Genomic DNA, 267206 nt, shown 5'->3' with positions numbered 1-267206 from the left:
GCATAATTTTTAAAATATTGTGTAGCTTGTGTTTTTTCTTTCACTCCACACTGCATCGACATTTTAAGCCCTCAGAAAAACTGAAATTGAACATATGAATCAAAAGAAAAGTCATGGAAAAAATGACAGCACTTTTAATGTTAAAGATGGCTTTGACATATTAATTTGTACCTCAGAAATGAAATAAAACCAGTGCTAGAGAATGATTCATTAGAGTGAAATTAATCTGAGAAATAATTAATTCTGAGTGGATGGATAAAAAGAATACAAATAGATATATCAGCAGCAAAACTCTTCACAGATGAGTGCTACAGTGATTTTGAGCAGCAGTGGATGAGACTGCAGAGAATACAATTTTCCTAGCAGATGGCTTGGTAGGTGGCACTCGCCCCTCCTAAACTGGTGTTACAGATTTACTCCTGAGCTGCCTGCCAGCATCAAATGGATCCTTCCCCGTATTCCAGCCCAGCCCCTGATTGATGGCTGGAGAAGAAGTGTTTCACTTCTACCAGCAGATTTGTGTGGTTTTCTGGTGCAGGACGTCTGACAATGAAGAGTGAGCTTGGTACCTGCTGGACGCATTGCCTCCAAAGCTTAGTGGAGCAAGTGAGCAATAGTTTGCATTACAACGGGTTGTTTTTCAGTCCACATCATTGCACATCCCATATGGTCAGGCTCCACAGCCCTCCCAGTGACAGGCTACCGATCTTTGACTTAAAGATAATTAAACAAATACTTACCACCCACACCCCCCCACCAAAAAAAAAAAAAACAACCCACAACACAACCAAAATAGAAGCTGGTACTCACAGAGCATCACTTCTTGCTGGTAGTGAAGCCCAACACATACATTTCACACCTGCAGGTCAGGGAGCTGTGGATGCAGGCAGCTCTGCCCACTGTGCCCACACAGGAGAGCAGCAGATCCAGCCTGGGTAGACAGGGTCAACCAGCAGTCCAGTGGTGAGCAGACCATTCCAAATGTGCCAATCCTGAAGCTTTGCTGTCTCCAGCAGCATTTTCCCCTGTGCAGCTCCCCGGAAAACCCTGCTGCCGTTGTGATGTTGCAGCTGTACCAACCCAGAGTCCCACCTTTGGATGCTGGGGTTAAATTGCTCTTGGAGGCAAGATGCTGATTGTCCAAGTCCTCACCAAATCACACAGGCTTGATGGCAGTCAGAAACGTTCCACCACACCAAGCAGGACTGTTTCATCCCAGCAACACAAGCCACATCTCTCTCTTTGCAGCCTGCCTTGACACCCTTGGCTCTTCCCTGCCCTGTGTGGCAGAGTTGTTGCTTTGACATTCTCTAACAAACATTCCCAGGCTGGTAATGTTCCCTGAATTTCATCATCCATTTGTCAAAATCTGTCTCAAGGTCAAGGGCCTTCCAAGTCAGCCAATTCCCCCTGCTCCCTTCCCACAAAACTCATTTGCTCGGGGCTGGGCTCAGTGCAGAGGAGGGCTCAGCTCCACCAGTGTTCAGAGTGAGCTGCTCCTCTCTGCTTAGAAGATCAAATCAGCCATGTCTCCTAGGTTCAAGTTACTTTTCAGGAAAGGCTATGGGATCTGATCCTATCCACTTTCTGCTTTCACTTTTTTCCCCCCATTCTACAGTGGTTGGTTTGCTTCTATTTTTTTCTCAGCTTTAATTTCTAAGAACTTCCCCCAGGTCTTTAGGAACTCCAGGATGTACAGCCCACCTGGGATTTTTCCATTCCTTTCTTGCATTTTTATACATCTTTTGAGGGTTTTCCTAGTGATCTTTCTAGAAATTTCCACCCAGCTTTCAGGGAATTTCGTATTGCTTTCCAGGAAAACTTCCCATTCCAAGCATTAATTTTACCTTACTAGGAATTTCCATTTGCTTTCTAGGAATTCCCAGCTACTTTCAAGAAATCCCTAATGCTCTTCCAGAAATTTCCCTGATGCTTTCTGGTAATTCTGCACTATTTATAGGAGTTCCATTCTGCTCTTCAGAAATTTCCCACAGCTTTCTAGGAACAGTGCATTTCTTTCTAGGATTCCTCCATTACTTTGTAGCAATTCCTCCTTACTTTCTAGGAAATTCCCACCAACTTTCTAGGAATTTGTATCCAACTTTCTCAGAATTCACATTTTTCTTTCCTGAAGTCCTCCCTTACAGCTTTCTAGGAATTCAATTTTGCTACCTAAGAATTTCCCATAATTTTCCAGGAGTTTCCTGTAGCTTTCTAGGAATTTCCCATGGTTTTCTAGACATTTTCCATTACCATTCTAGGAATTCCCTGAACCTCTCACTACTCTCTAGGCATTTCTATCAGCTTTCAGGTGTACGTATCATGCTGTGGCAAGGTGTTGAGCATTGTCCCATGCTGTTCATGCTGTCACATGCTATGTCCTGTTGTGACAAGCTCTGTGCTGTTTTGAGTTGTCCTGTGGTGTCTTGTTTTATCACATGTTGTGCTGTCACAGGTGGTTCTCACCTGTTTGCCCGTGTTGCTGCATGCCATGTTGCTGTGACATGCTCTCCTGTGTGTCATCTTCTGCTCCTGTGTGCTGACAAGTGCCAGCCTATTTACTGTAGGAGTAAACATTTGAGAGTGCATATTTTTAATTGCTATTTCCAGAAGCTGTTGGAAACACTCAGGAGGTGAAATCTGGTCCCTAGAGGATGATGAAAAAAAATCGTAAGGCCCTGTTGAAGCATCTGTGAGATCCTGTGGCTGTTCCCAGAGCCCTACAGGATGATGCTGCACTTTCTCTTGTGCCCATATGACATCCATAGCTGCATAATTGCCATCCCAGATCAGTCTGCCTGGGCAAGTGTCTTATTGCCAACAGTAGCTGGCACAGGTGCTTCAGGGCATAAATGACCCCACAAGAGACATAAAATAGCCACATCATAGAAGACATGACTTCCTAATCCCCTTGGAGTGCTGGTTTAGTCCTTTAAACATAGCTTTATGTCCCTTCTAAATGCAGATTGGCTTTCTGTGTTCGTTCCCTTCCAGTCTTATCTGATATAACTATGCATGTTTTCATCTAGGGAAACAGGAAAACTGGGTGTGCATGAATTTAGCTTGGCACAGTAAAACTGGGTTCAAATGTTGCATGTGGAGCCAAAATCTTGAACTGATTTTGTAAGTAATCCTCTATCAGCTTTTATAAGGGTTTCATTAAAACTGGTATTGCCAAAAAGTGTAGTGTTACTTGTCTGTTTGCACAGATTTCCCTAGGTTATAGTTTAGTCATTATCAGCTGAAACTGCTGGTGTTTCTTGGTACACTGACCCAGACACACAGAAATCCCTAGCTCACTTACAGACACAATCTTTCAACTTATGGGCACTCCTCAGACTGTACTGACATCCCTTCCAGGTTAGGGTTTGGATTTTCTATGTAAAATTAATGTACAGTAAGTCAGTAGACTGTAGGAGATGCTGTATATAAATGGCTCCCCTCACCCAGTATTCTGCTCCTGATAGCCAAGCCCAGCACAAAGCCTTCACAGGCACCTCCCATCAAGGGAGTGCTTGTTCCCAGAATAGTTCCCAGAAATGTTGCTGGTTTCTTCTGGCAAACCCCTGATAAGAATGAGCTTGGTGCCAAGGCCAGTTCCTAACACCATCTTCCAGAGCTGGCAGCTGAATACACCCCAGGTCCTTGCACTGCACCTTCAGGGCCATCACCACACATCATTTCCCACCTGCTCTACAACCACTTTTTTTCACTGAGCAGAAAAGTCTTGTCATATCCCACACTTGCCTTTATTCTCTTTGACTGCAAGGTTTGTGATCCAGGGTTGTGGAAAACCTGGTCCTGCAGTGCCACATATTGGAGATTTATGTTAACAAAAGCAAGGTACAGCAGCTCTTCGTGATTCTCAGTTGATCCCCAGTGCCAATTTGAAATGGTAACAAACACAAAATGCCTTCATGTCCAATGTAAATGTTATGAATGCAGAAGGGCCTGAGGAAAGCAAATACAGTAAAGCTCATTTCTTAGCTGAGGTAGTAATTGTAGAGGAACAGAAATCCTCCTTTTCTGGACAGAGTAGGGAAGAATTTGCCCTGTAATAGTCCAGGAATTCTTCCCTAGTTCAACAAATGCAAAGGACTGAATGTACATCTGGAGGTCTGCAGGAGTCTTATTAACCTATTCCTTCGGAAATAAGGCAACTGGAAGACCTACTTCAACAGGAGCTGAGCTAAGGCTTATTTGATTAAACCAGTCATAGTCTCTAGGCACACACTTACTGTAACACACAGAAAGTGTTACCATTAGAAATACCATTAGTACTTGCACTGTAATTTAACCAGCAAGATACTACCCTCTGCATGAACCTGTAAGAAAACACAGGCTTGAGGTTGCAAACAGAGCACTGACCCAGCAACACAGACTAATTGCACAGGATTGTCTGTGTAGGAGCCTCCCGGGGGGACCAGGGCTTTTGAAGAACAAAATCTGCATTATTCAGCTGCAGATCAATATGCTCAAAACCACATTCTGGGGGCTGTTCCTCCTGATGCTCAAAGGCAAATTGCTGGCTGGAGACCACAGCAGCCCCTCCTGTCCACCCACCTGCTCATGGAGGGTACAGGATCTGTACACCAAGTCTCGCCTTAGAGCAGAAGGAGGATCAAGCCAAAACACACATCTGGATCTGGCAGCTGGCACATCCTCCTGGATTCTGCATTTTTTAATGCAGATGAAAACATTAGAGCAGTAAAATCAGTGCAGACAAAAAAACCACATGTAGCCAGAGATTAGATATACCTTGTGAATACCCATATTCACCCATTTGCCTTTCAGTTTCGTGGCTCTTGAGCAATTGCTGTTGATTGGTCAGAAACACCTCAGGACTTTTCAGGATTCATGGCAAAAAATCAGATTTGTTTCCCAGCAATGAGAAAAATGACTAGTCTAGTGAAAAAGAAGCTATATAGCTGTTCAGAACCATCTGCACTGAACACAGAGCAAATTACTAACTCAAGGAATTAATGTGTCCATAGCTTCCTATATAGTGACTCAGAGAAAGAATTAAGATATTAATATATTTTACATTACAGAGATTGTGAGCAGTTTCTTTTGTGATGTGCAGAAAAGAGCATTTGTGGGTTTAAAGCAGATTTACTTGTTAGTGCCTTTGGCATTTAAGAAAACTTTAGCTGCGGAAGACCTCGATCCTCAGCATGGAAACCATATCCCACAGAATCAGTCACACCCACAGCCCCCTCATCAGTTTCTGGGCACAACATCCAGCTGTCTCTGTTCTCTGACTGAAATGTCCTTCTTGCTGGGACAATGCAACGTTTTCAGCAACAAATGTTAGGGCCAGACACCATCAAAGATGTATTTGGTATTGGATCTGTCAGTGGTCCTGGAGACTGAGGTCTGCCTGAGAAGAGGAAAAAGAATTAAAGAGACAAGCAGTAAAATATATAAATGGTGGACAAATTTTGCTGTGCAAGAAAAATGCAGTGCAAGAGTATCAGTGCCAGTTTTTACTCTTTTATAATGGAAGTTCACCTGGTATTTTTGCACCTGTAGCTGTCATGTATATATCTGTAAGACCGAAGTTGTGGAGCCATGGGAAAAACACATAGGTGAACATCTGGGATTTGATGTGTCTGTTTCAGAAAGGAATTTTAATTTTCATTTAAAATAATAAGCTGAAGAGGCTTGCTAAAAGCTGAAAACAAAGTCCAGCCATATTTTAATGAAAAAAAAAAAAAATCATTTTTTTCACATAAGTTCCATTTTAACAGCAAAGATTTTTTTAAAAGATTTTAAAGAGCAGGTTGTATTGCATGCACAGTTTTCACCCGTTCAGGGATGAGACCTGTGAACATCTCAGGGATGCTCCCTGAGAGCAAAGAGAATTTTAAGAAAAGGCCTCAGAGGAGCTGGGCTGGGTTACAGACCGTACCTGGAACTGGGCTCTGTGTGTTGACATGTTATCCTGGTCCACAGAGGTAAACTAGCACCATTTGCAGGATGCAAATGGGATGTGGTACAGCTGTATCTGAACACGTTTTCCCCAGAAGACTCAGCATCAGTTATGGGATATGTTTGGTGGAACACATGGAAGTTATGTTCAAGAACAGGTTGGATGGGACTTTGAGCAACCTGATCTAGCAGGAGGTGTTCCTCCCTGTGGCAAGGGGGTTGGAACTAGGTGATGTTTAAGGTTCCTTCCAACTGAAACTATTCTAGGGTTCTATTAGACCAGCTCATGAGTACCACTATCAGATTTAAGCATCAATGTGCTGCTTCTTTAAACATGCATTAGGAATCTAGTTTGTGTGTCTATCACCATGTTCATCAGGAAGCTGGGCTGGAGAAAGAACAGTAACAGTGTAACTGAGTATCCCTACTATTTTTATTACATCTTAAATGCTTGGACATCTAATTTCAAACAGAGAAGCTACCGGGTGCTATAAAATGTGTATTGACCATAATTACAGAAAGGAAACAAACGCTCTGAATTAATTCTCCTCCTTCCAACATCAAGGATCCATGGTTGTTTTGATATTTGTTTTCTGGTGGTTTCCCACAAGACGTATTCAAGCGGGAGTGATGAAAAGGTGAACGCGACTAGAAATCACTCTCCGCTGCCCAGGCAGCCCCTGGCCCGCCCGCTCACCCGCCGCAGACCCTGCTCCCCGGGGCTGCCCCCAGCCCGGGCTCCCGGGGCCGCCGCACCGTCCCGGGAGCTGCGGGGACGGGGAGGCCGAGCGGGCAGCCCCGGCCCGGCCCTCCCGGGGCGGAGCGAAGCAGCGCGGGGCGGCCCGAGCGCCTCCCGCGGAGCCTCTTCCGGGCGGCGGGGCCGGCGGCGTGAGGTGAGTCCGGGAGCGGGTGTTCGCCGGGGCCGGGCCGTGGGGTGCGGAGCGGGCGGAGGAGCCAGCGCCGGTGCCAGCTCCCGTGCCAGCCCGGCCCCGCCTGGCGCCCTGCCCTGCCCTTCCCCCGCCGGCCCAGCCCCGCGGGTCACCCCCTGCCCCCGCAGGCCCCTCCGTCACCTCCTCTACCCCTGCAGAGACCTCGGTCTGCGTGTCACCCCTGCCCCCTCTGCAGGGTCCTGGGCCTGCTTGGCACCCCAGTCCCCTCCATAAGGACCCAGAACCACTTGTCATCCCTGTCTTCTCCAGAGGGTCTCAGCCCCCGGTGTCACCCCCTCCCCTCCATGTAGCCCCAGCCCTGTGTGTCGTCCCTGTCCCCTCTGCTGGGTCCCAGCTCCAGGTGTCACCCCCTCCCCTCTGTGGGAGCAGGGCCCGGGTCCCAGCAGGTCACCCCTCTCCCGGGGAGGTGCAGCCCGGACACTGGCAGTGCTGCCCGGCGGGCTGGGGGCTGCCACTGCTCTCCTCCTGCCTCCTCCCTGCTTCCCCAGCTGCTCCCAAAACCTGCCCACGAGTGTCCCCTGAGTGTGGGCTGTCTGTCACAGGCTGTGCGTGGCAGTGGCACGGAACCCAGGCCTGCAGGAGACAAGCCTCCCTGCTGAGGGGTCGTCCTTTCCAGGGAAGGAACACGCTGAATAACTTGAAGAGCAGACACCTGGTAGGCAGAGGCAGGGATTTCAGTTACAAGTATTGATTGTTTGTTGGTGATTTTGTTTTGCTTATCATTTATGGTGGTTGTAATGGGTATTGGGAGAGCTGAGGCTGGGGAGAGGGAAGACTGGCTTTGTACTAATGTGCAATTAAAAATTACCTGTATGAATCCTGTCAGAAAAAAAAGATATGTTAAATAGCAAAAAAGTACAGAAGAGGGCCATGAACGTGCATGGGTAGAGCCAGGTAATCCTGCCTCTGTTTATGGAGGGAGTAAAACATAAGGAGCAGAGACAAGCTTGCACCAATCAGGGCTGAAACAAAATAGCCTTTTGTATCAAAGATGCTTTATTTTTCTTGATGAAGGGACAAGGTGTGTCGTGTCTGTGCAATATACCTCATGCAACAGGAGAAGTGGAGGCAAATAGAAAGCCAACACTGCTGAGCTGGCTGTGACAACCTCCAACATCTGGAGGTAGCTTTAATGCAGAATGATGAAATCTCTCATCAAGTTACACGCTGAAGATGGCTGCTGTTTTGAGGAAAGAGCCCCAACAGCAGGCTCTGTCCATTTCACACAGACTGCTGCTTTTGTTGCTAGGCTACAAGTGGGACTTACATTTATAAGCAAAAAAAAAAAAAAAAAAAAAAAAAAAAAAGAGGTATCTTGTAGTGTTGCCATGATTTGCCTTCTCCAGTCCATTTGTTTTTATGATTGCAGTAAGAAAAATCATAGTAGAGACAGAGATGTATGAGGTTTTTTTCTTGTGATTTAAATAGATGACTTATGGTAGAAGCTGCTCTGGGGAAGGAAAACTTGGCAAGTCATATTGTTAACATTTGGTGTAAGTATGTTGCATCATACTTCTCCCAGCCATCAGCTGTGCTGCTTCTTTCAAGCTGTGGTAGCAAACGTATTGCAAATAGGCAAATACCATTGCTTAATGACCCCGATAAATGTGATACGTGCTCTTTTGCCACCACACAATAGTGCTTTCCTCCCCTAAAAATCTATTAGTGTTTCCCATTTGAACTAATTACACTGCTGTGATTGACATCCCTAGAGAATGCATTGTGTTCTTTTCTTTGCCAGAGCAACTAAAGTATGGATGGTATCTAGGTTTGCCTTTCAGCTGTGGCTTTGCCAATGTGTTGTAGTGTTAAAGCAGAACAGGTTACCTTCTACCAACCAAAGGTAGTTAATTTCCTACCTTTGCTCCTAAGCCAACACAGCAGCTGTTGTGGTAGGCATTGCTCCTGCAAAAGAAAAATCTGAGTTTGTTCAGGGTATGGAGCCCCAAAAAGGGCCAATGTGTTATTTGAGGAATAAAGAGGCCTAACAGGATTTCCAAGTATTTCTCTATCCAGGCAGCATGAGAAATGCTTCAAAATAACTCAGCTCTGCAAAAACAAACAAGCAGCCACCAGCGCGTGGGTTTGTAAACCAGAGGAAGAAGGAAAGCTGCTCTTCTTCCCAATTTATAGCAGCAGATACTTTTTTCAACCTAAAGGTTTTCCAGCCTACACCTCTCCTTTCCCAGAACAAGGCTTTGACAGCTGGACATCAAGCTGTTGGGGAACTGCTTCAAAAATGGAGATTGAGAGGCTGTAGTGTGTCAGATCTTTTTTTTCTCTCTACAAGTGAACCTGCATGTAGCTTTCGAACTATTCCTGTTCTGTAGGATTCTAGTAAGAAGGAGGTACTGCTGCTACCTTCTATTTTTACTGGGTTTTCAGGGACAAACCTCATCCTTGTTTTTTTTTAAAAAAGGAACATTTGTTTGCCTCTAGGAGGTTTTGTGGATCATGATACTACATGACCACCTGAAATTAGGGGTCTAAGTCCTGGTACAGGACACTGTACAAGTTACAGCATTTGTCTTGGCTGGGTTACTCACTTGCCTTCCTGTGTGCGGGCTGGTTTGAATTATAGAATAGAATGCCAGGTTGGAAGCACCTCAAGGATCATCTGGTCCAACCTTTCTAGGTACTACTATAGTTTATATGAGATGGCTCAGCACCCTGTCAATGCTGAGACTTAAAACTGTCCAGCATGGGGGAATCTACCACTTCCCTTGGGAGACTCTTCCAATGGTTAACTGTCCTCAAGTTGTAAAATTTACCACTTGTGTCCAATCAGAATCTCCCCAGGAGTCTCAGTCTTCTTTGTAGCCACCCTTTAACTATTGAAACATTGTTGTAAGGGCTCCTTGAAGCCTTCTCTTCCCACGGCTGAACAAACCCAGTTTTCTCAGCCTCTCCTCGTATGATAGGTCCTCCAGTCCTCTCACCATCCTTGTGGCCCTTCTCTGGACCCTAAGCTCCTAAACTGGAGCAGCCAGCTGTCCCATGTTTGTAAGAGAGGGCTGCAGGTTGCAGTGTGGGAGCTGGGCACCAAGAAGTGAGATCTCGCGATGTTCATTATCATGATTTTGTCTGCTCTGCTTTTGGACATAGACTTCTCTTTAGACTTCTCCCTCCCCCAGCTCACGTTTTGCTGACTTTTTGAAATGACATGCAGGAGAGGTGAAAGGCCACTCTCATTAATAGAGTCCACTTCTATAGGGGAAGGAGGGTACAATCTGCACTCCAGCTATCACAAAAGCAAAAAGCAACAGAAAATTATGGTGAGTGAAGCAGTACCTTTCCCAATACCCAGTCTAAGGATGTTTGCCAAGGGGTCTTCACTCAAGAGAATTCAGGTGTTTGTATCTGTTGAGGAAAGCCTGCTTCTGGGGTAGTTCTCAGGCAAATTTTTCTCACAAAAATTCTCTGACAATATCACTCTCCTGACAACCTAAGGTGTCTGCATCTCTCAAGGAGTGGACATTTTGCCATTAGGCAGGCTTCTTGCCTCAGAACAGTGGCTGCAGCTTTAAAAATATGTATTTAGGTCAGGCATGAAGAATTTGGTTTGCAGTTGTGTCATCAAGAAACTTCTTCTGTCAGTCTATTCCCAATTTTAGCTTAGGTATGGCAAAAAGGAATGGTTATACCTGATGAAGTTTCTTAATCCTGGTTTGGAATTTTTCAAGACTTGTGTTACAATATAAGGTGTCGGTAATGTAAGAAAATATTAAAGATGCCTATAAAGGCAGCAAAGCTGCTTTTCATCATTCATGCATGAGTTTAAGTTGTCCAGAATTTCCTAGATCATGTGCCCATCTGGATTATTCAGTCAGGCAGCAGGGTTTAAAATAAATTATCAAATGTCTGGGTTGTTCAAAATTGAGTGGTTTGGTACTGTCTGAAATAAATTAAATAGTAGTCATGGCTACACTTTTGGTGATTGCTTTGTTTTGAAAAGTGGCTGCATGACCTTCAATGTGATGTGTAAAACATGAACTTTGAAAAGGAACAGCAAAGAGCTGAACTCTTGACAACTCCTGAATCTGCATTTTGGAGAACTGCTGCAACTGCTGTTGTTAACCTTTAAACAAGGTTTAAAGTCTTTTGCTATTGCTGATTCTGTGACAAATCTAAATGTAGCCTTTGTACTAAAACTGTTGATCAGACTTTGTGCTGGTCTTTATGTAGTTATTTTTTAAGAGAGGCCACTCTTGCCTATTCTTAAGCCTTCTTTTTCCTCTGAGCTAATGTTAGTATTAAACATTAGACCATGAACTGGTGGATGATTCCATCTGATCAGAGAGGACAAGAAATTTGGGGATGGTTGATACTGGGGCATCCAGCTCAGTTAAGTGTCACTTTCTAATTGGAAGTACCAGATTTAAAAGATAGCCAAAGAATTATTCATGTAAAATAAAGAGTTTGTAGAAGGGTATTATACATCTGAAGCTGGGTGTTTCTCTTCAGATAAAATTTGTTTTCATTTCCTGATTACTAGGGCTGGGAGAGAAATGAGGAGGCAGCAGGAGAGGGATTTAAAGAGTGGCAGAGGAATTTGCTTTAAAGCTCTTGTCAAGTGCAGTCTAATACAGCAGTGTCCTCTCTGATCTGCCATCTCTATCACCACATCTACTTGCCTCTGCTCTACAGAGCCACATCTTCCACTCAGCTTTTGGTGCCAAGCACATGGCAAGCCCTGGCCATTCCTTTACCTTGACAGTCATATCTTGATAAAAAACTTTATGAACAAACAATCACAGTTGTGATTCTGAAAATATGCCTTGGTACTTCAGAAGACCTGCAGTGTGAAACACATGGGTAATCAAACCTCTGTGTCAGTGCTGGGGAGCTAAACAAGTGCCAAAAAAATGTTCCCAGTGATGGGAACACAGTTCCCCCATATTGTTCACTGGCTGAAGCACAGCATGGGGTGGTTTTGCCCAGGACAGCTGATGTTCACCTGACACTCTGGCAGGACAAGGGAGGATTTAGCTGCTGTTCTCCATGGGCAGTTTGGATACAGCTGCCTGAGTTTGGAAAATGAAAGTGTTTAATAATCCGCATGTGCCAGAGAACAGAGTCCATTCTTCATTACGAGTTTAATTTACTGGTGTGGACTGTTACCAGCTGCAGGGTTTGCAGGTAAAAGTGGTTCTGTTAAATATCTTTCTAATTGATCTGTTGTTTGTAACACTGAACATATGTGTTATTTCCTTCCTTACTGCATATTTTCCGTGAGAGATGCTAACTGTTTGACTGCATTGTGATGGTGTCTGGTATCCCTTCCAGTGCTGCTGATCCTCCCATGTGAACATGACCTCAAAGTGACATTTCAGTACAGATTATTACAATAACTTACATGTTTGTAAAATTGATGTCATCTCCCAAATCCTCTGTCAATTGAGTTGTTTGGGGAAGAGAGTTGTTTCAAGATCAGATTGGGTAATTTTGCTATGTATCTTTCCACCTTAAAATTTAAGGTACAGTTGATTGAAAGTTTTCTCCTGTTTCCCAGGTGGTCTCCCCTCAGTTGGTACTTACTGAATAGCAACAGGTGTGGGAACAATACGTTCAGATGCTTATATACAGGCACTGAAATCTTAGGTAGTTGTTTGCCTTCATTAGTTAGCTGTAACAAAGCAAACATTTTTTATCTTTGTTTTAGAGGATTTGTGCATTTAATTTCTAGTCCCTTTGCAAGCTGTCTACTTATCTCAGCATTCAGGTGGATTTATTTTCATTTGATTTAACCCAAATGCCCTTTTTATTTTCTTTACATCATTCTATTATGGGCATATGGATAATGAGAATTTAAATCTTGGGCTTACTTAATGTCTGTTATATCACTGAAGGTAGTTGAGTTAAACCCTTGACAAAGCATTGTAGTTAAAATAATAATTACATCTTAAATAGTTTTATTACAGTGCTTTTGATACTGAGTATTTGAACTGATTATGCAAACAGCAGCACTCCTCTAAATTTGTATCTGAAAACTCAGGTGACAGTTAGGAAAAATACTGTTGCAGCAACTTATGTTGAGGGTCTTGTACCTATTTCTTGCATTTTTACAGTCGTGTTGTTTAAATAAAATATTAAATAAATTTTTAAAAAGCCATACACTGTAGGATGATGACTGCCTGGTTTTTGGATAATATATTGATGAAACCATTTTTGTGCACAGCCACCATTTTTACTTTATAGTTGAACATTCTGTTTTACAAGATAATCCCTTCTAAGCACACAGGCACTTCATTGTCTTATGTCTTTGCTTTGTGGGATTTATTTCCCTTTTCAGCATTTACTAATAGGGGCTAATAAGTCATGAGTAGTCTCTGTGAAAGAGGTGGGGCTTTTATTTTAAAAATATTTTGCTGGAGAACATGGAAGTTTTCATGGCAGGAATTCTCTGGTTCCCTCAGTCAGGCACCATTGGGCAGTGATTCCGGGTCCCGAGACTGGGAAACTCGGTGGCTTTTTTTACTGCACTGTGAATTTTATGTGTCTCCAAATTATATGATTCCAGTGTCTGAACTTTTTACACTCCCTTGTATGCATGACATCTGTTCCTTCTCCATGGCCATCAGTCGTCAGTCTTTTAAAATGTTTTGGTTTGGGGTTTTTTTAAACTTCTTTAGAACAGCATTGTTCCTACGTGTATTCCTAAAGTGCAAGTCAGTTGTGTCAGTCGCATCATTTATAAGAAAATGTTTTTCTGTACTTAAAAACTGAAGTTTTAATCCCTTTTTGGATGAGATCTAATCTTTTGCAGGGTGGACAGCTGCATTGGTGAGTTTTCTGCTAGGGTAATAGGTTATATCAGCACACCTGGTTCAAGGAGCATCCAAGTGGACACAGAGTAGATCAAGCAGGGAGGGGATAAAGAAGTCTGTGAAGGTGGTTAAGTCTTCTGTTTTCTGTAGATCCACCTTTGCCCAGGTAGGCTAAATGAAATGGAGTGAAACAATCCTGAATTTAACCATGAAGCATCTGCAGTGAAGGCATATCCTTATTGTTTAGATGTCTTAATCCTAAGGGACTTGGTTTACTGGACAGAGGCTTCATAAGAGTACAGAAACAATTCACAAACAACCCAGTAGTATACATGTTAATCAGAGTGAAAAGAAAGAAAATAACTTCTGTTTATGGACTGCTTTATTAAGCATTCATTAGACAGCTTTAAACAGATTAACATAAGCTATCCTAAGCAGTTTTTAACCTTTCTTAATGAAATTCTTAATGTAATTCTAAAAGTATTGAAACTCGGCCTTTCCTACAAATGATACACCAACAGGGAGCATTCACAGAACGACTTACCAGCCCTAATGTACTTTATTTTTTTTGGTGGAAAATAATTTTTTACATAAATTAGTTCACCCAGCTTTCACAGGGTGCTGCTTTGCAAAACCAGCAGTTACCATTTTTGACCAGAAGATGGACTGTTTTTTCACAATACACCACAGGAGAGTGACGCTAGTGGTACAGTGCTAAGAAAGGGAAAAGAAACCTAAAGAACATCTCCTGTTCAGACTCTCTGCCTGAGAGCTCTGTTCTCCAGATCTGTCCTCAGTCTGTTTTTATTCCCATGATCTGTGTTGATACTGTGACATGCCTGGTGAGAAATGCATCACATGAAAATAATCCTGTGTTTCATAACTGTGGAAGTACTTACAGAAAACAGGAGCATGGAATAGGAAGACAAGGTTATTCAGCTGGAAGCGAGGGATGAATTCTCTGTGTCTTACCCAGTGCCCCTCCATCTGTTGTCATTACTTTTGTGAAATAATGACTTGTCTTGCTGTATCAGCAGGGCCTAGAGTGCAGGTCAGGAGGTCTCAGACCAAGTAATTTGAGACTTGATCTGCTGTCTTAAGCCAAGTCATGTTATTTAATTGTCTGTTTCTTTTACCTGTGTGTGTGGTGAGGGATGCTTTACATGGCTGAATAATTCCCGTTCTAAGAGCAATTCTGGCTGATAAGTGGTTCAAGGCAGAATGATTTTTACACTGTCCTCATCTGCTTTAAAAACTGATTTCATGGTTCCTGTGAGACATGTTACAAAGACGTACAATCTCCTTCTTGTATGACTATGAGCTGATTTAGCTCACTCCCAAGAACACACCTTTTTTGGGCTTTGCATTGGTGGTTTTTTTTTTGCTAGAAATGCTGCTCTATGGTACCTTCTAAATATTTTTTAGTTTCCTCCTCCTTCCTGTTGCTTCAAGCTGCTGATTTAGGGCTGGTTTTATAGATGAGGAGACTTCAGCTTTTATTTCTGTAGAAGTTTACTTTTCCAAAGACTTGCAAGGTTTTCCACTTGCTGTGGAGGAGGAAGTTATTACATTTGAGAGGTGGACAACAGCTTCTTCAGATTTCATTAATGGTCTCTCCTTTTTTCCCATGAAGTTCACATTTTTTAATGATGGAGACACTTTACATGATTAGTTACTTTCTTTTTGTGATTTTTTTTTGTTCTAATCATGTAAGTTTCATCAAATTGACCAAAATGTGTCAGACAGCTTCATGCTGTTCTTGAGCTGAGGTGAAAATACTCTTCACTGGCAGCTTACACCATATGTATCAGTTGTTCTCATAATTATGATGTTTTTCCTGTTAAAACAGATAAAATGCCATGTGGTATCATATGTATAGATCAAATTTACTTCAACCATTTGAATTACAAGCATTATTTGGAGGATGGCTTTGTTTTGTTTCAACCAGCTACTGAATATGTTGCAGAAATGTCTGTTAAGAAAGTTAAAGTTCATATAACTTGTGCTATGCAGGGTCTGTCCTTCTTTCATGAGCTATTGAGGTCAACTTAGTCATCCTGAAGTAATTTTTCATTTTCTGGGCCTTAGGCCCCATAAGTGCTCAACTATGTTAGCTCAAGACCCTTCCTTGTAGCTCTTCAACCATCTTTGAAGTATCATTAGGAGATCTGGTCATGTGTTCATTATGTGGCAAATTGTTGCATTATATAAGCTTTGTTTGTTAAAAAATGGATTTAGAGAAACAACATTTATTAAAAGAAATGGTTGGGTTTATTTTCCTAATTTTTGTTTTGTTTTGCTATGCCAGAGAACTTAACTGGATTTTATTAAATATTTCTTCTGTCACTGCACTTTATAGCAGCTCTTCAGCCATCTCTTGAAATATTTCATCTCTCATTCCCTTCAAGACAGTATTTTCAGTAAATACTAGTTCATCACTGAAATAAAGCACACTTCTGATTAAGTATATTGCTATTTAGTACAGCTATTAATAATTTTTTATACTTCTTTTGCATCTGCCTCATCCTCAGGTACTTGTACGTGTATATGATGTATCTGTACCTCAGAATCAGATAGTTGTGCTCTTACAAAGGTGGGCAAACAGACATAGAAACATTTCTGTAGACATTTAACTACATTCTTGCTGGTTTACTTCTATCAGTACCAACCTCATTAAAGCCCATGATGACCCCTGACATCATCTGCTTTCTGGATATACACTTGTCCCTTTCCACCTCAGTTCTGCAAGTAGTTTGGTGTATGTTCTCTGTTTTTGTTACTCTAAGCATAACCACTGTTCATCTTCCAGGTTAGAGATACACTATGAAACAGGTAGAATTCTGAATTGCAAATGTTCGTGTTTTCTTCACAGAGTTTTTGAAGATGTCAGCAGATATACCATTAAATATTAACATCAAGGAGCCCCGCTGGGACCAAAGCACTTTTGTTGGACGAGCCAGTCACTTCTTTACTGTAACAGACCCCCGGAATATTTTGTTATCTGATGCCCAACTGGAAAATGCAAGAAGAATTGTGCAGGATTATAGGTATGGCATTTACAGCTGGCACAAAAAGTCCATGTCAGTGATAAGTACTTGGTTATATATTTTAAAGGAAATATTGAAAACACTGTATTCACTGCACCATTCTTTTTCATATTTCAGAACTTTAAACACTTTTTTTTTAAACAAATGTGCTAATGAATGGAGAAATTATGTCACTTGAGAACCCTTGTTAAGTATTCTGAAATACAGAAGTGTCCAATTCTGAAAACAGTTAATATGACAACAGAGTTCAAAGCTTCCCCTTACATGTTATATTGTTTGAAGCAAGAAGTTCCTTAAATTCTTGCCAAGTAAAATTTTCAAAGTTTTACACTAATGACTCCAGATGTTTTAGCTCTATGTTTTAGCTTTTAAATCTGGTACAGGTTTGAGTAAATAGAAATTTGGTGCTGGAGATTCCAGCTCAGCCAACAGAACCACCACTGGTTTTTTTTTTTCTTTTTATTTCACCAGTCCATTTAAAAGCTGAAGATCTACAAGCTGACTGTGAAGCTGGATTAACCTGTCATGAGCATCCCAAAATCCTCCGATGCCACATTTGTCACTGGAAGTTGCAGCACTTTGTAACCCTTGTGCTTTCTGTTGTCTTGTTTTGTTTTTCAACTTGTCCCAAGGCAAGGTGTCGTGGCACCTGGTTTGACAGAAGATGACTTGTGGAGAGCAAAATACATCTATGATTCAGCCTTTCACCCAGACACTGGTGAAAAGATGGTCTTGATTGGCCGAATGTCAGCTCAGGTACCCATGAACATGACTATCACAGGGTGTATGATGACCTTTTATAGGTAAGTGGTGGCAATATGACACGTAAAACTTTTGCCTACAAATTAGATGAGTGAAAATCAATGTTATTTGAGTCCCATTTTATAATATTTATGATCAATATTTCAAAATGTAACATTTTGCTTCTTTTTCTCTTCTCTCTCTGCGTTCCGTCACACTTACTAATGATTTCCTCTAGAAGTAGTTGTGAGATAAGCCCTTAGCCCCTCTCCTTCACCATCCCACTTTTCCTCAGACTAGGAAAGTTGAATGTTCCAAAATCCCATCCTTGTAGGAGAGTTGTGTGGAGGACAAAGAGGAGGAGAGATCCCTGGGAATTTCTAACCTTAAGAGATCTGGCATGTAGGATGTTCTCTCTGCCAAGTGAGTACTCAGTCTGCTTTGGTCCATCACTCATCGAGTTTCTCCAGCTCCTGTTTAATCCATCCATTTCCTTGGTAGTTCTTAAATGAACAGGGAAGTCCACAGCAGAAGCCAGTATCATCTGTTAGTAGACTCCAAGTCAGAAATATTTCTGTGACACAGTGTTTTGTTAGCAAGACCTGGTGGGAGGTTCAGAGGAACATCTTTGATGCTGTTGTTTTACAAATGCTTGGCTCACATTCCAGAAAGGCACAGCCATTTTGAATGATGCATATATACCTCTCTGTTTAAAAAACAGTCAAGAATGTGAATGAAACCATCAGTTCAGCTGCCCAGTCACAAGCACTGCTTCCTCTTAACTAGTTACTCTTTTGTGCATGTTCTGTTACAATCTATAATACTTACAGCAGCAATAAACCTTTTCTTTGCATTAGTCACTTAGACTCAAAACTAGCTGATATATTAGCCTGGAAGATGCTGGTTTCTTTGGCCCAAACCCTCCATAGTACTAAGAGAATTTTGTGGAAGGCCTGGGATGATGCAGTGTAGCATCCATTTTACTGCACGTCACTGAAGGAGGCAAATTCCTTGTTCTATCCATGAGGGCTCCTGGGTTTGCAGCAGGGCAGTGTGAGTCAGGCCTGAACTTCATGGCAAGTCCAAGAGCAGTAGCAAGGAAACTGCTGCACTTGCACAAGAAGAAAGAACAGCAATAGTGACAGAAAAGATCCAGGTAGTTCATCACTGTTCTTTTGGCATCTCATTCAGATACTGGAAACCTGAGGGAATAAGAATACACTTTTATATCTCCTGAATCTTTCCTTTTTTTGCAGTTTAAACAAATAGCATATCTTCCCTTTTCAGAACCAAAGCCTCATGACAGACACACACCTTCTGCTCCAGCAGCTCTTCTTTGCTTTCCCTCCTGTTACAGAATAATTGGTACTAGTGCTTTTTCTGTAGCAATCGTAACTACCATATCATTCCTCCAGTGAGAACCACCTTCCTGTTACCATTACTGCCGTGTTATTAAATAAGCAAATTAAGTGTAGGCTTTGAAGTCCTATGAAAAATTATTTTAATGGTCAGGAAATAGTTTTCAGTAGCAACCGTTGTTTTTGGTGGCCTGACAAATCCTGATGGAGCAGAATCTTCCGTGGTTTCTCCACTGGGGGCAGAGTTTGTGATCTGAGTACACATAGAAACTCTTCTCCCCTGGCGTACCCTCCTAGCCTCCAGGTTTTTGGGGATCTGACATTTCCTGATCCCGAGGTCCTTAGTGGGTTTCTTTTTCATATGTTAGTCCCCTTGTTTAAACATGCCACTGGGTTGAGAGCAAAAGCATTAATCCCTCCACAAACCAGCCTGCACGTTGTGAAACAAATTGTCACTTTTGTTCCTTATCAGCATAACCACTTGTAAAATTATTATATCTGCAATTTAACTTGTTAAAAGGGGACTCTGTGGCTTGTACAGAATATTTGGAGCTTTTTTTTTTTCTTCTTTTTTTTTTTTTTTTTTTTAATGACTGGTCTTCTGGTTCCTTCTGTTCCGAACCAGATTATTTTCTGTGCTGTGCCTGTACTTCTTAAACATGAAGATATTTTCATTACAGTAATTTTTTATTTTTGAGTTGTCTTTTTATCTGGTTCTACATGCAACTGAATGCTTCAATGTCACAGGGATTTATTAAAACGATGGCCTCATATTAGCTTTTGAAGACTGAGAAGGTAAATCCTGTTTCCTAAAATCCACCTCTCAGTCACTTACAGACCTTCCTCAGGGAACTAGCAGACTGGAAAGGAGCAATAACCCCAGAAGAGTATTCTATAAATTGGAGAGCTTCATGTTTCTCTGTGTGTTTTTATCAAGGGGTTTGCTACAATGCTTTTGTTATTACAGCAAAGTTATGTCCCAGGTGAACCTTGCTATTTAATTACAATGCTTTTAAATTCTATTCTTAGAAGTAGCTTGTACTTTCACTATTAAGACAGTCTCTCACTGACTGTATTGTTTCCTTCAGATGAACAAGAACCTCTGCATAATAGCTGCTTGCAGTTGCCTTGCTTGATTTGCTGTCATTTTTCTGTGCTGTTGAATCAAACTGTATCTTTAATAACAATTGTTTCTCTTTTCAAGAACGACACCAGCAGTGGTTTTCTGGCAGTGGATTAACCAGTCCTTTAATGCTGTAGTGAATTACACAAACAGGAGTGGTGATGCCCCAATTACTGTCAGGTCAGGCACTGAACCAGATACTTCTGATATGTTTATAAATTGCTCTCTGATGTATTGGAACATGGTTGGGCTTCAAAGTTTTAGGTGACAAAAGGGTAAGTTTTTTAATATCTGCTTATTATTAATTTTATATGCACAGATGAGAAGTCTGAGAATGATGGAGGCAAGAACTCCATTTCAGCCATGAAAGATAAACCTAAGCACCTTGATCATGAGCTCTAAACAGCATAGGATTTTATAAGAGTCTGTGTTGCATTGCTCAGTAACCATTTGAAAGTGCCCCATCAGTTCAGTGTTATACCAGGGTATTTCTAAGTTGGTATTTTGTGTGGACCTTCAGGTGTCATCTTCTCAGTGCCCTGTGTGCTTATTTACCCAGAGAGGACCCTCCAAGGAGCTGGTCTGCATGCTGCTTTTTTCTACTTTAAGGCAAAGAGAGAGACTATAAATAGGTGCAGAAAGCTAGAAATCATGAACAGGAGACTGGAATTGCAGTGCTTTACTTCCTGGTTTTGAGGCTGACTTGCTTAGAGAAAACAGTGGATTCAAGGACATATAGACACCTCCTAGCTGGGAAGTATGTAAAGTATGTTTTAGGGCAGATTGGGTTGGATCTGGATGTTTGCAGCATAGCTGGTCTGCATGTAGGGGTTTCAGTACAGTTTATTTTAATTATTACTGTAGACATGGCCTTAGAAATCCAAACTGATTTTATTAGTTTAAGCAATTAGGAAATTAAATACAGAACTAAATCCTCCAAAGTGGTCATTCAGACACATGAGAAAATGCTGGACAGATAGCAATCCAGAACCAGCAGAACCTGATTCAATGTTAAAATGTTGCTTAAGTGTGAATTTTACTGCTAGGGAAAGAAAAGTGTTTAATTTAGTGTCTCATTTGAATCTTCCATCCACATCTTACTGCAGAGTCACAAAAAACACAGAAAGATCTGCTTCTTAACTTTGGCGGGGGGGGCATAACTACATGTGTAAAATGTAATTATTTATAAAACTGACATAAATGTAGTTGTTGTGCATGTTCAAATGCTTTTATTTTTTGTTTTAGCCAGCTGGGAACAGCCTATGTTTCTGCTACCACAGGTGCTGTTGCAACAGCTTTAGGACTTAATGCACTAGCAAAGGTATTGCTGCTATTTTCTCCATTCTGAACTAGACTCTGGTGTTCTGTGAGATGCTAATGGCTCAATTCTGCTCCTGTGTGTCCGTGTCCTGTTTTGCACAGCTCCCAGTATGGAGTTGTAATGGCCTTTGGCAGCTCCCTTAAGATCCCAACCGTATTTTTGCCCCATCTAGAAGGTTTTATATATATTTCAACCAGTCTGACCTCCTTACCAAACAGCCTTCTGCTTTCTTAATACAAACGGTATCTAATAAGGTGCCTTTTATGCAGTTTCTTCTTTTACATGTCAAAGTATCTAATAGCATAGGAAAAAAGGTCCTTACAAAAAAAAACAAACTTACAGCAAAAATCTGTTTTGTACCCCTTTGCTTATGCTGTAATGTACTGGGAGTGGTACAGCACTGACAGGTTACTTGAGAGACAATTCTAAGCAGAATAATTCAGATTATACAAGCCATTGACTAGATGAATAGTCAGGGCCCTTAGATATAAAGCAGCTGGTGTGGCTGTTGCTGGTGTGGCTGTTGCTGGATGTGACCTTGCCAGCAGGGACAGGGAAGTTAAGGACTTTTTAGTGCTGCTGTTGAGCTCAGGGGCTGGCACTTCCCTGCAGTGATACTACCAAGTTAAAATTGGTTTTGCCAGTCTCCTGCTCACTCTGAGGAAGTATTTGTGACTTAGGTCTTGTTTTACCTCTGCCCTGCTAGTGAGTTTGCACTGAATTTTAATTTAAAGGAAATAAGTCTGGACTTTAATTAGCACATGAAGCATTTTGATAATTTTAACATGACCTTGGGAAAGAAAATTATTATGTAATTCATTTTCTTTTTTCTTCTGTTTTTCACAGCACGTCTCACCTCTTATAGGACGGTTTGTTCCTTTTGCTGCTGTTGCTGCTGCCAACTGCATTAATATTCCACTAATGAGACAAAGGTAGGAAAAAGAACAAAGATCACTCATTCTAGAAGAGGGGATGTTATTGAGTTCTTAAAACAGCAAGTTACTAAATTAAGCACATAAAATATCTTTAGCTCAGTTCAGAACCTTGCAAAAACATCATGCGTGGTCTTGTTTGGATTGATTGATTGTGACAGGTATAAAATGGAACATCCTCATTCTCTTCAGATAAATATCCATGGAATTCTTCGATCTTAGGTTGCAGGAACCAAGTACCAGTCCTTCAAGACTTGATCACATGGACCCTTTAAATATAAAATTCCACTTTGGAAAAATACAGTAATTTCAAAAACGGGACTTCAAATCTCACATACAGAAGTTAGTCATAGGAGTCAGGCTCTGACTTCTGAGCTCATCTGAGATTACAAAAACATGCACTTTCTCAGAAACAAAATTTCGTATGTATTTGGATTTGACTAGGACTAAGCATAGAAGTGGAAAAAAAAATTTCCTCTTATAAACACAAGGTTTCGGGCAATAAATTGAATGTTTAAACTTCATGTTCACAAGAAGGTTTAATCCATAGTAGTATTTTGTCTCTTACAGAAGATGGGCAGTCCTCAGTATGTCTGCCCTTCTGTCTGGATGTTCCCCCCACCATGTGACTCCAACACCTCATCCTGCACTGGAACAGCACACTCACAGAAATACGTTTTCTTAGGGCATCCTTGTATGCTTTCAAATACGGTCTAAGTGGTTAAATGAAAACTCAGACTAGAATGCCAGAGGGGAGTTTTCACAAAGACTTATGTTTTAGTTCAGTGAAACTAATTTTCCTGTATTCCCTGCTTGGTCTGTGGGAAAGGACACACTGCTTCCAGAGCAGCCCAGAAGATTCCACTTCTGTCATATACTTTTTGAAGGAACCTTTCCTTTCTGTGGACTACAGAAATAACAGCTCTCTTTTCTTTCTCCTTGGAAGGCATTAGACCAGGCGCAAGCAGAAGATTGCTGTTACAAATATTCAGTTGGTTACATCTCTGAGTATTTTTCCCCAAATTTTGTACTGCCTTTTGAAGTTTGTTTGCCAAAGTGCTATGAACAGGCTACCTCGAAAATGAAATAAAAACATTAATTCTTTCAGTTGACAATTTCAAGGGGAGAAAGATAAAGTGACAAAAAAGGTGGATAAATGCATGTCAGTCACTGTTCTATTTTTACCCCTTATCCAACAGGGAACTGAAGTTTGGAATCCCCGTCACGGATGAGAACGGAAACAGACTGGGTGAATCAACAAAAGCAGCTGAGCAGGCAATTACCCAGGTGGTTATATCCAGGATTCTTATGGCTTCTCCTGGCATGGGTAAGAATAACTGAAGTCATGTGCAGCTCATGATTATCATTATCTGGAGCCCTCAACACAGGGAAGACACGGAGCTGTTGGAGGAGTTACAGAGGAGGCCACAAAGATGATCTGAGGGCTGGAGCAGCTCTGCTATGAGGACAGGTTGAGGGAGTTGGGGCTGTTCAGCTTGGAGAAGAGAAGGCTCCAGAGAGACCTCATGGCACCTTCTAGTACCTGAAGGGGCTACAGGAAAGCTGGGGAGGGGCTTTGCACCAGAGAGGGCAACAACAGGACGAGGGGTAATGGTTTTAAACTGAAAGAGGGGAGATTTAGGTTAGACATCAAGAAGAAATTCTTCCCCATGAGGGTAGGAAGGTGCTGGAATAGGTTGCCCAGGGAGGTTGAGGAAGCCCCATCCCTGGACGTGTTCAGTGCCAGGTTGGATGAGTCTTGTGCAGCCTGGTCTGGTGGGAGGTGTCTCTGCACATAGCAGGGAGGTTGGACCTTGATGATCTTTAAGGTCTCTTCCAAGCTTAACCACTCTATGATTCTGTGATCAGTTCCTAATGTAAGAAAGAACTTAAGTTCCATATAAGTGATGTTTCTCAGGGGCCAGATTATCTCACAGTTACACAGGCAGTGTTTATGTTTCTCCCAAGAAGTTCCACAAAGAAATGGATGTTTCTTACTATGAAAACAGCCACAGTCTGCTACACTGAAGTGCAGCAGGAAAGCTTCTGGGACACTTTTGCAGGAAAGATACAGATGGCAAAGGAACCAAATTCTGCTTGAGTAGGATTAGTTTAGTGAAGAGTAGGTGCTTTGAGCAGTGCCAAGTTACTGAGCTCAGGTTTAGTTATGTGTGACATTAGGAATTTTGCTTATTGGGAGAATTTACCTTTGTAAATACCAATCCAGTGTTTTGAATTGACAATGTGAAATGAGAGCTCAATTAATGACAAAAGGCTGTGAAAATTGTATTATGGTAGTAGTTCATCTTAACAGAAAATGAGAACCAAATGCCTCTTTCTCCAAGGTTAATGCTTTATTGTTTCCCTTCTCATTTGCAGCAATTCCTCCCTTCATAATGAATACACTGGAAAAGAGAGCCTTTTTAAAGGTTAGTCTGAAATATGTACATACACGTATTTCATCTCATAAGTTAATATTTTCATGAATTTTAAATACTTTCTGAGTCTTGATATTTGCCTCCCAAATGTGCCTCCACTCTGGGAGGACATTACTGCAGAGTTTGCTTTACAGCTGCCACTTTCTTTATGCTTTTCTTAGAGATAGCTAAGTTCTTTGCATCACAGTTTAAAATAACATTAAGAAAATATGACCTTTTTCTGTTATTTTTATAGTTGTTCTTAAAATGTGGGGTTCCTCCTAGTCTATAAAACTTCCTTGTACCAAAACTTGGAATACAGTTCATTAGAATAATATTTTTAAATGTTATAATGTGGTTTTTTTTTTCTGAGGCTATCAAAAAGGAGGCTTTGCTTAGCTGCTGTAGTAGCAGTTTGACTTTGGAAATTATAATGGTGATAAAAATCTCTTTTGAAAATGACCCTTTAAAATTTACTGGATGATGAAATGCAGAGTAGGCATGGAATGGGAATGCTTCATAAAAAACATTACATATTTCCTATATTCTGTTTAGGCTAATCTAGTGTAAAGTCAAACATCTGATTTTAGTAAATATATCAACTAAATCAATATTATGCACTGTGTGTGCATGAGAGGGTAAAGAACAATAATTAAATTAACTAGAGGGTTGTCTAACACAAGATACATAATATTCAGATGAGGAAGTATAATTCTTTGCCATTAAAGGGAGTTTTACCTTCACCAGCTCTTGTGTAGAGTTAGATTACCCAGTTACCATTTGAAAGTGCTTCTGTATAGATAAATGAGACGTTGGGAAGAGGTCCCAAGTGCCTTCCAAATTTAATAACTTATTTTTTCATGAAGGGCTTTGCTTTCCCCCTTGTTAACAGAAACCATTATTGCTGCAAAAACAGGAAATGTGGTGCTTGAGTTTCAGATTGGAAGTCAGTGTGTGCTGCTTTTGTCTCCTGAAAAAAGTGAGGCCGCAGTGCATCAAAATCTGCTGTTTCTCTGCAGTATAAAGAGCCCTGTACTGATCTGGCTAATTCTTAATTGCTGATTTCTTTTGACTCATGCCCTGTTTCCAGAGCAGCTTGTGGTACTGTTCTTGAGAATCTATTACCCAGAACACTAATTTTGTTTGGTTTTGTTTTGTTTTTAATAAAAAACCCTCATCAATTATGGGCAAAGATTATTTTATATGTATTTGACATGGCAGAAATGTCAGAAATACATCTCAAATATCTGATATCAGCTCAGCTGGCAAATACATGACATTTGTGAAGAAGGTGCAGCAATTCTTAGGGTTTGGAGACAAATATCTGCTGGTTTTGTGTGGTATAATCAATATAAGGGTGTTGTGAATTTTTTCAGATCAGCAAAAATGAGCGATTTCTTCAGTGACTGCTCAGTTGTCTTTGGTACATCATGACTGTTTATGCTCACCTGTTGCTCCCCCTCAGCCTCAAAGACTGTGAGTTCAGGTGAAACCCTGCTCTGCAGGTAGTCAGTGGTAACACGTCGTAGAGATTAGTATTAAAACCATGAAGGAATGAGCTGCATTTTTAACAAGCAGCTTCTGCATGTTCTCTTGAAGTTTCGGAAGCACCATCCCATTTGCAGTCCTCCAACACCATCCACACAATGCTTTACTAACTCATTTTCCTTATCCTTTGCTTTCTACACCATCACTCCTGAAAATAATTCTTGTACGCTTGCCAAAGCCTATTAAGCAACACACAAGGCCAGAAGATAGTCAAATGGTGGTGAAGTAATGAAGAAAACAGAATAATGCTCTGCAGTAAGTAGGAGAGAAATAAATGCTTCTGGAATGCTGGTCTCAGTGATAGCAGGTTCTTATCCTCTGATATTTTAAATAAGATACAGGTTAGGTAGCACTGCTCATCCCTCTATTCTGGCACTGTTCTGCACAAGGACATTTTGGTGGTAACATTAGTATGAATTAGCAATATTCCCAAAAGTTATTGCTAGAAAATGACTCAAGAATGCTTTTAGAATATGAACACAAGCACATACCACTTCAAAAAGAATCTAGTCCCTTCTTGACTTCAAAAAATATGGTTTTATATCTATGTGCTTTTGCTGTAGGTTTCAGCAGTGGCTTTGGCTGCCTTTTCTGTGATTATGCAGAGCAATAGTTCTTGATTAGGCTGTATAATATTTGTCTTCATTGTCCTTACTGGCATACTCTTGCCTAGCTCTGTGCAGAACCAAGTTATTGTATCTGCTGCAGCAGGAGGATCCATAAACAATCTTGCTCTGAGGCACAGCAGTTACAGATTTACTTCAATTATTTGTAACCTTTCTTCTAAGGAAAGAAATTGAGGGGTTTTTTCCATTGAAACTTCTGAAAATTCCAGTTGTTGCTGAAGTTCCAATTTTATATTTGTGCTCTTACAGCTTCAGCTGCTGTTTCTCTGCTGTTCTGCAAACTGTGTTAACTTTCAAGCTGATTCCAGAAATTTCCTCATACATCCTTAAAAACAGTTTCTTGGGGTCTCTTAGTCTGCCTCTAAAATATGTATCCCAAACTGTTACAAAACTAGAACAGTCTTACGCCTCAGAGTCCTCCGTGCATTCCTGGTGTAACTGTCATTTTATTTCTTCTTTGTTGTTTTTAAAAAAGGCACAGCTAGCCTGGGCGAGCTGACAGATTTTTGAGATCCAACAGTGAAAGGAAGCAGTTATAAAAAAGCTGATTCTCCTTATGGCTTTTGTTTGCTTAATTATCATGTCTCCATTTTCTCTGTGTGCACTAAACCACTAAAGATGCCATAACAACATCTGGAAATGAAATCCTAATTCATTGGGACCTGCCTTTTTCCAGTCAAATGGTACTTCTGTAACACAGTAAATGCCTCTGCTGCCTCATACGTCTCCATTTTATCTCTTTGTTAGGATGTACCCCCTGCATTTGAGTTGTGCTTTATTGTTTTACATCATTCCCTGGGCAACTCTAATTCTTAGTATTGACCTCCCTTGGTTAGAGTTCTACCTCACATCTTTCTTGATTAGTGCAGCCTGGTAACATTCTTAAAAAATAAAGGCTGTAACTCAGATCAGTGCCTTGGCAAAAAAATGTTCCATTACATGAAACTGCCACGTGTAGCATCCCTCTCCCTTGATTCTCCTCAGAGACTGAAGTCATTGGCAGCACAGTTTGACTTGTGTTCCTAAAAATGTGCAGAATTTACCAACTCTACAGTCCTACACCCCTTCCAGTCTCAGTCTCTTGTCATGAACTCTCCCAGTGTATTAAATGTAAAGCATTTTGAGTGGATTAATCTCAGCTGAGTCAAACGAAGGTGTGTTTAGTGGAATCAGACCAGGGAGCACTGCTGCATTCACTCCTTCTCCTTCTTGCTGTTGCTGTCTTTTTCTGTTTGTTCTCTGTTGTTGCAGGTTATTGCTGAGTTGCACAGTTCTTCTGCACTCATTTCTGGATTACAGATTTGACTCCGGGGGGGAAAAAAAAAAAAAAGAAAAATGAAAAAAAGAAGCAATCTTCTCCATCATTTCTTCTCCCTCAGGCTCTGGAGAAAGTTTAATCCACACAGGCTTGTTTTCTGTGCCTCTTGCACTGCTGTGACCTCCCTTAGCACCAAGCTTTGTCCTGTTGAGCTTTTCTAATTTTTTTTCTATTTCTTCTCTCAAATAGTGCCCTTTTTTTTTTTTCATGTTTCTCCTCTAACTCCTGTATATTGAGAAATGTTTCTTGCAGAAAAAAAAACCATCATCTTTGTTGAAAAAATCATCCACTGTAACATGTTTTTTTTTAACTCAGCTGTTTCAAAATCACCTTCCTCTTACCATAGCAGTTGTGTGTGTCCTTCTTACTGAAGACCCTGATTGTTTTGTAGCACCAGCCCATTGCAGCAGTGACCTTTTAACAGGACTGGTTTTATTTCCTTAGTAATTAATCTAAACTAAAATCCTAACATGGAGCAAGTGGATTCCTAAATAATTTAAGAAAACTGTCACATTTCTTGGCATATGTTCAAATTCTGCAAAAGTTATAATAATGAGGAATATGGTGAAAATGCAACCATAGGTTAATGTGTTGCCTTCACAGCCTTGTTTCCCCAATTTTTCTACCCTTTTTTTCCTTCAACAAAAGTTGAACTCTGGCACAACTGGAGTGTACCAGACTGTGCTACAAGGGCAAGTTCCTACACATCAAAGCAAATCATAAGATGAGAGGAAGGGCCAAGAGAGGCAGACTTGCATTTTTCCTTGACACTACCTTATTTATGGTTGGTGGCTGTAGTTGCTGTTGCTCACCAAGTAAATCTCCACTTGTAAGTTATAACATTTGATACCACTGAAGAGATGGGAGCTGAAACCAGACCCAGCTCTTCTTAGGGAAGCCAGGGCAGAATTCCCTGTGTCCTTTGGAGGTGTGGCAGCACCTTGTGCCTGCAGCACTGCTCCAAACTTTGGCTGTGATGGTAGGGATTGTGAGCTTGTATGACTCAAAGGAAGGCCCACGTACTCAGGATGGGGTTGTGATTAAAACAGCCTCCTAGGGGAGTTTCTAGGAGACACTTACTCAGGGTAAGTGTATGTTGGTATCACTGGGAATTTTCTTACTACTTTCCAATGGGATTGAGGTCTCAAGCTGGAGTTCAGCTTTAAGGTATGCTGGTAATTTTTGCCTTCATCACATCCAAGAATCTTTTAGGTACAATCTGTCTCTTACAAGAATTCCAGGAAGTTGGGAAGGAGGGGAGAAAAGATACTGTGCTCACTGTGTGCCTTTTTTTTTTTTCCCCCAAACAGAGATTTCCTTGGTTGAGTGCTCCCATTCAAGTTGGGTTAGTTGGATTCTGGTAAGTGGTTTCTTTGGGTTCTGGCTGCTGTATTAAGAGGTACTTGTAGGTTTTTTAGAGGAAGTAGCAATATTTGTGTTTTGTTTAAAGAAAAATAGCTGAGAGTTAGAGGCTACAGCAGTTACTTCACTTCCATATCTGTAACTGATAATAACATTTTTAAAAAGCCATTAGTAATGAAGAAGCTGCCAAAAAAAGCAGAGGGCAGAAGAAAGGGAGTGGCAACAAAAGGCATGAAGCAGCTTGATTAGAAAATGTGCTTTGGCTGCTACCTCCACAAGCAATAATAAATTAATCCTGCAGGTTGATGAATTCCTCAGACATTTGGTTAATGGAATTTAATTTGCTGCTGTCTAGCATTTTATGTTGTCATGCACACCAATGAAAAACACTCAAAGGACATCAAATGGTAATTTTATACACATTTGTATATGTGGTATTGATGCATTTAGTACTACATAGTAGGTAAATATTTCAGAAGGTAATGCAGTGAGAAATAAAGGTTACATAGCACTTCATGGAACTTTACCTCACTGTATACACACACACACACAAAAAAGCTTTCTGCCTGTTAGACTGTGCCTAGAGGTTTTGAGTTCTGTTTTAGCACCCTAAAGACTGTAAAACCTGTTTTTGTCTCCTCTAGTCTTGTATTTGCAACACCCCTGTGTTGTGCACTGTTTCCTCAAAAAAGGTATGTACTCCTGTTACATTTTTCTTACTTTAATATTACACTCCCAGATGCATGCAAGGTACTGCAGAAAGAAACAAGTGGTCATTGCCTCCTAGAGGATACAGTCTTAGTTACTATATAACAAGTCTGATAAACATGAGAATATTCACAAAGTAACTGTAACTCATTAGTAATATATAATAGTTGAATTGGGCTGATTTGTTTACAAGCTCCTAGCAGCTTAAGAAGCAAACATAGGGACAGTGAACAAGAGGTTTGGGTGAATAGTTTTAGTGCTGTTTCAGGCTAAGACGTTTGAGCTTGATAATACGGAGTTAAGAATCACTGGAAGGACTCATTAAAACAAGGCAAGTGTGGTCCAACCAATATATTCATGTCCAGAAAGGTTATGGCTTCATGAAATACAGTTAGAGCCCATTTTATTTTCAGCTGGAAAATCCTCTGGTTATACAGAACAGCACTTGACTATACATGCTAATTTGTAATTTTATGGGTTTTTTCCAGAAATAATTTTTCTCTGATACACAAATAGCTCAGTACTGAAAATTGCCTTAGAAACAATATTCATTATAGCCAAAATCATCATGAAACCTGGATGGGTTACCTACAACTGAAGTTAGCTCAGTTTATAGTCTGAACAGTTAAGCTGTCCCTCTCCTATTAAAAGTGGTATCTGAACCAGTTACCAACTGTAGCTTAAACAATACAAGCTGGAGCTGAATCTGTTAAAATATTGAGCAATTAAAGTAGCTTTTGACTTCCAGAAAAGAAAACCTTATTCTCATCCAATGCCATTGTTTGAGAACAACAAAGCAGTCTGACACCGTTTCCCTTCCCTAGCATAGACGAGAGAATTGTGGTTATAAAAGCATTGTGAGGCCACTTGAACAGGACTTGACAAACGAGCTCAGCAAGTGTGGTACAGCACTGGATTTTAACCAGGACTCTCCTGTTTCATAGGAAGATTAGACCTTCAACTGTATTTAAGAAACTGCAGCTGTTTAAATGACCTTGCAGCTTATTTCACTTTACTGTGAAATGACTTCTAAAAATAAACCTTTTATTCAACTGAATAAAGTAAGGCAGTAAGTTAAATAGGCAAATATGTTACATTTAATAAAAACACCTTTAGGAAGGTAAGTTTCTATTGCCAGAAACAACCTCAAGCAGCTAAGTAGATTCCTACCCTTATTCCTTCCCTTAGTCACAGCCATTTCTTGACTCCACAGCCTGATTGCCTTTTAAGCAGGGATTCATTTGCCCCTGGTCTGAGGACGATTTATTCCTAAGAAGTTAAAAAAAAAGAGCTGAAAATTCTTTTCACAAACCAGGTAGTTTAACCAGATGCACCATCCATCTTATTGTACATTCAAGTGCTTGTTATATATGACCATTTTACTGTTTCTTTTGCTTAGTTCTATGTCTGTAACACGCTTGGAGCCAGAATTGCAAGCCAAGATCCGAGAGAACAGCCCTGAACTAGAACGTGTATACTTTAATAAAGGATTATAATCCAAGGAAGGGAGAATATCTTTCAAGGAGGATCTTGTGAACTTATTTTTTAATTACGTGCCAGCATATTTGAAGATGAGAACTCACTTCTAAGTTGTTCTTTTGAGTCATCTGCATTATTTTATATTCAAAGACTTTCCTCGTTGTAGTGTTTAAAGGTCACTTTGTCCACTTTGGTATCAATTAAAAGTTTAAATGTAACATATCAAAAAATGTTTACATAAGCTCTCAAGCAGCTACAGTAACAATAAACAAGCGCACAAAGAAAAACAGATATTATATTGGATTTGCCACCTGTTCCAGTAATAGTGGGGCAGGGATCTCTTTGTGAAAAGTCATAGAGCAACTGAACGAAGGTGCCACCCTCTGCCAGCCACAGGACGGGGAGCTGAACGTGACAGGAGGTTGTGCAGGAAGGGCTTTTTACCAGGAGGCTGATTAGGTTGTAGGTTTTCCCTGTTGGCACAGAACCGTTTCTTTAAGGTAGATGCTGGGGGAGCCTGGAGCTTCTGCACAGTGTGGTACTGCTCAGCAATGCAAGCTGCTTTCTTTCGCAGGTCTAGTTTCACCAGCATCATGTTGTTCTGCAGTTCTGCCAGTGTTTGGTCCTGAGAAAGGGAAGGCAGTGGATTTTTAGAGATTGACAAGTTACTATGAACTGAAGAGGATAAACTGCCTTTGCCAAAATCCACTAACCAGTGTGCTAAACATAGCCAGGCATAAAAGCTTCTACTGTCACCAGTTCGATAAACAAAGTAGGAACAGTAAGACTAGGAAAAAGCTGGACCCATCCTGCTACAAACTTGCTGCCATAGAAACTGTGATAAGAGTGAAGTGGGTAAGAAAATGAGAACTCTGAATTATCCTACTTTAAGTGCAGGCTGTCCATTAACTGAACAGGAACAATTTGGGTCTCCTTCAAGGAGTTAAATAGGCAGCTTGATTCAGCCATTGAAAAAATTAGCAATATATAGGTCCCTTAATGTAACACAGCATGTGTCTAGAGAATAAGTTATTTGCAGCTGCAAGACCCTAGGTTATTCTGCTGAAAATGGCCAAGTGCATGCCCTAAATCCCCCTGTGCAACCCACAACAGACACATTACCTGTCTAGCCAGAATGTCATCACATGTGGAGAGGGCTTCTCGAAGTCTCCCTGCACTTGTGCTGTGGCAACACGCCCTCTCCGCAGACTGAAGAGACTCCCCAAGCTTTTGTAACTCTGAACGCAGCAATCTGACATTCTACAGGAGAGACACATTTAATGCAGCGGCTTGCCCTGACATTGCTCTGCAAACAAAGCCCCTCCAGGGCAGTGCAGAAATGCAGCACTGAGGGAGGATCCCCTTTGCATGAGGTGCACTGGGATCACTGATACCAACACCTCCCACACCTCTGTTTTCAACAGACTGATTTCAACTGGAACCATTTGTTTAAAAACCCAGAGACAGCAGCTCCAAATGCTGTTTAAACTGGCAACTTCTGTGCTTTGCAAGTGTTCCTTTCTGTGACACTGAGATGGAGTTACCTTCTGTCCATCTTCCAGCTTCCTGTCCACATCCGCAGTGATGGGTCTGGCAGAGGGAGGTGGCTCCAGTAATTTCTGGTACTTGCGCATCTCTGGGAACAGACAAGAAGTAGTGAGCAACAACAGATTCATCATCTTGCAGCTTTTCTGAAGTCAGGACTTCCCTTGAGGGAAACTTGTCACAAACAGCTGAGAAAAGCTTTCAGTTTGTGCAGATGTGCACAAAGCCTCTCCCTTTCAGTTACACTTTAGAATTTGACCAGGGAGATGATCCTGCCCTGAAGTCCATTTTCATGTGAAAATAAAGTGAAACCCTGTCCATCTGGCACATTATTCCCATCATCTACAACTCAGATGTCTGAATCCATTGTACCCTACTGAAGAGAGTATCTCTAACCCTCTGCAAGGATTGCTTAGGCATAATTCAGAGCCAGTGCAACATCACTGCCTTACCTGCTGTTGCAGAATTTAACTCCATTTGACAATGCTCCAGCTTGGCTTTCGTATCTGCCAGCTCCTGCTGCAGAGTACATGAGGTAGCCACTCGCTTTGATCGACGCAAGCCTTGCCCAGAGTCCTTTTCCTTAGTATTCAGGCTCTCCAACTTTTGGTTTGCCTCCTGCAGAGCAACTTGGAGCTTCTCAATCTTCTCATCACGCTCCTTAGGAAGCAAGTTTGATCAAACAATCAACAAGATTTTCTTAACACAGCTTTTTTTTTAAAACTGTCAATGCCTTTCTTGTGGGAGACATTTTGGGCCCAGCCCTTAATTTCTTGAAGCGAAAACAGTGAACCCAATTCCTGGGATAAAACACTGTTTTTACAGCCTCTAAAGACAAGGGATTTGTTGAGAGTTTGCATCTTCAGAGAGGTCTGCAACAAGTCCCAGAGGCCACTCCAATGCCATAGCATGAAAAATACAGACAGACCCAGACCCATCATCACAACTAAGAGGAGTAAGAGAAATCCACAGAACTTGTGTTAATCTGAAGAGTGCAAAGCAAGCCACCAGGAAAAGGAGGGAGGAGATGATCGTGCTGAACAAAGAAAGGAGTCAGAACAGTTGCACATTAGCTTCCAGATTAAGGGCTGAACATTAGAAAGCCTCATGAACTACACAAAGCAGTAGACAAGAAGCTAAAATTGTGAATCAAGCTGTCAAGCTGAACATACCACAAAAAATACCAGGAAAAGCGAAATCTTCCCTTTTATTTTGCGTAAGTCACCTTCCTGGACTCAGGTACCCTCCCAGTCCACTGACACTTTCCTGATGTCCTTTAGTTGCCCTGAACAAACCTGGATCTCCTCCTGGTAATAGTCGGTCAGTGACTCCTTCAGGTTATTCAGTTTATCCTCATACAGTTCTTCCAGCATCTCCTTCTGAGCATCTACATGTTGGCTACAAAGAGAGCCAACAAGTACACATCAAGGTCTGGCAGTTCTTGGTAGTTTACACCTATCCAAGGGAGGGAGATCAGAACAAGCTGTACCTGCACCACTGCTCCTTCTGTTGCATGTGCTCCAGCATCTCATTGCAGATCTCCTCACGGAGGCGCATTTCTAGCTGCAGTTTCTCCTGCCGCTCTTGCACCAGCAGCTCTCGAGCAGCTTCCACGACACGCAGCAAATCCTGCAAGGACACAATTGTCACTGCCCACACTGCATAGCAGGACTGAGACCTGGGATAAACTAGACGATCCCCTACCTGTGGGCTGGGGCGATCTAGGTTTAAGATTATTTTAGTTGCCATGAAAGGGGTCACTGGTTTTGAGTTCCCCTTCCATGAGATGGCTTAAACAACACTGCACTCCCAAGTGGAGCCATCTCCAGAGCAGCTTCCCCTGCTTCCACCTGCATTTGCTACCTTGACATATTACAACTCAAGTCTCTGTAAGTACATGAGTTCCATCTTGATCTTTCAGCTATTCCAGCTACCCACTTCAAAGTATCTAGGAATTCTGAGTATTTTCCCTCAGTTTAGCCATCTGGTTTGCATCTTTTCTGACCTCTAGATTTCCCCTGCAGAGTAGGGGTTATAGGTCTGCACCCAAGCTCTTACTGTCCCTATTCCACAGATGACAAAGTGTATCCACATTAAGTGTGTGCTTCAGATTTAGACCAACTGTGGAATGTTTTCCTCACAGATTCCCAATTTCCTGGGTCCCATATCATTCTGAGGTTCTCTGTCACTTCTTCGTAGAGGCAAACTCCAGCCCCACCTCCCAAGCCAAAGCTAAGAGTCCTGTTCTCACCTCTCTATCCATAAAGGTTATAAAACAAATCACAACCCACCTCCTTCTCATACATGGAGACATCTGCTTCATCCTCACTGTCTTCTGATTCCACTTCTTCCTTTGCTGCTGCCTCTAGACCCTGACTGGTTCGCCTGTTGTGCTCTTTGATGATGGAGTGTATGGTTGGAAGTGCCAGCTTTGTGGGAGGTGCCTGAACAAGCTGAAGGGGAAAAGACCATCGTTACTAGTCCACAAAGCCCAGAAGTTGGGTAGTCTTTAAACATGGCACTTCTGTCAACCCTCTCAGTTTAGCAGAATCTGGAAATACTGTAAAGATAATAATCCACTGGAAAAACATAGGGAAGACACACAAGCATTCCCCGCCTCGGGATGGAAAGGGGCCCATTCCCACAGAAGCAGGATGCATTGTGTGATCCTGGTGTGTGCCACTTACCTGGCTTGCAATGGCTGAGAACTTGGCTACATACAGAGTTTCATCATATGTAGATGCACACTGGTTAATGTTGACAATCATGCAAGAGCGTCCACGTCCAGTGAAGAAACCCTGGAACACACGGGTTAACTTGCTGTCCCGGAAGGGAACCACAGTCTGCTTCAATCTGTGGGGAGAGGCAAGAGTGAGCCCGTGGGGAAAGCAGGACAGCCTGCCCACGTGCTCCATGTGGAGTTCTGGATACTGACTTGGCCTGCTGGTTCTGGCGCAGGGCAGCGATGCAGCGGCCCAGGGTGTGCAGGGAGGTGTTGATGTTGTTGGCTTCCTTCATTCGGTCCCCGCTTTTCTGGTCCTTGCAGCGCTCTGACCCCGCAAGGTCACACAGGGACAGCCTGAAGGAAACGCAGGCAACATTCACATGACCCACTAGGTTTGTCCTGTTCTCGTCAGGTCTACAGTTCAGACACCCTGCTCACCTCCCCTGCCTCCCCATAAGGGCACAGAAAGCTCCTCTGGGGTGTATGGGCTCCTGCTGGACAGAAAGGCCTACCCCAAGCATAGGGGCTAGAGGAGCTAACACCAACACCAGCTTAATGGTGTCAAGTTCAAAACCCTTTACCAGTCCTCAGGACAGCCACTTCCCAAGCCATTTCCAGATAACTACATCCCAGGAACAGGCAGCAACAGGACTCAGATCAGCCATACTGCACAGACAGGGTTACTCACATTTAGCTTCATTCAAAAAGCAAGAGAACTACCTCAAGGTGAACTTTGCAGTACTCCTCACAAACTCCCCAGTCAGTTCCAAGACTTAAGAGTGGAAAGATTTACTCCTTCCAAATACTTTCAACAAGATCTTCCTATGAGTACTTCCCATATCCCAGATCCACGACGAAAGAGACAAAGTTGAGGCCACAGAGAAAACCTCCAAACACTAGAAAGCATGAAACTTACTCGCTGATTTTTGGAACAACTTCACTGCCACCTCTTTGTAGGTGCAGAATCCGAATGGAGAAGACACTGTGACTGCAAAGAAACATGCAGATATTTTAAAAGGGAAATGCAACCTTTAAAAGCCCCTCTAAATTGTGTGTCTGCCTTAAAAAAAGCCTTCCCCTTCAGACCTGCGACTGGAGTTCTGGTTCATGTGGGTGCTAGCAAAACTCTGGTTTTTCCGACCCAGTTTCAGCAGCTTCCAAGCCTCATCTGCATCCTGGACATTGATCCAGTTCAGATCTGGAAAAGCAGGCACACACTGGGTAAGGCAGTTAGGAGACTGGCAGAAAAGCGTTATCATAGCCCCAACTTCACCATTGCCTTTCCTTAGCATTAACAAACTTAACATTCTCATAATCCAGATATTTGAGACCTCTGAGAGGCCAGAGGGGACAAGACATGGTGCTTCCCAACACATCACTGCTAAGCCACCCACCCAGTCAACAAGTCTCCTTAGCAGGCCGTGTCTTCCAGGTTAATCTACCTTTCACATAGGGGTTGCCAGTCTGGTCCTCACAGAGGCGCAGCGTCTGCCGCTTGCGGCTCTGACCAGCCTGAGGTGGTTCTAGCAAGTCATAGATGAACTCATTGTAAATCTCAAAGAAGGAGACCCAGATGGAAAACTGCATGTCTTCTGCCTTGGTGAGTGAAATGCGATCCAAATCAGCCCAGCGAGGGCCCAGTTCTAGGGAAAAGGGGAATAATTTAAAAAAAAAGAAAAATCAGGATTGCAGCTTTTCACGGGTTCAACCTGAATGGTTTAGCTCCCCAGTGGGATTATCTCTCTTCAGCTAAAGCACTATCCCAGACTCATTCTAAATGCCTCCTCCCATTTGTACTTCCACTAATGCCTGTCCCCACTGGGACAGACTAAGGTTTCCTTTAACAGGATCCCCCTTTCTCTATAGGGACTTGATACACTTGATCTCATCTCCAGAAGAGCAGGCTATTTCAGGCAGGAGCTTTTCCCAGTATAAGTGATTAAGGTCCTTATTACCTTAATCACTCTGAGCTTCTGGATACCTGACTGGCTAATTGTTCCCAGGTTTCAAAGTGCTCAGTGCAGCACAGCACATTAGCACCCTGCTTTCCAACTATGCTCATTGCAAGGCACTCAGGTGCTCAGTAACCATATCCCTGCAGTTTTCATTTCACAAGGCTTGGTTGTTGTGCATTGCTCAGTTCTTGATACGTTGGCAAGACACACATACCAAGTTCTCCAGCCCAAACATCCTTATCTTTCAAAGGGAAAAATCTGTGATATTACAACATCTTTGCTCCCTGACTCACAACATCCAAGTAGCCATCACCCTTTCTTTCCCCATCCTCCAAAAACAAGCAGCAGGTAGTACACAATGGGCCTCCAGACATACCTTCTGTCTGGCTGATGTCAGAATGGTTGGTGAGTTGGCTAGATGAGGAGAGACCAGCAACTCCACTGTCGAAACTACCACTGGTGGTGGCCTGGAGCTGGGATTCAGCACTATGACTCCTCTTCAGTGGCACTAACAGCTCATCCTGGAAGGAAACAAACAACATGAGCATGTGCCTAGTACAATACCATCCTTTCTCTGTGACCATGAAACCTCCTGGAAAGGACATCCTTACCTCCCACAGACCACCCCTCAGCATGGTCTGCTTCTTGGTCTCCTCCTGTCGCACCTGCCTGCTGTCCAGCCAGATCACCTCACTGGAGAGGGAAGGCTTCAGGTCCATGGCCTGGTACAGCCGGTCCCCCACGCTGTTGAAGATGACTGCTAAGGAGCGAGGCAGAATCCCCCCATCTTTGTTGCTGCCTGAAGCAAGAACAGCAGCAGCAAGCTGAAGATTCCCATGTCGAAGCAGACAACTCCTTCAATAGGCTACAGACACATAGCAATTTTCCTTACCCTGAATGGTGTGAGTCTTCCCTGAGTTGGTGATGCCATAGGTGTAGACCAACCAGTTCTGCCCATTCAGTACATCCTTCACCACCTGCTTCATTGTCTCATCGAAGAACAATTTCTGCCCCACTTCTGGTCCAAAGATCTGCAAACAGAGCACATGAAAAATGGCCTCATGTAGATTTTTTTCTACCTGTTCAGTTGCTCATCTACAGCCTTTACTGTGTTTAGAGCCTCATGAACAAAACAAGAGTTTGGCATTTGCTGCCAAAAAAGTTGCCAGGATCAGCTTAAAAAGACAAAAAATAGGGAAACGGCACCAGAAGCAAACTCAGAGAGGAATTGACAACACTGTAGTTTAGGCAGTGCCTTGGAATCGGGGTGTTAGTAGGGCAGCTTTTCAAACTGTAAGGTTGGTTTAAGCTCAGAAAGCTTCCAGATGGATTGTTTGCCCCAGTTACCTACCTGAGTGAAAAAGAACCTGTGTGCTGCTTGTCCCACTCCACGCTCTGTGCTCCGCATGGTGAAGGAATCCTTAGGGGCTTTCAGAAGCAGGGTCTCTGAATTCTCAATGCAGACACAGCCCTGAAGAGCACATAAAACCCCATCATCACAACATTGTCAAGAGGCCATCGCAGGGACAGCAAAGGGTGACAGCACAAAGGCACACAGGCACCCAGCTCAGAGACTGCTTCAGTCAGTGGCTCACCTGGTCTTCCCCTTTTTCCACTTCTGTAGATTTTAGAGGTCGAACTCTCAGATACACCTTTAATTTTCCATTATTGTCTTCAGACACAGCCTGCAAAATTAGGACAGGTTAAATATGGCAGCCAGAGAGGCAGTACACAACCATTTGTCAGAGCACCAGCAGGAACCACAATGTGGAACATGTGTGGCTACCCCAACTAGTGCTCAGTAACTAATTAACATTCTTCTCATCCCAAAAGCCCTAGCAATGCCAGAAGCTTTCCTAGGTATCTCCAGCCACACCAGCATTTCTTTTGTTACTAGTGAAACAGACCAACAACCTGAACACCTGACACCAAACGCCACATTAAAAGGCATTGTGTTAAAGGGCAGTTACTGACTGTGCCCTTGACGGTAGTCTGCTCATAACTGGAACTGCTCAACATTTTGTTACAGCCTCGGATGAAGAGTCTCTGTTAGCCCTGCCTCACAACACCTTTGTGCAGAGAGACAGTGGCAACCACTAAAGGTATTACCCTGTTTGTGACAGAACTCCAGCCTCACCTGCTGGGAGCCCTCTAGATTTGGAGAGATGGCAGAGAACTCGGACAGCAGGTCCTTGCGCACGTCAGCCCCAAACCCTGTTGCCGTGGATTCAAAAACAGGGGAGGCTGCAACATCATCATCAGAGAACATCCCTGGGGAGGCAAGTCCTTGTGCCATGGTGCCTCACAACTCCTGGAGAAAAAAGGGGCACAGAAAGGACAGGGTGATGTTACAGCAGCCTTCTGGGACTCCCAGCCTTGTGCCCCAGGCGTACCCCCCACTGCACACAGCCTGCCACCGCTGGGCTGCCCAGCGGTGCCTCACAAAACCAAGCGTAAGAGCCGCGCAGAGCAGAGTGCTGCAACACGCGGGGCCCGGGGCTCACCTCCCGCACGCCCGGACTGCCGCACCGGGCCCCGCCGCGCGCGCGGAGACCACCACGCGAAGGACCCCGGCCCGCCCACCGCACGGCGCCCACCGCACGGCGCCCACCGCACGGCACCCACCGCACGGCACCCACCGCACGGCACCCACCGGACACCGCAGCCCCGGCTGCCCCGCAGCCCCGCGCCCCGCACAGACTCACGCGCTCCCGCCGCCCCGCGCGGCTCCTTCGGTTGGGGTTTCAAACCTCGCCGCCCGCCCGCTCAGCCAATGGGAGCCCCGCGCCCGCGCGGTGACCAATCAGCGCCCGCTGTGGGCGGGGCTCGGGCGCCCGGCCGCCCCGGAGCCCCGAGGACGGTTGGGGGCGCGCGCCTGCCTGCCTGTCTCCCGGCGGGCTCTGCGCGCGGCCCCGCCCCGCCTCCCTCGGGCTGGGCGGGGAAGATGGCGGCGGGGACGGGCAGTGAGTGCGGGGCCTGTCGGGAGAGGCGGCGGGGAAGCCGGTGGGCGGCGGGAAGGAAGCGGCGGCGGCCCGCGGCAGCGCAGCGGAGGCCGCAAGAGGGCAGGGGAGCGGCCCGAGGAGAACGGAGCGGGGCCGCGGGGAGGGGGCGGGGCCAGCGGGCCCGGGGAGGGGCGGGGCCGCGGGGGGGGGGGGCGGGGCTGCGGGGGGCGGGGCCGCGGGCGGAGCCCCGGGGGGGCCCGGCGGGTCCCGGCGGGTGCGGGCACTGCCGGGCACTGCCGGGCACTGCCTCCCCTCTCCCCGCAGAGCACAAGCTGCTGAGCGCCGGCCCCACCGAGCCCTGGTCCATCCGCGAGAAGCTCTGCTTGGCCTCCTCCGTCATGCGCAGCGGGGACCAGAACTGGTAAGAGAGCAGGGCCGGAGCCGCTGCTCTGCCGGCGGGTGCGTGGGCGCTGGGCCCGGGACAGAGCTCGGGCTGTGCCGGGGTGTTGCTCTCGGCCACCCCATGTGCAACAGCTCAGAAGCGCTGCTGCTTTCCCCCTGCTGTCTGTTCAAAACCAAGTTGGGCTGTTAAGGATGGAAGGGTTAAGACATGAACCGTAAGAATCTCTTTGCTTCTTTCATCACTTCTCTGTGAAGGCAGAAGTGTGCTAATCAGAACAAAGAGTGCTGTTATTCCAGCATAAATTGGAGGAGGTGATTGTGGTGAAGGAGCACATTTGATATCAGACTCCTGTGTGTTGCTTCTGCACCTGTAGCTCTGTTCTGCTGCTTTTTGCCCTCACCAAAGTAAGGGTTTTATGAAAATGTAACGGTGTCATCAGAAGCTAGAAACTTGCTTTTCAAACACCTTTTCAAAGGCGTTTGTCTAGGAGCAGGCAAATATTTTTTAGTCCAAGGGCTGCACTTGAATAATTTCTCAGTGTAGCAATTCTGTCTTGTCAAGTTCTTTGTGTTCATGGGGCTGTTCAGTGATGAAGATGAAGACAGGTCAACATCTTCTTTCTGGATGTTCATTGGGGAAGAAAGTAAGTTGATGGTAACTGACAATTTCCCTCCTGCAGGGTCTCAGTCAGCAGAGCTATCAAGCCTTTTGCAGAGCCAGGACGCCCACCTGACTGGTTTTCCCAGAAGGTAAGACACAGACGTTTAAGTCTTGGGAAAAATGAGTTTTGCAGGGGATATGTAAGACTAAGAGAATGTATTTCTTGTTTTTAAAAAAGATAGCAAAAATAATTTTTAAAAATCAGGGGTTTATAACTCATATTCAATACACTTTCTGAAGATAAATTTGAGCTTACAGTAGAGTTGGAATAAGGTTAGGGAAAAGACAGGGATGATCAAAGACATGAAACAATTTCCTTGTGAGGGATGGCTGAGTAAAGTAGACCCCTTAACATAAAAAAGAAATGAGCAATGGGAATAAAACAGATGTCTGCACAGTCAGAAGTGGCAGAAAGTTGAGGATGAATAAGGATGAATTGTTCAGTGCTTTGTCCAGTACAAGACGTAAAGGTTATTAAGTAAGACTAACAGAAGACAGGTTCAAAGCAAACCAAGAGATTATTCTTCACTGTGCATCTAATTAAGCTGTGGAATCCCTTGCCCCAGGAATTTGTGGATGCCCATGTACTTTGGTGTGTCCTGGTGTCTGGGCAAGCGCGTGGGATTTTTGTTGCATGAGGGACAGAGTGAGAAGAGAATCAAGGGAGGAGAAGTTAGGAGGTTTTGTGTTGCCTACTGTTTCTGTTAAGCTCTGAAACTGACCTTGTTATAAGATTGTTTTCTCCATTGAAATATTTGTAGTTCATCCTCACAGGTGGGTATGTTGTGACTGTGATTTTCCTAATCATACTAGCTTGCTTTGATTTCTAAATTGTTAGTTGGAAGCCTCTGTTCTTTAGCTTTGTTTAGGAGATCAGCCTGGGCAGTGCTAGTTAGTTCCTCACTTTGTGCTAAATTACAGCCATGTGGGAAACTTTGTCAGATATGTTCATAAAGTGTTAGACCTCTGAAGAAGTAGGAGTAAATGCCCTGTAGGCTTTGTTGATAGATGTTTGCTAATGCTGACTCTGGTGTTCTCTGACTCTTTTCTTTCTTCTTAGCACTGTGCATCTCAGTATTCAGAGCTCTTGGAGACTACAGAGACCCCAAAGTGAGTACAAAGTCTGGAGCAAGTGCAGTCTGCTGCAGTTTTGCTTGAACTGTCAGTTGTTAAAGCAAAGGGCTTGGCAGTGTTCCTTCCAGAAGGAGCCTGCAGGAATGAGGAGATCCAGCTGTGGGTGGACAATGGGCTCAGGGTGTTGCAGATGGGGGAGACTGGCAAGCCCAAGGTATTTCTTAGAACAGGCTTCCCATATATCCTTTTTTTCATAAGACCAGAGTATTTCCAGTATTCTGTGGTTCTAACAGTGGTCACTGTGCACTCGTTAGTGTCCCCACATCATGACAGTACATGCAGAGGAACTGGGGCCTCTTTGCCACAGCTCCCTTTTTAAGAGTTGCAGTGCGTTTGGGGACTTCATGCTGCAAAAACAGACATTTATTTGGCTGGAATAAAGCACTGCACAGTTAGTCTTACTGACTTTACACATAAAATCATTCAGAATAGGAGTAGAAAAGACAGCAAGTGTTGAGAAGGGGAAATGTTTTGTATGTGTCTCTATTTTGCCGTGGCTTCTTGCAGTTTTCTTCCCGATGGTGTAATTACAGCTTCCTGGGCTCAAGATACTTCTCACTCCTAAATATAGGCGTTTTGGTTTGGGACTTCACATCAAATTAAATTAAAGACAGAATGTTTAAAAAGAGAATTTGTTTGTGATAGTGCTGAATGATTGATTTTTTTTCTCAGGGTGAGAATTTGTGGTGGGCTTGCATCTTTGATCAACGCCTGAAATCTTTAACACTGGATGTGTTTAAGAATTCCTTTGAGAAGAGATTATTTAAAGATTGTGCTGTCCAATCTCATTTAAGAAAAACTGGAAGAGGAGATCGATTTATTGGTGCATGTTTGTGAATGAAAGGAGAACTGGGATTTTCTGTGCTTTGTGTCTGAACTGTTTTTGTTTTCTCTAAAGGAGAAAACGTGGCGAGAAGGGAGAAGTTGTAGAAACTGTGGAAGATGTTATTGTGCGGAAACTGACGGCAGAACGAGTTGAGGAGTTGAAGAAAATTATTAAAGAAACACAGGAGAAGTACAGGTCTGTGGCAGAGGCCTTAACCTGTGGTGCACCTGAGAGTCCTGCCTTGGCCTAAGTTAGATGGTGCTTGGGATGAAAAAGCTGCTCGGGGCATGTTGTTCTGTGATGAGTGAGTGAGAAGTTTTCTGATTACAGGCAACTCAAGAAGGATGCAGAGCTGATCCAGGCCGGACACATGGATAACAGACTGGAGGAGCTGTGCAATGAGATTATGATGTGGGTTATTTAATTATCTCAATATCATTATTTCTTCTGAGATTGTAGTTGCCTGGTGCTTTGTGTTTGTCAGACCCCTTGCTTCGCATGCTTTGGGTTAAGGGCAGCTGGCAGATGCTTTGAACTCTGAAGGTGGACTTAGTTTAAACTGGGGGCACCAGCTTGTGTGGAACATCTTTTGGAGTTTCTCAGTGAAGAGCTCTATATGGATTTGTGACATCATCCTTGCATCCTCCCTTTTAATAATCAGCTGGAAGTGAAATTTCCTGCCAGGTGTGGTGTTTTCCAACTGGCTTCTGGCTCTGCTTCCCTCCTCAAAGGATTTGAACTGTCTGCAAAGGGGTATCATTGTTGGCTGGAGATAATGGGGTGGGGGTGGTAGGCTGCAGTAGGAGCTAAGGGGAAGTGGGACACTGTGTGACACTAGGTTTTGGTTCTCTATACAGAAAGAAAAAAATGGAGGAGGAGGAGGCAGAAGTCAAAAGGAAGGCTACAGATGCTGCTTACCAGGGTAAGCTGGAAATGAGCTTCCTTACTCCTCCACAGAGACAGATGTGTGTGTTCATAGGAACATTTGGGAAACATTTAAGTCTTGTTAATACCTGTTCAGGAGGAATTCTGTGACCCTAGGATTTGGAAAGAAATACTATATTCTCTTTCCAGCACTGTATTTGTAACGGAACAATGCAGAGACTTCTGAGAAGGGAAAAAAAATTGATAGAAAAGGTCTTTCTAAGAGGAAGTAGGATTGGCAAGGAACATCAGCCTTTTCAGCCCTTTATTTTTCCCTATAGTTTTACTATTGTCTGAAGATAAAACAAAGAGAGATTCAGATTGGGTGTTAATGTATAATTCATAAGGCAGTTAGTGAACTAAGCTGCCAGTGGTGAGAAGTACTAAGTACCCAGCTGCTGTGGAGATCTGAAACTGAAGTGCAGTACCCAGTGCTAGTATTGTTTGTGAAATGAGCCTGGTGTGGTGCAATAAATTTCTACAATATAAATTGTTTTCGTAGGCTTCTTTAGGATCAAGTCAGAGGTTGTTCCAAGATGGAGTCATGGGATCTCACTATACTTTGTGTTCTCTTCCAGCTCGTCAGGCCATCAAGAATCCACCACGACGATTGACGGGTGTGATGGTTCGTTCCCCTGCAGGCTCAACCTCCCCAGGGGGAGACTATTCCCTGGGAGATCTGTCTCAGCCTGCTGTGGATGAGGCCAGTCCAGGGGTAAGGGTGCTTCCCATGGTAAGAAAGAAAGACCAGCTTGAGCCATGGGGCTCTGCATCTGTCATGGATCAGGGGCCTGGGGAGAAGCCCTTGCCTCGTTTTGCAGACTTTGGGCTGTGGTGGTGCTGTAGTGTGGTTGGTGTACAGTGCTGCTCGAGATACGTGTCCTCTTCATGTCTGTGGTGATCAGGTGCCTGGATCAAAGGCTGTGTAGGGGCACCAGGGGGTTGGCCAGACAGTCTTGTGTGTGCCTGGGAAGTGACACTACAGGGCAGGGAAAGGGTGAGAGCACATGCCTGGAGTCAGTGTAGCGAGTGAATGGAGGAGGTGTCTGTGGTGTGCTGGATCAATGTGCAGGTGGGGCTAGTCCGTGTGGTGGAGTGTGGCTTTGAACAGTGTGGTTTTTCTCTTTCTCAGGTCACTCCAGGGACATTGCCCAGCACCCCAGTTGCCTCCTTCATTGGAATCCCTGACACCCCTCCAGGCTCTGCTCCCCTGGATACCCCCATGACCCCAGTCACTGATGATTCACCCCAGAAAAAGATGCTAGGACAAAAAGCAACTCCGCCTCCTTCCCCTCTGCTGTCAGAGCTGTTGAAGAAGGGCAGTCTCCTGCCCACAAGCCCCAGGCTGGTATGGAGCTCTCTGCTCATATATGCAAGCACACAAATAATTTGCTCCAGACTCTCCCACTGAAAAAGGGAGAGCTGCAAAGGCTTTTTAAAAACTTACAGCTTTTGCTGAGAGTCCCAACAGAAGTGATATCTGAGAGATATACTTACCCCTGTGAGCCACAGAGGTGGGACCATTTCCTGACAGTGCTGTGGGTGCAAGGCTGCAGGAATCATTCTTCATATAGGACTGGCTCTCTCCCCTCAGTCATAAGGCATTGGTGTTGGAGGCTTTGCTAGAGGACTTCCTGGGGGAGGGGGTGTGTTAGTCAGCATAGTCCTGATCAGTCTCTATGGAGGTGTTTTGGTGATTTCTTCTTTGGGCTCACAATCCTTCTTTACATCTTGGCAGGAGGTTGAGTTTCAATACCTTTATTGGGTCTTAGCATGGAAATAGGGAATCTTCTGATGGGGTTTATGACCAATATTGAAGTGCTTCAGTCTTCTCGTGGTTGTAGGCAGTTATTGAAGTCACTGTGATGGCAATCCAGTTTGACCCTTCTGATGGTAGTGACTCTGGGAGTCTTAAGAGGGTGACTGTTCAGAGCCCAGTCTGAAAAGAGCAGCCATCAGCCTGTCCATGGCACAGATTCCCTGTGTTAGTGCTCGTGTGATGAAAAAGGTGTATTGCTGTCAAATCCCTTTTTTTAATAGTCAGATTTGGTCTCTTTTTTTGTTAGCTTGGGTAAAATGTTCCATGGGTTCCATGTTTGCAGGGTGCAGTGTAACATAGGGTAGAGCAAGAAAATACTATGACTGTGGAAGACTGGGTTTTCTTTGTGTCAAATGGATTGTTTTACCTCTGCTTCAAGGCCTGTCCCAGGTTTACTATGTGGCCTTGATAGAGTTATTTTCCATCTTGGTACTTCCATTTTCCTCAACCTAAAATATGGGATAGTTCCATGTCGTCTCAGGGGGTAGAGATACTGGTATCTGTAAAGGATTGTGAGGTCCTTGAGCAAAGGAACTGAGGTAGAGCAAGTGATGTATTGGCCTGACTTTAAAGGAAGGTGGCACTGCAGCTGTATTGTAGCTGAAGAACAACCACTAGTTTCAGACTGTCATGTTGTGCACTGGCATAAAGGGCCTCGGGCACGTATTAGACTGGACAAGAAGTGGAAAAGAAATCCTGAGACAGCAAATGATGGACATACGTGTGGAGGTGCCTGTCTGTCAGAAAATCACTGATGTGCTGATATCTCCAGGAATTTCAGTTGTGTCCTCCTTTGGCAGGTCAGTGAAAACGAAATGGCAGTGGCTTCTGGTCACATAAACAGCTCAGGAGTCCTGCTGGAGGTAGGAAGCGTCCTCCCAGTGCTGCACAGTGGGGAAATGCAGTCGGCACCTGGTGCTGTCCCTGCATCTCCTGCTGCTTCAGGTAACTCGGGGCTCTCCCTGTACAGTTCTCCCTTCAGATGTACCTTCAGTGTGTTCTATGAATTCTCTTTGGAGAGAGATGAAGGACATCTAGCTTGGCTGGTTTTGGGGCTTCTTTATGAGTTGTATTCTTACTTCTGTACCCTTGTCCCTCTCACCCCTACTTTTTCTTAAGATGACTTTAATCCTTCCAGGAAAAAAGAGTGCCTTAATCTAAAATAACCAAAACAATTAGACTTGATTTGATCCTGATCCCTGCAGTCTAGTTTTCTGGGTTTGACTCTGCCTAATACCAGGCATTTCAGTGTAGAAAGAAAGGGTTAATAGACAGGAAGTTGGGGAAAAATTGGTCTAGTATCTGATCCCTGATGTGTCAAACTTGCAGCTCCCTGTGAATATGGGTAACTCGTGTCTTACATCTGCTTTAGCTTAGAGGTCTGTTGATTAGACCACAGTGGAGCTTGACCTCCAGAGTAAGTTCCCCAGAGGGGTGAGAGGGGCAATGCATGAGTCTGCATGGGGCCTTGTCAGAACAACTTGCCTATGGTGAAGTTTCTTTTCAGCTTCTGGTTTGGAGTCACAGTTGAGTCACATTGCAACCAAGAGTTTATGCCATTCATTCATACACAATTCTGTACAAGTCATCTCACTTCCCTTATCCCCATCTCTTCTTTAAGACCTGTAAATTTGGTCCAGATGATTCAGTAAATTCAGACTAGAAAATACAGCTAAAAATGAGTGGCAACCTGTGATAGAAGAGGAATTCTCCAGGAAGGACCTGTAAAGAGACCCCCTCTGCTCCTTCCCAGCTCCTGTGATAACTGTTTGTCTTGGCTTACCATGTGTGGCTCGGTGCTGTTTTCCGGGTTTCCCATCGTTGTGTTGGGATGGGCTTTTGGAAGGGCTTCTCCCTGCATGTGTAGCTTAGCCTGTCCAGCCCTTACATTGAGCACAGTGTCCCGTGGGCTGCATCATTCTGTCTCAGACTCCACACACAAAGGAGTTGTGCAGTTTTGGTGCAGGTTCTCCCGTGTATCTTTTGGGGACCATTTATAGGTACCTCTCATTGTCTTTTCCCAGAAGAAGCCACCAGACAATGAAGAGCCCAGCGGTGGCTTTGTGGACTTGGGTGGTGGCTGCTTCTTGCTCATGTGCTTTTCCCTTCTACTCTCTGTTAGGTGCTCCTACGCTTTCCCGGCTTTTAGAAGCTGGTCCTGCACAGTTCACCTCACCTCTTGCTTCCTTCTCCGCTGTTGCCAGCGAACCTCCAGCTAAGCTCCTGCCACCCCCCGTAGAGCCTGTGTCGCAGGCAACCATTGTCATGATGCCCACGCTGTCAGCACCGTCGGTTGTGCCACCAGCTGCAGCTCCAGACAGCGTAGCCACAGGTGCGTTCCTGACCTACGCACTCATAGGTCATGCACTGCTGGAAAATGGACATTCCCTTGGGATCAGCTCCCAGCAAGCTCTCAGCTGGCCTTTCCTCACCTTTGAGTCACCATGCCCGATGAAAGGATGGTCATGGCTGGGTTCTGCAGTGAACAGATGGTTTTAAACAGGACTTGCTGGGTGGGAGTGGGGGTCCTACTGGTATGTTGCTGGATTGTGGTTCAAGGGCTGGAATCTTGCTGTGTCTCTACTGTGGGGAAAGCAAAGCTGGGTATATATTTTATTTTTCTAAGCCATGCTGTTGTGGGTGGACCTGGGGTACTTGCAGTTGGTGTTTGGTCTTATTTTCTGCAGTATTTGTTTATGTGGCCTTGACTTCTCCAGAGTAGTCTCTGATTGTCACTCTCATCCTTGCGCAGTGAGCCAGCCAGAAACCTGTGTTTCCATGGAGGCAATATCTGATTCCCATACTGTGACAGTGTCCATGGACAGCAGTGAAATCTCCATGATCATTGATTCCATCAAGAAAGAGTGCCTAGGTTCTGCGGCTGGCAGCGCTGCAGGATCTTCCAAAGATCACTGCATTGATGGGAAAGAAGACCTGGATTTGGCTGAGAAAATGGATATTGCAGTGTCCTATACAGGAGAAGAGCTGGACTTCGATACAGTTGGAAATATTATAGCCATCATTGAGGACAAGGTAAACGGGCAGGGCAGAGTGCCAGTGCCTTTTGCTCCATATCCCGTTACGTTAATCTCAAGTGATTACAGTTCACCAATTTAGTGAGTTTAAATGAGCAAGAAATAACTGTTCCAACATACACATTCTCACCACTGTTGTCCCGGTCAATGGGACATGACCCTGTGACACCCCTGCTGCCATTCTGCCACGTTCAGCCTGGTGCTGCTCTTCAGAGTGCAGAAAGATCTCTTTCTTCCCCATGTTGGGTAGGGTTGGGTCACATCCCTGGCAGACACAGGAGCTTGCAGCCTGCTTTCCTGGAGTGCTGTATTTCTGAAACAAGCTCCTCAGGTGACTCTGCAGGGAGGGATACGAGTCTGGCTGCAAAAGGCAGCTTTGTTAACCCAGTACACCAGGTTTTGTGCAATTTTTCATTACCAAATAACATTAACTTATTTTTAAATTCCTCTTTCTGACCTTGGCCTGTACTGCTGTATGTTTTGGCAATAAAGGGAGATGACCACCCTGAAGTCCTGGATGCTGCAGTTGTTGAGGCTGCTCTGTCTTCTTTCTGCGAAGACACCGATGACCCTCAGACACTTCCTGGCCCATGGGAACACTCAATTCGTCAGGAGCATGAGAAGCAGGCCCAGATAGCCCAAGTGTCTGTGACTGTGAAGCAGGAGAGACTGGAGTGTGAGGAGCCAGAGGCAAAGGGAATTCGAGACCTAATGGGCATTGGCGAGCTGGGATCAGAAATAAAGACTGAACCTGCAGAGCAGGAGCAGAATCAGCTGGTCCCTGAGGAGACCATCCCAGCAACTCCAAGAGTGACAGAAACACCAGAGCTTAGAAGTCAAGAGATAGAAGAGGATCAAAGAGCAGCTGTAGCAGCAGGAGAGCCTTCTGAAATTGAGATAGAATTGGTCAAGGGAGAAGACGCAGTGCACAATGCAGTGAAGACAGAGGTATGTGAGCAGAGAGGCTGTCTGGAACTGGTGTGGGGAAAGAGAGGAGCAGTTGCGGCAGGTAGGAGAGAAGTTTAGAGGAAGGATGACTGCTGGGTTGAAGGTGACCCTTCACTGAATGTGACTGACTGTTTTCTTGGGAGTCATGCTGCTGATCTGTTCGATCTGCAGAGAAATTCTCTGCTTTAGGCAGTACCTTTATGTATCTCCCCCCGCCCACGTGCAGAACTGCTGTTGGGAAGGTACTCAGTGAACTTCATTGCCTTGAGTTAGGTTAGGGTGAGTGAGATGTGCCCACACCTTCACTGAAGTAAGCTGACACAAACATCTAGATTTGTGCATTTCTCTTCCCTCCAGACCCCACCTGATGATGATTCATCCCCTCCACAAGTCCCAAATGTGAGTGAAGACTCCTCACAGGCTGATGTTCAGCACAAATTTGAGCTGTCAGGTAACTTAATTCAGCTAGGAAATCTTTTACATGCAACATTATTAGCTGGATAGATGTCAGTGATCTGGTTCAGGTTTTTTGGGGAGGAGGGAGAAAAGATACGTAGGAACAGTGGTAATCACTGCAGGACAGTAGGCATTTGTGCAGGAGCTTTTGTAGGAAAGACTGCTTTGGGGAATCAACCTTTCTGCTTTTCTTCCTTTCACAGAGTCAATGAAGGAGGAGGCCCAAGCCCTGTTTAGGAGTCAGATGAAGGTAATTCTGGATTGGTTGTAGTCATCTTGGGTTCATTACTAACATCTCACTGCTGCTGCTTCCTTGCTCTCACCTGCTGAAAAGCAAAGCTTGTGGACAGCTTTCTGCACTGAGAAGAGAATTGAGCAGTTGGAGCTCAGGAGATTGCTTCAGGCACTGTGAGGCTGTGTGTACGTGTGTTTCTGTGTCCCTGGGGAGAGACAGGGCAGGATAGAGTGACAAGGATTTTGCGGAAGTGCCTGTACAGTTGTCAGCAGCTGTAGCAAGAAATCACTTTGCTTGCTGAACCATGGTTGCTTTGGAGGCTCTGAGCTACTGCTGTTTCTGGCTGTGCAGACTCACAAACTCTCTGTTTCAGGATGGACAGGGTGAAGAGGATGATGAGGACGGAGCCAGTGAGGCTGCCAGTTTGGAGGAACCCAAAGAAGAAGATCAGGGAGAGGGATATCTATCAGAGATGGATAATGAGCCCCCTGTGAGTGAGAGTGATGATGGCTTCAGTGTCCATAATGCACCTTTGCAGTCTCACACACTAGCTGACTCCATCCCCAGCAGCCCGGCCTCCTCGCAGTTGTGAGTATCAGTGGAGCTCATGGGAACAAGGTGCAGATAAATCCCAGGCTGTTTTGTGGAGCGAGCATAGGATTCTCATGTCTGTTTTGCTGACTCAGTGGGTCCAAGGGCGGAATTTGTTGATGATTTGTTTGATTCTCCTTGCTCACAAGTGCAAGTGTGCAGACAGCACCATAGTTACAGGCCCCAGTTTTTTCTCGGTCTGCATATGGATTCGTGTAGGTGTGTTGAGGCAGAATAAACCATAAGGTTTCTGCTCCAAGGCAGGATGCAGACTCCTGAAGAAAGTACTGTTCTTTTCTTCCCAGCTCAGTGTGCAGTGAGGATCAGGAAGCAATACAGGCCCAGAAGATCTGGAAGAAAGCCATCATGCTAGTTTGGAGAGCAGCAGCTAATCACAGGTGAGTTTGATGTCTTGAGAGCTGTCAGAAACAAGTGACTAACCCTAGATGAGTCTTTGCTCTCCCGTCTCAGAGGTTCATCTGCCTTAGTACCAGAAGGTGATGAATCATATTGTTACTGGTAGCAGACAAATAAACATGAGAGCCTGAACCAAATGTTTTCTAGCAAGGAGGAGGCTCTGAGTGGTCTCCTTCTCTCTGCAGGTATGCCAACGTCTTCCTGCAGCCTGTAACCGACGATATTGCACCAGGCTACCACAGCATTGTGCAGAGGTGAGTCTAAGCAGTTTTCTGTCATTAGAACTCGATATTTGCATGTTTTTATAGGGATTTCTGGCAGGAATGATGTAGTTTTAGGTTGCCATGCAAGGTTTGGAAAATTTTTTATGGCATGATTCAATCAGAAACGGGTTTCCCTAAGAAAGGGGTTGTCTTCAGTGATGTCTTTACACAGCCCTGTCTTTGAATGAAGTACACTGACTTACAGAGAACATTTTATATCAGTAAGGTGGTATGTGACTGCTCTCCTTCTCCCAGTTTCTATCCAAGGGTAGGATTTAATCTTTGAAATTATAAAGACCTATATTCAGTATTTTTTACTGTTCCAGATAGTGGACTTTTCTAGAATTGTCAGAATCCCCTGCTAGCCGCCAAAATCTCTCCTAAACAGTTCAGTTGCTGTAACTGTAATTCCTTAGTGTCTCCTTCAGTCATGGCTGGAGAAGGCAAATGCCTCTCCTGAGGCTTCTGTCATGCTGTTGTTACCATTCATGGTGACTGGTGGACAGTTTGTGTCTTCTGACCTGAGGCCTTGGTACTCAGGAACACAGCCTGTGTGGGGGAGAACCTGTTTAACTAAATGACGTGTAGTAGACATGGAGTTGTCCACAAAAGTGAGGAAAAAAGGGTTAAATACTTTTGTTACTGTTTTGACTGCCTTTCTTTCATAGGCCAATGGATTTGTCTACCATCAAAAAGAACATTGAGAATGGGTTGATACGAACCACAGCTGAGTTCCAGCGTGATATCATGCTGATGTTTCAAAATGCAGTTATGTACAACAGCTCTGACCATGATGTGTACCACATGGCTGTGGAGATGCAACGAGATGTCCTGGAGCAGATCCAGGTAAAGTACTGAGCTGAGGCCAGTGCAGGACAGAGCATCTGCCTTGGTCCATAGGCATGGGAGAGACTTCTGGATGTAAGATCACAGTTTCACTCACAGTGTCTTTGAATGAAGTAGTCCCTTCTTCCCCTGCATCTCTCAGGTGTTTGTGGTGAAGCAGATCATGGGTAATATGAAACTAACACAGCAAAATGTTTTTTGGGTTCAGCCCAGACCAATTTAAAATCTACCTTCCTTCAGGGAAATGCTTAGGCCAGCAAGAACCAGGGTGTGGTTCAGGAACAGAAACAGGCAACAGAATGGTGAATGACAGGGGACACAATTGCTCCTTTTGGTGGCTGTGCTGGTTTGTGCTGGTTTAAAGTGTATGTGAAGCTGTGTCCTATGATTATATGCCACTTAAAATTTCCTGTGAAGCAGAATGTCAGCCAACAGGGCTAACAGAGTTTGGACTGGGGTTTTACAGTTCCTCAGGACTTGTGGGTTCTGAGGTAATGGAGGAACTTATTCTGAGCAGCAGATAGGGAACTGAAACTACCTCTGACCCAGTCATTCCCAGCCTGTGGTTTGTGATTGTTAACTGACACGTACTAACTGAGTTTGTTTTGCCTGAGAATCTGAAGAGTGTGGTTTTCTTGCAGCAATTTCTGGCCACACAGCTGATCATGCAAACATCAGAGTCAGGAATCAGTGCAAAGAGCCTGCGTGGGCGAGACTCCACTCGCAAGCAAGATGCTTCAGAGAAGGTGAGAATGCTGCACCCTGTGGAAGGGCACTTGGTACTTTTTGGAGGATCCTAACATCCTGCATGAAGCTCCCATATCAGAGATAGGCAGAATGTTTTTTGAGATTGCAGTGGCTCCAGCACCTTCATGTGAGCAAATTTTTCTTTAAATGTGTCCATTCCTTAGATTTTACCTCTGGAGTTGTACATCATCCCAGAGGCAGGTCTTATGAATTATTTCTGTAATCCAAATACGTCACTTCCCTGTTTTTAAAAAGAAGTGATGAAAGCTGTGGGGAAATGAAGAGAGTGTTGGAAGAGGTGTGATACTACAGGAAGGTGAAGGTGTAGAGAATTGCAAGACCATCCTCTGCCATGTTCTTCACTTCCTACTCAGATTTTTAGAACCAGGAAATCACTGTAGTCTGGTTTGCTGTGTAAAACACACCAGAGAACCTTGGACTTCCACACTGATCTAAACTAATAGCAGTGTAGATTATTTTTTTTCCCTTCTGTAAAGACATACCCAGACTTGATTAAGTGACCTCAGGTGCTCTCAGATGGTGCACACAACAATGTGACAGCAAGGACTGCCTGCTTGGCTCTACTGGCAACTGCAGTACAGAGGTGTTTGGTAGGCCAGGCCTTGCCATGGCTGAAGAGGGAATATCCCTTTCCTAGCATTCTGACTCTCGCAGTATCCCTCTTTTGCCTGTTTTTATGTTCCTGCTGCATATGACTGATGCCATGCGGGAAGGGGAGTGGGGCACATGTTTCTCTCTGCTCATGTGTGGTGCTTCTATGTGGTGTGTGCATTTCCGTATCTGATAAGTCCTTCTGTTTGGCCTTTTAACAGGACAGTGTCCCAATGGGCTCTCCTGCCTTCCTTCTCTCTCTCTTTGTAAGTATTGAAAGGCTCCAGCAGGTCCTGCTGGCACTGTGCTCTGCTCCTTGTCTGGGTGATCCCTGCACTGTCACAGCATCCTTAGCACTGCAGTGGTGTGTGTTTAACTTAGGGGCTCTACAATCATCATCATTACAGAGGAAACATCTCAGTCTGTTATTCTCAGCGTGGGTGACTGGGAGGGGCTTCAGTCTTCTCTTCTGGTTCCAAGTGTTCTCATTTTGTCATCTGCCTTTGCTTTTTTCCACAACTTCTCTCCTGCTTTCTTTCCATTTAAGTGGGAAGACAGACCAAGCAGTGCAGTACTGTAGTTCTTACATCTCTCATGCTTATGGAGCTGCCCCTTCCACATGCTTGAGTCAGTACAAAGGGTCTTGGGAAGGTGAGGAGTCAGCTGTGTACTCCTTTATCATTCGTGGTCCAGAAAACAGATACTTTGCAGAAATACCTCCTTCTGTGCCTGTGGTGATCTGGAAGAGTTTGAAAAAATACTCCCTCTGGGAATCCCCAAATGTCTGAGTTGCGGGGAGGAGAGAGGGAGGAAGATGGAGAGCTGTTTTTTTCTCTCACATATATCTAAAGACAGAGGAGTACTCCAGGAGAGGCAGCATGTCAGCCAGAGGGAGAGGGCAGCGGATCAAAGGAAGCTCTCAGCTCGCCTTCTGCTCATGGAAAGGAGCTGTGCGGAGAAACTAGGGAGCTAGTGCCAGGGTCACTCAACTGGAGGAGCACTTCCCGTAGGGATCAGCAGCTGATAAGGTAGGTTAGTCAGCAGTTTCCTCTTCCCAACTTAAGAGCCAAGCTAGAATCTGCCACTTAGGAGAAAGCCTGCCCTGTACAGGCACCAAGAGCATCTGTCTGGGCGAGAGCCGTGTTGCCTCTCTGCCCTGGCTGCCAGTGACACAGATCCTGCAAATCCCAGTCCCTGTGCTGTGTCCAGAGAGGATTCTAGGTAGGTCTGCAGGCAGGCCTCCCCCGGCCTTCTTAGGACAGCTGCCCTTTCTCCCGTTTGGAAAGTGTCAAAAGTTGTTACCAGATTCCTGGCCTCCCCGAGTGCTGGAGGAGGTGCTTTGTGCTCAGGGTTGCGTAACATTTTCTGTTTGCCTTGTGCCTAGGACGGAGGCACCAGAGGGCGTCGCTGTGCCATCGAGGCGGACATGAAGATGAAGAAATGATGCTGCGGGCAGACAAAATCCCAGCGCCTGGCATCCAGAGTTGGAGTACAAAGAAGACGCTGGTAACAGCTGATGGAGGAGGAAGAAAAGCTCCGGGTCCATTTCTGGGACCTGGTCCACCTTCGCTTGCCCCTCTGGAAAACAGTGTCTCGTCGAAATGTGTAACCCAAAGAAACTTCCCCAGAGGGGAAGACTAGCCCCCCTGCCTGTTTTAGGGCAGTCGTCTTGGGCTTCATCAGTGTTCTGGTGTTAGCTAGCAACTGGTGGCTCGTATGTACTGTAATGTGAAGTGTACAGATTTTTACTGGTGATGTGTAAATGTGTATGTATATTAAAGTCTGGGAACAAATCCAGCGTACGATGTGCAGTGTGCTGAGCATCGAGCTCCCTGTGGGGAGGAGCCCTGTTTGTGTGCAACATCCATACCTGTCTTGAGTATCTGCAAATATGACTCTCTTCCAGTGCAGCACACAGGCTTTGACATGAGAGACAATCTGTTAATCATGGGAGTGTTGCATGGTGCTTGGATGGAGGGGAAGATTCCCTGCTTGTGTGTGTGAGGGCATGGCACTGTGGTGATGGAATAGATCTAACCAGGAGAAGTTAAAGGCTATTGGAGCTTTCTTTAAGAGACTGATGTACTGAAATGTACCTTACGGTCTTCCCCCAGAGATTTGTAAAGGCTGCACTAGTCAAGAGTGAAACCTGTGATTCCAGCAGCTCTATACATGCTGGTACCTGGTTTCACACTGGAGCCTGTGAACTGTTTCTCTCCACTGGAAATTACAGTTCTTTCCCTCAGCAACATGGGTGCTTAGGAGGTTTAAGTTCTTGACAGTTTTCAAGTCACCTTCTTATTTTCTGCTCGTATCACCTGTGAGACAAAACTTGCCTATTTTCAACCCCTGTGACCTTCCACAGGGGGAAGAAAAACAACCAAAACATGATCTTTCCTGATCCTGCAGCAGCTGGGAGTGGTCTGCATTTGTACTGGGTGCAGCTTGCTGACGTACGAGCTGCAGAAAACTGAGTCATTGTGATTTAAGACCAGAGGAATTGTTATTTTGACAAGTTTTGTTTTAAAATGGGTTGTGCTTGCTGTGTTGAGTCCCATGTTTGGCTCAGGTAAGTTGCCACCAAGAGTCACCTTAAATTTGATGCTAGAAATGTAGAATCCTTTGGTTTCTTACTGGTTAATTTTCCTTCACTACTGAAATTAGGAACAAATTTCTGATCTGAATTGTTTTGGCCTTGGTTTCCAGAGATTACAGGTGGTTAAGTTACAGGTTTCTTTCGGTTTCTGATATTGTGTGGAATAATTTAAGTTGGAAGGCACCTCTGAGCATTTATCTAGTCCAACCTGCTGCTCAGAGCAGGGCCAGCTTTAGAGGTAGATCAGGTTGCTTGGAGCTTTGTCTAGTCAAGTTTTGAAAATGTCTTAGGATGGAGATTCCCTAACTCCTCCGGACAATTTACTTTAGTGCTTTCCCACCCTCATGGAGTAAACGTGCCTTATGTCCCATCTGATTTTCCTTTGGTGCAGCTTGTCAACATTGCCTCCTCTCTTTTCACTGTTGGCCACTGAGAAGAGTCTGGTTCTGTCTCCTCTGTCACACTTCTGCTCTGTCTTTGTCCGTGTTGAAAATTCAAAGTTGCAGCACATGGGAGGATGTTTATCATGCCCACTAGTAACTTGCTTTCATTATGGAAAGCACTGCTGCTCCTTCCTACCCTTGGTTTCTTCTCTTTGACCAGGTATTTTTCCCTCAAAAAGCCTTTTCTCTGGTCCCGTGACATTTTAATAGCTTTTAATTATCGTTAACATTTTTAAAATCTGATTTTCCTTCAGAGAACCTCATTCTTTCCCATTTCATCATCCCGTGCTCTAACTACTAATTCTGTCCTTCCTAATACTTTGTTCTAATCCTTCTAGTGCAGACCTCAGGATTATTGTGCAGCATCTCCCAACATGCACCCTTTCACAGACAGATACAACAATCACATCTTTCTGTTCTTGCGCTGTAGCTAATTTAAATGACAGGTTACACAGCATAGGCTTGGTCATGTTAAATAATATTTAAGCTTCTTTAGGACTTGGGAGTGAATACCCAACTGGTTCTGAGGTTTACTCCCTCCTTCAAACTGTTCTAAAACCTCCCCTGTTGACATTTTAATTAGAAACAATCTCTCAGACCCATCCCAAGAGAGTCTGGTGTGATCTCCTCTGTGGCAACTGCTGATAATGATGATTAATTTGGTTTTTCCAACTGGCCCTGTTTTCCTCAGAGATGTTTGGCACTGATCATGCCTCACCGCCCCTGTTCATCTGGCAGCTCCCTGCTTCTGATCTTTGTGATGAGGTTTGTTTTCTTACTTCTTTTATGTCTTTTAGCAAATTGTTCTTCCAATTTTTTCTCTTTTTTTTCCCCCCCCCCCCCCCACTTTTTTGTGGATTCTACATTTCATTTACTAGAGTTCAGGCTTTTATCAGTTTCCTTGTTTTGACATGCAGGTTCCTTTTAAAGACCATCTCTTTTATTCCTAGCAGCTTTTCCTCACGTCAGCGGGGGTTGTGCAGTGTCTGATCTCTGCAGAGCGAACTTACAGCTTTTCCATTTGATAATGATTCCTTGCTGGTGATTATGTAGCCAACGTAATGAAGAGTTATCAGGCAGTTCTTAATTAAAAATTGAAGTCTGATCTTTTTGTCCCTTATTTTTTGCACAGAATTGGAATGGCACTGAGCTGTCTGTAATGATTTCATTCATCGTGCTTCTCTTGCACTAATTCTGCTGTTCCACTTTCTGGCATCTTGAGTCTTCCAACATTTAGTCAAACCCAACATAAGGCTGAAGACCTTTTTAATCCATGCTTATGCCCAAATTCTCTGAGCTTCTTGATTTTTAAAATGCTTGTCCCTCTCCACTGGGGTGCAGAAAGATGATCACAAGTGATTTGGTTACCGTAGACGAAGGCTTTTCTGTTCACCTGAGCCGTGGTGGCTGGTCCTGGCTGTGTAGCCAGCTGTGCTGATGGTGCAGGGAAGTGCTTGAGTTGTGAGGTTACTCTGAAACCACAGTTTGTCCAACCCTTTAGCTGAGAGCAGGTAATGTTATGTCTTACCTTCATCACATTTTATCTGCTTCCACTGAAGTTAACTTTGAGAGAGGTTTCAGAAGGACAGCCTTTCAGATCCTGGCTCTGCTTGCAAGGTCATAAAATAAACAAGTGTCTCATCCCAAACCCAGAGGATTCCTTATTTCTCCCTGTATGCACCATAAGCTTTATTTGTAGCTGTGGTAGCAGTTCTGAGAATGCAAAAGGAAGTCAATGAGAAATGTGTGTGTTCAAATTTCTGGAAAAATTAGGCTGTACATAATTAACTGGAAACTCTAAGGACACTGGTAATTAATGCATAGAATTCTCCATAGGTTACAGCATCGAGGCAGCTGAGTTTGGTAGCAAGATAAAGATATTTCTAACAGCCATTTACTGTGGTTACTGTCACTCTGCCAGCAGTTCTCCAGATTAGGGAAATCATAGTGGACTTGTGCAGTAGAAGACACTTAGGCATGGACTAATGATCAGAAATGAAATTAATGGCTTCTTTCTTCTTAAGAGAATGCTAACTTTTATTTTCTGAAACATGTAGAACTGTCTCCTGTCAGTGACTGTGTGTGGTTATCATCATTCTGGCTCAGGTACACAAGGTATCACCATCCAGCTTAATCACATCTGTCACTTTCAAAACAAAGTTTCTGTGGTGTTTATACTAAGTTATTTCCAGTATAAAATGTTAACACGGGGCAGCAAAGGGAATCTTGGTGAGTTGTGCTCAGTCACTGGTGCTTCACAACCACCAGCAGCTCAAGAGGCCTGGCATGACCTGGTTTGAGTTTGCTGCTGGCTGCCTTTGGCACCTTAACCATCACATCCGACAGAGCCACAGGCTCCCAACCAGCTCAGCATCCCCTGAGCAGTCACACCCCGACCCCTGGGCAGCACAGCAAAAGCACCAGAAAACCTGACATTCAGTTGCTCTGAAATAGCAGTTTGTGTTGCAGGGCTCCTGCCCTGCCACGTGCTGGCAAGTTTGGGCTCAGGTGTAGGCTGGACTCACAGAGTCCTTCCCATGCTACACCCCTCTGAGTGTGTCAGGAAATGAGCTGGGCTTTGCAGTTCTGCATCAGGGTACAAAGAAATGGTTGTCTCTGTTTGTTTACAGATGGGCCATTCCTGGATGTGCTGGGAGTCTGAGACGGAGTCTCCCAGTGAGTCAGAGAAGAGCAGTGACTTCCAGTCGCTTCTCAGCTGGGATTCAAGCTTGGATCTGGACATGGGGAGCTGGAGGAATACTGAAGAGGTGTCCATGGGGAAGCTAGAGGAGAGCAGCCAAGAGGCAGACCGTGAGCTGGAGCTCAATGAGCCTTTGTGGGAGAATGATTGTGAAAACTACCAAAAGGCAGAGAGGACGTGTGAAGACCACAGTCTTCTCCAGTTGTTCTCAGAGGTAGGGCTGTTTGGGTGACAAGAAAGTGGGTGGCATAATTCAGGCCCTCCTGAAACAGTAGGGGTTTCAGGTCATCCACCATCCCTACGCATAGAAACAGCCTGGGGATGGAGCAGATGTCCTCAGTTCATTTGCTCCCTGTTCTCAGCCTAGCCCTGCCTCTCATTTAAAGCTGGTACCACATCCAGGCACCTGCTTTGCCAAAACACAGCTCACCCTAAAGCACAGAGATGTCAGTGAACTGACACTGAAGTAACAACATGGGGCTTCATCAGAAGATTTTGCCAGGATTCCTAAAAATGGAAAAGCGTTCATGAGTGAAAACAAAAATAGCATCTGTGCTGCTTAGTTCTTCTTCGTTTTGCCGTCACAATTTGAAGCAATCATTCTGTTGCAGGTAACTCAGATGATGGCACCTCTCTGCATTAGCAGCACAGAGCCACCACGGACTCCGTGGGATTATTGTGGCCCTGGGAAGAAGGAGGATGGGGAGGATGTGAGGTGCCAGGAAAAGAGCACAGGGACAGCAGTCTCGAGAGCAGAGGAAAGTCAACTACATGGCCTGGCAGATGAGAAAGGACACTCCCTGAGAAGAGAGGTAGGGAAGAGGTGGTCCTAAGAGAGCCTCTGGTCCTGGCTCTGCTTTTAAGGTCTGATCTGTAAGGTCTCTGGATGGGAGACAAGAGACAGCGAAGGGAATTGGCTCTAGAAGAGATGGGAAATTCCCAGGTTCCAAGTTGGGACACAGAGGAGGAGACAGCAGGGTGGGGAATTCAAAAGAAATGGATGAGGGGAAGGATGTTTTTTATGTATGGATATGTATTTTTATGAACAGGAAGCTTGTTACAGATCAAACCCTCAGATGTGAGTTGGAGGAACCGCTCCTTGGCAGTGTAAAGGTGACTCATGGGAGCTGGCAGCCTGCTCTGGGGTTGCAGGCAAGACTGGAATACTTGCCTTGTTCTAATTGCTGTGTTACGCAGAACACAGCTTGGCTGCTTTCAGGCCCACGTGGCTGTGATAGCAATAACCATCTGCCCCTGGAGACCATCGTGTCTTGGAAGCAAGAGCTGTCTAGCCTGGGTTAAAATCAGTCCTGTGTCTAGAGGGGCTGTGGGCTCCCACCAGCCTGGGGGGTGCTGCTGGGACACATAATCTAGCAGTGGAAGAACAGTGCCATTTTTCCACACGCACATTTGTTCCCTTGCAAGCTTGGGCAGTGGAGACAGAAATAACTTCCAGGGTTCTCACATTTCACCTGTTCAGCCAGGATGGTCAGTGTTCTTCCCCGAGGACACTCACAGTTCTCCCAGTGGTCAAAGCCAAACACAGCAGTGTCCACTTTCTTCCCATGGTGCAGATCTGTTCTCTGAAGATTCTCAGGTGCCCCTGTGCATAATCCCGTTTGTGGAGTACAAAGAGCCCCTGTCCCTGCTCCTGTCTTCTCTGCATTTTCTTGGCAAGTCACTACACAGCAACACTCTCCTTCCTGGCTGAGTCTATTCTCTGTCATATTCATGTGGGAGTTTGTGAGGAACCAACCTTGTTGCACTCTAGGGGATCCTGTTGTCTGTGTTTTGAGCTTTAAGAAGCCTGCGGCAGTCTTACCTCAGCTCCTGGTTGCCCTCTTGAATCCATGACTCTTCCCAGGAAAGCAGATAGATATAGCATTGGGCACCAGTCAGCTCCACAGTGTTTGTGGTATGCAGAGGTGATGATGATCCAAGAGATCAGACCAAGCAGTTACTGAAGAGCTGGGCAGCACAATGAAGGTCTGAGTGAGGTCAGACATCCTCCAGATTCACAGAGAGCGAGGTAGCTCCCAGCGGAGACTGGCTGCAGCACAGGGATGTGCTTCTAAATGCAGAATCAGGGTGATAGGCTGCCATTTTAGCTGTGTCTCCCTTTTCTTCCTGGCTCTTCAGGACAAGACTCAAGAGGCAGCTGGAGAACAAGATTTAGATGAGCCACAGCCACCAGAGATGAATAATCTGGCCCAGGGTCAAGATGACAGTGATAGCACCTCTGCAGCCCCCGTGCTGGACTCCACAAGTCCTGCCAGTGTGCAGCTGTAAGTAGTTCTGCTCTCCTGCAGGCACAGAAAACAGAGTTGTTTCCCTTGTCTCACATGAGAACAAGCACAGGTCACCTCCAGGAAGGTGAGATAGCCAAGGAGAACAGGAGGGAAGGAGGTAACTTGTGCTATCTCGTGGATCTGCCAGCATTTTTGGGCGTTGATTGGCAGCAGAAGTGAAAAGAGTAGGGATTAAATAAGAGATTAAATGGAAAATACATCCTTCCTCAAGGCATCTAGCCCTTCTATGAGCTGGACATAATGCTTTGTCAGGCAATGTCCAGTCCAGCTCCTAGAGAGGTATTACCAGTCTCCTATGGGCAGGTGTGTCAGTCACACGCAGGCTCTGCCACGTGTGTGATCACCTGAGCTGCCTTTTGAAGGAAAATGGTGAGGTTTGGGGATGAGAAACTGACTAAAAACCATCTCAGTAAAGTTTTGAACATCAGAGTAGCATGATGTAGCATCCAACTTGATCCTGCCCTTTAGAGCTGCTCAGCTCTGATCTTCTTCTCCCTGCTGCCCAGCATCTTCCTGCACTCTGGGTGCTCAGTTGTGCAGCCAGATGCAGACACTTCCTCCATCTCACCCCGAGAGGCTTTGCATAGCTACAGCCAAGTATCTCTGTGCTTCATCCACCTGGATGCGTTGGGTGCAAGCAGAATTGCCACCTCCTACTTGGTCTCAAGCGTAATGATCTGGCAACATATTCCCTCCACAGGATGCAGCTAAGCTGGGATAAGCCCCTGCAGCATTTGGTCTTCAAGAGAACTCTGATGTCCCTCTGGAGGATGATAGCCAGTCACAGGTACGTGGGGGGAAAGGGCTGGATTGACATGGCTCCAGAACATGTTGCCCTGACTTCGAGCTCCTGTGTCCCCAGGCTCTGCTCCCCTCCACAACAGCCTCCCACAGGCTGCCTTGTCTCCCCATAGCTTTGCTTCTGGCCATCCCACCAGTGAGAACAGCTGCGTGCTGCAAAGCTGGAGAGAACCCTGCATACTTATTTCCTCTGCTTCATGTGGCAGAGCCGAAAAATTGCTCCCTGCACAGCTGGCACAGGCAGCTTCCACACGGGCGCAGCCTCCCCCACGCCCAGTGGTTCCAGCCACCTGCCCTGGCTGCTGCTGTGGCCTCTGGCATGTGGGGAGAGGCTCTGTCCCTGTTGTGATGTTGTCTTTGGTGGAGAGGCAGACAGGGGACATTCTTCCTGCTTGTCCCTGTAGGTACAGTGGCCTGTTCCTGAAGGCAGTGTCAGAGAAACAAGCTCCTGGATACAGGGATGTGGTGAAGAGGTGAGTTTGTGGAGCAAGTGCTTGATAGTGCATTTCTCTCTCTGTTTTATTCTGCCTTCTCAGATTTCCAAAGGGCCAGTGGGACTGTTTCCTTCCTCCTTTTCCAGAGTTTGGCTGTCACCAGCATCTCTCTCTGATTCCTTTTATTAAAACTCCCTTCCAGGTGATTAGAACCTGGAAGCTGGAAGTGACTCTGGTACTGGTGGGAATTGTGCCTGCCCTGTGCTGGCACTGCCAGGCTGACTTGCTACAGGCACAGTCTGTGCAGCTGTGAGTCCTGTGGATGTGCTGGGGATTCAGCTGCTGCAGCTCAGCAGTCTCCTCTCCCCGTGCTGGAAGCCTGTGCCTGGGTCCATACCTGCTCATCTGCTGCTTGCTCCCCAGAGGTTTTCTTCTCAGTGGAGAAGTGGGTCATACGAATATTTCCCAGAGAGATTAAGGGCATTTTTCAGAGCTGAATCACACTCTATTCTGGTCCCAGTTGTCATCCCTGCAGCCATTCATTTTCTCATTCTGTCAAAATAAGGGAAGTCATATTTATTCCCCATCATGTTCCCTTTATGAGCTCAGCTATTTTTGCCAGTGGCATCATTCGATTTTTAGGGGTTTTAATAGATACCTATTTTAGTAACTTTTCTTTCTCCACTAAGACCTGGACTGACTTCATAAAGACTAATTAGAAGGATGGCTCTGCTTGCCTTCTCTGGAGCTCAACATGACATTTTTTCAGGGGTGACTGCTAATGACCTGCCAAGTTGATTGGCTAACGAGTGTCGCATTGGCTAAACTTACTTCTCTAGCTTAGGAGAGAAACATTTCTCACTCCTTCTCTTTGTCCTGGGCAATAAAATTGATTGAAAATATCTGTGCTTTCAGGGCCACACTGAAACAGGAATAAGCACTTCCGTGCAGAGCCTGAAAAGTGCCTGGCTGTGGGTTGCAATTAATTCTCCTCCTATCTTTTGTAGACCCATGGATTTAACCAGCATAAAGAGAAGTGTGTCAAAGGGCCACATTCAGTCCATGGTCCAGTTCCAGCGTGACCTCATGCTCATGTTCCAGAACGCAGTGATGTACAACAGCTCCAACCACCAGGTGCACCACATGGCCCTGGAGATGCAGCAGGAGGTGTTGGAACAGCTGCAGGTGTTGACCGAAGCCCTCCTGTGCTCAGGAGACAGGCTGAGGTGGGAGAGAAGGTAACAAGCCATGTCTGAGGCCTGTTCCTTTTGGAGCAGTGTTGTCTCCCCAGCTCAAGAGGTCTGCTGGGGCTCAGGGGATGTGCTGGCACTGCAGCCGTGGCCTTCAGCATGCCTAGTTTCCCCCCCAGGTTGATGGGATAAGGAACAAAGCAGTTTCTAGGAGGGGCAGCAGAAGGGAAACCTCCTTTCTACTCTGGGAAAAGCAGCAGTCTATCCCTGCAGTGAGAAAAAGGTCCCTGGGATTAAAAAAAAACAAAAAGGAAGAAATACATCTTTGTGACCAGTTGGGATGAATCAGGAGCCACCCCTGTGAGGTGGCTGCCTGTACCCCCGGGGTGCTGCAGGAGCTGTTACCCGCTGCCCCCCCTGCAGGTTCGCAGCGTTGTTATTGTTGTGGTTCAGTTTGGGGGGGGGGGTGTTGCCACCCCGGGTCACCTCAGGCCCTGGGGCAGTCACAGCCCCGCGCTGCTTCGGCCCGGGGGGGACACGCTGTGTGTCCCCCCCACACACACACCAGAATAAAGGCCCGTGTTGGAAGATTGTCCCCGTGTGTTTGACACCCGCGCGGGGCACAGGGGGGAGGGAGCTGCGGGGTGGGGGGAGCCGGGGCTGAGGGGGGAGCCGGGGCTGAGGGGGGAGCCGGGCAGGGGGAGCCCCGGGCAGGGGGAGCCCCGGGGGCAGGGCCGGCAGGAGCCCCGGGGCGCGGCGCGCCGAGGGCGGGCAGGCGCCGCTCGCCATTGGCTGGCGCGGTGGGCGGGCAGTGCGGGAGCCGTTTCTGATTGGTTGCTCAACGGCCGCCGCCGTCAGTGCCGTGCCCCGGATGCGGAAGTGGCGCTGCGGGCGGCGCGGCCATGGCGCGGGAGAAGCAGCCGGAGGACGCGGAGGGGACTCCCGAGCGCTCGTACCGGGAACAGCTCGACTTCCTGAACCCCATCGCGCAGCCGCTCGCCTCCCGCAAGCTGACGCGCAAGCTCTACAAGTGCATCAGGAAAGGTGGGTCTGGCGGGCGGGGCCGCGGCGCGCGGGGCCGCAGCCGCTCACGTGCGTTTCTCTCGCAGCGGCCAAGCACAAGCAGATCCGCCGGGGGGTGAAGGAGGTCCAGAAGTTCATCAACAAGGGCGAGAAGGGGTAAGCGCTGCCCCAGCCGTACTGGCTCGGCTCGGCCCGCCCCGGCCCCGCCGCTGACTCGGGCTTTCCCCCGCAGGATCACGGTGCTGGCCGGCGACACGGAGCCCATCGACGTGTACTGCCACATCCCCATCATGTGCGAGGACAGGAGCCTCCCCTACGCCTACGTCCCCTCCAAATCGGTAAGGGGCTGGGGGAACCGGGAGAAACCAGCCACGGGGAGAGGCAACCCGTTGGGCCCAGGACTGAGCCAAGTCCCCCGTGTTTGTCCGTGGCCAGGGCACGAGGGGATGTGGGGCTGCAGAACCCTTTGCCCTAGTCTGGTCCTTCCAGCAGCTGGGGCAGGAGCTTTCTGGGACAGAGCTGGGATGGATTTTTCCCCCTTGTGAGCTGGGCCCCGTCTGCTTGCAGAAATGAGAGGCTGGGCATGGGTTGTGGCTGGGGGGACATCCTCTCCTTTGTAGACTGGAAGTTGGGGTGGGGGGGCAGTCTGTGTCTTCGGGACTTCATACGATCATTTTGGCTAGAAAATACTTAGGATCATTAAGCCCAACCATGAGCCCAAGCCCACCACTACACCACGTCCCTCAGCACCACATCTACACGTCTTTTAAATACCTCCAGGGATGGTGACTCCACTGCTTCCCTGGGCAGCCTGTTCCAGGGCCTGAAAACCCTTTCACTGAAGGAATTTTTCCCAGTATCTAATCTAGATCTGACACGACTTGAGGCTGTTTCCTCTTGTTCTGTTGCTTGTTACTTCCCCCCTGGCACAGGCAGCTCTGCAGACCCTGGCTGCAGGGAAGGAGTACAGTGCATGAGGCCAGTGCCAGCCCAGTGCTTCGCTTCCAGGGTGTAGGAGATGAGCTGGGAAAAAGGGCTCTTAATCCCAGCACAAGTTCCCTGTATGAGACTGGAGCACAAGACGTGCTGGCCAGGTGTTGGTCTCCCATGAAGGGGACCTGGCAGCCCCCCCTGCCTCCCCCCACAGCCTCGCCGTGTTCCCGCAGGACCTGGGAGCCGCAGCCGGCTCGAAGCGCCCGACCTGTGTCATCATGGTCAAGCCCCACGAGGAGTACCAGGAGACCTACGAGGAGTGCCTGGCCGAGGTGGAGGCCCTGCCCCTGCCGCTCTGAGCAGCCGGCGGGGGGCGGCGGGTCCTTGTCCCCTGTCTGTGGGGACGCTGCTGGGGGGGTTGGTGAGCTCGGGGGGCATCAATAAACGCTGTGGGTTTGTAGGGCGCTCCCGCTGCTCCTGGGGGGGGGGGGGGCTGGGAAGACGGGGGGGTCCTCCGCGCCGCCAGGGGGCGCCTGCCCTGTGTAACTGGAGCCAGGCGGGACAAACCATTCCGGGGGGGGGGGGGGGCACCTCCCGGGTGGGTCAAACCATGGCGGGCAGGGGGGGGCCCGGCAGCGCCCCCGGAGCCGGGCCCGGCCGGTCGCGCCGGCCCCGCCGTGACTCAGCCCGCCGTGCCCAACCGGTTGCACCGCCAGCCCGGGGCGCCTCCCGCCTCGACGCGGAGGCTGCCCGGCAGCGCGGGCGGGGCGAGGGGGTCCCCCGAGGGAAGCGGCCCCGCCGCCCCCTCCCCGGGCACGCAGGGCCCGGCCCGCCGCGGACAAAGGACCCGGAACGCCTGGCCGCGCTGCTGGGAAGTAAAGACACGAGCCAGAAGAAGGAAATCGGGTTTATTGCAGGAAAGAGCTGGGCCGGGCCTGGCCTTCCGCTGTTACAGGCGCAGAGCAGGGCCCCTTCCAGCGCCTGGGAGGGGTGACGCGGGGGTTCCCCAGCTCGGGGAGCATCTCGGCCCCCTGCCTACATGCCCCAGTTCTCCTTCCCCTCCCCCAAGGCAGGGGACCAGGTTCCCTTTCCTCCTTGCACAAGGCACGCATACCTCAGCTTTCCTGCAGGGAAGCTGCATTTACCACCCTCCATGGGCAGGGAAAGCCCCAACAGACGTGCAGGGGCAGCTGCCTCCCCCCCCAGTACCAGGATTTGTCAGGGCTTTCCTCCTCTGAGTTCCCACATCAACACAGACCAGTTGGTGCAGGCACAGGACACGGCCAGCTCCAGGACCCTGCTGACAGGACAGCCACTGCAAGCAGCAGCTGGAACCCCTACAGCAAGGCAGCAGGATTGGGGACAGGACTTGAGCCTCTCCTTAGTAAAACATTTAAGTTACTGGGTTGTAGGGAACAGGGGTGGCAGAGCAGGAGGGACAGGGAATGTCTCACCGAGTGCTAGGTTTCTGCCCCCATGGCAGAAGGAATCACAGGGCAAATGCTCCTGGAGTCAGAGCACGGGGCACATGCAAGACCCCCACCCTGGCACAGATGACGCCCCCTCTCCAGGATCCCCCTCGGAAGGGTCTGAAGTGTTGCAAGACGGAAAAGCTCCCTTGTCGCAATCAGTCCTCCCCAGGGCAGTGCTGAGCAGCTGGTCCTTGTGCAGATCCTGAGACCGTCCCGTTGCAGCAGTAAGAGACCTTCCCCTTTCACAGTCCTACCAGCATCCCATGCTCAGATCTTGGAGGACTCCACCCGCTCGATCCACGGGGAGTCGGCGCCGCCGTCCCTGGGCTCTGAGCGCAGCTGCCGCAGCTCCCGCTCCAGCGCCTGGCTCCGGTGGTACATCTCCATGTAGCTGGCCTGGAGCTCCCGCTGGTACCGCAGCACCTTCTCCTTCTCCTCCTGCCAGGTTTTCCTCTCCAGCTCAAAGTTCACAGCCTGCAGCTGGCCCTGGCGCCGCTCCCGCAGCAGCTCTGCCCACAGCCACTCCACCTGCCGCTCCAGCGGCTCCGCCGTGTCGCTGTGAAGGCCTCGGCACTTGGAGTCATCAGTTTCACAGCCAGGGAAGTCCTGGCACACTGGCATGGGGTCGTCACCCAGCAGCAGTGGGGCACTGGGCTCTGGGGGGCTCTGGAAGGAGTCTGCCAGTTGTGCCAGCTGGGAGTCCCTGGCCTGGACCTCTGCCTTGGCCTCCCGCAGCTGCGTCTTCAGACTGAAGATCTCACCCAGCTTCTGAGCCATCTCCTCCTGGGTGTCCCGGAGCTGCTGCTTCAGCAGGGAGATCTCTGCTGCCTTCTGGCACACCTGCAGGGCAGAGGTGAGCAGTGAGGAAGAGTTGGAGGAGCAGGACCTCAGGGGTGGCAGTACCCCAGGCTGTCACCACAGCATCCCTGGGAGACCACGAGCATCACACCTGCTTTGTCTGCCCCCAGCCTGTGGCCATGAGTGACACTAGAGCAGGGAGCCAGTGGCCCCATCCTGGCTCCAGGGCCAGGAGGGTGACAACAAAGAGGGAAGGAAGGGAGACTCACCTCCCACTTGGTCTCCTCCAGCTTGGGGCTGACGTGCTCGCCCTGGGTCTGCCGGAGCTTGGTCTCCTCACACTGGCACTGCTGCATGCTCAGCTCCTCCTGCAGCCGCTTCTTCTCCTGCTGTGCTTTGTAGAGCTGCAGCTGCAGCCCGCGCTGCCCGCGCTGCGCCTGCTGCGTCACCTGCTGCAGCCGGGCCATGTACATCTGCTTCAGGTCCTCCAGCTCATCCAGCCACAGCCGCTGCTTGTCCTCAAACACCTGCCATCACAGGTGGACACCAGTGAGGGTCTGTCGCCTGCCCCTGTGTGGGGCAGCCCAAGGGATGGATCCCAGAACTTCCCATGATGTTGGGTCTTCCCACACCTGGACATTCCCATCCCATTTCCCACTGTGGCAGGACACCAGCTACTTCACTGCTCCTTCCCCCCAGACACTGCTGCCCCACAGCCCTGCCTGGGGCACCCAGCACAGCCCCAGCCCCAAGGCTCACCTGTGTGAAAGGGTCTTCAGTCTCACTAAGGCTCCTCTTGAGCTGCCGCAGCTCTCCTCCTGTCTCCTGCAGCCGGTCCTCCAGCTGCTTCACAGCATCCTCCAGTGAGTAGGTGAACTCATAGGGTGGTGGGGGCTCCCCGGGGCTCTGCAGCCGGCTCAGTGTGGCCATGCTTTTGCAGGACAGAGGTGCCTTCTCAGGGGCCAGAGGGTCCCTGGGGCTCCGGGAGACCCTGTCCAAGGAGCCTCCGATGTGGTTGATGTGGCCCATGGAGGCGCTGAATTGGCTCTGGGCAGGTTTGAGGCGGGAGCCATAGGAAGGGAAGCTCTGGATGGAGTTGTGGCTGGAGTCGGAGGCTTCATCCAGGCTGATGGCGTGGAGCAGGTGGGTGCGGAGCGGGCCATGCTGCGAGGCTGCCGTGCTGCTCTGCGACAGCAGCGTGTGCAGGCTCCCATTGCTCTTGGACAGCTTCTGCCCCTTAGACGAGGACAGGCCCTGCATGGAGACCAGCCCTTTCCCAGCCACTGCCTTGAAAGCTGAGGGCCTGATTCGGCACTGAAAAACAAGAGCAGCATCAGGATGAGCCCAACAGCATCGATAGGCACCCGGAGCCAGGGAGAACCCGCTCACTCTCAGCAATATATCCATGGATGTTCTCAAATCCTGACATTCCATCCCTGACGCAGACAGTTCTGCTCCAGCCCCATCCCCACACAGACAGATTTTGGGGCACAGCATGGCACCCACAGCCATGGCCTCACCTTGTCGAAGCGTCCCCGCTCGGGCAGGGAGCTCTTGGAGAAGTCAGCTCCACGGTGATGCTCCCGGGAGCAGCGCTCAGGGGATCGGTTCTCGCGGTCGCTCTCGTAGTCCCTCTTGTAGCAGGCAGCCGACGCCTGGTGCTTCCGCTCCGACCGCATCTCCTTCTTGGCCCCATGCAGGTAGCCAAAGAGCTCCCGCTGGCTTGGCCCCTTCCGCAGCAAGCCATCAGGCTGCCGAAGCCCCCGCGATCCCCCCAGTGGGGCCCGTAGCTCCAGGGGGGACAGATCCTGCTTCTCCACCAGGCTGCCCACGCTGCCCATGCTGCCAACGACGGGCTCCGAGGAGAGGTAGGTGCCGAGGACGCGGGTGTCAGGCTCACAGGTCACAGGACCCTGTGCTGCTGCCATGGAGAATTAGAGAAAAGCCCGGTACCAGCACTGCCAAAGGAGAGACAAAGTCAGTAATGCCGGGCAGCAGGGGTGCCCCCCTGCCCCCCTCCAAGCCCTCCTGGCACCCCTTTTTCCCAGCTGGCCCCAAGACCCACCTGGGCTCCTGGCGCTGGGAAGGACCCACCAGCTCCCAGCAAGCTCCCCAGGGGAGCCTGGAGCAGGGCCAGCAGGGTGCCAGCACGCAGCATTCGTGGTGGCGGGGCGGGGGCTCCCCCCTGCCACCCCCCCATGGCGGAGTGCCTCCCTCCCACACCCAGCCCCACCTCCCGCCCGCGGCCGGGGCCGCCACCAAAACAGGCACCTGCCGCCCAGCCAGGCGGGCGAGTTCAGGAGCCGGCAGCACCTGCCTAGGCCTGGCGCCAGCCCTGGCCCGGCGGCACCGAGCCGGAACCTCGGGGTACAGACATTATCCAGAGACCTCCCCGGAATGACCCTGGAAGGGCCCGGTCTCACGGTCATGGGCTTGGCTTCCCCATGGTGCACGGGGGACGAGCACCTCTCCTGCCCCACGGGGAGCTTTCCCGCACGGTGTGGGCTCCCGCACCACGCAGGGCAAGCTCCCAAGCCCTCCCCGTGGCCCTGCTCCATCCGCAGGAGCTCCCTCCCCAGCTCCGGGCAAGGACAAGGCGGTCACAGCCCAGATGTCGGTGTGCGTGCCGGAGACCCCGTGGCCGGACACGGCAGGAAGGGGCAGGATGCGGACAGGACAATGCAGCTTCCTGCGCAGGTGGCTGGGGGAGGAAGGACATGAGGATGCCTGTGGCCTCGGCTCCTGCTCCCTAGTGCTGGGAATGGGGACGATGGCCCCGCAGCCAAGGTGGAAGGGACACGGGGCGTGTGGTAGGGGCCAGACAGAGCCCACTCCATAGCTCCCAGCCTCGCCAAGGGCCGGGTTACACCCAGGAAGCTGTCCTGGTTCTCAGCACCACGCACCGGGTAAACAAACACCCCGCTTTTAATTGCTGCCACGCACAAACCTGTCTGACAGCTCCCGGCCTGCGCTGTCACCTCCCTCCGTCAGCCCAGCACCTGCTCCGGGCATCGGCACCCCACGAAGGGCAGCGGGGATGGGACCCTCCGGGAGGGTCTGGCTTCCTGTGGTACCACCGGGGATGGGGGACATGGATGTCCCCTCCCAGCATCCAGCTGCCGGTACCGGGGCATCGGTCGAGCCCCGCAGCGGCTCCTCCCGGCACGTTTTCGGCCGAGGAAGTAGGTCAGGTTGTGGGAGGTTTGGGAAACGCCGGGAGAGCTCGAAGGTGTCCTGCCTGCGGCGGGAAGGGTGTCACCCCCCAGGCGGTAAAACACCCGGTCCGGCCAGCCCGGCTCCTTCCCAGTATGGCGGGTCCCACCCGTGCCCCTGCGGGAAGGCGCGGAGAAGGGGGGGCTGCGGGAAGGCGGGTACAGCGGAACCCCGCGTCCGCCTCCCGCAGCACAACACATACACACACCCCCCCCACCGCGCCTCTCCGCAGCCCCCACCGGAATTTCCGGCAGGGAAAAAGCGGGGGAGGGGGGGCGGAAGGGGGGTCGGTCGGCGGGGCAGGCCCGGGACAAAGCACCGCACGGCGGAGAGCACCGGGAGGGGAGTGGGGGAAGGAACACCGAGATTCCCTGTGGATAGGAGCACCGGGCCCGCGACTCACCATGCCGGCGGCGCTGCGATCCCGACCCCGCTCCTCTCCCTTCTCCTTCCCTCGCCGTGTTTGAACGCGCCCCCCGGTCGCGGCCGCGCGGGCAACGGGCGGAGCCGGCACCGGCAAATCACGGCGCGGGGGCGGGGACGGGGCGGGGGCGGCCCGGCCGTGCGCACCGGCGGGGCGGGGCTCGGGGCGTCCAGCGCCCAGCACCCCTTCTGCACCCCTGTCCCTCCGGCACCCAGCCCCCAAAAGCCCCTCGGCTACAGCCGCGGGACCGGCCCCCAGTGGCCCTCACCGTGGCGGGGGGACTGGTAGGAGCAGGTTCTATCGCCCACCCGGGGCTGGGCGGAAGCGTTGTGCCGAGCCTCGCTGATGGCACCAAGCCGCCCCGCCGAGGGAAGAGGGGTGTCGGCTCTGTGGATCGCTCTCGGCACTCTGTGTCCCCCCCACCACAGCACCCACGGGTGGGCAGGAGCTGCCTGTACTGCACAGCTCACTCCGCGGCACGCGCGGGGACCAAGGAGTACCCCTGGGGGGCTGCCACCCACCCCAGAGCCTGATCTGGTGGTCTGGCCTCGGTGAGACAGGACACGCTTCACCCCTCTGAATCAGCCCTGCCACGTCCTGGCTGGGAGCCGGTTTTGTCACTCGCCACCCCTGCAGCGTGACAGGGACAGAGATGCCAGCACGGGGGAGGACCTGGTCACCGGGTGTCCCAGCCACCTCGGGGAGTGGGACGCCTGCAGCAGTCCTGTCCTCACCCTCACAGCACCCATCTCTCCCGGAGAGGGCTGGCACCGCTCCGTCCCCAGCCTGGGCCGGGGGACGCGTGCATCCGGCGCGCTCGCAGCCTGGGGTCCCGCTCGCTGCCAGCTCCCCCCGCCGCACACCAGAGCCCTCAGGTTGTGCTGCCAGCACTCACCCACACACACACACTGTCCCCAGTCCCTGCTCGCCGGGCTCACACGCCGGCGTTATCCTCGCTGCGCTGCCAAGGCACACACAGCCGCTCCCTCCGGCCCCTCGCCCTGGGGCTCCTTTCCACCGCCCAGCCGCACGCCGGGGGGCAGCACACACGGACTCTCAGTAGTGGAGACCCTTCCCAACGCTGCCATTTCCCAACCTGCTGGCACCAGGAATGTCTCTGCTATGCCCCGGGCCCCTGCCTGGAGCTCAGCCACGCGTGGGGCTGCTGGGTCCCTGCCCGACGGACAGGCACATGCCTGTGGCAGCAGGCATCCCGCCAGGGCTTCCATCCGGGCAGGCTGCGGTGATGCCAGGATTACTTCAATAGGTGCTGGTCACCAACACACCCCACCTTCCTGTCTGTCCCGTTTCCTGCTGCCACGTCTCCACCACGGTCTGCGCTCCCCTGAGCGCATCTCCCTGGGCTGGCAGCTCCTGCAGGGCCCTGGCCTGGGACACTCAAGCAGCCAGGGATGGCTCTCTGGGCAGAGATGTTGCTGACTCCCGTCAGTTTTTCCCCAGCCCTATCCCTTCTCACCCCAGCCCCGCCATCACCTCTGCATCACAATCCTACAGCAATTTCACGTGGCCACCAGGAATCCGCTGCAGGCACCTCCTGGTTTAAGACAACCCTGCAATAAAAGCCAGCCCCTTGCTGTGCAGACCCTGCTAACAGCAACTGGAGCCCCAGAAGGGGGGCTGCAGAGGGGCAGGGCTGGGACTCCACAGGCTGTCTCTGCCTCCAAGCATCCCGACCCCCTCTTCAGTGTTGCTGAGAGCACAGAACACCGAGAGGCTTCTGGCTCAGCTCCACAGGGCTCCCAGGACAGCAGGCAGGGAGTTATCCATCTGCAAAAAGACCATGGGGAAAAGCTTTGTCCCCTCCCGCTGGGCCACTGCAAATAACGAAAGGCGTGGGGGGCGGAACTGAGCCGAGCGATCTCCGAGTCACATTCAAGGCTATAAAAGGAAGCTGGGTCTCCAGCACGGCGCCTCTTCCACAAAAGCGACCAGAGGATGAGGGGGCTGTGAGCAGAGCTGAGAAATAGCTGCCTGGCAGCAGGAGAGGAGCCTTTAGCACTGAGCAAAGCGCGAGGTGCCCATATGCTGTTTCTGCACATCTATGTCTTCATGAAACCTGCCCAAAACTGTGTCATCTATTTTGAACAGCACAGAGAAATACTTTGATCTGCCTCTGCCAGCCCTTGGCTGCAGTTCCAGCACCGGTAAGTGGCTGGTGTACAGGTGGCCAATCCCAAAACCTGTGCCATGGAGAGACAGGAGGGGGCTGCTGAGCCACCTCCATCCGACTGACCGCTGTGAGGGACACAAAGGGTCCTGGAAACATCTCTGGAGTAGTTCATCGTGTGTCCAAGCCCACCTGCAATCTTTGTGCCAGATACCAAGTGGTTGCTGGGCTGAAGAGGCCATTGGGAACTCTTGGGCAGCACATCTCCACGTTGCCCTAGGACAAGGAGAGGCCCAAAGCTGGAGAGGACACGGCGGCCTGCCTGCACCCGGGATGATGGAAAGCAGCATGGCCTGATCCTCACTGCCCCACACCACCACCTCGACCCTGTCCTGCAGTGCAGCGCCCCTCATACCCTGATCCACAGGGGTCTGTACTCCTCACCCAGCTCCAGAACAGCAGAGAGAGCAGATGGCACCAGATCTTTCCAGATGCCCCATCCCCACTGCCCCTACATGGTACACAACCCCCACACTTGGCTGTGATACTTTTACCTCCCTCATCCTACTGCTGCTCCTCAGAGATGCCATGTCCTCAGGCCTGCTTGTCTTCCCAGGATGGCAACAGCTTCTCTCTGCAGCAGTTTGCAGGCAGCTGGCAAAGTGACCACTCCTGGAAGCAGCAGGCATGGGACAAGGATAAAAGGGAGCCAGAAAATGTGGAGAGCCAGGTGCTAGGACTGGTGACAGGGCAGAATGAAGGGGTACTGGCAGCTTGGTTGGGTCTGCCCAGCTGGAGGAAGCAGCAGCACCCAAAACATGTGCCAAGACCCTAGAGCCAGTGCAGTGCAGTCCCACATATGGCACCACCTGTCAGCCAGCCCCAGCACCCCTACTCTGGAGCAGCACAGCACCATTTCACCCAGCAGCCCATGCAGGCAAAGGCGTCTCCCTTGGGAGTCAGTGGACACTTCTGCCACCCCTCAGCACAGCCCTGGAGGTACCTGGCAGCTGAAACACAGGCACTATCTCACTTGAAGCCCATTTCAGACCAGCTTGGCCTCTGAACCAGAGTAGATCACATGTCCAGGCAGAAATGGGTGTGCTGAAGCCAGGAAGGTGAAGGGAGCAGGAAAAAGGAGCAGCACAGCCCAGGGCATTCATGACTCACAGGTGCCCTAACAGTTCTTTATTGTCCTCTGAGCTGGACAGCAGCTCAGCCATGTCCAGTGCAGGAAAACTGTCTGCCCTGGGAGGCAGCACCGGTGTCTGCAGCAACGCCACTGAGTCCTGCTCTCAGCCTCTTCTGTTGGTCCCAGCAAAGCCCAGTTCTCAGCCTTTTCTGTTCCTTTGTATCTCGCCAGCACTGCCACGCTGGGCTGCTGCAAAACTCCTGCCTGCTCCAAGTAGCTTGGCGGTGCCCCGGCACCTCAGCACCAGTACAGCACACATGACTGGCACACAGGAGACGGGCTCAGCCAAACGTGCACCAAGGGGTCTCGCTTGTGTCACAGTCCAGCAAGACATTAAGGACGGTGCAAGGGGCTCCTGCCACACTCAGAGCTGTCCGTGATTCAATTTGGTACCTCACGTTGTTCAGACCTCCCTCCCGATCCACCTTAAACTGCTCCTGAGGAAGAGAAAGACCATTCAGCCCAAACTGGCTTCCTGGGGAGGAGGGAGCACAGAGCTGGCAGGGAGGACACAAGCAAGGAGGGCTCACAGTACTCAGTGACCACAATCTAGATCTCCTGTGGTTCCCCTTGACCACACAGAGGTCTCACCTGCTTCTGTGCAGCGATGCGCTTCTGGTCTCTCTTCCTCCAGGCTGGGTCATGCAAGTGCTGGAAAGTCTCATATCCAGTCGTGATCCCAGAGGGACGGCGAACCTGGAAGGAGCCCAAAGCTTCTGTAAAGCTACTGGAAAACCTGGTACTGGAATGGGGAGTGCAGAAGGGCTGCCTTCCCCAGGTCCTGACCTGGGCAGCTATAGCCAGGGGCCAGGTAGGGAGACAAGAAGAGCAATTTCAACCTAGGAGGCCATGGATCACCCTTACCTGGAGCCCAGCTCCTTTGATACGTCGATAAAACTCGTCGTCCTCCCGTCCCCAGCCCCAGAAGCGGTTGGACATGCCATTGCACTGAAATGAGAGGGTCATCGTACTGGCCAAAGTCTGGTCCAGCACAGCTCCAAGCACCGCAGAGGAGCAGACACCAGCATCACAAGCCCTGAGCACCAGCACAGCGTCCCCTCTCCTGCCACCCCCACCAGGTTCAGGCTGCAGGCTCTGTCCCCGAACCATTTTGACTCATTTCCTCCCTTCCCATGCATGGAGCACAAAATGTACAACCGATCTCCAAGACAGCGTCATAGCCCCTGCCCCAAACTGGCCAGGAAATCCCACCCACATGCTCACCATCTCATAGTGCTGCTTGGTGAGCAGCAGGATGCCACCCACATAGGTCTTATAGTGGTAGAGCGGGTGCAGCTCCGGGGATGCCACATGGAAGGGCCCTGCCTCTGGGAAGCTGTAGTCCAGCTGCTCGTTGAGGGGCAGGAGATCAACATCATGCATGGCTATGTAGTCGGTGTCGTTGCCGCTCTCCAGGAAGCCCACGTTGATCAAGGATGCCCTGTTAAACCTGCCACGGACCCGGGGACTCAGCGCCACGCACAGCAGCTGCTGTCCCTTCAGGTCCCTCTCCTGTGCTCGACACTAAATGTTCAACTGGTTCCCAAATGGTGACATGCACAAACACAAGGGCCGAGTGCCACTGCTGCCTGTCCTGCCCTGCTTCTCCCTGTGCCCAAGGGGCTGCAGCAAGCCCTGTCCTGCCAGAGGCCAGCACAGCACCCGCGGGGGCTGCAGACAGGTACCAGGCAGCGACCAGAGGGTGAGCGATGGCACTTCCAAACACCCCATGGTACTTACTTGAATTTCAACCAAGGCCCTACAACACTAGGGGGGGGAAACTGAAATATCTGGGGGTAGATAATTCTCCTCTTGCTTAGGAAGAGAGAGGCAAAATACCACTTTGTCCTTCTATAAGCTCTAGAGGGAGTGAGCCTGAACCATGCCCCAGCCCTGACTCCTGGTTTTCCAGGAGCCTCCAAGCGGGAGACCCCACTCAGCACACATAATGGAGAGGAGAGCTTCAGAGGGGCCCCCTCGCTGCCCTTGGTGAGGGAGACACTACCTGAAATGATCGACCTGGTTGAGGATGAAGATGTGATGGCGGATCCTCTTCTTGCTCAGGAAGCGGTGCATGTAGGGCACGAAGGCCAGCAGCTCCTCGAAGCGCTCGCGGAAGGGGACGAGCAGCGCCAGGCGGTGGGGACCCCAGGACGGCTCATCCTCCACCGGCAGCAGGGGAGCCGGGGGCGGGCAGGGCTGCTGCGGACCCCCCCGGCTCTGCCCGCCGTCGGGGGTCGGCCCCTCGGCCGAGCAGCTGAGCTGGAGCCAGAGGAGCGAGGCAAAGCCCAGCAGCAGCGCCAGGAAGAACAGCGGGAACACGGAGACCCTGCCGGGCAGCAGGCCCAGGAACGGGGGGGACCTGGGGCACAGCGGAGGGCTCAGCCGACGGCGGGACCCCCCGCCCTGGCCGGGACCCCCGACCCGCTCCCCGCTGGGACCCGCCAGCTGCCACCCTCATACCTCCCATACCGGGGACCCCCGAACCACCTCGCACAGCCCCTTCCCGACCGCCGAGACCCCCGAGCCGCCCCGCTCACCCGCCGCCGCGCAGGCGGAGCGCGGCCCTGCGGCGGGCCGGGCCCATGGCGCCCGGCCGGCCCCCGCCCGCGGGACACGCTGGCTGCAGCCCCCCCGGAAACGCAGCCCGGCCCCGCCGTTCCGCTCCGCTCCCTTCCGTCTGGCGGGGGCGGGCCGGGGGCGGGGACACCCCCCACACACACCGCCCACGGGGCCTTCCCTCCTCCGAGCACCGCGCCGGGAGCCTCCGCCACATCCCCCGATCCTGAGCGGCTCCCGGGAACGTTGCCCCCCTGCCCCGGACAATCCGCCAGCGAGCTATGAGCAAACCGGGGGCAACACCCCCCTCCCCAGCACAGGCTCAACACCCTCGGACCAACCTCCACGCCCCTGGGAACACCCTGGGGCCTGCCACCCCTCTCAGCATCCCTGTCCTGCCCCTCCAAGCAGACCCCCCCCCCTTGTTCCACCCCAGACAGAGGCAGAGCCACAAGTGGTGTCAGTCCTTTTAATGCCCATTCCACAGACCCCTTTCACAGACCCCTCCCCACAGCCCCCCCCTCACATTCACAGCTGCCCTCCCACTCACCCCCCCTGCCACAGGTCGCATCGGGTGGGGGAAACACTGGAAGAAACAATGTGAGCGACCTTCAGGCTCCCCCACCACAGCCCAGGGGGTCCAGCAGGCATTGCCCTCCTCCATCCAACCCACCGAGGGCCAGGCAGAGGTTACAGCCAAACAGACAGATAAGAAAATACTTCTGATATTTCTCAGAAACAGCTTTTAGAAACCACAGTTTTTTACAGCTCCCCATAGAAAAGATGGGTTTGGGTAAGGGTCTTCACTAGTAGAAACGCTTGTTCCGCTCCTGGCGTTTCTGGAAGACCACGGCTCCCACCACGGCACAGACGATGATGCCCAGCAGAGCGCAGAGCAGGAGCAGGAACACCTTCCAGCCCGTCAGGGGCCCACTGCGGAAATTCCCTGTCGGGTCATCCACGTTGTCTGCAAGGACAAGAACAGCTCCAGGGACCGAGCCAGCCCCGGCTCCCGCGGGGTCACACAAGGCTGGGCAGCCCTGATGCCCGTCAACCGGCCTTCGAGAGTCCGGCCCCAGCAGCCGAATCCTCCTCTGGAGGTGGAGACTCACCTTTGGGTGATTTAAGAAGGCTGACGCTAGGCTCAATCTTGGTCCAGTCAACGGTCTCATCTTCTAGAGGGTGCTCCACCATGAGCTGGAACAGCTTCATCGAGATAATGTCGTGATTGTCTAGGAAACAACCATCAGCACTGTTAGAAGCTCTGAGATGTCCAAGTGCTCAGAGCACCCCTAGGACTGTCCTCTGCTCTCCCTCCCTCTCAACCCCACGCTCACAACCCACATATCAAACTGCAATTTGAGATGTTTCTCAGCTCTCAGGTGCCTCCTTTCTCAGGCCATGGGTTCCTACCCAACAATATTTTAATAATTCAAGAAAAAAAGATACCACTAAAGCTATCCAATGCATCCCTAGCATTGTATTCCAGGATCCAAACAGCAGCTACTCGCACAAGCAAAGCCCTCTCTTACCAGACAAATCTCCAGTGCCAGCAGAAGCACCAAAGAAGTAGCCAGTTGGCAGCTGCACCCCTGCAATGTCAATGCAGTTCTTCCATTCGTTCTTGTCCTCTACGTCAGTCATCACCTGCAAGACCCAGGGGAGTCACACCAAGAACACACATCACCAGCCTGCCTGCCCGCAGCTCTTGGAGCTGAGGAAAACCATCTCCAGGGCACCTACTGACACAGCAACAGCCCCTGCAGGAGGTGCCAGCCCCATCTCACCGTCAGGCGGCCACGGGAGTACCGGATGGCCAGGAAGGTGTCGTGGTTCTGGTTGCGCAGGTCGGCGGTGCAGCCCGCCAGCTCCGTCCAGCGCCCGTCCTTGCTGTGCTCGTACGTCAGGGAACCGTTGTTCACCATGGCCGAGATGTAGGGGAACACGCGCTGCAGGGGCAGAGCAGCAGCTGCAGACCCACAGCCACCTTCCCCCCCTGCCTGTCCAGAACCCCAGCGGGAGCAGGAGCTCGGGCAGGCGCAGCCGGGCAGTCAGGCACGACGACAAAGGCAAGGCTGCTTTTCATCGGGAAACTGCTTCTGAACTGAGGGAAGAGCTTGTTCTGCCTAAAGCAGAGTGGCTGTTTCTGACCTTCTGTGCAGAGATCCCCCTGAGCCCACCATGTAGGGCCTGGTCGGGGAAATGAGCCCACCCCAGAGTGAGCACCAGGCTGGGCAAGGAGTGTAAGAACGGAGCACAGGACCCAGAGCAGGCAAGAATCTCACACGAGCAGCATAACCACACCTGGGGCTTTGCAGTCAGCAGATTATGTACCCCAGGAGAGGCCAACTGGAAGCAAGAACTCATCTCCCACTGAGCATCAACACAAAAAGGAGATGGGGGAGTAATTTCCAGGTGCTTTTATGACTTAACTATCACATTTTTGGTGCAATAGACCTCACAAAGCACAGCTAGGTTTTTCTGACTGTGTCATGACAAGATCCACAAACACAGAGCAGGACAGAAGGAAAGGACCTACCAGCCCCATGGGGGAATTATCTATACTTTCACCATGAGAGATGCTGGAGCAAAAAGCCAGCCCAGAAGATTATCTTTTAGAGGCACCCAGGTTGCAAACAGAGAACAAGGCCAGAAACAACGCAGAATGAGCAAGCAATGCACACTTGGGATGAATATACTCTTGGGCTGACTAACTTTACTGAAGAGGTGGTGCACTTTACACCAGCCCTGTGCTGCTCTCTCACACACAGGCCTTGGAAACACCTGCATAGTCAACAACAGCAGAAAATGGAGCAAGGATCTTTGTATCTCCGTTAATGCACGTACAAAATCTTCCCTTCACCAGCTCCCATGGTAGGAGTAGCCCACTCCCAGGTAAGGAAAGACTTTTCCTTGATCCAGGCACTCAAGAGCACAAAGCTCCAAGGAAACAGCCTCCTCAGCACGTTCAGAGCTCCCAAAAACACCTACCTCTGTTGCTTCATCGTTGGGATATGTATCAAGGAAAATGGCCAGTCCATGAAAGTTGTCCTTGCTGCCAAAGACAGGACCTGGGACAGGGCAGAACACAGGGAGTGGAAGGCTGTTGGACGGAATTTGTGCTCACAGACTTCTAGTGAAAGATGCTGTGAGAACTGTTTATTGCCAGGGAAATGACTTGAGGGCATCTGTTCCCAAAGCAGAAGGTGCAGGATGTGCCATCTCCATCCAGTGAAACCAGGCAGAGGGAAGATCACTCTCCCTGGCCAGAAACTCTCCAGGCCAGGGACAGGCCCTGGGACACATGCAAGTGCTGAGGAGGCCTCAGCTTGGCCAGAAAGCCCCGAGCTGCACCCTGTACCTGGCACCAGGCGCTCCTGTGTGTACCAAAGAGCCAGGCCGTCCCCGTGCAGGTTCTTCTTGCCGGCTCCGTGGATCCTGAAGTGGACATGAAGCTCCCAGTCCTTCAGGAAGCAGGGCTGAGCAGAGAAACGGCCCAGGGGCCTCAGGGTAAGAGCGAGGAGAGGCGCCGGGGCCGTTTTTGACCCAGGCCGGCCTCCCCTCTCTCCCCCGGGGGTCTCCCTCGGGCCCCCTGCCGGTGTCCCCCCTCCGCTCCCCCGGGAGCCTCCCCCCGGGCTCTCACCACGCGGTTCCAGATGGAGCCCTCCCGACTGCGCTCGTCGGGCGTCAGGCGGACGTACTGGCTGGTGACGATGGTGCTGCCCTGGAAGTCCCACAGCGGCATGGCGGCGGATCCCGCGCCTGCAACGGGCGGAGGGAGCGCGGCTCAGCCCGGGCCACCGGGAGGCACAACCCCCGGGCCGCCCGCCCGGCCCCGCGCTCACCCTGGTACGGCTTCATCAGCGAGTGCTCCCGCTTCAGGTGCTCGCTGTTGCCATCCGTGAGCTCGGCGGGCGCCGGGCGCGGCGCAGCCGCCACCAGCAGCGCGGCCGCCGCCAGCAGCCCGCCCGCTCCCGCCGCCATGCTCCGCTTCCGCCTTCGGCGCGCGAGCCCCGCCCCGCGCTCCGCAGCCCGAGCGGCCAATCAGAAGCCTCCGCGCCCCCTCGGCCCCGCCCCCGCGGGTGAGCGTCACTCCCGCCCGCCAATGGCAGACAAGGGGCGGGGCCGGCGGGGGGCGGCCGGTGGGAGGGGCGGCAGGGCGGTTCCCGGCGCGCACCGCGCGGCGCGCGGCATGCCGGGAGCTGTAGTCCGGCTCCCCCCCTCCCCGTGCGGGTCACGTGCGGGCCGGCACGTGCGCGGCTCGTGCCTCTCGCGGGACACGTGACCCCGCCCGGGACGAGGCCGCGGTGGCCCCGGGCGCCCGTCGCCATGGGAACGGCGCGCGGGCCCGAGCCCGCCCGGGGCGGAAGGAGCAGCCGGGGCAGCGCGGGGGTCACGCGGCTTTATTGGGGGGCGCGCGCGGCTCCGCTCCCGCCGCCGGGGCGGGCACCTGCAGCGGGAGGACCGAGGCCCCAGCGCGGGTCCGTCCCGCTCTGCTGCCCAGAGCAGCCGCTCCTGGGGCCACGCGCGGCGCGGCTGCAGCCAGGGCTGCCACCGGGCGAGGAACACGCTCCATCGGTGCCGGCCCAGCCAGGTCCTCTGTCCTGCCGCTTGTCCCAGGTCCCGTGCACGCGTGGGCGCTGCGCTGGCCAGCAAGGGCTGCCGAGCCAAGGCCTTCCCGAGCCAGCTGCCGGGGCCGGGGCAGCACCAGGCACATCCTACGGGAGCAGAGGGGAACACACACCGTCCGTTCGGCTGTACGTGCTGTGTCTGAGGGTGCAGCCAGCGCTGTGGTGGGGTGCCCAGCGTGACCGGGGCAGTTCACGCCTGGCAGCAGCCTCGGCAGGGTGTGCCAGCAGTGTGGATGGACCAGTCCGGAGGGGGTTCTCCTTCTGGAGGTGTGCAAGCCCTTGACACAACAGGACATGCGCTTCCCATCGACAGCACGGAGGCTGCAGGGTGATCGGGGGGTACGGGGAGCCCATGGAAGACCAGGAGGAAGGGAGGGGGGAAGCTGACTGATTAGTAAGAGACTGGGTGGGAAGCCCGACAGAGCACGGCAGCCTGAGGCTCAGAGCCCAGCCAAGGCCGCAGTGGAAGTCTACAGATCAGGGGGGTTGGCCGTGGCTGAGGGACCTGCAGCTCAGTCCAGTCTGGCACTTTGCAGCTCTCATTTCTTCCTGCTCATGATCTGGCTGGAAATCCAGTTCATCCCATCCTGCAGGGAAGAGAGAGAGATGAGCACAGCCCCAAGAGCAGGTCCTTGGGTCCTCTCCCACCTCTGCAGAGCCCACAGGCCCCCATTTCTACCTGCACTCCTTCCCCAGACAAGGCTGAGCAGGCCTGGATCTGCCATTCCCGGTCCCGGTAGGTGTGGAGGCTCAGCCCTTCCGCAATTTCAGCCGCAGGTGCTGCAGTCACTAAGTCCTGCTTGTTGGCAAACACCAGCAGTGGGACCCCCGTGAGGGCCTCGTCTTCAGTGAGCTCTGCCAGCTCCTGCCAAGAGAGAACCAACTCCCAGAGCTGCTTCCTGCCTCTGTGGAGCTGCCCAGGGTAGGCTGGGGCACCTTGGTCCCCCAAAATGCCTCAGTCCCCTCTCTCTGGTGCCAAAGAAGCTGTGAGGTCTTGACATGCCAAGGGAGAAACATGCACCCCTGAAGCTCCATCTGACCAGAAGAGAGTCTGGGAGCTGCAGGCAGTACTACCTTAGGGCTGAAGCCCTCCTGGCACCAGCAGCTTTGGGCAAAGGGCAGCTACAGGAGGCTGCTGCCAGCCCTGTGCTGTCTGGCACACCCACGCCGCCGTCTGGTGCCGGTACAGCCAAGACTGGCACTTGAAGTCTCACCTTCCCCTCTCCGGCTTTGTTCCCAGGGTTTGTAAGCCTGAATTTGCTACTCATAAACCTTTGCTTGGTCACATTGCTAACCAGGTGCTGGGAAGGTGGATGGAGGGCCAGGGGCCGAGTGGTCACTCTCACCAGAGGCAGAGTCATTCCAGTGTTGGGTACTCCTGGGGCTTCACACCCAGCTTGGTGAGGAGCTGCTGGTCATGGATCTGCCATGGGGTGAGGTGGCTCTGTGTGCTGAGACCCCAGTCACAAGCCCTTCCTACATAGGTCTGGCAACAGCTGGGCCCCCACAGTGGTGCTGCCCCACAGTAGAGAGCAGCCTTGCTCCCCACTGCAGTCCTCAAAGAGCAGGTGCCAGGTGGGTCCAAGCCGCAGGACCCCACAGCCACCCTCCACCCAGACCCCCCTTACCTGCCCAGTCTCCTCAAAGCGTTTCTGGTCTGCGCTGTCAATGACATAAATCTGCCGTGGGGACAAAATGGACAGTCGGCAGCTCCTCCTTGCCCAGCTGCCTTCTGTGGGGGCTGCAGGGCTCTGCTGGGATACAGAGCCCCGTGCGGAGGGCATGGGGGGCTGCGGGTGGCTGCCCCACTCACCAGCAGGTCTGTGCTGCCCAGATACTTCTTCCAGTAGGGACGGATGGAGCGCTGGCCCCCGATATCCCAGACGTTCAGCTTGAAGCCATGCGAGTGGACACTCTTTATGTTGAAGCCCTGTGCGGGGACACAAACCCCGGCATCACACAAGGGCAGGGTAGGACCTGCCACCCTCCCGCCACCTGTGGCCCCCAGCAACACCTACCTGGGTGGGCGTGATGGTGCTGACCTCCTCGGAGGCCAGGCGTTTCAGCAGCGTGGTCTTCCCTGCGTTGTCCAGCCCCAGCAGGACGATGCGGAGCTCCTGCTCCGGGGAACCCTTCAGCTTCTGGATGACAGAGAGCAGCCCCTGGGGGCACAGGGAGCCCTGTGAGGTGCCAGGTTGCTGCAGAGCACCTTCACTTTGGAGGGAGGAGCTGGGTGCCCTGTTGGCCATGGGTACTCTGCGTCTGCGGCCTGAGCGAGCTCCAGGGCTCAGCTCCCAAGGTGTCCAGATTCAGGATGGCCCCACGGCAGATCCGCCCAGCTCCCCGCCTCTGGCTGTGCTGTCCCTGTCCTGGGAGCCCTGCCAGCTCCTGGGTGTGCTGGAGGGACACAGACAGGGCAAAGCCCTGGTCCTGCTCTGCCAGCCCACCCAGCACCACAGCCAGGAGCCGTCTCAGCAACACCCACCCCGGCGCAGGCAGGATGTCACCCGGCCCCGCTTACCTTCTGCACATCACCCATGGTCTGGGAGTCGCTCCGGCCCGTGGCACAGCTGGGGAGCTGCGGGGGGCTCGTCCCTGGGGCCTGCCGGAGGCTGCGTGACTGGCACGCTCCCCAGCCCCGGGGGAGGAAGAGGATTACGGGCTCCAGAATTAGCTGCTGTTTCTCCATTTACCCACAGCATTAAATAATGCCCTCAGCAAATCCCCCAGCCAGCTGTCGCCCCGCCATCGCTTGCCCCCGGGATAAAGCAGGTCTTGCTGGGCTGGGCCGCTGGGGCACAGGGGGTCCCTCTCCCCAGGGTGCCAGGCTCCTGCTGGGGGTGGCAGCTCAGCCGGAGGATGCGGTACCCGGGAACCACGGGCACCACTGCGGGCAGAGCCTGGAGCCGGGATGGAGCCGTGTGGCAGAGCCTGGAGCTGGGAGAGGCACTGCAGCCCCAGCCTCTGAAGGGGAATGCTGCCTGCTGCCTGGGCAGAGCCAGCCTACAGGCATGGTCCTGTCCTGGTGGGTGTGCAGGGCTGTCACAGCCTCCTGTCTGAGGGGTGATGCCTCAGCATGTCCCTGGTCCCCATGTCCCAGGCAGGATGAGGGGACACCAGCACCCAAGAGGAGGTGTCGAAGGGTGGCAGGAGGCAGTGGTGAGGCTGGAGCTGGTCACTGGAGCCGCTGCCACAGCTCCTGCTGCTGTCTGAGGGAAACCAGTGAGCCCTGGAGCAGGTTGAGGGATGAGCTGTCGCAGCCAGAGGTCAGGGATGGCACAGGGCAGGGGGCCAGAGGGGCACAGAGACTTCCCTCAGCTGCCCATCCTGGCCAAGGCAGGGTGAGGGACTAGTCAGTTCACCATTTGGATTAAATGCATTAATTAAGCAACCTCTTTAATGCTTGCACACCACAGTTCAGTGCTCAGATCAGATTTCCTAGCAGAGAGGTTATCCTTGTGGTGGGGACCGTGAGTCACGCACTCTTGGTGAGACATTTTTATTTATAACTCCAGTTGCAAAGCCAAGCCAAACAACACAGCTTCAGCTCTGACAAAGGGAAGGGGAGAAGAGGGATCGCCCCACCCCACACCCCACTGCTGCTCTGTGCCATGGTGGGGGGCAGAGGGGCAGCAGTGGGGACCACCCTCCGCTCCCCCCTGCCTGCAGACCCTGCCAGGGCTGCGGCTGCTAATGCTGCACTGCTTTTGTTCATGCTCGTGGTGGGAACACTTCATTTTTCTCTGCATAGATCTGCACCCAACTTAATGTTAGGGTTCTGCTTTTGATAGGTTAATCACCCACCTTACATCCCAGTTATTAGCATTTCCAAGAGCGGGTTGCCATGGTGCTCTGCGGTTTATCCTGTAACTGTTAGTTACTTATATTTTCTAACAAATATCCTAAAATATCCTCAACTGGTTTGTGGTTGCTGATCAACATGGAACCCTGAGATGGCCAAAACTGCTTAGGCATCACTTTGGTGTCTTCAGGCTGCACGTCCACCACTCCTCACTGCCAGACTCTGCTGGAACCCACAATGTAGGCAGCTCCCCTCAAAAAACACCAGCTGCTGATGGCAGCAGCACAGCCCTGAGGCCACCCCAGACCCATGGCCTGCTGTGGGCAGGGAGGCAGCTGTGTGCCCAGCTCGGTGTGATGGGATGAGCAGCAGCAGAGGGGTGCACTGGGTGTGCTGATACCCCCCTGCCCCTGCACCCCCCTTCCCTGGGGTGACGTGATGCCAGGAGGAGCCCCCTTGGGCTGCTCAGGCTGCTGGGAGTGGGTTGGTGACCCCAAGGCAGCACAGGCTGTGCAGGTGGGGACTGAGTGGAGTAGGGATTGGGATTGGATGCTGATAGGAGTGGGAATGGGGGTTGGGATTAGGGTAGGGATGTAGACACAGATGTGGATGGGAACAGAGATGTAGATGGGGATGAGGTCACAGATGTGGATGCAGATGTGAATGTGGGTGGAAACAGGGAAAGGAATGGGGATTTGGATTGGGATGGGGACAGTGACTGGGATGGGGATGTAGGTGCAGCTGGGAACTGGGGGTGCAGATAGGGGTGGAGTCGTAGATGCAGGTGGAGGCATTGACAGGGATGGGGACAGGGATGTGGATTCAGATGAGAACAGGGAGAGGGATGAGGATGCAGATGTGAATGGAAGCGGGGATGCAGAAGGGGATGGGGTCGCAGATGCAGATGGAGACAGGGATGGGGACGGGGTTGCAGGCGGGGCCGCGGCGCCTCCGGGCCCGGAGCCCCCCGGGGCGGTGCCAGCGCCGGTGGCGGCGGCGCGGGGCGGGAGGGCGGCCCCGCTCCCCCCGCTGCGGTCCCGGTTCCCATGGCGACACTTCCTGTGGCAGCCGAAAGCGGTAGTGCCGGGGAGCGCCGGGCCGGGCCGGGGATGCTGCGGGGCCGCGGGCCGCGCCGGTAGCGCGCTGGGCCGGGCGGTGCCAGGCATGCAGGGCAAGGCCAAGCTGCTGCTGGTCCACAACGGCCGCATGGTGAGTCCCGGCACGGCCCGGGGCCGGTACCGGGCAGGCGGGGGCGGTGGAGGCGGGACCGGGCTGGCAGGGGGGTTGGGGCCGGGTACCGGGCAGGCAGAGGCAGACAAAGCGTGTACAGGGCAGGTCCCGGGCAGAGAGAGGGATGTGGGGTGGATAACGGGAAGGCGGGGGTCTGTGGGGCTTGGACATCCAAAGCAGACAGAGGCGCAGGGGCGTGTAAGGGCAGACGGCAGCGTGTGGGGCTGGGTAACAGGCAGGCAGGGTCTTATGGGGCTGGGTAACTGGGCAGGCAGGATTGGCTGAGGCTGAGGCAGTGACACAGGTGGGGATGTATGGGGGTGATGGGCAAGCAGTGACTTATAGGGCTGGGGTAACAGGAGTCAGCTGTGCTGGTGTGGGTGGGTGGCTCAGGAAGGGCAGAGCTACGTGGGTATAGGCAGCAGGGATAAATGGGGAAGATCAAGGAGCTGGCAAAGCAGGGGTATGTTGAGGCTGAGGTAAGGGGCATGGCAGCAGCATCTGGGGTGAGGTAGCAGGGCCAGGGTAGGGTTGGGATAGTGGGGCTGGGATGGGGACAGGCAGAAGGTGTGTAGGGCAGGCTGTGGTGTGTGTTGCTGGCAGGATGGGGGGCATTGGCTAGCCGGGTCAAAGGCACCACTTCAGTGTGGCCCCAGGCAGCACCGTGGAGTGGGTGCTTGTCTGGGCTTTGACTTCTGAGGCTTTGCCCATCTCTGTGCTTGCTGTGGGTCCTGGGGTACCACCATCATGTCTGTGGTGGCTCTGGGGGTGCGGCAAGACACCCTGCCCTGCTGTGCCCTTTGCTGGCAGCTCTGGTAGGACCCGGTCCCCATTTTTGGGCATCTGTCCTCCAGCAGCCCCAGGCTTCAAGGAAGGAGGGAGGGGGCAGTTTGCCTGCCTAGGGCTGTGGTTGTCCTTCCTTCTCTCCCCTCCTCCCCTCCTCTTCCTGTGCCTGGGAGGCCCTCCCCGGCCAGCTGGTGGCAAGGTTACATCTGAGAGCATCTGTCTGTTCCCAGCTGCTGGCCTGGCCCCAGGGCAATAGGTGCAGGTGGGGTGGGAGAAGAGCTGCGCACCCCTTGTGACCCCCTACCCCTCCTCACTGCCCTCGCGTTGGGAGCCCTGTGTCCTGCCTTTCCCACAGCTCTTGCGTCTAACCGCAGAGCAGTGCTTGCCGGCAGCCTGTGTCCCTCGCTCCTGGGTTCAGACTGGGCTGCCGCTGGCCCGGGTACTGCTCCACCAGGCTGGCAGACACCATGTTGCCCCTTCTCACCTCTATTCTCTCCACCCCCGCAGGGCCCAGCTGTGTCAGATGGAGGTAAGACTGCTCTTTGCTCTGGGATGGGAGAGGCTGGCAATGTCTTCAGGGGAGGGGGAAGCCCACAGCCAGCCTTGTGCCAGGGGCAAGGAGCCAGCAGAGGGCCAGGTCCTGTGTCAGCACAGGCTGGGCTGCGGGCGAGAGCATGGCCAAGCCCTGTGCCAGGGGCTTGCCTTACCCCCATCCCTCCTGCATGGCCCCACCTGCCTGTCCCTCCCTTGTGGCTGCTCAGCTGGCACCCTTGGCCGCTCAGGGCCCAGGGGCTTCCTGAGGGTCTGTCTGTCTGCCCATCTTGTCCATCTGTCCCACTGTACACGATATCTCAGCTGGCCCATTAGCCCATCTGGGCCCTGCTGCAGGATCCTTCCAGCGTGGGGTGCAGGGCGTGCTGTTCCCACCTGCACATGCAGGTTATGTGTGGTTACCCCATGTTTTGAACAGAAGAGTGGGGACCTTGGTAAAGCAACAACTTGCTGCCTCCCCTGTTCCTGCCAGCTTTGTTGGGAGAATCCTGCTTCCATGCTCTTATCTTCTCCTGCAAATAATCCTCTGCTCTCTGTTGTTCACCAGCCAAACCAGTTCAATATCTGGGGTTGCCCCTGGAAACTTCCGTCTTTTTGACGGAGGGACTCCATTTGAATGCATGGTCACCTTGGGTTTCCTGGGGCTGGAAGCTGGGCATGACATTTCAGTGTCCTCTTCTGTCTGGGTCTGTTCCTTATCATATCCCAGGGGAGTGGGGAAGGTAAGTTCAGGCACCTCTACCCATCCGAGCTTCCCTTCGTGCCATGTGCCCCCCATGTCCCGCTCCATCCTGCTTTCCCTTCCCGCTGGCTGCCTTCTCCACGACTGGCTTTGTTTCCTGGGGAGATGAGTCACAGGTGGAGTCATGGTTACACCCCGGGGAGGAAGCCACAGCTGGCAGGCAGGGCTGTCACTCTGGAAGGTGCCAGCTGTGGCATTATGGTGCTTGATCCACTGAGGACACCTCTGTGGTACCAGCTCCTCATGCTCCCTTCCTGATGTTTCACCAGCTCCCATTGGGATGGGGCGGGTGAACTCACCGCAGATATGGGGGGCTGCTGGCAATGAGGAGTGACACTGGGGGACACCCAGGAAGCCAGAACTGACCCTTTCTCTCTCTCAGAGTTAAACGCTTCCAGGGCCCGTGGCAGCAACCACAGTGTGAACAGCCTGCCGGGGCCACCGGCCACCTGTGGCTCCACACAGGGGTCTGTGGTCAGCTGGGCCGAATCCTTCGAGACGCTGCTGCAGGACCATGTGGCTGTCACCTACTTCACTGTGAGTGCTACAGCCCAGACCTCAGGCCTCGTTACCATCGGCTCCTGGTCATCGGCAACCGAGCTGTCCCACAGCTCCAGTGCTGCCCAGCCCAGCACCTCTCTCTGCCCCACAGGAGTTCCTCAAGAAGGAGTTCAGTGCTGAAAATGTCTACTTCTGGCAGGCATGTGAGCGCTTCCAGCAGATCCCAGCCAGTGACACGCAGCAGGTACTGGCCTCCACACAGCTGTGGTGCAGCTGAGCCAGGGTCGTGCAGGTGCCTGCTGGGATGTGGGCAGAGGTGGAAGTGGGTGTTGTGCCTGTGGGTCCCAGGGTCCTGGCAGACCCCTGTAATGGGAGGGTGAGCAGGCTGTGGTCTCCTGCAGGAGGCACAAGGAGATGGATGTGATGTGCATCTGAAAAGCCACAGTCCATGGAGCAGGATATGCTTCTTCAGCCTGAGGTGGCCAAAGGGTGAAGAGTGTGGCTGGGAGGAGAAAAGAGAACAAGGGCAGAGAGCTAGATGGGGGCTTGTGGGGATTGAGCCATGTGGCTGGGGGATGGTTCCTACCTCTGTGGAGAAACTGGCATGTTGTGCCCAGAGCTTGGTGCCGGGTGGGAGCAGCTGGCTCTGATACCTGTTCTGAAGGCCAGGTACCAAGCTGGTCCCAAGGGGGACTTGGCCCCTCAGGATCAAGTGGCTCTATGGGGTGAGCCAGGGACTCCCTGCAGGGCTGCAGTGAGGAGGGGGCTCCTGGTCCCACCCTGACCCCTCTGTTTCCCCAGCTGGCCCAGGAGGCGCGGCGGATCTATGATGAGTTCCTCTCCAGCCACTCAGTCAGTCCGGTGAACATCGACAAGCAGGCCTGGATTGGGGAGGACATGCTGGCCACCCCTTCCCCAGACATGTTTCGCGTCCAGCAGCTCCAGGTATGAGCAGCTTCACCCCACCCGTGGGAGGTGGGCTGCAAGACCACCCTGCACGTCACCCAGCATTGTTGCTGTCATCACGGGGCTGGGCTGCAGGGCAGTGGCTGGAGTGAGCTGTAGGTGGGCAGGGGTCTTAAGCACACACATCCTCCCTTTGCAGATCTTTAACCTGATGAAGTTTGACAGCTACACACGGTTCGTGAAATCCCCACTCTACCAGGCCTGCCTGCGGGCAGAGAGCCAGGGGCAGCCCCTGCCTGACCTGAGGCCCCACTCCCGCAGCAGCAGCCCCCCACCTGACCTCAGCAAGGTGAGTGGGATGGGAAGGGGGGACAGGGACCTGTCCCTTGGCCTGAGAAAACAGTGCTGGCTCTCTTCCCTGTTCTTTGGAGCAAACCTAGCCACCAGCTGAGGATGGACAAGTGGTTTGGGAGACCAGGGAAAGAGAAGGGGCAGCCTCAGTTGTCTCCATGCTGAGATGCTTCTTGGTTCACCCCAGAAGTCGAAGCTGAAGCTGGGCAAGTCCTTGCCACTGGGCGTGGAGATGGCAGGCAGTGGTGCCAACCGCAGCCCCCGCCGCTCCTTCAGGAAGGGAGAGCGGAGGGAACCTTCCTGGGCAGGTAGGCACCACTCAGGGCAATTGGGGCAGTGCCACCTCTGAAGGGTGCCCATGGTCCCTACCACTGTCCCTCTGTCTGTCCTAGAAGGGGGAGAAGGCGGTGGGAGCACTGTGCTGTGGCGGGAGTCCCAGGGCTCACTCAACTCCTCGGCCAGCCTGGACCTGGGCTTCCTGTCCTCAGCCAGCACATCTGCCAGCCCCTGGACAGAGGTGAGTCACCACTGCACCTGCCCTGTGGCATCATGCTGCCACCAGTCCTATTGCATCCCTCCCACAGGGCCATCGGAAGAGCCTGGGGGGCAGTGAGGCAGAGCTGCCAGCCAAGCCCATGAAGTACTGCTGCGTCTACCTGCCTGATGGCACAGCCTCGCTGGCTGCTGTCCGGCCTGGCCACTCCATCCGTGACATGCTGGCAGGGATATGTGAGAAGCGTGGCTTCAGCCTCCCTGACATCAAGGTCTACTTGGTGGGGAATGAACAGGTAGGGCAGGCAGGGGGAGAGGGCAGTCCTGTCAGCTGGACCATCAGCAGGCTGGGACCACACAACGCTCTGGTTGCTCTCTCCTGATGGTTTGGCTGTTGCAGAAAGCGCTGGTGCTGGATCAGGAGTGCTCTGTGTTGGCAGATCAGGAGGTGAAGCTGGAGAACAGGATAAGTTTTGAGTGAGTGGGAGCTTTGGGGCTGACACTGTTGCCTGCATGTGTCCAGTCCACGTCACGTGCGGCCACCTGCAGTGCCCCAGCACCCTGGCTCTGCCCCTGTCCCCTGCAGTTAGCCCCTTCCCCCCGCTTTGCAGGCTGGAAATCTCCTCCCTCAGGAAGACCATCCGCATCATAGCCAAGTCAACCAAGAGCATCCGGGAAGCGCTGCAGCCCATGCTTGGGAAGTACGGCGTGACCATGGAGCTGGCGCTGCTGCGGAGGGTGAGGGCTCACCTCGGCGGGCCCAGCCCAGCCTCCTGCAGCTGGGATGCTGTGAGGGGGGAGGTTCCAGGGTTTGAGGCTTGGGCTGGTGTTTGAGATGGGCTGTTGCAGCCCACAGTTGGCCAGGAGGTGCGCTCTGTGCTGGGCAGCTCCTGATCCCGCAGGGTCTGGCCAGGGAGCTCATGGGTCCTCAGCCTGGCTGCCATGGCTGTGCTGCAGCAAGTGTGTCACTGGCTGGCTCTTCCCATTGCAGCAAGGTGAGCCAGCCACCCTGGACCTGGAGAAGCTTGTCAGCACTGTGGCTGCTCAGAAACTCATCCTGGAAACACCAGCAGGTAGAGTGTCCTCCTCTCCAAGCCATATCCTCCCCCACGCAGTGTCCCCACACCAGAGTGCTCACAGGGTCAGGCTGCCTTCTGCTGGCCATGGCTCCTGCTTCCTGGAATGGGCTCCATCCTGTCACCAGCTGGGCAAGGACTGTGGCATTGGCATGGGGTGCTGAGCATCACTCTTGACCTTGCAGGCATGAGACTGATGGAGAGTGCCGAGGCTGCAGCTGCCCCCTCCCCGCTCCGCAGCGAGGTGAGCTCGAGATCCCACTGGAGGTGCCCCCCCCAGCTGCTGCCGCGGTGCCACAGGGAACTGTGCTGTGGGTGCCAAGGCAGGAGCCAGGCTGCAGGAGGGTGATGGGGGTGTGGGCTGTGGGAGCACTGCCTCCTTGCTCTGCTGCTGAGGCTTGGGCTGCTTATCACAGGAGGGAAGCCCGACAGGAGCAGAGTCCGACGCGCTAGATGAGATGCCCTCCTCCTCCTCCTCCCGGCCTCGGTCTTCAGCTGCCGCTAACTTGAACCGCCGCACATATGACCTGGAAGGTGAGACCTGGTGTATCTGAAACCCAAGGGGCTGGGGCAAACACTGGGTGAGGGACACAGTGTCCCCTGGTGTGCTGGGGCTGGGTGCAGGGTCTCATGGGTGCTGGCATGGAGCAGGGAAGAAGTTCAAGTGCTGTGCATGGGACCTGTTCAGGGTCATGTCAGGTGAAGAGGGCAGCCAAGGTGTTAGGACAGAGTTGGAGTGATGGACTCAGGTGCATGACATGCTTTTCCCCCAGGACTGGTGGAGCTGCTGAACCGTGCCCAGAGCTGCCGGGCCAATGACCAGCGTGGGCTGCTCTCCAAGGAGGACCTGGTCCTGCCTGACTTCCTCCAGCTCCCTGGGCAGGACGACAGCACCCGCAAGGGTTCAGATCAGCCCCACACCCCTCACCCAGCCTCCAAGGGAAATGACCATGCTCAGCCTGCAGAGCCTGCGCCAGCTCAGCCTCCAGTCAACCACGAGCTCCGATGAGTCCTGCTGCACACCCACACCCGGCGCGTGGTAACCCGGGCCATGCTGGGGTTCAACGCAGGGCCTGACTGGCCCGTCCTGCACTGCCGACACTGCCCAGACTGCAGTTTCATCCGCGTCCTGTCCCAAACTGTCGTGTCGTGTCGCTGTGAGTGGTTGAGCAGCTGCCATGCCCCTTGGTGGGGTCACATTCTGGTGCACGTCAAAGGAGTCCTGTACATAGTTTGAACCCCTCTTGCAAAGCACTTTGCGATGTCCCACGCATGCCTGGTGCTGTCCTGCCCAGTGCTTCTGCCACTGGCAGAGTTGCTGCCCCAGCAAATCCTGCCTGTGCCACCTGGCACAACCCTACGGACTGTTCAGGTGGGGAAAGCACCCTTCCAGCTGAAGGGAGTGTGGGACAGAGAGGGTGGGTGGGGTGGCAAGGCAGGCTCCAACCCTGAACCCCCTGCTGTGGGCAGGCAGGGTCAGAGGAACACATGTCCAGAGCTGAGGGCCGGCTTGGGTCCCTAACTCTGTGGGAACAGGGCTTGCCCCCTGTTGGTGTGCAGGTCTGTGCTTCCCAGGAAAGGTGAGCATGGCCCTGCCAGCCTGTGCCCTGAGCGGGTTGTTGCTGTCCGTGTTGTGTGAACGTGGCTGGGCCTGATCCTGCCCGATAGCACTGCAATTGTGGAGCAGGGCACCTGGGTCTTGCCTGGAGCAGACAGAGGCAGAGCCAGCAGGTTGTGCCAAACAAGCCTTCTCCTCCCCCAAGGGAGACCCTGTGTGGGCTGCTGCTGGAGCAACCCACAGAAGCAGATCCCTGTAGATCCTCAGCCAAGCTGGGGCTGTGAGTGCTCATCCCTCGAGGATGGGCCTCCTGGTGCCATAGGAATGCAGCCCTCCTGGCTGCTGAGCATCTCAGCCTGGTGTGTGGGTACCCAGCGTGTGCCCTGCCTGGCATTCCTTGCGGGAGGCTGGCCTGTAAACTTGAGCCTGGATCTGCTGGATTTGGCTGTGCCTTGTGGGTCCCCAGCAGCCCCCTGTCCCCAAAGGTCCCAGAACCACTCTGTGATGGAGCCAGCCTCCTGACAGCAGCCAGGAGATCCCTCCATTGTCTGCGTATGCCAGAGCCCTTCCTGGCTGTGCCCTGGGTCACTGCTTCATCACCACTGCCCAGCCAGAGGCAGAGAGGTGGCCCAGGGCAGGGGCTTGTGGCCATCCAGCCCCACACTGCCATGGCCAGCTGTGGTCCCCGTCAGAGCCCCCCAGTGTTTCTGTGGTGCTGCCCAGTCCTGTCTGTGGTGTGAAACCAGGGGAAATAAAGAGCATTGCCTGGATGTGCGTTCTCCTTCCTTCATGTCCAAGGCCGGACAGTGCTTTCCCCAGCAGTGCTGTCCCTCCAGACTCCCAATACCCCACAGAGCCCCCTGGGACCAAGGCAGGGCTGGAGCCAACCCTCAGCTCCAGTGCCACCCTGCCCAGCAGCCAGGGGCAATGCCGGGAGCTTGTTTTCCTGGCGCCACTGATGGTGTAGGGGAGGCTACAGGACCGGCATGGCCAAGGACTTCAGCCCCGACCCTGTCAATGAGTGACAGTCAGCCTGCCAGGGCCTCACCAGGTTAATGATTGTGGGGGCAGCTGGCCAAGAGCTCCTGGGCATGGGGCAATCATGGACACCAGCCTCCTGCCCACTGCAGCTTGATGCAAGTCTCTGTGAGTGCCACTGGCCATACCCTGGCCAGAAGGGTCCACAGGTCCCACAGATGCAGGATGTGTCCCCTGCTGTGGCACCTCTTGGGCATTCAGCTTCATCGGTTTGTGACCTAGTGGAGGCTTGGCGATGCTCCTGCTGTGGCAGAGATGTCCTTAGGCCATTCCCAAGCACCCTGGGGTACCCGAGGGATCCTCCTCACATGCGATTGCAGCTGGCTTTTCTGTGGTGGTGGGTCCTGGGAATATTTGATCCTAGAGGAATGGGAACATGGCAGCCACGCAGCTCCTCCATGCTTGGTTCCCCCACAGGCACCAGGGCTGGAGGGGCCTTTGACCCTTGGCTCTCCCCTGGGAAGACATGGACACAAGCTGGCCGGGCACTCTGTAGGTGGATGGAAACTTGGCTGGAAGTGTGTAAACAGCAGGTAACGATAAATGTCATCAAGGAGGTGCTGATGGCAATGCCAGCATTGCGCTGCTCCTGCCCACCCCAGGCATGGCCTCTGCCCCTTGCAGCCCTCACAGCACTGCTGGCTGCTCCATGCTAAGCTGCTGGCATGGGCTGAGCTGAGCCATGTGCCACCCTCACCACCAGTGACAGGACACAGGCACTGTGTCAGTGCTGATGTAACCCCCCCACAGTGTGCTGGTGGTGGGGACAGCAGTGCCCTGGGCAGCTGGGTCCTTTGCAGCTGATGCTCAGGTGGCCCTGAGGACACTGGATGTTTGGGACAGCCCAGCAGGGCCAGCACTGAGCCCTTCTCCTCTGCATCATCATCCTCCTCTCATGGAGGAAACGAAGCGTCTGGCACCAAGTGATGGAGAACTGAGGCTGCTCCAGCATTGCCCCTTGGGCATGGGGATCCAGCACTTCCTCAGCTCACTTCTCTGGCTGCTGCTTGCCCAGGGGGAATGCCGAGCCTCAGACAGGTGAGGCAGGATGTGCCAGTGGTACCCCAGGGGCGCGTGTCCCATCCTGCCTCAGGGCTGATGTGGGATGCCGTGGGGTTACCCATTAACTGCAGGAATTTCTGGGGAGGAGGTGAGTGGCGAGTGGAGGCGAGGGGCAACGCGGGGCTCCTTAGACTTTGCTCTTGGTGTGCATATAAAGGGCCTCCGTACCCTGCAGGCCACTTTGCTGGAGGGACGCGTGGACGTGGCATGTGGATGTGGTGCTGCCCTGAGTGCCTGGCCAGCCCCAGGTGAGCAGGGCTCTGGACAGGAGGGTCCCCTCCCCATGTCCCCTTGGCCCAGACTGCCTGCACTTGAGAGAGCTCACTGGGTTGGCGTGGTGGAGTGTTGGGTGATGGGATGGTCCCCCTTGGTGGTGCCAACCCACCAGGGGCATTCTGGTGACCAGTGGTGGTCCACATGGCACAGTCATGGCTCTGCTGTGGTGACACATGGCCACCTCTGCTCAGCCTCAGCAGGAGCAATGCTGCCTTACCGGAGAGAGAGCCCAGCCCTGCCCCGCTGCCCAGTGCGGGGTGGAATGGTGGTTCACGGGCCCCAGTTTGCCTACTGCCCCAGCCCCCAAGGTAGGTGCCCCCCACCCTCCTCCTCCTCTTCCTCATCCTGCTTGGCTCAGTTCTGCTCTGGCCAGACCTTGGCCCAGGCAGTGCCTGACTCCCTTCCCTGGGGAGGCTCCCCAGAATGGCTGGGGCTGTAACACGGTGTCCCCGTCTCCCCAGCTCTGCACCGGCTGCCGGGTGCCCACGCCTGTCCCTTCGCTGTCAGCGCGGTGCCCTGCCCTGACCACGGCTTCCCCTGCCCCGGCTCCCCGGGGCGCCTGCGCGAGGGCAGGGAGCGGTACGAGCTGGAGGCACTGCCCTGGCAGGGGACCCTGGTGGGCTTGGATGAGCTGCAGAAGCCAGGTGAGACCCAAGGCATGATGCCCCTGGGTTGGGGAACAGCCTGGAGATCTTGCCCACAGGGAGACTATGGGGTACCAGGAGAGCCCAAGCTTTCTCCTTGGGACTGGCAGCACTACCTCCTGCTGCCCTGCCAGTCCTTATGCTGGCACCCCAGAGACACCCCAGCATGGTGGTCTGCATGCCAGCACAGGAGATTTTTGGCTCCCCGGTGTGCTGTGGGCAGAGCTGAGGGGTGATGGGGACCATAAGCATAAGAGTGCTCCAGGGCAGGAGGATGTGAAGGGGATCCAGGGAGTGGTGGCACATCCAGGGGCATGAGCCTCATCCCACCAGGGCACAGGAGGATGGCTTGGGGCTGCGGGAGCCCGGGCTGTGCCACAGCTGGTGTTTAACACTCTCTCTTGTCTTGTGCAGAACTGGGGTGCTGGGTCAGGGTCCAGTCCATCTGTGTCTCCCTTCTCAAGGTGCCTCTGATGTTTGGGTTCCTGTACCTCTTTGTGTGCTCCTTGGATGTGCTCAGCTCTGCTTTCCAGCTGGCTGGAGGTAGGGTGACAGGGGACCCAGGTGGCTGGTGGCACCCACCACACTGGCACCCTGCTGCTCATGCTTTCTTGCAGGCAAAGTGGCCGGTGACATCTTCAAGGACAACGCCATCCTCTCCAACCCTGTGGCTGGGCTGGTGGTGGGCATCCTGGTGACTGTGCTGGTGCAGAGCTCCTCCACCTCCACCTCCATCATTGTCAGCATGGTCTCCTCAGGGCGTGAGTGCACCTGTGGGGCTCCCTTGGGACCTTGAGGCTGGGGAATGGGGTGGCTGAGCAGGGTGACCCTGAGCTGGGCCATGCGGGGCTAGCAGGTCTCTCTGTCCCCAGTGCTGGAGGTGCGCTCTGCCATCCCCATCATCATGGGCTCCAACATCGGCACCTCTGTCACCAACACCATTGTGGCCCTCATGCAAGCTGGTGACCGCAGTGAGTTCAAACGGTGAGAACAGGTCAGGGCAGAGGAGACTGGGGGGGGCTGGGGGCTGCTCCTCAGGGGCCATCCCATGCCAACAGGCTCCTCTGGGCAGGGCCTTTGCTGGTGCCACAGTGCATGACTGCTTCAACTGGCTGTCAGTGCTGGTCCTCCTGCCACTGGAGGTGGCGAGCGGGTACCTGCACCATGTCACCCGCTTGGTCGTGGCCACCTTCAACATCCGTAGTGGGAAGGATGCCCCTGACCTGCTGAAGATCATCACAGAGCCCTTCACCAAGCTCATCATCCAGGTCTCCTCAGCCTTGGTGTCCCCAGGCTGGCAGTGCTGTCACCATCCCAGCAAAGATGTCCCCAAGCCGGGGGTGCTGTCAGTCCCCAAGGGCTCTCTCCAACATGTGTGTTCTTGCAGCTGGACAAGTCAGTGATCACTGGGATTGCAACGGGGGACGAGAGCCTGCGCAACCGCAGCCTTATCCGTGTCTGGTGTGGCCCTGCTCTCCCACAGGTGAGGGGCTCATAGCCCTGCTAGAGCCACCAAACAATCCCATGGAGGGTGGGTGGTGGACAGGAGCTGGCCAAGGATGCCATGGAGCTGGCTACAGCCCATGCTTCCCCTGCAGATGGCCGCTGTGGGGCTTGGTTCCCCCCCAAACTGCACATCCCCTGGCCACTGCAGCACTAAAGGCATCGAGATCCTCCACAACGTCTCCAGGCAGAAGTGTGAGTGGGTGTGGGGGGCTTGGGCAGGGCTGGGGGCACAGGGTAAGGGGCTGGAGAAGGTGCAGGTGGGACTGGAGGGGCATGCAGGATGGAGGGGTGCTGGGCAGGGGGTAGAAGTCATGCTGTGGGGCAGGGCTGGGAGGTGTTGGGGCTGGAGTCCAGGTGTGGGGCTGTCTAGGGGGGAAGGTTAATGAGCAGGGCCGAGCTGGCTCCAGCCCCTCACCCAGCCGTGCTGTGTGGCAGGTGAGCACCTCTTCACGGACACGCCGCTGCCCGACCTGGCCGTGGGGCTGGTGCTGCTGGCTGGGTCCCTTGTCGTGCTCTGCACCTGCCTCATCCTCCTGGTCAAACTCCTCAACTCCCTGCTTAAGGGACAGGTGGCCAAAGCCATCCAGAAGGTCATCAACACTGGTGAGTGGCACAGGGACTGCTGTGGGGTGAGTGGGAAGGGACCCTGCCTGCCCCATGGCCACCCAGCCCCACCTGCCATCCTCAGACCCATCCCTGGCTGCCTCCAACCCCTGTCCCTGCCTGGACCCCCATATCCCCTGCCTGCCTCCAGTTCCCACTCTGCTTGTGGCTGCCATGGCCTCCTGGTGTCCACATCCTCCTTCCCCAGCCATCCCAGCCCACAGCCTGACCCCATCCCAGAGCCTGGCTCCACAGCCCCCTCCCAAGCACCATGCAGGAGCTCTGGGTTGCCCCCAGCTAATGTGTCCATGTCTGTGCTTGTGTCCATGCCCATGGCCATGCTGTGGCAGACCTCCCGCACCCACTCAGCTGGCTCACTGGGTACTTCGCCATGGTGGTGGGTGCTGGCATGACCTTCGTGGTGCAGAGCAGCTCTGTCTTCACCTCGGCCATCACACCTCTGATTGGTGAGTCCTGGTCACTTCCATGATGTCCTGTGGATCCTGGAGTGCTTGGGAAGGTGGGAGGAGCCATGCCTCCATGGGAACAGCACTGGTGAGGAGCAATGGGATGGGATAGGATGGGTGCCTCTCCCACAGGCCTGGGTGTGATCAGCATAGAGCGTGCCTACCCGCTGACCCTGGGCTCCAACATTGGCACCACCACCACTGCCATCCTGGCCGCCCTGGCCAGCCCTGGGGACAAGCTGGCCAGCTCCTTCCAGGTATGGGCAACCCAGGGCCACAGCTGGGCTAGTGGGGAGCACTGGGCTAGTCAAGGGCTGGAAGAAGCCTACGAGCCTGGCCCAACAGGGCTGTCCTCCCTGCAGATTGCCCTCTGCCACTTCTTCTTCAACATCTCGGGCATCCTGCTGTGGTACCCGCTGCCCTTCACGCGCCTGCCCATCCGCATGGCCAAGGCGCTGGGCGAGCGCACGGCCAAGTACCGCTGGTTCGCTGTGCTGTACCTCATCGTCTGCTTCCTCCTGCTGCCCTCCCTCATCTTCGGCATCTCCATGGCAGGCTGGCAGGTGCTGGTGGGGGTGGGCGCACCCTTCCTCAGCCTCCTCTTCTTCGTGGGGCTGGTAAACGTGCTGCAGGCACGCAGCCCTGGCCGCCTGCCCAAATGGCTGCAGACTTGGGACTTCCTCCCCGCCTGGATGCACTCCCTGCAGCCCCTCGACCAGGTCATCACCCGGGCCACCCTCTGCTGCACCGACCGCTGCCGCAGCCCCGAGGGCTGGGAGGAACGTGAAGGTCCTCCCTGCGACAAGGCCAGGCTGGGGCTGGACAATCCCGTGCTCTCCTACCCCGAGGAGGTGCCCAGCCCTGCCATCCGGATGGGCTCCCCTCGCCCACCCCTGCATGGTGCCACCCGGCTCTAGCTGGCACCAGATGCCCAGAATGCTGCTTTCACGCCCACCTAGTTCCTGCCATCCCCGTTGAGCTGGTGTCTAATAAACACCAAGTGCCCACGCCCCAGGTGTGTGTCTCTTTGGCTCCTATCTCTGCAAACCCTGATGGAGCCATGGGTGCCAGACACCCACCATAAACCCCCATGTCCTTACACCATCACTGCACACCCTGGCCCTGTATGGGTGTCCGGTGCTGGGAACACACGACATGCACTGCTGGGGCTGGGGGGGCACATGCTGATGATGCTGCAGCTGAACCTGCAGTTTGCAGCTTTGTCCCCAAAGGGCTGAACTGGCAGGGTCTGTGCTGCACCGCTCGGTGTCACAGCAGTGTTGGTGCAGCAGGCACAGCACAGGGCAGCCAGTGAGGTGCTGTGGTGCTGATGGGCTGGGGCTCAGTGGGGTGGTGACTCAGTATGGCCAGGCAGTGCCCCTGGCCTGCCAGTTACCCCAAAGCCCATGGCAGGAGCCACCTGCTATGGTGACTCTGGCAGGAGCCCTTTAAGTGAATGCAAGAACCTCTTCTCCCACTGCCCACAGATACTTGGGCTCCTGCCAGAGATATCACCCGTCCCTCCCTCCTTCCCTCCCGCCCTCCTCCAGAGCTGGGACCAGCAGAGCCAGCGGGGCTGCCGTGGGAGTCACTCCAGGGATCCCAGCACTGCCGCTGCCCTGCATGCCCAGCTGGGTGGCCACCGGGCTGGGAGGTCCTCCATCTTGCCACCAGACTGGGTCAGTTCGGGAGTGGTGGTGGCCGAGATATCTCCCTGGGGACTCAGCAATGCCGGGGCTGTGCCAGGAGATGCAGTGGAGCTGGTGAGCGGGGCACATGGGGCGGGGGCAGCCCTGTGGGGCTTCATCCACCTGAGGGGCTGGACCAGCATGGAGCCAGCTGGCTCCCTCCCCAACACCTCCAGTAACAGCAGCAGCACCAGCAGCACCCCACACTCGCCCCTGGCCACGGGGCTCATCCTGTTGGCTGCCCTGGCTGTCCTGCTGGCCACACTGGTGGGAAACACGCTGGTGGTGGTGGCCATCTCCACCAGCCGGGCCCTGCAGGCACCGCAGAACCTCTTCCTGGTGTCCCTGGCCTCGGCGGACATCCTGGTGGCCGTCCTCGTCCTGCCCTTCTCGCTGGCCAACGAGGTGATGGGCTACTGGTATTTCGGCGGCCTGTGGTGCAGCCTGTACCTGGCACTGGATGTGCTGCTCTGCACGGCTTCCATCGGGCATCTCTGCGCCATCAGCCTCGACCGCTACTGGGCCATCACCCGGGCAGCCCGACTCAACCTGCGCCGCAGCCCCAGGAGGGTGAAGGGGATGATCGGGGTGGTCTGGGCAGCAGCCACCCTGGTGGCACTGCCACCCCTCCTGCAGGCCCGGCCGGGGGGACAGGAGTGCCAGCTGAGCCAGGAGACATGGTACGTGCTGGCCTCCTGCGCCGCCTCCTTCTTCGCTCCCTGCCTTGTCATGGTTGCCGTCTACTGCCGCATCTACCGCCGGACGGCCGCCCTCCTCGCCGCCCGAGCCCCATGCCCTGAGAAGCAGGGGCCAGGGGTGGGCACACGGGGCTGGCGGCACCAGAGCCAGCACCAGAGTACGTCGCTGTGCCAGCAGCGGCTGGCGCGGGCGCGGGAGCGGCGTTTCACCCTCGTGCTGGCCGTGTTGATGGGCACCTTTGTGCTGTGCTGGTTCCCCTTCTTCTTCACCTACAGCCTGGGGGCCATCTGCAGGGAGGGCTGCCACATCTCCAAGCCCCTCTTCAGCTTCTTCTTCTGGATTGGCTACTGCAACAGCAGCCTCAACCCTCTCATCTACACCCTCTTCAACCGGGACTTCCGTGCCGCTTTCCGCCGGCTCCTTGCTGTCCCCCACTGGCACTGCACCTAGGGCCCCTCCAGGACACTGGGAATACGGCCACCAGCCCTGCCACAGACCTTGGACTGCCATGCTGGTATGCATCTCAAGGTGCTTTTGGAAATGTGGGATTGAATAAAAGGAGGCCAAAGCCAGTGCCCAGAGCTGGCGTCTACCCCTCACCAGCACCCATCGCCACCTAGGTGTCCCCATACATCTTCCCTTGCACTGTGGGTGACTTGCTGGTGGTGACAACTTGCCATGGCAACTACAGCAATCACCAGCCTCCCCCAGATCCTCTGCACACCTGTGACCCCTAGCATCCTCTTGTGCAGGGGAGGGACACAGCGGCTGCTGTGGGGGACAAAAAACCCCGTATGTGGCAGCGTCACCAGCGCCAGGAGGAGCTGGACATGCTACTACAGCAGTCCAGCCTGAGTCCTGAGCCTCACTGCCAGGGTTGTCCCCTCTAGCTGCCCATCAGCATGTGGCTATGCCACAGCATGGGGCTCTGTGGGGCTGGGGTGGGACACTCCGCATCCTGGACAGGGTCTTCTTAGGGATCTTGCTGCAGAAGGCAAAGCAGGAATGACATCCCTGTGCTAGAAAGGCTGTCCTCCCTTGGGAGAGTGTGGGAGATGGGATCACATCAGAACAGGCTCTGTCACAGCCTGAGGTGTGAGGGGCCATGGTGGCAACCATGAGGTGAAGACCTGGGGCAACCGCACCTCCTGGGGGCAGCAGCCACCCCGCACCCACCCTGCCCAGCTCCCTACCCAGCGCTGCACAAACACCATGGGGTCAGGGGCTGCTCCACTTCTCCAGCTTTGTGGCTCAAAATAGAAAGTCTCAAAACATTGGACTTTCACTCAGCTAAAAACAGCCACTGGCGCCTGGGAGCTGGAGCCCAAGGAACACTGGCTCCCGCCAGCCCCCATCAGGGTGGGTGCATCTTGGCCCTGGGTTCTGGGGGACTGCAAGGGACAGTGGTACTTGCAGCAGCAAGGATCCCTGGGCCAACTCCTGCGCCCGCCACATGTGGAGGCTCGTGGCATGAGCTCTGGGGCCAGTGGAGGCTCCCAGTGGAATCTTGCTGGGACGGGGCCCTGGTGCTGACCCCCGGGAGGCAGCCGGTCCCGGCAGTTGGAGCCGCACTGTCACCATCTGCGGAAGGAGCTGTCCTATCGCTGCTGCCTGGCTTCCCCTCCCTCAGCCGCCTTTCCCCTTTTCGCAATTAAACAACATTTTGCTTCTAAAAATACCCAGGGAGATGAGGGTGCCTGACGGGGACTTGGCCAGGCCAGCTCAGGCGGGCAGAGGGGCTCTCCCTGGGGGGCACCAGCCCCACCGGCAGCACCCCGGGCTCTGCGGTGCCCTGGCTTGTGTGCTCTGCCCTCACCCTCGCCCGGCACTGCTGGGGTCAACCAGGGGACCAGGCACCGTCCCCCATCCTGTGCACGTGTGTGGCTCCAGGGGCTGAGGGAGTGCAGGGCAGGAGGGGCTGGGTACCAGCCAGAGGTGGGGCATACAAAGACCCTCTGGCCTGGGCAAGGAGACACCAGCACATCCAGCCTGTGCTGACATCAGGGCAACATCTGAGCACCAAAGGCAGCTTCAGGCTGATGTCCAAAACATCAAATCTTGAGGGCTAGATGGGGTCCAGTAGTACCTGATTCCCCACTTAACCCCCAGGCACTACCAGGGTGTTGGGGCGCTCCAGGAAGAGCTCCCCAACCAAACATCTCCTGCTGCATCTCCATCCAGCACATCGCCCTGTCCGCAGAAAGTGGGTCGAGTAGGTCGCTCTGTCTCTGCAACAGCCATTTCCATTCCAAGTTCGTTTGAAGTCCATTTAATCTGCCACAGTGTGACCCTTATTCCTGCCCTGCTGTGACCCCAGTCCTGCTGGGACAGCAGCTCCCCACAGCGCTGACTGCTGCTTCCCAACCGTGGCACCTGTGCTCTTCTGCCCCAATTGCATCCCACATTTTCAAGCTGTTTCTCCAGTTTCTCAAGACAATTTTGAATTACTCCCCTGATAGGCTTGGGTTTGAAGCCCTCTCTGGCCAAATCTCCTCCACAGCGCTAAAAAGCTTAGTCCTGGTTTCACCACCTGGGCTGTCACTGGTTCTGTTGGGGACACCAGGACTTCTCTGGACACTTGTGCTGCTCCACAGTGCCCGTGCCTCTTACTGGTGGTGGGAACAGTGCTGCAAAGCGCCAGCTGGGAGGAAACAGAAAGTAGCAGCCTAAGGGTTAAGCGTGGAAATGGATGGAAACAAAGTCATCACATCTGAAGCTCAAAATAAGTATGTGCCACCTTTAAAAGGAAAGCAGCTCTAAAAGAAGAAAGCTCACAGTGTGAGTTCATCCCTCATGGCAGAATGACATGGGAGATCACCTCCAAGGTATGGCAGGGCAAAGCACCCTCCTCCTCATCATCACTGTGGGTTCATAGCCAGAAGATGCAACACCTGATCTCCAGCAGATGCTGAAGGACATGGTGGACCACAGGCAGTGCCGATTGCATGGGCAATGAGTGCTTGGAGTAATTAGTGTTATTATCAGTCTTGCTGCAGCCTGAGGACATGAATCTCTTGCCTTCTGCTTGTCAGCACAGCCCAGCTGAGCAGTGCCCGGGACCCGTGCTGGCCATGACACGGTAGGACTTCTGATAATTGAAGTGCCAGTAAAAAATGGGTTTTAGAGCAAAGCAGTGGAGGAGCAGCCACCTGGGGCAGCCCCCGCAGGCTGGCAGCACCGCACGCCCAACGCCGAGGGATGAGGCCAGATCACACTGAGGAAACCTCAAACCTCCCTCACTGAGGTGACCAGGGAGACCAGGTGCAGCACCAGAGCTTGCACCACCCGCCCCATGTTGCAGGTGTTGACCAACGCTGGACACAGCGGTGCTTGGAGGGCTTTACTGAGGCAAACACGGGGTCCGGCTGGAGAGAGGGGAAGGCTCCGCCGAACACCCAGCTGCTTTTCAAAGGAGCGGTCCCGGCTGCACCAGCCCCCCGCCCACGGGAGCCCCCGCACGCTCCCACCGGAGGTGCCACCAGCTTTTCCAGGGCCCCGCTCGCCCCGTGCTGCCCATCACGGCTCCGCACCCAATCCGAGGCGGCAAGAGGCGGGTCCGTCCGTGGCGGGCGCGGTTCCCGGAGCCCTCCCTGAGTGACACGGGGGCCGCCCAATCGGCTCCGCCGCCCCTCCCAGCTCCGCCAATGGCAGCGCTCCCCGCCTCCCGCCCCGCCCCCCGCCTCGGCCGGGCTAACGGGAGGGCAGCGGCGGGGCGAAGGGGCGTGGCTTCCTGGAGGGGTTGGGCCAATGGGAACGCGGCGCGGGAGGAGCGTGGTCAGGGATTGGCGGGCTGGGCGGGGCGAGGCGGCGGCAGCGGGGGGAGGCGGCGGGCGCGGGCCGAACGGCGGGGAGCGGCGCGGGAGGCGGCGGCGCCGCCCGGGCCCATGGAGCTGGAGAACATCGTCGCCAACACTGTCCTCCTCAAGGCCCGCGAAGGTGAGCGCCGCCGCCGGTGCCCGGAACTGGGCGGGGGATAAGCGGCAGGCCCGGTGGGGCAGGCGGGCCCGGGGTGGCTCGGCCGCAGGGCGAGCACAGCGCACGGGAGGTGCCGGCCGGACGGTGGCTTGAGCCCGCCGGGCCGCCTCCGGCAGCGGCGTCCGCTCCCCCGGTGTGCAGGCTCCCACGGTGTCCGGCCCCGGGCTGTCCCTCCGGGGGTCGCGGCCCGCGGGAGCGGGGAGGTGACGGCGCGGGGCGGAGCGGGCACAGGCCGCCCCACAGCACCCGGCTCTCAGTGGGGCCCCGGTGCTGCCCCGGGCAGGCGGGAGGTGCCCGGCCCCCGTGCTGTGCAGCCCCGGGGTGTGGAGCCCTCCAGGGGTGGCCCCGCAGCCCCCGCCGGTGCCGGCAGCCTCCAGCCCTGCCCCTTCCAGCGGCTGCCCCTGCTCCCCTGGCGCAGAGGGAAGCAGCTCTAGGAGAAAAACTCGATTTCGGGCCGGTAAAGAGCTGCGTCCCACACAAGGGCCGATGCCGAAACTGCGGCGGTGAGTCCCACCCCTCCGGCTTCACACCGGCCCCTCGTCCCCACAGAGCCAGGGGCTTCCCTGCGGGGCCACAAACCTCCTGCTGCTTCGGGGTGACGGTTGGATGCCGGGGCCTGGGCACAGGGGCAGCCTGACACGCAGGGACAGCCCAGGGTGGCCCGAGAGCTGGGGAGCCTGTCACACAGGAGCCTGGTCCTCTGCAGAGGAGACCTGCTTTGGGCAGACGTCGGGGAGTTCATTAGATCACATCAAGTGGCTGGGAAGTGCAGTCCCTGCTGGCCCAGGGTAGGCAGTCATTCTGGAGCCTGAGGGGCCCACTGAAATCCAGTTAGAAAGCTTCAGAGATTAGATTTGTGGGAGCAAAGAGCAGCGAAATTAGATTTACACAGAAATATTTTTGAGCTGCTTGAGTATCAGGCTTAGTGTAGGTACTTCAGGCACAGTGACCGTGGTGGACCATGACATTATGGTTCATAATGACAAGGCTTGCTTCACAACCAGTTCCAGACAAAACCAAACAGCAACGCTTGGGACTTGAAGATGCAAGGCCCCACTTTGCATAGAATGGGACACCAAGAGACTGGCTCCTGTGGTGCCTTTGGTAGAGCAGAGTTTGGTTGCTGCTGCAGAGTGAGGTGTTGAACGGCTGCTGCGGCACGTCCCACTGCTCCTCTGGTGCCTCGGTGGGTGGTGGGCAGTGTGGCTGCAGGCATGTATGATCCATTGGCACCCTCCTGCCAGATGGTTCCTGGTCTGTGGGAGCTGCTAGTGGCTGTGCTGCCCATTCCACGACGGTCCCACGATGGCTGGGTGGCTGTGGTGGACACTGCCAGCTCTGGCAGCCTGTGTGACAGGACACAGCCACTTTACTGGCTGGGTCTGGTAGCACCAGGTGCTTCACTCCAACCTGGCCTTTCTGTGAGTCTCCTGATCTGGTGTGGGAATGTGGAGCTGTACTCACCCTGGGGGGACTGCTGACAGCTATCCTCAGCTGCTGCCAGAGAATGACCATGCTCTACATTTCCTTCAAACTCCTAGGGGGATTTGGCCCTGGGAAGGTGAAGGTTTCTTCCTCTGTTGTCCTCCCTGGCCTCTGGCAGAGGGACTTAGCTTAGCTCTGAGCTATCACCAAGCCCTGAAGCTTCCTCCTGGTGAGCTGTGGGTGGAGGTAGCCCACCTGTGGCCCATCGCCAAAATGGGGGTGCTGGGGAGGTTGCTGTGCAGGAGACATGTTCCCTGCCAGGCTGTTTGCTGTGGCGCCGGGAGGGCGGGGGAGATCCGTGCATGAAGGGCACTGGAGCCTCCTTTCAAAGCAAACAACTCAAGGAAATGGAGGCTGTTGGTCCTTGTCCTCCAGGTGCTGTGGGGCACAGCTCTGCCTTTCCCTGGGCACTGTCAGGTGAGGATGGCTTGTCCTCCTGTGCCCTCACTTCGTTGTCCCCATCCATTTAGTTGCCCCAAGCCGTGGCTGAGAAGAAGGTGTCTGTGCTGCTGGTTTCTTCCACCCCTGCTTACCCTTGAGTCACTTCCTTCCTGAGTTTGTACAATCATGCAGACCAGCTGCTGGTGCTGGGCAGATGTAGTGCAGTGACCTGCATGGTGCCAGGGGCTGGGCCTAGGGCTGGCCCTGCAGAAGGATGGCTGTGATGGCCCTGTCCCACCTGCCTGTCCCACCACAGCCTCCTGCGGCACAGGGAGCTGGGTGCCTGGGGACTGTGTCTAGATTAGGGGCTGAATTGCATCCACAGTGGAGGAAAGTGTTATGAAAGTGTTTCTCAAGAGCTGATAAATGATGTTCAACCTCCCCCCGATTTCAGAAAGCCTTTGGCCCAACTCAGCAGGGTGGTTTAATGTATTTCCAAAGGGAGGTGGGAATTTGTGTGTGTGTGTGTGTGTTTGACACCAAGCTGGGGGAAGGCAGTCCCTGGAGGTTGGTTGATCCCAGCAGTCAGGCGTGCAAGTATTGCAGTACTTAGTGCTTGCTATTATGTAAATTTTTTGGTCTATCTAGAAGCTTTCCCACCCTGTCCTGCAGCACTGGGCATTCACTCCAGCAGCTGAAGCTGGAATAATACCTGGTTCTTGGATCTTGCTTTTCTGAGGTTGGCTTATCTCAGAGAAAGGTGGGAGTGTCACCACTTCACAGGTGGGAAACTGAAGCGATGAGCCCCGGGCAATGCAGCGAGTTGTCTGTGGAGCTGGGATTAGAGCAGGAATTCCTGTCTCCCAGCTTCATGTCCTCCCTCTAAGAGCCCCTCCCTGGAGTAAGCAATCAGTCTGGAATGAGTAGGTGGCACGAACATCATTACTACAGCAGGAAGAGCTTCACGCCTGGAGAGGTGATTAGTTTTGCAGAGGTCCTGAGGACAGGCCTGGGAGCCAAGAACTCTTGTGCAGGCAGAGAGCAACCTGTGGCTTTAGGCACTTCTGACCTGGTGCTCCCATGTTAAATACGAGTTAACTGGGATGTCCAGGTGAAAGGTCCTCATGTTCTTGGTTGGGACTTGGCTCAGCAGCCAGAGTGGTTGGTCTGTACACTTCCTCTGGCAGCCAGAGGCTCTCACATTTTTGTTCCACCAGCCAGGAGACGGCGGTACCGCTCCGGTCTTGTTTTCCTTGCCCAGGCTTGCTCATGTAAATGGACAGAGGGTGTCTCCTCTCCCAGCTCCTGGCAAGGCGAGGCTGCAGTCGGACGTTTTTGCATCATAACTCATGGTACCGATTTTGTGTGCCCTGCAGGTGGTGGTGGGAACCGGAAAGGCAAGAGTAAGAAATGGCGCCAGATGCTGCAGTTTCCCCACATCAGCCTCTGCGAGGATCTTCGACAAACCCTCGGTGAGACACCCTGGCTGGTGGGAGCTGAGCTGTGCCCAGGCTTTGCTCCAGAGCAGAGGATGGGTGGGTGTTGTGCACCCAACATTGACTTGTGTGAGGGTCAGGGCTGTATAACAGAGCACACATAAACCAAGTCCCAGCCAGGATCACTCAGAGCTTGGGGTGCAGGGGAGAAACAACAGGTATGTAAGTCACAGCTGTGTGGTGCTTGCTGGATAAGGTGTGTTGATGCACCTACTCACCTTCTAGGATGTGATGAGCTTCACTAGAGACACACCACCTTCTCTGTGCAAACATATCTGTTTGGTGTGGCTGAGTTTTGGAGCATCACTCTGAGGTGCCTTTGCATACATAACAAAGGTCCTGCTAACACCTCCTGGACTCCCTGTCTAGGATTCAGCCCTGCTCTGCAGACCTTGGCTTCTACCACTGATGCAGCAACTTTTCTCAGGCAAAACTGGATTCTTGCTGTGCGGTACAGATGAGAAGTGTACAGATAGGCAGGGCTTGTCTTGTCTTTTTAATACTTTAATACTTTGTACTCTTCATGGTTTTCATGCTGTTCGTGCAGCTTGGTCCTGAGACCACGTGAAATTGTTTTGGGGCACAGAGGGTGGGAATGCTCTGCTCCCTAGGGAGGGGAGAGCTTTAGTGGTCACTCCAGATACAGCTGCCAGCTGCAGAGTGGCACAGCACTGGCCTTGTTTCAGGGCGGGTCTCACTGGGCTGAGTGGGTTTGGGAGGTTTCTGCAGCTCCAGTCCCCAGTTCCATGCTGTCCAAGTTCTCCAGGGCCTGGCAGCACGAAGGAGAGGAGTGGCTCCCTTGAAGGGCACATGGGACTGTAGCACTTTGGAATAACTCAACTTCCATCATCCACACTGTCATCTCTAAGCTCACAACAGCCTGGTTCTGCTGCTGTGCATGCCATGTGCCAAGTCCCAGGGCCTGCTTCACAGCTCCCACCTTGGCCATCCCAGCTCCTGTCTGCTTCTCTGGCTTGGGTGTCCTCAGCTGATGCCCATCCTCTGCCTGCAGCTGTTCTTCCTGTGGGTGTTCTCATATGTTTTCCAGCACTGAACTTCACCTTTGTTGTGCTGTCTGCTAGCTGGTGGTGAGTGCTGGTGGTCTGTCTGTCTCTGCTGTCCCACTGTCCCGGACAGTGATCTGGTGATGTTTTAGGAGGCAAGTCCTTCAGAGCAGCTGGCTATCACCACCTGTGTCTCCACTTTCCCTTGGGGAGGCACACAAGAAGTGCCTCTGGCCCAGGTGGCAGCTGCCTTGCTTGGTTTCCCCATGGGAAAAGTGATTCTGTTCCTCATGCTTGGGTCACTCTTTGCCTGGAGTGGTTTTGTTTTCCCCTCACAGTCTGCTAGAAGAGCACTTCTTTCCTATTCCAGAAACTTGGGCAGGACCATGGGCATGGTGGGCTGGTTACCCACTGCAGAATTGAGCTTTGTGTGCCCTGGCCACAGGGAGCAACCGTGTGTATGTCTGGGCAGTGGCAAGCGCAGCCAAAAGCTTCTGATCTCCCCAGTGGCAAACTCCTCCCCAGCTGAAGGGAACTCCTTCCCCTGCAGACACAAAGAAAACAGCCAAGTTTGGTGAGGCAGCCTCCTCCGCCCACCCCGAGCCCAGCCCTCTGAGCCCTCCTGCACCCTCAGGAAGCCACAGCTTCCTCGGAAGAAGGTGCTGCATGGGGAGAAGGCTGGTAGTGCCCCAGCTCCAGGGAGGGCTGGAAGAACCTGGGGGTGCTGGTGGACGGCCGGATGTTGCAGCCCTCAATGGCAGCAGCTGTCACAGAAATCTCTTCTGGCCCATGAGCAGGAAACGTCTTATTAGTAGAAGGGGAGAGAAAATCAGAGAACTGGAAGTGCTCTGGGTAGTCAAAGGGGTTGTGGCTGGGCTCTCAAGCTTCTGAGAAGGGGTAGGAGGAATCAGCAGGGAAACCGAGCTCTGGAGGGCAGTGGGAGCTGACATACAAGCGAGTGGATGTCCAGGGAGTGGAGTGGGGAGATCCAATTGATGTGTGCAGCATTCACAGGACGTGGAAACGATGCCTCCCATTTTTATGCCTTTGGGAATATGAGTGGTTTTTAAGAGTCATCAGAGCAACTCTTGGCCTGGAAGCTCTGCCTTGAAAGAAGCGTGTTCCAAGAAGAGTTGTGTGTCCAGAGTAGTCAGTTGATCTCTGCAGGGAGAGGCTTGACAAAAGAGCCTTCAGGCAAGCAGGAGACACCAGGGTCCCTCTGTAGAAAGAAGAGAGGCAGGCTGTACAAGACATTCAAACCTCTTTTAGGGAAGAGGATCTTCCATAGGGGAACATAAAAGCTGCATCATGCCTCTTTTCCCTATTGAGTGCATTTCGCTCTCCTGGGAGTCTCAGGCTGGTGGGACATGTGAGCAGCCAACTCATGACTCAAGCCTGCAGCCAGGGCGGTGGGCTGTGGCTGCTCCTTGGGGGCTGGCAGTGAGTGGCCTTCTCCACATTTGCAGAGCGGGATTACCACAGCCTGTGTGAGAAGCAGCCCATCGGGCATGTGCTCTTTCGGCAGTTCTGCGAGACACGACCTGAGTTGTCACGCTGCGTCAAGTTCCTGGATGCCGTGGTAAGAGCAAAGCCCATCAGGCTTCCCCGGGGGAGGCAGGGATGATCTTGGTGCTCTGGACCCGTGCCCAGGCAACTGGTTGACCCTGGGCACTCAGACCATTGCCTGGTACTTCTGGGCATGTAGGGTTTTCCGGAAGGAAAAACCTGTGAATTGCAGTTTCTCCAAGGTAGGGCTGGGCCTATGTTTAGGGAGCTGTTTGCTGGAGATCTGGTTTTCCAGGAAAGCCTGGGAAACCTTGGGCAGAGGGTGTTGCTGCTCTGCAGCTGTTGCTTGGTTGCAGGGCTTGGCTCCTGGCTGGACCTGCTCCTCATGCTGTTTGCTCTGTGCAGGCAGGGTACGAAGTGGCTCCAGATGAGAGGCGGAAGGAATGTGGGCAGCACCTGATTGAAAAGTACTTGAAGCCAAACGTGAGTAAGAGGGTTGTGTTTGCTGCCTGCAAGGGTAGAGCAGTTGGAAGGCTGACAGCTGTCATTACCCATGTCCTGCCACAGTAAACGTGCTGGGCAGGATAGTGAGGGCAGAGTACAGAGCCACCCTACCACCTCACAAGCAACCATGCTGCTTTTCTCACTGGCCCTAAAGCAGATGAGCTCCTGTGTGCTGTTCTGGTGGGCTTCTCCTTCCTAGCACGATTCTTGAGCTCTGCTTCCTATGCCTGACTCCATCCATTTGTCCCCAGAGTGAGGACCACGTGCCTGAAGTCCCTTATCAGCTGGTGGATGCCTGTTGTGAGAGGCTGGAGCAGGAACCTTCCAAGGAGCTCTTCCAGGAATCCACTAAGTAAGCTGGAGGGCTGGAGCTGTGCTGCAGCTAATTCACCTCATCCCTTGTGGTCCCTTCTCCCAGGGGAGCAAGGGCTGGTGCTAAGGCTGGGGGCTGGGGTGTTTTGGGCTAGCAGTTTGCAGCACAGCTGAAGGAAAGCAAGCGCAAGGAGCTCCTGTGGGCTCTGGGAGCCACAAGCTGCTGCAGAATCCTCTGTCGCTCCTCCCAGTTTGCCTTGGGTGTGGGTTGCCATTTGGGAAGACCCTGTTTCAGCAAACCTCAGCATCTGGCCACGCTGTTCCTAGTCTTGTGCCAGGACCTCGTAGGCACCCACAGAGCAGGGCTGACAGCTGCAGTCCTGGTGCCAGCTGTCCTCTCCTGCGGGCTGCAGATGTGGCCCTTGTGGTTAGGTTAGGCTGGCTGTTGCTGCAGGGACCTAAGGTCAGTCCTGTTCCCATTGCAGAAGCAGTGGCTGAGGTCCTGGCTCCGGGTGCAAAGCAGAAGCATTGGGCAAACCCAGCTTATGGCCTCCACCCCTCCCTGAGCAGTAGCTAGAGCACGTTGCCTAATTGAGTGCGGGGCTGTGGCAATGGATTTGCTGCAGTCTTCTGGGGAGCGTTAGCTCTGTGTGTGGTAACTAGTGTCACTGAATGCAGAGCCTCCGGGCTGGGCCCTGCCTGCTCTTGGCAAGCACTGAAAGGGGAAGAGCCTGTCCGCTTCTCCTTGATCCATGTCTCCAGTCTAGACACTATGTCTAAGGCTCTTTACTCTGCTGGGCAGCCCTGGCACTGGTCTCTGAGGCAGTTAGCTCTCTTGAGCAGGATGCCCTGTGGTCTTTTGTGCTGGATATTCATCTGAAAGTGATCAGCTCAGCACCTGGTGCTGAGCATTGCTGACAGCTTTCAGCAGCTCATTGCAGCCTTGCCTGTGCATTTCCCCTGTGAGCAGAGGGACAATTGCAGACCATCCCGTCCTCCCCCTTTGTCCTACAGCCTGGCTGGTGCTGAGAGGCCACAATGAGCAATGCCAGCATGGTCCCAGGGTGCTGTGTTTGTCACAGGGCTACCTCCAACATGCCTTCCTTTTGCATTAGGCTTAGTGGAGGTTGGGCTTTCTGGGCTGGGGCTGTGCAGACGATTCAGAGCCAGGCTGGGAGAGGGGATGGCAAAGTGACTTGGGATCTTGGGCCTGCTCTCCTCCTCCTTCCCAGGATCACCAGACCTTTTCCATGACTGTGATCAGTTCTCAGCAACCTTGCTGCTCTGCTCTCTCCTAGGCTTATCCACGACTACCTGAGCGTGGCTCCCTTTGCTGACTACCTCGACAGCTTGTACTTCAACCGCTTCCTGCAGTGGAAATGGCTGGAACGGTAACACTCTCCAGCGGCCTGCACCCTGCTCACAGGCTGCTTGAGGGGTCCCTTGAGCTCTTTCCCATGCTGTGCCCTGGCTAGAGCCAAGGACCTGGCCTTTGTCTGCTCTTGCTCACCTTTAGGGCCCTTTATTGGCACCATCAGCAGCCCCAGCCTTGCTTGTTTCTCAGGGAAGCAAGATCTGCCTGAGCAGGGGTTTGGGGCGAGCCAGTGTCTCTCTGGCCAGGGCATGGGGGTGGTTTGGACTTCAGCCCCTGCTCTCTCTCTACTCCCATCTTACTCCAGTTTCCTTTGACTCACAGGCAGCCAGTGACCAAAAACACTTTCCGCCAGTACCGAGTGCTGGGCAAGGGCGGTTTTGGGGAGGTGAGTGACTGGAATTTCCTCTGCATTCAGGATACCAGGCAGCCACCGTTGCCTGCTGTCAAATGTGGGCCTGAGTTGGCCATCAGAGTGCCACCAGCTGCTCCAGGACCTGGAGGCATGTTGTCCTGGCCAGGGGGGCTCTTTGCTGGGTACTTCTATGCTCTGGGCATTGCATGATCCTGAGGGGCAGGAGCCAGGCACTGGAGGTGTGGGAGGTGTTGTGCAGGGTAGGTGGTACACACCCTGCCTGGTCTGTTCTGGTGTCTTGGCAGGGGAAACTGCACTTCTGAAAACTGTCACTGTCAGACTTCCTTCTGTTTCTGGAGTAGCCTTCTGTCTTCCCATTTACCAGCCATGGTGCTGCTGCAGGTGGCAGGGGCATCACAGCCCTGCTGCTTATCGGTGACATCTGGAGATGTCACTGCTCCCTCTGTCCTTGCTTTGACAACAGGCTTCTGGCTAACCTCAGAGTGAGGTGGGGAAAGGGACATCTTTGCCTTCCTGTGCCTCTTCCTAAGAGCAGAACCTAGATCCCCCCACCCTGGAAATGGCAACAGGAGAGTGCTGAGCCTTGTCCCCTCTCCAGGTTTGTGCCTGCCAAGTGCGTGCCACGGGGAAGATGTATGCCTGCAAGAAGCTGGAGAAGAAACGGATCAAAAAGCGGAAGGGAGAGGCCATGGCCCTCAATGAGAAACAGATCCTGGAAAAAGTGAACAGTAGGTTTGTAGTAAGTACATAGGAATTGCTCTGACTTTGCTGCAGTGGTTGATGCTTCCTCCAGCCAGCCAGCCCTGCCTCTTTGTGCTCCTCACCTGATATGGAGAGGCAGGAGCAGGCCCTGCCCATGGGGTAGGGTCCTGGTGGCTGCAGATCTCTCACAAGGCAGGGGTCTGGCAAGACCTCTAGCTGCCTCCACACAATGACCTAAATGCCCCCAAAGTCAGGCCCAAACACCCATCTGGTCTCACAGGCACCTTCTTAACCTCTGGTGCAAAAGCAGCAAGTACTGTCTCTCCACACAGCTGAATCTGCAGAAGCCCAAGCCCTGAGCTGTGTGGTGGGGAGCTCTCCCTGGCTGCACTGAGGTGTGGACAGCCTGAAACCTCCCCTTTTGGAGGATTAACCAGATGCTACCCCGGGGTCGCTGTTGTGTGCTGCTTGCCCTGGTGGGGAGCAGTTCTGGCTCAAGGAAATGGTGTCCCCCCTGTCTGAGGAAAGCTGGGGGTGTGCAGGGGCTGCTGGGTGCTTCCATGTTCTCCCTGGGTTTGCACAGTTCCCCCTCTGCCTCCTCTGCTGGCAAAGGCCCTGTCCAGCTGCTGGTGAGCAGCTGCTTGGGTGGCAGGGCAGGCACCTCCCTCTTCCAGCCGTGTCTTCTAACAGCCTTTCTGCCCTGAATTGCAGGTGAGCTTAGCCTATGCATATGAAACTAAAGATGCTCTCTGCCTAGTGCTGACCCTCATGAATGGAGGGGACCTCAAGTTCCATATCTACCACATGGGAGAGGCTGGCTTCGAAGAGCCCCGGGCAGCTTTCTATGCTGCTGAGATCTGCTGTGGCCTCGAGGACTTGCACCAGGAGAGGATTGTGTACAGGTGTGTGCTGCCTGGTCCTGGCTGGGAGACCTTGCACAGACTGCAGAAGCAAGAGGGTTCCTGCTGCTCTTACTAGCCCATCTGGGTCTGTCTGCTCAAGAAAATAAGCTCAGGCTTGAAAACAGCACAAGGTGGTTGAGAGGGGATCAGGAACAGAAAGCTGATCTCCTGGGAGAGATGGGAGAGCTTAGATTGGCTTCCTCCTGCTGGTAAATCATCACCATTATGTGATCTTTCTGTCACTGCCTTGGGGCAGGCACTGGGGTGCTTAGCTCCCCAGCAGTATTGACACTAGAGCAGAGGAGGGTGGGCTGCCCCATTGTGCTCAAGACTGAGAGCTGGGCAGGAGGGCGAACAAGCTGATTGTATGACCACTAACCCATCGGGTTGTGTGGTGCAGCCTTAAGGATGGCATGGCTAAACGGGGCTGGAAAGTCTCTTCTAGTCCTACTATGTGCCTTGCCCTGGGGCCGGACAAACAGAAGAAGCCTTGGCTCCTTTTCCCTCACACAGCCTGCTTCGTAGTGAACTCTGCATCTGCAAAGAGGAACCAGCCACAGGCTGACTGCTTTCCTTTCCTATGGTCCAAGGTTGCCATGACCGGCCTCTCTGCCCTGGAGAGAAGGGCCTGGGGGTAGGGAGTGAGGGGAAGGTCATCTGTGTGCCCGAGGCAGGAGCATTGGATTCCTTTGCTGCTTATCGTGGCTGTTCCTTGTCTCTTGGATTGACAACAGGCTTCTTGCTAATCGAGTCTCTTTCTTCCTAGGGACCTGAAGCCAGAGAACATATTGCTGGATGACCATGGTGAGTGCAGGGTCAAGAAGAACCCTGGACCTGGGTCCTTTTCTCTTCCTTTGCATGAACCAGGGTTTCTCTGTGTTCTTGGCAGCTTCAAACATTGTCCTTTGGCCTTGTCCATTTAACTTGTCCCCTCCTCTGTGCAGGTCACATCCGTATCTCAGACCTGGGGCTAGCTGTGCATGTGCCAGAGGGCCAGACCATCAAGGGCCGGGTGGGGACAGTTGGCTACATGGGTAAGTGGCTCTGGTTGGTCCAAGTGTTCTCTGGCTGAACACCTGCTCTCCCTGCCCTCAAGCGTCCTTCACCCCTGCTCTTCTGCAGCTCCAGAGGTGGTGAGGAACGAGCGCTACACGTTCAGCCCAGACTGGTGGGCCCTGGGCTGCCTGGTGTACGAGATGATCGAAGGACAGTCCCCCTTCCAGCAGCGCAAGAAGAAGATCAAGCGGGAGGAGGTGGAGCGGTTGGTGAAGGAGGTGCAGGAAGAGTACTCGGAGAAGTTCTCGTCCTGCGCCCGCTCCCTCTGCACCATGGTACGAGCGTGCATCCCTGTCCCTTTGCTCCCACTGCCTCTTTGCATGCAGCTGGAGAACATCGAGGCTGCTCACTGCAGAGGTGCTGGTGGCAGCCAGTTTCTCCTGTCCCTGATAAGGCAGTGCAGGAGGGTCCAGAGTGCCTTAAATCCTTGCTCTCCCAGTTGCCCAGTAGGCCCATGGCATCTCTGGAGACCTCAAGGCTGCTTCTGCCTGAAGCACCCTCCACCCAGGACAGTGATTTCCTTTGTGTTGCAGCTCCTGTGCAAAGACCCTCTGGAGCGCCTGGGGTGCCGAGGAGCTGGGGCCAAGGAAGTGAAGGAGCACCCTCTCTTCAAGCATCTCAACTTCAGGAGGCTGGAAGCAGGCATGCTGGACCCTCCCTTCAAGCCAGATGTAAGTGCCATCTATGTATTGACCTCTTCAGTCACTGGTGCTGTTGAGGGAAGCAGGAGCCCTGTGGTGGCTCATCTGAGAAGACTGCACCCATCCCTTTCCCTTTTGTTTCTGGAGCCTGGCAGAACAGGGGTCAAATGAGCTCTGGACTGCAGAGAGAGAGGGGCCTAGGTTTGGCCAGGAGCCATGGTTGTTTGAGCTGGTGGCATCTTCATGGAGCCTGGTGTTAGAGCAGTCCTTGTGCTGTTTAGCCCCAGGCCATCTACTGCAAAGACGTTCTAGACATTGAGCAGTTCTCCACGGTGAAAGGGGTGGAGCTGGAGCCTACGGACAATGACTTCTACCAGAAGTTTGCCACGGGAAGTGTCCCCATTCCTTGGCAGAACGAGGTAAGTTGGCAGGACAGCTCTTTGCTCCATCTTGTGCCCACCATGGCCAAGTGCAGTGTCCTGCAGGGTTCATGCTGCTCTTGTGCTCTGCTGGGCCCTTGGTGACTGGCTTCGTGTGGCAGTTGCTGTAACCATCTTTGTCCTCTTCCAGATGATTGAGACAGAGTGTTTTAAGGAGCTGAATGTCTTTAGCACAGATGGCACGGTGCCTCCAGACCTCGACTGGAAAGGGCAGCCTTCTCCACAGCCCAAAAAGGGGTTACTCCAGCGCTTATTCAGCAGACAGGTGAGTGTTTCCTCCCCAGCAAGTCCTCTAGCAGCACTGAGCCCACTCCTGCCTGTGCTAGGCAGATCTGGCAGGGAGGTGGGCATGAGGGGGTAGCAAGCAATCTCCCCCTGTGTTGGCTGGCCAGACCCCAGGGACAGGGGGAGCTGAGGGGACTGGGATGGAGTGTCCTGGCTAAACGTGCTGCTGTCATTCAGAGAGAGGGATATTGTTGAAGGTACTCAACTAGCAAGACTGCTCCCTTTCTACATTAATAATACCATCCCTAAAGAAGACCTTGCTCTTGAAGTGGGCTCCTGGGCTCCCCAGGGCACTTCTGCCAGACCTTGAGCAGGCAGCGAGAGCAGAGCTTTCGAGGGATGAGGAGAACGGAAATGTCTTGCAGCTGCTACGGACTTGCTTGCCTGCCTGTCTCCTCTGCCCAGAACAGTGTTTGCCTTCTTTCCAGGACTGGCAGTCTGGGCTGCTGCCTCAACAGCTGCTTGCAGCTGTGGGACTCAAGCATGGTTGGCTCTGGACCCACTCTCAGCCACTTGGTGCTGATTTGTGCTTCCCCAGCAAGCTCCAAGTTGTGTTTCACTGTTCAGTAGGCTGCCAGAGCCAGCTCTGGGTTGGGTTACCCAGCCCTTCCTGAGGCAGGCAGGACCTGCCAGAGGATAGGCAGCTGCCTGTAGCAGGGATTGAGCTGTGATTTGGCACATGTTTTCTCTTTCCAGAGGTGAGCAGTCTCTCCTGGCTGCTCTGCTCAGGGAAATACCCGGTGGCCCGTGGACATGGCAAGATCTGGGAAAGAGGAGTGGTGTCCTTCAGTGCCTATCCCCTCCCCCCAGCAGAGCACAAGCTGCTTCTTGTTCTAACTGCCCCCTGAGCCACTAATCCTGCTTCCCTGCTCTCGCTGCCTTCGTGAGGGAGGCCTTGACCTCAGCTTGAGCCAAAGCTGCCCTTACTCTGCCGCTGCTGGGAGCTCTGCTCCCAGGGGGCTTTGGGAAGTTCGCTTCACTCCTCTCCTTGGATGTCCAGGACACACAGAAGGGTTGAGAAACTGTGAAGGGTCTGGCATTTCCCCATGCTCAGGCTCCCTCCCGTTCCAGCAAAAAGGGCTTCAGCTGCTTCTGCAGCTGGCTGAGCCCTGAGCAAAGCCCATCTTCATCCCAGCTTCTGAGCTAGTTAGCACTATGCTCACCAGTCTGTCTGCCGGCAGCTGAACCCCCAGCTGCAGCTTGACTGTTTCTCTGCAGACTGAGGGTCTCCTCCAGCTCCTTGTTGCCTCCACGTAGCTGGCCCACGCACAGGCCAGGGGGGGCCTGGCCCTTCCCTGCCAGAGGGCAGCTGCAAGCTGGGTTGTGTGACTGTGCTCACCCTCTGCTTGCTGTGCTCCTCTCTCCCTCCTCCCTCTCCTTGCCCTTCTGACTTCAGGACTGTTGTGGAAACTGCAGCGACAGTGAGGAAGAGCCCACCCGGCTGTAGAGCACAAGGTGTTCTCCAGCCCCCAGGACCCCCTTGCCTATCCGGGTGCCCAGCAGAACAGCAGCCCAGCCTGAAGGACAAGGTGGCAGCGGCCCCGCAGGGTGGATATGTTTACAGCTTTACACCTCTGTGACTGAAGACTGTGAGGAGGGCTCCAGAACTGGCAGCAGCACTTGGCTTGCGCCAAGGTGCCTCTAGCTGGGGACAAGCCCCAGTCCCCAAGGTAGACCTGGACACTTCAGAATCTGCTGCTTGGGATTGTGCCACTGCCGCTCCCCTCCCAGGCCCAGGGTGGGAGAGAGGGATTGCGCTGGCGTGGGCCGAGGCCAGGCTGGAGCAGCTCTGCTGACACATTCCACGGTGCCAAAGTAGCACTGCAGGTTTGGTGTATATTTATATATGTTGATCTGTACATATCACATGTCAGTTTTTAATCTATAGGTGGGGGCCTGCACTGCCCCCACCCTGTCACAGGCACAAATATCCTCCTATGGGGGGAGCGACAGTCCCAGCTTTGTACCAGGGAGTCCTGGGCAGAGGCCTTCTGTGCCTTGAGGTGTCTAAAGCATCTTTCCTGGACCTTTCTGGCCGTACTGTGGTGTCCCTGGCTCCAGCGGAGTCCATAGCTCAGCTCCGAGACACAGAGAAGCAGTGTGCCAAAGCATCTGCCATGGCATCCTGGCAGCAGAGCCTCTTCCCTGCTTCCCTGTCTGCCGGAGCCTGCTTCCTCCTGCCTCGTCTCACACATGCTGGCAGCTCCAGGGAGCTGATCCCAGCCCCTTCTCCAGACCGCCAGCAGGCTGCCTGCAGCATTGCAGGACACGGCACCTGCTCAGGCAGGTCTGAAGGGTCGGTCTGATCCCTCATGTGGTGCAGGATGGCTCAGCACAGCTCTGGACCTGCCATCTGCCTGCTGGGCAGACCCCAGTCCCAGCTTAGGACGTGTAAGGGATCCTGCTCTTGGGGAGCAAAGCCGTGGTAAAGGGAATGTCCCTTCCCAGGGTCATGCTGTGAGCTGTGACCCAAGGGTGAGTACGGCCAGGGCCAATCTGCACTCCATACCAGCTTAGTGTGCTTTCCCAGGGATCCTGGGGAGCCAATGCAGCTCCTGAGCCTGAGGGGTGGAGCCCTGCATGTCCTTGGGGCACAGTGTGGGGCTCAGCCCACCTCCATCCTGCTTGTTCTGTCTCCTCTTGTGCACACTCATCCCAGCTGTGACCTGAGCAATAATTCATCTGTGTGTGTGTATGTATGCACACATATGCACATGTGTGTGTGCTGCTGCCTTGTGCTCCTTCTGAGCCAGGCCCCCCGGGGGGGCTGAGCACCCACTTGGACCTGTGGTATCATTTGCTTGCCTTGCACTAAAGTTGGGAAGTATTTAAATTTTTAACCTTTTGTTAAGCATAAGATTCACTGTGCATTGTGTTGCTGTTGCGTCAAGGGGACCCTGTTCCAGGCTGTGCTGAGTTGGTAGCTCTAAGGACCAGAGGAGCAGGGACCCTGTTCCTGGGCTCTGGTGGGCAATGCTGGTGCTGCTGTCCCTTGGTGCCTTCAGCTGGGTGGTTTGGGTCAGTGCAGGGACATGGCAGGTACAAGGCCTTGTGCTGTTGGGCTGCTCATCTCTGATGTGGGGTTCCCTTTGGGGCATGTCTGCCCTCCTGAGCTGTCAGGGGTGTGCTGTGGGGCTGGGGACAGAGTCCTGCTCCCCTCCAGGTGGAGCCCCTGCTTTGGGGGGCACCTTGCAGCAGGAGACCTTGTGCCACTGTGTGCACTGCCCAAGGGACAGCCCCTGGGAAGCGGGGACATGATGTGAGCAGGATTAGGGTCACGACAGTCACCAAGAGGGTCAGCCTGGTCAGGGTGGGTGCAGGGTGGGTTGGGGGTCTAGCGCCAGCAGCAGCATCGGCAGCTCGGTGCGCAGCACGGGGGGGGGCCGCACACAGCTGCACGAGATGAGAATAGCAAGTGCGGCTGGGTAGCTAAGGAACAGTTGCTATGGGAGCAGGCCGAGGAGGAGTTCTCACACTCAGAGGGTGCATCTTGGGGTAAAATCCAGGAATTTTCTGCAGCCTTGGTAAGAAGGAAGGCAGAGTTGGGGGGATGGGGATTGCTGCTCCCCACTGCACTGGCCAGGGATGCTTGTGCCAGCACTGCCTGGGCTCTGGCACCCCAAGCACTGAGGTCCTGGGGTCACCATTGTGTTAGTGGTGTCTGTCACAGGGTCAGTGTGTCTCTGCAGGCAGGGCCAGGTGTGGGCAGCTCATGGCTGAGCCGTGAGAAGGGTATGGAAGGGGCTCTGCCTGTACCCTACACCCTGCCCGCCATTTTTTAACCCCCAGCATTCAGGGAGTGCTTCATCCCCATGCTTGTCCTTGCTGGGGGAAAATACCGTGTGGGTGAGAGGGTGCTGGTGTATGGCCAGAGCTGGAACTGGTGGGTCCGGGACCCACAGACACAGCAACCTCTGGGTAGGTGCTGGGGGTCCTGGGCACTGCCCTGAGCCATGGGGATGTGGCAGCAGTACACGATTTTCAGGGGTGAAGGATGCTCTCAGCTGTTGCCTAGGCAACGGCTCCTCCTCCAGCCCACCATGTGGCTCGGGGAGCGCTCCCCCGCCTGCCTCCCCCCGCCGCCGTGGGGAAGGGGAAAGGGAAAGGGAAGGCAGCTCCCGGTCCCCGGCACTGGTGGGGCCGGAGGCCTGGCTCCCCCTGCCTGCCCTTGCCCCGGCCTGACGATGCCTGTGGGCTCGGCCGTGCCCCCCGCCTCTGCGGTACCCATGCCCCGAGGGAGTGCTCGAGCCCCCCTGCATGGCCACAGCCCCCTCCCTGCCCTGGGTGCTGCTCGGGCACCACCATCGAGCCAGCCCGGCAGGGCTGCCGTGGCCACGCTGTGAAATCCGATTGCAGGAGACGAGTTCCAGCAAGGTGAGTCAGGGCTGGAGCCGGGGGGGTCGGGGAGATGTGACCACCACCGCCCTGCTCTGAGCGAGGCTTGGCTGGCTGCCGGGACTGCTGCGCTTAGCCGTGGTGGGAGGGGGATGCCAGCACCCGGCTTCCCCGGGTCACCCCTTGGCCGCGATGGAGGAATTCCTTCCGGCCAGGCCTAAGCAGAACAATGTGCCCTGTGTGCGCCCACAGTCCTGCCCACGGGGAGGAAGCAGTGGCACGGTCATGGCCCACGTGGGGCACCCCCAGCCTTTGGCCCTGGCAGGCAGTGGGCACCACGGCCCAGGACTGGCACAGCTCTGCACAGTAGCCACGGTCCTGCTGCTTCCGTGGCACCAAGGTGCAGCCAAGGGAGAGTGGGTGCTCACACCCTTCGGGTGGGTGCAGGCCAGAGGAGCCCTGGGGGGTCTCCCATAGGAATGTTGCTCACCAGCCTTGGGTGCAGCAGAGAGCAACTGGTGACATCCTCCCCAGCAGCAAATAGCTGGGGAGCTTGGCAGAGGGGACGAGTGTTTGGGCCAGGCTGGCAAGGGGTCTGCTGTGGAGCAAGAACAACCAGCCGAGGTGCGGGGTGCCCCCAGGACTCCATCTATGTCACCCAGTGTCCCCTCTGCCCCGGCTGCCCTTGGGGCCAGGCTGGTACCCCAGCGCAGAACAGCCATGTGTCCCCCTGCAGTGCCTGGTGTGTGGGCTATGGAGGACTCGTTGGTGGCTGAGCTGCCCTCCCTGCCACTGTCCCTGCGCTGTGCTGGCGTCACCTCTATGGAGGCAGTGGCTGGCGCCGGGGAGCAGGTGGCTAGCAGTCCCTGGCACCCCACGGCCCCTGGGGCAAGTGTGTGGCTGTCAGAGGGGGGAGCCAATGCCATCGCCCCACGGGGTGTCACAGGGCCATCCCCCCGACCGGACCGTGGGGCTGTCACTCGGGGATCCCCAGCATCCGCCCTGCGGGGCTCCCGCGGCCACCCCGAGGATGCCATGGCTCTCACGCCACCGGCATCCCGCCGGTTCCCCGGGGCGAGGGATTCCCGTGGCAGAGCCCGTTACCCCCGCCCCGTACGGCGGGTCCCGGTGGGGGTGCGGGGGGCCCACCGAATCCCTCCCCGAGCCGAGGGCGGAGCGGAGCGGCGGGGCGGGTGCCCAGGCGGGGCGGTGCGCGGCGGCGGCGCGGGAGCGCTCACCGGAGACAAAGGCAGCGCCGGGAGGCGGCGGCGGCGCCGCACACCGGGCGCGCACCGGGCCCCCTTCACCCCTCGTTTCCCCCCCCCCCGTCCCGCCGCCGCCGCCCTATGGAGCCGCCGCCCGCCGCCTGAGCCACGTGCGCCGCCGCCGGTAACGGGAGCCGCGGAGGGAGCGGGCGCGGCGCCTCCGCCTGTTGCGCGGGGCGGAGGGAGCGGGGCCGGGGCGGGGGCGCGCGGGGCCGCCGGCAACCGGGAGCCGGGGCGGGGGCGCGCGGCGCGGACCGGGGCGCGCGCGCCTCCGGTCCGTCCTCAGTAGGCGCGCGCCCCGAAGGAGGAGGAGGGGGCTGCGGCGCCCGGGAGAGGGGAGGTCCCCGCCGGGGTGTCCCCATCCGGCCGGAGGCAGCGGGCGGGGATGTGAGGCGGGCAGCGCGGCCCAGGCCGCGGCCGGGGGCGGCGGGGCAGCCCGGGGGTACCGGCGGGGCCCAGCTCGGCGGCTGCTCCCAGCCGAGGCGGCCGGTCCGCTCCCCCCCGCCTGGCGTGGGTGTCTCCCAGCCCGCACATCGCTGTACCCGGCAGACCCGCACCCCCCCTCCGCACCCCCGGCTGCAAACGCCCCCTGTCCTGAGCGCCGCCAGCGCGCCCTGCCCCGTCCTGATGTCTCCCCGGCCGTCACCCAGCTGCTCGACCCACGGCCCTTCCCGCACGGGGCTCCCCCTGGAGGAGCCTGTTGCAGCGGGAGGCGGCGAGCTCTGCCCGCAGCGAGCCGGCCTTAGCCAGGCAGCGGCGGCGGCTTGGGGAGCCCCAGGGAGGGGCACCCCCTCCCCACAAACCCGCGTCTTCCGCCCCCGCGTTTGTCTCCATGATGGAGCAGCCCCCGCTGTCCGCCGGAGCGTGCCCGGGGCTCCGTGGCCCCTTCCTTCCCCCATCCCTCTCCTTTCTCCTGGCTGAGTTCGGTCCTACTGCCCTGCTGCCTCCCCGTGGCCCTGCCAGCCCCCTCGGCACAGGGTGACGCTTCCACGGTCCCCTCGCCAGCAGTGTGGCTCTGCCCTCTGAAGTGGCCAGGGACCCCGCATCCCTTCACAGGGATAGTATGTGGGAGCAGTGGCACCTCTGTGCTCCCCCTCCTCCCTGCGAGCCCATCCTCTCCCACACCATAGCGATAATCCTGGTGGGTGCTTATGTGCCCACCTGTGAGCACCGAGCCATTAGCCTGCCTAAAGGCAGGGACCTGGCAGGGATGACGGTTCCCATCGCCACCATCTCTGTCTGGCATCGCCATGTCAGGGTGCCACCATCCCCTTACTCTGACTGTTGGCCATGAGGCCAACCATGGCTGTGGTGCACGTGCTCCCACCAGTGCCATGTGCCACAGTCAGCGAGACACGCATCCCTCTTCCTCCCTGGGACACCCCAGGGCACCCCACTTTGGGGCAGTGTGGGCACTGAGCTGCCCAGGCTCTGCAGGTGTTTTGGGGTGTGCTGGGAGGGCAGGAGGGGCATGGACACCCCTTGACCGAGGAGCCACAGCATCTGTCTCCTGCCATGGGGTGCCTGGCAGCGCCGTGGCGGGGTGCTGGGGGGGGCTTGTGGGTTTGCAGCCGTGGGGGCGATGGCGGGGGCGCGCGTGGGGCCGGGAACGGCTCGGCTGCGGGTGCCGCCGCGCATGTGGAGCTAGTCGTCATGGGAACGGGGCAGCCGCATCCCCGCCGTGCTCACCCTCGCGTCTGTCTCGTTACAGGGCCCCCTCCCCAGCGGCCCCCTCCCAGCGATGGGCAGCGGGACCCTGTCGACCCTGTCCCCCCACCGCCCACCCCGCCGACCCCCTGCCCCACTGCCCGCCCAGCGCACCCAGGCCTGACCCACCCGCTCCAGCTCCCCCCAGCTCCATGGGGAGGACGGACCCCTGACGGCAGGTGCCCACGGACCGGAGGAGACACCGCTGGGCACAGCCTGGGGAGATGCCCTCGGTGGCCCTGACAGCATCGGGTCCCAGCCTGGCCCTGCCGCCGCCCTGAGCATCCCGTCCCCCACCCCAAGGGCAGGGAGTGGCCGGGGCCTTTCCCCGGGGCCGGCAGCCAAGATGGTGATGTCCCAGGGCACCTACACCTTCCTCACCTGCTTTGCGGGCTTCTGGCTCATCTGGGGGCTCATCGTGCTGCTGTGCTGCTTCTGCAGCTACCTGCGGCGGCGGGTGAAGCGGCAGCAGGAGGAGCGGCTGCGGGAGCAGAGCCTGCGCGCGCTGGAGCTGGAGCCGCTGCACTACGAGGGTTACGGGGGCAGCCCCCCCGGCATCGCCATTCCCCACCGCCTCCGCCTCGAGCCCCACCATCATCACCCCCACCACATCCCACCCCCCCGGCCCTGGAGCTGCCGGCACGGTAAGGAGCAGGGAAGGGCTCTCAGCATCCCCAGAGCCCGCGCCTCCCCCTTTTTTTGGGGGGATAGGGCACGAGAGCCAGGGCACAGCGTTGACGGCAGCGGGGGCCCGGGGGGGGGGCTTTGCCTTGCAGAGTCAGACCTGTCGAAGCCACCGTGCTATGAGGAGGCACTGCTGATGGCAGAGCCCCCCCCGCCGTACAGCGAGGTGCTGATGGACACACGGGGGCTCTACCGTAAAATCAACACCCCCTTCCTGAGCCACGAGCGGCTGGAGAAGCAGGAGCAGCCCCCCAGCTACAAACCTCTTTTCCTGAACGCCGGCTACGGGTCGGCGCTGCACCTGCCCCGCTCAGCCAGCCCCAGCCCTGCCTGCCCGGACCTCTACCTGCAGGCAGAGTGCTCCCCCCGCATGTTTCCCAGCTGGACGGACTCAGAGCTCAGCAGCAGGGACACGTACGAGCCGGGACCCTGGCACCTCCCGGTCTCCATGCCCCTTTTCGGCAGGACTACCGCTGTCTAACGGCGGGCCCAGGGGACCCCCGGACCTTGGTGTGGTTGCCCCTCTGGCACCTTGGGGGGTTGGTTTTGGTTGCCCGCGTCACCCTGGGGACGCCTGCCCTGGCACAGGCCATCGCTGCCGGCGCGGAAGGGGCTGGTTCCCCCTCTGGCCCCTGCCGGACCCCCATGGCTGGGGGTGCTGGGGACTTCTGCTCTCTGTTTCTTAAATTTTTTGTTTGTTACAGTTTGAGAATAAAAGTTTGTGGCTCGGGTTTGCCTCCTGGCAGGCTGGCATCACAGGACCACCCTGGGGTGGTGGCCCCCCCCCCAACTCCAGCCCTCCCCAGTACCCCCCAGCAGGCTGCAGCCCCCGTGGGAGTCGCTTTATTTATTAACAGACATGAGCACACTGCCGGTACAGAACTTGTGCTTTCCAAAAACAGTTACTGTAAGGGGGAAGGGGAGAGAGGGGCCAAGCAGGGGCCAAGCTGGGGGAGGGGAAAGGGGCTCCCGGCAAGGAAGGAGGGGGGGAGAGCAAAAGCCCCATGCCAGCTCCCTGCCGAGGTTTTGGGGGGGTTGGGGGGGGGGGCACTGCTGGCCGCAGCCTTGCCTCGGGTGGGTCACTTTATTGCCATATTCATTTATTATTATTAATCCATTTTTGTGGTTTTTTTTCTTTTAACTCGTGCAAAGTATGAGGGGGGCTCCCGGGGGGGGCATAGAGAGACCGAGGACCCCATCCCACAGCCGGGCAGGGGATGCAAGCGTGTCCCCCACTCCCTGAAGGGGCACTGGGGCAGCAGGGGGGGGACGACTGCTAAGGGGGGGGCTGACACGGCTCCTACCGACAACTTAAAAAAGAGAAAGAGATGGGGGGGCTGTAAAAGGTGCCCCGGGGCTGGGGCGCAGCGGGGCAGCCCCCACCTGGCGGCCTCATCCTGCAGGGCCCTGGCAGGGCAAGGGGGGCAGCCTGGCCCCCAGCTGCAGCCCCCCTGTGCCCCGCGCCGGCCGGGGCAGGCTGCCTGTGCCGGCAGCAGGGCCCGGGCTTACAGGTCCCCCCCGAAGCTCTCCTCCTCCTCAGGTAGGGGGTCTGTGTCCCAGCATGTGATGTCGATCTCTGGGGGACAAGGGCAGGGGGGTGGTGGGGTGTCAGGGCCACATGGGGTGCCCCATGGGGAGGGGGGCTGGGGGGTGTGTCTGTGTCAAGGTGGTGTGGGGTGCCCCATGGAGGGACAGACCTCCCCCTCACCATTCCCACTCACCTGGGGGCTTGTTGTAGAAGACAGGCTGGGGGGCTTTGGCCGATGGCTCCTCAGTGGGGGGCACCTCCTCCTCTTGGGACTGGCTGAAGTAGCCCTCGCTGGCCTGGGGTGAGGTGGGGGGGTCAGGTAGTCAGGACTTTCCCCCCCCATCCCAACCACCTTGTCATCCCTCTGACACTGCCCCTCTCCAGTGATGCTCACCTGCTCCCCACGACCTGGTGTCCCATCCTTGGGGGCCATCTCCCCATTGGTGATAGGGGGTGTCTCTCGACCTAGGGCGTCCTCCTGGGGAGTATGCTGGCAGCCGAGCCCCCGGGGTTGGGGGTCCTCCCTGCCACCTGCTTCCTCCTCCTCCTCCTGCTCAGCATCACAGAAGGTGGCAGGGGGCTCAGGCAGCTCATCCAGGCTCAGTAGAGGCCCCTCATCGGGCAGTGCAGCTGGGGGACCCTCAGGGACTGGGGCAGCAGGCAGGGGCCAGGCAGCTGGGGGGGTCGCCTCATCACTCTGCCACAGGTCGATGAGGCTCTCAGGGTTGGGGGTATCCCCAGGCTGGGGCTCGGCAGGCGCAGGTGACAGGGAGGGCTCGGTGGGCTCCAGGGTCACCAGATCCCCCAGGGTGTCACCCCCTGCTGTCCACTCTGGCCTGGTGCTGGGCTCATTCCCGGGGGGCTCGGTGGCCTTGTCCTCAGGCCCTGGGAAGGGCCAGTGCTGCTCAGGGGTGGCTGGGCCGGCCTCCTGGGCACTGGGGCTGGGGGAGTCTGCAAAGTAGGGGGGATAGCAGTTAGTGGGGACAGACCGCCCTCCTCATCCAGGGCTGAGTGACACCCAGGGATAGGGTTGCAGCTGGTGTGTGGGGGGAATGTTTGTCCTTTGGGCTGGTCTGTGGGGTCCTTTGGGAGATGCTTTGGGGATGGGTGGAAGCAGCTGGGCAGGGAGGGACAAATGGCATTCAAGGGGACATGAGGGTGAGGGGCAAAGTGATCCCTTGGGAGGGAGGTGGCTAAGCCCTGCTGGGGTGGGAGGCACAGGGGGGAGATGGGGAGGGGTGCACTGGGAAAGTGCGGAAAGGAAAACTGGGACATACCAGAGGATGCAAAGGGGCCAGTAGGAGATGTAGCAGGGACATACAGGGACTGCAGCAGAGCTGCTTGGGATGTACTGGGGATGCAGTGGGACAGTGGGGATGCAGAGAGGGAAGCAGCAATGCTGCCAGGGATGTACTGGGGGATGATGCAGGTTGGGCAGTCACACTGGGGGATGCAGCAGAGCCAGCGGGGCTGTGCTGGGGTGATGCTGTGGAGATGGTGGGTGTGCATGGACCAGAAAATGCACTGGTGATGGAAATGCACCAGCTGGGCCAATGCACCAGAGATAGGGATGCTGCATGGGGAGGGGGGGTGTGCAGCAGAGACAACAGGGATGCACTGGTGTTAGCAAATGCACTGGGGACAGCAGGGATACAACAATGACAGCATGGTTGCACTGGGGGGGGGAAGCAGCAGAGACGGCGGGGAGGCACCGGCGGACACAGCAGAGATGGCGCAGCATACACGGCGGGAAGCAGATGGGACAGCACAGATACACTGAGCCATGCGAGGGGGGCTGGCAGGGCTGCAGCAGGGGCTGCAGCAGGGGATGCGCAGTGTGGACATGGGGGGATGCACGGGGCAGCCCCAGGCAGGGCCCGGCAGCCCCAGCCCTGCGCCCACCTTTGGGCGTTGCGGGCGTCTCATCACCCGGTGCACGGGTGGCCGGCTGGCCCGGCGGCGTGGCGGCCGGGCTGGGCTCGCAGGGGCTGCAGCCCCCTGCCCAGGCCTTGCGGAAGGCGTCCGGCTGGCTGCCTGTGGACAAGGGAGACGGGTGGAGTGGGGGGGCTGCTCACATGGTGGGGGGAGACCAGCACTTCACTGCCGCTCCTGCTTTTCTGCCCCACATCAACCCAGCCGTGATGTCTCTGATGCACGTCACCATGTACCTGCCACTGTGTTGTCCCCTCCTGTGGTGGCTGGGCAGGGGCACCCATGGGTGCAGTAGCCACCATGCCCCACTCTGGGCATCCCCACTGGCCCCACACAGCTGTAGCCCCCACGCCTGCCAGGGACTGGGATGGGCAGCCCCATACCTGCCGTGGTGCATGCTGGCCATGCTCACATATCACCCAGCTGGGTCCTGGCACAGCCTCACCTTTGCAGGCACAGTCCTGTGTCTTGCTCACCCCAGCTCGGAGGGGCACACAGCCCCACATGGCCCCAGGCACTGTCGGTCCCCTTCTGCCCCTTTGGCACAGCCCCACATGCTCCTTGACAAAGTCTTTTCCAACTTGCGCTGCCCCATGAGTGCTGTCCTGCATGGTCCAGGGCACAGTCTGTCCTGTCCCCTTCTGCCACATGAGCAGAGCCTGCCCTGTGTCTGTCTATCCCATGGGCACAGCCAGCTTCATCCCATGGCAGAGCATCACCTCCTTGGGCACAGCTCTGCCCAGTCCCCGTCTGTCCCACAGACGCATCCCGCCCAGTGTCCCCTCCCTGTACCACAGACACAACCTGCCCCATGGGCACAGCCTTTCGTATCCTCACCACCCCAGGGGCAAAGAGCCCACCATGGGGCTGGCCCCAGATGGGGTGTGCAGGGTGCCTGTGGATGCAGGTGCGCCCCCTGCCTCGGTGTGCAGCCCCCTCATGGTGCCCACAGGAGGGTCGCTGCCTCTGCTGTCGCTCCAGTGTGCCGTGGGGCTGGGGTGGGCTGTGGGGCAGCTGCCCATGGCTCAGCCCCCCAGAGCTGTGTGCCTGGGGGCTCCCAGCTACCTACATGGGAAGAAAGAGGAGAGGATTGGGGTGCGGTGGCAGGTGATATAGGGGAAGGGGGTCCGTGGGGGGGAGGATGAGGAGGAGGAGGAAGAAGGCGGCCCACTGTCAGCTGTCTTTATGAAAGGACAGTGCAGACGACCTGCCGAGAGAAAGACAGACAGACGGACGGAGAGAGAGAGAGATCAAAGAGATGGGTCAGTCCCTGCTCAGCGCAGCCACGGTGGGGCCGGGTCACTGGAGCATGGGGATGGGAGGACAGTGGGACAGGAGGTAACATCGACAGGGGGGCAGGAGGATGGTGGGGCAGGAGGATGGCAGGACAAGAGGATGGAAAGACAACAGGCGAGAAGGATGAGAGGCAATGCTGCCTGCCTGGGTGGAGACGTCAGGACACAGCCATGGCACCAACTATCTGCTCAGGCACAGCATGGCCCCACAGCACAACCCACGGCACAACCCACAGCACGGCCCCACGGCACAGCCCCAACACACAGCCCACAGCACGACCCACAGCACAGCGCTGAGGCACTGCCCCACAGCACAGCCAATGGCACAGCCCATGGCACAACCCATGGCACGACCACACAGCAAGAACAGACACCACAGGTCAGCCCCCGGCACAGACCCACAGCACCCCAGCATAACTCCCAGCACATGACATGGTCCCACCAGTGGAGGTGCCCACCAGGACAGCCAGCTCTTGCCCTAGAGCTGCAACAAGAGTTCCAGGACTGGACCCCCGAACTGTGGGGCAGACCAACCTGCCCATGGAGCACTCAGGCCAGCTGGGTGCCCCACACCTGCCCCAGTCACTCCTGCCTTTTCAGCTGCCCAGGTGGGATGAGTTTTCTTCCCAAGCCACCCCCAGACCTCCAGGTGCCCAGCCCTGCTGCACTGACCACGCTGCCCGCGCGGCTGCCAGCACCATGCCATGATGGGTGAGTTGATGACACCCAGCCAGGAGCAGGACGAGAGCCCCCCTTGCTGAAGACACCCCAGCATCCAGCCCCTGCCAAGCTGCCCCAGCAGTGAGGGCCACATGAGGTGTGGTGGCAGTGGTGGTGATGGTGGCACAGCGTATCAGGACAACTTTCTGCTGTCCTTGTACCCCCAGCACCCACAGCCATGGTGCCAGGGAGGGCAGAGAGGACACCCCCTCCCCACAGTACAGCCCTGGCCCTCTCCAGATCTTGCTGTGACCTGCTAAGCTACAGGGAGCCCTGGTGGCACTGCACTCACCTGCTCTGCAGTTCCCCCCACCCTGGGTCTCTCCATGCCCCCCCAGTGCCTGCAGTCCCAGCCCCCCATCCCCTCACCTGTCCTGTGGCTGCCTGGCGAGATGGCATCACAGCTGGCCGATGCCACCCGCTCCTGCTGCTTGAAGAAATCCCGGGGGTTGTCGGGCCGCTGAGCAATGATGGCAGCAGCCTCCTGCAGGGACAGGGGAGGCTGAGACCCACTGCTCCGGTGGTGTGGGGATGGAGGACCACCCTCCAGCTGGGTCCCTATCCAGCTGTAGGCACTGCTGGCTGAGGAGCAAAGACCAGCACTGGGCATGGCCGCTGCCACACTCACCTCCACCTCTGACTCTGATTTCCTGAGCTGCTGTCTGTCGTCCTCCTCTTGCTGATCCCCCTGCAAAGAGATGCAGCATCATCCCCCAGCCCAAGGACAACCTGGGAACCCAGCTGGGAAAAGCCCTTCCCCAGGAGTGATGCTGGGCAGCAGCTCCAGCTCTGACCCCGGCCCACCACACGGCACTTACGAAGATGGACTGCTCCTTCAGGCGCTGCCGGGCCTCCTCCGCCTCCATGCTCTGCTGCTTCCTCCTGCGACAGGGGCATGGGAGAGGGGCTGGGCACCAGCTCCCGCCAGCCCTTGCCCCAGCTCCACCCCATGAGCCCACCCAGCCACTGGCAGCACGTGCACAGCTATCCCCCCCAAACATCTTGGCTCCCCCAGTCCCTGCCGTGCCTGTGCTCCTCGATCTGCTCCTCCCGCTCCCGGTAGCGCCGCTCCCGCTCCTCCTGCTCCAGCCGCTCCTGCTCCATCCTCTCCTGCTCAAACCGCAGCCGGGCGTCCAGAGCCTTTTTCCGCTCTTCCTCCTTACGTAATTCCTCCTCTTTCTGGTGGAGGAGAAGGGGGGGGATGAAGGATGTCAGCCCACCAATAGCTCACCCCACTCCCCAGGGCCACCAGCTGCTCCCCCCTGTACCCCACCTTGGCCTGTTCCCAGAACTGCTCCCGGTTGAGCCGCTTCATCTCCACGGTGGCATCGGTTTTCTGGTAAGTGGTGCCCTGGGACGGAGGAGAGGCAGGAGGGGCGGAGGGGCTGGGATCAGCCAGGGGGAATAACAGTAAGTGGTACAGGGGGTGACGGGCTATAGCAAAGAGGAACCCTGGGCGGGAGGGATGCCCTGCAACCATCGCCACGGCTGCCATGGGGACATTACCACGGGCTCGGCGTTCTCGTCCTCCCGCAGCCGCAGGCGGTGCAGCACCGGGCTGGAGACACGGGCCAGCCCATTGGAGAGCCGCTGCCCGATGGCCCCTGGGTCGATGTCCTCCACACTGCTGGCATTGACAATGACATCCACACCCTGAGGGCAAGCAGCTGTCAGGGACTGAGGTCAGTGCCTTGGCAGCACTGTCCACCTCTCGAGCGTCACCCACCTGGAAGAACTCAGCAATCTTGGCCACGTGGCTGGCACAGGCACACTTGCGGGCATCCGGCACGTCCTCACCCACCTGTAGCAACCCAGGAGGGGCTGAGCCAGGGAGGGGTGGCAGGGTGACCCCCCACCCCGCTGGACACCATGAGGTAGCAGGACTGTGGGGCCCCTGCATCCTCCCAGCCACCACGGGATCCTCCACCAACCATGCCCCTGCCAATACAGCAGCCTTGGTGGGCATAGCCACCCACAGCCTGCCCCTTCACTCACCCAGTTGACGAGGACATATTTGGGGAGCACAGCCTGGGGGTCCTTGACACTGCAGAAGCCATACATCACCTTCTGGATCTCAAAGTGGCCCGACAGTTCCAGCAAACCTCCACCTGGCACAGCACTATCAACCTACATCCACCTGGCACCAGGATGGGTGCCAGGGAAAACGCCAGCAGAGCCGAGCTGGCTGTGGGGATAGGGGACCTTACCTCCTGATGCTGCCAGCTTCAGGTCATCGGAGCCATCCTCATATGTGTAGAGGGCCCTGGGGAGACAGTGTGGGTAAGCCATGGCCAGGAGGAGAATGGACTGGCTCCTCATCTTCCCATCCTGCTAACACTGAGGTCAGAGCAGGTCCCAGGGGAAAGGTCATGTGTCCCCAAGCTGCCACACAGCCTCCCCAACCCCTTGCCCATCACCACTGCAAGAGGCCAGTCTGCCAGGCAGTGCAGACAGGACTGAAGGCAGAGACTACTCCAGTCCTCGCTGGCAGGCAGCTGTGGGGCAGGGTCCCAAGGTTGGGGACAGAAGGGCCACCCGGGCACGGGGAACAGCTGGGTGATGTCACCCACAGGCTGCCATGCCGTGCTGCCAGTCACCACAGCCTCGCAGCTCCTTGTCCATCCATCCCTGTCCCCCCCCGACCCCACCAGTTACTGACCAGCTTTGGGACAGCCCTGTGCCTCCACAGGGAACTTGGGGCTTCTCACGTGCCTGCCTGCGTGAGCCACCAGCCCGGCAGGCACCAGGCTGGGGGAGGATGCTGAAGTACCAGCAGCAGCAAATCAATGTGCCGCCAGGGTGTGATGGGGCTGTCATGGAGACTGTTCCTTGGAAACCATTCCCGGCGGATGGGAAACCCCCTCTCACTCCTGCCATGCCCTGGCCAGCCCCCCTTGAGGCATCACAGGGACCCCCACCAGCCTGCACCTCCCCAGGGGTGTGCAGTCAGCTATGGGCGGGGTGGGGGAAAGGTTGTGTACCGAATCGGTCCAGGGCAGGTGGGCGAGGGGATGGACGTTGCTAGGCAACCGGCATCCTCCATTGTCATGGCAACCCCCCCATCCCAGCTGGGATGCAACTCGCCCTGATGATGAGGTGATTAGCAGAGGGGAGCGGGGGAGGCAGGCAGGCAGCGGGGACCTGCGGGGCCTGGCAGGCACCCAAACCTGCCTGCCACCATCACACACTGTGCCCGGAAAGCTGGGGCCACCCGTGCTGGAGCCCCCTTCCGTGCACCACGGTGGGCAGGCAGCTCTGCCAATCAGCACTGGGCTGGTGGCACCCATGTGGTGCTTGCCAGAGTGCCAGAAGCCCTGTGGTGCTGGCAGAGCCACCCTCACCCCAGATCCCACCTTCCAGATGGAGGCTGAGCTCGGGATGGGAATCAGGGGCCCCTACAGGCAGAGCCACCCCCAAACCAGGGCTGCAGACCCCAGAAGCTGAAAAACAGGCAGGTGGGTGCCTAACACAGAGGGGGCCTCCCCCCCCCGGCACCCACCGCCCCGAGTCCCTGGCAGCAGGACGCAGTTAATTGCACCAACAAGATTTACTTTAATCCGTACATCCCGATCCCGCTAATCAGCTGCCCCAGCCGGCGCCAGATTCCAGCCTGGAACCCAGAAAGCAGCTGCAAAGCACCGGCTGCAATGCCTGTGCTGAGGAAGTCCAGCATATGCAGCCCCTGCCTGCAACCGTGGCCCCTGCCTGCAACCAGAGCCCCGGCCTGGGGGTCCTCCTGCAATCCTCCAGGAATGGGGGGTGACAGCAGTAGTTTGGGGAAGCCACAGGGAGGGGCTGGGGCTTGCAGGGTGGGATGGAGCCGGCTGCAGAGGGGAGGAAATAAGTAGGGCAGAACCATGGCATCACTGCCTGGGAAGCCTGTGAGTGGGTGCTGAGGGCAACCACTGCCTCTGCTCTCCCCACCCCAGAACCCTGCCATGCAGGCTGTCATCCAAGCACGGTGCTGCTACCTGCACCCAGGGGTGCTCCCAAGGCAGCCAGGGCTCAGCAGGGTCCCATAACCCCATCACCACAGAAACAGAGCCCTGTCCTGCACGCAGCCCAGTAGCACAGACTGACCCACGCTGGCATGGAGGATCCAGACATTTCCAGTCTAGGGGCCAGCAGGGCTGTGCAGGGATCAGCAGCATCTCCGAGGGTGCCCCCAGGGACCCACAGCCCAACAGCATCACCACAAGCCCTGGCAGCCTGGACCAGCTGTGCCAGAGTGGGTGCAGGCAGCATCATGCATCACTTACCCCCTTCTACAGGCTTTAATCCCTTCATCCAGCCCATACGACCCCCTTCCAACCCCTCTGCGAATGTGGGTCACCCGAGGGAGCAGGAAGGAGGGCTGCCTGCAGCCGGGGAACTCCAGCAAGGATCCTCCATCACCCTACCAAGGGGACAGCAGCCCCACTGCCCTTGCATGGCCCCATTGCTCGCCTGAGCAGCGCTCATGGGTGCCAGCACCTGGGAGAACCGCGGCTGGATGCTCCCCTCACCACAGCTGGGAAGGGGAAGTATCGCCCCAGCCCACCCTCCCCAGCCTGGGCACATGTGTTTCCAATGTGGCTGGGAGCTCCAGGGAGTCGGCGTGCTCAGAAAGCAGCACCAAATTCCTTTCCGATCGAGTAATGGGCCCCAGCAGCCTCCGCGGGGCCGGGCAGGGGGAGGGGATGCTCGGACCCTCCAGGACCAGGCTCAAGGCAGGGGGGAATCCCAGACTAAACACAGGGATCCCGGCTGGGCGAAAGAACGGCATCCCTGGGCACCAGCCCATGGCTGGGCTCCGGCACAGTATCCTTACAGCCCCTGGCTCAGCCAGGCTGGGCCACCACCAGAGGACGGTTCCTATCACCCCTGCCCAATGTAGCCCCTCCCCAGCATCACCCTTTATCCCACACCCAGGCACCAGGCCCTGCAGCAGGGATGCTGCTTCCACTGGCACCGAGTGCCAGGCACGCCTGGTGCCCATGGGATGGAGAGGCTGGGGACGATGGGGTGAGCTCAGCCCCATGTATTGGGGTGTGGGGGGGTGACCGCTGCCCAGCCAGGGCTCAGTGCTGGAAGGGGGAGTTGGTGGGGAGGCCTGGCCCCAGCACTCGCCTTCCTGGGAACCGTTTGTGCTACTCTCAGCAGCTTTGGCAAGGAGGGCTCCTTTGCAGCGGATACTGGGAAGCAAGATGTGCCCAGGGCTGACAGCTGCCTCCTGGCCAGCAACATGCACCACACTCGCCCACAGCGCCCTTAGGAGACCCAGGGCTGGTGGGGAGCAGGACCTGCCCAGGCCCTCGCAGCCCAGGGGGCTCCCAGCCCTGCCCCGAGAGCAGGGGCCTGGCTATAGGTGGTGGGCATCCCGGCTGGGGGGGTGGGTGCACCCTGGCTGGGTGTCCCCCAGGTGGGCAGTGGGTGCATGGCACACACACCCCCCGGACAGAGCAGAATGCACAGCATGCACCCAGCACCCCGGCTCTGCCCTGCCAGCTGCACCCCAGGGTGCTGGCAGCATCCCAGAGGGGCGAGGAGGGGTTCCAGGGGAGCAACGGTCCAGGCCAGGCCCACAGCAGCCGAGTGGGACTTGGGAGATGCGGGTGGGCACTGGCAGAATAGGGGTGTCTGTGGGGAGATGCCCCCCCGCGGGCTCCTGTGTCAGCCGCAGAGGGGCCTGGATCTGGCCGGGCCCTGGCACCCGCAGCACGGGGTGCCCAGCCCGCGGGGTGCAGGCTGGGCAAGGCATCCCAGAGGGTCCCAATGGGGAAGCCACCCCCTACCCCGAGCCCACTACAGCCCCAGCCTGGTAGGGTGGTCCCCCGAGGATCGGGCACCCGGGGAGATGGGGGGGCCGGGGACAAGGGGGCCGGGGAGGGATGCGCGGAGTCCCCGCGGCCGCGGGCCTCGCTCCGCGGGGTAAAGGTGCCGCCCGCTGCCGGGGCACCGCCGGGTGCAGCCGGGAGGGGCCCGGGTTGGAGGCATCGCGATCCCCAACCTCGCCCCCCCCGCCCCGGGGCGCCCCTGCCCGCGGCTCCGGCTGCAGACAATAGCGGGGGACCCGGGGCCGGGCCCAGCAGCTGGGGGACCCCGGGCCCTCCCCGCCGTGCGCGGATCCCCCACTCCCCACGCTCGCCGCCGGGCCGGGAGGTCGGTCTGCGCCGGGGGCTCTCGGGGGCGGCGGGTCCCGGCGCTCGCACGTGCCGGCCCAGCGCAGACAAAGCGGGGACCGCGCCCCGGCCCGGTGCGGCGGGCAGGTGCGGGCACCGGGGGCAGCGGGCCGGGCACATCCCCCACCGCCCCGCCCGCCTTTGTGTGCCGGAGCTCCCGGCACCGCGGGCCCGGTGCGGCGGGGGGCGCAGCGCGGGGCGCGGCCGGTGTTACCGGGCGGCTCCGTGCACAAAGGGCGGCGGCGGCGGCGGGGACAAAGGGGCGGCGGCGACGGGCGCGCTCACCAGTCGGTGGGGCTGTCCTCGCCGATCACGTCCTGGTAGGAGGCGAGCAGCTCCAGGCGGTGCGCCGCGAAGCCGACGCCAGCCATGGCGGGGCCGGGATGCTGCCGGGGGGACCGGAGGGACCGGCCGCCTGCCCGCCTCCGAGACACTGCCGCAGCGGCCGGGCGGAGGGGCGAGCGGCGGGGAGGCTCCGCCCGCCGCCGCGCCCGGTCCTAGCGCCGCGAACGGCGGCCCCCCCACCCTCCGCCCCCCCAGCCCGGCCCCCGCCCCCGCCCCGGCCCCCGCTGCGCCCTCGGGGCGCCCCCGGGGCGCCCCTGCTGGTTGCGCCGCCGGGCACCGCGCCGGCACCCCCGGGGTGCGGACAGCATCGCCCCCGCCTCGGGCTGCCCCCGCTGACGGCTCGCCCGCGGGGTCCTGCACCCCGAGGACCCGCAGCCCCGGCTCTGCCCCCGCAGCCCGCGCCATCCTCCACCCCTCAGCGCCGGGGACTGGCATCCTGTGCTGCCCTTGCCAGGGGACCCTGCACCCCGGAGACTGCACGTGCTGGGCCGTTCCCTGCACCCCAGACCCTCCTCTTAGCTCTAGCACGCTGGGACACAGCCCGCTGGCAAGCCTGTGCCCTCAGCTCCCCTCTAGCCGGACACTCTGTGCCCTCAGGTTTCCTCTCCAAGGATGAGGCCCCTAGGGCTCTTCCCGACACACCCAGCTGTGCCTTTGCTGTTCTGCAAAGTGTTGGTGGGCACAGCCTTTGTGGGGGCCCCCTGGCTGCCTACCCACCCCTCCATCCATCCAACTGCTGCCTGGAACATCTCCCTGCTCCCAAGCCCCACAGCCCCCTCAGGACCCTGCTAGGCTGTGTATGATAGTGCCTTCACCAGGAGGTTTTACCTCTGTGTGAACCCACTAAGTTTCTTTTACACTGACCAGTGTAGGGCTCTGTGGGGGCTCCTGGCCTCCCTGGGTGCACCTGGCTCATAGCTGGGTCCACATCTTCCTGCCAGGGCAGGTGGCATCACCTCTACTACCCATCCCCCTGAGCAGCGGCACTGCCTACATTCCAGGCAGCATCCGTGCGGAAGGGGTCTGGGTGCCAGAGCAGCAGTGGGGAGTGAAGAGGGCCTGATCCCCACTGGCTGGGACTGATGCTGGCATAGTCCTTACCGAACCAAGCCCTTCACAGAAGCTGGTGGATGAGCCGCCCAGGCTCAGTGGGACACAGGACAGGGTGCTGCAGACCCTGTCTGCTCCCCCCACGCCTGCACACCCTCCTTGAACCAACATTTGCAAGCCGGGCCAGAGCCGGAGCCGCCCTAAGATGCTGTGAGCTTTCCAGCAGCTGTGGAGCAGCTGTCGGGGCCAGCGCAGGGGCCGGGGCTGTGGCAGGAACCCCATGAGAGGCTCAGCTGGCTTTAGGGGCGGATGTGGTGGGACCCTGCTTGAGGACATGGTGGGAGTTTGGAGCCCACTGCCGCCAGGCTTTGTTCTCGGAGCAGTGGCTGCAGCCCCTCCCCAGGCTCCACCTCCACAGCCCACCCAAGACCCTCCTTCCTGTGCACAAGCGCCTGAATGGTGTGCACAGCTGGTGGGCAAGATTTGCTCTCGGCAAAGCGGAGAGGTACCTTGGGTGGTAGAGATGCCATCGGTAGGGACCAGAGGCAACAGGGCACCAAGCAGAAGGAGCTGAGTCCCAGGTGGGCTCAGGACATGGAGCAGCACGGGGCAGGTGCTTGGCTCTTGGTCAGGGAGAAGCAGGGTGGCTGCAGCACCATGGCTCTGCCCTCGCCCTGCTCCAAGGCTGGGTACCCCAAGGCTGAGCTGGCACAACCTGTTCCCAGGCCATGCTACCCCAGCAGGCTCCGTCCCACATGGCTGCATCCCCCTGCCCCTTCCCTGCCCTCCACTCAGGTGGCTCAGTGGCTGCTCACATGGGAACAGTGGCCTCACCTTCCCGTGCTTCCCCTGACCTTGGCTGCTCAGCCAGGACTCACGCTCGAGCACTAACCACGTCCCTGCTCGTCCTGGCCCTGCCAAGCACGAACCAGCTGCTTCTGTCCCTTTTTGCAGATGTGTCCTGCTACTCCTTGGTGTGACTGCCCCAGCTCCGTCCCATTGCCCATCTGTGCTCCAGCCCAAGTGCCTGGCCCCAGCCTGTCTCCATCACTCCCACCATCTCCATCTTTGGTAGGGTTTTACACCCCTGCAGCTGGCATGGGGGAGGTGTAGCACTGCACAGCAGCCACGGGCCGGCTCTGGGCAATGCCGGGAAGCATTTGGCTTCCCACAGCCAGTTCCTGCCCCCAGCAGAACCTTCCAGTAGATGAGCAAGATAATTTTCCTTGCAATTGCTCATCGTGGCAAGAGCTGCAATTATTAATGACCGTTCCAGCTGCTGGAGCAGAGCAGGAGGAGGGGCTGTTCCCCACGCCCGCTGCCCGAGCCTGTTCAGCCGGAGGTGCCGGCGCGGCCTCACACTCGTCCTTGGGGACAGCAGCTGCAGCACATGAGCCAACGCTTGGCTGCTCTGTGCTGGAGCGCGCCCACAGCTGGTGCACGTGGCCCACACATGCCCCATGACTCCTTGACCCCTGAACAGGACTTGGGGCCAGCAAAATGGGGACTAGGGGACACCTCCAGTAAAGCGGGGACCCTTCCTGCAAGGTCCAGCACCAATTCCTCTTGCTGCAGCCTTGGTGCCCAGATTAATTACCGCCTCTGTTAGCAGTCCTGCCTGCTACAAAGAGAAAGAAACAACCCTGGTAACACAAGGGGTCAAGCCCGGGCTGACAGAGGTAGCTGAGGAGAAATCTGAGGCAAAGATTTTCCTCAGAAAGCTGGAAGGAGCTGAGTCAAGCCCCAAGGGGGAGCAGGCTGAGGGCTAAGAGTGACCTTCCCAGCCGGCCACACCTTGCTCGGCAAAACCACAGGCCTGGAGACAGCCGGCACTTGCAGAGAAGTGTTTATTAAAGGCACTAAAAGCACCGTGGCTACATCAGGAGCAGCCCGACTGGAGAGTGTGGGTTTGGGAGAGGCATTTACAGGCCCGGGACGGCAGTGGCAAAGCGCTCTTTGGTAGGAAGCCGTGCCCAAGGCCGGCAATTGGCACATGCTGCCAGCCCATGGCTGGGGGGCCTGGCACGCTGCCCTGCTCCCCTGCATGGCAGGGCAAGGGGTGCTGCCACACACCAGCCCCAGGGGAGCAGCAGGCCAGCTAGATGGGGGCACACGGCACAGCCCCCCCCCCAGCTCACAACTGGGGTAGGAAGCCCCCACAGCAGTTTGCAGGGAAGCAGGGCTGGGTCTCCAGCCCTAAGCACACAGCAGGGAAGGTATGGGAGAGATTGGGAAGTGGCTGACCCTCACCCCCTCAGGGACGTGCTAGGAGCATCCCTGCCCCAGCACTGAGCTGCCAGGCAGCTAGGTCCCAGCTGAGCACAGGAACAGCCCTGCTGTGCCAGACCCTCCTGACTCCCACCTAGACACAGCCACAGCCACCATGCTGCGTGGCTTGGGGGCTGCAGATCTATGAAACATCCCCTTCCCAGGGCTCCTAAGGCCAGCTGGCGGGCACGCAAGAAGCCATTCAGCTATAAGGGGCTCTGGACCCAGCACCGCCTCTGGCTGGAGACAGGCCAGGAGCTGCCAGGAAAGTGGCAAGAGCAAAGGGGAGGGGTGAGGGCTCAGCCTGACTCTCTGGAGGAAGCAGGGCAGGGAAGAGAGAAGCATGCAGGGCCAGGGGCACGCGTGGGCACAGCAGAACTCCTGCTCCTCACACGTGGGAGAAAGCATGGCTCTTGCAGAGTGGCTTGTCCTTCTTGGAGTAGAAGGTCTTCCCTTCCAGGTTGGTCTGGCAGATCTAGGGAGGCAAGTGCAGCAGGTGAGGTCAAGGGGGCTGAGTCAGCCCCCAAGCGCTCCCCAACAGCTCAGCACAGGTGTCACACAGATGCCAGGGAGCAGGAGGCTCAAAGCAGGGTCCTGAGCCACCAGAACAAAGCCTAGTGGGGCAAACCTTGTGGCAGCTGCAACCCCACACTGCTGGTGTACCCCAAGCAGGGCACGACTACCAGAGAGAGCCATGGCCCCTCCGGCAGCCAGGGGGGAGGTACAAGACTCACCGCACAGACGAAGCAAGTGTCGTGCCAGCTGAACCCCAGCGCCTCCAGGAACCGGTCCCCAGCGTCGATCTTGAAGTCGCAGCCGCGGCACTTGGTGCCAAACATCTTCTCATAGTCTGTGAGCAAAGGCAGAGCCCAAGTTAGCATTCCTGCGCACCACAGCCCCTCATCCCCAGGGAGCAGGGCTGCAGCAGAGCCAGGATCCCTCAGGCACAGCCTGGGGACAACTCACTGCCAGTGCCGGAGGGACCATGCCCGAGACACCCAGATGAGATGCCCGTGCCACACGGGCTGGCCTCAGTGCCACCAGGCCACAGGGAGGAGTGAACATCATCTCCCAGGATACAGCACTCAGCTTTGATGTACATCCTCCTCGTCACCATGGCAACATAGGATTCATGGTGCTACCCACCAGTCCAGGAGGCCCAGGATGGAGGGCTCAGGGCTGAGGAAGGGGGGTCCCTGTACTTCCCATGGCCCCAGGGGAGCCTTGCAGTGCAGGGCAGCTCAGCCCTCCACCCCTGTGGGCAGCTGCTGAACCCTAACTGTGCCTGGTGTCCCGGGGCCATGTGGGGTGGTAGATGGGGTCCCTGGATCCTACCTCTCTCGCAGTAGGGCTGTCCCTCCTCCATGTAGAAGGCACGGTTGCGGATGGGAGTTTTGCAGGCAGCGCACGTGAAGCACTGCACGTGCCAGGTCATCTTCAGAGCGTGCATGACCTCCTGGAGGGGAACTGCTGTCAGCCGGGGGCAGGACCACCCTGTGCTGCAGGGGAACCCCACCCAGGGCAGAAAGGGACAAAGAATCCCATGGGATGGGATCAGGACAGGAAGGGACAGAGCCAGGCACCCACAGGTGAGTGGGGAGCAAGGAGAGGAGGTGCATGACAGGCTGAGGGAAACTCACCCCAGTGATCTTCTTCTTGCACTTGGCACAGCTGGGCGCATAGCGTGTGTCATAACACTTGGGGCAGAAGATGGAGCCTTTCTCCTCAAAGAAGCCACCCTCATCCAGCACCTTCCTGCACTGGCAGCAGGTGAACTCCTCAGGGTGGTAATAATGTCCCAGCGCCACCAGGTATCGTCCCCTGCAGCAGGATAGAACCACGTCAGCCAGGATGGGGCCCAGGACACTGGTGTGGCAGCGGTGGTGGCCAGGGCTCACCTGATGACCTTGTTGCACTTGTAGCAGAGGGGCGTGCGGCCGGGCCCTTCGGGGGCCTGCTGGGCTGCCTGCACGATGGAGCTGCGGTTCTGCATGGGGGTCGGCGTGGCCGGCTGGCTGTGCTTGCTCACCACCGTGCTGGTCTTGTCCGGGGCGTAGCGCTCGGCAAACGAGGGGTCCACAGCCCAGGGTGGGCGGCTGGCAGGGCCGGGGGTGGCAGTGGGGGTCCTGGGGGCTGCAAGCACACGCAAGTCTCCAGGACACTGCTCCTGTCCCCTTGGCAGCCCCCTCCTAGTGCCCATGGCTGGGCAAGCAGCATCCCTGGCAACCCTGCCCTTCTCCCCACAAGCCCAGAGGAAATGTTTTGCTCACCAAGTCCCGGCTCAGTCTTCATCGCTGCTCCCGGGGACAGGTCCGGCACGGAGACCTGGCTACAGAACCAGCAGTTAATCCACCTGTCCTGCTTGCCCCTGCTGCCCAGAAGGCCTGTGTGTGCAGGCAGGGCCCCCCCATCCCAACAAGCAGGCAGAAGCTGGCCAAGCCCCCTGTGCCCAGCCAGTAGCTGGTTTGGGGATGGGGTACTGAGCCAAGTGTCTTCAGCCCTGTAAAGACACAGCACCCCTGGTGCCTCTGGTACTCATCACAGTGGTCTGGGGGGCAGCAGGAAGCAGCACAAGCCTGCTAGGGTTCCATGTCCAGCTCTAGGGTCTCACACTCAGCTCTGGGGTGCTCCAGACTGAGCAAGGAACCCAGGGATCACACAGACCCTGACTGCCCACTCACACACACAGTGCTCTTCCCCAGCTTCACTGGGGTGCAGAGGGGCTTGGACCTGACCAGGCACAGGGAGTCCTGGGGTCCAGCCCCAGCAGAGCTGGGCACAGGCAGGATCTGTCATCCCTGCTGACTAGGCAGGGCCAGGCTGAGTCCCCCAGCAGGCTGCCAGCCCTGGGCTTGGGACCAGGCAGGGCAAGCTGGGGCCAGAGAGGCACGGCCCACTCGAGATGGAGACAGGGATAGAGGTAGAGCCAGTGGCTCTGTGCCTCTCCAGGGCAAAGACAAGAAGAATCATTTATTTGCAACAGAGCAAACAGGGCAGAGCTGGGTAACAAAAGTCACAGCACCAGGGCAGGAGGCACCAACGAGAGGCAACCGTGAAAAAAGGGGAGCTGTGCAGCACTCCTTCCCGGCCACAAGGGGCAGCAAACAGCCCTGCCCCAGCTCTGGCTCCCTGCCCCACGATGGAAGAAGCTTGAGATGCTAACCCAGCTCTGCCTGGATGCCCTGCAGCCCCATGCCAGGCTCACAGTGTGCAATAGGTCCAGGTGCTGCCCAAACATCACAATTCCCTTTGCCAGTGCCACCAGCCACCCCCAACCCACTGTGTCTGGGACATGGCCACAGTTTGGCATCCCCAGCTTGGTGCCAGCAATGCCCAGTGGGTCCTGCCTGGGACATGCAGTCTGGTGGCTCCTGCTGCTGCCCTGATGAGTGCTCCCCTTACCTCGGCTTTTTAACAAATACATCATCATGATCCTCCACTGAGCGCAGCAAGAGAGAAAGGAGGAGACAGAGTCAGTCTGTGGCAAACAAGGCCCAGGGACACCAGGGAGGGAAAAGGAAGGAAAACTGACCTCTCCTCCCACCACCCTCCTGCCCCAGCACACAGCCCTGCCCAGCCATGGGCAGAGCACAGCCCAGGGACACACCAGGAGCCCACACACAGCCCAGGGCAGCTCCGACACCTCAGCCTGCCTGAGGGGCCACAGGGGCCAAAATCAAGCTCCTGTACCACATTACCTCACAACCTCTAGCAGGTTCTGGCTACCCCAGGACCCCTGGGCAGCCAGTGCTGGGCCCCATGGGAACTTACAGCCGTCTGTGCCCGTCATCCGGGCCAGTTTGCGGAAGGAGCGGGACTGGGAGGTCCCGGTGCGGGGCTGCCAGTCCTCAGCGTCCTCTATCAGCCTCAACTTCCCGGGGTCACACACAGGGGTGCTGGGGGGCTCCAGCACCTGGGGGGGCTGCCTGCGAGTGACAGAGGGCAGATGCTCAGACAGCACCACATAAGCACTCTGCTTTGGCACGGGGCAGCGCTCTCAGAGATGCCCTTGCATGCCCTGACACCTTTGCAAGGCCCTGGAACTCACCACTGCTCCCCTGTGCCCCAGCTGGACCCACGGGAATCCCTGTGGCATTGGAAAAAACGGCGGCACAGAAGTCAATGGCTAACCCATAGCTCAATGCATCCCTGCTGTACACACCCCCAGCCCCGCAGAGCCACAAGCCCCATGAAGATGTCAGCAGCATTCATTCACAACCAACCTTGCAGCCCCTCAGGACATTGTGCCCCAGGTCCAGATGCTGCCCAGCACCACCCAACACCCCGAGCAAGGTCTTGCCAGTGTCAACAGCTGCCCCTACCCACTATGTCCAACACACCATGCTGCAGTTGGTCTCCACAGCTTGGTGCCAGCAGTGCCCAGTGGGTCCTGCCCAGCACACATGAAGATCCCCCTGTCGTGATACTCTGGCTGGTGACAGCCTGCCTGGCAAGTGGGTACCTGGGCAGGACCCTCCCAAGGTGACAGTCAGAGCAGTGGGTGAGCGCTGGTGGTGTCTGTAGTGCAGCTCTGCCAACAGCTTGGCTCTGGGAGGTGGAGAGGACAGAGGAGGAGCAAAGAGATGAAACAGCAACAGGGCAAAGAGTTTCCCCAGTCACTGCAAGCAGTGAGGGCAAATCAGCCAGGTGGGCTGAGCCCCAGGTGGGCTCACCGTGCAGCCCTGGCACCCACTCCCCTTACCTTGGCTTTTTAACAAGCTCATCCTCATGATCCCCCACTGAGCACAGCAGGAGAGAAAGGAGGAAACAGAGTCAGTCTGTGGCAAACAAGGCCCAGGGACACCAGGGAGGGAAGGGAAGGGAAGGACAGGGAAGGGAAAGGAAGGAAAACTGACCTCTCCTCCCACCACCCTCCTGCCCCAGCACACAGCCCTGCCCAGCCATGGGCAGAGCACAGCCCAGGGACACACCAGGAGCCCACACACAGCCCAGGGCAGCTCCAACACCTCAGCTGCCCCAGAAGGGTCACACAGGGCCAAAACAAACGCTCTGGTGCCACAATGCACCACAGACTTTATCCAGCTCCAGCTGCTCAGGCAAAGCTGGGCATCCCTGGGCAGCCAGTGCTGGGCCCCATGGGAACTTACAGCCGTCTGTGCCCGTCATCCGGGCCAGTTTGCGGAAGGAGCGGGACTGGGAGGTCCCGGTGCGGGGCTGCCAGTCCTCAGCGTCCTCCACCAGCCGCAGCTTCCCGGGGTCACACACAGGGGTGCTGGGGGTCTCCAGCGCCTGCGGGCGCTGCCTGCGAGTGACAGAGGGCAGATGCTCAGACAGCACCACACGTGCACTCTGCTTTGGCACGGGGCAGCGCTCTCAAGAGGTGCCCTTGCATGCCCTGACACTTTTGCAAGGTCCTGGAACTCACCACTGCTCCCCTGTGCCCCAGCTGGACCCAGTGGCATCCCTGTGGCATTGGAAAAAACGGCGGCACAGAAGTCAATGGCTAACCCATAGCTCAATGCATCCCTCCTGTACACACCCCCAGCCCCACAGAGAACCCTGTGACTATCACCCAGCTCTGCCTGGCCACCCCACAGCCCCATGCCATCTCACAGGGCATTGTGCCCCACATCCAGGCACGGCCCAGCACCTCTCAACACCCCCAGAAAAGCATCACCAGTGCCACCAGCCTCCTCCAGATCCCATTTGCTCAAGAAGCCACGGTTCAGTTCAGCCTCTTCAGCTCAGTGCCAGCAGTGCCCAGAATCCTGCCTGGCATAGCCAGCATGGGGACATCCCATATAGGGATAGCCTGTGTGGCTGCCAGGTGCCCAGGTAGGACCCTCCCAAGTTGACAGAGCAAGGGGTGAGTGCTGGTGGTGCCCATCATGAGGTGAGCAGAGGGCAGGCCCTGCGGCTACACCAACAGCTCAGCTCTGAGGAGAGAACAGAGAGGGGATGGGAGGATGGAGGAGGTGGAGAGAAGACAAAGCAACAGGGCAGAGAGCTTCCCCAGAGTCACTGCAAGCAGGGAGGTCAAACAAGCTGGTGACAGTTCTGTGCAGCCATCCTCTAGCCCCACAGAACATTGTGCCCCAGGTCCAAGTGTTGCCCAGCACCTCTGATCACCCCTAGCCAGGTTTTGCTAGTGCCTCCAGACTCCCCCAGTCCCCATTTACTCCAGAGGCCATGGTGCAGCTTGGTATTCCCAACTCAGTGCCAGCAGTGCCCAGAGCCCAGCCCAGGATGTGCATCCCTGTAGAAAGCTCCTGCTGCTGCCCTGGCACCCACTCCCCTTACCTGGGCTTTTTATCAAGCTCATCCTCATGATCCTCCACTGAGCGTAGCAGGAGAGAAGGGGGAGACAGAGTCAGTCTGTGGCAACCAAGGCCCAGGGGCAGCAGGAAGGGAAGGACAGGGAAGGGAATGGAAGGAAAACCAACTTCTGCCACCACCCTCCTGCCCCAGCACACAGCCCTGCCCGGCCATGGGCTGAGCACAGCCTAGAGACACACCAGGAGCCCACACACAGCCCAGGGCAGCTCCAACACCTCAGCCTGCCTGAGGGGCCACAGGGGCCAAAACCAAAGCCCCAGTGCCCCATTTTAGCCTTTGTGGGGTTACAGCTGCCCAGGCAAAGCTGAGTACCCTCAGGCCACCAGCCAGTGCCAGGCCCTATGGAAACTCACTGCTGTCTGCGCCCACCAGCCGGGCCAGTTTGCGGAAGGAGCGGGACTGGGAGGTCCAGGCATTGGGCTTCCAGTCCTCAGCGTCCTCTATCAGCCGCAACTTCCCTGGGTCACACACGGGGGTGCTGGGGGACTCCAGAGGCTGCAAGGGCTGCCTGCGAGTGACAGAAGGCCAGGGAAACAATCAGCACAATAAGTGGACCCTGCTTTGTCACAGGGCAGCATTCCCAAAGGTGCCCTCACACACAGCCACCCCTTTGCCAGAGCCTCACACTCATCGCTGCTCCCCTGTGCCCCAGCCAGACCGAAGAGCAACGCTGTGGCATTGAAAAATATGGCAGAACAACAGTCAGTTGTTGTCCCGTGGCTCAGTGCATTCTCCCATATGCACCCCCAGCCCCACAGAGGCATGAACCTCACAAAAATATATTGGGAACATTCCCTCCCAATCAGCTTTGCAGCCACCCCACAGCCCTGCAGGACATTGTGTCAAGGAAGGACCTTCCTGAGGTGACAGTCAGAGCAGCAGGTGAGCACAGGTAGTGCCTGTCGTGCAGCTCTGCCAACAGCTTGGCTCTGGGAGGTGGAGAGGACAGAGGAGGAGCAAAGAGATGAAACAGCAACAGGGCAAAGAGCTTCCCCAGAGTCACTGCAAGCAGTGAGGGCAAATCAGATAGGTGGGCTGAGCCCCGGATGGGCACCCCTGTGCAGCCCTGGCACACGCTCCCCTTACCTCGGCTTTTTAACAAATACATCATCATCATCCTCCACTGAGCGCAGCAGGAAATAAAGAAGGAGACGGAGTCAGTCTGTGGCAAACAAGGCCCAGGGACAACAGGAGGGGAAAGGAAGGAAAACTGACCTCTCCTCCCACCACCCTCCTGCCCCAGCACACAGCCCTGCCCAGCCATGGGCAGAGCACAGCCCAGGGACACACCAGGAGCCCACACACAGCCCAGGGCAGCTCCAACACCTCAGCCTGCCTGAGGGGCCACAGGAGACAAAACAAACATTCTGGTGCCACAATGCACCACAGATTTTATCCAGCTCCAGCTGCCCAGCTTTGCCCTGGGCCCAGGCAGCCAGTGCTGGGCCCCGTGGGAACTTACAGCCGTCTGTGCCCGTCATCCGGGCCAGTTTGCGGAAGGAGCGGGACTGGGAGGTCCCGGTGCGGGGCTGCCAGTCCTCAGCGTCCTCTATCAGCCTCAACTTCACAGGGTCGTAAACAGGGGTGCTGGGGGTCTCCAGCGCCTGGGGGGGCTGCCTGCGAGTGACACAGTCATCTGTCAAATCTGACAGACCCCCATGGCATCCCCTCCCTGGCGCTGCCCCACAGCTCCCCAGCACAGAACTGTGGCATATCAGTATCTGACACTACACGTTGCCTCACTCCCCACACCTCCTAATCCACCTCTGTATGGCAAAGACCCATCCAGGACTGACTCAGGACTGACCATGATTCCCAGCAGTCTGAGACTGGCCCCCAGTGCCAAGAGGGGAAAGTACAGGGCAAGAATAAGCCAAAGTAAAAAAATTATCAGTACAGAAGCTTCACAAGAGCCCAGTGAACACCTATGGTGCTCATGGCAGTGGCAACCACCTGCCTGGCCCCAGGCAGGGTGCCCAGCACAGCCTGGCAGCTCCCACCCAGCCAAGCCATGTCTTGGGGAAGAGGGATAGGACCACACACAAGGACACTCCAGCACCACGGCAGCTGGCAGAGACAGGTAGACCTTGCCCTGCAGGCCAGGGACAGCTTGCTATCCAGGAGTGACCCACCCACAGAGGCAGAGCAGCACAAGCTGCCTGCTCTGGGCTGGCCCTGCCCTGGTGAACGGGGCACTAGCAGGGGAGAGGCATGCAGGGAGGATAGAGAGAGCAGGCAAAAGGCTTACTGACTTGTCAAGGCTCAGCACCTGTAGGGGAGAGGGAAAGAGAAAGGGAAGAGAGAAAGAAAGAAAAAGGAAGGTGAAATTAGACCCACAGCACCCGAGAAGTTTTCAGAGCTCATCTACGGCCTGCACCAGTCCCCTTAGCCCCAAGACTCATGCCCAGCTCAGCCAGGGCTGGGAGCACACTGAGATGCAGGGGCAGATGCCAGTTGACCAGACCATGCCTCCCTCAGCTCCCCCAGACAGGCATCCCCCCCTCATTGCCCAGTTTCAGGGCACCATGGCAGGTGGGGCAGGGACCAGCAGCTGTCAGACACCTGGCAGCCAGGTGGGCAGCCTGCAGAGGTGGGAGCTTCTTCCCTGCCAGCATGGTGAGGATGGCATTGCACAAGGCTCGAGGGCTTCACTTTGCCCAGCCTGTCCCAGCAGCTGTGGGACTGGCAGGATTTCCCTCTCTCTGGGCAGGCACTGGCTGGTGGCAACACGGCCGCCACTTCCCTGTCACCACACACGCCAGCGACTGTCCTGCTACAACTGCCATGTTGTGCCCCGCAGGACTCCCCACAGGCTGGCATGTCCTCGAGCGAGGGACTGACACGCGCATGGCCACATGTCCCCACACGACAGCCCTGTTGTGACACCTCAGCACCAGCCATCGGGGATCCCAACAAGGGCACCGTCACCCACTCCCACCCATGGGTGCCTGGCATGCAAGGCGCAGCAGGGCGGGGCAGCGGGCTCTCCCCAGTTTTCGGGGAGCAGGATGGACAGCAACATACCCATTGTGCTGGGGGGTGCAGGCGGGCGCCAGGGGCGCGTAGGTCACGGGTTTCGTCACCAGCCCGGGCGGTGGGTTCGGAGGAGAGCTGGCCCCGAAGGGCCGAGCGGTTTTGTTGAGGGCGGTGCTGGGAGCGAAGTTATATTTCAGGGGTTCAGAGCAGGGGAGTGAGTCCTGAGCGAGACAAAACACACAGACACGGGCTCACACGTCAAGCAGCATGCAAGCGGCAGCCCTGGGCCAGGCAGCACAGCAGGCAGCCAGGTAGGAAAGCCGGACAGCATGTAATCCTCAGGCACAGGGCTCTGCCAGGCTGGCACCTCTCTCCACAGGGCACCTGGCCCAGCAACAGCAGGTTACAAGCCCGGCCCAAGGGTTGTTGGAGGATTAGTAAGTGCCCTGGATGCTTGCTGCTGCACACATCAAGGCAGTGCATGCACACACCGATCGCGACCATCCCATAGCACAAAGCTGAACACATGCAGGTGGCTTCTGTGCAGGAGCCACGGGTCACTGGCCCCAGCCCTGCCTCCCCGTGCCAGGGCACTCCCCAGACCAGCAAACATGGGGCCCCAAGGCCCGTGCTGTGGCTGCCCAGCCTCCTCCCCTGCATCAGCCCCTCTGCACCCCTGCCCACACCCAGCACGGGCAGGGACACAGACAGGCAGCAGATCCCATTCTCTCCAATCCCCTGCAGTGCCAGGGGTCAGAGCTGCTCCTCCAGAGAGCAGTTTTGCAGCTCTACAAACACACCCCAGTTCCCCAGAACCCCACAGGCCCCAGGAGCAAAGTCTGTTTTGTCCATCTACGCTCAGAGATTCCCCTCCCCTGAGACGAGGCTGAGCTGCTGCTGCAGCACCAGGAACAACACATACCTTCTGCGGCTTCCCCAGGTGGTTCTGGGCTCTGCAAGAGAGGAGACAGCCGGGCAGGTGCTGGAACTGGCCAAGCCACCACCAGGACACTGGTACCCCAGGGGTGCAGCACCTGCCTGAGGGGAGTATCGCTGGCTGGCACTGTCCCATGGTGAGGGTCAGCAGCCAGGCTAAGCCTAATATAGGCAAGTAGAGCCCTTGGACCCAGCCAGGGACTGCCAGGCTCTGAGCAAAGAGCAGTGATGCTGGGAAACGGTGATGCCTGGAGATGGTCCTGGCTTTGCTCAGCTGCACCAGGACCCCAGGTTTGCAGGACCCATGAATCCTACCTGCTCAGGGTGAGGCAGAGCCTGTCCCCGCAGGCACGTATCCTGTTCTGAGCCTCGATGTGTGTCATGGAGCTGGTGCTCTCCCCGTCGATGTACAGCACCCAGTCGCCCACTCCCACGCCAGCCTGGGCCGCCTTCCCACCCGGCGTCAGCTGCAGGACAGACAGAGTCAGGGATAGCTGGCTGGCCAAGCGGCGACACGGGAGCAGAGGGACACTCTTGTCCCCACAAGGACAGGGGTCTGCTGGGGCCCAGGTTCCCTCATGCAAGGCCAAGCCTGGCATAAGACATCATACAGACCCAGCCGAGAGGGAAGGCAGGGACCCCCAGATCACCCCTCATTTCTCAGTGCATTGGCCCAGGGCAGCCTCTTCCACCCCCCAATCAGTGGAGGCTGAGCACTACCCTGGGCACTGCCCAGCCCCTGCTGAGGGCCAGCACCCCGAGGCCCTGTCCCCATGATGCTGAATGGTGGAGGCAGTGCTGGCTCAGCCTCAGCAGGATGCCCAGCCACCCCTCGGAGCCATCCCTGAAGTCCCGGGATGGGAAGGAAGCACAGTGAGTCAGAGCAGCCCTGACTTGGGCAGCCCACGTCTCACTGCAAACCACAGGCATGTCCAGCCCTTTGCCTGGGGCAAGGGGGGGGACAGGGGAGGCACCCCCTGGGCACTCCCCCCAGCCACCCACACTCCTGTCCCATTCCCCTCCCAGAGCTGACGGGTGCAGACATTACCTCATCCTGCTGAGAACTGGGAGCTCCCCCCGGGGCAGGGAGACACCCACCCCCACCCGCATTGCTCCCTCAGCCCTCAGCCTGCTAGGGCAGCCAGGAGCAAGGTCACGGGTGCCAGAGATGTGCCTTGCCCCTGGAATGGCTCTACGGCATGGCTCTACACCAGCCCAGTGCCAGGAAGCACAGGCTCCTGCTGGGGATGCACAGCCAAAGGTGAGCAGGGCCCCGAGTGCCATGCACAGCTCCCAGGCACAGACAGACGTGGGCAGGCTGCAGCCATTCCTGCTCCTCCAGCATGGAAGAACTTAAGGCGCTTGGACCCAGACCAAGTATTTCCTCAAGTCCTGTTCGACATGAACATAAAAGGAGTGAGCCAGATTCCCAACGCCTTCAGAGGGCTGAAAAATCCCTGCTGCCGAGCCCCAGCTCCTCCTTGCCCATGCACAGGGCCTGGCTTGCCCCAGAGCCACACTGTCCTTCCCTGTGCCAGCACTGGCCCTCCACGTCAGGTCAAGCTCCACATCCAGGCTGGATGTGGCCCAGGTCCACCTGCATCCCGCTGCCATCCTTGGTCAGACACAGCTATCCCCTCCGGTGCCTGCTCCTCCTGCCCAGCACAGGAAGGTGCCCTGGGAGGCAGGCGGTGCTGGCCAGGTCCTGGCCATGCTGCTGCAAGCCCCAGCTTGCTGCCCTGGAGGGCTGGGGGAGGCGCGGGGCAGCTGCATGGGTTTGGAGGCAGGAGCAGGAGCTGGGAGAGGTTTTTGCACAGTTACCCAGGAAGGGGAGAGCTCAGCAGGCTGCGTCACCCAGCCGCACCCAGCCCAGCCAGCACCTCCTGCTCTCTGTCCCCCTCTGTGCCCGCACGCCAGGAAATCCCTTCGGCAGGTGCCAACTTAGCCGGGAGCCACGGCAGTGCCAGCCCTCTGGCTTCCCCCCTGGCCCTGCTAACCAGGGCTTCCTTCCTCCCCTCTCCACCCAGCCAGACCTTTGTTCCCTGTGCCTCCATCACTGCACCCAGTCAGGTGCCCACCAGCCACCACCATCCAGGGCCCAGGCACCCTGGGCAGAGTCTCACCCAGCACAGAGGGGAATCAAGTGCCTGCACAAGGGCCCAGGCAGCACCCCCCAGTGCCCTCCCACCTGTGGCACTGAGGGTCTCTCTTCTTACCCAGCTGGCAGATACTGGGATGTGTCACACAGCTCATAGCTCCCCAGACACAAGCCCTTACCCTGACTCCACTGCAAGCAGCTCAGGACCACAGCCTTTCAGGCGTGAGGACCCCAGCAGAGCCCCATGCCATGACAGGTGGCATCTCTGTTGTGTGATCACCAAGATGAAGCAGCCTTGCAGCTCACACAGTAGTGCCACAGTGATGGACGCAGCTGAGAGCCAAAGCGTGTGCCAGTGCTGCTTCCTCCCCGTGCTCCTCGGCTCCAAAGAGCAGGACCATGCTGCAGCCCCCAAAGCCAGGCAGGACACCTCCTTCCAGCCCACTCTGGCAGCCCCAGGACAGGCAGGACAGTCTGCCCTGCTGGCAGCACCCTTGCTCAAGGGAAACGGTGGCCAAGGACAGCAGGGCAGGAGTTCTAGGGCTGCAGATGCCTCCAGGGTGCAGAGAGCACCTCTTCCCATCAAACAGGACTCACTGCCCCATTATGCAGCTCAGCCTTGCCAGAGAGCCCCCCCCAAAGCTGCCCACATCCCCTGGGAATGTCCTCACTGCTCCTGCCTGCCCTGCCCAGGATGGCAGGATGTCCAAGCCCTGAGGGCAGCACTGGCCTGTGTGCACAGCAGGGCCGTGGCTTCATGAGGCCCCTGCCCTGGGAGGTTCCTCCATCCGACCAGACCCTTTGTTAGGCGCTGGCTCACAGCCAAGAGAAACATTTTTTAGAGAATCAACTCGCTGAAGCCGTTTCTCCATACCTGGCAGAGATAGGCAGGCCCCAGGGCAGTGGTGCTGGCAACTGGAGCCTCACACAGTGCCTTTGGGGTCTGTGGTCTGTGCTGGGGTGCTGCAGAGACCTGCACCCCTTCAAGACAGGCCCATGGTGCCGGGGGCAGGCCCCACGCAGCACCAGGAGCAAAGCTGTCCTTTGAGAAGCAGTCTGTGTGCCAGCCATCCGAGCGTCAGCAGCACAGGCAATGCAGTCACATTCCAAGGCTTATAAGGCAATTGCGTGGCCAAAGCTGTGGCCAACACTCACCCAGGGGACTGGGCTGCCCAGGGACACGGACAGACCCAGGGGCCAGACTATCATATGGGGAGCAGCTTGTCCCAGGCACCTCAGCCACAAGCAGCACAACAGCTCTTGCTCATGCTGGAGAAACGGGCTGGTTTTGCAGGGGGAACCACATCCCAGGGCAAGCAGCAGCACAGGCTTCTTCCCCTCCCTGCTCATCCCAAAGCCAGCTAGGTACTGTGCTGGGAGCAGTGCAGCAGGAGGGAGGGAGGGAGGAAGGGCACAAGCTGTGTCCCAGGATGCTGAGCCCAGTGTTGTGGTGCAGACCGGAAAGCCAGCCTTGCGGCTTGGAGACCATGAGAGGGGCTCCCCTCCCCCTGCGGTGGGTACAATCCGGAAGCGGCCTCCCCTGCCCGTGCCCCCGACCCCGGCAGCCAGAATGACTCTGCAGCATTTCTCATCTGAGGTCCTCTGCCCGGAACACCCCCCTTGCCAGACCACAGCTGATAAGGTTCCAAGGAGGCTACACAGAGCCAGGCAGGGCAGGATGCAGCGCTCCCAGGGCCCTGGATCATCCACATCCCCCATACAGCTCTGCCTAAGCCACCTGGATGCAGCCACCATGGCTCCCACCCACAGAGGCAGGGGAAGGATGGGTGTCACGGGTCTTGGCTTCTCTTACCCTGGAGATGGAGAGTGGCATGCTGAAATCCTTCCCTCCCTGCAGCCTGAAGCCCCAGGGCGCTGGCCCGTTCAGCATCACCTTGTAGGACTCCATGTCACCCATCTCTGCAAGTGAAGAAGGTGTGATCCTGGCATTAGGGTTCATGGGAACAATGTAGGGAAAGCAGACAAGGAGGGGGACCAGCTTCCAGCAGGAGACAGGTCACATTTTCAGCAGTAACTCCACCCTGACCATCCTACACTGCGGTTAGGGACGCACCCCAAATCTATCAGCATCTCTTCCAGCAGCATGAGAGCCAAGGGGCCCAGGCTAACACTGGCTAGCACCAGAGCAACAGGCACAGCCACACTACCACCCACAGCAGAGCACCCGTAAGCTCTGCTCTCCCACTCGCAAACCCAGGACATGCTCTTCCTTGCAGCACCCCAGAAACTCCCACTGCTGAAAGTGAAGATCATTTCAAACCACAGAGAAGCGACAGTAGGTACAGAAAGAAGGGACCCAGCAGTGGTTTTGCCGGGTGAATTAGCAAGGGCAGCACAAGAGCTAGGAGCTGCACAATGCCACCCAAGGCACCTGGCAGAGCAGCCACACCAGCGCTCCAGCAGCTGGCTGAGCAGATGCTCGCTGGGAGCCAGCCCATCTCTGCACACAGAGCTGGGGTTTTGGTGGGGAGGGAATCCCGGCGCTCCCCTGCCTGCCAGGGCTGCACTGACAGCTGTCAGCCGGCCAAGGCTCCGGGCAGATGGGCCAGCCCCAGCCTTCTGGCCACCCCTCACCTGGAAGGAGCTGCCAGGCCCCTTGTGAAGCCCCTCAGGACCCTACTCCTGCTGCTGCCAGGCTGGGGACAGGGCCAGCTCCGGCACACAGGGCCCTCCCAAACCCGGGCAGGGGACGCAGGCTCCCAGCTGGGAGGCAGCGGAGGCTGCAGGGCCGGGGGCCAGCGGTGCTCCCGCTCTCCCCGGGCCGGTGCCGGCTATATAAGGCGTGTAAGACGACACCAGCCCGCTCACCGCTCGGGAGGGCCGAGGGAAGGCTGCGTGTCAGGCATTCCCGACCGCCGCGCAAGCCCTACCGAGGCGCCAGGACCGGGACGGCCCGGAACGGAGCCCCCTCGGAGAGAAAGCCGGGCTGGACCGGGAGTCCCCAGTAGCCCCGAGCTGGGTAGGAGGGAACTGCCGAGGCGCCGCCGGGCCGGGCACACAGCCCTGCCCCACGGGGGCCCCCGCTCGCCGCTCCCCATCCCGCCCCACCGGGACACCCAGATCCCCCTCCCTATCCCGTCCCACAGAGCCTCCCTTCCCTGGGCTCGGGGACCCCGATCCGACCCCACAGCCCCCCCGGCTCGCCCCCACAATGCAGTCCCGGCCCTAGGTCCAGCCCTGCCCTGCCCCGCCCTGCGGAGACCCCGGTCCTGCCCCACACGGGCCTGACCCCGATCACCCGCCTTCCCCCAGGCCCGGGAGGCCTCAGCCTCGCACCCCTTGCGCCCCCACCCCTCTCCAACAGACGACGGAAACCCCGACCCCAGCCTCAGTCCCGGCTCTTCCGCACTTACCCGCAGCCGGCCGAGTCCCCAGCGGCGCGGGGCCGAGCGGGCGGCGCCGCAACCCGCAGCAGAACCTGCGGACGCGGGACCCGAACCCGAGCACCGCCCCTGCCCAGCCCGGCCCTTCCTTATATAGGCTCGTGAGGGGGCGGGGCCGGCGGGCGGCTCAGCCAATCACCGCGTGCGCCGGACTGCCGGGACGGGCACGGCGGCGCCCCCTGGCGGACACGCGCGGGATGCCCCCGCCCAGCTCCTGCAGCACCGGCAGCGCCCGAACCGGCTCTGTTGTTTATTCACCGCACCGCGCCGCGCCGCCGAACCGCATTCAGACCCAGTCCCGAGGGCCAGGTGTCTCCCGGCTGAGCAGCCGCACCAGCTTGGCTCGGAGGTTGTTCTGGGGCTTTTGCCCGGGGCGTCCCGGTGGCGCCTCCTGCCCCCCACGGCCCCAGCACTGCTTCGGGGGCTGGGGGCTGCTCCGCGGCAGCTGCGCCAGGGCAGCCTGGTTATCGTAGATGGGACCTGCCTCGCTGCTGTGGCCCTCGGGGGCCTGCCGAGACCCCAGCTCCCACTGCCCTTCCTCCTCTTCCTCCTCTGCCCCAGCAGGACTCAGCTCCGTGGTGAAGATGTTCTCGTAGAGATGCTCAGGGGGCGACTTCCCCGCAGCCCAGGGCTCGCTGGGGCCTGATGGCCCCGGCCCAAAGAGGGGCTGCTGGCCGCGGGCGATAGAGGCATAGACAATGGGGCCTGTGCCTGCCGGCTCTTGCGGAGTGAAGCAAAGGCTGGTGGAGGAGTGGGAGGCAGGCTGTGCCACCCCCAGGGGTGGGCTGGGCTGAGGCTCCTCGGTCCCAGGGCCCCAGGGCTGCGGCTCAAGGCTCTGTGCAAAGAGCTGTGGGTCTGGGGTGTCATTTCCCTGCTGCTGGCAGGCGATAGCAGCGGCCACAGCCCGGCAGAGCTCTGGGGCCCGCGGGGTGCTGAAAGTGAAGGTGCCCTCGCCGGAGTCGCTGCGGCGGCCGGCCTCAAAGGAGAAGATGGTCTGTGGGGCCAGAGAGCAAGGTGAGGGGCTGGCACCCACCCTAGGCAGCCAGCAGCCCCAGGGAGGGAGGGGGGCACCCACCTGATCCTGGCCAAACTTGCGGAGGAAGAGGTAGGGCCAGGTGAGCAGGGACTGGCGGGTCTGCAGGTCCTTCAGCGTTAGGCTCTGGGGCAGGACTGAGAGCAGGTAGTGCCCGTGCAGGCTGCAGCGGGCGGCTGCATCTGTCCTGACCACCAGCACCAAGAATTCAGTCACTATGGGAGCAGAACAAGATGGGAGTCAGCACTATGGCACCAAGCCACAGCCCACCCTGGCCCCATCCACCACTCCTGCACGTACAGTCCTGCCAGGAGGAGTAGATGGAGTTCTCTTCCATAGGGACAGCAAGGCTGGGCTGGGTCCTGGCGTTGCCCTGTGCCATCTCCTTTGCACCCTGAAACAGAGGGATGTGAGTGTGGCCGCCAGACTGGGGCAGCACAAGACCTGCTGACTGCCCACACACCCCAAAGGCCCCAGCTCACCCGAACCAGGAGCAGCATGAGGGGTCCTGACTATGCCAGACCCCATGGTACCTGGAAGGCCAGCTGGCAGAGCTGGGTGATCCACTCGTCCCGCTGCTCAGCTGCCAGCACATAGCTCTTCTCCGTGGTGGTCAGGTAGAAGGCAGCGGTGGCTTTGGGGCAGCTCTCTGTGCTGGCCGGGCCCACAGAGACGCAGTCTGAGAGGCGGATCACCCGGCGGGGGCAGCGCCGCAGAGAGGTCTTCTCCAGCACCATGCCATCATCCCGCATGTCAAACTTCTCCATGCGGGCTACACCAGACGGGCTGGCAGCAAAGAGCTGGGCTCTCATCTTCCTCCAGGACCTCTGGGGTGTGGGAAGGGCATAGGCAAGGAAAAAAAGGGTCAGCAGAGAGCTCTCTGCTATGTCCTCATGGCCCTGCCCTCCATGCAGGGCCAGCAGTGCCCAGGAAGAGCCATGTGAGACATGAAGGGGCACAGGGGGTCCCTGCCCGCACTCATCGGGTGCTGCAGGAGGGCAGAGAGAGCCAGGGACAGTGAAGACCCCTGGGACTGTGGGACAAGGCAGTCACAAAGCTGGGTCAAGGGGAAGCCTTGCCCTGAGCAAGCTCAGCATGGCTCTCTGGGTGAGTCACGCTTGCTCCCAGCTCGCAGAGCACCAGGTCCTGCTCTTTGTTCCCCGCTGCAAGTGCTGGCCTGCAGCTGCTGCAGCTGAGCTCTGAGCTGTTCTCAGGACAGACCCTGATGCAAATTAAAGCCATTTTGAGCTGCTGGGGCTCCTGCTGGCAGCCTCGCATCTGCTGAGCATGGCCAGGCCTTGCAGTTCGCAGCCCGCTTCCTCCCAGGGGAGGCCCTGCAGCACTAGCACCATCCCAGCCATCATGGGATGGAGGGGGCACAGGCCCCCACGCACCTCATCAGCACAGCAGGGCCTCCGCCCTGCAGGAACCAGTTGCAGCCAAGCACCAAAAATACCCCCTACCACCAGCCTCCTACGCACAGGGCATCAGCCTGGCCCTCACAGGGCATGCCTGCTTCAGTTCTAGGAGATGGTCCTCACTTAGCAGCGAGGCTGGAGTGTGATGGCAGCCCAGCACACCCAGCAAGCCCCCCAAAGGGGCACAGCCACCCTGCCATGGTGGAGGGGATGCTGCTAAGGCATGGCCAGTGTGCCAGCAGGATCTGCTTCAACGACACCCATATCATGGCTCTCTAGAGCTGGCTCCACCCTGCAGGGACCCCCCACCATGTCACTCACACTGTGCCCAAAGGGCTGTTGCACTAAGTGCCCACCCTGAGGGCCCAGGGCCATGGGCCGCATCACGAGGGGTGCCCCATGGATGGCACTGGTCCCCCAGGGCTGGGTGCAAAGCCCCGTCCCACGCGCTGCCCTGCTCCCACACACACGCTGGAGCTGCTCCTCGTTAACACACGTTTATTGTCTCACTGTGAATTGCGCGGTGACCAAGCGAGAAGAGGGACCCTGCGCAGGGGTGAGCCCAAGCAGGTGCCTGTACAGATGAGTCCCCTCGGCTGCAGGCAGAGCCCTGCTCCTGGGGCTGCAGAGCCCAGAGACCCCCCCCCCGGGCAGCTCTCAGGGGTCTGGCTCCAGTGCCCCCTTCCCAGGCTGCTGAGGCCCCAGGCCTGGCATCAAGAAAGATGAAGGTAAACCTGTGCCCGGTCCCGAATCCACCCTTTACCTTTCCAAACTTGCAGTGCTGCACATAGAGGATCCCATCCTTCACCGGTCTCTCCATGTGCCCAGCGCAGGGATGGGGGACTGGTGCTACCAGCAGCCGAGAAAATGTGACTGCTGCAGCTCAAGTAACTGCATGGGGCAGACTTCCTTCTCACAGTGACTTCCCCTTTTCGGTGTGTGGGATGAGGGGCAGAGGCTGGGCCAAGGAGGTGTCTGTCCGTCTGCCCCCTGACTCGCAGAGGGGCAGAACATGCGCAGGCAGAGCTCAGGAAGCACCCAGGTGACTGCACAACAGGAGCCCAGCACACTCTGCCTCGCCCCAGCTGCATTGGAGCACATTTGGGGGATACAAGAACAGCAACCAGCCGAGGAGGCGCAGAACCAGGTTAAGGAGGATGGTCCCAGAGGAACAGAGGAGCTTTAGAGAGGAGCAATGCAAGACCCTGGCCACATCACTGCAGGGCAGCTGGCCACAGACCAGCACCTGAGGCTTCCTCCTCCCCTTAGGGACTGCTACCTGCTTGCCCAAGTGCTGCTGACGTAAGGGGTTATTGCAGCACAGCTCCACACGTTTCCCCCCGGCGGGAGCTTTGTCAGGCTGAGCTGGCAACAGCCCTGGTGGCCAAATGCCTGGAAAAGGAGCCACAGCGGCGCAGCCAGGCCCCTGGGCTTGGGAAAGGCGAGGGCGGCTGCAAGGGAAGCACAGCCCACGCAGGGGGAAGGGCAGCACCCTCCCTGGGCTAGAAGTCCATGGAGCTGTGGGCCAGGTAGTCCTTGCGGCCGATGTTGCTGACTTGCTTGGTCTGCATGGCCTCCAGCTTGGGGCAGTCGGTGATGCGATGGCCCAGGCCGCCGCAGAAGGCGCAGCCCCGCTCATCTGCAAGGGGAGGGAGGAGGTCAGGGGGGCCCTGCCACACCAGGACAGCAGCCCCCCAGCCCAGCAGAGGGGCTATGCCAGTGTGTCCCCCTGCTGCTGTATGTGTGACTGGGCAGTGACAGCCCCCAGGGAGGCAGGATCTGCCCTGGGAGCCTCGAGCAGAGGGAAATGGAGGTCCTGTCTGCAGCCCAGGTCTCTCAACAGCCCCATGACAGGTCCCTGTGCCAGCCCAGGGTCTCTCACCTCCAATATCCAGCATAGTCTCATCCCCACAGTGCAGCACCTGGAGCACAGGTGGCACCTTCTGCTTCGCCTCCAGCAGCAGGGCCTTCAGGTCCATCAGCACCGACTCATCTGTGGGCAGAGATGTGGATCAGACACAGCCCCAGCAGCTGTGAGGGACACTGCCCCATGCCACCATCTCCATTCCACATGTCACTATGACTCCTCCACACTTGCCCAGGAACACCCCTGTACCAGGGCAGAGGCAGCACCATTGCCCAGCTGCCCCCTGCAGCTCCCCCAGCGTTTCTCACCGCAGGCCTTGTTGATGAAGGTGGTGGCAATGCCCGTGTTGCCTGAACGGCCTGTACGCCCGATACGGTGAACTGTGGAGAAAGAGACAGGATCAGGCCTGGGTGAACACAACATGATCAACCATCCCTGCCCCCAGCCACTGCAGAGGCCAGTGCAGAGCCTCGCTGGCCCCACATGCAGCCCAGTCCTCACCATAGTTCTCAATCTCCTCTGGCATGTCATAGTTGATGACGTGCTGGATGGCTGGGAAGTCCAGGCCCTTAGAAGCGACGTCAGTAGCCACCAGGACATCCTTCTTCCCATCCCGGAAAGCCTCAATAGCTTTTGTCCGCTCCTCCTGATCTGCAAAGGCCCCACAGAGAAAATCAGCAAGGGAAGAGCACCAAATCCTACCATGACAGCTTCAGAGCCAAACTCTGCTCAGCTGGGGCTCCCCCAGCGATAGGACCTATGCAGCCTTTCCTCAGATAAAGGAGCAGGGACCTGCACTGTGTTTATGCCTGGTACATAAAACATGGCATTTGCTCCCAACACTGCCAGAGCCCTTCCTCACCATCACAAACTGCTGCACACTGGGACCTCCCATGGCCACATGCCATCCTAGCAGGAGCAGAATCAGGCAGGGCCTTCCAGAGACCCCCACTGACCTTTCCCTCCATGGATGGCCACAGCTTCTACACCCTTGAGCAGCAGGTACTCATGGATCGCATCCACATCTGCCTTCTTCTCCGCAAAGATCAGCACCTGCAGCAGCACAGACATGGTGGAAGAGCTGCCTTTCCATGGGCTGGCATCAGCCCATCCCCCCCCAGGAAGCCCACTGCCTCTTGCCCAGCAGAGCTCTAGGCCCAGGACCTGCTGGTATGTGGAGCAGGGCTCACTCCCCCTGCATGCAGCAGAGCCCTGCAGCCTCACATGCATCCCCACTGCTCACCCCAGCCACGCCCCAGGGCTGCAGTGCTGCCACAGCAGCCGGAGCCTGTACTCACAGGTGGTGGAGTCTTCTGCAGGCACTCCAGGAGGTACACCATCTTGGCCTCCTCCTTCACATACTCCACCTCCTAGGAACAAGCACAGAGATGGGTCAGGCAAGCAGCAGAAAGATTACCATTTCCTGGTAGCCCTTAACCTCTTGGGAAGAAGGGCCACAAACCCCATCTCCCCAACAAGGGATGCACCAAGTGCTCTTGTGAATGGTCCTGGCCTCCCATGCAGGCATGGGACCTCACCTGCACAACATCCAGGCTGGCAGCACCTGCTCGCCCAACGTTAATGGTGATGGGCTTCACTAGGGCACTCTTGGCAAAGTTCTGGATCTTCTTGGGCATCGTGGCACTGAACAGGAGGGTCTGCCGCTGGCCCTGCGCAGGGAACACAGTGTGGGTGGGGATTTAGCACTTGCCCAACCATGTGTGTGCAAGGACTGTGCTTCAGGATGCTCGTGTCTTGCCAGCTCAGTACCTTGAAGTAGGAAAAGATGGTACGTATGTCCCCCTCAAAGCCCATATCAATCATCCTGTCAGCCTCATCCAAGGCCAAGTAACGGCAGATGTCCAGGCTCACCATCTTCTTCTGCAGCAGGTCCATCAGGCGGCCAGGGGTTGCCACCATCATGTGTACACCACTGTGGGATGAAATAAGGCATTTGGCATCCAGCAACACATCAGGAAGGTAACATTCACTTGGCATGTCACCTGTGCCCCCACACCCTCCTGAAGCCATCCAGCCCCTTAAGTTCCCTGCCAGAAAACAGCTCCAGCCCCACAAACCCCTTCCCAGAAGGTCTCACTGTTTGATGGTCTCCATCTGCTCCTTGACAGACATGCCCCCGATGCAGAGGGCACAGCGCAGGGGGGGCAGCCCATCCTCCTGCAGCAGGCGGCAGTAGTACTCGATGATGCCGTGCGTCTGCCGGGCCAGCTCCCGCTGCGGAAACAAAACCTGCTGGTTCCTACCCCTGCCTGCAGGGGGGATCTGGGACTGCCGCTGAGAGTCAATCAAGGCTTTGTCACTGCACCCTCGACACTCACCGAGGGACAGATGATGAGTCCATAAGGCCCTTCTCGCTTGGAAAACGGCAGCCTCTTCTCCTGCTCCAGGCAGAACATGATCACCGGGAGGGTGAACACCAGGGTCTTCCCAGAGCCAGTGAAGGCAATGCCAATCATGTCCCTTCCTGAGAGGCTGGCAGGGAAACAGGGCTGATAGTGAGCAGGAGTGTCCTAGAGCAGCCCAGACCTCTGGGACTGAGCAAGGCGAGGGGGCACAGGGACACCACCCTGGGGTGGGCTCTCGGGAGTCACCGCTTCCCCCTGGGATGGGGACAGAGCACTCACATCGTGGGGATGCCCTGGATCTGAATGGGTGTTGGCTGCTGGATCCCTTTCTTTTTCAGGCCCCTTAGGATAGCTGCAAAGAACAAAAGACACACACCTGTGTGTTTTATGACCTGAAATCCTCTCCCTCCTCCTCACATCCCTGCAGCAGCTCTTCCTCCAGCAACAAACACACTTGGTGACTCAGCCACTATAAGCAATTTAAGCTGTGAGCCCCCCAACCCTGAGCATTAAAGATTCAACAGCTCTGCTGGCTGAGGCACATTTCCCAGAAGAACACTGTCCCTACTCTGCCAGGCTCCTCTTCCTGCCCACCTGCTGGGAACTTCATCTCCTTGAAGCTCTTGATGGGGGGTGGGATGCCTTCCCCCTCCACCAGGATGTGGTACTTCTTGCGCACGCGATCGTGCCGGGCCTCCGACATTCCCAGGATGTAACGAGGGGCCCTCCAGCTGCAAAGGAGACACAGAAACACCGTGTTGCAGGATGAGGCTGTGGCTCCCAAGGCAGCAGCACCCACAGGAACTCCAGCTTAGTCACCTCCAAGATCTGAAGATCCACCTCAAGCCTTCATGTTTAACATAAATGTGCTCTAGCAAATCTCACTATATGTGCAACAACATCAGGGTGACTCAACAGCCTTTGATCTCGGCAGCACAAGCCAGGCAGTGGAGGCAGAAGGCAGCAGCTGCTCCCCCTGTGAGGCTGCACAACTTCCAGATCTCTTCAGCCCCAAGGAAGTGATGCTTTCAGGCAGACAACCTCGGTATTGCAACACGCACCTGGTTTTAATGGGGTCATCATAGGTGATGCCCTTGGCCATCTCCTTCACTGACATCAGAGCTGCAAGAACCAAGATGACAAGATCAGCGCACGCTCGGCTTCTCCAGACACACATAACCCTGAGGTTAACCCAATGAACTGCTTGGGCAATTTAGGAGACGGTTCCCAGAGCCAGAGAAGGAAAAGCAGCACCCTGACAGCCCCCTGGGGTGCAGGAACACTCCATGCTGCAGCACCACCTCAGCTGAGCCAGCCTGACTGAAGGATTGCATTGTCACCTATTGTCCCATCCCAGATGTGAACATCCCTGGGTGGTGCAAGGCAGGTGATGACCCTACTGCTGCCCTGACAGCTCTGGAGACAGGGCTGGGAGGCACAGAGCTCCCACCACTCACCTCGGCCCTCCGCTACGCTCTCCAGGATCTTCTCTTCCTCCTTCAGCTGCTTCTCCTTGGCTGACTCCTTCCGTGCTGGGGGGAGAGTTGGGAACACAGTGAGAAGGTTTTGGTCCCTCCAGAAAACCGCCCGGCCCTGCCACCAGCCACTCCTCTACCTTCTGCCTTTTCCTTGAGGTGCTGGTGCTGGTCCAGGAGGCTGATGTTGGACTGGGGCCCCAGGGGGATGTCATCCTCGTCCCCACGCAGCTCGCTCCCGCTGTCCCGCTGCTCCTCCTCCGACACCACCTTCCGCCGCATCTGCAGCAGCTTCTGCAGCTGGAATGAACCGGGTGGAGCTGGAGTGAGAGGCCCCGCGCCGGGAGGGAGCTGAGAGCCCGACCCCGGCAGCGCCCAGCCCCGTTGCCCCGTTACCATCTGCTGCTTGCGCTGCTTGACGGGCACGTAGGGCACGTAGTCATCATCTTCCTCCCCGGACAGGTCGGACGTCTCCGCTGCCTCCTCCCGCTGCCGCTGTGGGGAGAGGAGAGGTGAGGAGAGGTGAGGGCGGCCCGAGACAGCCCCGGCCGGCCCCCGCAGCTGCCGGTACCGACCCGGCCGGGCCCGCTCCCACCTTCCTGTCAGCCCCGGCCTCCATGGCGCCGCCCCGGATGTAAATCCCCCGCGCAGGAAGTGACGCCCACAGGCGCCGTTGCCCGGCAACAGAGCCCGACGGGTCGGCTCAGCGGCCAAAATTCCGCAGAATGTGAACGCCCCCCCCCCCCCCCCCCCCCCCCCCCCCCACGCCCCGGCGCGGCAGAAAGCAGCAGACAGCGGGGTTTAAATAAAATAAAAAATTAAAAAGTTCTTTATTGGGTCCAGCACGGTCCTTCCCCGCGGCGCAGGGAGCCGGGCGCCCACGGAGAGGGGGACAGGACGGCCGGGGGTGGGGGGTGACCCCGCGGGGTGGGGCACGAGGAGGAGGGGGCAGCCCCGGGGGTCCCCGCGGGGCAGGAGAGCACCGGGGCCCCCCGCGGAGGGGGAGGGGAGCCCACCGAGGCGGGGGGCACAGTGAGGAGAGGCGAGCGGCGGCGGGTGGGGGGCGGCTCCCCCCTCACCCACACCTCACTGGGCCGCGCTGGAAGTGGTTTTCTTCAGGGTGAAGTTGGTCCAATTCACCGCCACCTTCTGCCGCGTCTGCTTGGCCGAGTCCAGGCAGAACCTGGCAGGGAGAGCATAGCCCCTGTCACCCACCGGTTCCTTTTCCCCCTCCCAGCTCCCCAGGGCTGCTCCCTCACCTCTTGAAATACTCCACTTCTCGGTCAGTCTCGTCCATCTCCGCCCCGTCCAGGTCCTTGGGCAGGAACACGTCATCTGGCAGGGGCACAGAGAGGGTCAGGGCTGCTGGGGGGCTGGGATGGGTCAGGCAGCAGACAAGGGTGACAGGCAGGGAGAGGATGGGGGCCACGGCCAGGAGGGCAGCGCTCCCGGCACTCACCGATCGAGGTATTGGATTTCTCCACCTTGTTCCGGCTCTTCCTGCTCTTGCCCTTGGGCTGGGGGGAGCCCCCCAGAGTAGGGGGGGCAGGCAGCTGCCGGTCCCCTGCGGCCAGGGCAGGAGGCTGCTGCACTGCTGGCTCTGGCAGCTCAGCTTTGCCCTCTCCCCTCCGGCTTTTCCACTCGCTGCTTCTCTCCTTCTCGGGCCTGGCACCACCCCAGAGCTGCCCTTTGCTGCTCTCCCCCGGCTCGGCACAGCTGCCTGCCCGCTGTGGCTCCAGGGTGCCAGCCTTGGAAGGGTGCTTGGTTCCCAGCACCTGCCCCTTCGTGCCAGGGCCCTCCAGCCGGGCCTGGCCGCCGGGCACCGCGGCGCTGCCCTCCCCTTTCTTCACCTGCCCGCTCTGCCGCTTGTTCTTCCGCTGCCGGCTCCCGGCAGGCACCGGCTCCGGCAGCTCCGGCGGCCCCTTGGGCTGCGGTCCATCCTTGGGCTCTGGGCTCAGCCCGCTGCCATCGGCGGCAGAGTCCGCAGCCTTGGACTGCACCCAGATCATGCGGGACAGGCTGGGCACGGCGCTGAGGCGCTTCACCACCCCGTTCTCTGCCGGCGGCGGCTCTCCTGGCCCCTCACCCCATCGGGGGCCCAGCTCCCCCCGCAGCAGCTTGTGGCTCTTGGCGGGGCCCAGGCTGAGGGGGGCCAGGGCCAGGTCTATGTCCTGCAGGTCAGAGGAGCCATTCAGGTGGGAGAGCAGGTTCTTCTGCTCCAGGACAGCTGCCTTCTTGGGGAAGTCATTGACATCCAGGTTGAGGTCATAGACGCTGAAGCTGGCCCGGATGGAGTCCTTGATGGTGTTCTTGATCTCCTGCAGCCGGCTGCTGAGGAAGCTGTTCACTCGCTCCAGCTCCAGCTCTGGCCACTCCAGCAGCTTCTCCTCAGACAGCTCCCTGGCCTGGCTGGCTGCAGGGGCACGCTCTGCCCGCTTCTGAGCCTCTGCTTCCAACTGGGCTTTCTCCTTCTCCTGCAACACATGAACCATGAGGACTGGGTGGCTTGGGCCACTGAGCCACAGAGCTGGCCGTGCACCAGCTTGGGCAGACAGCAAACACCAGGGCCAGCACGCAGTACAGGCCGCCCCACATCCTCCACAGCCCCAAACTTCCATGTGTCCTCCGCTCTCACCTCAGGGGAGAGGACACCAAAGGACAGAGAGTTCAAGAAACCAAAAGGATGCGAGGGGGAGAAGGCAAAAAGCTCTGCAACGGGCAGTCTTGCTCTAACCCCTCCCTCCTGCCCCAGGCAGTGGTTCCCTCTGCCCAGCCTCACCTTCTTCTTCTGCTTGTGCCGTGCCCGCTTGGCCGCCTTGGCACTGTTCAAGGGCTTGGGCTCTGTGCTGTTGATGTAGTCCAGCAGCTCATCCACGTTGCGATGATCCACAGCGGGCTCTCCCGAGCTGCTGTTGTGCCCTAGTTTCTGTGGCAGCTCCTCTTTCCTCTTGGTGAGACGTGAACGCAGCTTCTCCCGGATCTCGGCATAGTTGCGGCTCGTGGGAGCGGCAGGGGGCTGCGGGAGGTCAGCGCCATCAGCCAGGCAGGCACATGAAGCCAGCGTGACACACAGGCAGCCCCAGCACCCCCAGTGCTCCCCCCCAACCGCTCCCTTCCCTGAGGTCTCTGTGAGACAAGTCTGGACAGCCCCACTGAACTCATTTCCACCCAGAAGCCACAGGGTTTGGCCAGCTGCACCAAGCCCCAGGGCTGGGCAGGCAGCTGCGCGTCGGGAGCAAGGGGACCAGCAGGCTGATGAGGCAGGGTGGGAATGAAGGGGAAGGATACACAGGCTGTCAGGGAACAGCCCCGCCCACCTCAGCTGTGTCATGTCTCCCCGCAGAGCGCAGCGGGAGGACTGGGGGTGGCTGGGGAGCAGCCCCTCACTCACCGCGTTGTGGCCGAAGAACTCACAGTAGCAGCAGTCGCAGAACTTCCCGTCTTTCTGGTTGGTGGAGGAGGAGGTGCAGGAACTGCGCTCCGAGCTGCTGTCCTCGTCCTCCCCAAGCCCCTCATCTGCCTCGCACGGCTGCAGCGGGTGGCAGCTGGTACCGTTTGGGAATTTGTGCCCTTTGCAAGAAGGGTCCCTGAAGAGATGGGGAGAAGGATGAGAGGTGAGCAGGAGCCAGGGGGGCTCAAGAATTGTCCCACACTACACATGTAGGAACACCCCTCCCAGGGCAGCCTGGACCCAAGCAGAAGTATTTGCAGGGCAAACAAACCCCTTCCCTTGCATCCTCCTCCTCCAGAGGAGATGCCAGAGGAGCCCACAGCAGAAGACATCGGTAGCTCCTCGCCTCCCAGGGTCTCTGGCAGGCAGGAGGCTGGCACACCAGAGCTGCAGTGTCTCCTGCCAGGCCACAAGCTGATGCAGGGCAGGGAGCAGTACTCACTGGGGGCGGTGGGTAGCACAGGTGAGAAACGCTGGAACTGCATGCAGCTGCCAGACATCCCCACGTGCAGGCAGGCCCGGCTCCCACAGGCACAGACCACCCAGCTCAGGGACAGGGAGGCCAGGGCACGGCCCACAGCGCCATTCCTCCAGCTCCAGCTCGGGACCTGGCTTGTCCCTCCGCAGGGAGCGCTAATCAGTGGAGAGGAACCAGCACCCGCAACTCAGCGTGCTCTCTCTCGTCCAGGGCACAGGCAGCCCAGAGAGGGCCAGGGGAACAGGTGAGTAGAACCACAAGTCCACAGGCTTCATCTTCTCGAGGACCTTTGCTCAGTGCCACAGCTGCCCGACGGGTCTCACTGACAAAGGTCCTGTTGGCCAACAGCAGGTTGACCAGGCGGTTCCTTTGCGTCTTTTAGCTGGAGGAGGAGCAAGCACAGTCTCTTCTGCACCACAGTACTAAAGGACAACCGCAAGGAGAAGACATGTGGGGAGAGAAAGAGCTCAACCCTCAGAGACCATGGGTCTGCAGCAGCGGAATGGGCCCACAAACACAGCGGCTCTCTGCACCACCAGGCCAGGGCAGCTGGTCCTTCCGCGGGAAAAAGTGCATCCATGGGCAGGGGTGGAAGGGAGAAAGGGCATGTGGCCCAGCGAGGAGAGGCTGGAAGCAGGCAGGGCTCCTCTACTCACCTGTTCGTGCTGGGCAGCTGGTGGGAGACAGGAGGGATGAGTGACGTACTGCAGTGCCCGTTGCAGGGGTGAGCACAGCCCGACAGCGGCGGCGGCATCTTCAGCAGTGGCACATTGGCAGGAGGCAGGTGGGGGCTCTTACAGGACCCTGGGCTGTGTGAGACCGTGCCGGTGGGAGGGGACTCGGATGCCGGTTTCGGGGCTGCCGCCTGCGCGCTGGGCGCTGGGAAGATCGTGGCCTGCGGGGAGGTGCCCAGGGGGAGGTGGGGGGGGCGAGCCGAAGGGCCCCGCATGGGCAGGCGTCTGCTTGGAGGGGATCAGCGCTGGCGGCTGGGAGGGGAGGCCAGTGGGACTGTTGGGAGGAGCAGTGAGGTCCGAGTGCTGATGATGCTCTGAGGAGTGGAAGGCCTCACCTGCAGAGGGGCAGGAGCAGAGACAGTCAGACACTGGCCAGAGCCAGGTTCAGAGCCCCCCACCACCTCTGCATGGCCGCTTCTCCATCAGACAAACCCTGCCTCCCCACAGGCAGCAGGGCACTTTGGCTAGAAGCCATCCTATTATCCTGGCTTGACAAGGACCCCAGTGGCAACCCTCTCCCCACAGGATTCAGCCCTGCACCAGGGAGAGCCGAGCAAGAGAGGAAGGTGCTGGGGCAGCCAGGGCTGGGAGGAGAAGGCCATCCCTGCCCCTGGGCACGCACCTGGCGGGGCGGCCCTCCGGCACATGCTTTTGAACTGCTTCGGCAGCGTCTTGCAGAAGTCGAGTGAGGTAGGCAGAGGGGAGCCTGGGGTGGTGCTGCTGGAGGTTGGGGAGGCTGCGTGGCTGTAGGGACAGGCCTTGAGCCCTGGCGCCATGGCGGGCGCCTGACTGCCGCACTCCGGAGACACCATGAGGCTGGGGTGCTTGTCACCTGGAAGGAAAGCAGAGCTAGGCCTGGCTCCTGGCACCCTCTACCTTTGCCAAGGGAGTCCTGATGGCACTGGTGTGCCCAGAAGTAAACCAATTAAGACAAGGACTGGGCAGAAGGCTCTGCTCAACCCCACAGCTGGCTTCAACTCACCTAGTGCAGCTGGGGGAGCCCCGAGGGGGCTGCCCTGCGCAGCCCCATTGGTGTGTTGCGAATTCCAGAGGCCAGAGAGCTTGTGAGCAGACAAGAAAGAGCTGGGGTCCCAGTCCCCTGAGTTCCCGTGGCACGAGGAGGAAGAAGAGGAAGAGGAGGAGGAAGAGGAGTGGGAGCCACCCCCACAAGACTGCGACTTGCAGGATGTGTGGGATAACGAGACCTGGCAAGGAAAACACTGAGTGAAGCAGCAGCAGGCTGGGAAGGGAGGCCTGGCCCAAGGGCACTGGCACCAACACTCCCTCCACTACCCTAAGATCAGGGCTCAGCACACAGGAAACACTCCTGGGTGGCAAACAGCCCATCCATTCAACAGGAACACAGCCTGGCTCCCAGGGCCCCCACCAGCACAACCAGGCTGTGCCAAGGGCCACACACCTGCTCTGGTCCCACTCAAGTTGGACCAGGATTAAATAAAGCCAAGCAGGAGGGAGCTTCTGAGCTCCACACACAGGCAGGCTCTTGCCCTGGCACACGCTGCCACTCTGGAGAGAGCCAGGGCAGCCTTGGGGCCAGGGAGGATGTGGTAAAAATGCAGAGCGGAGTGGCGCTGGAGGAGAAGCAGCGGCACTGCCAGCCCGACAGGCAGCTCCAGCCCAACACAGGCTGCCAGACAAGCCTCCACACCACTATGCTCTGCCCCACCGTTGTCTCTGCCCAAGGAGCCAGTGTGGCTGCAGGAAACAGTGAGGATGGGATGTCTGAGGGACTCAGCTCTGAGCAAGGAGGGGACCAGCACAACCAACCAGCACAGCAGGATGGTCAGTGCCACGGTCCCGGGAGCTACAGCCCCGGCCTTTCCAAGCCCAGCTCTGTCACCACTTACCGCCAGGGCCTGCTCCTGCACTGCCCGCCGCTCTTCCTCCTCCACGCTCTTCCGGCAGCTCTGGCAGATCCACAGTGGCATTTCTCCCAGGAGGTTCTGCACGAGCGTTGGCACGAAGTCCGGTGGCAGCCTCTCACCCGGGGAAACCAGCCCATTGTGGGACTGCCCTCCCCAGTCCTTGCGCTCCCGGTGACAGAGCAGGCAGCACGTCTGCACTGACTGGTTGGTGGTGGGCAGCACCTGCAGAAGGACACACAGACCACGAGTCAGCCCAGGTGTGAGCTGCTGCATGGCAGGACCCCAGGCTGGCACAGCTGAGGCAGGAAATGGGACCCTGGGATGCTGTTACCAAACAGGGAATTTCTTGTAGGCTACACGTCTGACTACGGCTTTTCCCACTGGAGAAGAGCAGCCTGAGGCTGCCCAGCTGCTGCCAGCCTGCCATGTCCTAGCAGGGAGTTCTGGACCCTTGGGAAGACCACACCACACTAAAGAGACATCCCCACCACCAAGCAAGGCTGGGAGGTCACCAGCAACTCCCACTATCACCTCTGATACAGCGGGACCGAGGGGACTCACAGGGCCAAGCAAGACCCACATAAATCACCACACAGGAATACAACGAGGGGTTCTGGTAGGCACAACCCCCCTCCTTGCCCATCGCAGACCCCCCACCACATTATCCAAGAGCCCTGGGCCCTCCCTCCTGTCTCTTTGTTCCGCGCAGCCGATGGTGCAGATGCACCAGGGTGGGGTGCAGCCCCCAGCACAGCTTCATGGCTCTCCCTGCACAGGGTGGCCAGGCTGGGCCTTCCTTCCCTCCCGGCGCTGCGGCAGGAGCTGGGCCACAGCCCCGCCGGAGGGAGGCCTGACAGCCGTGACGAGCCCGGCGTGGCGCGGGCGAGGGGGCCCCCATTGTCTGCCGCCGCGGCGGGGCCCCGCGACAATGAGCCGCACATTGAACCGCTGCTGCGAAACAGATGGCGTCTCCCAGGCTCAAGGTGAAGCAAAGGTCAGAGGCCAAGGAGAGCAGAGGAGGGGGCACAGCTCCACTGCCCACCCGCTTGGCTGGCTACAGTGGGCGGGGGCTCCCGGGCCACCCCGTGTCTCAGCGGGGGCAGGCATGGCCAACGCCGCGCACAGCAAGCGAGAGGATGGATCTCTGCAACCCACCCATCGCATCCGGACCTGACGCCCACCCCTGGGCTCCCTGCCCGTGACCCAGAGCAGCCGGGTGTGCCGAGCGATGTCAGGCAGGCAGGGGCGCGGGAGCCAGCCCGCAGCCTGCTCACCAGATGCTCGAGCCACCTGCCATGGCCCCGCGTCAGGGCTGGACGCTCCCGCAGGAAGGAGCTGTGGGAACACCCTTCCAAGCACGCCACGCTGCCCGTGCTTGTCCCTGAGCACAGGGCTCTGCCCTCCAGAGCACACATGGATCTCTGGAGCAGGACTGCGAGTGCTCTCCACACTCAGGGATGGAGCAAGGGGCGCACAGACCCCGGGGCTGGAAGCGCCTTTGCTCTCATGTTGCTGGTCCTGCCAAGGGGGAGCAGGGTGCAATGATGGGGGACAGGCTCGATGGCTGATCCACCCTCCCCAGCGAGGGCTGAAATCCACATTCCCTGACTGCCAGGAGAGTCGAGCCCCCAGGATGCTACACGGAAGCGTGAAACCCCCCAGCACGCCATCCATCTGCCAGAGGCACCCCAAAGTCCTGCTGCAGCTCAGCACATCCGCATCCCAAGGCCACAAGCCGGCTCCACCACCCAGCCCAGCAAAGCCACGGGCAGGCCCTGCCCGCTCACCCACCCCAGCCCCACGATGCTCCAAAAAGTGGCTCCCGCATCCCAGATTCCCCCAGGAGGAGGACTTGGGCTTCACTTGCCTCCTTCCCTGCTCACCTCAGCTTGGGGCTCCCCCTCCCACACTACGGCGTGCCCCACCAGGCTGGCTCTATGGGGGCCACCATTTCTCGAGGGAGATGGGCAGCACCGGGGCCCCCGGGAGCGGCTGCCTCAGAGATGCTCCGCGACCGGGCTCGGAGCGGGGACGGGGCAGGGCCCGGGGAGAGGGGCGGAGGCACCCCCCGGGCGCTGCCCCATCCCCGCACCCACTGAAATCCCCTCAGATACAGCCCCTTCCCCGCCGCAGGGCCTAACCCGGTACCTGAGCGGTGGCTCTGACCGGCTCCCCGCTGCTGCCCGCCGCCACCACCACCTCAGGCGGGGCGGGCGGTTCCGGTGGCGGCGGCGGTGGCGGAGGTGGGGGGGGAGGACCAGCGTCGGAACCCCCTACCCTCTCACGACGAGGCGCGGAGCCGCCTGCCGCCGCTGCTGCCTTGTTCCGCCTGCGAGTCATGGCGAGCGCGGCCCGCCGCCCGCCGCAGCCAGGACAACAGCCAATATGGCGGCGCGGCCCGTCCGGCCCCTGCCCGGGGGGGAGGGAGACAGGGAGGGGGGGGCAAGGCCCGGCCGGGTGAAGCCGCTGCCACCATGTTGTGAGAGGGCAGCGCGGCGCCGCCTGGCGGCCGGGAGGTGGCGCTGCCGGCGCTGCTGGAGAGCGCGGGGCTGCGGGGGGCCCGGACCCCGCTCCCGCACCCCCGCACCGGCCCCCTCCGGCCACCGCAGCTGCGTGACACGCCGCCCCGGCCTCCCTGCATGGCCCCGAGGCTCAGATGTGGGTTTCCGACCCCCCCCGCGCCCCATCTCAGGTTGCCCAGAGAAGCTGCACTGCCCCTTCCCTGGCAGTGTTGAAGGGCAGGTTGGACGGGGCTTGGAGCAACTTGGTCTGGTGGGAGGTGTCCCTGCCCATGCAGGGGGTTGGAATTAGGTGATCTTCTAGGTCCCTTCCAACTCAAATCATTCTATATCATTCTGTGATCTCCTGGTACCTTGCTCAGTACCACAGCATCCTTGAAGCTGTATCACCCCACTCCTGAACACTGCACCCCCACACCCTGGATGCGGTGAGGGGCTCTCCCATTCCCCCAGTGCAGTGCCCTCATGGCCCCAGCATTTCTGCTGCTGCCTGATCCCAAGCTGTCCATGGGGATCTACTGTCTCTGTGCAGTCCCAGTGCACCTGGTCCCACAGCACCCCAGAGTGCCCTTCCAGGAGACCTGGGGCCAGCTCAGGCCTCACCTCCCTGCCAGCCTGGGTGCCACCCTGCAGTGCATCTCAGAGCCATGTGTCACCCCAAACCCCCCCATGGTGGCACTGGTCTAGGTGAGGCCAGGCCTCACTCTGTACCAGGTCTCGTCTCCCCAGAGCCACGCTCCTGCAGTGGGGCAGAGGATCGTGCTGGTGGCACAGGGACAAGTGGAGGCCCCTGTTCTTGGACACCAAGAAAAGCCCTCTGTGACCCCCAAAATGTGTGGGCAGCACTGCTGGCAGCTGTGGGACATGTGGGGCTCCAGAGTCACTGTGTGCACAGGGTCCCCCAGCCAGAGCCAGAGCCTGCAGGGACATGGGGACAGATGCCAGTCCCACATCACACCTGGCCAGCTCAGCCTCCTTGCTGCGGGGCCATCATGACTCAGAGACTTCCTCAACCCGATGTGGTGCTGCCGTGTTTGTTTAATCGTCCCCAGATTTTTTACCTGTGAATCCACCCCATTAGGCTTTCAGCCACCCAAATTATCTTCACCCACATCCTGTGGCCAGAAGTGCCACTCCTGACGTGGAGCAGGAACAGACAATTCCTTGGGCACTGCAGGAGCAGTTTACTGTACTCACCACCCCAAGCAGCCCCCGGGACTCCTCAGGCCCTCAGCCCCTTCTACTGCTGTCGAGGGGCTGCTTTTCCCCGTCCCACAGCAGCACCACACCTGCACAGCCCATGTGGCAGACAGCGGTGCCTGCAGGAGCCCACCAAGTGAGGATGCTCGGGGCCAGGAGGGCTGCAGGGCAGCATGTCTGGGGTATTCCCTGTTCCCAGAAGGCATTAGCTGGGCCTCGGGAGGCTGCAGGGAGCGGGGAACTGGGAGGGAAGAGCCAGGGAACTCAGAAGGGAGGAACTCCGGGCACCGCGAGGGGAGAACCTGGACTCGAGGGGGAGCAGTCGGGAATTGGAGCAAGGAACCGAGAACGGGGCGCGACACCGGGGCGGGGAAGCGGGGGCAGCCGGAGGGGCACCCTGCCCGCCCCTCGGGGTACCCGCCCTCACCGCCCAGCCACGGGGAACCGGTCGGTCGAGCGGCGGCCGCCTCCCGGCACTCGGCAGCGGGAGAGCCCCGGGTCCCGTCGCGGGCCGGGCGGGGCGGTGCGGGGGCTGGTCCGCCGACTCGTCCCGGTGCCAGGGCTGGGCGCACACCCTCCCGGTCCGCCCCCGGGCGGTGCCCGGTGCCGGCCCGCCCCGTCGGAGAGCAGCGGGAGCGGGGAGCCGGGCGGCGGCAGAGCTCGGGGCGCGCCATGCTGCCCGCCGCCCTCCGCCGCTGGCTGCGCCGGCCTAAGGTGAGAGCGGGGGGGGCACGCCGGGGCCACCCCCCGCCCCATCGGGGCTGTTTGGGGGCTCTGCTGGCACCGGGAGCAGGGGGGGCGGCGGGCGGGTCCCGGGGCGGTGCGGGAGAAGGAAAAGGTGCTCATCCCCAGGGCTGGAGGTGTGGCGGGTACGGGCAGCAGCGGGCAGGACCGGGCAGCTCAGCGCGGGGCAAGAAGATTCCCCCCGCGGTCCCGCTGCCCCCGACGTCTGGGAGAGAGACGGGGTGAGGAGCGTCCCCCCGGGATGCCCGCTCCCGCCGGGGGCTCCGCGGACCTTTCACCTGAGCCAATGTTTACAGCCGCGCACGGATCCGTGCCCACGCTGCCGGGATGCGGCCGAGCTTGTTCATCCTGCTCTGCCCCTGGGGAAACTGAGGCACGGCTGGGTGGGGACGGCGGCGCTCCCCAGGAGGGCTCAGCCGCGGGCCGCCTGTCTTCCCCTGGCACCCGGCACAGTTCGGCAGAGCTGGCGCTGCCGTGGGGGTCCCACGTACCTGCCTTAGTGGGTATTCATGGATCCGAGGCTGCTCCATGGAGCAAACCCCAGCAGTCCCTACCCCGCCTGGCTGCAGGACACGGGAGACGCCCCCGGCCCGGGCCCCACCATGATCCCTCCCCTCTCTCCGCAGCGCTCCGATCCGCGCCTGCTCTCCCAGTTCTTCTTTGCTGATGAGAGGGTGACGCGGGTGGTGGCCGAGATCAACGGGCTGGATGCCGAGCTGGACCCACAGCAGTACCTGGTGCTCCTCAACCAGCTCCACCTCAGCCAGGTACAGGGGCGGCCTCGGCCGTGCTGTGACCCCAATCCCCTCAGACTTCCCTGGGTGACATCCCTGCCCTCCCCAGGCGCACCTGCTGGCCATCCTGGAGCGCATCATGGAGGAGTGCATCCCCACACAGCGGCACAGCCGTGACTACCTAGTCAAGTTCCCCGAGGAGCTCTTGGTGGACAACCTGGGAAACCACATGCTGTTTGCTGCCGAGGTGAGCCCAGGGATGCTGTCCCAGGGTGGGCCTGGGGCCTGACTCCCTCAGGCTATGGGGCGATGGATGCCAACCAGGATGGCACATCCCTCCACGGGCTGACTCTGGGGATAGGGGCTGCTCTGCCATGGGTACAGATCCTGACAGCCTCTTGGTCCACACAGTGTCTCCTGGCTGGGACCTTCCTGGAGGTGGAGGAGGCAGACGGGGCGCAGCTGCGTCCCCAGGCCAGGAACCTGCTGTGCAGCCTGGAGCTGGTGCGGACAGTGCTGCGGGAGCAGAGCCTGAGCCAGCCCAGCTCCTACCCAGAGCCCGTCCGGGCTGTGCTCATCCAATTTGACCGGCTCTTTGCAGAGTTTGAACTGAGGTGGGGGCCAGGGTTGGGGTGCTGCAGTGGGTGGGGGAGGGGGGGCTATGCCAGGGCTGGAGGAACCTCACAGTTCCCCTGGCTCTCCAGCTATGTGTCCTCACTCGTGGCAGTGAAGTCTCCTGAGGAGATCTACAGGCAGCAGGAGATCATCGTGCTCTTTTGTGAGACAGTAGAAAGGTGAGGGGCTCTGCACACCAGGCAAGAGGCAGCAGGGACCCCAGCCCCAGGGATGGGGCAGCATCCTGGGGCTTAGCCCTGCTGTAAGGCTGTGTTCCCCCCAGAGCCCTGCACATGGGTTACCTGACCCAGGAGATGATCGATGGCTACGAACCGCTGCTGATGTTCACCATCCCTCGCCTGGCCATTATCAGGTGGGTGCAGCCCCCTGGAGAAGGGGGACACTGGGGGCAGGTGGCTGCTCCTCACCCTGTAGCAGCCCCTTTCCCCCTCGGGGAGTTGGGGTCCTGGGCAGCCCCCCCTGCACAAGTCAGGCTCTATCCCCTTGCAGCGGCCTCCTTATCTACCCTGAGGGTCCCCTCAGCCTGGAGCAGAGCCCTGAACAGATGTCCCAGGTGTTCAGCCCCTTTTACAACCTCCTAAAGAAGATCAGGTATGCAGGGGGAGGTGGGGGGGTGATGGACACCCGCAGGTGGGGCTGTGGGGCAGCAGTGAGGCTGTGATGTGGGGCTGACACTGTCACCTCTCTGCAGGGACCTGCTGCGGGTGCTGTCACCAGAGGAGCTCTGCCTGCTGGAGAGGAGCCTCTGCACAGCAGAATCAGAGGACCCCTCCAGTCGGGCAACCCCTCCAGCTTGGGAGGCAGCTGTGCCCAGAGCAGAGCCCTCTGCTCCCTGGACTGTCCTGGAGGTCCCCCATCCCACCTCACCGCCCCCCACCTGCATGGTGCAGCTGGGACCCCCTGGTGCCGTGGATGACCTGGGCAGTGACCGGCAGTGGGGGTGTGTGGAGGGGAAGGTGCGAGGCTGGGATAGAAGATTCCAGCCTGCTGGGATGAGGACTGTTCATGCCACCTCCAGGGTAACTGTCACCTCCCCCCCTGTGCAGCCCCCAGCCCCCCAGGAGCAGCCCAGGGCTCGATGCCACCCTAAGTGCTCACTGCTGGGAGCTGCGCTCCCGCTACAGCAGCACCAAGGACATGCTGCACACCCTCTTCGTCTGCATTTCAGGTAAGTGGCCCCCTTGCTACCCCCTGCAGCACCCTGACCCCCCCAACACCCTGACTCCCCTCCCTCCTGGCACAGGGGTGGCTGACCAGCTCCAGACCAACTTTGCCAGTGACCTGAGGAGCATCTTGAAAACCGTCTTCAAGATTGTCGCCTCGCAGGCAGAGCCCTCAGAGGAGACAGGTGCCAGCCGTGAGTAACCCCTGGGGATATGGGACATGGGGCAAGGCTCCTCTCTGCCCTGCTCGGTGAGATGGGGCCATGGCACCAGGCAAAGAGATGGTGCTCAGCCAGGATTGCTGGCATTCCCTGGCCAGGGGCTGCCCATGCCCTGGCCATGGAGGTGTTTGCCATGGGGCTGACTCCAAGCACAGTTTGGCTGAAGAACCACAGCCCTTGTTCCTACAGAGGAAGAGGATCGTGACCTGTGTGCGGTGGATGTTCCTCGTGTGGCCGACTGCCCCCTGTGCTCCAGCCCCACGGAGGCTGCTGGTCTCCGGAGGGCAGGTAAGGGACTGCCCAGGGTGCTGGTGGCATCAGAGCAGGCTGTGAGCCTGTGGCTGAAACTGGGGTCCAGCACAGGGGCTGGCAACATTCCTGGAGCTGGGGTGGTGAGGGGGGTCAGGGTGAGGGGGAGCCCCATGACTTTTACTGCTGTTTTGCCCAGCAGGTGCCCGTCGTCTGCCCGAGTGGGTGCCGGACAGCAGGTGCAGCCAGTGCTCTGCCTGCCGCTCGCCCTTCACCCTGCTGCGCCGCAGGCACCACTGCCGCAGCTGCGGGAAGGTAGGAGGGCGCTGGGCTGGGGTGCGCGGGGTCCCTCGGGGGCCTGGCTCTGCTCAGCCCTGCTCCGTCTCTCTCCTGGCAGATCTTCTGTGCCCGCTGCTCGCCGCACACTGCAGCGCTCCCGCACTTGGGCCAGCTGAAACCCGTGCGTGTCTGCACGCACTGCTACGCCGCGCACCTCCCGCCTGTGCCCCAGCGCACCCGGAGCCAGTGAGAGCCCCCCCCCGTGCCAGATCCACATCCATGGGAGGCTGCAGGCCGGGATGACCCAGCTGCCTTGGGGCTGCCGCCTGGCTCCGTGGCTCCCGGACTCCCCTCAGGGCCGAGTGGGAGCAGCAGGACCCTGTGCTCATGGCAGAAGGTGCCCCCACAATCAGAGCAGCAGCACCCCACACATGACAGCAGCCCCCGCCCTGTGCTGGCGGGGCCGGGGCTGCGGTGGGCGCAGGATCGCCTCACCCGGTGCACCCTGCTCCCGGAGAGCGACCTGCCGCTGCCGTGCACCTGCCCCCCGGCTGGAAATGTGCTTCGTGGTGGTTTGTTTTTTTTTTCAGGTGAACTTTGGCTGCTCTTGGGCCCGGGGCAGAGTCTCCCCCCGGGGCCTGGCCTGAGACGGTGCAAACAGCCCTCACATGACGGCGGGTGCCCCGGGGCCGTGCCGAGCCGTGCCCGGGGGCTGGTCCTCACCCGCGGGGCCCGGCGCTCCCCTCCCCACCGCCCGGTGGCTTTTAATAAAGAGTCGAACCCTCCTGCCTGGGCCCTGCGGACGCGGTGCTTCCACGTGGGCGGGAGGTGGGGGGGAAACCAGGCGGCCTGGGGACACCGCTGGGTGCGGGGGGGTGAGCGAGGGGCTGGGGGCCGCGCGCACGCGTGACCGCGCACGGACCCGGACCCGCCCCGACCCGCGCGTGGGCGGGCACGTGCGCAGCCCTCGGGGGCGGGGCCGAATGGCGGGGGGCGTGGTCTAGAGGGAGGGCGTGGTCGAGCCGCAGGAGCGGAACTGAGCGCGGGAGGCGGGGCCGCCACACGGGGCGTGGCCATCACGGGGCGTGGTCACTCTGGGGGCGTGTCCCCGCGCCCCTCCCGCCGATTCAAATTTGAAGCCCGGCGCTTTCCCGCCCGAATTTGTTTCCCCGCCGCCGGCGCCGCGGGGTTCCCCGCAGCCAATGAGCTCCCCGCAGCACAGGGGTGGGGCTCCCCGCTCCCGCCCGCCATGGAGCCTGCGGCCACCAGCATCCAGGTGCTGCTGCAGGCGGCGGAGTTCTTGGAGCGGCGGGAGCGCGGGGCTACTGGTCCCCGGTCACCGTCGGGTCCCCGGTACCCGGCGGGCCTGGCCGAGGCGGAGCACGGGTACGCCTCGCTCTGCCCCGCGCGGTCCCGCCGGGCTGTGGGCAGTGTCAGGTGAGCGGCCGGGATGGGGCTGGGGGGTGACGGTGGCCGGAAGCACCGGTGCTGATCACCGCGGGTTTCTCCCCTAGGTCGGTGCACAACGCGCTGGAGAAGAACAGGTACCGGTGGGGAGCGGCGGGGAAGGGGGTGGCCGTGTGCGGGACTGATGGCTGTGTCCCCCCTGCCCCGCCTGGTCGCAGGAGAGCCCAGCTCCGGTGCTGCCTGGAGCGGCTGAAGCAGCAGGTGCCGGTGAGCGCGGGGCCGGCCCGTCCCACCACTCTGAGCCTCCTGCACCGTGCCCGGCTTCATATCCAGGTGAGGGGGGTGGCCCTGGCTAGGGTTCCAGTTACAGGTCCCCAAACAGTGACAGGGCCGCCCCAGTCACGGCTCACCGGATCCCCGCAGAGGCTGGAGGAACAGGAGCTGAGGGCGCGAAAGGCCAAGGACCGGCTGTATAACCGGCAGCAGAGCTTGCGGCGGCGGCTGGAGTGGTTGCTCTCTCCCGCCGCTGGGGAACGGGCGCGGGCTGACAGCCTGGACTCGTCACAGCTCTCGGAGCCCTCCGAGGGAGGTGAGTTAGGGGAGAGAGGGTGGGCAGGGAAGGGGAGGCGGCTGGGGCCTGACGCAGCCTCCCCCTGGTGCCCAGAGGATGTCGAGATAGATGTGGATGGCACCGTGTTCAGCGGGGACCTGCTGCCCAGCCTCGGCACTGGCAGGGACCACAGCTACTCCAGCCCCACGTCCTGACAGTGCCTGCTGCCTTCCCTGTGCTGCCTGCTGCCTCCTCCCTGCCTGCTGCTGCTGCAAACGCAGCCTCTGCCGGCCTGGGTAAGGGGCCATGGGTGGGGAGAGGGGGCCTGCCATGGCCACCTCACTGCTGGGCTGCTGAGCCACAGCACTGGCATGACACTGTGGCGCCTGCTGTGCTGGGGCTTCCAGGGGCTGGAAGAGGGCCCAGCTGTTGTGGGGACACCCTCCCATCTCCCCCTGGGCAGGCTGGGGGCTGCCTGCCACAGGTGTGGGGCAGCACAGCCCCCAACAAATATGGCTACAGGAGGGCTCTGCCACCCCTGGGAAGCCAGGAAGGGGAAACGAATGCATTAAGCTGCCTGCCTTCACACTCCCACAGCTCCCTCCCTCTCTTGTACATACCTGACACTGTGTTAGTAAAAGCACTTGGTGAAACTCCTGTGTCCTGGCTGTGAGCCCCCAGCAGTGGGCTGGACCCCTGGAGCAGAGGGCAGTGCCAGGCTCTGCTCTATACAGGCCAGCCCCAGCCAAGTCAGAGGTGGGAGTGGATTCTTTAATGATAATTACATCTCAGAAAGGGTCTAACAGCAGCTGATTGTCAGACTTGTACAGTTTAAAAATATAAAATCTAAGGAGGCTCCTATCTGTTCCGGTGCAGCCGGTGCCCGGCTCTGCCTGGCCCCTCACACGTACTGCTTCTTCTTGGTGGCTGCCTTGCTTGCCAGGTCCTTGGCTTTCTCTGTAGCAGCCAGAGCTGTCTCCTTGGCTTTCTCAGTTGCTTCCTTGGCAGTCTCCACCAGTGTTTTCGACGGAGCTTCTCCTGTAAGATAGAAGTCATTAAACCCAGCTGCAGCCAGCCCCTGTCCCAAGGTGATTTCCCCATGCAAAGGGAAGCTGAGCCTGGTGTTCCTGCCCAGTGTGCGTCAGGGCTTGCGGCAAAGGGGAACTGCAGGCACGTGACTTGCTACATTAAGTCCCACTCCTGCCTGCACTCCACCCCTGCCTGGCCCTGTGACAGCTGCCTGGCTGCTCTGCTCAGGAAGAGCCAGCCCTGCCCAGATGTGAGGGCAAAGGCAAGGGGCAAGGATTTCACAGTTGGACTGGTTCAAGCCAGGACCTGCCCATGGATTGGAGTTTCCCAGTGTGAACTGTAACTCCCAGAGACCCGTCCTGGCCAGCCCCAGCCTGCCCTTATGTGCTCACCTTGTATTCTTGCTAGCACATATTCAAATCCCTTAGTGCTCTTGGTCACGTTGCTTTTGAACCTGGCCAGACCAAACTCCTGTAAGGGAAGAAAGTGTCAGTAAAGGTGCAAGTTCCCTGGTTACACACAGCCCCTGGAGCTTTGTCCCTGCTTGACCTGTCCCGACCATGGTATGCAGCAATGATTCTGCGTGCCCCAAGAGCTCACAAAGATGAGGGAAAAAAAACAACAGGGAAGGAGTAGAGCAGTGGAAAGCAGCAACTTTAAGGCATCTCTGAAGAGAGGGTGCACAGTGCTGCACGAGCAATTGGCAGTGCTCACCTGGATAGCCCGCGAGACACCAAACAGGCTGGAAGAGACCCAGGCTTCCCGCTTGACTTCGGTCCAGTTGCTGTTCTCTGGGTTCACCCGGTACACGCAGCGTTCCTCCACCACCTGCACGAGGCACAGACTGGCTGTGGGCACTGCCTGGTGCCTGCCAACCTGCCACACGCCTGCCTGCAGGCACCGCACCTACCATGAGACGTGCGTGGTTGATGTTCCAGGTGAACGTGGTCATGGTTCGGTTCTTGGGGTCCACGATAGAGTCCTCTAGGATGTAGACAGAGTGGGCGACGTTGGCCGGGAAGAAGCGCTCTGCCCAGCGGGGCATCCGGTTGGTCTTGGTCAGGAGCCGCCGGGAGAGCAGCTTGTGGTCGGCAGTCACCTCCCGGTGCACAATGTCTTCGGTCAGGACATGTTTGCTAAACGGGGGAGGGAAGAAAACATCAAGCCCCGCTCCCGGCCAAGAGCCTCCCGGGTGGGGCTGGGAACCACCAGGCATCGAGTCGGGGGAACGTCTCCGTGGGACCCGCCAGGGAAAGGGCTGGGTAGGGGGGAGGAGAATCGGGAGCGGGATGTGGGGTGGAGGGCACGGACCCCAGGGAGGGGGTCAGGCAGCCCCGGGGCCGGGATCTGCCGGGCGGCCCGGGGAGAGCCCTGAGGCGGGGGGGGTGCGGGCCGCAGGCCCGGCGCACCTGTAGGGGTTGGGGTAGCGCTGCCAGAAAGCGGCGAAGACCTGGTCCCAGGGCCCCTTGAGGACGCCCAGGCTGGCGCAGTACTTCCCCATGGGCCGCCGCTGCTCAGGCCCGCGCCGCCGCGCCCGCTCCGGCCTGCGCCTGCTGGGCGGCCGCCATGCGGCTCGGGGCCACCGCCTGCACCCGCCGCGCCGCTTCCGCCCCGCACCTGACGCGCTTCCGCCGCGCACGCCCCGCCCCGCCCGGCGGCGGCAGGATGAGCGGGCGGCGGGTGGACGCGAAGGTGGTGCTGCTGGGGCAGGAGGGGGTGGGCAAGAGCAGCCTGGTGGAGCGCTGCGCGCACGGCCGCTTCCGACCCGGGCCCTACCAGAACGTGAGTCACCGGGACCCGCGCTCCGGGACACGGGCCTGCCCTCGGACGGGGCCCCCGGGTGGTCTTTCCGCGTCCCGGGGCAGGTGCCCTCGTGCTCCGCCCTCCCACAACCCCGGGATTGTCCCCCGCAATCGCTCCCGGTTCCTCCGGTGTGTTTTCCCACCGTCTCCTCGGGACGGTGCTTCCGAGGTGCCCCGGTGCGTTCTCTCGTGTCCCCGGGCCGGTTCCCTCCGTGTGCCTGGGCAGGACCCACCACGTCCCCGGGCCGGTTCCCCCCGCGATCCCCCTCACCGCCCCGCGATGGTCGTCTGGTGTCTTCCCGCATGCCCGGGCTGGTTCTCAGCATTCCCCCGGTTCCTCGGGTCGGTCCCTCCATTTCCTCGCCGTGTCCCCGGGCCGGCTCCCCCTGTGTTCCCACGCCAGATACCCCTCGTGTCCCCGGGCTGGTCCCCACCACTCCTTCCACTTCTCCTCCAGACGATCGGGGCCGCCTTTGTGGCCAAGGTGTTGTCCGTGGGGGACCAGATGGTGACCCTGGGCATCTGGGTAAGTGGGGGACGAGGGCCCCGCCAGCGCCCCGGTGCCGTCCCCGGCCACCCCCCTGGCACGGGGACCCTTGAACCCCTCTCCCCATCTGCTGAGCACTTCCCGCTTGCCCCCAGGACACGGCCGGCTCGGAGCGCTACGAGGCCATGAGCCGCATCTACTACCGCGGGGCACGGGCCGCCGTGGTCTGCTACGGTAAGGGCTCGGGACCGGGGAGGCAGAAGGACCTAGTGGCCACCGGGGTCCCGGGGGGGGCTGGTGCCGGCACCGGTGGGCCGGGTGCTGCCGCTGGGGGCGGGCAGACCCTGACCTCTCCCCCCCAGATCTCACCGACAGCAGCAGTTTCCAGCGAGCCAAATTCTGGGTGAACGAGCTGCAGAACTGCGAGGAGGTACAGACGGGCTGGGGGGGTCTCGGGGGGCAGCAGAGCCTTGTTGGAGGGGGAGATGCCAGACCCCCATCCCTGCTGCCCGTGTCTGCTGCAGGGCTGCCGGATCTACCTGTGTGGCACCAAGAGGGACCTGCTGGAGGAGGACAGGAGGAAGCGGGGGATCGACTTCCACGATGTGCAGGACTATGCAGATGGTAGGGCTGGGCGCTGCGTGGGGCCGGGACGCTGGTGCTGGAGCAGAGCCGGCCCTTCCCAGGCTCCTGGAGCACCGAGCGGGTGGGGGGCAAAGGGAAGGCTGGAGCTGCTACATCTGCACCTGCACGGGAGGCGTGAAGGGCTCTGCCCTTGCTCTGGGTCTGTGGCAGATCCGATGGCTCCAGGCACCTCCCTGGGCACGGCCTGTCCTGACAGGAGGCCAGTTGGGTCAAGGGGACGGGATCGTGGAGCCCTGCCCTGGGCCCCCGCCAGCCTGCTGTCAGCAGCCGTGCCCCAGGGGTGACTCGGGGGCAGCTGAGCCTGCCAGGCCACGTCCTGCACCCACAGCTGCTAATGCAGGCCCTGGTTTCAGAGATCAAGGCAGAGCTTTTCGAGACCTCCAGTAAGACAGGCCAGAGTGTGGGTGAGTATGCCCTTGCTGCCAGCTGTGCCCCCCCAGGGCAAGGCCAGGGGGTCTCTGCCTGGTGGTTGGGCTGCCCACACCAACCCTGCCTGCTGTCCCCCCAGATGAGCTGTTCCAGAAGGTGGCTGAGGACTATGTCAACTTCACCTCCTTCCAGATGATGACAGGTGAGGGGGTAGGAACTGTTCCCTCCCACACCCCAACACCTTGTCCTGTGCTGAGGGGTGCACATGCCTCCCCAAGCCAGGGGGGGGGCAGGGGGCTGGCAGAGCCCTTCTTTGCTCCTTGGGGCTGCTGTGGCTCATGCTAGGGGTTGTCTCATGGCCCTGTGGTGGTGTCCCCATCCCTGCTCAGCACATCTACCCAATTGGGCCATGGGTGGCCTGTGGCAAACAGGCAGCCAGGAGCTCTTGCCACTGGTTGCCAGTCTTGCAGTACTGGTGCTCAGCTCTGCAACAGGCCTGTCTAGACATGTGCAGATGGGCTGTGCCTCCAGCCCTGGGCCATGCTGTGACCATAAGCCTGCTGCTTCACTTGGGGGGGCACCAGACCTCTTCCTCAGGACCTGCTGGGGCCCAGACCTAGTACCTAGTACTTGGCAGCTTTTGGGCTCCACCTCGCATCATGGTGCAGACATGCCAGCAGCTGCCTACCCTGCTCTCTTCCAGAGGAGAAGGGCGTTGACCTGAGCCAGAGGAGCAGTACCTACTTCTACAGCTGCTGCCACCACTGAGACCTCCTGCCAAAAGGGAACCACTGCTGCTAGCCAGGCAGCCGGTGGGTGCCAGGCTCCTGGTGTTTTTTACCTGCTGTGTTTTAGCTGTTCAGGCCCGTCCGCGACGCGGCACAAGGCGGCCTTGTGGACTGTTCCCTCCCGGCGTGCAGAGCGTGGCTGTGCCGGGAGCCTCCTTCGACACCGGGAGCTGTGGCTGGGCTGTCACCGCTGGGGACCCTCTCCCTGCCACCCGGCCTTTGTGGGAGCTGCTTCCCCGAGTCACTGCTGTGGCCCAGCAGCGACCATTAACTTATTATCTTGGAGATGCTGCCTGATTCTTTGCAGATTTATTTAAGCATCTTCTCTCCAGGTGTACAATGTAAATAAAACGCATTGTGGTCTGAGCTGTCCCTCTGCCTGTGCTGCTGCCACGTGCCCGGGCTGTCTAGGCACATCTTCTTCCCCCCCATCCTCCCACTCAGCAAGACAAACCACAAGAGGACATCGAGAGTAAAGTTAAACTTTACTTTACAGTAATTTTTCTTCTATATACAAAGAATTACAGTACATGTTCTGGGAGCACCTGGGCGGGGCAACCCTCTTTTCATTATAAGTTTCACATACACAGCCAACAGTCTAAGGGGAGCAAAATGAAAGTAATCAATGGTCCAAGACTCTCCCCTCTCCCTCTTCTAAAAATAATATACATGCTGGAAATATGTAAGTTTCTCTCACCCGCTCTGGCATCCCTGCTGAGAACTGACAAGTCCTGGCCAGGGCTGAGCACCCACACACACGTCCCCCAGCCCCAGCATGTGCCCACAGCTCTGGCTGGCCCCAGCCTGGGCTGGACACTCCAACTCCTGCCGTGTCTCCCCCCAGGGGACTCCACCACCACCCCATGGGCTGCAGACCTTGGTGGGGGAGGAACGCAGCACAGGGCTGCTCACACCAAGGCTCCCCCTCCTCTCCAACCAAACTTCCCACTCATGGCTTCAGCACAACTTATGCTGCTGCTTGAGCACAGGTGGCCCCCCCGTGTGCCCCCTCCCCAGGCAGTGAGGCAGGGGGAACAGGCAGCCAGGGCCACCCTCCCCAGGACCTCCAGCCAAGAGCACAGGGCACCAGAGGGTGGCAGGGGACATTCAAAGCCAGACGTGCTATTGGACACTTTTGGTGTCTCAGGGGCAGGCAGGCTGGTGGGGCAGTGAGCACAGGTGAACTGCAGTAAAGCAGGGCTGTGAGCACGGCTGCTGAAAGGCTTTTCCTGCCATGGCAGGGAGAGCAGCTCTCTGTCCCACTCCCTGCCCGCCCAAATCAGCTGCTGCCAACACATCCGACCTCCCACCCGTGTCAGCTAGGGCCACCCTTGGCTACAGCCACGCTCCACCTTGAGCCTCCCGGGGCTGCTGCTTTTCCTTTTAACAAGTTCCCAGTGTCTAAAAAAAAAATACACAAAACCCAGTTCCTTGAAGTCAACATCTCGGAAATATGGGGGTGGGGGAAGGAGGGGTGAGGGGAGAACAAAACACAAAAAAAAAACCAAAACTGAAACCAGCTCAGTACCAAACGGACACAAAGAACATGCAGTTAGCAGACGCCGGTCTTGCTTCACATGGCTGCACTGGCTCCCTATGCCCACGGGGCCCACTGGCACGCTGGCTTGAGTCTCAAAACCACCAAAAACCGAAGGAACCGAGTCACGCCTCGCTCTGTTCCCATCACACACGCCGAAGCCCAGCCCCAGCTATCAGGGGATGGGGTTCAGCCAGCAAGGAAACCTCCAGCCCGCGGGCTACGAGCCGTGAGTCCAGCCCTACTGTGCTAAGCTGCCAGACGGTTTACAATAGCACCACAATAGCCCAAGTGCTTTGCCAAGGGCAAACTGATTAAAACTTTACCTTGAAATAGGACGTAGCAACACCCATTTCTCAGATTTCCCTAGGAGGTAGATTCAGTGCTGTAGGGACTGTCCCACACTGCCACTAATCTAGCCCAAGCTCACGTATGCTGCCCCCCTGCACCACTTGGCTTAGATCGCTTTTTAGAGGACCTGGAGCAGAAATCTTGCCTTTTCCCACCTCCTGCTAAGCAAGGGCACCGCTTGCCCGCAGGCGAGACTCCAGCTGAAGCCAGGCAAGCGCCGGAGCGGCCCCCAGGCTCCTGCATCCCATCTCCCAGGCCCTGGGAGCCCCGAGCACACATCATCCTGGCTGTGCTGCTGCAGGAGGCTCAGCCTGGCTGCAAACGCTGCCATTGACGTTATCACCATCACAGGGGAGTCATTAGCTCAGACAAAGCCCGGGCAATTAAACACGGAGTGAGCCCTCACCGGACCCCTGTACTCTGAGAGAAGCTGCACAATTTGCTACTTTGCTTTAACACTCACTGGCTGGCAAAGGCTAAAAGCCTCATCGGTAATTTAGGGCAAAGCACGTTACAAGCAGGTTACAATTACGGTTATTCCAAACATCAAGCAAAATCAGAAGTTAAGGCTGAAATTAAAAATAAAAGGAAGGTGTTGAAGGTCTGAGGTTTCTCCAACAAACTCCCCCTGCCCTGTCACAACACTAAGTGGAGTGCCCAGGCAGGAGCAGTGCACGTTCACAGCGCGCTCAGGTTAAGCTGCTGCCAAGATGCATCAGGGTTAGGGCTGCCTGTCCTTTTTTATTTCTGTGAAACGGAGCTGAAGCTGGTCTAGCACCTCGATCCGTGCTGTCTCACCTTCGTTCCCGACCATTTGATTCAATCATCTCTTATCTCCTGAACTTTTAACAACAGCCACACCTTCAAAGCCAAGCCTGTGCCTGCGGGGGGGTTCAACCCTGTATCCCAAGGTGTGCTCCCAGTGTCACCTGGATACTTCGTGCATGGAAGTGAATCTGGTTCTGGTGGGTTTTTTTGTTAAATAGGGAAAGTTTTAACTCGAGAACAGCAATAAAGCAAGCTACCGCGGGCTAGTCAGTATCTAAATGTGTGCTGTGGGGGATTCTCTCTTACAGTGGTCACTTTTCTGCTAGATTCACCAGAGCCCGGGCTGACAGCAGGTGCAAGCCCAGCAAGATGGTGCAATGGGACAAGACACGCGGGGTGACAGTCAGTGCCTGCTCCCCTGCTGCTCACACCTCCTGCAGTGGCTCCTCCCCTGCCTGCGCAGGCAGACCAAGTCCCCAGCCATGCGGTCACCCCTCATCAGAGCTCCTCTGTCACCAGAGGTCAACTGGGAATCTCCTGCCCACCATGGAAACCTACCACTGAAGTGGGTCATGCTGTGAGACAGAGGCCACAGCCAGTGATTTCAGCTCTGAGCAGGGCAGCCAGACTATTCCTAACAGCAAGGATGTTGACCAGCAAAGCATCTGTATGGGAACAAATCCTTCATCTCCTCCAGAATGGGAAGGGTGAGACACTCCTACAAATGGGAATGGGCTCATGACTGTGGGAGGTTCTTGAGAGCCTCCCTGGGACAGCAGGAAAGGGGACACAGCTCTGAGCAGAAATAATTATACCATTGATTCTGCTTCTACAACTCTCCACAGCAGTGAATCAACACAAGAGTCACCACTTACCCACCTTGGATACAATTATGCCTGACTCAAGACAGGCAGTGGCCAGGTGATCAGATCCCTTCAACACAGTGAAAAAGCAGTGTGGCCTCAGCCACAGCAGAGCTGGCCTTGCTCCATCCAGCCCAGCACAGGGGCTTGGGAAGGCAGGAGTAGAGCTGCAGCAGTCTCTCCTGCAGGAGCAGTCTGCTGGGCTATGTATTACCCATCACTTAAAAACCCAAGTGATTCAAACTGTCTGGTCTATAGGCAGCAATGGACTGCAGAAAATTAACCCAACAACATCAGTACAGACACCTTCCTCTCCTCCTCCAAGGCAGTGCTACCAGGTGCCAATAACAGCCACAGACTCCTCAAGTGCTGAATAAGTCCCTATTTCCTTCGTAAGGGATGTGTAGCCCAGAGCTGTTTCCCACTCACCACTGATGAAGGCAGGCTGGGCAGGGCTGCCAGGACCCATCTCCACACCTGCTCAGGCCCTGGTCAGGCCCTGCCTGCCTTACTGAGGTGACTCAGCACAGCCACCCATTTCTAACAGCACCACGACTCCCTCTGCAAGCCCCACACATTTCTGAAAAGCCCTCCTGGTCTGACAGAGCACAGACCAAGAGCCCAAGGAGGGAAGAGCAGCGCTGCTTCTGCTAGGCTGAAGTCAACTTCCTAGCACATAGCTGGAAGGCAGCAAACCAGAAACCCTGGATCCTCATGAAAAAGGCATGAGGGGAGACAAAAGAAGAGAGGTGGGGTATGGTCAGATGCAAGGAGTAAGGCTGTGGGTTTGAAATGCCATGCAATGCTTCAATCCACATTCACTGTTCAAAACAAGCTTTTGGCTGAAAGCCTGCTGCACAAAAGGCTGCTGCCACAAACCTCACCTTACTACTCGAGCACACGATTTAGGAGTGATATTTTTTCTTTCCAAACCTGCACTTGCGAGAATTCATTGAGAACTTCTCCATTTTACAGATTTAAAAAAGCCTGCACCAAAAATATTCACAGTTTATTTTTCATGAAACACGTAACTAGTTAACACGTGACAATGCGAAGCGGAGGTGGACAGAGCAGTGCAGATACCTTTCTGGTTACAGATGTAGCTGGCTGGGTGGCTGGCACGGAGGTAACCCTACTTACACAATCTACATGACTAAGTCCAGCTCATGGGAAGGCCTATAAATGTAAATTCACGATTTTATATTTTTTTTTCCTTCTCACACTTGATAAATACTTAATATACTGAACCTCATTACCATTTTTCTTTATTTAGTTTTTAAAAGTTAATGAATGCCCTTAAATTATCTTCTCTCTCAATGGCTCTGAGGAGTTGTCCTGATTCCCTTTGTGCAGGAGTCACGCAGAAACACAAGCTGCTTGCATTTCCTAGTTTCAGCAGCAAGCAGGAACTGACCTGCCAGTCTTCCCGGAAAAAAAAAGACACAACACATTAAAGAGTAAGTTTCCATAAGCCATAAAGCTTTTTGAAGTCACTAGCTATTCTACATAGGATCTGAAATGATTCGGACTAGGCAAGAGATGCACCACAGCACTGGTAACGTCTCCTTGTGCCCCGCACACCCAGCCCTTACAGCAGGATGTGGTGTTGAGGTGCATCATCCATGGGGAAAGGAGAATGGATTGGGGTTAGTTTCAGTACATGTGTCTGCCTCCCTTCATAGAAAACTGCAAAGCTCATGACTGTCTGCTTTGGGAGCAGCAGGCACTTGCAAGCTGGTGGGCACAATGACCTGCTCCCATGTTGGAGGGAGAGGGTCAGCCTGGAGCTGAACACTCCCTTTCCAGGGAGGGACCCACAGATCTGCCTGGAAGGAGAAGGATACACTGGAACTGTGCAAGGGTCTGGTGGCAGGCATGGAGATTCAAGGCTGCGGCACCTGGATCAGCAGAGCTTAGGCAAACCACAGAGGTAATGCGTTGTGAGAGTGGGAGAGTGTGCTGGTCAGCAGTGCTTTCCTTGGCAGGACACCGACCCCATCCAGCCCAGGCAGTGCCATCCAGAGACACTCATCCTCCTTCTCCTGCCTGCAAGGGTACCAGTGTACACGAGATGCCACTCCGCAGGTCCCCAGGAATCTACTGTTTGCCTCAGGAATATCACGGCCAAGCAAACTTCTGCCTCAACACTTGAGTAAACAACTTCCAACAGGCCTTCCAACAATCTGGACACCAGCCTGATGACCACCAGGTACTAAACATCTCCTTAACCATAAAAGAGAGCAGAAGGGGAAAAAAAGCCAGCCAGCTGCTGGAGCCCACCGTGTTCCAGTGTGAGAACTACTATTCAGTTGGAAGGACACACGCGCGCGCACACACACATGCACACCAACACAGTCCAGTTAATTCAAGTCTCCTTTGGTTGTAGAAGAGTTAAGCCAGAAGCTACCCGAGGGGAAGGTGTTGTGGTGGGTCCCGATACAGCTACGACACCCTTGCCTCCACGCTGCCAATGGTACCGGCGTCACTCGCAGCTCGTCCCGCTGCTGGGAAGACCAGGCATGATGCGAACACATCCTGAACACGTCTGAGGCAAGGGGAGAAAAGACTGCTCAGTCTACTGGCTCATGGTGACGACAGAAGAAGAGACTGGATGGAAATTTGAAAGGGAGCACCACCCTGCCAGGGTGGTGCTCAGCACCTTGGGGAAATCCACTCTGCCTTACTCTGCTATTGCTGCTTTATAGGTCACAATGTTTTCAAGTGCAGGAAACACTCTGCGTGTCCTGTGCTACAGGATTAAGACACAAGAATGAAAAACAAGCCAGATGGCTTCTTCCAAGTTCTCTTTTTTTCCTGACCTCCTTCAGATTCCCCGTTTCTCAGGCCTGGCCATTCGCAGCCTTGTACACAGGAGCCTGAATGGGTATTACCTATTGCTGGAGAAAACTGCACTGAGCGAGTGCAGGGGGCTCCTCTCACAGCTCAGCTGGAGACGATACCTGTTCTTCCATGAACCACACACACAGCACGTCCCAGCAAATGCACGGACAAATCTGGCAAAGCAACACCCTGCAGGCACAGAGACCTGGGCAGGTGACAGGTAAACCCCTTCCCTGCTTCCAAAGAGCCCTGCAAGGGCGTACACCTGACCGCTCACCGCCTGATCCCAGGAACACCTCCAGTCCCAGGGCAGCCCGACTGATCTGCTCCCTCTAAATACAGTAGGAAGAGCGAGACCTCTAGCTGCCCCTGGGAACCTGCCTACTAGTGAGACCTGGAGCTCAAACATGCTGGATCGGTAATGTGACCATTTCAATGGAATTGGAGATTTTTACCCAGAGTGGATTCTTTATTTCAGCTTTACCATCTGTATAAGGAAGAGGAAAAGGTCACAGATGCTCTCTCCCTTCGACTGGGCCACACTCAGATTTAAGTGAATGTCCTCGCTCGTTCACGAGAGAATATGGATGGGTTGTGCATGGGTTAGGGGCTGGGCTCAGGGAAGTGAATTAAAAAAAAAAGAAAACAAAAAATAAAGATTCCCCCTCCCTAAACATTAAAAGACTGAAACCTGCCTCCCATATGCACCAACCTCACTTTGGCTCTGAGTCGGCCAACTCACGACAGACAGAATCCTGGTTACGGGCTAGCACTGCGTTTTGTTCAGGCAAAGGGTCCTGCCCCTGAGGAGTCTGTGCTTTTCCACTCAGCCAAGAAATCGGGTCAATTGTCTGAATGTTCGTGACAATCCACTGCATCCTCTCCGTGGACACCGGTGCTTCCCTGGCTGGCCGGGGGGTCTGCTCAAACGCACACAATCTCTCTGATGCCCAAGGGGTTTGCTCCGTGGGGGCTGAGGCCACTTCCCAGCCAGGCTGAAGGGTCGGCTCTGGTAGTTTCTCTGCTGTCCGGGGAGGCTGCTCTGCAGGTGTCAGGGCCTTTGCAGTGGGCCAGTGGGTTTGCTCGTGCATCTGCAGTTTCTCCATAGGCCAAGGTACCTGTCCGACATGCGTCACCGCCTTCCCTGCAGACCAAGAAATTTGCTCACCAGCTAACATGGTCCTCTCTTTCTGCTGGGGACTCAGCTCCACGGCCGGGGCTCCTCTCTCCTTCGGCTGAGCGTTCTGGTCGACGGGCCTCAGCGCCTTCTCCGACAGCAACAGCCGCGGAGCAGCTGCAGCCAGGGGCTTGTCCAAGGCTTGGGGCCGAGGGGCCACAGCAGCAGCCAGCTTGTCCGATGCCTGGGGCCACGGGGCTGCCAGAGGGAGAGGCCTCTCCAAGAGTTGAGGCCGGGTGGCCCCAGAGCCCAGAGCCTTCTCCACAGGCAGGACCCGCAGGGCCCCAGGGTCAGCAGCCTTCTCCGGAGGCAGGGGCCGCAGCACCCCGGGGGGCAGCAACTTCTGCATAAGGGGGATCCGCAGGGCTCCTGAGCCAAGACCCTTCTCCATGGGCAGGATGTGCGGTGACCGGGAGCCAGGGGCTTTCTCTGGAGGCAGAGCCCACGGTGCCCCTAAGCTGGGAGCCTTCTCTGTAGGCAGGATCCGTGGCATCCCCGAGGAAGGAGCCTTCTCCGGAGGTAGGGGATGGGGTGCCCCAGAGCCAGGGGCCTTCTCTGAATATGGGAGCCATGACACAGCGGATCCAGGAGCCTTCTCCGTGGACAGGATCCGTGAGACTGGGGAGTCAGGGACATTTTCAATGGGCAGAGGCCACAGCACCCCAGGGCCAGGAGACATCTCCAATGCTGGGGCCTGTGGCACCACGGAGCTGGGAGCCTTTTCCACAGACTGAAGCTGTGGGGGGCTCTGGGGAGAAGGTGTGTCCAACAGCGCAGGCTGATCGTCCTCAGGAGACTCATCCACCAGCTGGGACTGCAGGGTCCCTGCTGTGGCGAGAAGTCTGTCCGACAGTGGAGGATGCAGACATTTCATGGAGAACTCATCCAGCAGCTCAGGCTGCTGGGTCCTGGTGTCAATGAGAGACTTGTCCAGTAACTCCAGAACCCCAGGGGCGGCAGAAGGCTCATCTGACAGCTGGAGCTGCAGGGCACCAGCAGGGACAAGCGACTCATCTGATGACTGTGGAGTTCCTGGAGGAGATTTGCTCGGCAGGTCGGGCTGTGATGCGTCACCGGAGGACTCGTCCAGTGGCCACAGCACCGCATTGGTGGGAGGTTTGTCGGGCTGCTGAGGCCTCAGTGCGACGATGATGGGTTGTTTCTCTGACTGCAGCCTCAGGGACAGGGCAGCTTGGGGCTTGTCCGATGGCTCCAGGCGGAGCGAGAGGGTGGTGGGAGGTTTGTCCGAAGGCTGCAGCCGGAGTGAGAGGGTGGTGGGGGGTTTGCTGGATGGCTTCAGCCTCAGTGACAAAGTGGTGGGGGGTTTATTTGATGGTGGCAGTCTCAGTGCCAAGGTTGCAGGTGGTTTGTCTGGTGAAGGCAGCCTGAGGGCCAAGGTGGTGGGGGGCTTGTTTGATGGCTGCACCCTCAGGGCAAGGGTGGTAGGGGGCTTGTCTGATGATGGCAGCCTCAGCGCTAGGGTAGTGGGGGGCTTTTCTGGTGACTCCAGTTTGAGGGCCACAGGCTGAGGTAGGCTGTCCAGAGGCTGAATGCTCAGGTCTGTGTCTGCAGCTGGCTGCTCTGGTGGCTGGGTGTCATCATCGCTACCCAGGGCTCCTATGGGAGGCACATACTCACGGATTTCTCCTGGCTCTAAAGGGTTAGGCCCGCAGGGATCATGTTCTGTGCAGGATAAGCGTCCATCCAGCTTGGAGATGAAGAGCATGCCTTCCCGGTGCTGCTTGCAGAAGGATCTGGGGCACATCTCACAGAAGGAAGCTGCTTCCTTACTACACACATCACACTGATGCCATGGGCACTCCCATTTTCCTGCAACACAGACACAGGAGAAAAGACAACCTTAGGAGTGGTACAAAGGGATGAGACAAGGCCTGCTGCAACAGGAGTTCAAGGAAGAGTGGGAACACCCCTGTAATACTCCCAAACAACTTTACTTGTCCTCAGTTTCTCCCATAGCTCCCAGGCTTGACAGGCAGTTAAGAGGAAACTGAATTTTTGGAAGCAACAAGGGAAATTATAACCATGACAAACACAAGCCACACAAGCCCATCTGGCTCCAGCATGACACTAACTGATACAGGTGCCTAGAGAAGAGCAGACACCCCCAGCTTGCACATACACCCAACAGACTTTTTAAGAAGATGCTCCAGGTTCATCTAAGTCTTTGCTAATTCTGGGCCAACAACCTCCCTTCCTGTTTATCGGAAAGAAGAAGTGAGAGCGCAGTGATCACAAGGGAGTAAGTTTCTATTATCTCTGTATTCAAAAGCATCTCCCTTAACCCTGTGTGTGGCCATGACAAAAATACTGCTCATCACAAAACCAGGATGCTCCTCAAGAAGCTCCGTGTCCACACTGGATCCATTCACCATCAGTATCAAGACCATCATGGAGGAAATAAAAACAACATTACAATTCAGATTGTTGTTTTTTTCACTTGTAGATGATGTCACTGGTTCAGATCCTTGCTCCCCCAGGTTGCTGCATGTCTACCAAACACTTCTCAGCAGTTCATGGACACCAGAAGAGTGAGACTGTTTGCACCCAGGGTACACAATGCTGAGTCCCTGACCTCTCACCACACAACCAGCAGGGCTGCCTTTCCAAATACATCTTCTGCCTCTGGGTTCCCCAACACCACATACTCCTGCCCCCCCCCCCAAAAAACAGCCCTGGCATAAGCCCCAACCAGCCTGTGCTCAGAGCACAAGCCATGACAGAGGGCAGCCCTGGACACCAGCCTGGTCAGAGCACTTCCCAGCCTCCCTGAACGAAGCCCACACCTCTGTGGCTTTGGTTACCAGCTCTTCTCCATGGAGGCTGGAATGGAGCAGCTGTGGGCATTTCTCCATCTACTTGTGCAACATCAGCTTTCCACTCCCCTCTTCTCTCATGCTGCTTTTCCCCTGGGGTTGAAGACATGTTTTTCTCCTGCTTTGAAGCCAGTTCAAGGCTTCTGTTCTGTTCTCAAAATATGTGCACTGCTTCTCTGCTTCTCCAATTTTTTAGCTTCACTTTCAGAGCAAGGATGTTTTAACACTACATGTGGTGTCCCAGGCTCTCAGTGCTGCAGCAGAGGCTGTTGTGGGGCTGATACCCCCACACTGTCAGCTACACCCAGAGAGCCACACTCAAGGCTCACTTTGGCCACTGGAAAGACTCTGGGGCTATTAGTATAGAGGTCATTTGTACAGATGAAAAATAACGTTAAGTCAAAACCTGCCAGTTTTGCTGCAGGAAGGATACAACCCATCAAAACAGTCTAATGGTCTTTGACAGGATAAAAGGCCTAATGAATAAGCAGCCTCTCCAGAGACAGCCCAGAGCAGAGGAGCTCTACAAAGTAAGACCACACAATTAGTAACATGCAAACAAGCAGGAAATTCCAATTACTCGACAGCAATGCCCATGGCAGGAAGAAAACATCTGAAGTAAAAAGTGCTGAACCTCTAATGTCCTGTATGATACTCTAAGGAGTGAGCCACAAAAATAACAAGTAAGAAGAGTAAAATGGCCACAACTGGCAGAAAATAATTCTCAAAAAACAGCTATTAATGGTCTTCTGGCAAACTGAGGAGGCATTTCCAACGACATCCTTCACAAGTCTATTTTAGTCTGTATTTGAATATAAATTTCTGGAAGCAAATAGCAAATACACTTAAAGAAACAGGTAGATAACAACAAGGCTGTGAGAAACTGCAAAAATCTGGTTGGACAGGCTCAGAATTTCAACTGCACAGATGCTCTTGCACCAACAAGGTGCAATTAAATAAAGACCTCTGCAAAGCTGGACTGCAGGAGAAAAATAAGTATGTGAAAAGGATCAAGATGAGACTCAGCTATGATAGAGAAAATCACAAATACCATACAAACTTAAGTTTGTTTTCTAAAACAAGTCAGATCTCACACCCTGAGAAATTTTATGTAAAATACAAAATATAATTACTCTGTTCAGTTGGTGCTAACAAGGCCTCAGCTGCAACACTGTTAAAATGCTGTTACCACACTTAAATATGTGTAGGCAGGTGGGACAGAGTCCAAAGCAGACAAAGAAGAATAATTTTAGAAAGTAATAGGTCCAAGAGGCTACATTTGTTTAAGCCAGAAAAGGACTATGGAGATAACAGTCTCCCAGCGTGTAAAAAAATGGGTATCAGAAAGATCCTTTGTTTTTAACAAGTCAGGCTGTAAGGACAAACTTTTCCAATGGAAAGCAGAGGAACAGGCTAAATGCTGCATTCTCCTTTATTGGAGACTTTAAAGCATGGGAAAAGCTGCCAGGATGTTACAGTGCCCTGACTTAGCACACAAAATGCATAGAAAGGTGATGTTCAGGACTCTCTCACCCTGAATGATGAAAATGTTCTAAAAATACTCTGAGCTGAATAGAGAATTTCTCGTTATTTTAATATTGCAGTCTTAAAACAAAAGATTTACAGTCCCCTAAACAATTTAAGCAGTTGTTTTTATTAACCAAATTTATTATCTTAGCAAAACCCCCTAAATTAGGCTTGAAGAGTTATTCTACCTAAAACCTTGTAATCTAGTATTGCTGATCTTCTTACGATTTAATTCTTTAGGCTCTTGATCCCACATCAGCTTTTCCACCCTCCTGGCCTGGCACACCAGGCTAACTGGCCTACCAAGACTCACGTAAAACTTCTTTCCTTTCTGAGCATTGGTTAAACCTGAAAACTCAGTAAAGGTCCCAGGAACTCCTTTATTAACCACGTCAAACTGAAACAACAAAGGAAACACTCCCCTCAACCACCTCCTTCAAGGTTTTCTAACTCAAATATTTTCCCCTAACAGATGTTACTTCACACCTCCTGAGCTATTAACGAGCTAGAAATTGTTTTATCATTGAATACAAATAGTCTTATTTTTTTCTCTGCACACAATTAAAGTACTTTTTGAGTATTTTCTCTTCTTACTTCAAATTTCTGCCCTCATTTCATCAGACTAGGTTACGCTTTGATGCCATTCTCTTCCCTGTGAGCTCATGGCTATTCAGACATCTAACACATCCTTCTCTAACTCCTATTTTCCCATCAGTGTTTTTCCACACAATTCAACTTACTCAACTGTCTCCAATTTTGGGAAACCTCCCAATCTGAGGAACCAATACCCCAACTATTATTGGTACTGTCCTCTGCCAGGCCCCAAGGATGGGGTCAGCTCACAAGCACCACTTCTTGGGCAAGGATCAGCTCCCCCTTCAGCAATCAATTCAGCTTCTGGCAGTCACAGTAGGGTGCAAACCAGGGTTGCATGGGCCACAAAGTCTGTTCCAAGTGAGAGAGAAGCGTCTAAATGTTAAGATGCTATGGACTGAGAGGTGGTGGGACACCTGGGGCCAACACCGTGACCGGAGCAGCACCCAGCTGTGAAGGGCACTGACCTGCAGGTCTCTTGGTCAGGTTGAGGCAGTCTGCATGGTACACCTTGGGGCAGCCTGGCTTCTTACAAGAAACCAGCTGCCCTCCATCCCCACAGCTGAAACACTCATCCTCTCGCTCCTTCATCACCTCCGCCTGCGACCGGCGCTTCATCTGTGGCCGCCTCTTCAGCTTCTTGGACTTCTCCTCGGTGAGGGGGGGTTGACTCTGCAGGTAAGACAACATCAGTTACTGCAGGTCTCTGCCCCTTCCATCTATACCCTTTCTGCTACAGAGGAGATAACTACAAACCCTGCAATTAAAAATCCTGCTGTTAGTAATACCTACCTGAAACACGTGCAGCATCTCTACAGTGGTTCTGAGGGCTTGGCAGTGAATTATTGTGGCAAATACTTAGCATTTAAAAAAAAAAGTCTTGAAGCCCTGCACGAAGGCCTGGTTAAGCATGTGATACGTGCAATTAGCAACAGCAGAATGAGGAGCCAGGGGCTGCCTGGCATTGCTGAGCTTGTGCCACCTCTCAGATTCTTCAGGTCCTCCAAGAAGTCAGGTCTCGTTTCACCCATGACTCCCATGAGGAGTCTCTTCCAGGCCTTCCTGTACTTTATGTTCCTCACACCTCTCTCCATTTTCAGTCTGAATTTACCTGTGATCAGTTTAGACCTACTTGTTCTTGTGTTTATGTTGTTCTTATTCTAGTTTTTCTCTCTGTGAAGTAACCACTGGGACACATTCATCTTCACACAAACCAAACACTTTCAGGATCTGCACCTTCAAAATTCCTAATGGTTTTTCTCTGCTCCTACTGAGTTTATTTCTCCTAAGCACACATTACAGAATTATACATGCTACTTCAGATGAGGCCTCACAGGCTGTGTACAGTGACATTAATACTTCTCCAAAAGAATGTGAAATCTTTCCCAAAGCACTTCCCACATTTGCCTTTTTCACAGCTGTATCACCACAGCAGCTCAGTCCTGTAGCAGCTGACACAACAGCTCCTTCTCCCCCATGACTGCTCACTGATGACCCTTCTTTCATAGCAGATTTGTTTCTGCTGTTACCCTCCAGGTGTGTATTCTGCTGTACTGAATGACTGAACTTCAGCCCCTTTCAACTTATACTCAGTCCCTTGAAATGGCCCCAACGTCTCCTCCTCCTGCACCGATGGCACCTGACATCTGTGTCATCAGCCCAGTTAAATGAGCTGCTACAGACAGTAGGGAAATAATCGCAACTGGTCCCTGGGTTAGCATCTAAGTGGCATAAGTGCTCTCTTCTCAGGCCTAAGGCTTCCTCCAACGCTGTCCCCTCCCCTTCAAGCCAGGTCCTCAGACCACTCCTGACCCCCCACCCGCACCGTCCCCCCCCCCCCCGGGATCCTCTCCAGACTAAGCCTCCCATTGTACCAAACATTCAGCTCCACAAAGCTGATGCTTCCTGTCCCCAGTCAGTGACCTTATCAAAGCACTATCAGTTTAGTTTATCTAAACTGATGTGAGCTACATTTTATGCCATTTTCCACATATCTTTGGGTCCAAATATGCCTTTTCCATGCAGCACATCTCCATGTGCTAAGACGATGCTCACGAGGCAATTTTTGCACCCTTTGTTGTGCACAGCATTGGGGACTACTTTCATGACTCTCCTGTGAAGACCGAAAATAAAACCACCATCATTTGAAACCTCCCGTTTCCAGATATACAATTTCAGGATTCGCCAGAGGTTGCCATCCAGCTGTCCTGCCACCAGGGAATTACATTTCCTGATTGTTTCCTTCCCCTTCACATGTGGAAATTTGTTTTCATACCAGCATTCCCCTTGACAATGGGGACAACTCAGGCTTTTCTTATCTCTGAAAATGCAGGCAGTGAATCACTGCACTCAAACTATTCCACCTATTCTCAGGGTCTAGTACCTCAGCCACCTAATTACAAAGAACAAGAAAAACCTTTCACAAGTAATTTGAATGTCTAAGCAAGGTCTAACAGCTGGACTAAGCTATTCCCACTTGCTCACAGCAGTACAAAAGACTCCTGAGCATTCTTCCACACTCTCATTTAGAAAGGTCACTTTTAAGAGTGAACTTGGGTATAACCAGGGAAGTTTTGTCTTGCTGTATCTTCAGCAAGCTTAAACTTGTGGGATTAATTTGAAAAACAAACACACAAAAAACAACCCAAAACTAAAGTACTGTTTTCTTGGATATTGCTTCTTAGCCCATCTCATCAGGATGGAATGAGTTGCCTCAGGCATCACAAAGGAACATTAATGCCAAACTAAAGGGCACCCTTCTCTGACTTCCATCATGCAACCTGCAATTTCAGGGCAAAAACGACAGTCAGGCCACGTATAACACAGGAGCAGCACAAAATCAATTGACTTTTCAATTGCAACCCAAAAAAGAACCAAATACATCACTTGTGTAAATTCACCTCCATCTGTCTACTGTTGAAAACATCAATTTTTTATTTTATTGTAAATTATTTTTTCTCTATAACTAAGCTCTCTGGAGAATTCACAAAACCTTTCCTATGTACTGATGGGGTTTAACTGGTGCTGCTGGAGCTTTTAACCCTTAACCGTGGCTAAGCAAGCCGGCAGAATCCACATGCCAGAGCAGAGGCATTACAGAATGATTTGGTGAAGCTCTGGAAACAAACCAACAGCTGAGACATAGATTTAGCTGGCGACAGCTGGGAACTCGGCCAACTGCTCCTGTTATTTCCTTTACCCAGTGAGAACCAGCTCACACAAGGAGGTAACTGAAATCAATTCCTGTTACTGCCACATCAGTTACAAAATGAAGCTCTCCAAGTTGTTGAGGTCTAAAAGCTCGTGATTTTTCTACTACAGACATGGCAGATTTCATATTATTGATGTGTAAACTTCAGTCGCTTAACTGAAGAAGGAAAAAGCTAAGAACCTTCTTATTGCAGAAAAGATTGTGATGCAGAAGCCTTCTGGCTCTAAAGCAACTCCAGTCTGAAGGAATCCAAGTTTACTGGCCTTCCATGCACACTCACAATTTACTCAGGCCTTTACTTCGGAAAATGGGCTATGGTTTCTTGGTATCCGATGGAAATAATTCCCATACTTGTCCTTTGCACCTCTAGTGCAATGGAAATTGCCATGATAATAAGCAGAAAGTTTTGTAAAAAAATCTTTCATTTACTCTTTTGGTGTAAAATACAATTTCCTGCCATTATTTATAGCAACCCAAATAATTTAGGCCTGAGACCTGCTCTCTCAGAACAAAAACTTAAATGTTTAGCCCATTTCAATCAGTATTCTCATGGCCACATTGAAACCTGATTACACTTTCTGAGATCACTGCAAGAAATGATGAACATCTCTGGCAAAGAGTTCTCTGCAACAAATTATACACATCTATGAAAAGAGGTGATTTGGAATAACAAAAGCTGAAAGAGGCATCATACCTTTGGCCGTACTCCTAGGAAGCCACTGCAATTTGGGGCACCACATTTACAAACAGTCTTTCCATTTCCCAAACACTCCAGATTGTAGTTGAAAGTCAGCTCAGTCCCTGGCACAAAAGCAGATCAAAACCAAGCAAGTTGTAACTGTGGAGCAGAACCTCTTACTGCTGAAGCAAAAGCACTTTAGAAATAAAATGACACAAATAATGTCACTGCTATACCAGGATGCCACCTATTAATCTCCCCATAGATCCACGTGGATTAGAAATGCAGTGCAACCCTGAACAACACCACCACATACTACAGCCAGAAAGGGCACCCAACCCCATGCTGCAGAACACTCAGTTCCATTCCTTGGCCTTGTCAATTACAACTCTGGACCTCCATTTATCCCATGGATGTATGTGTTTCATTAGGCAGAGCAGCTGTTAAGTCTCATGAATGCTTATGTAAAAACAAACATCTTCCCAGGGGAGCTACAAGCCTCCCCCCTTTCCTTACAGAAACACTCCCACGCTTTGCAGGGCAGGTGCTGCCAGAGGGGGGCTCCTTACCAGCTTTGATATTTACAATTGCGAAGAGCCCGACGCGGGTGTCGCCGTTCACGCACCACTTCTGGGTCTCACAGTTGGGCTGGCAGCAGTGGTTCATGAACCGAGCGTAGTTGCCCTTGGGCCCAGCATCGATGATGCGGTCCTGGGATGGAAAAAGTTGGGAGGGGAAGAAAAAGGTAGATAATTACATTTAATAAATTCATGCTGAAGCTGTTGCAGCTCAGGTAGCAGTATGGCAGGGAAAGCATGAAAAAGGGGGAGTCTGGTGTCTCTTGTGCAACAGCATCTTCCTCTTCAAAGATATATGTGCTCCTCCAGAGCCAGGAGAGCACTGCTGCTGTGCTCTGGGAAGTTAGCTCTGCTGTGGTGTCAGCACTGAATAAACACTACACCAACACACTTCCCAGGCAGTACTTGTGGTTCCAGACCCTGACTTCTGCTTAAAAGCAAAATACCAGTTCCTATTTCTTGAATGTCAATGTATAGACATAAAAGAGGAACAGTATGCAAGATGTGAGGCACATGTCTGTACAGCACACCACTGCTTGTCAGACCATGTTGGAGAGGAGAGGGCAGCTGCAACTGAGATTTGATTTTGTAATAACAAGGGAGACAATAACACTGGGTTTTGGCCCTGCTCCCACCCATCAGCCAGTCAAGGAGAACCAGGTATGGTTAGTGTGAACTTCCAGCAAGCAGAGGGGAGAGACAGAGAGCAATCTCATTGTCATCCTGTCCTGTGCTCAGCAGCTTCTTCCCATGATGGCTTTCATGGTTTCCTTCTAATCTTTCCAAGGCTAAGTGTAAAAAGCAGCTGAAAAAAATACTTACCTCTGAAAGCCAGGAGCTCACACCAACAACCTGACTTCCAGGCCCCCCTGAGGAGTCTGTGGATGTAACAAACCCCACGCCTGTACTCGGGTGTGCAAGACCTGTGATCTGAACTTAAACAAAGTTCTCACTGTGCCTGATTCTTGAACATCTGAGGGTTGATGCTTTCTTTTTACTTGCTGGAGAAGACTACAGTTATGCCTTCCTTGCAATCATTTCACTTCTGGCTAGGATCCTGGCAAGAGAAATTCCTTCCACATACCTTATCCAGTGTCAACATGTAGAAATTGGTGATGTCGTGCTCCTGAGCATAGCGGATTCGGGCTCGGCACTCCTCTTCATCAATTAGCTCCCCAACATATTCATTAACAAATTCACCCTGCCAGAGAGGAAACAACAAGTTGTTAAGAGAAATTCCCTCCAGGATGGAGGGACATCCACCTTTGTGCCTGGCTGTGTGAAAATGGGGGGAAGGTATAATCACTGCTCCCCATCTGGAAATCCTGAGCATCATCTTCAGGCTAGTGTTCTGGAGTACTCATGAAGCCCATTGTCCAGACAAGCAGAAAGATCAAGTAACCATCTTTCTTACCCTGTGCGACATCAACACTCAAACTATTTTCCTAGTTAGCTGAGCCAAAACATTCTTTTCAGGACTGGAAAAGTTAAATTGATCCATTTCTTTCATACATGGCATTCTACAGCAGCAAGTCTTCAAATTACGGAAGACAGTAATTTTTCAGATCTAATCGAAACGAACACTGACCAAGAGAGATGTGGCAAGAGAAAAGGATATGCAGAAACAGAGCAGGTACCTTCCTGATGTCTGTCTTGGCTTGCAAGCCCCAGCCTCGTGCCAGCGTGCGGAAGATCTGTACCTCGGGATACTGGCGCTTGGAGAAGCACTGGTTCTGGCAGCGCTCGCCGGCCGGGCACACCAGAGGGTGGCACTCGTAGAGCAACATGCGGTTGATGCACTCGGAGTCCAGGCCACACGGGTTTTCATCTGTTGGTTTGCAGTTGCAACGTGGTATCTCGGACAGGTCTGCAGTGAAGATCTGCACCTTACCCACTGGCCGGTTCACCTTGAAGGCACATGAAAGATGTTAGTTCTTAAGAACAACAGGTTATGCTGATGGTCACTTCTACACTCAACCCCCGCCTAGGAGCTGACAGGCTGTGGTACACGTTAGTTACACCAAGGGGCAGGAGGACACAGGTAGATGGACATATGTACTTCTAGGCACACTATTTCAAGAGGTAGACTGTTAGAGGAAAGAGGCAGGGAGAATGTGAATCCCCCATCAGCATCACTTGGTGCAGTCTGTGCTTGGTGACCCTGGAGTGGGGAGAAGCTGCCAAGTGTTCCCCTCCCATCACCAATGTGCCAACATCCAGCCCAGGTGGCCCAGGGCTCTTGCTGGGTGCACATCATACCTGTGACTGACACCAAACCATTTTCTGTATGAAACACCATCTTCTCCTGTCTCTCTGAGTGTCAGGTCTTTTTCCTTACAGCCCTGTTTTTTGAATCTGTTACCTTCTAGCTGTTTTGTGCTCTCAGTTGTCACTACAAAAACCAGGCTGGCGTGCCCCCGAGAGAGTACACATAGCTTAGCTACGTAACAGGCCACCAGCAGTTAGCTCCCTACCCAACTGTCTTGCAGATATAAATGAAAGAAAAACCAGACAAGGCTGGGGTTGGAAGGCCCAAACAGGAGATCAGAGTTAAGCCAAGGAGCTCTCTGAAAACTGCTCCAGAAGAAGGCAGAGCGCAGCACCAGGTGGAGAAGCAACTGGCATGTCTGTGACACGAGCAGGGTCCTTTGGTTTTGGTTAAAGGCAGTGAACGCTGAAAGGCAGTCAACAGAGAGTCAGGACTTTGGAGACAGACACTGAAAAGCAACTCCTTGCTGTTCTTTGCCCCAGTGAGCAATACCATTGGCTCCCTTTCATCTCCAGAACAAGAAATGAGGGAATCATTTAGCAAAAATATTTCAGCCCCCACACAACTTACCTAGTCCCACCCTCAGAGCAAGGCTTCCATGCTGGCAGCCTGCCTGAGGCTGGCCCAGCCCTCCTCCTGCAAAGCCTGCAGAAATCCCTGGTTAATCTCTTTAGCACAGTCTCCCCTTCTGTCTCCCACCTTCAACCCTCCTTGTCACTTTTCTCCTCTGTCACTTCCCATCTCTTACTCTGAGCTGTGGCTGTTAGTTTATCACCTCATTAAGAGCGACAAGACTCACAGGATTGGGTCCCATCTACCATCTGGCAGACAGAGATGCCCTTGCTGGCTCTGGCACTGCCACTCCAAGCAACCATGGTGTCTGAGCATGCAGGTCTGTCCTATTCTCTGGGGCACTGCCAGTACAAAACCAGCTCCAAAACACTGATTACTGGGCTAGCCACAACCCTGATATGATGAAGGATGCCAAGTGTATTTTGCAGCAGCATCTCGCCTTGGTGCTCCTTGGGATGGACCCAGAGGTGCCGATCTCCTTAGAAAGCCAGGACAGGTGTGGACACAGCCAGTTTCAGCCATTCCACCCTGAAGCCTTCTCCAGCTCACTGTATGCTCCTGCAAATTGCTTTGCCTTCACAGAGACAAACAGCTTGCACCCAGACCTCAAAAGAACTGCCATGGCTAATGATCATAACCAACAGTATTTATATTAAAAGGGTATTTCAAAGGCTCCAAACTCCTTCCAAAGTTCTTTCATGTTGTGGCCAGAGATAGGCTTAAAATAAAGTATACTGAAGCTGCTTGGCCCATACTACTGCCACAGCATTCAGCTGAGTTCTTTACACAGTACAGTAACTCACACAGGATATACCTGCTTGCCTGGAAACCCCTGCTAGAAACAAAGTGCCAACAATCAGTTATGCTTTCATGGTCTGCCACATAAAAAAGGGAAGGAGTAATAGAGACAATGAAAAAAGTACAGAGTCCCTGAGTCACTGGGTTTCTGATGAATCTGGACCACAACTCAAGCACATGCACCTGCATCCTGTAGGCCTTGTGCTGCTGCTCCAGTTCTATCTCAAAATTCAGTCCTAAACATGAAGAGTTTCCCAAAACTCAGCAAAATGCCTGATATTTCAGCATGTACATCTGCTTTAGTATTTCTGTTCCGTTATCAGCTGATACAGAAAGAGATGTAAAACAATAGCAGAGATGAAACAAGATGGGTTCCCATCCTCCTCACAGCTCTGCTCCACCACACCCTGACCACCTGGGATCAGTACTTGAGCACATTGTGTATTACCAGCACACTCCTTTTAGTTCCCAAGGTAGAGACCTCCTTCAGACCACACAAATGACATGGAACAGCTCAGAGATGTTCTGATCTGTTCCAGTAAATCCAAGTACCTCTATTACTGGTGTCCAGCTTCCGTACAGCTCTGTGCATACATGAATCCTTTCTGTGGGGATGACTGAAGACACCAAGAGGAGCAAAGTAACTTTCAAATGCAGCCAAACATCCAAACAGTAGAAACGTTTCTGTATACCTGTAATTCACCTGCCCTGACAGCTCAACACTTCTCTTCTGCACTTGTCCCCTCCTACCTGCCCTCACCTTGATGTGTTTGTAGGGAGGAGGTTTCTTGTCATTCTTTTTGTCTTCCTGAAGCTGTCTCAGTTCCTTCTGTGCCTTCAACTCTTCAAACCTTACTGCAGCCTCCTGAAGAGCTAAGTGAGAGAACAGAGTGTGTTACAAGCAACTCCCTCTGCTCAGGTGGAGCTGGGCTGCCAGGGTCCACCCAGTGCTCAGGGCTCCAGAAGACTTCCCTGGCCATATACTTCAGAGGCAGAGGTTCACCAGAGGGGGGTGAAGAAAAGGACAATGCAGTAGGGCAGTCACAAGGAGTTGCAGTAAGGGACCTGCTTGTGGGTGAAGCATCCAAACTGTCAGCTAGTTTTGCCCACTTTTGGGTAAAGGTGTCAGGCAGCTGCATTCGTAACTCTCAAGTGTATTTTTACATACAGATTAAGACTATATTAGGCACAGGGAAGCTAACAAAGCAGCAGCTCACTCAGTTTTAGAGTGGCTAGGTCAGAGCTGGAGAAGCATTCAAGATCTGCACATTCTTTTCCCTCTCTGCAAGCCCAGATCAATGAACATTAAGGGTGCACCAGATGACAAACATGCAGCAGCTCATTCTGCAAACTTATTTCACTTCAGGTCTCAAAAAAATATATTTTTCTCCTAATGGTAACAAAGAGAAACAGAACATACACCTTTGGATGAAGACAAGTTACCTTTCTTGTAGATGCCATCCACACCCTTCCCCATCTTGTCTTTGCTGCTGACATCACCTTCCATGTAAGGGAACACACGGGCCTGGTGGGTCCACAGATAATCCTTGGAGCCAAAGAACAGCACAGGGAACTCACCAATGTCATGTTTCATTTTCTGGATGTTGACAGGAATTGTCCTAGGATGGCAAATCTCAGCTGGCCACCACCTGCAACACAGGGAAGGGCAGATGAAGCCTTCGGCTTCCCAGCTTCCAATCATCTCAGAAGCACGCTACTGCATGGAGCCATGGGGAAGAGGTGTGTCAGGGCTACCAGAAAGGCTGGTGGGGAGACAAGTGGCTACTGGAGGAGGGAAGCACTCATTTTAGCCACTATACGCATGCAAAACAGGCAGAGGCTGCCGCATGGCACCCTGCAGAGAGGAGCAGCTTCTCAACTCAATCACCATGAGCACTGTGTGAAAAAGGGTTGGGGACAAGTCTGCTCTACCTTCACCTACCTGTAGCGCCCAACTTTCACCCAGACTACTTCCTTGTAGTGTGGCTTTTTGCCTGCCTTGCAATCATTACAATACCAGCTTCCCTCTGGCATCTCAATGTTTAGACACTCCCGGTGAAACGCAGCCGGGCACGACTCGCAGCATAAAAGGCTGCCCCCTGCAAAGAAAAGGAGGAGGAATCCATCAGGGTCACTGTGCAGAAGCCCTGGACTCCACATGTCCAGACAGAAGCTGAGAAAAGAGTATGATGAACTTCGGCAAACCCTTTTAAACAGCTCAGGCCCTTCTAAGGATCCAGAAAATCTCCTAGCCTGGATTTAAGCAGGGATGGATATGAACTGTTCTCTGCAGTTCTCACTGGCACGCTCTCAACGGCCAAAGCTTTTGCGTGCTCTAGTGGCTTCTTGCCAGGGCCCAGCTTGGTGGCAGGGGATGCAGCACAGACCACCTCACCTTCTGAGCAGACAAAGCACCAGCTGACATTGACGTGTTCATGGTTGCGGCAGCCCCTCCGAGCTGTGAAGTGGTTGGGGCAGATGATGCTGTTGGAAGCCAGGACCACGGAGCCAGCAGCGAGGCAGAAGTCGTTGGAGTGGTAGGCGACAGGACACCGTACACAGCGCATCAAGCGACCTAGCACCAGAACAGGCCAGGAACACAGTCAGCCTCTGAAGGAGGACAACCTTCTGTTTCATCCCAAAACTGGCCTTTATTGCTATCTAAGCTCAAAACAAGCCACTATAGGTGATCTATGCAAATAGAAAACTGACCTTAAATTTTTGTAGGTCATTCATGACATACTCAATTCCTATCAAATTATTTAATAAAGTTGGACCAGATGATTCTTGAGGTCCCTTCCAACCTGGCATTCTATGATTCTAGGAATATGACAAAAATATATAAAATTGCAAATACATGTATATAACATACACAAAATTATAATATTGAGAAGTGAAAAAACCTCCTGCATGCTATAGAGAACCAGTTCAAGAGTTTACAGACTGGGACTGCAAAAATAATTAGCAAATCAGCTCAGACAGTAATCACAGAGGGGGTGTTCCAAGTGCTTAGATACACAGAATGAAACCAATTTGTGCAGCTTCTGAAAACATCAGCACTTGCCTTTCTTCTTTATCTGATTTTACCCTAAAATTCCAGAACAAAGACTTCAGATTTGCCTACAGGCCTAATTCACCCGAGGTTCCTAAGAGCTTGTTTTCAGTTCCTCACAGGAGAGTACACACAGAGAGTAGAGGTGGGAAGACAGGGGTAAACCTGACCACTAAAAAGCAGCAGCCAAAAGAACACAACACAAAAGTTCCGTGGGGAAGTGGTCAGCTGTGGGCCTCAGGCCTTAGTGCTGTCTTATACAATACTGGAATGTCTTAAAAAAAGACAACTTTAAGACCAGCTCTATTTTTATCTTCAGGGTTTGTGTTATCGTTACTTGTCTTAAGACACCAAGGATTTAAAGGCAGGCAGCTTCAGAAGCCAATGTGCAAGGCAACCATGTAAAAGCTTTTAGGTTTAATCATGTGAGATAAAGGTCAAGGTATTGCTGCAAACAGCTCAAACAAACGTTTGCCTGAGAAGCCCCGAGGGTGTCACTACTACAAGATGAGTTTGCATTATAAAAACAAAGAACTAGAACAATATCATAGTTTTGACTAGGCTGCTTTTCATGTCCTTATCTTGCTGCTGAGCAGGCATTGTCTGCAGCTCTGTCACAGGGAAAAGTATGCAGGAGAGACTTGAGAGTGTCTGCACAGCTCCAGAGACTTATTAAAAAACCTGGAGAGGCATGTGGCATGGCTGGACGTGCAGGCACCCAAGTGGCTGGACAGACGGGAACATGTTAGTTGCCGTGTCTGACCATCAGGAGTGCTGACGAGCAGCAACCTCGCACACAGACACCGCCCCTTCCACGCCCTGGGAGGGGCTATTCCTCAGCAACCCCCCAGCAAGCACTGTGGCCAGGACAGAAGATCAACAGAAAGAACAAGTGGACCATGTAACTTCAGAGTGGACACGAAACAAAAGAAATCGCTTCAAACAGCATCCCCCAGAAGGTCTCAGGTACCTTTAGATGCAGAGATGTTTGCCGGGTTAGCAGCGTGGCAAGTCATGCAAATGTGCAGGGAGCATCGGAAGCCCTTGTTTTGCATGACTGTGGGCGGGTACTTCTGGATGCAGGCTTCGTGGTAATACTTCCCACAGAGCGGCAGCAAGCACCGTTTGACATCTTCCCCACAGCTCTTGCACACAAAGCAGGTGTGAACCCCTGGAGAAAGAACAAGCGACATAAGAGTTCTACAGAAGGGCTAAATGAAGACATGACACTTCCACCAGGCTGCATATTAGCACATAACAACTTCCCAACCTGCTGTACCTATCCCAAAGCACAGGTCCCTGCAGCTGGCTGCTTTTGCCCATGGCTGCAATATAACTCTGGATTAAAACAAACAAACATGATTGTAGTTGTGGTTTCAGGCCAGGGAAAGAAAAACAAGACCTAACAATCCTACTTAGACATTTCCCCACTTCCAGCCTGCTCCAGATTCTTCCTCCCTATCAGCCCCCTCTCCCTATCACCCCTCTCTCTCTAGCTCCAGATAAGAATGTCTCTTTCTTCCCACCAGATCCTGGACACACTCACTTCTTCTTACCCCACATGCCTGAATCAACAGTAAGAACAGCTAATTAGTGATTCATTATCGAACATAAAATCAATAATCAGAGGAGTGAGAGCCAGTTGTCAGCCCTACTGCAGGCCCATCCCTCCAGCAAAGGAAGCACCATGTAAGCATGCAGCAAGTGCCCTGTCCTGTGCTGACAGAAGTTGCCATACCTGTGGAACACTCATTGCAGATGAATTTGCCCTTTGGCATCTCGGAGAGCCCAAGGCACTGCAGGTGGAAAGCACCACAGCACTGAGCCTCACACAGCAACAATTCCCCTGGCTTCTCGCAGATCTGTGGGGAAGGAAGCACAATGTCAGCTCTGAGCAACCTCCTTCCCCAACAATCCACATGCTGGCCAGGACTGCCAATGGAGACCACTGTGGAAAAATGCTATGTTATCCTTATGTCAGTAAATCCAGGTGCATCTCCACTGCCACTTGCCACCCAGTCCCTGCTACCATGCATCAGCTAAAATGAATCCTATGTTGGTCACGCCTCCCTAACACCTGTGGACTTTATCAGGAGGAGAGACAGTCAGAGGAAAGGCTCAATTCAGAGCACAAAAAGCTGGTTAATTCGACAATAAGCACCTTGAGGCTACCTGGACTTTGCTGGCACACTAGTGCATGCCAGAACCTACACAAAAAACTTTGCAGCAGCAAAATTTCAGAGACATCTCTTCAAGGACACTACCTGACACACGTTCTCCTTGAGAGCTGCTCCTCCTCCACGCTCCCCCTGAATCTTCTTGGATGAAGGCACTCCATGGTCATTCTCTGACCCCTCTTCATTACCCTCTTTAGGGCTTGCAGCAGTCCTGTGAACCAATGTCTCCCCCTTTAAAAAGAAATCCAGAATTAGGGTTGTCAGTAGGTCCTGGGTTGAGTTGGAAACTACAAATCCAGCCACTGAGCTCATAACAGGTTTGACAATCAGTCTGTGTGCTACCCACCCTGGGGACAACATCCCCTATACAGTTCCACCAAAAGACTTACAAGAAAGAAAGGGCTGTTTACAAGACCAACAAAAATGCAACACACTCAACACAATTATTTTTCTGTGCATAAACCCTCTCTGAGGAAGGAAAGTCATGGCTGAGGAAGAGAAGTATAGCCCTGCACAGAAACAAATCAGGTAGGCTGGAACAGTCTGAAGCATCCTGCATGCTGATGTCTGCTTGCACTGGAAATGCAAATGAAAAACTTCAAACTATCTTGATTGTAGTTTTCACACAGCAAATGAGAGACTCTTGTCTCAGCTTGTCCTTGTAAGATACAGGCACACAGATACTCGAGGCCTGCACTACTGTGTGTCCATGGGACCTGCCCAGATGCTGCTATAGGGAAGAGCAGCAGGTGTCCTAGAGATGCTTGTTTCTACCATAAGATACTGCTGCCCTAGAGCCTCATATGGCAACACTGCCATTGCTTTTGCCAGGACCAGCAACTAAGAGGTAGGAAATGCCATCCTGCCACTTCCAGGTAGAGCCTGGGCAATGCTTCAGCAGTCTCATCAGCCCCATCTGCCAGTTCCAAGTGGGTGCACCTTTACAGCCATTAATGCTGCAGCACAGCGATGCCCTAAGGAACCAGCTAAGTGCTTTGGAGCAAGAACATTTTAGGGCTCTGCCCTTTTTCAATAGCCCAGCTCACTGCAGTTAGCAGAGTGATCTCAGTGTGCAGCTGCCAGCTCCTCCCTGGGTCACCAAGCCATACCCAGACACAAACTACACCTGAAAGACCTTGTGAGGAATTCAAACTCATACCTTCAGGTCTGCTCAGTGCCAGGTGTCCAGCTAACCATCATGACAGGGAGCTTTGCACCACTTTCTGCATAGAAGAATATCAGTCTGAGCTGTGGTGAGCCTAAAGCTTGTAAGCTGAACTGAATATTCTCTGAACAAATTATTAGTCTGGACAAAACAAGGATATAAAGGTTTCCTAAAGTTAAAAGTTGGAAGAACCTACAGCTGGTATTTTATTCAGATAAGGAAGGTTCCTTTGCCTGTTTTGGTTTTAATTCCCTGAATGTATACTGCTATTTGGGTACATTTCAAAGCCACATAAGTTCCATGGAGAAATGATGCACAGGTGCATTAACAGTATAGTAAAACACATAATACAGAATTAATGGTATAAATCTCCCTTATTTTGCACAAAAAAGCAAAGTCCCAGCTACAAACTACTGCCAGTCCAACACCCCATCACAGCCCTACAGACCATCATCACAGGCTTGCTGGCAGTGATGTAGCCTGTAGGAATAACTGACACCCAGCATGAAAGCTGCTGCCACCCTACCACACAGGCCTGGCAGAGGGAAAGGTCTCTATGGCATTGTCAAAAAGACCATCTAAGAATACAACAGCCACCTTTGCCTCTATATGCAATAGCAGGGCACTGCAGAACTACATACGTCCTACAGAGGGGGCAGGTTTCTCCTCTTGGGTCCTCTTCCAGAGCTATCTCTACACCGCTGTATCTCGCACATCCTCAAAAGCCTGGCCTGTTCTTTGGCACAGCCTGACCTCGTATCATGACCTTGACAACCATTTTGTCAGCATTTTCCTTCCCCTTCTCTCAGTCTCTTGCTGCCCTGATGTTGTGAACTGGCACTCTTGGCTCCACAGACAGACCAGGACAGAGAAAGCTGCTTACTGCAGCCCAGAAAGACCACCTTTCCTCTGCTCCCTTTTCCTCTTAAAGCAGCCAAATCCAAGGCTTCACTGCACTGTATCATCAGACCATCTATTTCTCCTAGCATAATTCTGCAGACAGCAAAGTTCCTTGCCTGGTGTGGGGGAGTTTGCTTAGGGACCAGCATGGTCTGAAATCCATGTGGAAGCATAACTGCATGTCCACAGCTCTGCAATACTCACCAGTCCCATGCACTCACCTGAGTCACTCTCATCACAGCAGCTCAAGAGACACAAACACAGAAATGGATGCTGGCAAGAGGTGTCAAGCACTGGCACTGTTTGGGGGAAATGGTTTACCATACCTAGCTTCAGGTACTCAAGACAAATGCCTAAGGCTGGGGCAATTAAGACTCCCCGGGCAAAGACTCTCTGCAAAGCCATGGCCTAGTGACTTTGCTGCTACCATCTGCCCCTTTTTTTCTTTCCTATAAAAGAACCGCAGTGAATTTGCTGGTTCAGAGCTGAGCAAGTCTTAGTGGCTGCCCTGCAGCAGACATTGTTACCTACCCCCCAGCACTGGCACAGACATCTGTACAGGTGTCTTTGAAACACAATTCCAGATGAGCACACTTCCAAAGGAGCACTAACAACAATACAGGAAGGTTTGCAAGGCCCAGGGGGGTTACTTCACTTTACCACCCCCACCAGAAATGCCCTTTTCAAGAAGCAGCAGCAGAAAGGTGGCTGGCACTGCTCAGCCAAGTGATGCTTGTGCTCGGCTGGAAGCGTATAGCAATAACAAATACAACAATGTATGTCTGTAATTAGCTCCTGAAATACATACTGACTATCCTGACAGAACAGCCTGCTCCTGAACCTGGGTCACTGGAAGTGAGAGGCGATGGTGAGAGGCTCAGAGGCGTCCTGCCTCTCTCCCCAGTCTTGCTTCCCCTACACTTGGTGATACCTGGCTCATTCCTAAAAGGCAAAATGTGCTTGTCAGAGATAATTGTATGCTGGCTCTGCCGGGATGCAGTAGAAGGGAGTTGCCCCAATTATTTCTGCTGGGTGGCAGAATATAATCAGAGGCTCCTGTGAGCAGTCACAAACAGTTCCCCCATCCCCACCAATGTGGTTCTGAACTCACGCTGGCATGCAGGGGGCAAGTGGAAGAAGGGGTTGAAATTCACAGTTTAGTGGTTGTGATTCATACTGGTACACAAAAGGGCAAGATTACAACCACCACCAGCAAAGACCTTTATAGCAGTTGGCCATTCTGAGGTGCAAAGCAAGATGCCAGGCAAAACCTTGTTCCATCAGATCAGAACAGCCTCTGCCCTGGAGAATTTGCCAAGTAGCAGCTTAAAAACTGATCCCAAGTTAAGCAGTCATCAAAAAACAGCTACTAAATCAAGATGACACCTTCAGCTTCAACCCCAGCTCATGCAACTACATCAGTGGGACAAAGTCCCAACTGACACATAGGCCGGCCAAAGAAGACCCGGCCAAGGCTCAGAACAATGCCCTAGGAAGTAGCAGACAGGTTAGAGGGGTGACAGCATGTAGGAAGACCCAACGATACCTCAGAGTGTGGGGTCTCCCCCAGCCCCTCCTCATTTCTCTCCTTCTTGGAATGTGCTGCAGTAGAGGCATGGCGCTGTCTCTTCCGCTTCCGCTGCTTCTCCAAGAGCTTTTCAGAAGCTGGGATGCAACAGAAAGATCACTCAAGAAAAAAGCAGAAATAATTCCCTTGCTACAGGTGCCACCAGTAAGTCCTATACCCTTTCTGAGAGCTTCAGGCTGGGTCCTACTGTATTTGAGGGCATGAGGGCTGGGGCAACACCAGTCCAGTCTCCAGGCAGGCTGTACTCTGTCCTGTGACCATCAGAGGACCACTGATTCAGAGGAGTTTAAGCCTATTTGCTGGGCTGCTGAACAGTATCACTGATGGCTATGAATGAGAACTGAACACCTCCTTGTGGAAATATAAACCAACCATCTCCACTTTCCATAGGGAAAATAAAAAACATAATAGTACCTTTTATAAATACACAATCTCAGTATCTATACCTTCTGTCGCTGCCTCAGCTGAGGAGAGATCAGGACATGTAAGCCCTTTCACACACAGCCACAGGCACTGATCCAGCTGTCACCAACAGTCCCCCTCCCCAGCCTTACCTTCCTTACCTTCTCCCAGGTCTGGGAAGTGGGCTGGTGAGAAGAGCTCCGAGCTGTCAGTTTCCAAAGGGCCAGTAACCTACAAAGACACAACAAAGTCAAGTCACCAGATGCAAAGCAGAGAAGCACATTCCTTAGCCACTCGGAGCTTTTCTCAATGCCTGCAATCCATTAACTTACAGTTCAGGTCAGGAATTCATCAGTGATTAGAGACTTCACAAGAAAACATTTGTTTTGGGTGGGCACTAGATCCCACATGGAAAAGCCAGCCTCTGGGCAGGGCAGAATGCTGAGTCTCCTGTACCTTGTGCTCACCAGCATCACCTGCAGTTTCTTGAGCTCTCCCAAAAAGGTCTCTAGCATCCCATAATTTGATGGGAATAAGCACTCTCTTCTGGCTTTATGCTTAAGACTGAAAACACACTGGCCTCTGCATTACTGCAACCATGATAACTATATTAAGACTGTACCACACAGGGAGAGAAAAAGGGAAGTAGAAAAACTGTTTTTAAGCAACCTTAGATACAGTGGCAACAGGTACACCACCTGAAATAATTCCCTACAAGATGCTTTTTTCCAAACTACATCACTGAGTACTGAGTATTTAGCAGAGAGGAGCAGCATTTGCCTAAAGAATCTGCACCAAGTACTGCACGCTGCATGTGGTGCAATCCAAGCCTCCACCCTGCTAAAAGCTCTGCACTTATGTACCATTCACCAGCCCACTTTGGAAGGTAACAAAGGAAACACTGCTCAGAGGAAATGTGACAGAAGAGGACAAAGCCTTAGGCTGAAGCTACACTGCAACATAACAGTAAAAGAAAGCCTCTGCCCAGACAATTTCTGCTCACACCTTCCTAGCCAGCATCCAGATGACTCCTTTTCCATATAAATCAATGAAGAGAGGAGATTTTACAGCCAAAACTACTCAATTCCCATTACAAGTGGGGAGGGGTGGGGAACACATCTGTATTCAGCAGATTTCTTCAACACAGGAACCGGCACCTTTGGGAAGGGTGGACCTTGGCTCCTGGGCCACAGCCAACAAAAAAAACCACAGTTCATTGCACCGCGTTTCGTTCAGCAGAGTCTGCTGTCTGGGTTCACTTTGTATCTGGCTTTCAAAAGAACTAGAAGGAGTGTACCTTCTTTGGGGGAGTCCACTCTTCCTTCTTTGGCATAAAGGCAGTGTCCAAATCATTGGATTCCAAGAGCTTTTTAGTGGGCTTCCGCTGACGCTTCCTTTCGAAGTTTCCTGCAATTAAACTCTTCACATCAGATAAATAGGGGTCTTCTACTCTTCATCAGACTAAGACCATTAAGCAAATATCAGCCAACATTTCAACACAATCTGCTCCAGCCTGTCTTATGGATCATAAAGGCAGAGATGCCAGCTACCTTTTTCTGCACAGCTTCAACAAAAAATGGACCTCAGCCTGTCATGACCTTCAGGCATACCTCAATACATCATACAAAAATCCACCCTCAGAAGAAAGACTATGAAGTCAACTCCAGCTGGTACCACATCCTGGCAGTGCAATTCAGATTGTAATTTCTAAATCACTTTGTTCTGGCATAAGCCAGTCCTACCAGACAAACACAGCCCTGCTTCCACTCCCACACCACTCACACCAGCATTCATGCTGCATAGAGCAAACAGGTTAAAGGGCTGGTTAAAACTTCCCAGACAAACTAGCTGTAACCTGCATCATTTCCTGCTCAAGCTTTTTGCTGGCACTTGGGAGATAAGCTGCTAGACCTGAGCTCACCCACACTGACTGTAGCAACAGTTATAAGCTTAAAATGCCCAGAAAGTTGTGACGCTATGAGTGCACTCCACAGAAACAGCCTGCTGCCCATCCTACCCTCTTCACCTGCTTGCTTTATCAGCCTTGGCCATGTCCTTTATGTGACACAAACCTCGGTTTGCACTGGTTATGCATCAGGCATCCTCCCTAATGGAGGGACACACTACATCATTCCCAAGGCAAGGCTCTGCCCACAGCTTGGGCTCTGTGTGCTTCAGCAAGTGGTGAGTTTTCTGTGGAGGGGGAACAGGTATACAACCTCTGAATACCAGATGAATACCAGATGCTTCTTCCCACTGCTGCACCCTGTACTGTTCCCCTGCATCTCCACCCTCAGGTTCTCACTGCCAGTTGTTCCTCCTTTAATCCTCTCCAATTTTCCATTTCCATCTGACAGACACAAGCCCCCAAAGGCAATCCCCTTGCTCCAGACTAACTGACCTCCCAGGGACAGTACCTCTGTTTGGTTTAGTTTTCTTGACTACAGCACAACCAGAACACTAGGGCTTTAACCCTGGACATGTCTTTAGATGCTACCAGAGAATGAACATGCTGCAAAGAAGACCCTTATACTGCCTCTGTTGGAAAAGGTAGAAATTTGTCAGACCACACTAGCTCATTGCATACCGTGCCCCACTGAGAGCTAAGGCCTGTTGCTAATACAAGCCTCTGACAATTTCCACAGATGCTTAGAATCTCTCAGAAAAGAAAGTTCTTCCAGAGATTTCTGTGCTACAACTGCCTGAGCTGTCTTGGAAAGCAAAAGGTCATCCCATGATCTGTGGAGGTTAGACTTTGCGTATCAACCTTAGCACAGCAATGCTCATCCAAGGGGTTTTAACAGCAGTGAGAGACCTTAAAGATAAAAGAATGCTACTGTTGGCCAAGCACAGATGGCAGGGACTCGGAGAAGTTGTGATTGTCTTCATTTGGATAAAGAGGCATTCTGTGCCAGGACCTAAGGAGGATGATCATATACTACAGAAAGCTAAAACCATTCATGTAATCATCCAGCTCTCTGGGTCACCCACAGCACCTGCCCTCTCTCGCTTCCTGGCTCCAGTAATGGTCCCTGAATGACGCAAAGCAAAAAACAAGCTAAGAGGTCAACACCTACTAACCTTCTCACTCTGACTGAATCAACAATTTTCACTGAACAAGTGACACATTCACTTACATGAGCAGAATCACACAAGCTCTCACTCACCTGATTTCAGGAATCTCTCGTCTGCATCTGGAGAAGCAGAAACTTCAGAAACATCTGAGGAAGACAGCACCAGTTCTGGAAACTCTGAAGGTCCTTCTAGAAGTTGATCATTAGGATCAGTGGAATGGGATCCTAGTTCTGAGAAGGAGCACTCTGCTTCAAGGATGGGAGGGGACTCTTTGGTTGAAGATGAAGTTAAAACCAAAGGACTCTGTCCCTGCTGGGCACCTCTGTCAGGACTGCACTGTGCAGGAAGACCTCCTTCAAATTCAGACCTCACCACAGAATTCACCTAGCACAGTGAAACATGCTAGTGAATACATTCATCCTGCATGGCACCGCACACAAGAACATTCAGCCAGCAGGAACACATCAAAAGCACGCAGAGCCCCAGAGTAATGGCCATGAAGAGCACAAAAGCCTTCACCCACCTTTTGCAACTGCTCCTGGCCCTTCTTTGATTTTTTCTTGGGTGCAAATAAGTGATCATATTCTTCTGCATATTCCAGAAGCCGTTTACTTGGTTTCCTAAGGCGCTTCCTCTCTGAATGTACTAAGAAAAAGGAAAGCAGCTTCAAGACCATGTTTAAGACAATCACAAGACAAAATTCTCTTCATCACCTCTAGACAATAGTTGTTGCTGCATCCTCTTCCAGAGGCATTCCACGTGGGAAGAGCCCTGATATTTCTTCCTCTTTGATATGGCCTTATAATTTTTGAGATTTCTATTTTCCACAATCCTGACATGGCAGGTGGGATTTTTAAGGGCCTAAGGGACTTCAAGCAGTTTAGACAGGAAATAAAAAAACAGTAGGTATCTGACTGAGAGGGTCCTGAATTTCACCCAACATCTCCCTAGACAAACTACATCTAACCTTCTTACAGTACTTCTACAAAGCCTAAGAACATTAGCAACTCAGACTCATTGTGTTACTTTTGCTGTTAAACTCCTTTGTTGTCAGGCAGGGCACAGGAAAACGCTGTTTTCCCATAACCCATTTCAGTCACTAGTTTCATTAGAAACACATAAGCCCAACTCCTTCCCTTCCCCTCCTCCCTGGCATATTTTTATACATACAAGAGCCTTGTATTCCCCATCTGCTGCTGCAAACCCATTTATTGCTTTTGCTTCCCAACAATAGATTCCACAATGAGATCAGGGAGCAAACAGTCCTCGCCAGCGACTGTTGAGCTCTTCAGGGCTCATGTCTTTGTGTCTGCACGATGCTGCACCCCAGCAAGGGAAACCCAGTCACAGGTATTTCCTCCATACAAACCTAACCATCCTATGCTGCACCACCTCAACATCCCCCCCATCCCCCCAGTGCACAGTAAGCTCCAAAAAGGAGCCCTGACATTCTACCATCATCTCTACTCAGCAAGCTGCAAAAGCAAGATAATGCAAGTTTATGTATTTTTCTAATTTCCTGCAAAACCTCTGACTTTTCCCCTTTTTTCTTTGAACTTTCAAAATTATTCAGTAATATTGTCAAAAGATTTATCCCAGTCACAAAAACATTTGTGGTCTCCTGGAAGTTTGGGAACAAACACTAAATATTTTCTTTGCTTCTTTTCATGCATAGAAGGTGTGTTTTTTTCTTCTTTAAAACAAACATTTTATAACAAAGCATTCCAGTGCAAGGCTTCAGAACAGGGATGTTGGACAAGACTGCTACACTTTATTGTGGCTTTGTGGTTAAACAAGCATGAAAACGTCAAACTTGGCATAAAGAGAGGAAAGGAAAACCTTTCTCAAACACAGCTATTTTCAGCCTCTATTAATGCTCCTGCACAGGTGTCTGGATGAAATACACATTTCAGCACATAACCAGGTATAGGATGAATATCCTCAATGGGCAACTACTTAGAGCCCCAAAGCTGTGCAGAAGAGCACACAGCACTGTGCCAGAAGGGCTTGGCTTAACTACATTTCTTTTTTTTCCCCAAAGCAAATCCCATACAAGAATCCCAAATGCAGTCTGACTGGCACCAGTAAATAATGTACCTGACAAAACTATTCTGTATGAAATCATTTTACATCAGCAAATTCCACCAATCTTCACCTCTGCCTTAGTTCTCTAAATATCACCACAGTTTGTACCAGGAACATGCCAAATGTTGCCATTCAACTATGATGAAGACTTCACACAGTTTGAGCTCAGTGGAAGTAACTCAGCTGTGACTACAGTCTGTTGTGCTCTCCTACACTCATAGATACTCTGCCTGCTGCAGACACAGATTAGCCACAGCTTCCCAAAGCACTTTGCAAAAAGAAGAAACTCCTTCTCTTCTATAAGCTGCAGTTAGTCTGACTTGCAGCATCATTCCCTCTACTTTCTCTGTAATTGGCCTTGCCTGATTTGAAAGGAAGACTGGTTTGCAAGAACAGGCTTTTCACAGCATTAGAAATTTACTCATTACCACCAGCACACAGGATGTCACAGCTCCTCACACACAGAGACTCAAGTGCCTCCCTAAGGTCCAGCTGTATAGATAAGCTTCAGGTGTGCTTCAAGGCTCTTGTGATACTTCAGGCGGGGGAATCAGGCCACACTGTGGTTGCTGATGGGGCACTTCTGCAAGCAAGCCCAGGCACTCACTGCTGCTGCACCAGGATAGTTCTAGCTCCTCTCCAGCAACGCCACCCCGTCCAGGAGCCTGCTGCCTTCCACTGCTGCCTCTCTTCCAACATTGCTACCTCTTAGCAGCTGCTCTTCTCTCTCTCTGTAGACCTGAATCTTCATCTCACATAGCAGCATTACAGGAACACTTCAATTGCAAAGCCATCATGAAACCACAAGAACCCCTGCTGTACCTGAATGCAAATGAGGAAGGAGGCTCCTCAGGCAAGGAACTCACTCCCCCCACAGGCTGCAGCAGCCCAAACAGCCCCAGGACACCTGCTTTGTCAAGACTTAAGTCCTCAGAAACATGCAGCCACAGCCAGAAGAGCCGGTGAATTATTAAGCTTGTCATGATTTTAAACCAGAACTTTTACCCCGTGTTTTACACACTATGGGCTTGTTTTCTGTGCCTGCTGGGACTTGACTTGGGCAGGTCCTATGACCACTAAGCCAGGAGTTGCCTGTACCTCTTTCAGGGTGGAAAAGGCAATCTCCAGCAACCACTAATAGTAAAATACACACACCAAATGTGCACTGAGGGAACACGTAAGTGACAAAATGTACAGCGTTTCAATATTCTGTCAAGTTATAATAATTCATGATAGCACAAATAGATTAGAGCAATTTAGTTTGGTGAAATCTATGTAAAAATTTAATTTTGTTGTTTTCATTAAGGTTTGCTCCCCCAGATTCCATGCAGAAGCCTGAGGATGGTATGTGTTGAATGTGGTTCTGCAGGACCTACTCCCTCCACGCACACCCCTTTGTTTTTGTTTTGCTTTAACCACATGTCCCCATCTCTGTGGGAAAGGCAGGGCTGTCTGACCTTGTGTTCCTCAGAAGCCTGCTCCTTCCTAGGTTATCTTGCTCCCAGTGATGCTGCCATACTTCTGCCTGCCATTTTCCTAGACCCACCTGTGGCCCAGCCTCCCTGGCAGCTGGGCCCTCTTCTGTTCTTACCTCCAACCCTCAGGCAGCCACACCACAGCTGTAAATTAGGAAATCTGTGGGGCTCCCCAGTTCATCATTAGCAGCTAACAAAATTCCATACTAAAATGCAAAAAAACCCCAAACAACCCAGCACCTCTCAGTGAAAACCTTCAGAACAAACCAAAGACAGACTGTCAAGCAGCACGGGGGGGGGGGGGGGGGGGGGGGGGAGGAGAAAGAGCAGTCATTGAGGCTGTTTCCCAAAACTTTCTAGTGCAGATCTACCCAGCTAACACCAAGCATGTGGCTCCAAGAAATACATTATGAAGGTGTAAGTTTAAAAAAAAAACAAAACAACACTTCCCCATCTCAGAAGGATGCCTATTTTACATTTCACTGTGGAGGAACTAATGGGTTTGTAATGTATTTGAACTTTCTGACCAAAAAGCGAAGCAAAATCCCATAATCGCTCTGCCTTCTTTGTTCTCCAGGCTTCCAGAGAACCCAAAACCAACATCACCACACCTTCTTCAACTCAGATGTATACATCTCCATGGTGTCAAACAGCCCCAAGTTCCATAACTTAAGCTTTAAATGAAAAAGTGTAAAATGTATACAAATACACACTCTGGCGCAAGTCCAGCTCCCTTACCTTGTGCAGAGAATTCAGACTGGGGAGCAAAGTTGCCAAGCTCTGTTTCTGAGTCCATCACACTGTTGTTTGGCTTACCACATACATTCAAACGTTTCTTAACTAAGTCTAAATGATTCTCATAGTCCTGATCTGTTAGGTCTCCCTCAAGCACCTTTGAATGAGGGGAATGCCTACGTCCCAAGCACTCATTTCCCTTCAGTGAAAAGCCACGAGAATTCAGGCCAAAGGCACTCTCCAAGTTTCCTTGTTCCCTAGATCTACTGATGTGCTTATTAGATCTAGCACTGCTTTGGTTAAAACGCTGCCATCGCTTTTTGGGTGCTACGTGATTTATATCATTAGACTCATCACCAAGAGAACTCTCACTATTTGCCTCTGAATCCAAGTCTGGACTCTCCCCATTTTCAGCAGAAGTGCAGCTCTCAATATTTCTACCAGCTTCAGGTCTCCTTCCAATACGATCTAAATTGTCATCAGATAAACAGGCAGAGTCTTCATCAGTTGAATGTTCTGTTAAATCAACAGACTCTTTCCTCTCAGTATCTTCTGCTTCATTACCTAGAGGACTGGTAACTGAACCGTGAACACGGAATGTATGTTCTCCTGAATCTCTGGATAACAGACTTAGCAACTTACTTGGCCCTCCTGGTTTTAAGTCCTTTCTGTTTGAAACTGTTTTATCTCCAAGCTTTGATGACTGCTTAGATTTTGAACAGTTGCGTTTGGAGATGCAATTTGTGCCATTTGTCCCAGAAACAGCAGCACTCGCAGGCTCCCTTTTACTAGTACCAATCCCCGTCAACTTGGTTGGAGGATTGCGAGAAAATGAGGAGTTGCTTATAGCCGAGTTCGGATTTACTGTTTCCTGGACACAATCTCCATTTTTTTCTATTTTATATGGGGGACCTACAATAGACAAGGACTTCAGACTACTCGCAGAATTGCTTCCAGAGCCATCAGCTGTGCTGGTATTTCGAAATGGAACTATATTTTGACCAGTCATCAGTTGCTGCTCTTTCGTCTTACTATCATGCATATCCTTCAACATCATTAACAAGGTGCTGAATTTGTAATCTGGCTCGATAGGCAAACGACCATGACCAGAGGCAGAAGAGAAAAGTAAGGGCACCGTAGTCTTGGGAGTGCCAGAGTCATTAGCATCATCATTCATGGACCGGTAAGAGAGCTCCTTCAGCTCTGACAAGACATGATTCACCACAGCTGTTTCTATTTCAGAAGAATCCCTGGTTTTCTCATGCATGTTGTTTAACAGTTTCTGACCATCAGCCTTCCCACTTCTCTGAAGAGAATCTCTCTGGAGGCCAGAGAAACCTTTGGTATCAGAAGAGCAGCGATTCACACCACCTTCCTCTTCTGCAAGAGAAGACTCCAACCCAGCAACTTTTTCTTTATGTTTGCATTTTATACTTCTGATTTGGGGCAATTTCACACTTTTCGGCTTCAAGATTGCTTGATTTGCAACAGCAGGCCAGGAGCTGTCCTTGGAAACACTTTGGGTAGTAGTGTGCTTGTTTGCTAGGGAAAGATTGTCATTTCTCACATCTGAAGAGCACTCAAGAGCTGTCAAGGACATCTCAGCATCAGAGAAGCCTATTTCAAGCTCCCCATCTGCAAAGTCAGCATCATGTCTGCTGGTTACTGAACTTCCCAGAGATTTGCGATCTCTGTACAACTTCTTCCTGGCCCTTCTGTTGCTCTTCTGAGAAAGGTACATGGAAAACTTAATGTTGCCACTTGACGTCATAGGAAATTCTTTCTCCACTTTATCTGAAGAATCACTAACTTCAAGAGCACTAGAGGCTCTCTCTGAACTTTGGTCCACGGTATCTACATCACTGTTCCCGCCATCTGAGAGGGAAGAGGATGAATCCGACTCAGTTTGCTTTTTCTCAATACTAGTACCAGATGCAGAATAGTGTATTTGTAACTTGGAACTGCACATGAGGCCCAGGGAACCCTTCTCTCTCTCCAAAGATGCACTGGAAAACAAATCCCCTTGGAGCGTGTTCTTCGGGGCATCACTTTTACGATTCTCATAGCCTGGTTTCAAAGTTGTCTTTTCAAAATGTCTTTCTCCAAAGGAGGAGAGCAAATGGTGGTTTTCCCTGGTGCTACTGGATGCTGTCAGGCTATTAGCAATCCGGCGAAGTTCATGAGATGCATGTTTTTCTGGTAGGTCCCCAATCATCATGCTTCTAACTATGCTCTCTGGTGTTTTTTCTTTGATTTCCCCCCTAGAAGCTTCCCCTCTTGCACCATTCTTTTTTACTCTAGTCCTTTTTCTGCTGTCAGAGCTCTTTCTGACATGTGGCTTAATGTGCAATTTTCCTTTTTCACTGGCCAGGTGTCTGGAGTCAAAAGCCAAGGATTTTAAACAGCCATTCAGCTGCCTGTCCCTTTCTGCTCCAGGGCCATTGGTATAACATTCCAGCTGCATTTCCTTCTCACTGTCCAGCTCGCTGGAGTTCTGGCTGCACTTCTGATCCTCTGGCCCGCCAAGAAGAATGTCTTCTGCCTGTCCAACACTGTCTTCCCATTTAGCCATAAATCTCTGAGGAACCTTAAAGTTGGGGGAGACAAAAAAAAAAAAAAAAGACAGGTTAAGCAACAAGAGTGAGGCAGAGACACACAAGGCATGGAACAGAGTGTCAGTCCTGCATTTTGCATTTTAAAGGTAATCACCTGAATTCCCAGAAACTGTGCCTAGTGGACTCAGAAAAAATACTCCTCCTGGCTAAGCACCCTGCCCTCCTGCTGAGCCTAATAAAAATCCTTGTGTGTTCCCAAAACAGCAAAAAGGTCCCTGCATGCAGGTCTCAGGAACCAGATGTCCTGGCACCCCAGCACACCCTCAACATAACAGCTAGTAAAGGGGAATGCATATGGGATGGATCCCTGGCACAGGCATGCAAAGCAACAGCCAATAAGCATCTCAAGGTAGATGCAGCATAATTATCCTCAACTGAGTAGACATGTTTGCTTTACTCATTGTTGGTTCTTCCTGCACCCCTTGAACTCTGAGCATGATTCAGTCTTCCCTCTCCATCAACTCACCTTGGTACAAACTCTTGATCCACTCATCTAAAATGTACTCTCTCAAATTCAAGATATACATTACCTAGAAGACTCAGGGCTTTCACTCTGTACCTTTAATATAAACCTAAAAGTGCTCTCCATACAGGACAGGAATCTCTGCTAACATCTCAAACCAGCAAGAAACTTGTTTCTTAACCATGTGTGTTGTTCTTGGCTGCACAACAGCAAGTCAAAGGCTTCACAACTGTTCCTAAAATCAAAACCATTTCCAAGGCAGGAGGTACAACTCCAATTTCTGACACTTTCTTGAAAAAAAAAACGAAAAGCAAAAAACCCACATCAACTAAATCTCATTTCAGTAGATTAAAAAAGTTTTATGGAGCCTTGTAGCAGAGCAGACAAAGACTCTCAGCTTCACATCAGATCTTGGCTTCCACGGATATAAACTTGAATATCTATGCAAGTAACAAACATTTGATTCTCTCTACTGCAGCTCCACTGGCATTTACATATAGGATGAGGTTCTAGCCATGCAGCACTTCTAGGACCAGAACAGTTATTTGGGAGAATGTAACCAGTTTCTGGATAGGGAGGGTGCTGGGAGCAGGAGGACAGAGTCCTTAGAGAAGATACTGAGCACATTCCTGGAAAAGGAAAACCAAATGAAAGCATTACACCTGGGGACTCCCATCTGCAAGAGCACATTTAATCTGATGGTTCTACATTAACATGGGTTAAGTACTTAACTGCTAATAAACCGCTTGGAAAAAGAGAAAAAGAAAAACCAACAAAAGTGCCTAGCATCACTACCTGCTCCCTTGCAGTAACACAGTACCCTCTCTACTTCTTCACTTCAGCAATTCTAAAAAGTTCATTTCTCCAGTCACCTTCCCAAAGACACAGACCAGACCCTTGTGTGACATTACATTACACTGGCTACAACTGCTTGGGGCTGTTATGATTGGAAAAGAAGATGATACAATGAGCCACAAAACTCATTCCCACAGGCTCACTGACAAAGCATTTTCCAAGTCAAATTATAAGTCTTAACACATTTTTATACGGAGAATTACTGAAGCAGGGCTAAAAACCCCCCTGCTTTATCTGAGTCAGTGATCTAGTGAAGTGTGCAACTCCACCTCTGCTTCAGATCAGCCAAAAGAAGCTGCCAGAGAGCACAGGAAATCATTTGGAAGAGACTGGGAGAGGGCTGTGCTGCTGAGCAGCCTGAACAGATCTCACACTGACAGACACCCACTCCTCTACCTCCCCAAGCTGTCCAGGGCAAAAAAAGCAACAGGCTACACCCCAACATAAAAGAGAGCCTAGAAACTCCTGGCACCTTATAAACTATGCCCGTTGTAAGGATGTGGAGGATCACTCCCCTAGCTGTGTTGCTGCAGTCACTGCCACAGGAGAAAGCTGTCAAAGTGCTATTCTAGGCACAGAGGAATGCTTTATACTGTACAGACTCCAGGAATTAGAAACATATTAGAGAAAACTGATCTTTCACCTTATGTTTGTAGCCTTTTTCCTTCTGCTTTCCTCTTCTCCGAAGAACAGGCAGCTCTTCAAACTGATGTCTTCCTTCAAAGAGGACAATCGCTTTCCCTGCAACCCAGGTCTTCTCTGAAGGTTCTCCTAAGGCATCCACATAGTACTCTCTGTACGGTCGCCGATTGGAAACTATGTTGAGAAATGTAACACAGTTAACTTTCCATAGAATGGAATAAAGGCAAAGAGAATCACAGAAAGTGTTAACAATCTACCAGTTAATTTTAAACTGATTTTTACACAGCAACATTCCCACAGGTATGACAGTTCTAGGGATTTCCAGTCAGAAGACAGGGAGACTTGATCTCTGGAATATGTTGCTATGCTCTCTATTTCTGAATATATTTTTTTCTTACAAATAGTTGACTAACAGATCTAAGATAGGTCATGTCCCTAAAGCAAGGACTACATTTTGGCTGCAAAAAAACCTGTGAAAATATCAACTTTATTTTTTTTCTCTTGAGACACAACACAGTCGGCAGGACATTTCTTTTTTGCTACTCCCTGATTAATGATTAAACAGTCCAGTCCACTTAACCGTTAGCAAAAGGCAACAGTGTGCTGACAACACCCAGAAATTACATCCTTCTCTGTAGAATTTACCCATACAGGTTGAACCTCCCCCATCACAGTACAACCCATTTTGTTCAATGCTTTGTTACCAAACAAACTCTTCTTTAGGACATAGAACATTAACAACAGGATTTAAGTAAGTACACACAAACACTGTACAAGGAGTGGTGCAACACGACAAAATGTTAGCTGTAGTGAGTAACTCCATACTTTGGGCATGAGGCTGCAGAGCAAGAGAAGAAACTCAATCATAAAGGTACAATAAAATATTTTCCAAAGCTTTTTTCTGTGCAAGAAGGCTGAACAGACATAGTACAATTAAGTACTGAATCAGTATTGGGTGTGCTAGTGAAAAAGGCCAGGTTACAGGCATTGCAGCAGAGCAAACAAGGCTTGAACAAGTGATATAAGCCTCTCCCTGCATGTAGCTGTGATGTGTGCTTCATGTTGTCCTGGGAGCACCTTCACTCTTCAAACAGGTATCCTAGACTTGGCAGCCCATTTGGTTTGTGCTCCCTCTTCCAGAACTGCCAGCACAGTGTGGCAGCCCAGCCTTCGGTGATGTTGACAAGAGATTCTGAGCAAGATCCCTGAGAAGATGACAGATCAGGGCAACAACAAACCAAGGGCAAAGATGACTGACTTCATCCATCCCATTCACAGTGTCAAGACTCAAGCTGCTGAGCCTCAATTTTCCAGCTCCAAAAATCTTTTGAGTCAAGAGCTTGCTGACAGGAGACAAACTGCTTTAAATGAAACACCATGCCTCAAATCCAAGAGAAGAGGTTTTTGCACAAGTGATGAGTTTGAAGCAACCTGCCTTGTTTTGAAGGGCTCGTTCCCTTGGCAACAGGAGAGTCAAGGCAGGAGGACTCTGCTTCCCATGGTGTGCACAGAGCCCCAGCAGCTCCCCCTGCCCAAGAGTGCCAGGGTTCAGATCCACTACTCTACCCAGCACTGGGGAGGGGAGACTAGCAGATTACATACAGCCACAACTGGAAAACGCCATTTTCCCCAGAGCTCTGTTGGTTTGAACACAGATAAAACATGATGGGAGAGTCTATCATGTAGCTGGAGATCAGACCTTGCTGGAATTTGCCAACAGCACATTTCCTCCCTGCAGAATTCCTTTATTATAAATCCTCATACACAGGCTGAGAAGGGGATTACTAGACAGCTATGTGCACTAAACCCTGTCCAAAATTTCATGGGGTGGGGGGATGAGAAGGGAGAATATGTCTGGCATATCCTCCAGCAATATCCTTGAAAGGAATCTGAGAGCTCAAAAGGGACTATTTAAAACAGCACATTAAGTATTATCTAGAATGAGGATGAATGCGTCCCAAAGGACGAAGGGAAAGGTGGAGAAATACACGTAGGAAGACTACAGCAACCAGACTTGAGGATGACGTGAGCACAATGTAAAAGCTACTTCGTGTCTCTAGAGAACTAGCAGAGAGCTGAGCTGATGGCCACCAGGAACAAAGTCTACTTGCTCTCAGCACTTGGTTCTTTGGCTGGTGAGGGTCACAAAAACTGGAAATAAATACATCAGTGAGCAGCAGCAACCTCACCAGTCTACAGAGCTGTCAGTGGCAGATGGCACCACTTCAAGGGATTTCCAATCGCCCCCAGGACAAAAAGAATCAGAAAGGGAAACAAGGAATAAATAAATTAGCTTCCATTTGTGGCAGTCTCCCCATGGCAGCTGGAATGATCCTAAAAGCACTGTGAAAGCCTTTAAGTAAGCTGTAATTTCCAAACAATCACTTCCCCTCTGTTCTCTCCATCACTCACCTATAGTCTCTGCCATGAAATTGTCAAGACTCTTCCTTCCTGGCTCTCTGTTGCGTTCAAGCACGCACAGCTCTGTCTTATTTCCTCCATCTCTTCCCCTCACACTCTGCTGACTCTTTAGTCTGATACCCTGTGCCCTAAACTTTTACATATGTGGCTCCATCTCCAGGCTATTCTGCTGTTTCAACATAAACAGCCCCTTGCTTCCTTGTGCCAAACAAGAACCAAAAAGCCTTCCCTTCCTCTCACGTATTCCCACTGCACCTTCAGGCATTCAGCAGCTACACTGCACTAACCCACACCCCACTTCTCAGCCTCTCCAGCCTTCTGTTCTCCAAACCTGGCAGACTCTGTGTCCCCACACATTCCAAGCTTCCCAGTTCTGCTTGCCCACCTGTTGCACGTCTCTGTCCTCTCCCCTTGGATCCATGTCATTTTCTCTGCATTCCTTTTCTGGGAGCCTGCTCTTTTTTCTGCACTGCCCTGCACTCAGCCCACCTACTGATCCTGCTTATATTCTGGGAAGTAAAACCTACATGTCTAACAGCTCCCTCTGTCACTCCCAGCAGCCTCACCCCCCTGCCTTCTTCCTGCCACCTCCCTGATATTGGTCTACTTTATAGCTCTAGGTTTTCCACAGTGAAGTCTGTTTCTTCACACCTTCAAGGGCCAGAATGTTTATCAATTAATAAAAGGTTGCAGCACCCTGGCATACACAATTTCTCCACTTTGTGGTCTGATACAGTACCTTTCATTTTTGAGTGACAGTCGAGCACTGGGTCATGACAAATTGTGCATGGCCACCATGGGCGTCTGTTGAACTTGGCCCAAACAAGATCCCCAACTTCATACTTCACTGGAGTAGGTTTCTTCTTGGCTCGGATCTTTGGGGAAAAACCAGAACACAAGAAATCACTAAAGCTCCAGATGCTTTTAAAGAGATTTGCCTCCCCCCTGTGTGCAGATTACATCTGGCCACCAGAGACATTTACATTAAAAAGCAAGTCCTGATTTTACTTAGTGGCTCCTACACCTTCAAAGAACATGTTCTCTCCATCCTTCTGAAAGAACAAAACAAACCAGAGTTTGAGAGGGTTTTTTGTTATTTTTTTTAGCAAGGAACATGACCCCTGGTAAATGACTGCACTCAAATGTCACACATTTGAGCAAATAAATGTTTGGAGTCAATACTAGCTCTCCTTACTTCACTAACATAAATTTGTTCATTTCAAAGGTTGCAGCACACAGAAATAAAAAAACTAGTGGTAAGAGACAATGAAATATTCCTGACTGGAAGAAGGTGATGAGAACCCTTAGTTACATGTTTATCAATAGCAAAAAAAAATAGTTGGTATATACAAGCTAGTAATTTCCCTGCCACTAAGTTGTGCTCAGGAAAAAGCTCCACTGTAAAGTATTTGAAACCAAAGGCAGGTACAAGCAGAAAAAAACATATGTCCTAGTTTTCAGTTTATATAAACAGACCTGCCACTGCTCTGCCCCAAAGCTACAGAGCAGGAGACAGGGAGAACAGCAGCAGTTAACCCCCGATGGACACAGGGACTTGGCCTGTCTCCACAACCCGCTGGCAAGTATGGGCTGTAGGAACAGACACTTGACCCACTCTGCTTCCCAGGCTGCGCGGACATCACTGGAACATCAACATCTTTCCAGACACAAAAGCACAACACTGCCTAATGCCATTCCTGCCTGGCTACCAGAGCAGAGAGAAGTGCACAACCCCTGGCAGTGCCACCAGCAGGACCTCTGCCAAGGGCAGGATTCAGGAGCTTACTGCCGTTGTGACTAATTGAACCAAGACTGGGAACAATAGGTTTTCAAGGCATACATGAGTCCCTGTGTCCAACCACACGTCCTGGGCACATTCAGCACTTTAAGTGCCCTCAGTGGCTCTGCAGGTATCATTCTTGCCATTAGCATCAGCAAGATGCTACTTATTAAAGCTGTCAAAGCACAAATATGCACTGTCTCACTTCTCCATCCTGCCCACCACCCTTCCTGAGGCACGTCTCTTGCAAGTCACAGCTCAACATCCTAGCAACTAAGGCTCAACAGACCTCTCTAATAAAAGGTATATTCTGCTTCAGGTTGAGTTTTATGGGGTTTCTTCATGTGGTTAAAGAAAAAACAAAAGGATAAACCCCCCTGTTACACGAAAAGCAGCAGGTAATGACATGACAGACTACATGGCTGAAATTCTTCTCACTCAGTCATCAAAAGCCATGCAATAACTTATCCCTGAGCAGGAGCTCAGGAATGGGGAACGTGAAGGAGCATCGGGCAGGGGGGGCTGCAGACTCTTGCTCTGCCACTGGGACCAGCCACCTGCCTGGCAGGTCTCCTGGAACAAAAATATGCATCTGTGAGCAAGGGAACCAGAGGTGTTGCCTTTGCTGGGTCCTTTAAAATGCAGCCGTGCTTTCATATGCAAACACCCCTTTTTTCCCCGGCTTCTATTCTTGTTAAGGCGATTTTTGCCACAAAAAAAATACTTTAATACATTTTTCATCCCAAAGCTTTAAGGGCTGTACATATATCTCATAACTAACTGATTATCTCAAATGCAGTGCATACTACATACACAATGTACATACATCCTACTGACAACTGTAACCTGAGCAGTAAAACTATGCTGGAGATTTGCCAAAGCCATTCACACCGCAGCACCTGAGGGACAACCACAACCCCTGCCCAGAGGCAAGTCTGCATTTAAATCAACCTTTTGTCACCTTCTAATACCCCACACATACACCTGATGAAAAAGTGGCTTTCAAAAATCATTCACAATGCTTCAACAGTTGCCTTTCCTTTCACAGCTATTCTCATTCCTCCCCAGTTCCCCCACTCCATTCCCCAGCACTGGCAGTCAAATGTTGGCCTTATCATCCCCCACCACAAAGGCCCCACCAGTGGGTCCAAGAGGGACATCAGGAAGAACCATGTTCTGACGCCCTGAGGAAGAGCCCTGCAACAGGACACACTGAAGCAGGGCACTGCCTTGCCATGTTTGTCTCCATTTCCCTAAATCCCACCACACCCAGGCAGAGATGCCTTCACATCAAAATAACTTAACCAACCAACCAAAAAACTAGCAGAGGAGCAAAAGCAGCAGTTATTTTGATTTCGAGGTACAGTAAGTCTCCTCCTTTAAACTCTGCTGCATGATGCCAGAATTACAGCCCCCAAGGCATGTATTTCTTGGGACAGAATACAACAAAATTAATTCCCATTACAATTAACGTTTACTAAATGAAGATCAAACTGCTAATGTCCCAATGGCCAAAAACTGAGCCCTGCAGTAATGGTGACTTTTCTGTGAGCTAGGAAAAGCCCAAGTTTTTTTAAACATAACAAACTTCAGATGTAACCCCTACACACGGTCAGAGTCCTGAGTGTTTACCTACACAGCATTAAAATTTTCAAGTGTTTAAACAACACAAAACCTTGTCAGCCACTGCATACCAGGCAGGTATCATGCTGTAACATAAAATCATAGAATGATTTAGGTTGGAAAAGACTTTTAAGTTCACTGATCAAGCAGAGAAAGGTTAAACTAAGTGATTTTACTATTGTACAGATACTGTTGGTCCTTGACTGTCTCTCACCAACCTTCTTCCCTTTAAAATAACCACATCACTAAAAAGTGAAAAAAATAAAGCTTAACCATGTAGCCATGTTTGGCTACATCACTTGAAGCTGCTGTTCAACCCATTAATCTTGCTGAAAGAAGTGGCACTAAGCTCAAGTCCACAAAGACATACACATGTAGAAAGCCATGGGGTGCACCTTTCCTGCAGCACTGGCCATCTGTGTAACCACAGAGCAGTGCCATCACCTCCAGAACAGCATGGCAAGGCTGCAGACACCCTGTGTGCCCCAGGAGAGTGACTGGGGACACAACCACCTTGGCAGAGCCACAGTAAGACCAAACTGCACACAAAGGGACAGATACAGTTACAGGCCTAGATTTTCAGTATCATGTACTCAAAGCCAAGCACTGAGCTTTAGCCACTGCACACTTCAAATTCAGACCTGCTTTGGAAAGCCATAGTGGAAAGCTTGGCCAAAATAGACCTATTACAGTTTATTCCTGACTTAATTATAGCTATAACATCATTCAGTGAAGCAAAGGACAGAACATACTTTTGGAGAAAGGCTGGAGCAGCAAAACAAGACTGCACGAGAAGGATGGAGAAAAGAAGGAAGCCACTGACCCCAAGAATAATGGATTAAGATCTTGCCAAACTTGTTCAGGCAAGAAGGGACAGGATCCAGGACAAGGAAGAAAATAAAAGGAGGAGGCACATCCAAAGAGTAATTAAACAATACAAAATAAACAATGACACTAATAGCCTTTTCCCCTGAGCATGCAGCAGGTACCTGCCCAGGGCCCTGCAGCAGGAGCAGGGGATATCTGGTGAGCAGATCTCCCCATGCTGGTAGCTGCCAGGTAAGTCACACCCTGCTTCCAGCAGCATCACTAAGCAAAGAAGCTTTGAGCCTATACAGTGAGGGGCTGCAATGCTGAACGTGCACCTGTGCAGGCAGCATTGCAGCCCTCTGCCACGAGAAAACTTACAGGAATCAGTCCTTGCACAGGAAGAAGGGTAAGCCCAACTGGAGACAGTATGTTAGAAAAAAAAAAAAACAAACCCAAACCACAACACCTGCATGGCTTATCTGCTGAAACCATCTCCACTCTCACCAGAACAATCCTCACTGGCACTGAGCTTTATGGCGAACTTAAGTCAATCACAGGAGTCAGAGATGCCTGCTGGAAACCCATGCACAGCCTGTGCTGCTGGGGAGCAGAGGACATGCTCTTTGTCCCCCCTCCCTCCACTCCTGTCTTCCTTTGGCTTCAGCACTGAAGTGAAAAGCAAACAGGTGTCTGACCTACATTCGTGTCTGAAAAAGTACACTGCCTCTTATCTGGAACCATTATCACACAGAAGTGTTAAATACTCACTAATTAAATATTCACCAGCAAAAAATACAGCGGAAATTATTATACAAGCCCAACCTCTTATCTAGGTGCTTGTGGGTATTTGTTGTCTTTGGGTAGTTTTTAGTACCCTTTTCCAGGCTGTGGCAGCCTAAAAATGCAAAAGGTGCAACCTACGTATGAACCATTACGAGAGGTTAAAATAATGAGAGCTGATTGCAGTACATTGGGTAATTCACATATCCTGAAGCACTTCTTTAAAGTTCAGGAGATATAAACATACGGACTTTAAATAAATAACCTACTGATGCAAGAAGAACAAGCCTCAGACACCCAGATAACTGGTTGATAGCATCCTTGTTTCACTTAATGGAGATCACTGTACAGCAATGTGATAGAAAGCTTTGGCACTGCAACATTCTAACAACCAGAAATGCAAGGTTTGAGGAAGGCAGGAGGAGAAAGTGGGAGAGAAGAGGTACAGTCTCACCCAGATCCCTGGTGGAGAGAAATCCACAGACACACAAATCTCATATCTGAGATTTCAAACCACTGACAGGAGCCTGAAACTAAGGAAAAACTCTCACACTTGCTTATCTACATACACTTTAAATGATAAACCAAGTTCTATTTAAATCTGGCTCTTTTAAATCAGCACTAATTGTTTCTAGGAAGAGAGGAACCACAGGCATTACCAGAACTTTGCCGAGTCTCCCAAAGGAAAAACGTCAAAAAATATCTTATGGCAGAAAACCAGCACAGACACCCAAACTGAAATCATCAAATCTGCCCCCTTTTCAGGTTTATTTTTGTGTTCCTTTATACTATCAAACAAATGACTAACAAGCAAGACATCTGATAATCGCAACATTCCTTTTCAGAAATGAAGTTTCTAAATCCATGAAATGAAAAACAGATTCAAACTGCATAAAATGAAACTCGGCTATTATAATTTTTATATGTAAACTGTCTCCATCATGCTTAAGCTGTAACCAGTACTAGAGTACTAGAGTTCTAGAGTACTGGAGTTCTCAGTACTAGAGAAAAAAATGTACACCCAGTGCAAAGACTGAATATTGCATTAGAAACTTAACAACTAACAGCTGGGAGTTTGGGTTGAATTAAAAGTGTAACTACTAACACTTGCTGGTTGGTTGTTATGGTTTGGCTGTTTGTTTGGTTTTTTTAACTACATGGGCTTCTTTAAAAACAACAAACATTTAAACAGGCTTGCACATTTAATCTTCTGCAGAAATTAGGAATCAGCCACAGAAGAAGGTATGCTATCACTTTTTTAGCTCAAATGAAAGGACACCCAAACAACATTAAGGGGAATCTGACTTACTCACTGCTGCTATTTAGAAATCTGTGCACAGTGGTCAAGTTGTCACATTAAGCAGATAGTAAGAAGTCTCAACAAGTGCTTGGGAAAACCAAACAACAAAGTAACATCACAGCAAGGGCAGGAACTATTAAAAGGCAGGTAATCACTCTGCTCCCCGCCTTTCTCGCATTAGGCAACAAGCAGGTTTCTATCTTTCTACCAACAATGGGAGGGAGTAATGAAGACATTCCTCCAAAACAAGAGGAACACAGAAGCTCCAAGCAGGGCTCAGGGCTAGAGCCTCTCTGCACACTCAGTACCAGAGGCCCAACAGGAGCTGAAAAAAAGAAGATGGAAATCTCCAGTGTGCTGAGAACTACTGTGCAAGCAATTATCTATTCACTTTTTCCTAAAAAATACCAAACACGTCCTTTGGCTAGTATGCAACAGTGTTTGATTGCTTTATTCAACTTGTTTCTGATTTCTCACAAGCAAAAGTCAAATTCTGCATGTCTGAAAATGAAAAATGAGACTCCAATGTATTAGTTCTGATGAGTGTCTGAAAGTTAATCCAAGTTACACTGCTATTTTATAACCTGTGAAACTGTTTTTCCTTTTCTGAGGACCACAGCAGTGTGACCAGACCATCTCCAGCAGCATTCACAGCTGTCCTATACCATAGGTAACACACAGAACACTGTCCCCACCAAGAACTCACACAAAGCTGTGCTTGGCAACCCTCCCTTCTGTTCCCTACCCTAGCACTTCACCCACCTGTACCCCACAAAGAAGAGGATGAAGAGGGACACAGGGAGCCTCCAGGACAGGAGACATGCTCCCTTTCTCCATGGTTCAGCCACTGACAGCTCTCTCAAGCCACTCCCTATCCCAAGGTCCCACATATCACAAGTTGTGTCCTTTCCACTCGCAAACCTGCTGCTTTGCTCAGAGCCACGGCACCAACTCAGCCCTGAAGAGGCAGCAGGAGGATGCCACTGGCTGCCTACCAGTCAAGCCATTCATTTGTGGGTCATGCAGCTCCATCACTGCTGAGGCTAGAACCAAACCAGGCAACAGGCTGAGTTGGTCAACTTAGTACAAACCTGCTGCTCAGGCTATGCTAGAGGCAGAAGTGACAGAGTCAGCATGTCAACTTTACTGAATGCTCTTCCATCCTGCAACAGTGTGGATGCAGCAGCAACTGCTGAAATTCCTCCTGGCTTCCTCAGTGCTTCTGGACGGTGAGGAATGGATGCACGTCATTGTCCATCTTTATCTCTGTTGCACATTTAACCACTGCTACAAAGCTACTGCGAGTAGCCATGTTAACAAGAACAGAGAACTCCGGCTGGCACCGGCCAGGGCTGTCAGCCTCTGCCTCCAACAGACCACATCTTCCACTCTCCCAGGCACTGGAGTCAGGAGCACCTGTGCAGATCTGCCAAAGCAACACTCATGCTCCTACCAAGGACAAAACCAGTGGGTCACCCAACTCTCCACCTTGCAGCATGCTTCCAAACAGCACAACTCTGCCAAACTCCCTTGTGCTATCACTCAGCTCCCTTGCTGTAGCTACCTGCTGGAAGGAGTGTGAGATGTTCCTGAGGGAGCCCAGACACACACCTATACCCTGCATGTCCTTGGTGACACTCCTGCCAGCACCCTGTTCCTGCACCACCAGCAAACCCTGCAAACTGAGCAAGGAGGCCTCTGTAATCCCCTGGCACAACTGCAAGGACTACACTTGAAGCATCTCCCAACAAACCTCAGGAGCAAAGGACATGCTAACTGCCCTCAACGTCCCCGCAGGTTAAGCCATGATTGCTCATTGTGGCGCTCCCCAGGGAGCCGGGTACACCAAGGCTGGTGACCAGTCACAGTCCTGTCCCACCACACCGGAGAGCACTGAACCCTCTGCTCTAGAAACAAGCCATGCTTTGATGTCAACACACCTTGCAGTTTCCACTGTAACACTGCACACACACCAACTCATCTGAAAGTAACAAACTTCAGTAACAATTTTGGCAAAGCAAACTGCAACTTATCAAGCATGCAGACAATACAGCAGCAAGCAGCCACCGCAGCACGAATGCAATGTTAGGTTTGACTCCACACGAAATTCACTCAGGTCAGACCCTGCAGGGAACATTTGCAACATGTTCTCTAACTCAGCAGTCTGCAAACTCTCGGCCACAGAAAAAAAATGTTCTGATGCCATGAAATTATATGAACGCAAGCAAGGCTATTGTTGATAGGTCTAAATTCACTAGACAAGAGCCTGCACCTGGGAAGTGTTTAGGGCTCCACAAATCAATAGAGGTTGAAAACTGCTACGCTAATTCAAAGCAGACTCTTACAGACCTTTTCCACCCACTAACTTGGAAATCCTGGCAATGCCTTAACCACTTTAAAGGATTTAACTCCCATTTTACTGAGGAAAGATTGAATTGTACAGCACAGATGGCTCCGTGCAGACAGAACAAAACACAGGTCATATATTTCTGGTATTAAAAATGGCATCAACTTGATTTTTATTATTTTTCAAACTCCCAAGACAAGCTTCCCACTGCTAGGCTTCGGTCTCTTTCTTCAGATGTTTCTATTCCCTGCATCTTTCTAAATGCCAGAGCAAATAACTGAAAAAAACAATCAAAACTACTATCTATAAGAAGCTGGCAGTAAAAAAGCCAACAGAAGTATATTCTAAGCAACTAGACTGAAACTTTATCATCATAATACTGATTTTTTAGTTTAAAATGTCTTTTTAAGAAATACTGTCTTCATTATAACTCAGAAAATATCACTTTTCTTGGGGCTCAAGCAGCTCATGAATCATATTCAGAACTGACACCTTTTCAGTGAGATACAGACTTCTTCAGCTAGCCTGGGGAAATTTAAACAAACAAACAAACAAACAAAAACAACTAATAACTGCTAAACATCAGTTTAACCCCACTTCTGGGAATGGAGTGCAATGAGGTGCAACAAGCTGCTACACTGCAAGATGCAATCAACAAATCCAGGACTCCCTGGAAAACAGGAGTATGTTGCCCTGAAGGGGAGCACCACTGCTACAGCATCAGCTGTAGCTGAGCCACTAACATGGATTTTAGCAAGTGCTGAGAGGCAGCTGTAACAGGAGAACTGGAATCATTGTACCCCCAAGAATGCAAGATTTGTTGGAAAAAAAAAAAAAAAAGGTTTAAGTCCTGGGAGATGCACTTTTCTGAAATAAATCACCAGCAAGTAAATGCAAAGATGGTTAGCAGAGGTAGCAGGCCTTGAGAGGCAGCAAAAAAAAAAAAACACCTGTAAAGCTCATTTTGTTCCTGCTTTTTCCTGTAACAGTAGCAGGGGAGGTACTAAGTATGCCACACTGCACTGAGTAGAAATTCATTGCTGAAGAGCCCAGTGAATTCTACACTCCTCTGAAGTATTTGTGACAGCGTGTTAACCAGGACACTGTACAACAAAGCCTCTCCTACCCAGGCTTTAAAAAATAAGCTTTATATTTAAAAAGCAGAAATGACATAGAGGTTTCTGCCATTATATTCAGCAAAACCTCATATTGAGTCTGTCCAACCTGCAAGAAAATCTCTGGTTTTGCAATTTGCACACAGACATGATCAGCTTCAAAGAGCTGCATGGCCCCATACGAACCGCAAAGGCATCAATCATTCAATTTCACACCACACTGACAGGTAGCCAAAATATCCCTATTTACTAGAAAAACATCCTTTCCTTTAACATCCCATACATAAACAGGTATTTTGCACCTAATCAGCAATTATTAGAGAACAAAAACAAATGAAACAAGGAGAGTAAGAGCGATCACAGCCAAATGCTGGAATAAGTACTTCCAGGATCCAGTCTGCTGTGCAGGAGTGCTCTAGATCCTACAGACTGTTAAAAAACCTACTGTCACTCAAAGCAAGCTGCTCCTCACACCTTGGATACACTGTCCTGCTGCAGCAGCACCTTCACACCCACTCACTCACACCAGCACGAAGAGGCAACACTGCACTCTCACATCAAAAAAGCACCAAAGTCATTAAGGACCTCAAAAATTGATAGTTAAGTAGTAACACAGCCCAGGACGGTGCAATAACCACGGAAATATCCCTTCTTCTGGAGGCCCACCACAGCTGACATCCTTTGCAGGTAAGTAGAGACCTGCTTGAAATATGAATGCACTTCAGTTCAGGGGTCCAGTGGATGCCAGCAGACTGCACGGCCAGGCGAGATCCAGCTACGTGCTCTTTTCCGAGATAAAAATAAGATCTTCCAAACAGTGTACATCCTAGCGGCAAAGAGGGGTGTGTGCAAAGTCAGATGGAGAGAAGAGAGCAGTACACCAAGAGTCTGATCTCACCAGATGCACAAAGAGGGAGGTCATGCCTGCAGGAAGCACAGACACCCAAACGGAATTAATCTCTCTATCAGGAAGATGTCAACTGACCAAGGAAATTTATGTTCCCTGCTCAAACAAACCACTGCCGTGCCTATTGTATCTCCGGGATATAATGTTACCAGTGGTTGGTTACACCTCAAATCAACAGTCTGTAGTAGGAGATTCTTTCAGAAGTGGTTACAGGAGTATAAAGTATCACGTGGGGTTGGTTCCCTTATTTTATTATAGCGAAGAGAAGAAATGGCACTAGGCGCATCACTTAATAAATTAAGAACCAGAGTACTCTCACACAGGGGCACAAACATTATGACAAGTAATCTCCCACTGCTGCAGGTTGCAACAGAACTCTGCAGTTCATCATGGATTAATTCCAGGCTGAAAGAGGATTTTGCTGGCCATCAGTACTTTTAACACATCACGTGTGGTTGTGGTAAAGCAAAAACCTTTCAGGAGCCCTACACACATGCCTTACTCATTCCTTACACCCAGCCACTGTAAGCAGCCATCCTTAGCAATGAAAGGTCTAGCTCTGGATTTCCCTGTACCTCATTTCCTCACTGCCATTACCCAAACATCACACTCCTACAGGTGTGGAGCTGGGCAGCAAGGAAGTAGTATGAGAACGAGCAAGCACCTCACGCAAGCACTGCACATCCTGCAGCCTGAAGCCATCAGGGTCTCGTGGAAACAACACCTTGTGCATGTGCAACCCAAAATCACAGGCTGCACAGCGTACACATGCCAGGGGTGGCACGCACACACATGTGAATCCAAGAACTCTCTGCTTCCAAGTGCTCAACTCTGCACAACTACTGACTCTAATGTACTTTGTGGGTAACAATTAAGAACCAGCAACTGGCAAAGTGAAAGCCAAGTAATATGGCACCTAAAGTTATGTAAAAGAGAAACTTCAGCACAAGAGTTATGTCAGAAATTAGTCCACCTGCTTCAACTCCTTAGCAACCAAGTTCAAGCAAGACCTACAGAGCTCAGACCTTACATGGCTGCACGAGCCCTCCCAGGTGCTGGAGCTTGGGCCCAGCTCCTGCTCCAACTCCACTAAACACTGTCCTTTACAGTTTGCAAACGCCAGGAAAGTTCTGAAGACAAGCTTGAGCCAGGACTGTAAGAACAGAAAAACAAAAAAACAACGATCCCTTTCACTTTACATGGTGATAACCCAATATTAATGCCAGGTGCACAAGGCAGATGCAACCAGCAGTCACTGTATCTTCACTTCTGGAGCAGAAAAAAGGCCCAAGAAGCACTGCTACAATTTCCTTCTTTCCAACACAAGATCTGGCAGTAGCTGCTGGGCACACGGAAATTCAGTCAGACTTAACTAAGTCTAACTCAACACTTAAAATAACTTCACTTCAGAATATGCACATCCCTCTTTACAACTGAATACTACCTGAGCAACCCCTTCTCTGTTTGGGGCACCGTTTGAGTGCAACGGATGCCAGGGCAATTAACAAATCCCCATGCAAAACAATACCTGCCAGCATCCCAACTACCCGGAGGCATTACTTAAAAATGCTGGACTTTACATCCCACTGAAGACTAAACCAAATGCTGTTCCTTCTGCTGGAAGCACTCTTTGGAAATCAGCCCTTTCAAAATTTCACAATGATTCAGTGAAAAATTCAAAGCTTGAAAGAGGCCAATAGAGGAATCTATGCACACTTTCCTCTTGACAAAACAGAGAGCAGGAAGTTTAAGCAGCAGTGGGGATCTCAAAGTTGTGAACTTCAAGAATAAAAGCTCTGAGAAAGTCCTGCTCCACCATCACACTAGATAAAAGGTACTATCTGAAAGGGTAGCCCAGCTATGACAACCCACTCTAACTCCCAGGAGTCCGTGGTTGTTGTTTTGAGATTTTTAGTAGGCTCTCAAAAAACTTAATTCCAGTTACCCAAATACAAATGAGACAGCAATAAAATGCCTACATGAACACAGGATCTAAAGAGCAAGCCTGATTATTTCTAGCTACTGCATCATGTTCAACAATTAAAGCATTTGAATTGCCTCATTGGTAACGTGGCACAGACAGAAATCTCTCTTTACATGCCACAAAAAGCAGGGCTAAAATGAGGGACCACTCAGTAAACACACACCTACTTACTAAAGGAATAATGCAAAACTCAAAGAGAGAAGAATCCCAGGCTATCTAAAACCCACTGTTCTTCTTAGCATCTTTTTTCTGAACACAGCTGTGCTTTTAAGCCACCAGAACAATTCAGCGAGGTTAATATGTCATGCTGTGGCAGACAGGAAGGCAGTTTTTACTGAAAAGTCAACCCCTCATTGCATATTCAAATAACAGACTCGATTGCTAAGACAGTTTTGTCACCATAGAAGCTGCAGTTCTGCGGAGCATGTCTTAAAGCCACTGATAGCAGAGGCAAGTGTTGTGAAAGTACCTCTGCTAGCTTCTGTTTACAAAGTGAGACCCTCCCACAACCACATCACTGAGCACATGTCTGCTGAGAGATCCCTGCTTTGCTCTACAAAACAAAGTATATGTACAAACCTCAGACGGACGGACAGCAGCCTCACCGACAGCAGCCTCTTGCCCCCAAAGACTAAAGACTGAGTCCCCACAAGGAAACAGATTCTTCCCAAGGAACACTCAGGAGGATCCACGACCCAGAACCAGAGGTGGGCATCACAGCGTAATTGTGCCTTTCATGGGCACTCTATGACAAGTGCTGCCCCATCTCCCAGAGCTCACAGCTGGGACACTGCATGTGCCCCAATAAACAGGAGAAAGTGAGGATTTCCCCCCAAATGCACACCAGCAGCATTTGTCCGACATCAGTGGCTCGACTGAAATTAAAGAGAGCAGGATGGTTTCAGTTGTCAGTGCTGTCACAAGTTAATTCTCACACCCTGCATCAAGTAATACTTAAACCTCAGAGTATCCTCCAGTAAGAAAATCTAAGTTTGCAAATATGTATTTAAGAAATACATAAAACAACTGCAGTAAATACACCTCTGCAAATAAAAAGTCACGCTAAAAAAACATTCAAAAATTATAGCTGCGTTTAAGAACACATTTAAAAGTTGGGTACGTGTAACTCCTTCTGAAATTATTGAAAGTTAAATCAGTTTTGCTTCTTAAGTAGATCAGAAATATTTGTGAGTGTGGAGTAAAATCGGGGGGGGGAAGACAAGGCTTCCTGCCCTGTGATGTGTGTCAGGCCATGACACAGCCCCTCCCGGGCCACTGCCAAACTCTCACAGCTTGGGTACCTCAAGCCAGGCCAGACAAAGAGCCGTCTGACAGCCTCAGCGCCGGAGCCAGCAGAAGGGAAAGCTCTCCTCCTGCTCGTATGCTCTCCACTGAGCTCAAAAACCACCTTATAACGGGCAAAAAACTCCACTGAACTTTGCAGCGATCACTGGTTTCAGCCAGAGGGATGGTGCCTTCTGCTCCCGGTGGGAGAAGGAGCGGGGGGAGCGCGGCTGGCCGGCCGGGGCACAGGTGCGCGGCAGAGCCCGCTGACAGCCCGGCCATCCTGGCTCGGCAGCTCCGGGCAGCTCCCGGGGCCTGCCCCCGCGCTCCGGCAGGGTCCCCTCGGCAAGATGGCTGCCCGCCCTCGAGGGTGCCGGCTACGAGGGCGCCCGGCCCGGCCCCGCCGGCCTCCACCGCAAAATGGCAGCGGCCGCGGCCCCCCGCCCGGCGCCCCCCCGCCCGCGCCCCGCGGTGCTTACGAGCTGCAGGGCCGCCGCCGCGGAGATGGCGGAAGGCTCCGGCTTCTCCCCGGGACAGCCGTCCGGCCCCGGTTCGGCCGGCTGCAGGCGCGGTGGGCTGGCAGGGCCCTGCTGCGGCCCGGGGCGGCCACGGCTCCGCGAGCCGGGCTCGGCCACCTCCTCCTCCCCATCCCCTGCTGCCTCGTCGTCGTCCTCGTCGTCGTCGTCCTCCTCGTCGTCGTCGTCGTCCTCGTCATCGTCGTCCTCCTCGTCGTCCTCCTCCGCCGTCTCGGCGCCCTCCTCCTCCTCCTCCTCTTCTTCCACCTCCTCGCCGTCCCGCAGGAGCAGCGGGAAGCCCAGGGCCCCGTGGGCCGCCTCGGCCGCCGGGCCGGCTCCGTCGGCCGCCGGGTCCTGCGGCGCGGGGAGGCGGGAGGCCGGCGAGCCGGGGTCGGGCAGGGCCTCAGCGCCGTCGGCGGCGCCGCCGAGGTACTCGGCGTTGATCATGGAGGCCAGGTCCTGCAGCCGGCGCAGCGGGATGTAGCAGGACGAGGGGTCCTGGCCGTAGCCAGGCTTGGCGGCGGCCAGCTGCATGGCGGGCGGCTCGGGGCCGCGGCCCTCGCCGAAGGGGCCGCCCTTGGCCTCGGCGGTCGCCAGCGAGGTGCCAAAGGGGACGAGGCAGCTGCGGCGGCTCACTTCGCAGGCCTGCTCCATGCCGGGCCGCGGGCATCCACCTGCGGGCACAGCACAATAGGGTCAGCCCGGCCGCCGCCGCAAAATGGCAGCCGCGCCCGGGGGCCCGCTCCGCTCTGCCGGCCCCGCGCAGGCCGACGCCGCCGTCGCCGCCGCGCTAGGCCCAGTCCGCGGCCCGCCGGCCGGCACGGCCCCTGCCTGGCCTCGGGCCGCCGCCGCCTTTCCGGGCACCGCCGCGGCCCTGCGGGGCGCCGCTCACCTGCGGCCGCCGCGGCCGGCTCACCGGCTGCCCCCGGTGCGGGGCGAGAGGGAGACGCGCCGACCCGGCCCGGCCAGGCCCCGCCAGCGCTGCTCCGCCGCCTCCCTCCTCCCTCCCCCGCATGCGCGCGCCCGCTGCCGCCGCCATCCCGTCAGCGCGCGCCCCGCGCCTGCGCGCGCGCCCCCTGCGACCGCTCTTGGGGTTCGGCGGCGGCCAATCAGCGCGCGCCCGCGCGGGTTACCCCCCCATCACCTCGCAGCGGGCGCCCCCCCCAACCCCCCCCCACGCCTTGCCCGCCCGGGGAGGTGGGGGATGGGACGGGGGGGGGCTCAGTGCTGCCCCCCCCCGGCGCGCCCCGCCGCTGCCCCGCTCCCTGGCCCGGCCCGACCCGACCCGACCCGCCGGGCCCCGCGCACATGGCGGCCCGGCCCGCCCGGCCCCGCACCCTCGGGCCCGTCACCCCCGTCTCCATCTTAGGCGGCGGCGGGGGGCACCAGGCGGGACGAGCGGAGACGGGACGGGCCGGCTCGGCCCGCGCCTCACTTGCGGGTCCCGGCGCTCTGGCCGGTAGCCGCCCCCACCCCGTCTCCCCTTCGCCTCGTCTGCCGCGGGGCCGGCGGGCAGGCCGCAGGCCTGCGAGCGGCGGCGGAGCGGGCGCCAACAAAATGGAGTCGTCTGGGCCCTGCGCCCCAGTGGGGCACCCGGCGGGCCGCGGCTTTTGCCCGTCGGCGTGGGTTACCCGCCCCGCCTCGCCTCGGCCCCGGCACAGTTCCCAGTCCCGGTCCCAGCGGGCAGCTCAGCGGGGCGGGGGTCGCGGGCCGCCGCCCGCCCCCGCCGGGCTCGGGTTACCCCCTGCCATTGTCCGCCGCGCCCCGCGGGCCCGGCCGCGCTCCCCCGCCGCCCTCCCGCGCACCGGCGGGCCGGGCCGTCGCCATCCGCGGGCCTGCCGTGCCGAGCCGTGCCTCGCCTCGCCAAAGCTTCGCCAGCCGGGGAGCGGCGCCCGGGTGCCCGCGGCCTGGCTGTCCTCGCCGGGTTCCGCCGCTCCCGGACAGCGAGTGCCGCGCTCCCCCCCGCCCTCCCGCCGCCGAGCGGCGCGCGGCCGGCCCCGCGCCCCCCGCTCCGCCGGGCCGGGCCGCCATCGGCGCCCCGCCACCCTCCTCGGCTGTTGGGCGGGCGGGCAGCGGCGGCGGCTCCGTCGCTACCTCCAGATGGGGGCCGGGGTCTCCGCCGCCAGCCGCGCGGGTCCAGGCGCCGCGCCACGCCGCCGCCGCACCGGCACGGCTGGGCAGGCAATGGGGCGGGGGGCAGCGGCTGGGGCAGCGCGGGGCTGTGGCACCGGGGCGGTGCTGCCCGGGCTGCGCGGGGGGCAGGGCTCGGACGCCCCCCGGGGTGCCGGGCGGGGAGCTGGGTGCCGCCGCGGGGCTCGGCCGGCTCAGCGAGGCGCTGCCGGGCCGAACCCGCTGCCCCCCCGCCCGCCGCTGCCCCTTTGTTTCTTACCCCCGCTCCGGCCGGGCCGTGCAGGAGCCCGCAGCTCACCGCGCCGGGCACTGCCCCGGGGCAGCCCCTCTGCACACTCAGGCAGGCAGCACTCGCTGCCCGGCCCTCGCCCGCTGCTCAGCCCTCGTCGCCCCACCGGGGCACAGCCTTGCTCGGCCAAAAACGGCCTCCGGGAGCTGCTGCGGGCTGGCACCTCAGCGGGGCAGCGGGAACTGGCCTGCTCTCTGCACCAGCCATGCACACCTTGGCAGCTCCTCCAGGGGTGTGTGGCTTCCCCCACTGCCCCATTGGCCCTGCACGGGTGCTCTTTCCTGCCCTGTCTGCAGCTGGCAATGGGGCAACCATTTCTCCTCAGGATCCACCACAGCGGGCCCAGGATGAAGTCCCTGACCCATTGTCCCCACACTGTTGAGCTGCCACACCACCATGCTCAGTCTCGAACCACTCCAGCACACCTGCAGAGGGTGGGATGAGTTGGCAGGAAGCACCACAGTCAGAGGTTTCGCTTGTGACTTGTTCGTAGCTCCGAGGTCTCAGCCTGGGGCTCAGCCGGTGGCACCCAACCTGCCACAGGCCATCTTGCCTGGTGCCCACGTGCTGTAGTGACACATGGGACCTGGGACCGCACTGTGCCTGGTGCTGGACAGACGCAGCACCAAGACCTCACATCCATGCAGTGCTCCCCACCTGCGCTGAGATGGGCAACACCTGGCATAGCTGAGGCCCCCCCTATTTCCCCAAAAAAGGGGAAATACCTTTGGCACAGCCCATCTCCCCAGCGGCAACGCTGGCTCCAGCAGCCGCACCCCAGCACACCTGGGCAGGGGCCCAGCAGCCAACTTTCCTCCTTTTTCTTTGGAGCAACCTGCCACGCACGTTTCCACCACATTCCCAGAATAAAGCTAATGGTTTATTTATATCCCCCCAGGGCCAGCAGGGCACTGCACAGGGCAGGAGTGTCTTGTGTCTCCCCATAGCCTGGCACCCAAGACCCAGAGAGCCAGGGCCAGTCTGGGGAGAGGTTTAACACTGTCTCTAACTGGGGGAGCCACATCCCAACCCCCAGTCTTCACCAGCTCCCTTTGTTCTCCTGATTTGCCCCTCTTATGCAGGCCAAATGGGGAGAGCCAGGGCCACCAGCAGAGCATGTCCCAGCTTGGGGACCTGCCCCATGCCTGGCCCTGTCCCCCATGGTGCCACCTGCCAAGGGCTGGTTCCTCCACTCGTGGTCACATGGCACAGCCCAGCGCCACGGGACACTAGCGGGCAGCAGTGTCCAGGTGGCTCAGGGCACCCCCAGCCTTGTCTCCATCTCACTGCCCTCCCTGGCATATCTATGCTGGTGGTGCTGGGCTACCAGAGAACTCCTCCTGGGCAATCCCAGTAGCAGTCCCCACGTTGTGTGGTTACTGGTGTAAGGAGGAGTGTGCTGGGGCGGTGGGATGTGCTCTGATGCACTCCCCATCTGCTGTGTCACCGCTCCCTGTGCCACGGCCAGCACCCACAGAAGGGCCCTTTGCCAGCCCCTCTCTTCCGGCAAAGGAGCCGGCAAATGGCACCGCAGCCACCGCGCTCCCACCAGGACGTGCAGCGTAGCAGGCAGCATTGCCCGGTCCTGCCGCCACTGCACGGGGCTTTGTGGGCTCCGGCAGGGTGGGCGGGTGGCCAGTGGCCTTGCGGGGGGGGCTCCCTACTGCTACGGTTTGCCTGCGAGCCCCCCGCCCCGCGGACAGGCTCATCCGCTGGGCTTCCCAGAGCATGCTGGGGCTCCTGGAGCCCGTCAGGCCGTGGAGCTGAGCGGCACTGCGGGCTCCCTCTGGAGGCCCCAGGCCCCATGCAGAACCTGGCGAGGCCCCCCCGCCATGGGGACCGCTCCCCAGCTTCCCCCTGTTCCCCAGCGGGTGTTCGGCACACAATGAACGGCCGCGGCTCCCGCCATGGCTGCTCGCCATCTCTGCACCGATACGGAAGGGAGAATGGCCCTGAGCCAGGGGCTCCTGCTCATTCTCCTTGGAGGAGATGGAGGGCTCATAGCCGGCATGCAGCCCCAGACCACAGCGTGGAGGGAGCTGGGCTCACACGAGTCCCGTGGGAGCCGTGGGCAGGCTGCCAGCAGCCCCTGGTCGTGGCTGTCCAACTCCGGACACACACTTGCGCACTGCGGGGGTGTGGAAGAACGGGAGGGGGGAGGCGGAAGGGGGCCTGGGCGCAGCGGGGCCCCGGGGAGCAGCCCCGGGGCTCTGCACAAAAGGACAGGGATGGGTGGGTGGGTGCCGTGGGGCTGGCGCACGGCCGGGAGTGTGGGCGAAAGGGTTAAGGAGCTGCGCGGGCAGGGGGAGGGCTAGCCTGGCCGGGGGAGAGGAAGGAAGCAGAGGAGGAGAACATCCTGCCCGGAGGGGTTGCCGGGGGGCCCTTTCCCCCGGGAAGCGGCTTGCGGGGCTTTTCACCGCAGAGGATGGAGCGGTGGAGAGCCGGAACGACCGGCGGGGCTCAGACCGGTCTGTGCTGGCAGCTCCGCGCTGGCAGGCAGGGCTGCCCACGTTTGCCTGCAGAAGCAGCCCTGGAGTTTTCATCGCTGGGCTGGTGTGCCTGGTGCGGGGATCTGCTCCCCACGCTGGGATGACCCTCGCCTCCCAGGTACTCCGCAGCACACCTGCCCTGCCACTCCCATGGCCCCCCCCAAAACCGGGGGTTGGCGGGGAGGGCAGGCCCAAGGACAGGCAGGGTAGGAGCAGCCCGGGACACACAAGAGCAGTGGGTGGGGTGCAGGACCCCTGCCACAAGCTGGTGGGGACAGGAGCCATCTCTGATGAGCTCCTCTGCACGGAAGACCTGACACTGTGCCGGGGCTGACTAGAGACCCAACACCCCAGCAGCCATGTTCAGCACAGGGACAGTCCCTGAGGGCCTAGGGGTGCCTGACTGGGTGCTGCAGCCTCTCTTGGTGTGCCTGCTCTCCCAGGACTCATGCAGACACGCTGTCCCCCATCCCTATCTGGCGGGCTGTACAAGGACTCAGCCCTTGGCAAAGAGGCTGAGCCCTCACTGGGCTTTGCTCCAACCATCCAAAGCAGAGCCAGGTTTGCCAGGGTCCCGTGCCAATGTGCCATCCCTGTGCTGGTTCCCGTCTCCTGGAGCAGGTACAAGTGGGATCCACACTCGGACACGGTGCCGCTCTGAAAACCGAATCCCCATGCCCTGCTCCGCCCTCAGCCCCATCCATTTGTGAGGGTGGTGGCTTGGAGAGCGGAGCCAGGATTGGTCCCGGTGCCACAGACCACTTTTTGCAGGAGAGCTTGTCGCTCCCCCAAAACAGTCCCAGGGCCAGCCTGCCGCGAGCACCACTGTCACCGGCCCAAAAGGGATGGATGCGCAGCGGCGGGCGAGCGGGGGGGCTGCCCGTCCTGTCCCATTTCTGCACACCCTGTGCAGGGCTGCTCCGGCTGGCCAGGAGATGGGGCTCATAGCCCGGATTCCGCCGCCACCGCCGGCCGTGGCCGGGCGAGCACAGACGGATGAGGGCTAGCGAGGGGGCCGCAGCGGGACAGGCCCCCTGCCCTCGCCGGGCCCCCGGGCTTGACCTTGAGTATGGGGCCCGCAGCCAGCGCTGGGGCTGGGAGAGAGCTAAGGTGGGCAGGGAGGTGCAGGAAGGGGCGTGCACGGGTGTGCGTGGCTGTGCGTGTTTTGAGCGAGGATGTAGGGGGGTTGCATGTGCGTGGGGATGTGTGTGAGTGTGGAAAGGGTGTATGGGTGTGTGTGTGCATGACTGGGGGGTGGATGCATGCCAAGGGTGGGGGAGTGTGTTTCTGTGCACGGGAGGGTGTGTGTGCAGGGGCTCGTGCATGGATGGGGTTGCAGCCATGCTGTGTGTGCAGGGGGAGTTTGAGTGTGTGTACATTCCTGTGAGTGTGCAGTGTCCTGGGATGCAGGAATTGCCAGTGTTCGGATCCTCCCGTGGTAGAGGGTGGGCCCCTGCGTCAGCCTGTGCCCGGGAAGAAGCACAGGGTGTCCCCACGTGCACATGGACCCTTTTCCCTGCCGACTGGCCCTTCCCTTCGCTGCCTGGGCACTAGTGGTGCACATGAGGACATGGGACAAAGACATGGCGTGTAGGGCATAGTAGGCATAGGACATGGGATATGGCAGGCAGGAGCAGGCAGAGGGGGCACTGCCAGGTGGGGGAGGCAGGCACCTCCAGCCTTTCGGACCTCCAGCCTCATCCCTTCCTGCCCCGAGGCAGAGGCTTTCTGCATTTCACAAAAGCCACATTCTCCCCAGAGATAAAAATCAGTCGCCTTTGTCCTGAGGAGAAACGACAACAGCAGCTTCTGGCCCCACAACGGAGGAGTCGTTAAGCAAAGGTGTTTGCGGGACAGCAGTTGGGAGCCACATCCCGGAGCTGAAACGAGGAACCAGCTGGTGTCCTAGCCCCTAGGGTGCTGTGTCTTCGCATCCCCCCAGGACCAGACTCATATCCATCAGCACTCAGCATCCCCCAAGGACTATAACATCTCCCCAAGGACCACAGCATCTGCCCTAGGACTCAGCACCCCCCACCACCACACCAGAGCTATCTCTCCTACAGCTCAGCATCCACCCAGGATTTGGCATTCCCCCAGGATCACAGCATTCCCCTAAGACCGCAGCATCTCCCTGAGGATCACAGCATTCCCTCAGGACTCAGCACCCCCTCAGGCACATAGCAATCCCTCCCCCCCGGACCAGCAGTGCAGGGAGGTAGCTGGGAAGCTTCTCGGCCCCACTGAGACTCCATATCCCACGGAGATCCACAGACACATCCTAGAAACGTGCAGGGGGGGAATGTGCAGACCTTGAGCAAGCAGCTTCTAGCCGGCAGTGGGTACCTGGTCCTGGAGCCAGGGCAGGCAAGGTGCCCCCAGGCATGACTGGGCTGTGGAGTGATGCCAGTATCCAAGGGGGGCAGGCGGGGGGGATGGGGGTGTGTGGTGTGTGGGAACACTGCCTCAGGAAACCAGCAGGATTTACTGGGCTACACGCTAAATCCCCCTCACAAAAGGGGCCTGTTCGTGGGGACAGGATGCCGGTGGCTCAGCCCCACTTGTTTGGCCAGCAGAGCCTGGTGGATTAAGGACAATTGGTTCAGCCCTGACTGAAAATACCAGGAATGTTAAACAATAAAAAATGCCTCCAGTTGTTGTGGGGCTGCAGGACGCCCTGGGATGCCTCTCTGCCAAGCCCTGGCCCTGGCTGCCCTGTACCAGGCTCAAGCACAGCCCAGTAGCACCCACTGCTGTGGCTCTGGGGAATGCCTGCGGATGGGGTGAGGACCAGCCCCCTGTGCTGGGGCAGACAGGTGGGTCCAGTGCTGGGCACTGTTAGGACCCTGAAAATATCACTGGGCTGAGCTGGTGTGTGTTGGGTTGTGGGGACAAGGCACTGCCTGCACCCCTGGGGCACTCAGTGAACAAGGGAGGGCATCAAAAAAGGCTGTGGCAAGGGGGTGGCAGGTCCCTGCTCACCCTGTCCCCTTGTGTCCCCCCACTTGGCTTTAAGGATTAACAAAACTGTTGTCCTGAAAGCGGGATTTGTTACCCGGTGTGCAAGAAGCCAATTAATCTTCCAACAAAACCACCTCCACCTCACCCTTTGATACTGACCATGGCCCTGTTTTCCAGGGAAAGGGCAGCACACAAGCAAGAGTCATGCAAACCACACCAGGCAAAGGGCACTGACTGCCCTCCATCTTGCCCCCCAGCAGGGAGATTCCAACCTGGAGTGAGGTGGGAGCAACCTGGGCACAGTCCCCAGGAGCTCAGCCCCCTTCCTGTGCACCCCTGGTGTTTACCACTGGTCGGGGCTGGGACAGGGCAGCGCCCTGTGGCCAGCTTCGGCTGTTTGCCCTCTGGCATGTGAATGCCCCATTCAGGGCTGTGCTAAATGCATTGGTTCTGGCACATTATCGGACAGCTGGGATCCTTCCCGGACAGGCAGGCTGCCGGGACCGGCAGGTTTCACACCTGCTGGGGGCTGTCTGCCTCCGTTTGCTGTGCTGGAGTGGGGGGCTCATCCCAGCAGAGAGGGGAGCTGGGCTGGGGATGGAGGCTACAAGCATGCCCTATGGGGCTGGGCTCCCCCCAGCACGCCTGCCAGAGGCTGTGATGAGGAGGGGTCCCCAGGATGGCTCTGCAAGCTGCCAGGCTCCCCATGACTGAGCTGAGCCCCACACAAGGGCAGCTGCAAGCTAGATCCCTTGGGAGCTTGGACCTCAGCACCATTAAAGCAGCAGGCAGGACTGAGGGATCCCCTTCCAGCTGCCCCTGGCTCAGGTCCTGCCCACAGTGCCTGCCAGCCCCCCTCCTTTCAGGCCAGTTTGGGGCAGGCCATGCCAGAGAGCTGGCTTCCAGGCTGGGGGGCTGCAAATGCAGCTGGGAGCTGGAGGAGGAAACAAGATCCCGAGGCTAACGGCCAGCAAAGCCTGGCCATAGATGAAACCTTAGACCCAGGGAGTGGGCTGGCAGGAGGGGGCGAGACAGCTGCAGCCCCCCCACCCACGCTCCCAGCACCCTGGGGCAAGGGGGAGGGGGGAAAGCAGGCACTGGAAAGCAGGGCCTGTGGCTGGAACCCCCCAGCTTGTGCTCCCAGGGATAGGGGGGCTGTGGAGAGTGAGCACAGAGCCTGTAACTCACTTTTATCTGGAGTCCCAAGGCCAGCCCAGGCGAGGGGGGTGCAGGGGGTTCCCAGCGCATAGGGCCAGGCCCCAGAGTGCTTTCCCAGCCTGGGAGCCCGCAGCAGTTGGGGGATCGGTTTCAGGGCGATGCTGGTAGCGGAGTTCACGGTGGCTTAGTGCAGCAGCCGCTAATGGGGAACAGATGCAAGGGCGCTTTGTGCTGGAGCAGGCCTGGAGGCGCAGGAGCAGGGACATCGCTTCCTGCACCTGTGGCACTGCCTCCCTGTCCCCAGAGAACACTCGCAGGCCCCTCTGCCGGCTGAGGCGAGAGAGAGAAGGCAGCTCCCAACCCACCTTCCCAGCTTGGCTGGGCCCCTCGTCCCCCAGGAGCGGTCCAGAAACTGGGCTGGGGTGTATTCCAAAAAAATAATTTATCAGGTCGATATTTCACTTACATAAATATTCATCTCTATGGCTATGTACAAAGGCAGCAGGAGCCTGGCAGGCAGCGGGGCTCTTGCTCAGAGACACTTCCACTGAAATGCTGGCCAAAGCCAGGCTCCCTGAGTGACGCCATGAGCATCCTGGGCAGTGCCTGCCCTGGAGATGCTCTGGCTCCCGCTGCCCTGCAACGCCAGGCAGGTCTCAGCCATGACCGAAGGCTTGGTGCCAAAACAGAGCCCAGAGAGAGGAGCACCCTGCCCCAGCGCTGCGGCTCCGGGCCCTGCCCACCCACTGCTCTTTCTGGGCAAAGCAGGGGACCTGCGGGAACCCAGACCCACTCCTCCTGATAGTGGAGGCAGCCTCGGCATCACCCTTCCCTGCCCGCCATTAAGTCCTCACGCTGGGGTAGGAGAAGAGGCAGGGAGCCAGCGGCAGCGGGTCGTGGGTGAAGACAGAGTCGTCGGAAGAGCAGGAGCTGGCGGTATCCTCACAGGAGGGCGAGTACTGCTCAAAGGGCATGGAGAGGTCCAGGTACTGCAGGGAGAGATGGTGCTGTCCATGATGTAGCCACCATTGCCTGCAATGCCCACCCTGCTCTCTGCCGGACCCCCACTGCTCACCTCCTCTGAAACTGCTGCCAGGATCTTGTCCAGACCCTCCACAAGCTGCTTGAAGGTGGGACGCTGCGAGGGCACAGCGTGCCAGCACTCCCGCATCAGCATGTACCTGGGGGGACACGAGGAGATGTTAGGTGGGGTCTTCCTGTGTGCCCCTCCCCACCCCACCTGCCTGGTACTCACAGCTCGTGGGTGCAGTTGGACGGCCGGTCCATGCGATGTCCCTCCTTCAGCAGCTTGAAGAGCTCCTCAACAGGGATGCCGGGGTAGGGGGAGCCTCCCAGCGTGAAGATCTCCCACATCAGGATCCCGAAGGACCACCTGGGGTCATGCACAGCAAACGGGAGGTCAGCCATATCCTAGGACCCTCTCCAGGCAAGTGGGGCCCCAGCTCACCCAATCACATCCTGCAGTGCCATGGGAGCATGTACTCTGCTGCAGCTACATGCCCCATCCTACTTGTGGGGACCCTTCAGTATGTGCATAACCCCACAGCGCTGCCTTGTCCCACACTGATGGCATTCTCATCCCACACCCAAACAGCACCCTCAGCCCTCAGCAGCCCCCACACTCACACATCACTCTGGTGGGTGTAGACCCGGTCAAAGAGGGCCTCTGGTGCCATCCACTTCACTGGCAGGCGGCCCTGCAGGACAAAACCCCCTGCTCAGCCACAGCCAGTGGTCCCCATCCTATCCTCCTGCCCCTCTCCTAGGTCCCCCACTCACGTTGCTGGTTTTCTTGTAGTAGTCAATGTCGTGGACATCCCTGGCCAAGCCAAAGTCAGCAATCTTCATCACGCTCTCTGCTGTGACCAGCACGTTGCGGGCAGCCAGGTCCCGGTGGATGCACTGCCAGGGGGGAGCATCACCCACAGAGTGTGTGAGATGGTGGCTCCAGCTCCATCACCACTGCACCTCCCCCCAGGCTGTGCCAAGCACAGGCAGCCTGCATGGGCTGTGCCATCCCTACCCGCTTAGACTCCAGGTACTCCATGCCACGTGCCACCTGGTAGACACAGGAGATCAGGTCCTTGAAAGAGAGCTGCTCCTCGGGCATCTCCGTGACATCAAAAGCGTAGTCAGGTGTTGGGGGGCGGCGGGCGCGCAGGTACTCGCGCAGGTTTCCCTTTGCAGCAAACTCCACAATCACGTAAAGCGGCCCTGGGAAGGATGTCCACTCTGTTTGGTCCCTGCCCTGTCCTGTCCCACATGTGTCCCACCTGCTACTGTCCCCAGGAGGCACATCCCCTGTTCCCGCTCCATGGCCATGCCCTGCTCGAGCCTGGCACAGCCCCCTCACCATCCTGTGTGCAGACTCCTAGGAGGTTGATGATGTTCTTGTGCTTGTCCATGAGCTTCATCATCTCCATCTCGGATATGAGATCAGCCAGGTCCTTGTCCGTGGCATTATCTGGGGAAGGAAGGCCATGTCACCATGCCAGCCTGGCACTGATGCCACCTCTGTGCCTGGGACACTGGCAGGGGGGCTGTTACCTTTCAACATTTTCACAGCCACGGTGACTGCTCTGTCTGGCCGGTCTCTGTCTATGCCATAAGCCTCTGCCCGCACCACCTGGCCAAAGCAACCTTCTCCCAGGGGCTTGCCCAGCACCAGCCTGGCAGGGATGGGCAAAACTGTGAGTGACCACAGGGGTGGCCCAACTCCCTGCCACTGCATCGCAGGGCCTCAAGGAGCAGAGGCAGCATGGCTGCCCCTCTCTGGTCTGAGTCAAGTCCCAACATCCCAGGGTACAGCAGTGATGGCCAGAGACCTCCCCATCTGCCACCCGAGTGCTGCTGTCCCCAGGGTGGCTGGGGAGAGCAGCTCCCTGCCCTGCCCTGCACCGTACTTGTCTCGGGGGAACTCCCACTTGGCATCAAGCGGCAGGTCCAGCTCCATGACCCCCGCCAGCATCGGGGCACAGCTGGAGGAGAGACGAGTGACACGCATCAGGGATGTGCTGGATTTCCTGGAGGAGCTGGAGTCCAGAGAGAACTGCAGAGAGAGCCCAAGGGACCTCAGCCATCCCACTCTGTGCTTCAGGACCAAAGACAGATCCAAGGATCCTCCAGAGACCCTCACTCAGGGCAATGGGGCAAGAGAGCCACAGGAAGCAGTGGGGAGGGCAGAAGGATAAGGTGTGACAGGCAGAGGTGGCACTTGTGGAGCCAGTTACCAAGGTCCCCCATGCCCCCAGCTTGGCACCCACCTGTCGGATTAGTGGGAATTTGGAGAGCTTGTGGACTGCCATGGGCTCCAGAGGCTGCTTGCTTGACTGAGTCTGCATCCGGCACAGCACCACGATGATGGCGGCCATGGCCACGGCCAACGACCCCGAGGTGTAGATAATGATGTCTGTGTACTTGGCCTCAGGGGCTTCAGCTTCCCGCACCAGCTCCTCCTCTGGAGGAATTGAATGAGTCGGCCTGAGCCTTGTTCCCTGCATGCTGGGGATCCCAGCTCCCACTCTAGCACTCCCAACCTTACCTGGCAGCACAGTGAGCCAGGCAGACTGGTAGGAGAGGCCGATGGAGTTCCCTGCCAGGCAGGTGTACTCGCCAGCATCCTCCATGGAGATGTTGCGCAGGTACAGCACCTCCACCTCAGAGCTGTTGATGTCTGCAGTCTGTCAGAGAGAGCAATGAATGGTCAGCATCCCTCCTCCTCCTTGGGGGGCTTTGTGCATCCCCCATCACCACATGGTAGTGGGCATCTGGGACCCTGACAATTCAATCCCTTGTTACCTTGAGCACTTGCACATAGGGGACCCCATCAGGACCATAGCTGCTGCCGTTCACCTCAATGTGCTTCAGCCACTGAATGTGGGGCTGGGCATCGCTGTAGACCTTGCAGAAAAACTCCACATCACTGCCCACCAGGGCCGTGGTGTTGGCGGGCAGCCCAGCCTGCAAGATGGGCCTGTGTGGGGACCTCTCTGTGCAGAGGAGAGCAGAGTGGTGTCACCAACATGGTGACCCAGAGCAGGGCCTCCATTCTGTCTCCCTCTGCCCACTGTGAACCCATGGAGAACCCTTCCCCAGCACTACAGCAGACCAGGGCGACTCAAGACTGGTCTCCATCCCCATATCCCTTTGGGTGTGAGGGACATGTGGGCTGCGCCAGTGGCAACAACCTAACCAGAGGCTCCTTTGCTCCCTCCTCTGTGACCTCAACCCCTCTACCAGGCACAGAGGGAGCAGAGCGCCAGGACCAGCGCCAAGGAGCCCTCACCCAGTACATCCAGGAGGTAGCTGTAGTGGATGCTGCCAAACCTGTTCTCCACCAGGCAGGTGTAGTTGCCACGGTCGGAGGGCACCACGCTCTCCATCACCAGGCTCCAGTGCTGGTGCCGGAGCTGCAGAGGGGGGAGGCAAGGTGGCAAGGTGTGATGGGGGGGCAAGACCCCAGGAGGGAAGGCTGTGGCGGGGGGGCCTGGCCCTTACCCGGATGCCCCCAATGCGGTGCTCCCCCCGGAACTCGCGCCCGTTCTTGAACCAGCGAATGCTGGGGCTGGGGCTGCCTGAGGCTGGGCAGCGAAACTTCACCGTGTTCCCCGCAGGGACTGCATATAGCTTCTTGTCCATCCGGTGTGGGTGAGTCCAGTAGGGAGCTGGGGAGACACAGGATGTAGAGTGGGAGGAGACAAAGGGGCAGCATGGAAGCTGCTGGAGCTGCTGGCAGAACTCATGGTGTGAGCAGGAGGCAGCAGTGCCCCACGTGAGGCTCTGTCCTGCGCTCCTGGTCCTGCCTCAGTTGCCCTCTCCTGCCCAGGGCAGCACTGACCTCTATGCACGTAGACAGGATCCTCATTTTGGTCTCTGTGGGGACTGTCCGCATCACTGTCTTCATCGTCATCCCCCGAAGCCAGTGAGTCTGCAAGGGAAGATGGGTTGAGAGGTGCATTTCTGCCTGCAGGGCTGGGGTTGAAAGGGACATCCCTGCCTGCAGTGCCAGGCGAGCAGTGGCTGCCTTGCTGCCCCGGGAGGAGCAGAGAGCTGCCAGGGCTCCTACCCACAACAGATATGGTGAAGTTGCGCAGGATCTCCCCAGTCCCCTGTGCCCGGCACACGTAGAGCCCTGAGTCCTCATAGGAAACCCCTGAGATCTCCAGCAGGCTCTGCCAGAGACGGATACGACCCCTTGGGACGAGTGGCCGGGAGTCCTTGTACCAGACCACACTGGCACCGCTCTGGTTGGCATCACAGTACAGCTTCAACACGTTTCCTGGGTCCAGCAGGAGATGTTCCTCTTCTGATTCCAGCAGCGGGCTCTCAAACAGCTCTGGAGAGATGCTGTGAGTGCCTGGCCTTGTGCTCATCTCTTCCTGATGGCAGATCCCCACCACATGCACACCCCAGTGCAGAGAGCACGTGGTGCAGCCCGGGCCAATGCCCAGCTCTGCCGCCCTGCAGGCAGGCAAGGAACGGACTCTGCCCTGGGGCAAAGTGACACGGTTTCTCTACTGCTGTGTCCCAGTCCAAGGCCATACACGCCACCATCCTTCTGCAGGGCTACTCCCAGCGGTGCAGGGAGCCTGAGCCTGTCGTACTGCACCAAACAAGGCACCAAATCTTACTCGCAACCCACCACCAACCTCCATATGCCCATGGCCCTGGCAGACCCTGGTGATGCCTGTCTGGGCAGTGATGTCAATGGCTAGCAGCAGGCATGTGCACGTGGAGGGCAGAAAGAACTCAACTACCAGCTCAGCAATACCCACCACAGCCTGACCACCTGTGTGTGGGGTGCTAGGGACACACGTGGCCATCACAGGGGGCATGTGCTTCTCCTGAACCCACCACCAAGAGCCACTGACTCCCTGCACCTCTAAGTCGCTTGCACTCGCCACTGAGCCACAACTGCCACAGCTCACAGCATTCAGGCCATCCTGCTCTGCCATGCATGTCCACCGAGTGAGCTGAGACCCGGCAGCACAGGGATGCTGCCACCCTGCTCCTTCCAGCCTCCACACTTCCTTGCCCAGCAGTGAAGATGCTGGCCCCCTGTGCCAAGCCCCAGCCAGACACGTGAGCCCAGCTCCCACCAGCCCAGCCCCGCAGAGCTGTGGGGCTGTGTGCCCAGGGCAAGCATCCATCTCCCCCAGCCCAGGGGCTCGCTGAAAGCAGGACCTCCCCATCCCACTGCCTCCAACCCCTCCTCCGCCGTACCTGGCTCCATCGCCCTGCCCTGGGCAGCAGCCGCCAGCAGCAGCCCCACCAGGACCTGCAAGAGGGGCCGCATCTTCCAGCCCGCTCCGGCGCGGCGGCTCCCAGCCCTGCGGGACAAACAGGGCCGAGGTGAGCGGAACCGGGCAGGCAACTCCTTCCCACGCGCTGCCCAGGCTAGGCAGGGGGGGCTGGCTGGTCCCTGGGGCCCGGGCTTCCGTGGGACAGTGGTGCGAGGTCCCGAGGGCATGCCGAGGGAGGGCAGAGCAGGGGGGCCCTGGGCAGGGTGAAAATCCTTCCAGCCCCCTCCACTCCCTCGACGGCTCGGGAGGCAGGGGGAGGGCGGGGGTGTGCAGGGAACCCGACCCCTCCAGCCAGCCGCAGCTTGGCCAGGGCGCTGGGAGAGCTTAACCGGGCACGGGGGTGCTAAAAGGGTCCTGGGGTGAGGGGGATCCCAGGGAGAGGGTCCCAGGGCGCAGGGGGAGGTGCGCCGGGAGAGGGGTCCCAGTGTAGAGGAGTGTCCCGAGGGATTGGGGGTCGCTCGGAGGGCGAGGATCGCGGTCGGCGGCGTTACCGGCGGTGACGGGGTCCCTCGGCGGAGTCGCCGGGAGGGCCCGAGCGAAGTCCGGCAGCCGGCGGGCTCAGCGCCGCCGCGCTCCGCACCGTGGCCCCATGGGCGGCTGGAGACCGCTCCCGGCTGGGGCTGACTCTAGGCTCGCTGGTCCCGCTCTGCAACCGCGGCGGCGGGCGCGGGCACTTTGTAGGGGCGCGCTCGGGTTACAGCGGCGCCGCCCGCCCCGCCCGGAGCGCTGGAGAGGGGCGGGGGGACCGGCCCCGAGCGCGGCTGCTGCAACCGGCCCCGCTCCGCCCGCCGCCGGCTCCTCTGCAAACCGACACGCCGCCGCGCCGGGGGGTGGGGGGCGGCCCCGACCCCCGCAAGCAGCGAGGGGCGGCCCCTGGGCACCCCCCGGCACCGCAGCATCGCTCCGTGGGTGAGGAAGGCGCGGTGCTCCGGAGCCCCCGGACCTGCTCCCCTCCACCGCCCCCCCGGGCAGACCCCACATGTTGGAACCCCACACCCGGAGCAGCAGATCGGGCTCTGCCCCTTCTTCCCCCCGTAGCACCCAATGGCCAGGAGTGGGGACACCCCCCGACCTGGAGATGCCCCGGGCTGCAGGGCAGTGGTGCCCACCCTGGCGGATGGCCCTGGCCCGGGCTGGGTGCTGCTTGTTGCTGGGTGCCCGGCAGCCTGCTCGCTAATTGTGCTGCAATTAGTTGCAGCGTTATCGCTGCCGGTGCCATAAAGTGGTTGTGACCCTCATTAGAAGCCCATAACGGAGCATCGTAAAACACCACGAGGCCTCAAGCCACGGTTGGAGTGGCCCTAATCCGACCCATAAACACTTTGCCTTCGCTTTCCCTGAGCTGCTGCCTGCACTGCCAGGCAGACCCCACTGTGCCCAGGCCTCACTGCCCACCTGCCTGCTCACACAGGACCCCTGGACACCAGAGGCAGCCTGGTCTCAGGCCCTCTGAGCTGGCAAGGTCCCCAGGCACACCTTCCCCTGAACATCCTGCTGCCAGTAAGAGGGGACAGAAGGGACCCCCAAGCTCATCGTCAGGGTCTGGCTCTAGAACTGCTCTCCCTTGCTGCATCACTGTCTGCTTTGCCATCTTTCTGCTTTCCAGCAAGACCTGCCAGGACCGTGGTGAGCCCTGCATGCAGCCTTGCCTGTGCTTAGCATGGATACTGAGGTCGTATGAGCAGGGTGTGGCGATCACTGTCACCTCCTCACCTTGTAGGGCCATGCTGCCAGTGCCAGGACATGGGTTTGTCCTTGCTGCTCCAGCATGTGAAACCAGCAACTTCCAGCACAAGGTTTCACTGCAAGGGCTGTTTGGTGCTACAATCTCCCATAGCACTGCCCCCCCCTTCTGCTCCCCTCCTGGGGTGCTGGTCCCCCCCTGGGGCACAGGGGCACACAGAGCTGTCCCCAGGGCTGGCAGCCCCCAGCAGCTGTTCATTCCTGCTGGCGCGTGAAGTGGACAAGAACATCAATTTCACGGAGCAGCAGCCGCCCCTGCAGAGCTCGCAGCGTGCCGGAAGCACAGAAAAATGTTGGGTTCAGCTTGATTCGAACCGAAACCAAATGAAAACCAGAGAGAAGGAGTTGTTCCCAGTGCTGGGAGTGCTGGGGGAGAGCTGAGACTCAGGGAAGCCTGTGGGAGCCACAGACTGGGATGGGCACAGAGAGATACTTCCCCCCCATATCCCAGCCAGGTCTCCCACTGCTGGGTATGGTGCTGGGTGGGAGCAGGACAAGGGGACCAGTACTGGCACCTCACCCCCGTGTCAGGCCAAGCATCCCTGCCAGGCCAGGACAATGTTGGGCACAGGCTGGGGCACGGTGGGGCTGTGCTGTGGGCAGCTGGGAGCTGGTCCCCTCCCCACTGTGGGGCAGTGCTGGGCCGGGGGTCGGGCTGCCTGGCTTGATTTATAACAGCAACTGACAGCAAACAAAAAGCCCTTCACAGCAGCACAGCCCCACCGCCTGCCGCCTGCTGCCAGCAGCACCGACATGGCCTCTGCCACGCCAGCAGCTCAACAAGGGGGGATTGTGCCAGCACCAGCGCCCCATACTGTGGGTGCACCCCTACCCCAGCACCCTCCTTTGCTGCCCCTGTCCCCCATAACCCCCTGGGATGTTCCCATCAACTGCAGCACTGCAAGGGACACGTGTCCCCTGGCTACTAAGCTACAGAGGGTGGCAGCTCTGATGCAGTGGGGTGCCCAGGGAGAGAAGGCAACCCTTGGGCCCTGCAGGCCAGCAGCAAGGGGGCCGGCATGGTGCAGATAGGGCAGAGGGACCCGTTCTGTTCCATGCCTGACTGAGGTGAGGTGACTCCCCAGCCAGGTCCTTGGCCTCATGGGCCCCGCGGCAGCGAGCACGCATAAGGGGCTGGGCACTGGGGCCGGCATGCCGGGGCTCCATCCTCCCACCCCTGCCCCTTCCCCCAGGCAGTAAATCATCCCCACTCCCCTCATGAAAGGCCTGTGTATGTGCTGCCGGCACAGGGAGCCTGCCTGGTGCCAACAATATTGCTCTTGGAAGGCAGCCGGGGCTGCGGGAACACAGCCGCCCCTTGTGCCTGGCCCCAGCGCTCGCCGCCGCTCCTGCTGCGGTGGCACCTGCGGCCAGCGTGAGTGCGCGCGGCACGGTGGCTCCTGGGGAGGCTGGAGCCTGGGGGGCTCTTTCCTCCTGGAAGTTTCTCTTGGCCTCCCCTGAACAGCTGTTGTTTGGGGTGCAGGGTCCCAAGCTCCCTGTACCCCATAAGTGCACAGGGTCCAGGCGCTGAGGCCAAGCAAGCTCATGCCGTGTGCCTGGGCAATGTGAATCTCCCTGCACTGAGGGAGCAGGCAAACCCTAAAGCACAGTGGTCCTGGGCTGCCCCGGCATAAGGGATCCCAGTTCCATACAGCCCCACTGGCCTTGTCACATGGCTGCTTCCAGCCCCGGCCATAACCAGCTGCCCTTGTATCAGCAGGGACATGTAGAGGTGGGCAGGGGCTGAGCCAGAGCAGCCTGCCCTGGCCCAGGCAGGATGCTCCACAGGGTCTGGGTCCTGCAGCTGGGCTTGGGGCAGTGCTCCCACCAGGCCCCAGTCTCACCTTCCCATCCTTATCTCCGGCAGGGCGGGACTGATGGAGCAACCCAGCCCAGTTAAGGTTTAACCAGGCAGAACTTTGCAAACATGAACCTGCTGCTCCCTCTGGGGATCCGAGAATGTGGGGCCCAGTGTGGGGGCTGCAGGACAGGGACACCAAGGACATCGGGGCTTTGGCCAAGCCCTCAGCATGGTACAGGAGCACCCACAGATTTGGGAACCGAGGGTGGAGCCAGGACCACAGGCGGCTGGGGCAGCACAGAGTGGGCAGTGCCATGCCTGGTCCCTGCTGCAGCCCTGCCTGTTTCAGCCATGCTAGGTAGCAGCAGGGCTGCAGCCAGCACAGGGAATGGGATGCACAAGGCCAGGACAGGCACTGCTCCCCTTGGGGACACGGCACACACCATGTGCGTGGTGCCTATCCAGGGGCCAAGCTAGCAGGAGATTTCCCTGACAGCCCTGTCCTCCCCTGGGGAATCAGGGGCTCCTCCTTGGAGCAGTGTGGCCACGGAATGGGGATCCTGGGCAGGAACGGGGCCACCCTGATGCTCCCAGCCCCTAATCACAAGCAGGCGCCCTGCCTTGCCTCTACATCTGCACCCGATTTACTCGCTGGGGCCAGCGGGGCCCCAAGGGATGGCAGCGGTTGGGGCCGCGGCCAGGGCTGCACTCTCCCCGGCTCGGGGTGGGGCCCAGGGGCTCAGCCCCATGCGCTGCCGCAGGAGCAGCCAGCTCCCCAGACCCACAGGCTCCACGGAGCTGGCTGCGGCAAGGGCGGGGAACGCCGGTGCTTCCGTGGGGGACGTGGCTGGGGGTGGCTCCGTGCCCTGCACCGCGCCTGCCAGCCCGGAAGGCGCAGGGGCTCGGCAAAGGCAGCCGGCAGGGAGAAGCAGGACTTGGCAGCCCTGCCCGCAGCCGGGCAGGGGCACTGGGCTGGGGTGCAGGCTGGGGACGAGGGCCATGCTCCATCCTTGGCCTCCCCTGGCACCTGGATGGCTCTGGCCCCACAGCCAGACTCCAGCTTCATTCCCATTGTGCCCAGGGGTGCCCATGGGTGCTGGCTGCTTCCCACC

General features: G+C 55.2%; 24 protein-coding genes across 46 annotated transcripts; 11 read left to right on the top strand and 13 right to left on the bottom strand.

Moving 5' to 3' along the window:
- Positions 1-6744: 6744 nt before the first annotated feature.
- SFXN1 (sideroflexin 1) lies at positions 6745-31671 on the top strand. 4 transcript variants are annotated; one of them, XM_051630995.1, is made up of 12 exons: positions 6745-6824; positions 7424-7536; positions 16521-16695; positions 17328-17498; positions 19999-20097; positions 21163-21238; positions 22085-22170; positions 23370-23497; positions 24550-24599; positions 29390-29439; positions 30086-30133; positions 31549-31671. In XM_051630995.1, the coding sequence occupies exons 3-12, from the start codon at positions 16532-16534 to the stop codon at positions 31643-31645; spliced, it is 969 nt and encodes a 322-aa protein (XP_051486955.1). In that variant the 5' UTR covers positions 6745-6824; positions 7424-7536; positions 16521-16531; the 3' UTR covers positions 31646-31671. The 4 variants fall into 4 exon arrangements, with proteins under 4 accessions (XP_051486955.1, XP_051486959.1, XP_051486958.1 ...); XM_051630998.1 differs by lacking the exon at positions 7424-7536 and having other exon boundaries at positions 6748-6824; XM_051630997.1 differs by lacking the exons at positions 6745-6824; positions 7424-7536 and adding an exon at positions 11912-12020.
- On the bottom strand, positions 30626-40149 carry KIF20A (kinesin family member 20A). The gene is made up of 18 exons (XM_051631000.1): positions 39991-40149; positions 39449-39538; positions 39205-39324; positions 38746-38884; positions 38465-38652; positions 38230-38374; positions 37341-37541; positions 36985-37096; positions 36815-36886; positions 36109-36252; positions 35861-36026; positions 35465-35626; positions 34663-34802; positions 34469-34571; positions 33626-33833; positions 33173-33264; positions 32751-32888; positions 30626-32253 (listed from the first exon to the last, which is right to left on the bottom strand). Exons 1-18 carry the CDS (start codon positions 40147-40149, stop codon positions 31981-31983), a joined length of 2652 nt encoding a protein of 883 aa, XP_051486960.1. The 3' UTR covers positions 30626-31980.
- A 619-nt stretch (positions 40150-40768) lies between these two features.
- BRD8 (bromodomain containing 8) lies at positions 40769-56508 on the top strand. Of its 4 annotated transcripts, none has more exons than XR_007890801.1 (23): positions 40772-40816; positions 41120-41216; positions 41878-41947; positions 42919-42968; positions 43891-44013; positions 44149-44229; positions 44676-44740; positions 45321-45457; positions 45875-46090; positions 47362-47506; positions 48684-48893; positions 49314-49594; positions 50089-50544; positions 50902-50995; positions 51204-51250; positions 51609-51823; positions 52132-52224; positions 52429-52497; positions 53175-53352; positions 53994-54098; positions 54933-54977; positions 55563-55739; positions 56096-56173. XR_007890801.1 is itself a non-coding variant. In XM_051631248.1 (22 exons), the coding sequence occupies exons 1-22, from the start codon at positions 40798-40800 to the stop codon at positions 55674-55676; spliced, it is 2910 nt and encodes a 969-aa protein (XP_051487208.1). In that variant the 5' UTR covers positions 40769-40797; the 3' UTR covers positions 55677-56187. The 4 variants fall into 4 exon arrangements, 2 of the variants coding, with proteins under 2 accessions (XP_051487208.1, XP_051487209.1); XR_007890800.1 differs by having other exon boundaries at positions 55563-55932; positions 56096-56145; XM_051631248.1 differs by having other exon boundaries at positions 40769-40816; positions 55563-56187.
- A 9557-nt stretch (positions 56509-66065) lies between these two features.
- On the top strand, positions 66066-67570 carry NHP2 (NHP2 ribonucleoprotein). The gene is made up of 4 exons (XM_051631102.1): positions 66066-66229; positions 66295-66364; positions 66441-66546; positions 67375-67570. The coding sequence occupies exons 1-4, from the start codon at positions 66088-66090 to the stop codon at positions 67498-67500; spliced, it is 444 nt and encodes a 147-aa protein (XP_051487062.1). The 5' UTR covers positions 66066-66087; the 3' UTR covers positions 67501-67570.
- Positions 67571-68032: 462 nt separating this feature from the next.
- On the bottom strand, positions 68033-73106 carry N4BP3 (NEDD4 binding protein 3). The gene is made up of 5 exons (XM_051631187.1): positions 73028-73106; positions 70932-71369; positions 70171-70725; positions 69681-69938; positions 68033-69453 (listed from the first exon to the last, which is right to left on the bottom strand). Exons 2-5 carry the CDS (start codon positions 71337-71339, stop codon positions 68881-68883), a joined length of 1794 nt encoding a protein of 597 aa, XP_051487147.1. The 5' UTR covers positions 71340-71369; positions 73028-73106; the 3' UTR covers positions 68033-68880.
- Positions 73107-76334: 3228 nt separating this feature from the next.
- B4GALT7 (beta-1,4-galactosyltransferase 7) lies at positions 76335-79016 on the bottom strand. The gene is made up of 6 exons (XM_051631186.1): positions 78909-79016; positions 78374-78730; positions 77593-77818; positions 77233-77316; positions 76960-77064; positions 76335-76805 (listed from the first exon to the last, which is right to left on the bottom strand). Exons 1-6 carry the CDS (start codon positions 78953-78955, stop codon positions 76650-76652), a joined length of 975 nt encoding a protein of 324 aa, XP_051487146.1. The 5' UTR covers positions 78956-79016; the 3' UTR covers positions 76335-76649.
- A 614-nt stretch (positions 79017-79630) lies between these two features.
- Positions 79631-82930, bottom strand: LMAN2 (lectin, mannose binding 2). Its single transcript, XM_051631185.1, has 8 exons — positions 82773-82930; positions 82571-82689; positions 82289-82406; positions 81919-81998; positions 80715-80876; positions 80460-80574; positions 80040-80159; positions 79631-79894 (listed from the first exon to the last, which is right to left on the bottom strand). Exons 1-8 carry the CDS (start codon positions 82909-82911, stop codon positions 79734-79736), a joined length of 1014 nt encoding a protein of 337 aa, XP_051487145.1. The 5' UTR covers positions 82912-82930; the 3' UTR covers positions 79631-79733.
- A 1167-nt stretch (positions 82931-84097) lies between these two features.
- Positions 84098-86097, bottom strand: LOC127390075 (ADP-ribosylation factor-like protein 3). Its single transcript, XM_051631237.1, has 6 exons — positions 86080-86097; positions 85577-85720; positions 85372-85488; positions 85187-85237; positions 84238-84423; positions 84098-84145 (listed from the first exon to the last, which is right to left on the bottom strand). The coding sequence occupies exons 1-6, from the start codon at positions 86095-86097 to the stop codon at positions 84098-84100; spliced, it is 564 nt and encodes a 187-aa protein (XP_051487197.1).
- A 2400-nt stretch (positions 86098-88497) lies between these two features.
- RGS14 (regulator of G protein signaling 14) lies at positions 88498-96317 on the top strand. 2 transcript variants are annotated; one of them, XM_051631524.1, is made up of 15 exons: positions 88498-88569; positions 89884-89905; positions 91053-91207; positions 91323-91415; positions 91973-92116; positions 92277-92426; positions 92616-92736; positions 92824-92945; positions 93013-93216; positions 93321-93397; positions 93532-93658; positions 93912-93993; positions 94182-94240; positions 94413-94530; positions 94770-96317. In XM_051631524.1, the coding sequence occupies exons 1-15, from the start codon at positions 88525-88527 to the stop codon at positions 95003-95005; spliced, it is 1755 nt and encodes a 584-aa protein (XP_051487484.1). In that variant the 5' UTR covers positions 88498-88524; the 3' UTR covers positions 95006-96317. The 2 variants fall into 2 exon arrangements, with proteins under 2 accessions (XP_051487484.1, XP_051487483.1); XM_051631523.1 differs by having other exon boundaries at positions 92821-92945.
- A 1694-nt stretch (positions 96318-98011) lies between these two features.
- On the top strand, positions 98012-102067 carry SLC34A1 (solute carrier family 34 member 1). Its single transcript, XM_051631132.1, has 13 exons — positions 98012-98033; positions 98086-98238; positions 98392-98574; positions 98989-99117; positions 99192-99335; positions 99447-99558; positions 99647-99842; positions 99962-100057; positions 100173-100272; positions 100516-100683; positions 101034-101150; positions 101283-101407; positions 101513-102067. The coding sequence occupies exons 1-13, from the start codon at positions 98012-98014 to the stop codon at positions 102065-102067; spliced, it is 2100 nt and encodes a 699-aa protein (XP_051487092.1).
- A 912-nt stretch (positions 102068-102979) lies between these two features.
- Positions 102980-103987, top strand: LOC127390077 (alpha-2Db adrenergic receptor-like). Its single transcript, XM_051631242.1, has one exon. The coding sequence runs from the start codon at positions 102980-102982 to the stop codon at positions 103985-103987; it is 1008 nt and encodes a 335-aa protein (XP_051487202.1).
- A 3371-nt stretch (positions 103988-107358) lies between these two features.
- Positions 107359-122833, top strand: GRK6 (G protein-coupled receptor kinase 6). 4 transcript variants are annotated; one of them, XM_051631355.1, is made up of 16 exons: positions 107359-107473; positions 110755-110850; positions 113345-113457; positions 113790-113867; positions 114140-114240; positions 115499-115591; positions 115897-115960; positions 116547-116687; positions 117362-117552; positions 118319-118356; positions 118497-118586; positions 118675-118883; positions 119142-119279; positions 119531-119668; positions 119820-119954; positions 121371-122833. In XM_051631355.1, exons 1-16 carry the CDS (start codon positions 107422-107424, stop codon positions 121419-121421), a joined length of 1728 nt encoding a protein of 575 aa, XP_051487315.1. In that variant the 5' UTR covers positions 107359-107421; the 3' UTR covers positions 121422-122833. The 4 variants fall into 4 exon arrangements, with proteins under 4 accessions (XP_051487315.1, XP_051487316.1, XP_051487318.1 ...); XM_051631356.1 differs by lacking the exon at positions 121371-122833 and adding an exon at positions 120671-121364 and having other exon boundaries at positions 107395-107473; XM_051631358.1 differs by lacking the exons at positions 113345-113457; positions 113790-113867 and having other exon boundaries at positions 107395-107473.
- A 4715-nt stretch (positions 122834-127548) lies between these two features.
- Positions 127549-128685, top strand: PRR7 (proline rich 7, synaptic). Its single transcript, XM_051631359.1, has 2 exons — positions 127549-127925; positions 128058-128685. The coding sequence occupies exons 1-2, from the start codon at positions 127628-127630 to the stop codon at positions 128444-128446; spliced, it is 687 nt and encodes a 228-aa protein (XP_051487319.1). The 5' UTR covers positions 127549-127627; the 3' UTR covers positions 128447-128685.
- A 120-nt stretch (positions 128686-128805) lies between these two features.
- Positions 128806-140016, bottom strand: DBN1 (drebrin 1). 3 transcript variants are annotated; one of them, XM_051631495.1, is made up of 15 exons: positions 139887-140016; positions 135648-135703; positions 135436-135548; positions 135167-135241; positions 134947-135093; positions 134714-134791; positions 134468-134619; positions 134259-134322; positions 134069-134128; positions 133810-133924; positions 132495-132632; positions 131396-131527; positions 129888-130444; positions 129687-129789; positions 128806-129541 (listed from the first exon to the last, which is right to left on the bottom strand). In XM_051631495.1, exons 1-15 carry the CDS (start codon positions 139970-139972, stop codon positions 129471-129473), a joined length of 1947 nt encoding a protein of 648 aa, XP_051487455.1. In that variant the 5' UTR covers positions 139973-140016; the 3' UTR covers positions 128806-129470. The 3 variants fall into 3 exon arrangements, with proteins under 3 accessions (XP_051487455.1, XP_051487456.1, XP_051487457.1); XM_051631496.1 differs by lacking the exon at positions 132495-132632; XM_051631497.1 differs by lacking the exons at positions 131396-131527; positions 132495-132632.
- Positions 140017-142825: 2809 nt separating this feature from the next.
- Positions 142826-159040, bottom strand: PDLIM7 (PDZ and LIM domain 7). Of its 8 annotated transcripts, XM_051631045.1 has the most exons (21): positions 158946-159028; positions 157385-157491; positions 153789-153940; positions 153460-153490; positions 152586-152758; positions 151024-151178; positions 150648-150684; positions 149915-150069; positions 149526-149562; positions 148651-148689; positions 148373-148527; positions 147967-148003; positions 147313-147351; positions 147036-147190; positions 146667-146703; positions 145535-145593; positions 145163-145397; positions 144905-145085; positions 144600-144720; positions 143999-144114; positions 142826-143739 (listed from the first exon to the last, which is right to left on the bottom strand). In XM_051631045.1, the coding sequence occupies exons 2-21, from the start codon at positions 157487-157489 to the stop codon at positions 143653-143655; spliced, it is 2106 nt and encodes a 701-aa protein (XP_051487005.1). In that variant the 5' UTR covers positions 157490-157491; positions 158946-159028; the 3' UTR covers positions 142826-143652. The 8 variants fall into 8 exon arrangements, with proteins under 8 accessions (XP_051487005.1, XP_051486997.1, XP_051486998.1 ...); XM_051631037.1 differs by lacking the exons at positions 147036-147190; positions 147313-147351; positions 147967-148003 and adding an exon at positions 151814-151830 and having other exon boundaries at positions 152586-152711; XM_051631038.1 differs by lacking the exons at positions 147313-147351; positions 147967-148003; positions 148373-148527 and adding an exon at positions 151814-151830 and having other exon boundaries at positions 152586-152711.
- Positions 159041-159222: 182 nt separating this feature from the next.
- Positions 159223-162246, bottom strand: DOK3 (docking protein 3). Its single transcript, XM_051631048.1, has 5 exons — positions 162190-162246; positions 160542-160835; positions 160309-160402; positions 160051-160223; positions 159223-159969 (listed from the first exon to the last, which is right to left on the bottom strand). Exons 1-5 carry the CDS (start codon positions 162244-162246, stop codon positions 159262-159264), a joined length of 1326 nt encoding a protein of 441 aa, XP_051487008.1. The 3' UTR covers positions 159223-159261.
- On the bottom strand, positions 161908-167773 carry DDX41 (DEAD-box helicase 41). Its single transcript, XM_051631046.1, has 17 exons — positions 167730-167773; positions 167531-167629; positions 167275-167434; positions 167117-167191; positions 166721-166781; positions 166254-166390; positions 165939-166011; positions 165633-165786; positions 165392-165528; positions 165064-165226; positions 164832-164963; positions 164592-164663; positions 164250-164346; positions 163795-163944; positions 163602-163673; positions 163309-163419; positions 161908-163065 (listed from the first exon to the last, which is right to left on the bottom strand). The coding sequence occupies exons 1-17, from the start codon at positions 167751-167753 to the stop codon at positions 162929-162931; spliced, it is 1854 nt and encodes a 617-aa protein (XP_051487006.1). The 5' UTR covers positions 167754-167773; the 3' UTR covers positions 161908-162928.
- A 161-nt stretch (positions 167774-167934) lies between these two features.
- On the bottom strand, positions 167935-176098 carry FAM193B (family with sequence similarity 193 member B). Its single transcript, XM_051631468.1, is given in 11 exon segments — positions 167935-168317; positions 168394-168469; positions 168594-169608; positions 169914-170150; positions 170526-170721; positions 171720-171991; positions 171993-172132; positions 172420-172629; positions 172780-173002; positions 173666-173905; positions 175832-176098. Coding segments are annotated over 11 exon segments (2898 nt in total). The 5' UTR covers positions 176024-176098; the 3' UTR covers positions 167935-168220.
- A 2679-nt stretch (positions 176099-178777) lies between these two features.
- LOC127390014 (lateral signaling target protein 2 homolog) lies at positions 178778-182214 on the top strand. The gene is made up of 12 exons (XM_051631134.1): positions 178778-178913; positions 178990-179127; positions 179292-179494; positions 179585-179674; positions 179779-179868; positions 180006-180107; positions 180208-180456; positions 180563-180684; positions 180760-180873; positions 181090-181188; positions 181352-181464; positions 181547-182214. The coding sequence occupies exons 2-12, from the start codon at positions 179020-179022 to the stop codon at positions 181676-181678; spliced, it is 1422 nt and encodes a 473-aa protein (XP_051487094.1). The 5' UTR covers positions 178778-178913; positions 178990-179019; the 3' UTR covers positions 181679-182214.
- A 463-nt stretch (positions 182215-182677) lies between these two features.
- Positions 182678-183992, top strand: MXD3 (MAX dimerization protein 3). The gene is made up of 5 exons (XM_051631183.1): positions 182678-182865; positions 182943-182972; positions 183054-183168; positions 183259-183424; positions 183500-183992. Exons 1-5 carry the CDS (start codon positions 182678-182680, stop codon positions 183598-183600), a joined length of 600 nt encoding a protein of 199 aa, XP_051487143.1. The 3' UTR covers positions 183601-183992.
- A 143-nt stretch (positions 183993-184135) lies between these two features.
- PRELID1 (PRELI domain containing 1) lies at positions 184136-186025 on the bottom strand. Its single transcript, XM_051631451.1, has 5 exons — positions 185824-186025; positions 185325-185550; positions 185129-185242; positions 184807-184885; positions 184136-184423 (listed from the first exon to the last, which is right to left on the bottom strand). Exons 1-5 carry the CDS (start codon positions 185913-185915, stop codon positions 184287-184289), a joined length of 648 nt encoding a protein of 215 aa, XP_051487411.1. The 5' UTR covers positions 185916-186025; the 3' UTR covers positions 184136-184286.
- A 35-nt stretch (positions 186026-186060) lies between these two features.
- Positions 186061-188871, top strand: RAB24 (RAB24, member RAS oncogene family). The gene is made up of 8 exons (XM_051631529.1): positions 186061-186196; positions 186674-186742; positions 186859-186937; positions 187066-187133; positions 187228-187327; positions 187702-187752; positions 187857-187919; positions 188421-188871. The coding sequence occupies exons 1-8, from the start codon at positions 186080-186082 to the stop codon at positions 188483-188485; spliced, it is 612 nt and encodes a 203-aa protein (XP_051487489.1). The 5' UTR covers positions 186061-186079; the 3' UTR covers positions 188486-188871.
- A 100-nt stretch (positions 188872-188971) lies between these two features.
- On the bottom strand, positions 188972-248221 carry NSD1 (nuclear receptor binding SET domain protein 1). Of its 3 annotated transcripts, XM_051630791.1 has the most exons (24): positions 248093-248221; positions 247165-247874; positions 233495-233630; positions 230336-230508; positions 225763-228346; positions 221988-222109; positions 221557-221848; positions 219687-219796; positions 218542-218620; positions 217946-218064; positions 214422-214565; positions 213896-214019; positions 213128-213328; positions 211501-211680; positions 211048-211204; positions 210549-210754; positions 209866-209978; positions 207103-207372; positions 206550-206666; positions 205457-205598; positions 204903-205009; positions 201465-201669; positions 195578-197872; positions 188972-194569 (listed from the first exon to the last, which is right to left on the bottom strand). In XM_051630791.1, exons 2-23 carry the CDS (start codon positions 247852-247854, stop codon positions 195579-195581), a joined length of 8565 nt encoding a protein of 2854 aa, XP_051486751.1. In that variant the 5' UTR covers positions 247855-247874; positions 248093-248221; the 3' UTR covers positions 188972-194569; position 195578. The 3 variants fall into 3 exon arrangements, with proteins under 3 accessions (XP_051486751.1, XP_051486753.1, XP_051486752.1); XM_051630793.1 differs by having other exon boundaries at positions 188972-197872; positions 226402-228346; XM_051630792.1 differs by having other exon boundaries at positions 188972-197872; positions 218551-218620; positions 248093-248213.
- An 8429-nt stretch (positions 248222-256650) lies between these two features.
- On the bottom strand, positions 256651-263067 carry FGFR4 (fibroblast growth factor receptor 4). Of its 2 annotated transcripts, XM_051631344.1 has the most exons (18): positions 263042-263067; positions 262471-262577; positions 261314-261583; positions 261086-261175; positions 260746-260912; positions 260534-260657; positions 260047-260237; positions 259790-259928; positions 259512-259705; positions 259152-259297; positions 258796-258917; positions 258602-258712; positions 258272-258462; positions 258028-258150; positions 257875-257945; positions 257483-257620; positions 257303-257408; positions 256651-257216 (listed from the first exon to the last, which is right to left on the bottom strand). In XM_051631344.1, exons 2-18 carry the CDS (start codon positions 262541-262543, stop codon positions 257070-257072), a joined length of 2403 nt encoding a protein of 800 aa, XP_051487304.1. In that variant the 5' UTR covers positions 262544-262577; positions 263042-263067; the 3' UTR covers positions 256651-257069. The 2 variants fall into 2 exon arrangements, with proteins under 2 accessions (XP_051487304.1, XP_051487305.1); XM_051631345.1 differs by lacking the exon at positions 261314-261583.
- Positions 263068-267206: the final 4139 nt, after the last annotated feature.

Source organism: Apus apus, chromosome 13 (assembly GCF_020740795.1).
Source record: "Apus apus isolate bApuApu2 chromosome 13, bApuApu2.pri.cur, whole genome shotgun sequence".
NCBI lineage: Eukaryota > Metazoa > Chordata > Aves > Apodiformes > Apodidae > Apus > Apus apus.
Note: the sequence above shows the minus strand (reverse complement) of the source record. Positions and strands in the feature narration are given on the sequence as shown.

Excerpts from the sequence above, each read along its gene's own strand:
- SFXN1 (XM_051630995.1), top strand. The coding sequence starts at position 16,532 with ATGTCAGCAGATATACCATTAAATATTAACATCAAGGAGCCCCGCTGG. Across the intron at positions 16,696-17,327 it reads AGAATTGTGCAGGATTATAG|GCAAGGTGTCGTGGCACCTG; the intron begins GTATGGCATTTA and ends ACTTGTCCCAAG. Across the intron at positions 30,134-31,548 it reads GCACTGTTTCCTCAAAAAAG|TTCTATGTCTGTAACACGCT; the intron begins GTATGTACTCCT and ends TCTTTTGCTTAG.
- KIF20A (XM_051631000.1), bottom strand. The coding sequence starts at position 40,149 with ATGGCACAAGGACTTGCCTCCCCAGGGATGTTCTCTGATGATGATGTT. Across the intron at positions 38,375-38,464 it reads TGAGGGGTGGTCTGTGGGAG|GATGAGCTGTTAGTGCCACT; the intron begins GTAAGGATGTCC and ends GTTTCCTTCCAG. Across the intron at positions 36,253-36,814 it reads GTTGTTCCAAAAATCAGCGA|GCTGTCCCTGTGTGACCTTG; the intron begins GTAAGTTTCATG and ends CGTTTCCTTCAG.
- BRD8 (XM_051631248.1), top strand. Across the intron at positions 50,996-51,203 it reads GCACAAATTTGAGCTGTCAG|AGTCAATGAAGGAGGAGGCC; the intron begins GTAACTTAATTC and ends TTCCTTTCACAG. Across the intron at positions 53,353-53,993 it reads ATGTCCTGGAGCAGATCCAG|CAATTTCTGGCCACACAGCT; the intron begins GTAAAGTACTGA and ends GTTTTCTTGCAG.
- NHP2 (XM_051631102.1), top strand. The coding sequence starts at position 66,088 with ATGGCGCGGGAGAAGCAGCCGGAGGACGCGGAGGGGACTCCCGAGCGC. Across the intron at positions 66,230-66,294 it reads CTACAAGTGCATCAGGAAAG|CGGCCAAGCACAAGCAGATC; the intron begins GTGGGTCTGGCG and ends TTTCTCTCGCAG. Across the intron at positions 66,547-67,374 it reads CCTACGTCCCCTCCAAATCG|GACCTGGGAGCCGCAGCCGG; the intron begins GTAAGGGGCTGG and ends GTGTTCCCGCAG.
- N4BP3 (XM_051631187.1), bottom strand. The coding sequence starts at position 71,339 with ATGGCAGCAGCACAGGGTCCTGTGACCTGTGAGCCTGACACCCGCGTC. Across the intron at positions 70,726-70,931 it reads AGCGGGGACGCTTCGACAAG|TGCCGAATCAGGCCCTCAGC; the intron begins GTGAGGCCATGG and ends CTTGTTTTTCAG. Across the intron at positions 69,454-69,680 it reads TGGAGGAGACCAAGTGGGAG|GTGTGCCAGAAGGCAGCAGA; the intron begins GTGAGTCTCCCT and ends TCTGCCCTGCAG.
- B4GALT7 (XM_051631186.1), bottom strand. The coding sequence starts at position 78,955 with ATGGGCCCGGCCCGCCGCAGGGCCGCGCTCCGCCTGCGCGGCGGCGG. Across the intron at positions 77,317-77,592 it reads CCAAGCAGCACTATGAGATG|TGCAATGGCATGTCCAACCG; the intron begins GTGAGCATGTGG and ends CTCTCATTTCAG. Across the intron at positions 76,806-76,959 it reads GCATCGCTGCACAGAAGCAG|GAGCAGTTTAAGGTGGATCG; the intron begins GTGAGACCTCTG and ends TCTCTTCCTCAG.
- LMAN2 (XM_051631185.1), bottom strand. The coding sequence starts at position 82,911 with ATGGCGGCGGGAGCGGGCGGGCTGCTGGCGGCGGCCGCGCTGCTGGTG. Across the intron at positions 82,407-82,570 it reads GCTCCATCTGGAACCGCGTG|CCCTGCTTCCTGAAGGACTG; the intron begins GTGAGAGCCCGG and ends TTCTCTGCTCAG. Across the intron at positions 80,160-80,459 it reads TGGCACTGGAGATTTGTCTG|ACAATCACGACATTATCTCG; the intron begins GTAAGAGAGGGC and ends GTTGTTTCCTAG.
- LOC127390075 (XM_051631237.1), bottom strand. Across the intron at positions 84,424-85,186 it reads GCTTTGAGGAGACTGGGCAG|GAGCTGGCAGAGCTCACTGA; the intron begins GTAAGGGGGGTC and ends CTCTCTTGGCAG. Across the intron at positions 84,146-84,237 it reads TGTCTGGGGAAGGAGTGCAG|GATGGGATGAACTGGATTTC; the intron begins GTAGAAATGGGG and ends TCTTCCCTGCAG.
- RGS14 (XM_051631523.1), top strand. The coding sequence starts at position 88,525 with ATGCAGGGCAAGGCCAAGCTGCTGCTGGTCCACAACGGCCGCATG. Across the intron at positions 92,427-92,615 it reads CCCCACCTGACCTCAGCAAG|AAGTCGAAGCTGAAGCTGGG; the intron begins GTGAGTGGGATG and ends GGTTCACCCCAG. Across the intron at positions 92,946-93,012 it reads CTGCCAGCCCCTGGACAGAG|GGCCATCGGAAGAGCCTGGG; the intron begins GTGAGTCACCAC and ends TCCCTCCCACAG.
- SLC34A1 (XM_051631132.1), top strand. The coding sequence starts at position 98,012 with ATGGTCCCCCTTGGTGGTGCCA. Across the intron at positions 98,034-98,085 it reads GGTCCCCCTTGGTGGTGCCA|GCTCTGCTGTGGTGACACAT; the intron begins ACCCACCAGGGG and ends GGCACAGTCATG. Across the intron at positions 99,336-99,446 it reads CAGCATGGTCTCCTCAGGGC|TGCTGGAGGTGCGCTCTGCC; the intron begins GTGAGTGCACCT and ends CTCTGTCCCCAG.
- LOC127390077 (XM_051631242.1), top strand. The coding sequence starts at position 102,980 with ATGGAGCCAGCTGGCTCCCTCCCCAACACCTCCAGTAACAGCAGCAGC.
- GRK6 (XM_051631355.1), top strand. The coding sequence starts at position 107,422 with ATGGAGCTGGAGAACATCGTCGCCAACACTGTCCTCCTCAAGGCCCGC. Across the intron at positions 118,587-118,674 it reads GGGGACAGTTGGCTACATGG|CTCCAGAGGTGGTGAGGAAC; the intron begins GTAAGTGGCTCT and ends GCTCTTCTGCAG. Across the intron at positions 119,280-119,530 it reads ACCCTCCCTTCAAGCCAGAT|CCCCAGGCCATCTACTGCAA; the intron begins GTAAGTGCCATC and ends TGTGCTGTTTAG.
- PRR7 (XM_051631359.1), top strand. The coding sequence starts at position 127,628 with ATGGTGATGTCCCAGGGCACCTACACCTTCCTCACCTGCTTTGCGGGC. Across the intron at positions 127,926-128,057 it reads GCCCTGGAGCTGCCGGCACG|AGTCAGACCTGTCGAAGCCA; the intron begins GTAAGGAGCAGG and ends TTTGCCTTGCAG.
- DBN1 (XM_051631495.1), bottom strand. The coding sequence starts at position 139,972 with ATGGCTGGCGTCGGCTTCGCGGCGCACCGCCTGGAGCTGCTCGCCTCC. Across the intron at positions 135,242-135,435 it reads AATATGTCCTCGTCAACTGG|GTGGGTGAGGACGTGCCGGA; the intron begins GTGAGTGAAGGG and ends GGGTTGCTACAG. Across the intron at positions 134,792-134,946 it reads ACGAGAACGCCGAGCCCGTG|GGCACCACTTACCAGAAAAC; the intron begins GTAATGTCCCCA and ends CCTCCGTCCCAG.
- PDLIM7 (XM_051631045.1), bottom strand. The coding sequence starts at position 157,489 with ATGGGTGACATGGAGTCCTACAAGGTGATGCTGAACGGGCCAGCGCCC. Across the intron at positions 151,179-152,585 it reads TGCACCCCCCAGCACAATGG|GCAGCCCCCCCAGGCGCTGG; the intron begins GTATGTTGCTGT and ends TGTCACTCGCAG. Across the intron at positions 150,685-151,023 it reads GATGACGGGCACAGACGGCT|TGGAGGATGATGATGATGTA; the intron begins GTAAGTTCCCAC and ends TGCTGCGCTCAG.
- DOK3 (XM_051631048.1), bottom strand. The coding sequence starts at position 162,246 with ATGGAGAGACCGGTGAAGGATGGGATCCTCTATGTGCAGCACTGCAAG. Across the intron at positions 160,836-162,189 it reads AGCACTGCAAGTTTGGAAAG|AGGTCCTGGAGGAAGATGAG; the intron begins GTAAAGGGTGGA and ends CCCACACCCCAG. Across the intron at positions 160,403-160,541 it reads TCTGCCAGCTGGCCTTCCAG|GGTGCAAAGGAGATGGCACA; the intron begins GTACCATGGGGT and ends CCTCTGTTTCAG.
- DDX41 (XM_051631046.1), bottom strand. The coding sequence starts at position 167,753 with ATGGAGGCCGGGGCTGACAGGAAG. Across the intron at positions 165,787-165,938 it reads ATCCAGGGCATCCCCACGAT|CCTCTCAGGAAGGGACATGA; the intron begins GTGAGTGCTCTG and ends TTTCCCTGCCAG. Across the intron at positions 163,066-163,308 it reads GACTATGCTGGATATTGGAG|ATGAGCGGGGCTGCGCCTTC; the intron begins GTGAGAGACCCT and ends CTCCCCTTGCAG.
- LOC127390014 (XM_051631134.1), top strand. The coding sequence starts at position 179,020 with ATGGAGGAGTGCATCCCCACACAGCGGCACAGCCGTGACTACCTAGTC. Across the intron at positions 179,495-179,584 it reads TTTGCAGAGTTTGAACTGAG|CTATGTGTCCTCACTCGTGG; the intron begins GTGGGGGCCAGG and ends CTGGCTCTCCAG. Across the intron at positions 180,874-181,089 it reads AGAGGAGACAGGTGCCAGCC|AGGAAGAGGATCGTGACCTG; the intron begins GTGAGTAACCCC and ends TTGTTCCTACAG.
- MXD3 (XM_051631183.1), top strand. The coding sequence starts at position 182,678 with ATGGAGCCTGCGGCCACCAGCATCCAGGTGCTGCTGCAGGCGGCGGAG. Across the intron at positions 182,973-183,053 it reads AACGCGCTGGAGAAGAACAG|GAGAGCCCAGCTCCGGTGCT; the intron begins GTACCGGTGGGG and ends GCCTGGTCGCAG. Across the intron at positions 183,425-183,499 it reads CTCGGAGCCCTCCGAGGGAG|AGGATGTCGAGATAGATGTG; the intron begins GTGAGTTAGGGG and ends CCTGGTGCCCAG.
- PRELID1 (XM_051631451.1), bottom strand. The coding sequence starts at position 185,915 with ATGGGGAAGTACTGCGCCAGCCTGGGCGTCCTCAAGGGGCCCTGGGAC. Across the intron at positions 185,551-185,823 it reads CGCTACCCCAACCCCTACAG|CAAACATGTCCTGACCGAAG; the intron begins GTGCGCCGGGCC and ends TCCCCCGTTTAG. Across the intron at positions 185,243-185,324 it reads TCAACCACGCACGTCTCATG|GTGGTGGAGGAACGCTGCGT; the intron begins GTAGGTGCGGTG and ends TGCCTCGTGCAG.
- RAB24 (XM_051631529.1), top strand. The coding sequence starts at position 186,080 with ATGAGCGGGCGGCGGGTGGACGCGAAGGTGGTGCTGCTGGGGCAGGAG. Across the intron at positions 186,197-186,673 it reads GACCCGGGCCCTACCAGAAC|ACGATCGGGGCCGCCTTTGT; the intron begins GTGAGTCACCGG and ends CTTCTCCTCCAG. Across the intron at positions 186,938-187,065 it reads GGCCGCCGTGGTCTGCTACG|ATCTCACCGACAGCAGCAGT; the intron begins GTAAGGGCTCGG and ends TCTCCCCCCCAG.
- NSD1 (XM_051630791.1), bottom strand. The coding sequence starts at position 247,854 with ATGGAGCAGGCCTGCGAAGTGAGCCGCCGCAGCTGCCTCGTCCCCTTT. Across the intron at positions 228,347-230,335 it reads AAAAAGGCTACAAACATAAG|GTTCCTCAGAGATTTATGGC; the intron begins GTGAAAGATCAG and ends CCCAACTTTAAG. Across the intron at positions 206,667-207,102 it reads CCAAGACAGACATCAGGAAG|GGTGAATTTGTTAATGAATA; the intron begins GTACCTGCTCTG and ends CCTCTCTGGCAG.
- FGFR4 (XM_051631344.1), bottom strand. The coding sequence starts at position 262,543 with ATGCGGCCCCTCTTGCAGGTCCTGGTGGGGCTGCTGCTGGCGGCTGCT. Across the intron at positions 260,913-261,085 it reads TCCTGTCTACGTGCATAGAG|CTCCCTACTGGACTCACCCA; the intron begins GTCAGTGCTGCC and ends GTGTCTCCCCAG. Across the intron at positions 259,298-259,511 it reads AATTCCCACTAATCCGACAG|TTCTCTCTGGACTCCAGCTC; the intron begins GTGGGTGCCAAG and ends CTCTCTCTGCAG.